The sequence below is a fragment of the Leopardus geoffroyi genome, chromosome C3 (assembly GCF_018350155.1).
Source record: "Leopardus geoffroyi isolate Oge1 chromosome C3, O.geoffroyi_Oge1_pat1.0, whole genome shotgun sequence".
Classification (NCBI taxonomy): domain Eukaryota; kingdom Metazoa; phylum Chordata; class Mammalia; order Carnivora; family Felidae; genus Leopardus; species Leopardus geoffroyi.
In genome coordinates this window covers 134012528-134300885 of record NC_059338.1, presented here as the reverse complement: position 1 = coordinate 134300885, position 288358 = coordinate 134012528, and the positions used below count along the sequence as shown (strand labels likewise).

Here is a 288358-nt window from a genome sequence, read left to right as displayed (position 1 = left end):
TCAGAACCAATATACTTTATCTGTACATATATGCACTTGTCTGTGTGTGTGTGGGGTGTGTGTGTGTGTGTGTGTGCACGCGCGCGCATGTGTGACAGCACTCCGTACGTTAGTTTTGTGGCACTTACCACACTTTTGTAATTGCTTGTTGCTCTTTTGTTGTTTCCAGCAAGTCTGGAATAGATTAGAACTTTTTAGTCTTGGCATTCCCCCAAAGTTACGACAGTGTGTTCCACAAAAGCACATACATTATGTGGATATGCCAAGAATCTAACAAGCATTTTTAGGGCAAATAGGATCACTAATTCTTGTTGTTGTTTTTTTAAACATAGTACCCTCTATTCTTAAAAATGACATGAATCTTTAATAAGTATACAATTAAGCTCTCCTTCTTATTCGATTCTGTTTTTATTAATTTGGTAAAGAAAACGTGTCTTTCACAATCATTTATCACACGGGTATATCACTTACCTGAGTCTTTGCTGTTGTGCCTTTTATAGTGCGGTATTTTGATGTGATGCTGAATTTCTTTGGTGTCCTGAAAAATTGTATCTTGTTCCAGATTAAACTTTACAGCCACAAAGCTAAGAGAACTTTGTTAAGATAGACTTCTTCAGTTTGTGTTACGTTTTACTTTTCCATAGAGTAATCCAATATATCTTATCCTAAGTGAATTAGAACTCTTCATATTTGTATTTCAGACATATTTTCCATATCCCATTCTTTTTTTGTTTAATGTCTTATTTCTATTTCCACCAGTTATTAAGTTTAACTAGCTAAATTTTAATCTCCTAATTACTACCATACATCATTTTTAGAATGAGGCTGGGCATAAATAGATATACAAACAAACAGAAGAACAGGTAAATATTCTTAAACATTTTTCTCATTAAAACATTTTCCAACCAATTTGGCAACTACCCATGCTCTCTCTCTCTCACCGATATATGATAGCATCTTTTGAAATTGTCTCTAGAAATTATACATTATACAAAAGTATAATAACAAATATAACAAGAAATCTAAATGTGAAACATTCACTCATTTGTGACCATACCAGATAGTTGATCAGAAAAAAAAAAAACTATTCTGCCCAGTGTATGTTGAGTTTAGCTTGAAGAGGTTACTGTGAACATTGACTTTCTGGGTTTTATAATTTTCCTAATTAAGCTTCTGCATACTTAAGATAATAACAATAGTCATGAGAAGAGCATGAGCATTGTTGTGTTTTTTATGTCCCAATTGCATACGTGTATTCTTTAACTTAATCCTCAAAGCAAATCAATGAGACAGACACTAACTAGTATCATCTTTATTTTATATATAAGGAAAATGAGGCTGTGAGAATTTAAGTAACTTTCCCAATGTTGCTCAACTTAAAAGTTATAGGGTCAGGATTTGACTCTGACCCCAGGTTCCATAGTGTAATGGTTAGCACTCTGGACTCTGACCCTCTGACCCCAAAGCATATAGTCATAACTCAAACAAGTAATATTTTCATATAGATTCCAGTACATATGGTTATACTTTTTAAATTATCTTTTAAAGAAGGGTTTATTGGGGCGCCTGGGTGGCTCAGTCGGTTAAGCAGCCGACTTCAGCTCAGGTTATGATCTTGCGGTCCGTGAGTTCGAGCCCCGTGTCGGGCTCTGTGCTGACAGCTCAGAGCCTGGGGCCTGTTTCCGATTCTGTGTCTCCCTCTCTCTGAGCCTCCCCAGTTCATGCTCTGTCTCTCCCTGTCTCAAAAATAAATAAACGTTAAAAAAAAAAAAAGAAGGATTTGTTAGGGGTGCCTGGGTGGCTCAGTCATTTGAGTGTCTGACTCTTAACTTTGGCTCAGGTCATGATCCCGGTGTCGTGGGACCAAGCCCCACCTAAAGCTCCACATCAGGTTCCACACTAAGTGTGGAGCCTGCTTATGATTCTCTTTCTCTCCCTCTGCCCCTCACTACCTCTCCCCTGCTCATATTTGTGTATGCTCTCTCTCTCTCTGATAGGTAGATGATAGATAGATAGATAGATAGATAGATAGATTTGTTAGGTTTAATTTTTACTATCACACAAAAAGGATTCTTATCTCCTAAAAAATAAATAAAACCACTTAATATCTATAAATTTGAGGGAAATGTTTGTTTTAATCGACAAGACCCTTTCACTAAACAGAGAAACCGAAGTCAAATGTTTTCTTTCCCAATAAAAAAGTAATGAAATTTTAAAAATTATCTTCCCATAAAAGATTAAGAAAAAATAACTCATAAAAATTCTATTAATACATTGTTAAACTGGTCGCTAACAAGATTTTTTTTTTCATTCAGCTGACAAAAATCGTATTTTTCCATCAAGCACTAATGCTAGCTAGGTTTGAATTTCTTTCCTTTGGTGAGGGTATTGAATTAATGTTAGAGCCCTGGGGTTTGGCAGTAGGTAGATTCAATATCATGTTTACACACTAAGCCCTTGAATTTCATTTTGAAAAAGGAGGGGGAGGAACACAGCACTGAGATCTAGAAAACTCCTGCAAATAGAGATAGCCCAGCAAAATCAAATCCATTCATATGAAAACAAAATCCTCTATAATCAAAAGATATTATTTTAAGTCCCCAAAGGTATTATCTTATCAAAGTGTCTCACACCTATGACTTTCTGCTGCGTCTCCAAGTGGACAATACCTGTATGTAAAAAACATGGTTTCCCTGTTTATTTCTGCGTTTGGAATATCATGGCTGCCAACCTGTGACTTATGCATTTGAAACTTGGGAAGGAAATGACAGAAGTAAAATTTGTCAGACCATAAAATTGAACAATTCTTTCATGAAATTCTGATGGAGTATCTAACATTATTTATTATGCAGTTACTCTTACTGACTGCTCATTGATGTTTCTTTTGTGGTACTACTGTTTTCAAGAGTGGTGGCAAAGTGATGGTTGGGGGCAGGGGATGGGGAGAATGCCCCTGTTTTTGATCATTTTAACCCACATTTTGCTCTTGAAACTTTCCCACACTTTCTAAGTGGGAACATCAAATCTTCACACTCTAAAAGAACTTAGAGTTCACCGTGTCCAGCCCCCTTGTACTTGGGAGGAAACTTTCTACTGACAGTCTGGAGTCAAACAGTTAGGAAAGGGCAGAGTCAGGGTTGACTCAAAATCCAATCTTCTTTCACGAGGCTGTCTCTCTCTGATTACTCTGCCTCTTTTTCCCTTACTGATTTCTCTTCATCTTCATATCACCTAACTGAAGCTGGCCAGGATATTCAGTTTCCAAGTCTTTTCTTCGAAGATGATTCGATAGGTTTGGGTGTCTGCATTCATTCACTCCAAACCTATACACTGCATCCCTTTTTGCACCCGTGTCACACTTGGACTGAGTGCTGTCTGCCAATGTATGGAACCTAGCATGCGGAAATCACAAAATATTGTTTTACCCCCCAAACAGCATTCCTTCCCACCACTTTTTACTGCTAATTGTACCAGTATTTCCCTAGTCCCTTAAATTCACATTACGGAGATCTCAGAAAGTGATGCTCTGAAGAATTATAGCATGAGTTAAGTTTGCAAAGAGTCGCAAGGGTTCAGTCTCCAAAAAGTTATGTTACAGATAATGGTGTTGCAATAAAATTGAAAATGTTTCCCACATACCTCAAAATAATTCCCTAATAAAGTCTTCCCAGATTTTTTCATAATGTCTCTCAGACTCAACCAAAGGGTTGAATTTCTTTTTCCATTCTCACAGTCTTTTGCCTTGCCTTCCCAGACTTTGATGCCTAGCTTATGACAAGTTAGCTATTCTAACTTCCTTTTAGACCAATATCTAACTGGTGAGATACTTAGTCTTAAAACCTCTTTCATTTGATCACTTCTTCATGCAAGAACGCCCCTTGGCTACATTTTGCCTGTCAGATAAAACCTAAATTTTCAACCTTCTAACCTAACAACTGCTCTTTCCTTGCTTTTCCAACCACTTTTCTCATTTATCTCTAAGATGACCTCTGTCAGATAGAAATAATTACCAAGGAAGGACTTCTAGGTGGGAGTTAGCAGAGAAGGTGAAATTAATGACAGAGTGAGGACAACATGTTCTATTAGAAAAAGCATAAGCTTTACAGCCAGATAGAGATGGGTCTGAATGTGTGTGTGTGTGTGTTTGTGCACACCCTGTAAAATCAGGATAATAATGTTAGCTGTACAAGGTTGTTCTGAGTATTAATATAAATGTCAGGTACATAGTAGTCACTCAATGTTAATAACAACTATTAGATTAATACAAACATTGAAAACATTTACTTTATACCAGCCACTGCATTAAGTACTTTAAATATATTAGCTCGATTAATCCTTAAAACAACTTTCTAAGTTAGCATAGGAAATACTGCTCATTGTTGCCTGGTACCCACTCTTCCCTCTTTCACTAAGTAATAATTTTCCCACCCCAAGTATTATCTAGGCACACGGATGCCCAGCTTCAAAAAAATATGTCCCAGCCTCCCTTGCTGCTAGGTCTGGCCAAGTGACTAAATTTCAGCCAATGGGTTATAAGAGGAAGTGATATGAACAACTTCCTGGTCACATCCTTCAAAAAGAAACTCTCTTTTTTTTATTTAAATTTTTTTAATGTTTATTTATTTTTGAGACAGAGAGAGAGTGTGAGCATGGGAGGGGCAGAGAGAGGGGGAGACACAGAAACTGGAGCAGGCTTCAGGCTCTGAGCTGTTAGCGCAGAGCCCAATGCAGGGCTCGAACTCACGAACCGTGAGATCATGACCTGAGCTGAAGTCAGATGCTTAACCAACTGAGCCACCCAGGCACCCCATAAGGAAACTCTTTTCTCTCTACTTCCTCTTCTACCACGCCCAGTGGGCTGACCCATGACATGGTTATAGTTGATTAAATGAAGACAACATGCATGTTGATGGTAAGGCAGCAAGAGAGCAGAAACCTGCTTCTCTGGGATGACCTTGTAGAGCAGAGCTTCTACCCAGCCTAGACTACTTGCTACTTCTAGCCTGCTAAATGAGAGAAGGAAACATTCTCATGCTAAAGCCACTGTCTTTTAGGGGGTCTCTCTGTTATAGCAGCTTAGCCCGTGACTCATTAATAAAGGTAGGTACTGCTGTGTACCATTATTTTACAAATCGGAAATATGAAACCACTACAAGAAATTTGGGGAAAGAAAAGGATAAAGCAGAATAAATCTGGGTCTCAAAAGAGCACTCCTGATTCTGTGAGCAGGGAGAATCCTGGGACTTGTCCAAACGGGATGGATAGAGTTCAGCCTGGCTGGTCAGATATGGAGAAGCTGCAGCATGAAGTCAGTACGTGGACAGCATGCCGAGGAAGAATTGAGAGCTACCTTTGAGTGCAAGCGTTCCTCAGTAAATTGCCCACCGAGTGGATCAACAAGCTTTTAGACATGTTCATATTTAGCTTCCAGGTTATTCTGAGTATCTGTTGCTGCAGTGGTGTGATTAGGGGAAGGATTTCACATTACTCTATATCTGGTAGCCAAATTCAGTCTTACCTATACTTTGTTTTTGCCAATTTCTCTTAGGTTCCCTTATCTTTCCTCTGCCAATCTGAGCCCATCAGTTCTCCAGATTCACCTGTCTCAACAAGCCTGATTTGCTTGTATTCAATCCACCAGTAGGAGATTTAGTTCTTTGGTTCACACATACACGAGGACTATAATGGAATTCTAGAAGATTCTCATGCAGAAGTGTCTAATACAAAATGTACTTCATTATGCCCAAGAAAGCCTGCAGGGACTCTGCAGTAACACTGCATCCTTGTATCATCTGGGGAAGATTTTTGCTCTTCTATGACTCAGTTTCCCTGTTTGTAAAATCAAGCAGGGTATAGATTCACATGGGTCTTTTGTGAAGAAGAAACGAATCAAGTAAAAATACTTAAAACAGTGTAAAGCACATGTGAAGCCCTCAATAAGTGTTAGCTACTGCCATGATTTATTTATTGAGCACCTGCTATGTGCCAAAACCTAAAGAAATATGGACATATCCTGTATGGAGTGCGTAGTCTAATCAGAAGAGACAGATCTATCCTTGAATGTGTTCAGTTATGTGTCATGGGTATGGGGATTCCATACAGAGCCTGGGGCATTATGGATGGCAGGGCCAATTTTCTTATATAAAGGTCATGAAGGACATGATGGAAGACAGGCATTCCTTCCTTCCAAGTAGACATCGCTGTGCATTTGGAGTTTCTCCCCTGACTTATTTGTGCAAGTATATTTATGAGGGCAGTGGTATAGTACATAGAACACTCAAGTCAGAGTTTATAAAACTGGTTTCTACTCCCAATTGTGAAGCATACTAATAACTGACTTGAAAAAGTCACTCTTTGAGTTTCTATTTCTACCAGCAAAATAAAGAGAGCAATAACGATCCTGCCTAGTTCACAGTTTTTGTGACATTCAAATGAGGTAAATATAAAAACACTTGCTAAGTTGTAAAGTACTATACCAGTAAAACATGTTAATTATTATTTTATTTTTAAAGTTCATTATACTTTTCATTCCAAAGAGTGCAAATTCTAGTTGTCTGCTAATGACTGCCCAGAGTGCTGGGTGCAGGTACGAAGCTACATTGGTTCCCTGCTGGGAAGGGTACCCTGATGGATGTCAATGGCCCTATTGATATAGGCTGGATATGAGGAGGAACACATGTTTTCTCAGACTTACAGCGTTGGCTTCATGCAGTGTCAAGGTCAAGGCAGATAAATGCTTCTGCATGAACGTAACCTAGAAAGGGAGCAGAGTTTCACTGCAGCATTAAGTAACTAAGATTGTATGTGTGTAAAAAATAACTGCTTTCAAGTTATTGCTTGCTAGAAGTCAGCCCAAATTCCCAGGACCTAAGTCAATTTTATTGGTTTTATTGATCGATTGATTGATTGATTTACTTTTAATTTATTGGTTTTAGGAGGCTGAAACTTTTTCAGAATCTTTCACGATGTAACAAGGTACTGACCACCCTGGAGGCCGGGGGAATGTAAGACATCCTGTCCTCTGGTAGTCTCTAGTTGTGGCATTGTCGTCCCAGTACAGGGGTATCTGCGGAGTAGGACAACCAGGCAGGAATCGGTAACACAAGAATCCAGGCAGCAATCAAGGCTGCAAAAGATAGGGCAAATTTATCTCTCCAGAAGGTCAAAAGGAGACAAAGTTATCTCTAGTGGGCAGGAAACAGGAAGTAGTCAGCAGACCCAAGCCGTGAGACTAGGGCCAAGCATGGGGCACCATGGGGACCTTGCATGCAGGAGCCGAAGCCCCAGCCAGAGTGTTGGGATCCTGGAGCTATGACGAGTGCTGTTTTACCACATGGTCTTCTCCACCGGCTGCCCAGGCATGAGCAGGTGCGGGAGAAGAGAGGAGCGTGAATTCTGGGTGAAACTGGGAAGAAGTTACCATGACGGGTTTGAGAACAGTGTCCACTGGTAAAACCAGATATCTCAGGAGGAGTAGAGAGGAACCTGAGACAAGGATAGAGAGGTTCTAATGGATAATTTGCAGTTCTGAGAGTAGAGGCAGTAACATTATACAGACATGTTGCTTGTTTATAAAATATTGCAGGTGAATTACTTTATCTTTTTTTTTTCCGGTGGACCATGACTAATAGCAAGTCTGCCACGGTAGTTAAGCATGAGTTTTTATCAGTAGAAAGCCCTTGAGGTGCAAGCAATGGTACCTAGAAGCAATGTGAACATATTTACTCACACACTTTGAGACAGGAAAGACACATAAGGATAGAATTCCCTCGGTTACAACAAGGAGCTACAGGAGCTATGTGACCTTCTTCTGCGGAGCTCTTCAGATATAGTTACAGCCGGCTCACTTGTAGGTGTGGGTTTTTCAGCTGCCTTTCTTGCTCCTAAAATGGCATGTATATAATATGTTCTCTTGGGATAATCTGCATAATATCTGCGCCTTCCATTTTTTCCCCTCCTTCAGAAGACTACCTACCAAGGAAGATAAGACACAGAATTAGAGCAGTAGTGTTTATGGTGATCAGTGAAGCCCCCCACAAGTAATCTCTTTCTCCATTTTCAAGAGACTCCAGGTGAAAATCAAAACCTACGGATAGATAACTACCTCAACTTAACACTTCCGCTTGTAGATCGTATCAGAGCAGAAGAAATCAAAAGCTGCAGAAGGAAGCATTCCACAAAATCACGTTTCTTTACAGGAAGGTAGCATCAGTCCTTGTAAAATGATCACATATTTATTGAGTGTGCATGGAAACTAAATGGTCGTTTTTATTATGAAAAGTTAAGCATGGAGTCTGGGAACGTTTCCTGATAAGAATGGACATTCTCATTGTCTTATTCCAGGCTGTATCAGTTTCCTGTTACTACAGTAACAAATTGCTACCAATTTAGTAGAGTGAAACAACATAAGTTATTATTTAACAGTTCTGTAGATGAGAGGTCAAACACAGCTCTCCCTGAGCGAAAATTCATGTCTTGGCAGAGTGGCGTTCCTTTCTGAGGTCACTAGAGGAGAACCCATTTCCTTGCCTTTTCCAGATTCTGAAGGCTCTTGTGGCCCTTTCCTCCATCTTCAAAGCCAGCAACTGCAGGTTTAGTTTGATATGGCATCACTCAGACCTTCTGTTGTCACTTCTCCTCATTCTGCTTGTGTCTTCCCTCCATTTTATGCTTTTAAAGACCCATATTGGGATCGCCCACATAATCCAGGATAATTTCCCTATTTAAAATCAGCCAAGGGGCGCCTGGGTGTCGCAGTCGGTTAAGCGGCCGACTTCAGCCAGGTCACGATCTCGCGGTCCGTGAGTTCGAGCCCCGCGTCAGGCTCTGGGCTGATGGCTCAGAGCCTGGAGCCTGTTTCCGATTCTGTGTCTCCCTCTCTGTCTGCCTCTCCCCCGTTCATGCTCTGTCTCTCTCTCTGTCCCAAAAATAAATAAAAACGTTGAAAAAAAAAATTTTTTTTTAATCAGCCAAATAGCAGCCATAATTCCATCTGAACTATAAATCCCCTATGCCATGTAACCTAAGAAATTTACAGCTTCCCGGACCAAGATCTAGACATCTTTGAAGAGGTGGAGAAGTAGACATTACTCTCCTACCACTCGTTCCAAAATCGCAACTTTGAAAGAAGAATGCCTTCTTTCCCTTTAATTGAGTGTGTCCCTACACAGAGAACCGATTCAGAGTAAAAGAAATGTTAAGATCAATGCCACCTTCTAACCACAGACCTGGTTGTGGAAAAGACTAGAATCCTTAATCCAGGGGATAACAAAGGGTCCCAGGTCCCATCAGTATAGATAGGGGGTAGGAAAAACACGTAAGAGGCAGCTTAGACTCTGAAAGATTCCTGGGTCTACTTGTTGTTTAAGGGATTGGCAAAACTATCCCCTATGAGTACAAACAGGGCTAACACAACTGGACCAGAGAACTGGTCCTATTGTCTCAGGCTTTTCACCTGAGCCACAGGCTTAATGTTTATGGCAGGTTCCTCAGGGCTACCTGAGAGTGGCCAGGGAAGAAAGATGGTCTGCCTCATTCAAAGTCACCTTTGAAGGGGCGCCTGGGTGGCGCAGTCGGTTAAGCGTCCGACTTCAGCCGGGTCACGATCTCGCGGTCCGTGAGTTCGAGCCCCGCATCGGGCTCTGGGCTGATGGCTCAGAGCCTGGAGCCTGCTTAGGATTCTGTGTCTCCCTCTCTCTCTGCCCCTCCCCTGTTCATGCTCTGTCTCTCTCTATCCCAAAAATAAATAAACGTTGAAAAAAAACAACAAAGTCACCTTTGAAATTACCCACTTGAATATTAGTCACATCCTTGCATGTCAAAAACACATTCCTGTCTGAATATATAATTAATATAACATATCCCTCTTGTGGCCTAGTGACTCTGAATATTTTAAGAAACAGACTGGTAACAGATGAAGAAAATTCTGTTGTAAAATATTTATTTGGAGGGCCTAACTCCAAAGAGGAACTGCCCTGTGAACATTTTCAAAACACCTAATGAGTGAAAAATCTTACAATCTGGTTAAACGGAAGTAGTCAGACATGTCATTTAGTTTGATAGATATTTCTTACAATCAAAATATAACAAACTATGTTCTGAGTCTTAACTTTCACTTAAGTAATTTAACCCACTTATGCTCATTTTGATGATTAATATGTTTAGGTTCAGGTATGTCATATTTTTTAATGCTTTTTAATTCTCATTTATCCTTACTTTTATTTCCTGTATCTTACTATAACTCCGCTCAGGTCATGGTTCACAGATTTGAGCCCTGTGTCAGGCTCCATGCTGACTGTGTGGAATCTGCTTGGGATTCTCTTTCTCTCTTTTTCTCTCTGCCCCTCCCCTGCTGGCTCTTTCTGTCTCTCAAAATAAACAAACTTTTTTAAAAAAATTAATTTTCTCTAATGAAATAGCATGCACAGCTATAAATGTTGTTATCAACATTTTGATCTGAGAGCCCACATATTAACTCTACTTCCCTATTTTGTATTTAGGTACCAGGCTGAAGGTACAACAGAGAACAAGACAAGGTCCTATCCTATGGAACTTGGCTTTAAGGAAGGGATATACAGGTACATTTACTAAATCGGGGGGAGAGTAGACAAAATGTTCCCGCACTAAATGCTATAGGAGCTAAGCAAAGTAATAAAATAGACTAAAAAGAGGAAGCAGTATTATAAGGCACCCTTAAGGAAGTCTCTGAGCAGATGACTTTTAAAGTGAGAACCAAAGGATGAGGAGAACCAGGAGGAAGAACATTGCATGCCAAAAAGAGAGACGTCTCAGTGTGTTCCAAAGAAAATAAGCCAGAGAGGATAAAATATAGGTGAAAAGTGATATATGATGAGGTTGGAAAGGAAGGCAAGAGCCAGACTGAAAGAGTGGCCATAATCTTTGTCGTCCAAGCAAGGACACTTTTTTTAAAATTCAAGTAGAGTTCACGCTTTTTTTTTTTTTTTATGTAAAGAAATGTTTTTGTGAGTGAAAAGGAGGAGCTATTGGTAATGACACTGGGATGAGAGCCATAAACCAGAATTACACTAAGCAACTGAGATGGATGGTCACCCTGTTCACACTAAATAGTTCAGATCATTCTATGTGTGATAGGAAGACACTGAAGCGTTTTAAGTAAAGACCCTTACTTTACAATCAAGTGATGATAGTGGCTTTGATTGAAATGGTCACAGCGGAAATGGAAAGAAAAGGAAAGATTTTCAATATGACAAATGAGAGAGGAAAGGCAGAAAGATGAAACCTAGGTTTGTGGTCTGTGCAATGGGATAAATGATGGTGTCATAATTATGGAGAGCACCGGGAGAGGAAGACATATGGGTAGGGATGAGATGCAGAGCTCTGCATTGAACATCCTTGATGTGCCCATGGACGTTCAAGAAGAATTACCCATTATTAGTCAGATATCAGGCCTGTAGTTCAGGGGAAAAGCCCACGCTATACACATAGAACTTGGGAAGCATCAACCTTTTCATTCCATTTAAAGCCATGGTACCATCTGAAATCATCTATAGGGAGGACATGGAAAGAAGGGAGAGAGGGGGAGAGTAGAGGGAAAGGAGGGAAGACAAGAGGGCTTACAACCAGGCATCGAGATGTCACAAACTGTAAAGTTTGGTAGAGGTGCACGAGCCATCAAAAGAAACTGAAAAGAATGTTGGGTCAAGAGAGGGCTTGTTTTGTTTGCTGTGGTTTCATGTCTTCGTTTCAGAATGGGGTACTAGGATGCACACACGTGCGATGAAAATGATACAACAGAGAGAGCACAAAAGATGACTTAGGAGAGAGGGAAATAAAGGAACGTACTTAGGCAAGAAAGAGGGTACAGTTTCAGAGCAAAAGAGATAAAATTCTCTCTATATCTGAGTCAAGTTTGCAAAAGTATCTGTGATTGTCCCAATGCCGGAAGAGAAATGTCAGACCCTTAAGCTGCCTCTTCCTTTAACTGCCAAATCTTTGTTAATATGAAATATGACTGTAAACCTAATATTGCATCACTTAACAGTATGTGTGTTGGCCTTTAAGGGAGTCTTTTTTTATTTTCATTCATTTTTATTATTTAAACCCAACCTTAAATTAAATGTTTCAGTTATCATCAATTTTGCATAGATATTGAAGGAAGTGCTTTACATTTATTGCATCATTGAATACTTAATATTAATAAAGCATATATATTCTGTTCTTATCAAAATAATGGAAATGCTGCACAAAAATTAACCCAGGTGTTTTTATTTCACTGTTTGGTTCATGCACATGCAACCAGTACCCTCTACCTCCAGCTTACTGATGAGTGAAAAGAACACAGAGGAAAAGAGACTATGGGCTGCCCTATCTTTCCCCTTCCTCTATGTCATTTTCAAACATAAGTCAGCAGAAGGCTAACACAGGGAAGTGAAGTGATAGGCATCTTGCTCTGCTAGGGCTGCCATAACACAGTTCCAGAGACTGGGTGACTTAAACCAACAGATAGTTCTGGACGCAGAATGCTAAGATCAAGACATCATCTGAGACGATTTCTTCTCAGCCCTTTCTCCTTGCCTTGTAGATGGCTGTCTTCTCCGTATGTCTTCATACGGTCCTCTCTCTGTGTGTCTGTGTCTATATTTTCTCTTCTTATGTAGCTATTGAATTAGGGCCCACACTAATGACTTCATGTCATTTATGTACCCTTTAAAGACCCTATCTTCAAATACAGTCACAATCTGTAGTACTTGGGGGTAGGACTTCAACATATCAATTTGGGGGCTACCAATTCAGCCCATAGTAGTAAGAAAGGGTACGATAATGTTTTCTGGGTGTCCTTGCTTCTTAGAATGGCATCGCCTTCTTTCTGCATCTAGGCAAGTTCTGGTTCTATCAGAAAGTGTGGCTACTTGGGGCTGGCATCCTCTCTACTTACCCAACATAACCCACTTACTTGTACTTTTCCTGAGTCTCCCTGAACTCTTCCACACTGTGGGCCCACTGGAGTTCTGTGCTCCTGGAGCATTCAGAAGGCTGGATGGGAATGGTGTGGCAAGAAATAGCAGACACCATGGATGCATTTCCTCTAGTCACATACATGTTCTATTGTCCCTTAAAAAATACAAGTTCAAAGGCAAAACTATTGAGAATTTCAAGACGGCAACAGCAGAACACCAAACCAAGTGCTTCTAAGCACAAGACCCCAAGTAATTGAACAGGTCGTATGCCCACAAAGCTGGCCTTGAAAGCAGATGTGGCCACCCACAGACAGTACTGGTCATGTGGTACAGTGAAGGCTTCTCTGCTTAGCCTCATCCCTGAATTGGCCCAAGACATGGCATGGTTGGAAATCTTTTCTCATCTTTCTTAGGATCGCCACGTGGTTTCCGCAAAAATACCAGACACACCTGATAAAAATGTGTAGACTGAAATACATCCATAAAATATATAGATCAAAAATACACCGTCTACAAACTATGTTAACAGCAGCCCGTATTATAGTTTCTGCATAAAATACTATATATTGCCTACTACAAATATATCTTCTATACTTATAAGTATTAGACAGAATAAAACAATATGCTGCATGGCACTGAATATAAGTCATGTTATAATAAACTGCTCTTAATCTTTTAAATGGGCATTTTTATATCTCATCTTTATTTCGTCAGTGCAGAAAGCTCATGCAAACTGTCAGCTTCCAAGCTGGACACCTGGGTGCCCTAACCTTTTCCTGCCTGGCCTCCTATTCTGTTTCCGCAATTTCAAAGTCTGTGTCAGCCGCTAACGGTTTGTCAATCCAGCCCCATCTGTGTTGTGGTTACTGAAATTCTTCCCAGTGTCTGGCAATCAATTATTTGATATTCCTGGTTTCTGGTGTTGTTGGAACTCGGCGTCAGCTTTTATGCTTCCAAGAGTATTCAATGAGAGCAGCAGGAAAGGCAAATCAGCGAGTTGCCTTCAGAGCCAATAAATCCACCTGCTATATTGTCATTTAAAAACAAAGAGTCATGGGTTTTCTGGGGTCAAATAAAGCAAGAGCTGTGTACTGCCTTACAATATTGGTTTGGAACACACACACTAGGTATTATTCATGTGGGAGACACTGGCTCAAAAATATAATCAGGATTATACTCAACCAACCCTACCCCTCCACTGCTGTGTATGGGATTCTGCTTTTAGGAGAGAGAATCTCTGTTCTTGTGGGACAAGACACAAACACGTAAAAATGTAACATGTCAGAGGGCGCCTGGGTGGCTCAGTCAGTTAAGCCTCCGATTTTGGCTCAGGTTATGATCTCGTGCTTCGTGGGTTTGAGCCCCACATCAGGCACTTTGTTGTCACCGTGGAGCCGCTTTGGATCCTCTGTCTCCCTCTCTTTGCCCCTCCCCCGCTCGCACTCTGTCTCTCTCTCTTTCTCTCAAAAAATAAATAAACATTTAAAAAAAAAGAGTGCAGGTATGGCACTTAAAAAATTAATCAAGTTTGAGGATTGGGGGGCATGGGAAGCAGGGTGCTATTTTAGGTAGACTCACTATGGCCATCATTCCTGATAGGGTGACATTTGAAAAGATACCAGAAAGAAGCAGCCACACAGATATCTGGAGGAATGAGTTCAGAAGGAGCAAGAGCAAAGACTCTGAGGCTGGATTGTCACGTGTTTGAGGAAGATCAAGGAGACCAGTGTCCCTAGAAGGCAGTAGGAGAAGATATCCGAGATTTCTTTTAATTGCGAGATGAGAATCCATTGGCTATTTGTAGCAAGGAGTGGTGCGATCTTTCTGCTCGGGAGGAACAGACGTAGGAATCCAAGGGCTGAGGCAGGGAGGCCACTAGAAGGCAACTGCAATAGTCCAGGAGAAAGATGGCGGCCACTTGCACCAAGGTGGGGGTAGTGGCAACGGTGAGGTGTGGTCAGATTTGGGATGAATCTGATACATTTTCTAATGAATTAGAGTTGCGGTATGAGTGAGAGAAAACCGTGAAGGGCGACTGCAAGTTTTTAGCCCAAAGAGCTTAAGAATAGAATCACCAGCTGTAATTTCACACTTTTTCTTCCTTTATCCAGAGAGTACATCGTAATGCAAGTAAGCATTTGATATGATGATAATGGACAACCTGTAATTTATTCTAATTTAGAAGATAAAATAACATTCCAAAATGTGGGTTTTCTTGACTATTAAATAATAAAGTATACGTAACGTATCTCAGAAATGCTAGTTGTAATCCCAGTATACATTTAGATAGTCCTGCATGTCTTTTATTTGGAGACGTAAAGAATAAGTGAGCATTCTGTGTTTCCCAAATGAAAGCTTATTTTAGGCTACTGTCTTTTTGTTTTCCTAAGTTGTTTTTTTTTTTTTTTTTTTTTTTTTTAATTTTTTTTTCAACGTTTATTTATTTTTGGGACAGAGAGAGACAGAGCATGAACGGGGGAGGGGCAGAGAGAGAGGGAGACACAGAATCGGAAACAGGCTCCAGGCTCTGAGCCATCAGCCCAGAGCCCGACGCGGGGCTCGAACTCACGGACCGCGAGATTGTGACCTGGCTGAAGTCGGACGCTTAACCAACTGCGCCACCCAGGCGCCCCTGTTTTTTTTTTTTTTTTTTAAGAGAGAGAGAGAGGAAGAAGGAGAGAGACAACACTAAGCAGGCCCCACACCCAGTGCAGAGCCCCACATGGGGTTTCATCCCACCACCGCCAGATCATGACCTGAGCTGCCAAGAGTCAGACACTCAATGGACTGAGCCACCCAGGCATCCCTGGGCTACTGTCTTAACTGGAAACTACTTTGGAGAGCATTGAGTATTTCTTTGTAAAGATGCAAAATCATATACAGTTTATGAATAGAGTGATCAAATAATTCATCATCCAAATGAAGATATGTTTAAGTATGAAAGGGGGTGTATGCTGTAAAATGGACATAAACAAGCATGGCCCCAGGCAGCCTAGCTAGAGGGTGTGATAAGAATAGAAACGGGAACTGACAGGGTGATAAATAGGTTCCTAAAGGCTGATCTGCTGCAAAGAGCTGAGATGTGTGACAAATCAGCCTTGACCTTGGCTGGTGTTGCAGTTGGAGCTGGTCTACCTTAATGGGGGGCATGGCGAGAGTTTCTAACCAGAGGCAATTATGAAGAGCGACTGTAGGAAAGCCATCTGGTTTAATGCAGTACAGTGTGGCATACAGGGAACAGAAACTGGAATATCAGGATCTGGCCAAGAAAACGAAACACGGGACAAGGCTGCCAGCCCAGCACCGGTCAGGGAACCAAAGTGGAAGTGCCGTCCCAGCCACTGAACACCCAGGGGTCACAATTCCATGAGGAGCCTTCATGAGTCTTAAGACAGTTAAGCTGTCCCAAACCTCACCTCATTATGGGGGGGGGGTGGGAAGGGGGAGGGACGGTGCTGAGATTCTTGGCTGTCTATGTGCCATATCTAAAAAAGCTTCGAGAAAGCTGGAGGCTCAAAATGGAATAAGGCCTGAAAGACACTAACTATCTACAGCATTTTGCACAAATAGAAAAAACAAGATACGGGATGCATCCTATAAAATATGTCAAAGGCTACTGTCGGAGGGCATTTAAAATTGGTATTGTGAAATATTTTTAAACAAAAGAGCACTGAGGAAAAATAACGTGCATTTACTTGCCAGTTAGCTTTGCCAAATATATATGAAGATACACTTTGCAATATTTGCTCCAAATCTTTGATTTGTTTTTAAAAAGTAAAACATTACAGAATGTAGCTAAATTCAACTGTCGACCCTCTCCTAACCCATCACATTTTTCTTTCTCCTCTCCCAGATGTCACCACTATCCAGAATTGGATGCTTCCCATTCCCATGCGCATTTTTCTATGTTTTTGCTAAATATGGATTATACATTAAAATATCCTATTGCTATGAATGGTTTAAAATGCTATGTAAATGATGTCACATTATTTGTAGTACTCTGCAACTTGTTTTTTTCTTACCACATTATATTTTTAAGTTCTGTCTGTTTTGATAATATAACTCTAATTTATCATTTCAGTATCTAAGATGTCATTATATGAATGTACGAAAACTGCATGTGTCTGCACACACGCACGAAAGATGATAGAGAAAGACAGAGAAAGAAACTATTGTTCTGCTAATAGATGTTTAGATTATTTCTTTTTTTTTTTTTTTTTTTTTTTTTTTTTTTTGCTATTACAAAGAATGAAGCAATGAAAACATCTTCACATTTCTTTCTGTGCCCACATGGGAGTTTTCCTTCAACTGTGGCTCCCAATAGGGCAGGACCACCCTCCAAGAAACAGTTCAGCACTTTGGAGGGGAGATTTTGTTTGTCTCAATGATTGGGTAGCACTTCTGGCTTTCCTGCCCCGAAGCCAAGGGAACACAAAGACTTGTCCTTTAAACAACAGGAGGACATTTGTGTAAATGCGTGTAAACCGATGCTCAAGGAACATAACTACTGTGTAAACCGATGCTCAAGGAACATAACTACTGTGTAAGTTGAGGAAAGATTCTCTTTTGTTCCCAACTCCATTAATAGTTGCTTGCCATTTTGAAAAATTACATCTTCAGTAGTAACATAGCATCTGAATGGCCAAAACAACAGTCTGTATTTTTGAAAGTCCCATTCACGTAATACACGCAGGCATGTGTTACCTCTTTATTTCTCCTGGTTGCGTTGTACCCAAGTATGTACATATTGAAAACATATTCCATTGTATTGCTTTACTTCTCCTTTATATTTATGTGATGGCCTTATGGTGATTTCTGTTTGTAATCAAAAAGAGGGTTATGTTGGGAGTGCCACAAAATATTTGCTATAAAAAGAGTGTTGGATCTGATAGGCGTAGAACCGCTACCATAGTGAACGTGCCACACAGTGACTACCACATGCGTCCTCCAAGTTACACAATTTTGCCAAGTTTCCTTCTAGGGGAGTTGTGCCAGTGTGTACCCCACCAGCAGTGGTTGAGGATTTTAATTGTTCCGCATACTTTGCCAACTCCTGAATTGTCACTTCTTAAAAATTACTGCCTATCTAATGGGTATGACATAAAATATGATGGCTCTTTAATTTCCATTTCCCTGATACTAGTAAGGCTGAGAATCAATTTCACATGTTTGTGGGCCTCTCCGAGTTCTTCTGAGAATTTCTGGTTCACATCATTCACCCACTTTTCTGCAATTGTTTTTATATATTCCAGACCTAGCCGTTTTCTCATTATATGCTTTACGAATGTCCACCACTCCCTGGAATGTCTTTTCACTTTGATTCCGATGTCTTTTATTCTATGAGGTTTTCATTTTAATGAAAACAGATTCATCAAAATATATATTTTTGCATATGCTTTCTGCATCTTTTTAAAAAATCTTTTTCTATTTCAAGTTTAAATTTCTCCAGAAAGTATTGACATTTTGCTTTTTACATGCATGCCTTTAATTCACTGGAGTTTATTTTTGTGATTTGGATGAGGTAAGAATCTAATTTTTTCCAATGAAATAACTATTTTCCCCAGCATTATGTATTGAATCATTCATCCTTTTCCCTTTTGAAATGCCTCCTCCGTCAAATATGCACAGATCTGTTCTGAAGCTTCTCTTCCGTTGACTTGTCCAAAAAGTCAGGTCATTTTCTGCTCCAAAAAATATCCCTATCTTAATTAGTTCAGCTTTGTAACAAGTGTCCGTGTTCGGTAGGACAAATTCCCCTGCTATTTCTATTATCCATCTTCAAAACTGTCTAGCTTATTCTTAATCCTTTGTTTTTCCACACAAATTTTAAGGTCAGCTGCTCACATTCCATGAAAAATCTACAGGAATTTTGATTGAAATGGCATGAAATTGATGTATAAATTTGGAGAAAAGTGACATCTTTCCAATATAAAGTCATTTCATCTTTGCATTAGTACTCTTGTGTTTCAGTCAAGACTGCGTTGATGTTATGGCAGATTCTGTCACTTGCCAACAAACTTCTTTTGCTTCCTTGATAATGAAATACAAGGACTTTTTAGAGATGGCCACCAGCCTCGGGTGTTGAACACACAGTAAGCATTCAATAAACGGCAACTTCTTCCTGTCATCACCCCATGGCCCACGTTTAGTAATCAAAGCAAAGTAAAGCTCTTTGCAGGGGTTGATGAATTATGGCCCACAGGGCAGATCTGCCTCACTTCCTATTTCTGTAAAGAAATGTTTATTGAAACACAGCTATGCTCTTTATTTACAAATTGTTTATATTTTCTTTCACCCTACAGCGGCACAGTTGACTAGTTGCAACAGAGCCTGACTATACAACATCGGAAGCCTACTTCGGAAGGCTTCTGAAGAAAAAGTTTGCCAACTCCTAGCTTAGACACTTTTCTTAGCCAGTTATTTGTTTGGATGGGTCTATCCTATTTTCCCAGATGCTTACTGTTCCATTCTTTTTTGCAATTTAAAGTGTCCATGGGGCCCAGAGTTAGCTGAACGCCTCTGGAAAGATGACTATGAAAAAAGAGCTTGCTGTCACCAACTCCTCCGCCTTTTTGCTGCCTGAAGTGGAGACTGATGCCTGGAGCTTGGAGAGCAGTCTTGCAGTCATGGGGCAACTCTAATGGGGAAAGTGGAGGAAGGCGAACAGGGCCGGCTGTGCCATTTGCAGGAACCAGTACAAAAATAAAAATACAGGACCCCTTGTTTAAAATGCAGGGGGAAAGGTACTGTGAAAGGTAATCACAACATAAAGCTTTTTTCCTTTCTTCTGTGGTTTGTCTCTTGACCTGCCAGGGTGCCCTTTATTTGCTATTGAATGGTGTTCTCAGGAAAGAAAAATTAAAATCACAAATTAGCTTGAATTTTCTCATGTTCTTTTATACTCATATATGAAGTCTATAAACTACAAATATATAAAAATTCTCAGGTTCTTTATATTTATATATTTAAATATCTTTCTATTGGGCAATGCTAGTTTTTAAATGCAGATAAAATAGCCTTTGACTCATGTGCAGAACCCCCAAACTACACAACTTGTATTTCACAGCTTATACATGCTTATGTATTTCATTCCCACCCAAAGAGCAGAAATGCTGCGCAAGACTAACACAGTTGTCTTTTTTTCATGTCTCGATTTGTACACGTTCTACCAACTCTCTCTACCTTAGACTTACTGATAAGTAAGGACTGAAAGGAAAAGATACAACGGTTGCCTTAACTTTCCCTTCCCTTGTATTTCATCATTTTCAGTATAAACGAAATGGCTAATATAGGGAAGTAACATAAGTAAGAAAGGATATGATAGGGTTAGATTCCCTGGTTATTCATGTTTCTTAGAATGTCATTACTTTCTTTCTATATTTGAAGCAAGTTCTGGTTTGAATGGAAAATGTACCTTTTTCTGGGCTGTCATGTCCCCAACTTAGTCATAGATGTAACATGCCTGCCTACCTAGTACTTCGAGTCTCACTGAACTCCCATACATTGTGGGTCAACCAGAGTCCCGTGTTCGTGGGCTCTCACAGAGGCTATATGTAAATGAGGTGGCAAGGTATGGCACACATGTATATTTCACATATCTCCTCTGTTCACACACGTGTCCCATTGTCCTGTTGGACTTCATTCACTAAACACAAATTCAAAGATGAAATTACCAAGACTTTCAGAACAGCAACGCAGAGCCCTAAACCAAGCACGGAGCCCTACTATGTGTAGGGCTTCGTGTGACTTTACAGATCACATGCCCACAAGCCTGGCCCTGACAAGACCCGGATGAGCCAGCCCCCTGAGCCTCGCTCATGGCACTCATGGTGGAGCTGCCAAATCAAACTACCTTTGAACATTTTCTCAACTAAACAATGAGTGTCCTTAAGATTGAAGTCCGTTTTTCATTTTCTAACAGCTGAAACCACTGGTCTTTTGTTTCTCCCTGGCATATTGGAATTTTCATTGCTATTGTGGGCTCCTGGGTGGCTCAGTCAGTTAAGTCTCCGACTCTTTTGTTTCCGCTCAGGTCATGATCTCAGGGTTGGTAAGGCCGAGGGTGGGGTGGGGGGAGGGGCAGTGCATGGGGCTCTGGGCTGATAATGCAAAGCCTGCTTGGGATTCTCTCTCTGTCTCTCTCTCTCTCTGTCTCTCTCTACCCCTCCTCTTCTGTCTCTCTTTCAATAAATAAATAAATAAATAAATAAATAAATAAAGCTTTTAAAAACATTAAAAAAAAAAAGAATTGTTATTGCTATTCTACATTGTTATTGCTACAACCTCTTAAACTGTATTTTCTAATTGTCATTGCAGTGGTATCTTAACACAATTGATTTTTTTTTTTATGCCGGTAGTTTATTCAGAATCTTTGCTGAATTCTCTTGCTAGTTTAAAAAAGATTCCCTTAGGTTCTCCTAGACACTCTTGGGTTTTGATCACAAAACAGAATACATAAATATTGAAAGTGTTGCTTTGTTTTTGTCAAGCTTGATACCTTTTTTTCTGGTCTGGCCACAACCAGCACAATGATGAGCCGAGTTCCTGCTCTCAGTCCTGACTTCAAATGGAATTCTCTGCTCGTGATTAAGTATGCTATTTGCTATAGAACTTTGATGACTTCTCATCAAGTAGGAAGAAATTCACTGCTATCTTTATGTTGCTGAGAGTTTTTATAATGAAAGAAAGCAGTTTCCTCAGATTTTTCTATACCTATTGAGATAGTCAAACGTTTTGTCGTTTAATATTTAATGCAGAGAACTATATTAAAAATTACTAATTTTAAGCATTCTTTATATTCCAGAACTAAACCCAAGTCAATCATGATGTATTATAATGTTATCTATATGTATTTACATATACACTCATACACGGATATGTATCTATATAAATTTAATATGAACATCTGTTTCATAAATGTTAATAGATTACACTTTACCTTGTAGTTCTTGTCTGGTTTTGTTATTAAAGTTACATTAGCCTCATAAAAGTTGATGGGAAGCTTTCCTTCTTTGCTTATTCTCTTTATTTATTAACTAATGCGTATATTTAACAAATATTTATTTAGGAGATACTATAAAATACAAGAGTTATCTGTTTCTTAAATGTTTGAGAGAACGTACCTATAAATGACCTGGATCTTGGGTGAGTTTTTTCTTTATTTAGTGTGTTGTTGCATTTTTAACTGCTGACACAATATCTTTACCAGTTTATTTCTTCTTGATTCAATAGTAGTAAGTTATATTTTTTCCAGAAAGTTTCCATTTCACTTAAGTTTTTAAATGTCCTTCATAACTTCATCATATCAATGATTATTTTCATACATTTTAAAGTTTATAAATATATACTCCCACCAGATTATAAACTCTGTCAGGCCAGGCATTAAAACTATTCTTCTGAATATGCCTGGAATCTAATAATGGTAGGTGCTCACGTACTATAATATTGAGTGAGCAAATGAATGAATGAATGAATGAATATCTACTTAAAGAAAACTGTGAGAAACCTTTTTGATCTCCATTTCATACACTGTTGTGGCACACTTGTCTATTGCTATTATTTACTATCTTTTATTACAAATAGAAATTGATGCATCTAATTTTAGTAGCAGATTTAGGAAGATTTTGCTGCATTTAAAGAATACTTCAAATTCATTTTAAGCAACCATTTTATGACTTTGTGTAGCTCTTAATATTTTTAATAACTTAATTCAATACTCTAAAACCAAATTTCGCTGCAACATGTTCAGAAAGTTTTCTTTCTTCCATGAAAATTGAACCTTTCTAACCAAGTAACAGTTGCTAAGGGATTTGGAATGGAGATTAGCATAGATTTGGGTAGCACAAATGATCCTTTGTGCATGGTAAACAGTCTACTTTTCATTTAAAAAATTAATATCCGTGTCTGTGATGCTCACTAAGACTAGTTTGAAAATAAGCTAAATATAATCCTCTTCTCTTTAATTTCCATGAGAGCAACACCGCTCCATCTGATTATGTAATGTCAGAAAATTCAAGTTTACTGTCTAAATGCATAGTGCCTCCATGTCCTAATGCTGACAGTCTTAAGCAGTAATTAAACTTCTATCTCTTTAAGGATGTTCTGAAAATACACTCAGGGCAGGCAGTCCAAACAATCTGAATGTAGAAACATTTTAATTTTGCTGCCTCAGAATTTTGGAAATTACTCAGGGTTTGTTTGTGTTTTTTTAAATCTATTGGGTTTTGTTTCTTGTTTCTTGGTTTGTTTGTTTGTTTGTTTGTTTGTTTTTTAAGAGACTCCTACCCTTGCCACCAATTTCCTTCACTTTAGATCCTTGTCACCTTTCCCCAGGGGCGTATCTCCACTATCCTCATTCTAACTGGCTACAAATCTACTGAAAGAAGTCCAAGTCCAGCTGCCGCAGGAGGGAGTTCTACCTAGCTGCTTCCATCTCAGGACTTTCAAAGAAGTCAGCTTTGGGACAAGATAACGTCTGTGCACAGCACATGGCTTCTCTCTGGGACAACTTTCTTAGGGTCCATTGTATACCTCTGACTTGCCTTGTGTTCTGGAGATTTCCAAACTCATTACAAACGTTCAAATAATTCAATTTTCCCAAGGAGATCTTTTAAAACTGTTCCTCAAAGACTGACTTACTGTAGCCACAAAGGACAATTAGGTGAAAACTTTATAGCGTCAACCAAGAGATAATACTATTCAAAGGGACAGAAGAGGAAGTGAGAACTCACAGCAAAATCACTAGTCAAGATGAATTGTTAGACAGTGGCTAACGCATCACTTGAATGCATAGATGAATGAAAGGAGTAACTTCAAAAAGTCAAATACTATATCTACGAAAACTGTGTGATTAATTACTTCAGGGTTATTTATGGAGCATCCCAGGTACAGCTGGCATTCTAGTAGTTCTTGGGAGGCATGTAAAAATCACACCTCTATGGAGTTTATGATCCATTGAGAGTGATACAAGATCTCCTATAATCATATTGAAAATTATCTGAATTACTTTGAATTCCAAAATTTATCCTTGTATCAGAACATATGCTCCTATATTTTTCACAGTTTCCAGATTTCTAGCCTTCTTCTGGTGTGGAGGTATGGCGGGGGGCAGTGGGCAGAGGTTCATTCCTCTCAAGTAAACCCTAAGCAACTGAAATACAATGAAACCCAGTAACACCTGGAGAGCAGGTGGAAGTCGGACAGACCTTTACATGACATAAGGTAAGGGTTAGACCAGTGATTCTCAAACTTGACTATCCACTGGCAGAGGTGGCTATGTAACTTGGGGTCCAGTACAAAATAAAATGTGATACCCCGTATTCAAACAGGAAATTGAAGTTTTCTTCTTTTTTCCATGTTCTCTTTCTTGACTATTAATGGTGCTTTTTATTTACTATTTAATAATGTTCCAAATAAAGAACATTTAAAATCTCAAATCATTGGCAATTATATTGGCAATTATATTGTGCAATGCCGGTTGTGAATGCAAATTTAAAAGCATTCAACTCATACACAGAATCACCAAAATTATGTAATTCTTATTTCATGGCTCAACAAACCTATGTATTTTGTTCTTACTACAACAGTGGAAATGTGGCACAAAACTAATCAATTGTCTTTATTTCACTTTTTGATTTATGCACATTCTACTAACATTCTCTATCTTTGGCTTACTGATGAATAAGGAAGGTCCAAAAGTCAAAGGTGTGCCCTATCTTTCCTTTTTCTTTCATGTAAGAGAAAGTCTGAATGGAAATGAAATGACTAATATACAGAAAGGACATAAGTAAGACAGGACAGGATAGGGGTCCTTGGTCATCTGTAGTGCTCAAAAAATCACTGTCTTCTGAGTTTGAAGCAACTTCTGGTTTGAATGGAAAGTGTAGTTTCATTGGGCTGTTCTTCCCCCATTGACTCAGTCATAGTGTAATATGGATAACTTACTCTCACTTTAAGCCCCACTGAACTCCCATGCATGGTGGGTCCAATGGAATTCTGTGCTCCACCTCAGAAGCTATACGTGAATGGCGTGCTCCATTGTCCCATCAAACTTCACATCAAAACAGTTTCAAAGACAAAGTTATTATAAATTTCAAGATGGTGACAGCAGAGCCTTAATTTTTTTTTAATGTTTATTTATTGTGAGAGAGAGCAAGCAGGGGAGGGGCAGAGAGAGAGAATCCCCAGCAGGCTCTGTCTGACCTGAGCTTGAGCACAGAGTTTGACTCTGGGCTCAAACTCACAAACCATGAAATCATGATCTGAGCTGAAATTAAGAGTTGGACACTTAACCTAATGAGTCACCCAGGTGCCCCGACAGCAGAGCTTTAAACCAAGCATAGGGTCTTTCTGAGCACAGGCCCATGAAGCCAACCGTGCACATTGGACTCATCTGAGGATCTTTAAAAAATACTGATACCTGGGAGTTGCCTTCAGAGGTTACAATTTAATTGATATTTAATTGATATTTAATCTGATATTCACCTGAATATCAGAACCATTACAAATCCTCTAAGAAATTCTATGTGTAAGCAAGGTTAAGAATCACTGGGGTTCAAAGGTTTTGGCATTACTGTTCAAGGGGAATGGAAGAAGTAACTAATATTCTAAGAAGTACATACTGGGACCATGAGTTACCACTTTTCACTGCAGTATTAGAAGGATTATTTTTATTTTTATTATGAAAACAATCCAGTATGCATCGCCATATGGAGAATGCACCTTCTCACAAGTTTTGCTGCAATGCAAACCGGTTCCTGTTTAGAGGGCATATTGATAGCACTTATCCAACTCCTAAATGGTAATTAAAGCAGTGCTATTTGTAAAAAAGAAAGAAGAAAGAAAGAAAGAAAGAAAGAAAGAAAGAAAGAAAGAGGAAAGAGGAAAGAAAATAGGGGGAGATGAAACGAAAATGAGGAGAGAGGAAGGAGGAGGAGGAGGAGGAGGGGGAGGAGAGAAGGAGAAGGAGGAGAAGAGCAAGAGGAGGAAAAAGAGAAAGGCAGCAAATAGAGAAAACATAAGGTCCAACATAAGAAAATGGTTAAATAAATTACAGTGTATCCACGTTCTTACTTGCCACACAACCATTTAAAAAAATGATTTTAATCTACATGTGTTACCTAGGGGGAAGAAAAGGTTCATAATATATTGTCAAGAAAAATATTTTCAGAACTATATAACTTATATGAGTTCATTTGTATAAAATATAAGTAGATAAGTTATTCATATTTATCTCTGTGTGTATGTATAGGTTAAGAAAAAAAATCCGGAAGAATATCAATCAAAGAAATAACAGTGGTTAGCTCTGAGTAATGGAATCTGTGTAACTCTCCACTGTTTGCTTTATACGTGTCTATGAAATTGAACTGCGTTACAGTTATGTGTTAGCAAAGAATGAGAAACAAATATTAATAGCAATACTAAAAGAAAAATCATTAAATTCAGATTCCAAAGACATTGTATGCATTCACACATTTGTTTTGCACCGAGGATGAAAAACAGCACTAAAGCTGTTTATGCTTTAGGCTCTCCATCTGAAAACTGTGGGTGCTGGTTCCTATCTCTTAGAGGTAAGTGAAAGTTTATGTATTTCCAGAGACTAAATATGAATTCAGGCTATTATTCTTACAAATATTTAGTGTACATCCTGACTTTAAAACAGTATAATAAAGTATAAAATATTATAAACATAAAGTATTACGTGCTTCCTGATTTTGCTGTCTGACAAAATCAAAGTCATATCTCTTAGGCCAAGGCGCCATCAAAGACCTTATGGTTTACATTGAAAGAAGCAGGGGAGTGATATTTTAGGATATTTAACATGGACCGGTCTCCCTCAAGTCCTTGCTATTGTTCCCAAAGATGTCCTTATTCTTTCAGAAAAAGATAAATGGTTGCAATTGTTCCTATTAGGATGGAGGAAAATCCAAAGGAAAGCACTTCCTCACTAATTCCCATCTCCATAGAAACCGCTCAGCTCCTCAAGCCTCTTGTCTACAGACATCAGTCCACAGTTTTCTGATATTAGGCAGCCTGAGCCCAGAGCCTGCGTTCTCTCACATTGTGATACCTTGAAGGGTGAGTGGAAAGAACAAAAAGACTTGTGCCAAATTTTTAAAAATCCCACCGCATCAAATTTAAATCCTTCCTGTATTTTTTTTTTCAAGTTTCTAAGAAACTATCCCAAACCCAAGTTAAACAGACCCACGCAAAATGTGCCTCTTATCAGAATGCCCTTAATCCTGCATATCCCTTTCTGTTATTTACACTTAAATAGTGTATTGATAAGAATTTCCTCTCTCCCTTAACTTTTTTTTTTTTTTTTAATATGTATATCCTCAGAAGACTGAGATTAGGCTGTGGGAATTTTTACCTGCTGTGTGAATAAGTCACTTTAATGTGGAAGTGATAGATGAGTAGTATTCAAGTCCCCATGCCCCTTTGTTCCCATTCAGATCATGGGCTGGGGGATGTTATAGTAAATAGCCTAAGGTTGATTGGAAATAATTTAACTCAGTGGCTAATTGGATTTAATAATTACACCAGTGCCTTAAGTGCATTGAAGTCCGTTGACCTGAAAAAGAATGATCAAACTAGAATTCTGGGGTTAGCTGGGATGATAGAAGTTTAGAGCTGGAACTTTAGAGATAATTTAAGTCAGGATTCTAACCTTAGTTTGGGTAAACCAAGGAATTTAAAAAACAAACCAGCATCAGAGTCCCCAGCCACACCCACTGAGTCAGAATCTACAGGACTGGGGGGGCTAAAATTCACATTTTTATTGATATGCAAAGTTATTTCTATAAGCAGCTAAATTTGGGAACTGCTTTCCTAGTATTACCTGTCATTCTCCCCGCAGCCCATTTTACAGATGATAACATCGGTACACGGAAGTCTGGCTCAGAGATTGCAAACTCAGTGCTTTCCAGATCCAGAGGATGAAGCAGAGGGTGGGCCAGAATAACACAACGGAGAGCAGTGAGGACAGTGGCCACTAAGACAGCACGAGCTCCAGGCAAGGGCACGGTACTACTCGGCTCTGGTCAAGCGTCATAGAAAATGCAGGCACAAGATCAATGGATTATCCTTTTTTTTTTTTTTTTTTTTTTCCAAGAGAAACTGAATATCCACGTTTTTAGGTGGAATTTTTCTAATCGTCTCAATGCTGTAGGAAAAACAAAGCAGATGTTTGGGCTGAACCACGGCCTGTAGCTACCAGTTTGCCACTCCCTTATAAAAATAAGTGACTTGTCAAGCATCATGCAACACTAGGAGAGAGTAACGGAGGTTTCTTGGCACTCCAATCCAAGCTCATTTCCCCTGTCCTATGCTCCTGTTTCTTCAAGTGATAGCAACTTGTGAAAGTCAGAGGGAGGATGACCTTTACATTTCCTCCCAACACGAAATTCTATGATTTTGTCCTAGGCAACAGCTAGAGGGCTTTTTTACAGTGGTTTCACATCCCTGTTTTAAGAGACTCTCTTGGCCTTTAGAAAGGCACAGTTTGCACACTGGTTAAAGTAAAAGCTAATGGCTTGATGAACACATAGGACCGGTCCTCTAATCATGTCCCCAGCTCCAGATCAACAATCAGAAGCTGACGGCTCAGTAGCTTTGTTTTCATTACATCTGTCTTGAAAAATAGGGAGTTATCAAAATTTAGATTAACCACCTTAAAAACGGGCTTCAGGGAATATTCACAACTCTAGGGGAAAAGCTTAGCGGCAAACACTGAACAGGTTAAACACGGCGACCCTCACTGATGTGCTACTACTTGACACGACCATTGGCTATCAGCTCCTGCCCCACCAGCCCCAGAAGCACCCTCTCCTCCAGCCCCCTACGCTTCCCTGAGTGACAGCAAACCCATAGGCAACAACCCAGGGTTGCAAAGTGCCTGAGTCACAAGGTACTGAGAAGGCTTGCAACGCTAAAATTGTCTTCCTGGAAAGGCAAGAAATTCCACACTTCACTTTCTCACACCCCTTGATATTCTATCCCTTAGAAATGCATTTTGGTTAAATGGCTGACCTCTTTTCAAATGAGAAACCCCCTGGGAGGGCCCTACCCTAGGGTCGATTTGTTTAGCAGTTGGCTTTAGTTGAGGGCTCCTGAAAAGCCACATGGTTGTGATGCAAAGGAAAGGCAACTCAGGGGTACAGGTCACTTCAGAGGGTCAAAGACTCGTTGAGACATCGGGACTGGGGGGAAAAGCAAACAGCAAAAATACCTCCACAATATCGCCACACTTGGTTATGAAGGGAAAGGTAAGAAAAGGACTTGGAAATAAACCCAAAGTGAACTTAATCTTACCTCAAAACTTTACTTGGGGATATCTGGTGAAGGAGTCAGGGAGTCAGGCCTGGCCGGACGCTGTTGTCCTCATGCTGGGGGAAGCTTCAAAGCCCTGAGAAATCTTGTTTTTCTCTCAGTCATACCTACCACTTTTCCTCCCCCGCCCACCATCGTTTTTTTTTTCACATCTTGAATGGGTAATTAATTTTTAGTCATTTATGTTGAAATTTTATGACAACTGACCAAGATTTGTTTTCAATTCAAACAAAGACCAGTTATGATTTTTCTATTAAGACCCAAACCAAGCAAAAATCCTTATATTGATTACACAGGGCACATGTCATTCCTTTCTTAATTAGTTAATGATTTTTCCTTAGGAACATCTCTGCATTATTGATATGTACTAGAAGAAAGAAAAGGCTCGCCATTTTGATGCTCTAATACCCACAAATGCCGCAATTACAGTTGTTAAAAGTAGCTGACTTTAGAGAGCTTCTTCTTGCCTGGAGTGCCAGCTGAGCTCAGAATGACTCTTTGGAGCAATGTGCTTCCTGTGCCTGTAAACTTTTCTTGTTTTTTAACTTAAAAACTATGGGTTTGTCAGATATAATAAAAATGAATTCAACAATAATAGTTTCCTTCCTTCCTTCCTTCCTCCCTCCCTCCCTTTCTATCTTTCTTTCATTTAAAAATAATTTGTTGGGGCACCTGGGTGGTTCAGTCAGTTGAGCATCTGACTTCAGCTCAGGTCATGATCTTATGTTTCGTGGGTTTGAGCCCATGTCAGATTCTGTGTGTGTGTGTGTGTGTGTGTGTGTGTCTCTCTCTCTCTGTCCCTTCCCTGCTCATGCTCTGTCTTTCCCTCTGTCTCTCTCTCAAAAATAAAATAAACATTAAAAAAAATTTTTTTAAATAATTTGTTGAGGGGTGCGTGGGTGGTTCAGTCGGTTGAGTGTCTGACTCTTGATTTTGGCTCCAGTCATGATCCCAGGTTGATGAGGTCAAGTCCCACATTGAGCTCCACACTAAGTGTGGAGACAGCTTAAGATTCCCTCTCTCTCTCTCTCTCTCTCCCCCCTCCCTGTCCCTCTCCACTCATGCTCTCTCTCTCTAAAAAAAATAAATAAATAAGGGACTAAAAATAATTTGCTAAATGCCAAAGACATGCCAGGCATTGCTCTAGCCTCTTGGGATTGCAAAGATGAATAAAACACTATTTCTGTGTTTGAGGAAATTCTCAATATGAACAAGGTCACTTGTTCATTCCAGAATGAAGACATCAACAAACTGCTACATCAGAGGAGAGGAGAGAGTGATGAGCTCACTCTCCACGAAGTAGTCAGGAAAGTGCAGAGAGTGCACGAGAGCCATGCTAAATGATGGGGGGGGGGGCGGGTTGCTAAGTACAAAAGGAAAAGAGCACTTTAAGCAGGAGGAACAGGCTGGTGCAAAGGCAAAGTGGGATCAAGGAAATGTGCGCTGGTTCCTCGTGATGGAAATTAGTTGGAAACAGTGGAAAGGTGGATTGAAATAGCAATCATAACCTCAGAAAGGGATTGGAGTATTAACTCAGAATGACATGCTAATAAATGTGGACTTAATTCTGGAGAAAATTGGGATTTGTTGTCAAATGTTAAGTGAGACCAAAATTGTATTTTACGTTTTTTTCTAGGTGCTGGGGGTGGAGGAGGGGAGTGTAGATAGACTAAAGGTGATGTTTTCCCACATATCGATTTTAATCCACTAAAGGACCGGAGGGAGACAAAATTTCCTTGTCTTCTCTGTACAGATATGGATTCAGGCTGAACAAGGTTAAGTTAGACGCCCAAGGCCAAATGATAGACAGAGGATTCAAACCAGATCTCCTGATTCTTGTCCCAGTGAGAATCCATGGCCCCTGCTGGCTTCTTCTCAACGTGGTAACAGTAACCACTAGTGAAAGGACACTTACAGTTGGCCAGGCACTGATCTAGGCTCATTGCCTTCATTGCCTCTTCTGAATCACAGTGAAATGTGTGAAATCTGAATGACTGTGTATGGTAAATAAGAAACTGAGGTCTGGAGAGATTAAACAAGGACGCCAGGATGCATTAGCTAGTCATGACGCTGGGACTCAAAAGTGGCTCTATCTGAATCAAGACACCTGCTCTTAGCTACTCTGCTGTAGCTCTTCCCAACATTTAAGAAGAAAAACAAAAACACGCCATCAGTCTGCCCTGGAAGAGGCATCCACAGACGTTGGATAAGCGTTGAACGAAAGTTGGAGTCATGTGGCAAATTAGCGGCAGAGCCAGACCTAGAAAGAAACCAGGTCTCTCCACCAGCGTTCGTCACACAACCACGCTGGACAGCAATCCACTTCAGACCTAATTTAGACAGACGAAGTTGTCAAACCCACATGGAGAGAGGTTAAAGAATGCCTGACGTTGGCTTGAAATCTCCGGCCTCCAAGATAAATTTTTCAAAACCTCATCTCCTTTCCGGTATGCTGCCAGCCCGGGGAGGTGGCTCAGACGGGAGCTGACCCCTCGGATGGCCTAATACTCAGATCTTGAAAAGTTCAGCAGTCATCTCGGAAAACTAGATGAGATGGAAAGAGGGATTTGTGCTGGTTACAATGAAGAGCCTTAACCAATATTTAATTTTTAATTCACATAAAATGAGCTCAGCAAAATAACAGGCAGTGAAAACACTTCACAAAGCGAGCTGTCACTGCATACCATACTTTGGACCTCACTTAAGACACGATTTCTCATTGAAACAATCTAGAAAAATGTGATTACGCCAGAAAGAAAATGAAGGTATATGCTAAGGAGACATTTGTCTTCGAGGAATTTAACTACAAAATAATTAAATTCAATGGAGTGTGTAATTATACAAAAACGAAATCCGATCTCCCTAGAAACTTCCCTCCTACTACCTCAGGGGAACGAGCCAGATCCTGTGTTTTTTCTTGTTCGCATTTTCTGTATTAATCTTGTCGTGATCTGTAGAAAAGAATCCCATTATACATTTCAGATGGGTTTCCCATCTTCTGGAGTCTCACAGAGGAGAAGAGTCTGTTCTGTCATTGCTGCATGTGCTATCAGGTCCCTCCTGGCAAGCAGAAGAGACCGAGGGCGCAGTGGCCCTTGGCTGTGGCCCATCTGTGTGCCCAAGACCGTGACCCTTCGTAGAACAAAAGCCTTTCTCATTACAGGCACCAGACTGATAAAACTGAGGTTTTTTTTAACTATACCATTCAGATAAATCTCTTCAACATGTTCACAGACTAAACTCTAACTGACACAGAATATGTCTTTTCAAAAGTATATTTTGGGATAACCTCATTTAATTAACATTTAGTGGCTTATTAAAACTGAAAGGAGATAAGACGGGAATGCATTTTTCAGATTCCAGTCGGATTTTTTACCTTTCTGTTAACTAAGTGATCCACATACATTTAAATTCTGTTCCATAGTATAACTTTTCCTTCATATTTTCATCAGTACCTTGAGAAAGAGTCTTGCTCAGTATATGGTATCTGACAATTGATAACAACTTTCCTGAATCCGTTTGCTCTGAGTTAATCACTTAGCAATTACTATTGAGGCTATTTTTTTCCCCAGCGAAGTTTGCCATCATGTGGGGAAGTAGGTAGCCACGAATAAATAGGCATTTCCCACAAGCCATTCTTCATTACATGACGGCAGCAGGTTTAAAAAGAAGAGACAAGGCATACCTGGGTGGCTCAGTCAGTAGAGCTTCCTTCTGACTTGGGCTCAGATCATGGTCTCCTGGTTCATGAGTTCGAGCCCCTTATCAGGCTCTCTGCTGTCAGGGCAGAGCCCACTTTGTATCCTCTGTCCCCCTCTCTCTCCGCACCTCCCTCGCTCATGCTCTCTCTCTCTCAACAGTAAATATTTACAAAATAATAATAATAAAATATAAAAAATAAAAAAGTAAAAAGAAGAGACAGATCCACCCGTGCTCTTTTCTCTCCCAGTCTCTCTCCTTATTCCTTTTCCATGCCCTTTAAAGGGGCTTTGAGCAAAAAGAATTCTGAGTTACAACCTTAGCAGCAGTAAGTGGAAAATCTCAGCCACCATTATTCTTGCCTGCATACACACGAATTTCTTTTATCATATTAAGAGATTGGTGATATAGTGGGAGAGGTGTCACAACAACTTGCCATATCTATCTTCGTGGTTCCCTTGATGAAAGCATCATGGAAATTTTGGGATTCTACAGGGTGCTGCTCTTTAACGTCAAGTCCTCACAATTCTTTCCCCTCTTCTCCAGAACTTTCCCCTGCTGTCTCGCACCATTTGCTTTTCAGGACCCTCACTTAGCCATGACGACCCTGAAGCAGAAGTTGTAAGTTCAGAAAAGCATGAAAACCTTCCCATTTCTCTCTTTTCCTAAGATAAAACACCCACTATGGAGCAAAGATAGAGTCCCCAGGCTAGCTGCTTCAAGGGCTTATCAGTTCCAGAAGAAACTGATTGTTTTGAAAGTCCTTTGATATATACTTTAAGGTGAGATTTGGGGGTTCTCTGGAGTGAATTTTCATGTGGATGTTATAAACCCAATAGAAACGTTATTGACCTATGCCATTTGTGAATATGCTACTACAGTCAATCCCCAAATCAAATCCCTGCCTTTCTCCAGGAACCCCGTGGAGTTTACAGATTAATTCAATTGCAGAGTTAGGATCTTTACTGTGATCCTCTGCAAGGCAGTAAAAAGAGCAAAGGACTTTAGGGATAGACTGTCGGAGTAGGAACAATAGGTATTAGTGAAGTTTTGTTTTGTTTTGTTTTGTTTTGTTTTGTTTTGTTGAATGACTCCAACTTTAGTACAGGAAGTTTTCTCAAAACATAAGCAAAGAAGATTCCTTGTTCTGTTTGTGTACAAGCATGTGTATTTAATGATTGCGAGTCAAAATATATCACAAAACCTTAGTCTTTGTGGAACGGGCTGCATTTGCATCGAAAGAGGATGGCTAAGAGACAGAGACCTGATCCAACTGCATCACAATACTCCATTTTCAGTCTTTCTTCTGAAGCCATGACACCAACCGTCCTCACAAGCTGGGAGTGTGAACTGCTTTCTGAGCTTTCAAGCATGGTTTGTTTTCTTCTTTCTTTTTTCACCTGTCTCTCTCTTTCTCTCTCTCTCTCTCTCCCTCCCCCCCCCCCCCCCCCCCCGTCTCTCCCTCTCCATATATATATAGAGAGAGAGAAATAAGTGAAGTTTCAAGGACACAGTGCCGGTTGCACAGATATTAACCGACTTTTTTCTGACTACAGGATGTCTGTGGGCTCCAAGCAATTTCAATTTCAGTTACCCACTGCGTGTACCCTGCATTACAATGTCTGCATTTACCAGACCCAAACAGAGAATTCCTTATGTGAGTTTACGGTTTTCATACCTATAAATGTATCTATTAACTCTTTTCCATGCATAGGGCTAGAAACAAATTTTTCATGTACAGTTTGACAAAGTGAAACATTAAATTTAAATGATATAAGCTAGGTGACCAAAATCAGTCATAAAATAACTTAAAAAACTTTTTAAAATATTTGTTTATTTGTGAGACAGGGAGAGAGAGAGAGAGACAGAGTAAGGTGGGTGGGGGGAGTTGCAGAAAGAAAAGGAGACACAGAATCTGAAGCAGACTCCAGGCTCTGGGTTGTCAGCACAGAGCCCGATGTGGGACTCAAACTCACGAACCTTGAGATCATGACCCGTGAGATCATGACCCACAAGTTCATGACCTGAGCTTGAAATTGGATGCTTCACCGACTGAGCCACCCAGCGCCCTAGTCATAATGTAACTAAAATATTTCATTGTCAGACACTCTTCTAAACATAATTTTGTTTCTTAATGTTTTCAGATTCTTAAACTACTACATTTTCTTTTCTTTTTTTGTAATTATATTTATAAATGGTAAAACTTAGAGTCAGAAATTGAGCATCTGATTCATTTCACCTTGAAAAAATCAGTTGTGGATTATCAGTGGGGGGGGGGGAAGTATATAGCCACCAATATCATATCACATAATATCCATAATATCACACAATATCCATAATATAGCACATGATATTGATGGGAGTTTGGGGTGATGATGGGAATTCAGAGCCAACGGCCAAGAAAGAATTCTTGAAGATGTCTTTGGTGCAAAAAGGTGATTTCATTAAAGCATGGGGACAGAAAGAGTTGCACTGGGGTTGTGACAGGTAACTGATCATATACCCTCAGGTTGGGAGGGGTCAGGGATAGAGTAAGTCTCTAAAGCACATTTTGGAAGCAAGGTTTTCAGGACCTTGAGGGGCTAGGTATTGTTAGGAAAACACCATTTGTTACTGTTTAGTAAAACCTCAGTGGTGAGACCCTTCAGGTGTATATCAGGGGGCCACAAGCTTGGAGTATGATTACCAGCATATATCTTGGGGGAGTTGAGATAAAGGAAGTTTCCAAAGGAATTCTTATATGTTAAAGTAGACTTACAGGATAGTGAGGGGTCAGGATAATGTTAAGCCAAGGTTCTCTTTTGCCCCTAGAAAAGTATCATCATCAAGGTGGCTGAGCTCCTAGAGGGAGGTCACTCTGCCTGTTTCAAGGACTTGTCACTGGGCTGTAGGCAGTAAGGAAATTTCATTTTTCATTTGCTTTTGTTTCCCACATCACCAGGGCAAACATTTAAGCCCTCTTACATCTTGATCAGGGTAATATTAGGGCTCCAAGAGTAAAAGTCTATAGGTTTCTGGAGATTAGGCTATGGATAAGATTGCCTTTTTCTTGCAGTTTACTAAGTTATCCGTAAACTGAAGGAGACTCCTGTCCTGCATGACTGTGATCAACCATTTGCTTTTTTTTTCTTTCCCCCGTTCTTGGGTAGCCGGGAGTGTCCGAGGAATATCACACATATCACACCTGGCAGGGGGAAGGGGGGAGGGGGGAGGCTGCCTTTAGCCTGTACTTGGCCCTCAGCTTGTCCCACGCTCCCTCATCAATATCATACCATATCTGTATCTTTTTTTCTTTTCACCTGTTTGATTTAAACTACTAAGAACAGAAATTTTGTAAGAATGATTTAAGCCTCATGTTTTTGGTTTAACTTTCACATTTTTGTTGATGTTGATTCAGCTGAAGGGAGTGAAAAAAGGAAGATATTGATTTTAGGAACTGAGAGTGTGCCATAATAGTAATGACTTCTGGCTGCCATCACAATGCAGTTCCTAACGTCCCCCACCAAGCCCCTGGGATGTCCGCCTACTCGTGTCCCTTTCCCTTCACACACATTCTTGCCTTCCCTCTGTAAGCTTTTGCTCATAACAAAGGTCAGAAATAAAACGTTTGCCAAGTCCTGAGCGTACTTTATGCTATGTGAGTTAGTTTGTACACACCATTCTATTTAACTTCCAAAATAATCCTCAGAGGTACAGGTCTCTATTTTACAAAAAAAGAAACTGAGGCTCAAAGAGGTGTGCTTCCTTGCCTCAGGTCACGGATCAAATAAGTGCCAGAATGGCAAGTTTTAAAAAATGGCGGGAGGTGTGGCAACTGACGTATACAGAATATATGGCAGGAATTCGATGGAGTGGCCTCTTCTACCTTGTGGGAGGAGGGGGTGAGGTGTTAGTTAAGACTTCAGCAAAGAGAGGACTGGAGCTGAGCTCTGAAGATGAGGAGAAACCCAGAGTTTTCTGATTCCAAAGTCAAAGCCATTCACACCATACGCTTTCATTATCTCCTCTTCCTGTCTGTCTATCCAGAGAGACAAAGTCTGTCCTTCAGCACCAAGATCAGATTCCACTACCTTCATAGAAACTTGCTGACAACCTTCGTCCTTTGAACTCCTTGAGCAATCATTTATTAGGCAATTGAAATGATGAATAAGAGTATGCAGTCTAATGAGATCCTTTTGTCTTTGAAATGTTTGTTTTATAAATTCTCATGCGTTTGTCCATATTTGGGGCCTATCACATCAAGTATACAGCAAATTGTCTTCATCACACTTTTTACTATTTTTCTTCTAGTGCCTTGGAAATTGCCGCAAAAATCTCAGATGCTTCATAGATCTTTCATATAATTTTAAGATTGTTCTAAGGTTTTAATTAAAACTGACAGTTACTAAGTCCTAACTGTATATCTGACACTACTATTCAAGCATGATAAAAACATTAGAAAATGAAAGGAGAAGAGGTAGTCAATCTAATTATTATGAGTGTTTTTTATTTAAAAAAAATTTTTTTAATTTATTTGTTCTTTTTTAAGTAAACTCTACCCCCAGCAAGGGGCTTGAATTCACGACCCTGAGATCAGAGTCACGTGCTCTACCAACTGAGCCAGCCAGGGCCCCCAATATTTTGTTTATTGCTTTTAATTTTTTAACTTGAGCATACTTGCCACACCATGTTACATTACTTTCAGGTGTACAACACAGTGATCCAACAAGTTTATACGTTATGCTGTGCTCCCCGCAAATGTAGCCGCCTTCCGTCACCTTACAGCGTTAGTACAATATCGTTGACTATATTCCTTGTGCCATGCCTTTTATTTCCTTGATTTATTCATCCCATAACTGGAAGCCTGTATCTCCTGCTCCCTTTCACTTCTTTTTCTTAACCCCCCACCCCCTTCCCTCTGGCAACCATCAGTTTTTTCTCTGTATTTATAGGTCTGGTTCTGCTTAAATTATAAAATATTTTAAGTAAAATTTTATACAGTAATCCAAATTAAGCAAATATGAAGACCCGCCCCCTCAGTAAAAAATCCTTGCAGAAGTCAGTGCGTGGCTTCCTTCCCATCCTTCTCTTCTTTTATAAGAATGGCACCCTACAGCCTTGATCTGTAATCCTTCATTGCTCAGGCATATTTGCCTAAAGGGCAGATTTCTTCTATTAGACACCACTGCCCCTACTGGGGGTCAGGGACTGTGACCTATTCGTTTTTATGTCTCCAGCAGCCACACAGGACCTGACAGGTACATAGTAGATGCTTAAAGTTGAGTGAATAATGAAAGAATGAGGGTGTACATTTATGTTTAATTCCAGAGAGCTGTGGGGCCCCTGGGAAGTCATCTGGAAGAGTCAGAGAAGATTCAATTTAGAATGATGCTTGAATTTAGACATAGAAGATCAGTGGGAGTTGAACAAATAGGTGTGGAGGAGAAGATGTTCTAAAAAGGAAGTCCATGTACAAAGGCATAGAAGATGAGAAAGTCAGGTACATTCAGGGAATGTCAAACAGTCAGAGTGGCCCTTAGAGCTCTTCAGGAAAGATTTGCCGCACCCCCACTGAGGCCTTGATTCTTGGACACCACCAATAATAATTTTTCCTTCCCAGATGTACGGATAAGATTTCAACAGATTGTAGCTTTTGTTCTGAAGCAAGTTATTGCAAGACCTCTGTCTCCATTTTCAGAGACAATCTGCTTATCTACTAAATAGAGGAAGCATAGACTGTCTACAGGTGCCCTGCATAAAAGTCCTTCTTGATTTACAAAGTATGCTCTTATTTATGTCTTAGTAAAAAAAAAAAAAAAAATGAAGTAGCCCAGTTTTTAAAAAGAACAAATTGAAGAGTTTAGAATACCTGATTCCAAGATTTACTGTAAAGTTACAATAATCAAGACCATATAATAATGGCAAAATAAGCAAACAAACAAAAGATATATAAATTGATGGAAGAGAATGGAATATAAATACAGATCCACATGTATATGGTCAATTGATGTTTTGACAATTTAATGGAGAAAACATAGTCATTTCAATAAATGGTGCTGGAATCATTAGATATATACATTAAAAACAAACAAATTGGGGTTCCTGGCTGGCTCAGTTGGTGGAGTGTGTGACTGTTGATCTCAGGGTTGTGAGTTAGAGCCCCATGTTGGGTGTAGAAATTACTTAAAAATAAAATCTTTTTTTTTATTTTTATTTTTATTTAAAAAAAAATTTTTTTAATGTTTATTTATTTTTGAGACAGAGAGAGACAGAGCATGAACGCGGGAGGGGCAGAGAGACAGGGAGACACAGAATCCGAAACAGGCTCCAGGCTCTGAGCTGTCAGCACAGAGCCCGACACGGGGCTCGAACTCACGGACCATGAGATCATGACCTGAGCCGAAGTCGGACGCTTAACCAACTGAGCCACCCAGGTGCCCCAAAACTAAAATCTTAAAAAAACAAACAAAACAAAAACAAAAAAACCTACCTAACCATATACAAAAATTAATTCAAAATTAATCATAGACCTAACAATTAAACCTAAAACTATAATATTTCTGGGGAAAGACACAGGAGATTGGGGTTAGATAGAACATGAAAAGCATAACTCATCACATCATGAAAGCAAAAAACTGACAAATTAGACTTCATCAAAATTTATAACTTCTGTTCATCAAAATACAGTGTTAAGAAAATGAAAAGACCCTCAATTCAGAGACTGAGATAAAATATTTGCAACACATATACATAACAAAGGACATGTGCTCAGAATACATAAAGAATTCTCAAAACCTAAAAGAAAAGAAACCCAATAAAAATAAATAAATAAGGGGAAAGAATTTGAATGGATGGTTCACTATTGAAAATATGCAAATGGTAACAACAAAATCCATGAAAAATGCTCAACATTATTAATCATTAGGAAAATGCAAATTAAAATGACAATGAGATACTACTAAACACTTACTGGCATGGCTAGAGTTGTTTTTAAAACTCTCATTGGGGCGCCTGGGTGGCTCAGTCGGTTGAGCGTCCAACTTCAGCCCAGGTCATGATCTCACGTCCATGAGTTCAAGCCCCGCGTCGGGCTCTGTGCTGACAGCTCGGAGCCTGGAGCCTGTTTCGGATTCTGTGTCTCCCTCTCTCTCTGACCCTCCCACATTCATGCTCTGTCTCTCTCTGTCTCAAAAATAAATAAACGTTAAAAAATTTTTTTAAATAAATAAATAAAAATAAAACTCTCATTATCAGGGTGCCTGGGTGACTTAGTCATTGAAGCATCCCACTACGCTCAGGTCACAATCTTGTGGTTCACTGGTTTGAGCCCCGTGTCTGGCTCTATGCTGACAGCTCAGAGCGTGGAGCCTGCTTCAGATTCTGTGTCTCCCTCTCTCTCTGTCCTTCCCCTGCTCACTCTCTCTCTCTCTCTCAAAAATAAAATTATCAAGTGCTGACAAGGAAACAGAACAATTTCTGGTGAAAACATGAATGGTTATAGTCACTTTGGAAAAGTTTGGAAGTTTCTTATAAAGTGAAATATGCACTTGCCATACAACTCAGCAATCTCATTTCTAGATATTTACCCAAGAGAAATGAAAACATATGTCCAGATAAAGATTTACATGCAAATGTTTATAGCAGCTTTATTCAGAACCACCAAAAACTGAGAACAATCTAAATACACACGAGTCAGTGAAGGAATAAGCAAATTGTTGTACATCCATACAGTGGAGTACTACTCAGCAACAAAAAGGAGCAGACTACTGGAACACCTGGGTGGCTCAGTTGGTTGAGCGCCTGACTTCGGTTCAGGTCATGATCTCACAATAGGTGGGTTTGAGCCCCGCATTGGGCTCTGTGCTGACAGCTCAGAGCCTGGATCCTGCTTTGGATTCTGTGTCACCCTCTCTCTCTGCCGCTCCCATGCTCATGCTCTGTCTCTGTCTCTCAAAAATGAATAAATGTTAAAAATTAAAAAAAAAAAAAAAGAGGAGTAGACTACTGATGCATCTAACATGGACAAATCTCAAAAGCGTTATCTAAGTGAAAGAACACAGACACAAAGGTTTTATAATGAATGATTCCATTTATATGACATTTTGGAAGAGGCAATACAGTAGGGACAGAAATCAAATTAGGAGTTGCCAAAAATGGAGGTGGAGTGAGGGAACTGACCAAAAGGACATGACGGGTGCCTGGGTGGCTCATTCAGTCAAGCATCTGACTTCAGCTCGGGTCATTTTCCCACAGTTAGTGAGTTCAAATCCCACATCGGGCTCGCTACTATCAGCACAGAGCCCCCTCTAGATCCTCTATCCCCCCTCTCTCTCTGACCCTCCCCCAAGCCCCCTCTGTCTCTCTCTCTCTCTGTATCTCTCTCTCTTTCTCAAAAAAAAAAAAAAAACATTAAAAAAATAAAGGGTCAGGAAAGAACCTTTTACGGTCATAGAGTTTTCTATATCTTGCTTGTGGTGCTGGTTATACAACTGTATATGTTTGTCAGAACTCATCAAACTGTGCATTTGAAGTGTACCGTATGTAAATTGTATCTTACTTACAATATGTGACAGAAACCTGTCTTAGCAATCCAAAATAAGAGGAAAGTAGAGATTAGATTATACTAAGAATACTCAATTGCTGTTCTGAAGAAAATACAAAAGGGACCCGAGACTCTTCCCTCGTTATAGTCCCTTGGCCATATTGGGTTGACAACCACCTTCTGTTGGTCCCCATCATCTCTGAGCCCAAAACAGCTCAAATGACAACACATAGCACTTTAAGCAGTGGGCATGGTTTTACATACCTAAAATCTAAAAGAGCATAATGACAACCAAAAAACTTTGATTCGGCCCCCAGCTATTCTGGATGCCGACTCGGAATTTTGTTCCCACTACCTGGACTTAGGATTGTGACACACACACAATTGTAATTCGGTACATTGGACTGTTACCAGACTAAATCATTACTACTCATGTGTTTCCGACGGGACTGCCTTCTCGTTCTGATGATTGTTATTTATTATCTGGGCCACTTGTCTATCCTGTTAACGAAGAAAAAGTGGCATTACCAGCAGTCCGCTTGAAGCCAGGCCAATCAGATCACAACATCACTACATTGTGGAGCATCTTTTGTCCACTAAAAAGGGGTAATCAAAACGTGGAAATCGTTAAACAGTTCTCTTAGGCCACTGCCCCTGTTTGGATGCCTCTGGGATTTAGATTCCAGAATAAGTCATTCTGTACCACGGATCACATCATGAGAGTGAACCAGATTGCCTAAAAAAAGAGTATGTTGAGAAGCCAAAGTAGCTGTCGCAGAACAAAATCCTCAGAAACATCAATAAAGAGAGCTATGAATAATATCAAAAAATGAAATGACCTGAGAGGCAATAAAAGAGCCAGGTAGGATCACAGAAGCCAGGGGAATAGAGATTCAAGGGCTTATTGGTCCACGGTGTCAAAATCCATCAGTAAGGTACGGATTGGAAAATGTCCATTAAATATGGCAATGTGGTGGTCAGGGTGATACATACTGAAACCATATTTTGTTGAGTGATAGAATCGGAAACAGGATGGCTGGGGTTTAAAAAAAAAAGTGTGTCAGGGGGAGATAGGAGATGGTTCTTGCAAGAAACATGCCTAGAAAGGGGAAGAAGAGAGACTGGACTGTAGCTCAAGTGAATGCAGAAAAGAGAGTCTATTTTTAGACTGCCTTCTGTCCTTAATCTCACACTCTCTTCTAGCACTTTACCGCAAGTCTGTCAACTTGCTCAAGTCTTGACCATCTAAAAATTGTTGGAAAGGCCAAAGAAACAAGGATCTAGGTAGACAGACATTCCTCAGAATCACACAACATAGGGAAAAGCTGTCCTGTATGAGCAAGAAGCCACTAGTAAGATTGAGAAGTTCTAGAAGCATATCATTATTGCTACAGTGTGGACACCACCAAGGAAATACCAGTCAATGCCACGCAGCATCAGCTGAAAGAAAACAGAAGAACCAGTGGAAATATAGGCATCACCCTGCCTCTAACTTAACGAGAACATGTGAGCATCAACCTCAGTGACATCCAGAATCCTAGCTGAAGAGAGTCTGGAAGCGTATGAAAATCCGAAGCGTATGAAATGAGAAACCATATGTAAAAGGTATGGTTTGCAAATTTACATCTATTACAAGATAATCCTATTTTTGTCAAGACCTAGAACAAGGTAATACGGATAACTGAAGTCTAAAGGTAATAGGGGGAAAATAATTTTATTTTATTTTTTGATGTTTATTTATTTTGAGAGAGAGACAGAGAGAGATGAGTAAGGGAGGGCCGGGAGCGGGGGGGGGGGGGGTGGGGGGAAGAGAGAATCTCAAGCAGGCTCCTGCTGTCAGCACAGAGTCCGACGCAGGGCTCAATCTCCAGAACCAAGAGATCATGACCTGAGCCAAAACCAAGAGTTGGGAGTTTAACCACCTGAGCCACCCAGGTGCCCCCGGGGAAAAATCATTTCAAATAGCACTTAAAATGTCTTCCTTTCTTTGATCCTTTTAGTGGAAATTGTAATTAATAAGTGGCATGGTCAGTATTTTGAGTTTCATTTTTGCTTCTGCACGTCTCCTCCCACAGTGCGCTAATAAGTAGTAAAAGAGCCAAAGGAAGACAGCTGGCAGGAAGAAAAACAAAATGCTTCGATCTCTCATTTATTGGATAACCAGCCAGTGAAAAACCGAGCATTGGTGGAATGTATCCATATTACAATGTTTACACCAACAATGAAATATCTAAGAATACGCAAAAAGATGTGCAAAGAATAAAAATTTGTTGAGGTTTTGGGGTAAAACAGTTTAAAATAACATTTTAACGGGCGCCTGGGTGGCTCAGTCGGTTAAGCATCAGACTTCAGCTCAGGTCACGATCTCACAGTCCGTGAGTTCGAGCCCCGCGTCGGGCTCTGGGCTAATGGCTCAGAGCCTGGAGCCTGCTTCCGATTCTGTGTCTCCCTCTCTCTCTGCCCCTCCCCCGTTCATGCTCTGTCTCTCTCTGTCTCAAAAATAAATAAAGGTGAAAAAAAAATTTTTTTAATAAAAAAAATAACATTTTAGGGACGCCTGGGTGGCTCAGTTGGTTGAGCATCTGACTTCGGCTCAGGTCATGATCTCACGGTTCGTGGGTTCGAGCCCCACGTCAGGCTCTGTGCTGACGGCTTGCTCAGAGCCTGGAGGCTGCTTCAGAATCTGTGTCTCCTTCTCTTTCTGCCCTTCCCCTGCTCGTGCTCTGTCTCACTCTGTCTCTCAAAAATAAATACATGTAAAATAACATTTTAAATAAACATTTTAAAACATAGGGAAAAAAAGTGACGGTCAAAGGACCATGAAGGGGCATACTAATATGGATCACAGCATTTGATTGAAAATGTTTGCAGTGAAACTAATTTGAGTTCTAGCACAAAAAGCATAAGCCAAGAGGGACGCAGCCCAGCCCGCCTTTGTTCTTCTGTGTGTCTTCGTTGGGCCTTGTGCTAGTTGAACCCTCAGGGTTCTTTCCTTTCGTGAGGCCTGGCTCTCTCTTCTTACACCCAGTGTCCTCCCAGATTCAGCTGCTTTTTCCATCTCTCAGTTGAACCACCAACTACTTTCTTGAGATTCTCCGCCCCCCCAAGACTGGCACAGAGTTGCACTCAAATATTTGCTGAATTAATGACTGAGTAGAACAGTCTGTCCAGCCTCACATTTCTTTGCCGTCCCCCAAATTAGACACACTAATCTTTAAGAGATTAGTGCCACTTATCTTTAACAAACAAGAGAAAATAACAAGCTTGCTCTATCATTGTCCCTATTCCCTAATTTCTGAAACTTCATTGGTTTGTCAATACCCAGCAACCCCTCTCAGGTAGAAACTCCTCTTCGTTTTTAAAAAAAGATTTTTTTTTTATCTTTAAGTAATCTCTACACCCAACCTGGAGCTCAAATTCACAACCCCGAGATCAAGACTTGCACGCTCCACTGACTGAGCCAGCCAGGCACCCCAGAAACTCTCTCCTTGATCCTGGATTTGGGGCTAAGCTGCTGAGACTCACTGCCAGCCCGGAGCATAGCAGGGCTGGCGTCAATGTTAAGACTAGCCATGATCACCTGGATAAAGAAGGTATTTTTTTCCCTCATTCCAAAGATTCTTCCCCTGTGCTTCAGACCGCCCCAAACCAAGTGTAGAGGCTCTGTCTCCCTCCTCCCTAGCAACTGGAGCTGGTACCATTATGGCAGATTATTTTCCAACAATGGCCGCAACAGCACCCCCGGTCTACCTGCTCTTCTTATGCTATGATTCTGACTCTGCTCCAGTGAGTCTATGTTCCCTCCCCCTTGAATCTGTGATGATGGTGGAGGTGAGGCCATGTGCCTTCTGGGGTTAGGTCACAAAAGGCAAGACAGCTCCTGCTGGGGTCTCTTGGATGGCTTGCTCTTAGAAGGCATGCTATGAAATAGCCCAAAGTGGCCACGTGAAGAGACCACACGGAGAGGCCAGGTAGGGTGTTCAAGGGGACAGCCCCAAGTCAGGCCACCAAGTGGACAGTCATTTCTAGATATGTAAGTGAAGACACCTCCAGATGATTCCAGGCTCTACTCTTTGAGTCATCGAGACTTTGACAAGCCGCTCCCTCTGTGGCCTGTGCAAATTCCTTATCCTCACATGCCACAAACATAATAAGATGGTTGTTTTGTGCCATTCAGCTTTAGGAACATTTATGATGTAGTCACAGCAGAACAACGATTCATCTAAAAGAACTTATTGCGTCCCTAATAGGTGTTAAATATGCATTTTCAGGGCCTACCCAGGCCTACTAGTCCTTTCCTATGGAAATCTGAAAGATTCTTTTCCCGATCTTCAGAGGACTTGGCAGCTGCCTCTCCCACTTCTCCTGTAAGACTACTTACCCTCTGTGCTCAGAAAGTCGTTCCCTTGGCCTGGTCCTCTCCATATGATGTGTTGTTTGTCTGCAACACAATAGCTATGTGGTTGCTAAGGCTAGTCCACCCTTCAGTGATTCTGGGATTCTTCACCTATTATTGTAAGTCAATTCTAAGTCAATGTCTAAGCCAAAGCTTTCTGGTTACCACTTGGTTCAGATGGGGAAACCTCCCAGGAGTTTTCATCAGCATGTTGCCTCTGCAACAGATCCCATCTCACTGCCCTTTCTGGCTACATTTGGGGCATAGTTACAACCACGTTAGAGCATTATTTTGAGGGGTCATTAGGACACCTGTGTCACCTATAACATTGCCCAGCACGCTATAGGACTCAATGCACAATAACTTTTTGTCCCCTTGCTCTCTTGTTCAAAAGGTCTTAAATTCCCCCATGATGTTCCAGAATATTCTTGTTTCTAATCTGAGAAATATTCTAAGGTCAAAGTCCATTTTCAAAGCCAAAAATGATTGTCATGCTGAGGGATTAGCATTCAATCTGAATTTTTTTTTTAACCTGAGGGGTCTCCGAGCACATTTTCAGGAGCCCACAAGTTTGTCAACATTTTAAGTGTCTCATTTTCAGCACTATGATAATTTTATAAATAAAATTATTTTGCAGTGTTCCTGCAAAATTTAGAGAAATTTTCATAAAGTTCCTTTTAATTTCTTCAGTTGATTTTAATTTAATGCTATTTCTCCTTTAGAGGTCCAGAGGTCCACAGACCTGTTCCCATGGCCCTTAAGGAAGTGTTATTGTTGTTGGGTTGTTGTAAACTGGACCATGTCTATTTAAATACAATTTTTAAACAATGGTTTCAAATCTGTGGTCATTGACTCTTGAAGGGGCCAAGTCAGGGGAGTTCCTGAATCTATATAGGTTCATCATATTTTTAGACTGAATAAACAATATATTGCACACAGCTTTTCTGTTATTCCTCAAGTGCATTTAGATACTATTATAATTATCAATTTAAAGTGCTATTGGGGGTACCTTAGCTCATTCAGTTAAGCCTCCGATTCTTGATTTCTGCTCAGGTCATGATCTCAAAGTTTGTGAGATCGAGCCCCATGTCAGGCTCTGCACTGACAGCACAGAGCCTCCTTGGGATTCTCTCTCTCCCTCTCTCTGCCCCTTCCTCCTCTCAAAATAAATAAATAAATAAAAGCATTAAAGTGCTACTGAAAAGTCTTTCATATTCGTTTTGGCAAAATTTATTTTTTCAATCAATAGCTAATGGAATTTGATAACTATGATAGAGGAATACAGAAACCATTTTCCACATGAAAAGGGTCCTTCTGCTCAAAAAAGGTCAAGCGTCATTTCCTACTCATCTACTCGTTCTGTTGAAGATGACGAATTCAGGCGACCACCCTAGGGAACCAAGGGAGATTTCAGAATTACAGCTTCTAATAAGAAGATTACTTAACCATACGTAATATTCATAATATTCAACAAGGGAAAACAAGAATTATTTCATAACATAGGCCACATTATAATACAGAGATCCAACCAAGGTGTGTGTGTGTGTGTGTGTGTGCTCATATGAAACACAGGGCTGTGTTTTCGTACAGATCTCTGATGTAACAACACGTGACAAGATGGCAAAATGGCTGGCAAATTTAGCCTGTAAATACCTCACCTCACCCAACACTGAATTGATTAAGATATTCTTCACAGGAAATATTCATTTCAAAAGTAAAAAAAAGGATTACTGTTCAAATAAGCCCTTGTTTCAGATAGCTTTTATTTTCCCACACTTACATGACAAAGAATAATTTAGCTAATCTTTTCCAATGGTATTTCTGGCTTATTTCTTAAACAGAAGGATTCCTGTTTTGAGAAAATTCATAAACGTCCACTTTTCTTTCAAAAACCTGGGTGACCTCTAATATTATTTCAATTTTACAGGGGGTGGAGGGAGGAGTGGCCAATGGGAATCACGTAAAAGTTATTGGTTTGCTGCCATTATAATGAAAACCATGTGTACAGGGAAATTTACAGCCATAAATCTCTCAGTGCACATAACTTCTAATTAAAACCTCATAACAATCTTTTTCAAATAATGAACACAACTTTGAGATCGAGTTTAATTTCATTATTTCAGAAATGGACGTGAGAACCGTGTGTCTGGGAATGTGTTGCTCCGATACTATGACGAGGATACCAGAAGAGAACATCATAGCCCCCATATCACAAAAAAATGCAGGAGGCAGGAGGTTGCTGGCTTTGAAAACCAGCATTTACTGCACAGAACTAACATCCAGTGGGTTTCAGATATACTATTTGGTTAGAAATTTAGATAACCAGTCTCTCCAGGAAGAGAGACAGAATTACTCTAGACAGAATTCATATTAAATTGCATTAAAATTATCTAAGCTTTGCTGAAACACACCTCACAGTATATGCTGTTATGTGGGTCCAGGAGAAGTGCATGTACTGATGAAACCATGATCCCATTCTTTGAATCTCGACAGCCAGCCTGCCTCTTGGCAACTCTTTCTGGTCAGTCCAAATAGTGCTAAACAAATTCCATGGAGGACAAGTGTCTTTCCAGAGGAAGACAGATTGTATAAAAGGCGTACAATAAAGTCTCGACGATTCCAGGTTACACCAAATTTCAAAAACATTCCATGAACAATGAAGAAAATGTCTCCTTTCAGCTAGAATCCTAACGAGAAAGCAGTAATTTGGCCCTTAAAATGGTATGTTTACTGCCTTTCTTATGGACGATTGTTTCTGATCTCAGTTGGACAATATTGATCATGGTAATAAACATGTTTATTCTATTGGTTTAAAGGGAGCACTTATTCTGCCCTAAGGAGCCCTCTTTTAACTCCTTTTCCTTCTCCTGAAAGTCATGGTTAATCAACAAGTGTAAATCACTGTTAAAATACAGTAAATCTAATGGGTGTATTACTTGCCTTTTAACATCAAGTTAACTCATCAACTATGAATATACTCTAATGGCAGTTGATAGAAATTATAAGTGATACTTTTACTGAAGCAAAAGAACATTTAACCACAGGTAATACAGGTGACAAACTTCTAGCACCAGCTCAGCAAAACTATATGCGACTGCCTCTATGCCAATGCAAACAGAATTTTATTGAGTGCACCTGATTTTCAGCCCCTTTCAGTATTCCCTTTTAATAGCTTAATAAGGACCAGTTATAGCCTAGCTAGCTCCTGCACATGTGCTTAAAATTCAGAAAGCTCCTTCGGACAAGCTTATCAACATACAGAAACTCCTCAAAAGCAGCGTAACATGGATTTAATGTTTGAAGAAAAAGAAAAAAACTATTTTTAAATTAACCTGGCCCTTTGTTGTAAATTATTTTCACAATCTGCTTAGAACATCTAAGGCCCGGCCTATCAAAGGGTTCCCAAGACCCTTAATTCAGGCCTGGCCTTTCTGTGAAAGAGCTCAAGCTGCTGGCTGCAACAAGGACTCCGGGATTACAACTGAAGGAGGGTACCTAAGAGTGATCATTCTTCGCAAACATCTGCAGCCATTGAGAGGCGACCTGCTCTGAGGGCCGGGGAGCAGGCCATTATGGTCTGGCCTTCTCTGTCCTCTCTCAGCTGCAGGCACACACGAGTGCCAGGTGCAGAAGCCTCGCTCAAGAGGAGACTATAGACTGGGGTAATGGTCACGGCGATTATGAACTGATAATTATTCCCTCCCTATTTCCTCGTTTCAACCAACCGGTTGCTCCGCTGACTATTTTCTCTTTATTGCCGAAAATGGTATCCTATGGCTAGGGGCTGATTATATCTTTCTTTCTGGCAAGACGTTCATTTCAAGATTATGTAGCATGTAGTTTGTTAGATTGTACCTATTAGCCACAAATCTTAACAGGGGAAAGTTGCAGGATTAATGCAAAATATTGTACCCTTTTTATTTTTCAACTATAACTCCATATGTGGTCCACCTGATTTTTTTTTCTTTTTGTCCGTATTGGTTGAGCATGCTCTCAGTTCATCTTTGTAACGCTTGCTTCATTTTCACTGAAACAGACCGAAGAAGCTGTATTTCATTTCTGCACACCTACTAAAGCACACCACTATGTTTGCCTTCACAAATGTGGCACAACTTTTATACGACACGATAAAATAAGCATTTTTATGGTCGTGTCCTCTATGGCCAAACACTAATTAAAAACAGGATGGAGCTTTTATTTCCCCCATTAGAAATATGAGAGCCAAAGTGTGTCAGTAGAACAATGGTTTTCATTGCTACACAGCGTCGTTATTAAAGGCTGTCTGAATAAAGAGTTTCAAATGAATGTTGTACAAGTAACAGGGGCTACCCAGTGATGTTACCTTAAGAGACTATCTGCCAAAATTGAGTACCGTAAAAGAAAGAAATTTGGAATTCAATGCTTAAACACTAAATAATTGAAACAATTGTAAAATGGCACAGGGCTCTCACACAAGTGAACGTATTCTTTCATCCGGAATCTCCAACTTACCAGTTTGCCATGTTTTCATTAGTAGAAGAACATTTCAATCTTACAGATAATTGCAACCAACATCAGTGACAAAGTGATTTTTAACCAACATCAGTTAAAAAGTGATTTAACATTTCTGGAAATTTTGAAGCGTATGAGGGGAGAAATTTGTTTTCCATCATTTCGTTCTTTTCCCCAAAGGGTGAAGAAAAAACACCTAGTTGGGAATATTAAAATCATGAAATAGTCAAGCATATTTTCTAGATCTAAAATAACTCTGCTACTTTATGAATATTAACTATATTATGTAGAAATCAGTTTGTTCACCAAATTATTATATTTATATTAAATTTTAAAATAAATCTTATCAGGCAGTTTAAAAGTTACTACTTGAATTTCTTTCTAAAACTATAAGTAAAAGGGGTGCCTGGGTGGCTCAGTCGGTTGAGCATCTGACTTTGGCTCAGGTCATGATCTCAGGGTCTGTGAGTTCGAGCTCCGTGTTCGGCTCTGTACTGACAGCTCAGAGCCTGGAGCCTGCTTCGGATTCTGTGTCTCCCTCTCTCTCTGCCCCTCCTCTGCTCATGCTCTGTCTCTCTCTCTCTCTCTCTCTCTCTGTCAAAAATAGACATTAAAAAAAATTTTTTTTAATAAGTAGGAGCTCATATCGTTGAGCTTCATGGAATCCAACACCTCTTTCTTAACCTTTTCTAGAATATGAGAAGCAGACAAAGACTCTAAAGAAAAAGAATATTTTTAAATGTACTCTACTGTGTCAAATGAATTCAGAAAGCACTTTAAAAAAAAAAGAAATGGATTTGAGAAGAAAAGAGAAATACAAATTTCATTGACTATTCTGCTCTATGAAATATTATCTACTATTCTCTGTTAGGATTGTATATTCCATATGACATTATTTTCTCTCTCTCTCTTGCAGTGTGGAAATGTTTCCATATGTTAGAAGTTGGTCTCACCATTTCGCTGAGGGAAATAAATAAAACAAACAGAATTTTGTGGCCAACTTGAACATAAACACCAAATAACAAGCATCAGGTACACATCCAGCCCTCACAGTCCCTCAGAGTTAGCTGTCCTGGGTCTTCAATAGCCTGGACTCTGTCTTGGCTAAGACTGGCTTGTGAATTTTCCATTCAACACCAGATTGTTAGGGATTCCACTAGGATTTCTATGTGAGTCTATTATTATTGAGTCTAAGATGTATATATTGTGAGTGTCTAATGCACATACTGTATTAACTCTGATTCAGATATGTAGGGGGTTTCACACACCTCTTAATCTAAGGTAGAGAGTGATTAAAAATAATTTTTTTTAATGTTTGTTTATTATTTGTTGAGAGACAGAGACAGAGTGTGAGCAGGGAAGGGGCAGAGAGAGAGGGAGACACAGAATCCAAAGTAGGTTCCAGGCTCTGAGCCATCAGCCCAGAGCCCGACACGGGCTCGAACTCACAGACTGAGAGATTATCACCTGAGCCTAAGTCAGATGCTTAACCGACTGAGCCACCCAGGCACCCCCGTAGAGAGTGATTTAAAAATTGACCAAAGACACTTTTTCTTTTTCAAATTAAAAACGTGTAATGCGGGGCGCCTGGGTGGCTCAGTCGGTTAAGCGGCTGACTTCGGCTCAGGTCACGATCTCGAGGTCCGTGAGTTCGAGCCCCACGTCGGGCTCTGTGCTGACAGCTCAGAGCCTGGAGCCTGTTTCAGATTCTGTGTCTCCCTCTCTCTGACCCTCCCCTGTTCGTGCTCTGTCTCTCCCTCTCTCAAAAATAAATAAAAACGTTAAAAAAAAATTAAAAAAAAAAACATAGAATGCTTTTAATGTATGAAAACACAGTAGGAAAATACTGTGTAGGTCACTAGGCCAGGAGTAGCAAGTTCCTGTTTATTTTAATAGTTGCTCTTATTCTTCTGCCCAGGTCATTTTCAGCAAACAAAGCAATATGGTTTTTAAATTCTGATTTCTACAAGAATATAGGATTGCCATATTTCTGGGTGTAGATCCAAGATCGCCACGTCTGTAAGTGCACTGAATTCTTGCAGCTTCAAAAAGAAGCAACGTGAATGTCACCTTGAGGCCAAAGTGCTTCGGCTCTGGCACCCTAGACCTCTGCTCTGGTGCCGATATTCATTGCATGTAATGTTGACTAACCTGAAACCATTGATTATTTTATGAAAGTGGCTTCCTCATGTATACCTTTGGGACGTTTTTTCCCTTCACTTTTTTGTTTTACTCCCTTACTGTCTCATTGCGAACCAATCCGGAGATGATATCGTTGAACGTATTCACTTTGTGGAGAGTTGTGTAAACAGCACGAAGCCGCCCAAGTGCGCCAAGTGCTTGGCATGCTCTTCTGTCGGTGTACAAACTGCAGCACACCAGGCCCGCCGGATCTTACACGCAGCATCATCTACTGCGAGCAAATTTGGCTCCTTTGACTGCCCATAGCCCCACTACATCATAACCGGACAATTACCCTTAACTACTTTTTGAAAGTAGTATATGCCATCTGTCACATTATGGGGCATGATTTTTTTTTTTTTAATGTTTATTTATCTTAGAGAGAGAGAGCAGGGGAGGGAAGCACAGAACTTGAAGTAGGCTCCTGGCTCCGTGCATTTAGCACAGAGTCCGGACGTGAGGCTCGAACTTACAACCGGTGAGATCATGACCTGAGGCGAAATCAGATGCTTAACCCAGGCGCCCCAAGGAGCATGATTTTTGCTTCTTGCTATCTTCAGAGGGATACCAGAAATGGGGGATGCTAAGCACTGTAAAACATGGGAAAACCTCAGAGGGAAGCTCTATTTTCACTTGTTTGTTAGGAATGTGTTCTCTGGTTAAGAATGCTTGTAATATGGAGAGAATTCTCAGAACTTTCTGGTAAAATTCCATATATATATATATAGGAGTTAAAGAGATTCAGTTATAGGCGTCCAGCATGGTTCAAAAACAAACACTGTGGCTGTGGATTTGATCTGGGTAGTCTTTAAAGAGACAGTGTTAAGTGGGTAAGTCTTTAGTTTAACCTCTCTTAACCTCTTCGCTATGTGTGAGTTGCAATTTTCTTAGCCCTAATGATGTCACAGTGTATTTTCACTCTAAACTTTCAAACCCAGATGCATAATTTTCAAATCTACATTACCTTCTCTCCGCCCTAGAAGTACCCATACCGTGCCTCATTTATGAAAAACAAATAATTATTTTGCTTACTTTTTTGTGTTAACTTGATGTCCTGGGTTTCTACATGTTCTCTGGTAATTTAGTGAGTTCTCCAGATTCCCAAGATTTTCACTTTTCTGAAAAAGGATCCATTTATAAGGTACTGATTTTATAAGAATTTCAGTTTTATCTTACAGTTTTTAGTGACCAACATTAGAATAAGCTTACAACCTGAGATTCCTGTGGTGTAGACAATGACACCACTGTCTGTCCAGCACTCAACTTCTTCTGGAACTACTTCCTCCTCAACTCCAACAAAGTGGGTCCAAGAAACAGGGTGGTGACTTTATAGGCCTCTGTCACCCACCCCTCAAACACAGGGCCACCGTTGATGGGTCCAGAAGTGGGCACCTGACTCAAAATGACCAGTCAGATCCCTTCCCTGGGCCTCCTGAACTGAACCCAATGTAGGGAGTTGGCCTTTCTCTGGTGGTGGAAACTACACGATGTGAAACTCAGTGGCTTTTAATGATCATGTTCTCTGCCCCATGAGGAGGAGGTGGAGGAGATGAAACTTCCAGTGGAGAAATTAAAAGATAAGAGATAGAATGAAAGACAGCCATTATGTCCCTAGGCTCAGTTGTTCCTAAGACCTAATCATATCTTTACCCTTATGATTTAGCTCTTCATCCCTTCCCTTCAGTTGATGCCTCTGCCTTTCTCAGCTACTGCAAAGATGGCTTTCTATCACAACTGAAACAAGTGTTATTAATACCCTTGTGCTAAATTCTAAGTAATACAGATTTTGAAAATAAGAAAGCTATGATTAAAATGGGAACTGAATCATAGGAATGCAAACCAGTGCAACCACTCTGGAAAACAGTATGGAGGTTCCTCAAAAAATTAAAAATAGAACTACCCTATGACCCAGCAATTGCACTACTAGGTATTTATCCAATGGATACAGGAATGGTGTTTCAAAGGGGCACATGCAGGGGCACCTGGGTGGCTCAGTCGGTTGAGCATCCAACTTCGGCTCAGGTCACGATCTCACTGTTTGTGGGTTCGAGCCCCGCATCAGGCTCTGTGCTGACTGCTTGCTCAGAGCCTGGAGCCTGCTTCAGATTCTGTGTCTCCTTCTCTCTCTGCCTCTCCCCTGCTCACACTTTGTCTCACTATATTTCTCAAAAATAAATAAATGTAAAAAAAAACAAAAAACAAAAAAAACAAAGGGGCACATGCACCCCCATGTTTATAGCAGCACTATCCACAATAGCCAAAGGATGGAAAGAGCCCAAATGTCCATCGATGGATGAATGCATAAAGAAGATGTGGCGTATATATGTAATGGAATATTACTCAGCAATCAAAAAGAATGAAATCTTGCCATTTGCAACAACATGGATGGAACTGAAGGGTATTATGCTAAGCAAAATAAGTCAGACAGGGAAAGACAAATATATGATTTCACTCATATACGGAATTTAACATACAAAACAGATGAACATAAAAGAAGGGAAACAAAAATTATATAAAAACAGGGAGGGAAACAAGCCATAAGAGACTCTTAAATACAGAGAACAAACTGAGGGTTGCTGGAATGGTTTTGCGTTGGGAGGACGGGCTAAATGGGTGAGGGGCATTAAGGAGGACACTTGTTGGGATGAGCCCTGGGTGTTATATGTAAGTGATGAATCACTAAATTCTATTCTTGAGATCATTAATACACTATATGTTAACTAACTTGGATGCAAATTTTTAAAAAATTTTTTTTAACGTTTATTTATTTTTGAGACATAGAGAGACAGAGCATGAACAGGGGAGGGTCAGAGAGAGGGAGACACAGAATCTGAAACAGGCTCCAGGCTCTGAGCTGTCAGCACAGAGCCCGACACGGGGCTCGAACTCATGAACTGTGAGATCGTGACCTGAGCCGAAGTTGGACGCTTAACCGACTGAGCCACCCAGGCGCCCCAAAAAATAATAATAATAAAATGGAAACTGAAACTTCTTGACATTGGTGTTTATTTTCATTTACTCTTAGACAATAATAAAGGAATAGGCTGTGAACAAATCTTAGAATTTCCAAGGTGTCCTGCCCATTTTGTCTTTGCCTCCCAAATCCTGTATCACATATAGTGAGAATCAATAAAACAGCAATTATCTGGTCTTTCCTATTTTCTCAGTACTGGCAGGGATATAAGAGAAAAATAAAATATGTTCCATTTGATTACATTTGCCTTATATTACTCACTTAGTAAGGAGTTACTGCCTTGGTAATTTGGCTAGGGTCACATGGGTAGTAAATTTAAAATTAAGCCAAGATTTAAATACAGGAATTATCTCAGTGTCTAGTTTTGTGTTTTTTTTTAATCACCAACCATGCATTATTCTTTTCTAACCAAGCATGTATCTTTCCTCTCCACCTCAATATTTTATTTTGACAAATTTCCAACCTCAAGAAAAGTTGAAAGAATAGAACAATGAAAAATCCATACAACCTTTATCTAGATTCACCAATTGTGGTACATTTGCTCATTCTCGTGGTAGGTAAGAGATAGATAGATGATAGATAGATAGATAGACAGACAGATAGATGCTAAGCTATTTGAAAGTAACTTTCAGATATCACAACATTTTACCTCTAAATACTTCAGTGTGTGTGTCTGAAAAATCTAGGCTGAACAGACTTCCTCCACCTGTTTCACCTTTCTTAGCATTAACATTTTTGAGAGGTCCAAGACAGTCATCTTATAAAGTATCTTGCAGTCTGGATTTGTCAGATCATTTCCTCATGGTTAGACTCAGATTAAACATTTTTGGCAAGAATAGAGACTCACATCAGGAGGCATATGAATCCATATGTTTGATAGTGATGCTGCTAATTTGATCACTTGGTTAATATAATTTATATTAGCTCTGCCACTTAAAGGTGCACTTATTGGGGTGCCTGGGTGGCCCAGTCCATTGAACAACTGACTTCGGCTCAGGTCATGATCTCACAGTCTGTGAGTTTGAGCCCCGCATCAGGCTCTGTGCTGACAGCTCAGAGCCTGGAGCCTGCTTTGGATTCTGTGTCTCCCTCTCTCTCTGCCCCTCCCCTGCTCACACTCGGTCTCTCTCTCAAAAATAAATAAACATAAAAAAAATTTTTTGTCAATAAAGGTGCACTTATTTCTTTGTAATTGTTATTTTAGCATCAATTGCTATTTCTTGCCTCAATCAATTATTATGCTGATCATAAATAATAATTTTCTTTTTTTTAATTTTTTAATGTTTATTTTTGAGAGAGAGACTGATAGAGCACAAACAGGGGAGGGGCAGAAAGAGAGGGAGGCACAGAATCCAAAGCAGGCTCCATCCACGCTCCAAACTGTCAGCATGGAGCCCAACATGGGGGCTTGAACTCACAAGTCTCGAGTTCATGACCTGAGCTGAAGTCTAATGCTTAACCGACTGAGCCACCCAGTGCTCCGTTAATTTTTTTTTAATATTTACTTGAAAGAGAGGGAGGGAGAGTAAGAGTTGGGGGGGGCGGGGAAAGGGGGACAGAGGATCCAACGCAGGCTCCTCGTTGACAGCACAGAGACCAATGTGGGGGTTGAACCCACGAACCATGAGATCATGACCTGAGCCGAAGTCAGACTTAACTGACTGAACCACCCAGGCATCCCATAAAATAATAATTTTCTAATCGTATTCCACATTTTATTAGTTAAAATATTTCTGCAGAGAAGAGGTTTTGGTCGCTGACTCCTCACCTGTTTTTGACTATCATCATGAGATTGTGGATTAATTTTTATTGAATGTGTTCTGATCCATTAGTACTATTACTCATTTTGATGCTTGAATTATTCCAAATGTGACCAGTGGAAGCCCCCATTAAGCTAGTTTCTGTGTTCTTTTGACATGTTGTCATTACTCTTTGAGCATTTTCTTTCTTTTTTAGCCCAAAATGTTCTAGGCTCACTTCGTACTTCCCTATTCCACACCTGAAATCAGCCATTTTCCCCTAGAGTCTTGGTCCCTGCGCTGGGGAATGGAATTAGAGACTGAGATGGGTGCTGGAGATGTTCATTGCTTCTGGAATGTTCCTGCTCCAGGCTCTTTCAACGGACTGAGCTATGAGATGAATTTTTTATAAATGACTTCATCCTTATGCCTCCAATTCAAATCTTATACCATAGATTTTTGCTCTTTTCATGGCATATTTCTATATCCACCCACACTCCTAGTTCCCAGTGATACCGACATTATTTACTCATTTGCTCTATTCTGCAATACATATAAAATCAGTTAAGAACTTCAATGCCATCAGTAAATCTGTTAAGTTCAAGTTTTCTTTGCAGTTCTTGTCTTAGAATATGTGCTAGTAACAGTACTGAATCAGAAGGCTGGGTACCCCAGGTGGTCACATGCTCGTTCTGAGATGTAATTTCTATCTATTAATCAATCTATCTATCCTATCGCAGCCCTTTCACATCACGACCTCCTCATTCTTGAATTCTGGACTTTCATCTATCTTTATTTTAGCTCAGTTATGTTTCTAAGTAACTTTTGCCGGGCGATGTGTATTTTCTGATATCTTGCCATATCTCTGAATTCTTTCTGCTATCTTTATGCATGAGTGAAAATTTGGATCTCCTTGTCCATTTATTCAGTTATTCCAAATATGTTATAAATCTGATGCTATTACTAAGTGGAGTTTTATCCTGCTGTTCTTCTGATTATAATAATAGAGATCAGTGTATTTGTTTTGAACAAGGCTACAGTATTAAATCATCTTAGAGTTCAAATAGTTTTAATTTTTTTTTTTTTTGCTTTTCTGAAAGATAAATATATTGCCTGAAAATACAGACACTCTTCTACTTAAATAGTATAGGTAAGTGAACCAAAAAGTTGTTCACTAGTCCCAGTATCTGTTAGTGCAAATTGACAGCATATGGCCACTGTTAACAACATCCAATGGAGGCAAGAAGAGTTGATGTACTTTTGCTCAGGTGTACTAAAATCTGTTAACACATATAGCACTGGGTTTAAATACACGTTATACCAGCAGAAACAAAATCAAATGCAAGGACTATAAAAAAAAGCCTTGAAAGGAATGTAAGATAAAATTAGACTAAGTGAATTATTTAGTAGCAATTGCCTTTGTCTTTAATAAATTAAACACTGATAAACTACCGGAGTTAGGGAGAAGGATGGCAAAGCAAAAGCAAGCTAAGTAATTTCCCCAACATTACCAATATATTCTTGATTTGGGTTATTAAAGAAACAGATTCCTTAACTTGCAGATCATTGCCAAATGCTAATGTGATGTGTGTTTGCTATCTTGTTTGAGAATATTCAACTCTGCTATTGAAAACAAGCAAAATAAATGAGATGAAGGAAACCCACAAGAAGGGTTAAGCATAGTCATTAAGCAAGCAGTTTATGAGCTATACATGAAACACACAGGATGCGTTAATTGCAGATAATAAGTAAGCAGGAAGCTTGAGAGAAATAGGCAGCATACACAAGATTTATTAAATGTAAAATGTTAGTAACCTCTAAGACGTGTTAAAAATATACAAAATAAATGGAACCTGCAACAGAACAAACAAGAATGATAGTTTAGATAGAAAGGGATGGAAAGACCAAAGGGATAGTTTAGACAGAAAGGGATGGCTTTAGGAATCCAAAAGGATCATGAATCAGGCAGTGTGGCCCTTCCCTCTGTACCCTAACCTAAGTATATTAACTCTCCCTTCTCTTTTCCCCTGCCTCTCACTGCGTGTTTTTAAATGATTTCAGAAACTGTGCAATTTGAGCATTTAAGTTGATCTGTGAGCTTCTCTGTTCCATGTCTGTTAGATTAATTTGTCCAGCTAATACATTTGGAGGTTTTGTTGTACAAGGGTTATTTCCCATATGACAGCAAAATTAAGGACAAACATATTAATTCCTATAATTCTTTGAAATCATTTAAAAGGCAAAATCTCTACTAAGTTTTAACCTAAAAGTCTAATCATTCTTTTATAAGGTAAATGAATTACCAAAGAAAATTAAAAGTAAATGCTTGGCCAAACATAAATCAAGCAAATATTATCCAAAGAAAGCACTTTTGTAATACGGACGTACTAGCGAATTGACTTGAAGAGCTCCTCAGTTCTCAAAGCCTGCATCGTGTCTCCCAAAACTGAGGAGGAGGAATTGGAGTTGTGTAGAATGTGTCAGGGATCATACATAATCTGCTACCTGTGCTAGCCAGGGAGTGTCCAGTAGCAAGCAACCCTTTCCAGTGGAAGGATTGCCGGCCTTCAAAATGTCATCTCTTTTGCACTGGAAAAGCACATAAGCATGATCCAGCTGAATTTTTTTTTTTTTTTGATGTGTACTTATTGAGAGAGAGAGCATGTGTGCGCGTGAGCGGGAGAAAGGGCAGAGAGGGAAGGAGACGGATAATCCCAAGCAGGCTCTGCACTGTCAGGGCAGAGCCCCATGCGGGGCTCAATTCCACAAACCGTTAGATCATGACCCGAGCTGAAATCAAGAGTCAGACACTTAAGCTACTGAGCCACCCAGGCACCTCCCCCCCCAACTGAATTTTAAAATAACCTGAGAAATGTAAGAATGATTAATATCAAAAAATTTAATAATGTTACAAATCAGCTGTCAAATTAAACAGATCAATAAACTAGATGAAAAAATTAATAGAAACAACAAAAAGTTACTTGATAAAAATAGAACACATATACCTAGTTTTTTATAATGATCTTTAAAAATGTAAGATCAAAACTTCTGCAAAGTATATTGCATAGAACTTTTCTTGTTGCTCCGGGATTAGTGACAATCATCGTCTCTGTTGAAAATAAACAGCATGAAGTACCCACATTCGAATGAGCAACACCAGAGTCGGGTCCAAACAATCCCACAACCACCACCTTTACAAACTAGTGGAGAAATCAAACATCTAAACCCTACCTTGCCCTACCCCCACCCATTGGTCTAGGAAAAGAACTGGGACACAGACTAGGGTCATTTGGGTCATCAGCCTTAGAGAGTTGCCGAGTTCATGAAATGAGATTGTCTTTCCCCGGAGGGAGGCAGGGCACTGAGGGGAACCCCTGATACAGACTGGAGAGCCTATAGAAAGGGACATTGGCATCTGCTGCCACTCGGGTGCTCTGTAAGCCATAGGACCCGACCTTTTGTCTGCTTCTCATCTTGACACTTCTGGAAACAAGAAGCTTGTTGGACAACTCACTGGGGCAGGACAAGAAAAAATTGTGTAGGGTGTCAGGGAAGAAGATAGTCTGGCCCTCTGCTTTGGTCTTTGTGCTCTCAGAAGACAGGGTCCATGGCTCCATAAGAAGAGCACTGAAGGTGGAGAAGATGTTGCATTATTACAGTCTCTACTAATAGATAGACCCTGACATAGCCGTAGAGAGGCCTGGGAATTCTCCCTACCTTCTTTTCTTGAGACCAAAGACTAGGTTCTAACCTTTCACTGTATCCCAGAGAAGCATCTTAATTAGTGCTTTGGACAGAGACACTAGAGAAGTGTTTCTGAATGAGTAAATAGATGAAAATAAATATTGGCCTGAATCAACTAATCACTGGCCCCACATTCCAAGCTCAGAACTTGGTACTGCTATTACTGCTTTTGGTTTTATCTGATAATCTTAGTATAAAAGTTCAGATAAAAGACCACCATTTCAAGTGGCAATAAAGCCCACCTAAAAATTCCCTTAGCCCCATATCTCCACTAAGATACTGCCCTATCTCTCGCCATCCTCCTACTGTGGATGATTTCTTTAAAAAGAGTTGTCTATGTTTGGATGAAGTGGTGATATTTACTATGAGAGAAAAAAAAGAAAACAGAAAAATAAGTTGAAGTAGGAGAGGAGGGGGTAGGGATCAGTTCATATACTCGTTTGAGCTATGTTGGGTTGGAGATACCTGTGAGGCACTCAGGGGGAAATGCCAGGTGCACTGTTATGTGGTCAGCTTACTCTCCACTCCCTCACTTATTCTTCTTGCTACACCCACAAATGTCCAATCCCCATTTCCACCTACATTTTTCCATAACAGACGTCAAATAAATGTTAACTGAATCAGACAAAGCCATTCAACATCTGTCTTATTACCTACCCTCTTCTAATATTCCATGATTTTCTTCCTTTTGTTATTTTCTCCTTCCTTCCTCTTCCTTCCTTCTGTTCTTTCCTTCTTTCCTTCCTTCCTTCCTTCCTTTCTCCTTTTTTTCTTTCTTTGAAATTCATCTTTATCTTATGGATATTATTGAATATTATATTAAATAAACTTTATAAGTACAATTTTATATGTTTTTACCTAAAGCTGTTTCTTTATAAATCACTTCGTAAAAATTAGAAAGTGATTATAAAAATCAGAAAGGACATCTGTGAGATTATATATTACAGTAAAAGAATTCGTTAATTTAAAAAGTTGGGGAGCCATTCTAATCTACTTTAATTATTTTCCGAAGAGTTCAAGTACACACAGTAGATACATCATTGAAGAAACAAACACACCTACTGGGCACATAACACTCTCGTCGTTTTCTTACCACAATTTGTTTAATGTTGTATCATGTTCTACAATTAAAGTTTTAATACACACATGCACATACGCTCGGACAGTCAGTGAAAGTGACATTTACAAGTCTTCCCAATCAGCTGCATATTCCCCTGAGTAAATAAAATAACCTCTTAGATTTTTTAAAGAAAGAAGCATTTGGGATTTCTTCAGAAACTTAAACAATAACCAGAGAATGAATTTATGCTCCAACTATTCAAGCCAGCGTTTAGAACTCCATGTACTTCAAAATGTGTACAATTTTAATTAAGTCCTAAATCACTTTAGATGAAAGTATGCAAAGAAAATTATTTTCTGACTACAAAATCATAGGGATTTAGCTTGGCTCCCTGAGGTCTGTACAAATCACTTAATCCCTTTTCCTCAGTTTCTGATTGGAGGTTCTATCCCCACCATATAGACACAGGATGACCAAATACTCTAACATCTGTAATGGGCTTTGAAGTTCGGGTAATACGGATGTACTGGTTGGGGACCAGCACTATTGTTTGCGTTGTGTTTCATTACTTTCCTGACCCAGGGTCTCTGTTGATGGGAGCCCACAACAAAGGATTCATGGTGTGTGTGCTTCTAACTGCCACATTAGCGGCCACTTGTGTTTACACACAAAACACCCACTTACTGGGAAATCAGTCCGAACTATTATTATTTGATATTTTTCAAATTTTCCATTCTTTTAAGTTACCTTCAGAGAGAGTCACCAGAATTACTTCATGAATATTATTTGCTCAGAAATGCTTTTAATGTACACACTCTACATTGGCTAACAATACTTATTTCACACATATGATGTGGGCCAAAAAAAAAAAATTGTGGTGTTTTACAGCCTGCCAAATGAATAAAAAAGGGATGTCATCAAAAAGGACCGATATTTAAAATATGTATACATGATGAGATCAAATATTGCCAAATCAATGTGACTTTCTGAAATCTCAGTAAAAATGAGAGCAGAAAGACTATTTTATTGACATCCATTAGAAGGACGTTAATAAAATAAGACATATTTCTCTTTTCCTTTCTTTGTCAATTCCCATATCAGAATGATGCAAAGGTTTATGCTCCAAACTGAAGCCAAGTATCACCTTTTATTACTGTTGAGGTTTTAAGGAATTTTGCCAGACTTTTCATAGAACTCGCATAGTGCCTTCCCTGGCAATAAATAAACAAACAAACAAACAAACCTGGGTGGCTCAGTTGGTTAAGCCTCCAACTTCAGTTCAGGTCCTGATCTAACCGTTCGTGAGTTCGAGTCTTTCATGGAGCTCCCTGCTGTCAGTACAGAGCCCACTTTGGATTCTCTGTTCCCCTCTCTCTTTCTGCCCTCCCCCACTCTCTCTCATGCACTCTCTCAAAAATAAACATTTTAAAAATAAAGAAATAATAAAAAAGTAAATTTCATAAAATGAGTTTGTCATACAAAGAAGGCCTCATTTAAAGTATTAATCTATTTAAAATAATACCAATTTATTATTCCTACCTAACATTTATTCTGAAAATTTTAAACTAACGATAATTAAAATTATTTTTAGTTAAGATGAGATACAGTAATACATTAATATGAATAATATTGAATGCATTCTACACAGAGAAAAAATGAATCTAGTCACATCAGTGTAGTCTTACTAGGAAACTACACATGTATTCAAATGGTATAGTTTGAAATAGTTTTGTAGCTATTATTTGTATTATTTGTATCATTATTTGCTAAAGTCCTAAAATATGAATGAATGAATGAATGAACAAGTGAATTGCCTTCAGAGAGTATGTGATTTTTTAATATAAAAATGATAATAAATACTGATTCCGCAAGAGTAGTTTCAGAAAAGACAAGACCATTAGAAGGACACTCTGGTGACTAACAAGGGTCTGGTGAACGATGGAGAAGATGTGAATTGTTGGCTGAGCACCTACTATGTGCCTGCCACATAGTAACACTGCTGGTTTCTAACTCTTTTTCTGCCTGTATCTCCCAATTTTGTTCTTTTCTCTCTTTTCCCCCTACTGTTGAAAGCAAAGTCAAGTCAATCCCTTTCCCAGATCCCAGGGAAGATCCTCATGAATCTAAGGTAGTTCTTACACATAGAATTACCCTAGTAACTATAAGTGGATGAAGGGTAGGCATATCCTTTTAGCCCAGTTAGACTAACAAAAAGGATCTATACACTCTGATCAGGAAAGTTTTTTTTTTCCTTCCTCTCTCTGAATGTGAATAAAAGGAGACCTGCTTTTGCCCATGCTCCCAGTGGCTCTGAAGTCATGAGGGAAGCCAGCTTGGGCTCAAAGGAGTAAACATGGCTAAAAAGTGTGACCAAGAGAATATTAAGAAAAGCAGAGGTGGAGCCGTGACATGCCATGACTGGTGTCCACTGAATCTCTGGAGTACTTGATGTGAAGGATTATATATTCCCAATTTTTAAGCTAGTTTGAATAGGGGTTTTCTCTTACACCAAGCAAAAAGCACCCCAACTAAATGAATAATAATGCCAATAACAGCAGTAATAATTTCTGAAGTGTTTAACATTTGTGAAATAAATCAGCAATATTAATGATTACACTTGAGATCTTCAAGTTCATTGCCATTTATGTGTCCATTATCATTCACAATTGATGGTAAATAAATATAATTTGCCATCAATTTAATAGACAATACATGCAGTGTGCTTTCTAATCACTAAGTTAACATTTATAAAATGAGAAAACTGTCTTGGGGGAAAATACAAAGCATGGAGACTTTCTAAAACTGGCAAGTGGCTAGAAAAAACATAAAGTTCTCCCTACAAATATTAGACTGTCTGTGTCTCAAATACTATTTGGCAGTCCGGGTAGATCTAAGAATTCAGACATCTGGCAAAGCCAACAGAACCAATGGCTTAAATGGTTAAAGATTGTGAGGACGATTGTTCTTCAATTTCCCTCAGTTGTGGAGATCTGAAACACACCATTGGTTAGGCCAGTGGGCAATACCTCCCAAGGAAACTATTGAAAAACGAAACAAAACACACACAAAAAAAACAGCAACACAAATTTTATACCTGAGCCAAAGGCACACTTTCATTGTGAGCTAGGGTTCATATTCCAATTCAATGAAAATGAAAGTACAACTTTGTAAATACTCATTGTCTATTAACAAGCATGGACTTGAAATTGATTTTAAAATGAAAAAAAAAAACCAGACATAGTAGAATATAGAAAATGTCTAGTTACACAGTTGTCCATAGACTGCACCAATAAAAGGTATATGAACTATTCACATTTTGCTTCCCTGAACTGAATTGCTTAATTTATCTTTTTCAGCTTTATGAGTGAACAACTTGTTCTTTTTTTTTTTTCTTTAACATTTATTCATTTTTGAGAGACAGAGAGAACAGAGCGTGATCAGGGGAGGGACAGAGAGAGAGAGGAAGACTAGGAATCTAAAATAGGTTCCAGGCTCTGAGCTATCAGCACAGAGCCCTATGCGGGTCTCAAACTCACCGACCATGAGATCATGACCTGAGCCAAAGTTGGACACTCAACCAACTGAGCCACCCAGGTGTCCCAAACAACTTGTTCTGTGAGAAAAATTTTAAAAGATTAAAGCTGAACATAGAAAGAAAGAAAGAAAGACAGCCTTGCTTACAAACCTCCAGTCATTTCCATTCTACTCCTGTCATTCTATCCCACCTTGATGCCCTGGAAATCATAATTACCAAGTAAGTCAGCTCACATTCACCCCACATAAAGAAGAAAGAAAGATGAGAAAGAGAAGCACACACACACTCACACACACATATATAAGACCAAGGAAGAAAATGTGACACTCTACCTTCACTCTTCAAGTAGTCATGAGGACATAGTGGCTATTTTATACTTTTATAAATCTCTTTCTTCACTACTTATTCCATGTTCTTTTTCTGTAAAATATATTCCTTGTCCATAATCAATGTTAAGTGCTTCCTCATTGTGTCTCATTCATTTGTTGTCTTATTCACCAAGAGTGTATGAGATAAGCAGTGATGTTAAAGTCAGAAATCCAGCAAGCAAGGAAAACAAGTGCATATCTAACGTAAGTATTTGCTCCAATGAATACAATGCCTCCCAACAGAAATATTTAATATAATCTATCTTCTGCCAGAATGGGATGCTCTACTGGAGGCTCAGCTTTGATATTTATGACTGACAGGCTGTGTGTTAGTTAATGTCAGAACTTTAAGTAGCCTTCATGAGAAGGAACCCAGATTCTTAAGGGTCTATCCCTGCTACCACTCCACCTTGCCGTTCAGGAGCCGTCGACAGCCCCGACGTAGCCGGAAAAGAAATTAACACCCACAGAGCAGGTCATTTTGTGCATCAGATTGTGGAGAACCTCCTCTACCAGGAGTCAGTTGGGACGCAGATATGTAACTGTTCAAACTTTCTTTTCACCAGTCTTCCAACTGTGTTCTCCCCAAGTCCCTGACCATCTAATCAAACCACTCATCACTACTCAAGAATCAGCGTTTCAAACCAAAAGCAAAATCTCCTTCCAGATGAGTGGAGAAACGGAGAAACTCTCAGTGTTTTTTATTTGGAGAATTTTCTTCCCCAATAACCCTCAGAGCCAGAATGGGGACTGGAATATAAAATATCTGGTATAAGATATGCGATATGTGGTATGTAATATTGTATGAATATAATGTTGCCAGTCTAGTTCTCGCTCGTGCCAGTGTGGACACGCCACACGCTACTAGCCAGGTGGCCTTAGGAAACGCCCCATGAGGAATAAGTATAGACTGAAAGATGGCAAAGGAAAGATGGCACTGAGAGCCACCCGTTCTAGTCACCTGATGATGGGATGCTCCCATGCAGACCCAGACTTGTAACAACAAGTTCACACTGTATTTTCTACCAAATCAAAAAACTTCAGGCACTTTTCTGTAACTTTTAATCTTAAAAAGTTACTCAAACAATTACCTAAAAATTCCTGGACTTTGTATAACTCACATAGCTTTGTCTATTATGTGGTCAGAACTTACTGTTCTATTAGAAAGAATTTTTCATTTAATAGGGTGATCTCAAGTTTAGTCTACTAGTCTTAATTGCCTTTATTTAACGAGAACATTCACCATCAGATACAGTATCCTTCTAATTTTCTTATTGTTTATGTAAACAGATTATTATATATGTCCTATGCTACACCTTCATTTAAATTTATAAATAAATTTATTTATGTATCATTCATTCATTCCAGCCATTGTATTCTCCTCTTTATCATTTTTTGTATTCTGATCAGATATTAATTAGCATCTGTCAAGAGTTGTTTTGTGGCAATTTGGTTACTTCCCTCGCACTGTCAGATTGTGTGAAATGGCATGTTCTCTTTTACAAAGTACTTCACATGCATGATCTCAGTTTAGGTTCCCACTAAATGTAGGAGATGAGGTAAGCAAAGAAGGTATTCATTCTTTCATTCACTAATTATCTTTTTTTTTTAACTCCTGTTATTAACAGACTATTTTCAGAACAATTTTAGGCTTATAGAAAAATTAAGCAAATAGCACAAAGAGTTCCCATACTCTTGCTCTTGTACATCCAGTGTCCCCTATGACTAACATCTATCATTAATGTGGTACATTTGTTATAATTGAGGAATCAATATTAATACTATTACATTTGTACTAGCTAAAGCCCATTGTTTACATTAAGATTCACTCTCTATGTTATTCAGTTCTGTGGATTTTGACAAATGCATAATGTTGTGTGTCCCAGTCTGCTAGGACTGCCATAACAAAATACCATAGACTTTGTGGCTTAAACAGAAATTAATTTTCTCACAGTCTGAAGTCTTAAAAGCCTGAGATCAGGATTCCAGCATGGTTGGTTCCTAGTGAGGTTCTCTTCCAGGTTGCAGAGAGATGCCTTATCACTGTGTCCTCACATGGTGGAGAGAAAGAAAGAAAGTCCTCAGAGTTCTCTTGTGTCTCTTCTTATAAGGGCACTAATCCTATCAGATCAGAGCCCCGTCTTTATGACCTCATTTAACCTTAATTATTTCCTTCTAAGCCTTATCTCTAAATACAGTCATATTGGGCATTAGGATTTTAACATATGAATTTGGGGGTGGACACAAACATTCAGTCCATAACATCATGGAGTCGTCCTTACAAGATCATACAGAATAGTTTCATCAACCTAAAAGTCCTCTGTGTTCCACCTATGCAGACTACTACTGACATTACTGTCTACATGGTTTTTCTTTTTCCAGAACGTCATATAATTGGAATCATACAATATGTAGCTTTCTCAGACTTGATTCTTTCACTTAGAAATATGCATTCAGTTTTCCCCCCATGTCTTTTGGTGGGTTGGTAGCTCATTCCTTTTTAGCATAGAATAATATATTGCACTGTCTGGATGTTATCTGGTGGTTAACCAGGAGTCCTAGAAAGATGAACTTGTTATAGACGAGGAGGGATATGGTCTGGTTTGTGATCATGTTAGTAATAGGATTGTCAAAACTGAAGTAACAAAAGGGCCATTTAAGCATTAGGGGTGGTGAGGGGAGTATATTTTTAAAATGATTATGAGATAAAATTGACAATATTTAATAAATAGTTGAATGTAAAGGTAAAGAAGAATGAACATTTGAATTTGTATTCAAGGTTTTAAGTTGAAATGATTGATGGATGGTGTTACAACTAACAAAGAAAAGAAATATTCTTGAGTTGAATTGTGATAATAATCTCAATTTTCTTAACATTGAACATGGGATGCCTTTGGAAATTTGTTGAGAGCTGTTTCAATCAAGGTCACAACCCAAAATATGGAGTGTACTTTAAAAGAAAAATGCTTGAATAGACTTAACAGAACTATTCACAAAGTTATGAGTAGTGTTAGAGGAAATCAGTAAGAAATGATGCGACATTCTAAGTCTAGAAATCAGAAGTAAGGCTCCAACCACTGCCAGGCTTGAAAGGATAAGGGAAGGGAGTAGTTTCCAACTTAATGAAACCATTAGCTGTAGCCATGGACAAGAGCAGTGGCCATCAGTACAGGAACACAGTCACAAACCACCTGCTGACTGAGAGGAAGGGCACAAAGGGATGAATATATTCACCTCTCTTCTGCTCCCCCACAATCCTCTGCCACTGGCTTTCATTGTCCAAACACAAATGGACATCAGAGAACAAGGGAGTCTGTCCATGTGTCCACAAAGGTATGCCTCCTGGGGCCCATAGCAGGGTAGGGAGAGGGGAGGGTGGAGATCCAGAGTTCTGGAGACTATCCTCCAAAGAGAATAGTCTAGAATATTCTAGATCAGAAGGATATCTAATCTAGAGATTACATTTAGGGATTTATCACTGTGTAGGTTATAATTGAAACAATAAAACAGAGGTGATGCCCATTTCACAGATTAGAAAAATTAATTCATAAAGTTATAAATTGTAATTATAGTGTATAATATAATAATTATAATGTATAATATAATTCGTAAAGTCATTTGCCTCAAGTCTATCAACTAAAAAGCACTCTGATCTTCTGGATCCTAGTCCACTTTCTTTTTTTTTTTTTTTCTTTTCTTTTTTTTTTTTTTTTGTTTATTTTTTTTTTCAATATATGAAATTTATTGTCAAATTGGTTTCCATACAACACCCAGTGCTCATCCCAAAAGGTGCCCTCCTCAATACCCATCGCCCACCCTCCCCTCCCTCCCACCCCCCATCAACCCTCAGTTTGTTCTCAGTTTTTAAGAGTCTCTTATGCTTTGGCTCTCTTCCACTCTAACCTCTTTTTTTTTTCTTCCCCTCCCCCATGGGTTTCTGTTAAGTTTCTCAGGATCCACATAAGAGTGAAATCATATGGTATCTGTCTTTCTCTGTATGGCTTATTTCACTTAGCATAACACTCTCCAGTTCCATCCATGTTGCTACAAAGGGCCATATTTCATTCTTTCTCATTGCCACGTAATACTCCATTGTGTATATAAACCACAATTTCTTTACCCATTCATCAGTTGATGGACATTTAGGCTCTTTCCATAATTTGGCTATTGTTGAGAGTGCTGCTATAAACATTGGGGTACAAGTGCCCCTATGCATCAGTACTCCTGTATCCCTTGGGTCAATTCCTAGCAGTGCTATTGCTGGGTCATAGGGTAGGTCTATTTTTAATTTTTTGAGGGACCTCCACACTGTTTTCCAGAGTGGCTGCACCAATTTGCATCCCCACCAACAGTGCAAGAGGGTTCCCATTTCTCCATCTTTTCTTTTTTTTTTTAAGTTTATTCATTTATTTTGAGAGAGAGCGTGAGCAGGTGAGGGGCAGAGCAGTTGGGAGAGAGGGAATCCCAAGCAGACTCCTCATGGGCAGTGCGGAGCCCGATAAGGGGCTCAAACTCACAAACCATGAGATGGTGACCTGAGCCAAAACCAAGAATGGAGCACTTCACGGACAGAGCCACCTAGGTGCCCAGATCCTAGTCCACTTTCTCTCTCTTTTTTTTACACTAGTAATCTGACCCTAGAGATGATAATAGGCATTGACCATCCAACTCAGTGATGTAATCTTTTGTATTATACATTAGAATTTTTTTTCTCCTCTATCCCAGTCTTCATGGTTCAGATGGAGCTGAGCCTCTGTCCTACCTTCAGAGTGGAGGATGTGTCCCAGACTTGGCTAATTAGAATATTCCATTTCTCTGGACATGGTGACTGATTCAGGGACTGCCATATGTCCCAAATTATCCCAGTCAGAATAAATGGCTGGCAATGTTGGCAAAGAGGCTTTCTCCTGAGATTGCTAAGGTTTTAAGACATGAGCCAAGAGTTGCTAATGGCCTCTTCTGCCACCACTGGGGGAAAAATCTAAGATTAGAACCAACACACTTATCAAAAAAGAAGAAAAAAGTGGACGAAAGTTTCTACAGCCTGCCATCCATAAAGCCAGTGGCCTTCACAGTGATCAAAAGAAAAAAAATGTATATGTCAGTTATCATTTGATGCTAATGTCGGTTTGAGTTTGTTTCTGTCACTTGCAACTGAAAGAATGCAGGTTAATGTACTCATGTTGACTTTCATAAGTGTATAGAATTGATTTCAAATTTTTATTTGAACTGGATCGTTGAAGATCTTCTGTCAATCTAAAAATATACAAGTTGTTAGTTTTTAAGAGCTTGCCATTAATGAGTGAGAACTATGATGATGACCCACAAGGAGAAATCCACATACAAGTCTGAACCTAAATGAGCTATTCCTAAACTTCTGGGCCCTTTATTCAGGCAAATTTCATAATAGAAAAGAAAACAAAGGGGGGGGGGGAGTATCCTTATAGGAAATATACACTTTAAAATGTGGATAAATCTCTTCATTTTATTTTCATGCTTTTATTTTGGCAAATCATCACTAGGAATCTCAAAGCCTAAACAATGTGAAGCAAAGCAAAAAATGGGATAATAAAAATTTTATATCATTAAATATTACTTACAGAATATTTAAAAATTCAGACAAACTAATGGCTCTCAGGTTTCCATTTGCTTTTCTGTTTATCAAAATGCAAATGGGGCCGAATTGCTGACACATCGTATTGTATAATTTATTAGTTTATATGTAGAAATAATTCATGATATTCCAAATTGAAATATAATGCCTGATATAGCAGTTCTCACGACGGCAAAATCACTCTAGGTTACAGAAATGTCGTTTCAATTTGCAGTGCAAGGTTATTTTAACATTATAAAAATAGAATTTAATTAAATTCAGGTAGAATTATTTCCAACATATGTATGAGATGATTTCAAGATTTGGGGGAGGGGGATAAAACAAATATTTCTTCAAAGATGTTTTCCTTCCAGCCCTAATGGTGACAACATTAAGTCTGCCCTCTGCAAATGGTGTCATGTGGTCCTCACCAGAAGAGGCCCCTTACTTTGTGGCTGCCATTGGTCCAAGGCAGGGCTGGCTTCCTCCCTTTCACACCAATTTTCTGGTTTGAGTGCACGTGCTCTGAGGCGTATAAACCGCTTTACTTCCCTTATTAAGACATTGACATCAGCGTCCCTGGAGCACTGAAGAAAGACTTCAGCATTGAAATGAACCACCCTTGGGGTTTAATGTTCTTGTCATGTAGGGTTTCTTCTTTTCTTTCTTGTGTCCTTTTTTTCCTTTCTTTTTATTTGGATAAAGACTATAACAGCAGGGAATATACAGACCCTGAAATCGCTAGAAAATGAAATGTTTCCGCAGCACTGAGATGCATTTAGTGCTAAGACAGAAATTTAGGTCCTTCTATTGTTCTTTTGTAAGGAGTAGTTTAAAAAAAAAAAAAAACACAGATGAAATAGAAATAATTTCAGAGGGAAGGGAGAGCCCCATGCTTCAGGACACACTGCTCTCTTATCATTTTCAGGGTGTTTGGTGATAAAAGAAAGTGAAGAAAAAGAGAAATTTTCCTAATCAGAGTTCCATCAGCCGAGTGTATAAACTAGAGATAATGAAAATGGTCAGTCTTGGGCTCATTAAAGTGACTTCAAAAGGAGAGATTTCAGAATCAGCGGCACAGAGCACCTATTGCCAGATTCATTGTTGATTGTTTCTTGCAACTTCTTATTTTATGTAGTTATCTCTATTTTCTTCCTCTGTGGCATAGCTTCATAATATCTACATACATAAAAACAGTTGTATATTCATGCACGTAGTTGTGTCTTCCTTCTTGCTTCAGTCTCTGAGGTTAGATTGTTGATAGGTCATTGTTCTGGAAACATCACATTCAAAAGAGATGCAGAGGTTTTCAATTTTTTAAAAAAGCAATGAACAGTTCAATGAACATATAACTTTTAATCCAAAAAATAAGAAATAATAAGCTATGCCTTTTATACATGTATTCTTTTCATTGTTAAAAAGTTCTTTATTTTATATTTTTCAGATGATAATGGTATTATGTGACTGTCATAAACAATTGAAATAATATAATATACATATGTAGAAATGTGAAAATAAGCTCCCAGAAACTCCTACCTCCCATTTCATCCACATACCACCATCTTATTCCACTGAGTTAACCAATGCAATGTTTTTGGATAGATTCTTTCATGCTACTAAGTTCATTGATCCTATATGGGCATATATATGGGGACTTAGAGAATGATTTTAATGAAATATAGTCATCACTTTTTTGCAAATTGCTCTTTCCATTTTGAAGATGCCATAGAAATTAATGTAAGATTTATATTATATATTTTTAAACCTTTCATTACATAAAATTTTAAACATATACAAAAGCAGACAGATTAGTACAATTAACATTTATCATTCACCTTGAACAGTAATCAACTGAAGAAGAATATATTTTTTAATTTTTAAAAAAATTTTATTTGAGAAAGAGAGAAAGAGCATGAGTAGGGGAGAGGGGCTGAGGGAGGGAGAGAGAGAGAGAGAGAGACATAGAGAGAGAGCAGGCTCCACACTCAGCATGGATCCCGACCCGGGGCTTGATTCCACAACTGTGGGAGGTTGACCTGAACTGAAATCAAGAGTGGGACACGCAACAGACTGAGCCACCCAAATAATTTTTTTTAATTGAGAGAAAGAGTGGGTGCAAGTGAGGGTGCATAGGGGTGGATAGAGAGAGGGAGACAGAGAGAGAGAAGCAAGGCTCATCGGAGACAGGGCTGGTGCTCACCAGATACGGGGCTCTAACTCAAACCGTGAGATCATGACCTGAGGCGAATCAGATGCTTAACCATCTGAGCCACCCAGGCGCCCAAGAATAACATTTTTTAATCTCATTCTCTTTTATCAATTATATTGAAGCAAATTTAGACATAATATGACTCCATCCATACATGTTTAAAATATATCTCTAAAGGATGATTTCTTTAACATAAACATAATTTTTCTAAACAATCTAAAAAAATAATATATAGGTTTCAAATTTCCATAGTTTTCTCAAAATGCATTCTTTTTCTTGTTCATTGGTTGCTTTGTTTGAAATAGGATCCAAATAAGACCTAAATGTTCCAATACATCAATATGTTCCTTATGTCTTTTTTGATCTATAAGCTTCCTTCTCTCTCCTTCCCTCTCTATCTCTGTGATTTATTTGGGGGTAAAAAAAGGCAGGTTGTTAGTCTTGCAAACGAGTTTCTCACAACCTGGATTTTTGTGGCACAGGTACCTCAGAGGTAAGATTGTGTATTTCCCCAGGAGGCACACATCTGGTGGTCTCTTTTTGTGATATTAGCAACCATCAATGACTATTACCTACTTCCATTGATTCGTTAATGGTTACTAAATTGTTATCGTCTGATGATATCATTTCTTCTTGATTTATGACCTGAAATGCTTCCATTTAAAAAGAAAAAGCCTCTCACCAACAACTTGATGGTTCTGAGGAGTAAATCACACAGGAAAGAGAGGACAAATTCTTAACACTAACCTTTTATTTAAGCTTCTTATATACTCCAGAGATGATCAATGATTTCAAAATATCAATATGAATTTATGGATTCAAGCATATTTGGTATGTCTTAGTCCATATTTGGTATGTACTTACTATCATTCGTGATGTTTAAATTGTTACATCTTTTGCCACTTCACAGCCTTTGGGGCACAACTCTGGTAGTCGCTGATAATTATTTTACCCTCAAAGGACAAAAACACACCAGGTATGGATTATGTGTTACCTACCACAGATCCGGAGTTATCCATTTCACCAAAAGTCCCTGCTTCACCCTCATGGGAAATGCTGGTTAAAATGACACATTTTTAAGGAATAGGTTGCCATCTATGTGTTACTGGATCAAATGACCTGTACGTCTTTATTTTTAGTAGATAATCAGAACACCAAAAGTATAGTAATAGTTACTCATTGCTACTATGTCTGTTATTGCCCCTAACCTTTCTTCTAGCCTAGTATATAAGTCTAGGGAATTTAATATTGCCCATGAATAACCTTACATATAGAAATTATATATACGATTCTGATATCAATTCTATTGTGTGGTTTTTTTCACACCACGAAGCAATTAGCTCAATTCTCAAACTATCTGGATGAAGATTGCATCAGATCACAAGATGCACCTGCTTCAGCCACCAATCAAAAAGTCCAGGTTGTCACTCCATGCTTCTGACTGCCTGGCTTTAGATGACAGCTTCCAAAGACTTCCTTCTCAGACTCAATTAACGTGGTGGAGCAGTTCACAGAACTCAGAGAAAGGTTTTACTTACTAGATTGCCAGGTTATTATAAAAAGATATAACTAACAAGTTGTCAGACGTAAGAGACGCATAGAGCAAGGTATGTGGGAAGGGGCACAGAGCTTCCCAGCTTTCTAAGCACACCACACTCCCCAAATCTCCACGTATTCACCAATTCAGAAACTCTCCGAAACTTGTCATTTGGGGCTTTTATGGAGGCTCCCATACCGGGGCATGGCTGATGAAACCATCAGTCTTTGACAGATGATTCAACCTCCAGCCTCTCTCCTCTCCCAAAAGGAGGGGAGAATTGAAACTTCCAATCTGCAATCACGTGGTTGGTTCCCCTGGCAACCAGCCCCAAGCTAAGATACTTTCAAAAGGTCACCTCATTAACATAAACTCAGGTATGGTCCAAATGGGTTTGTTATGAATATCGAGACACATTTACCTCTCTCATCAGTTAGGATATTCCAAAGGTTTTAGGAGTTCTGTGACAGGAATGAGGATGAAGGCCAAATACATATTTCTTGTTATAAATCACAGTATCACAACTGTCAGAACTAACAAATGAATTCAGGAAAGTTGTAAGATACAAAATCAATATACAAAAAACAGTTGTGTTTTTATACATTAACGAGAAACTATCAGAAAGGGAAATTAAGAAAACAATCTCAGTTTAACACCATCTAAGAAATAATATACCTAGGACTAAATTTAACCAAGGAGATGGAAAATGTGTACACTGAAAACTATAAAACATTAATTAAAGAAATTGAAGAAGACAGAAATAAATGAAAAGATATTCCATGTTCACGGATTGAAAGAATTCATACTGTAAAAATGTTAATACTATCCAAAGCAACCTGTAGATTCAATGCAGTGCCTAGCAGAATTCCAGTGGCATTTTTCACAGAAATAGAAAAAAAATCCTAAAATGTTTATGGAACCACAAAAGACTCTAAATAATACCCAAAGCAGTCTTGAGAAAGAAGAATAAAGCTGGAAGCATCACACTTCCTGATAACAAATCTATAGTGATCAGAACAGTATGGTTTGGGCATAAAAACATACACACAGTTCAATGGAACAGGACGGGCATCCCAGAAATAAATCCATGCACGTAAGGTCAAATAATTTTTGACAAAAGAGCCACGAATATACAATAAGGAATAAAGGATCATCTCTTCCGTAAATAATGTTGAGAAAACTGGATATCCACGTGAAAAGAATGAAACCAGACCCCGTTTTTACACAATACACAAAAGTCAGCTCAAAATGGATTAAAGACTTGAACATAAGATCTGAAACTACAAAACTGCTAGAAGAAAATATAGGAATATGCTTCTTGACATTAGTCTTGGCAGTGATGTTTTTGGACTTGATACCAAAAGCAAGGGCAACAAAAGCAAAAACAAGTAAACGGGACAATTTCAAACTAAAATCTTCTGTGCAGCAAAGGAAACCATCAAGAAAATGAAGAGGCAACCTACAGAATATGGGAGAATCCTACTGGAGAAAGTATTTGCAAACCACGTATATAATAGGGTATTAATACCCAAAATATAAGGAACTCATAACAATAGCAAAAAAAAAAAAATCCAATGAAAAATGAAGAACATGAATAGACATTTCTCCAAAAGAAAGATATAAATGGCTAACAAGTACATGAAAAGGTGATCCATATCACTCATCATCAAGGAAGTGCAAATCAAAAGCACCTCACGCACGTTAGGGTGTCTATTATCAAAAAGACAAGAGATAACAAGTGTTGGCAAAGCATGCGGTAAAAAAGGAATTGCTGTGCACTGCTGGTGGGAATGTCACCTGGCATGGCCACTAGCGGAAACGGTATGAAGATTCATCAACAAACTAAAAATAGAACAACCGTATGATCCAGCAATGCCATTTCTGAGTATATATCCAAAGGAAACAAAATCGCTCTCTCAAAGATATCTGTACTCTCATGTTCATTACAGCATTGTTCACACTAGCCAACTTATAGAAACAACCTCAGTGCCATCAGCAGATGAGTGAATGAAGAAAACATGAATATGTGAACGAACAAAATATATATACGTACAATGGAATATTATTCAGCTTTTAAAAAGAAGGACATCCTGTTTTTCGCAACAACACGGATGAAACTGAAGGGCATTAGTCTACGTGAAATAAGCCAAAGACAAATATCGCATTGTATCACCTACATGTAGAAGCTTTAAAAACAAACAAAAAAGTGATCTCATAAAAATAGAGTAATGGTGGTCGCCAGAGGCTAAGGCATGGGAAAACAGGGAGAGGCTGGTAAAAGGGTATACACTTACTTTCAGCTGTAAGGTGAATAAGGTCTGAGGATCTAATGTATAACTCAGAGACTAAAACTGCTAATAGTGCATTCTTTTTTTTGCCAATTTTATTAAGATATAATTGACCTGTAACTTACTTTAAAGTGTACGACGTAATAATTTGGTTGTGTACAAATCGAGAAATCATTACTACAATAAGTTTAGTTAACATCCAGCACCTCACATAGCTACCATGTCTTTCCTTGTGATGAGAACTTTGAAGATCTGTTCTCTTAGCAAATCTCAAATATACAATGCAGTATTACAATCGCCATGTTGTACACTACAGCCTCAGAACATACTTCTCTTCTAAGTGGAAATTTGTTATTTTGCTCACCCTCCCCACCCTGCCCCTCTGGCCACAACCAATCTGGTCTCTGTATCTGTAAGTTCATGTTTTTTTAGATCCCATCTATAAGTGAGATCATGTAGCATTTGTCTTTCTCAGATAATACTGTATTGTATAATAGAAATTTGCTAAAATATGAAAACTTAAATGTTCTCTGGGTGCCTGGGTGGCTCAGTCGGTTAAGCGTCCGACTTCGGCTCAGGTCATCATTTCACGGTCTGTGAGTTCGAGCCCGGCGTCGGGCTCTGTGCTGACAGCTCAGAGCCTGGAGCCTGCTTCAGATTCTGTGTCTCCCTCTCTCTCTGCCCCTCCCCCGTTCATGCTCTGTCTCTCTCTGTCTCAAAAATAAATAAATGTTCAAAAAAAATTTTTTTTTAAAACTTAAATGTTCTCACACACACAGAAAAGGTATAGATGTGAGGTGGTAAATGTGTAATTAACTCAATGATGGGCGTTCTTTTCACAATCTATGCATGTATCAAATTGTCACATTGTATACTGTATTATCATTTTCACTTCTCAATCATATATCAACAAAGGTGAAAAATAAAATAGAATGCAGCCCTTTGAGGAGAAAATAAAAAAAATTATAAGCGAACAATTCCTTCAAACTTTTAAAGAAAAGTGTTTCCTAACTAGAACACCATCTTGGGCCGAAATATAGATCAAGTCAGAGAGCTAATAAAGACATTTTCAGACCAACTGTAGCAGGATTCTCACACTGAGAGTCGTGACACCCAGGCTTTTCTTTCTAGGAAGCAACTTTATTCGTTCCGGCACTGCTCAGTTGGGTTTGTACCCAAAGAACTGAGCCCTGAATGCCACGTGGTGTAGTTTTTTTATATATTTTCTACTTCTTTGTCTCCCATATATGGCAACACACACACAAACATGCAGTCTGATCAAGTGGTCTCATGTTACAAGGTCATGAGGGATGTTGTCAGGTACGTTCATAGCCAGGTTACCTTGAGGTTTTTTGCTTTTTGTTTTGTTTCATTGTTTCGTTCCTTAGGTAGGGTACCCTACCACAAAACAAGTTCTCAAAAACTTTACCATGTCTGTACCCTTTCTCTGAAAACTACTGGAGGATACACTCCAGAAAAATGAGGGTGTAAAACAAGAAAAAAGAAGAAATGAAATTTAAGAGAAAGGAGACCACGCACTGAAAAGAGGGGCAGGAATCACAAGACATGGAGAGGGATACTCAGGATGGAAGCTCTGACCTGGCACATAGTCAAGCAGACCACACATACTCAGCTCAGAAGGCTCTGGCGGGGATTTCCACAAGAAGATAAAAACGAGAGAACTGCTGAGCGGCACGAAGGTTCAGGACTAGGTTCACACCCTCGTGCCTTTCCTGTATCACTGAGTCCTCTAGATATCCAGATTATTAATTCCATACCATGAAATTAATGACTGGCATTGGGGTTACATAATTGATAAAGACAAAAAAAATGAGGCAAATGGAAACAAGACTGTTGGTTATCTTGAGAGAAAACAAAACATGCTGACAGGAAAAGTAAGAATTACTAGTACATGGCTCTGCTGTGAATAGCATTTACATCGATGTCACCACGATAATTTAAACACTGAATGTTGATGTAAGCAAAGTTGCGATCCAACAAGGTTGGGAGGCTGAAGCGGTGTAAAGAATATGTGTATGGGGGCAGCGTGGGTAGATGTAGGTAGATAAAGGAGGTATAGCTTCATCGTCTATAGGGAGAGCCAACGAATACCTAAGCTGGAAGTCAGAACCAGCAAGAATATCATGGAATTCAGAGATGGGGGGTTGATTTTAAAAGCAGCTAAAAGGGGTGCCTGAGTGGCTCAGTCTGTTGAGTGTTCGAATTCAAGTCAGGTCATGATCCTGAGGTTTGTGAGTTCAAGCGCCACATGGGGCTGACTGATGTCAGCCCAAAGCCTGCTTCAGATCCTCTGTCCCCCTCTCTCTCGGCCCCTCCCCCGTTGGTGCTGTATATCTTAAAAATAAATAAACATTTTTTTAAGTAAAATAAAATCAGCTAAAAGAAAGAGAAGAGAAATCTGGGAAGAAAAGTCTGGGGGAGTTCAAAGAGAATTGCTATTTTTTATACGATAACTCATACAACCATCTAACTCTTTAATATATATATATATATATATATATATATGTCATTGTGATAAAAGAAAAAGAAATTTTACTCTTTTATGAAAATAGCCTCACTAAACTGCATTTTAAAATTGTGATTTCCCAAGTGAGGTAACACTTCTTCAGAGCTTACCTCCATCATTTATTTCCTCATGGAATCTTTTTATCACTGACGGGGGTTTCCCTATCTTCATTAAAGACAAATTAGAATTAGCATAAGTATCCATTTACTTATTCAGTCCATAAATATCTATTGAGGCATCTTTGTCTTAAAGGTCCTCACGACACCTCAGGGGAACACTAAGCCAAAATTCCTTGGCCGCTATAGAAAAAGAACACAGAAAGTGCTATCGGAGAGCAGGACAGGGATTGACCTGCCTGGGCGTGTCTCACAAGGCTTCATTCAATGTAATGAGTGTTATGGAGTACATCTTTGTTCAGATCACTCTCCTCGGGGTTATAGGAAATGTAAACATTTCCCAAAAGGATAGGAATAAGGATAAGGTCTTTATACTCATGATGCACAAGATATGAGGAGGAGTAAGGTAAGCACTCGTATACAAATTCAGAGAATGGGGCTCCCGGATGGCTCAGTCGATTAAGCTTCCAACTTTGGCTCCGTCCATGATCCCATGGTTCATGAGTTCGAGCTCCACGTGGATCAGGCTGTCTGCTGTGAGCAAAGCCCACTTCAGATCCTCTGTCTCCCTCTCTCTCTGCCCCTCCCCCCTCTCAAAAATCAATAAACATTTAGAAACAATTTAGAGAGTGATTATAGGTGACGAATCTGGAGTTGGGGCAAAGAGACGATCTGTCCCATTGAATGACAGAAGAACATTTGCTTTACCCATTCACTGACTGTTTCAGTCATTCATCTGTGATTACTGAGTGCCGACCATACCCCGGACACTGGCTAGGTAATGTGTACACAAAGGTATACCTAAGCGTAGGTAAGGGAACAGATCAGAGAAATGAGAAGAGCCCAGGAAGGGAGGCATATAGGAGGGAGTGGGGTAGGGAAAGGGCAGGGAGGAGAGGAGAGGAAAACAGGAAGGCGAGTCATAAGAATGAAGGAAGGAAGGATAGGCTGTTTGATTGTTCTGCCCTTCCTGACTTATTTTTCCCAATGCCCTGTAATCTCTAAATTATTCACTCCTTGCTTTTAGGCATTTTTAAAGCATTTAAAAAGAACATTTCAATTTTTTTTTTTAATGTTTCTATTATTTATTTTCAAGAGAGACACAGAGTGTGAGCAGAGTGATGGGGATGGGAGGGGTTGCAGAGAGAGAGAGAGAGAGAGAGAGAGAGAATCCAAAGCAGGCTCTAAGCTCTGAACTGTTAGCACAGAGCCCAACAGGGGGCTCGAACCCATGAACCACGAGATCATGACCTGAGCCAAAGTCAGACAACCAACTCAGCCACCCAGACGCCCCTCAAGGTACACTTTAGAGTCTTCTGCTACCCCCACATCCCTCAACGACCCCCCACTAGGCAGTGACACACTATCAAAATGCAGCTACCAAGTTCCCCAGAAATAATCCGGGAGTCTTCTCTTTGGGTCAAATCCCTTATTTCCTTTGTTTTGACTTTACTGACCCAAATGTAAGGACGACAGATAATACCAGGTTGTGGAGCTCTTCAAATCCCACACAGAGTTGTGCTTGAGTTCCCTATCATATGATTCTATGAAACTCTACTGTTTGGTCCGTTCAAGCATGAGCCTGGTGGGAAGCGGGGGCATAGTTATCTTTACACTCATCTTTTATTGCTGCTTTTCCCTTATCTTAATCGTCTGGGAATCAGCAAAGGCTTAGACAAAATGTAGAGGCTCATGCTGGCTCTCATATTCTCTCTGTTTAGTTCAACCAACCTGATGATTTTCCAAAAGCTTTCTAGGCAAGCTTGCTGTGGTTTCGGGCATGCGCACTCCTCAGGGGGCATCTGCAGAGACCTACCTGCTTGAAGCAGGAAGTACTGAAAACCTGAATCTAGCGGGTGGCAGTAGGGATGGAGGGGTGCAGGTCGATATAAAGACCATTTGAAGGAATTACCAAAATGCTTACTAACTGAAGCGCCTGGATAAAAGAAAATGCTAAGTACTAAGATGGCAGCAACCTTTCCGAGGTGTATTGGCCTGCTACGCACCTTTAATACTCACTCCTGGCTCCTGGGTTTGGGATTCCACATGCTCAGATGAGCAGAGGACAGGGCCCTGGAGAAAAGCCACGGACGGGGGATGTTTTCCGGGAGGAACTTTGAATATGTTGAATACGGATGGTGGGAAAGCTGGAAATACCCATCTCCAAGGTCAGGAGACACTTGAGGACCACAAATACAAGCTAGATGGTTGCCGGCTTCCGAGAAAGGAAGGACAGAAACAGTAGGTGTTGTCCAGCGGCGAAGTTTGGGAAAAGCACTTCCTTTTAACATGGGAGAATCCAGGAAAATTTTAAGATCTGATGATCAGTAGGATCAAATAAGAAAAATTGTTTTAAAAAATGAAGACAGTTGGGTTTCACAGGAAATAAGTAAAGTTTTTAGAATCTTCTTTTATCTCGGTCTCTCTGTCTTAATCTCTTTGTCTCTGTTTGTCTCCCAGCCTGGGTTTTTTGTTTGTTTGTTCGTTTGTTTGTTTGTTTTCCCATTTCTGCTTCTTCCCCTCTTCTTTATTTTTTTTTTATTTTGGTATGACATACATAACAAAATTCACCATTTTAACTATTTTAAATTATACAACTTAATGGCATTAACTACATTCATAATGGGCAACTATTATCACCATGTAGTTCCAGAACATTTTTATCAGTCCACAAAGTAACCCCACGTCCATGAAGCAAAAACCAGAAGCAGTCACTCTCCATGACCCCATCTCCCCTGGCAATTACTAATCTTCTTTCTGTCTCTATGGATTTGTCTCTTCTGAATATTTTATGTCTATGGAAGCATGGAATTTGTGGTCTTTTATATCTGACTTATTTTACTTAGCACAATGGTTTTAAGATTCATGCATGTTTTAGTATATATCAATACGTCATTCTTTTTTATGGTCAATTAATACTGTGTTGTGTGGATATACCATGTTTCATTTGCCCATTCAATAAATTGGTGAACATTTGGGTCATTTCCACCTTTTGGGTATTATGTATAATGCTGCTCTGAATATTTGTGTACAAGTTTTTGTATATATGTCTTCATTTCTCTTGGGTATATACCTGGGAATGGAATTGCCAGGTTGTATGCTATTCCTAAATTTAACTTATTAAAAAACCACCAAACTGGGGGGCCTGGGTGGCTCAGTCGGTTAAGCGTCCGACTTCAGCTCAGGTCACGATCTCGCGGTCCGTGAGTTCGAGCCCCGCGTCGGGCTCTGGGCTTATGGCTCAGAGCCTGGAGCCTGCTTCTGATTCTGTGTCTCCCTCTCTCTCTGTCCCTCCCCCGTTCATGCTCTGTCTCTCTCTGTCTCAAAAATAAATAAACTTAAAAAAAAAAAAACCACCAAACTGTCTTCCACTCATTAGTGGGTGCACCACTTTACATTTTTGCCAACAATGTATGAGGGTTCCAGTTTTTTTATATCCTCAGCAGTTCTTATTTTTGTTTTGTTTTTTTAGTTTCGTTACCGTAGGGGATGTGAAGTGCTGTGTCACTGTGGTTTTGATTTGCATTTGCATGATAACTAATGACATTGAGCATCTTTTCATATGTTTGTTGGACAACTGCATATCTCCTTTGGAGAAATGTCTATTCATGTCCTTTGCCCATTTGTAAATTGGGTTGTTTGATTTTTTGGTTCTTGAATTATAGGAGTTCTTTATATATTCAGGAGACTAAACCCCCTCCCCACCCTTAAACTAGGCTCTGAAAGAAAAGTGAAATTTAACTTGTTAAAGAGTCAGAGAAGATCTTTCAGGGCAAAGAGTACAGTGCATAGATCTGCTGTTTTAGTCTGCTCAGACTGCCATAACAAAATACTGTACTGAAACAACAGAAATTTATTTTCTCAAGGTTATCTTTAAATTCATGTTTTGTTGCTGCTTTTCCCATATCTTAATCATCTGGGAATCCGCAAAGGCTTAGACAGGATGTAGAGGTTCATGCTGGCTCTCACATTCTCTCTGTTTAGTTCAACCAATTTGATGATCTTCCAAAGCCTTTCTAGGCAAGCTTGCTGTGGTTTCGAGCTGGAAGTTTGAATGCATGGTGCCAACATGGTCAGGTTCTGATGAGAGCTCTCTTCCTGGCTTCCAGATGGCCACCTTCTCTGTGTCCTCCCATGGCAGAGAGAGAGAGATAGAGCAAGAGAGAGAGAGAGAGTGCACATGCACGTAAGCAAGAGACCTCTGGCATCTCTTCTTATAAGGGCACTAATCCCACCATGGGGGTTATAATCTGGAGACTTTATCTAAACCTAATTAACCCCCAAAGACCCCATCTTCAAATACCATCACTTTGGAGGTTAGAGCTTCAACATATGAATTTTGGGGTAGGCAAACATAACATTCGTAGCACCTGTAAAGGCTCTGTTGGGGAAAGAGGCATGGGGAATGAGGCACGGAGGGTATATCTCTGCTGCTGGATCCCAGGAAGCCCTGAAAAGGCTAGTCCTGTGAGGCTGGTGTAGCAGCTGGAGAACCAGATTATGAAGACCAAAGCTTCTCAATCTTAATGTGTCCAGGAAGCACCCAGGGTCTCGTAAAAAGGAGGACTCTGATTCAGTAGGTCTAGGAGGAGATAAAGATTCTGCATTTCTAAGTTCCCAAGTGATACTGATGTATCAGCAAGGATATAAAGCCCCAAGGAGCCTGCTAAATTATTGTATTATTTTTTAAAAAAGAGAGAAGTGAGATAAACTGTGTTTTTTTTTAATGTTTATTTTTGAGAGAGAGAGAGAGAGACAGAGCATGAGCAGGGAAGGAGCAGAGAGAGGGAGACAGAATCTGAAGCAGGTTCCAGGCTCTGAGCTGTCATCTCAGAGCTCATTGTGGGACTTGAACCCAAAAACCTCGAGATCATGACCTGAAATGAAGTCAGACCCTTAACTGACTGAGCCACCCAGGAGCCCCTGAATTGTGAGTTATTTCAAAGATGACTCTTTACTAAAGAACAACTCTTCACTACTTCAGTGGAAAATATATTGGAATGGGGCAAAGGAATGGGGAAAGAGTTAATAATTGAGTTGATCATGGTGAAATAAATAAGATCTATATATTCATATGACAAAATGCTCTATCAATGTTAACAGCAACGGGTATGAAGATATTTTCATGACACAGAAGAGTGTTTGTGATACAAAACTAAATAAAAAAGCAGAAACCAAAATTATGTATGCAAATTGGTTTCATCTTTGTACGACAATGTGTGTAAGAGAAAGCAAATGTACCCAGTTGTTAACAGTGCCTCCCTGGAGGTTGGATGATGGGTGATTTTTATTCTTTATTTACATTTTTCTCTGTATCATTTTTCTACCATTTTCATTATGTTTTATTTGTTTCAATTGCTTTCTAAACAACAACCGAATATTATTAAAGTAATCAAAGACGAACATTTCTCTCCATGAATCTTGAATAAACCTCTACAGAATTCAGCTCTAATACAGTAAATAGGAATGCTGGGAGAATTCATTTCCTGGCCCTTCTTAAGGTGCCATGCTGTTGCTGGTTGTCAATTTCACACATGCTATTTCTATCCATTCAGAGCTGACAGCTTGGATTTTCCCCTCCATTGTAATAGCTGTTCTCTCTTCTGGCTTCCCCAGGCTTGCATTTGGTAACCTTTGCCCTTTTATTTGGTACAAGCCAAAATGCCATCTTTGGAGAACTAATGTACCAGAGAAAATGGTAGCACGAAGCCACATAACCTACTGTTCTTTTCCTTTCTGTTTGTAAAGGTTATTATTAGAGCTTATTTTAGAGAATTTCAAATCCATTCAAAGTATCATGGGTTTAAATTTTTCTAATGGAAGCAAAGCTTTTGATGTTTGGGTTTAGAAAGCTGCCTAGCCTCTTTAGAGTTCAAATTTTCATACATTGGCACAATTGATCAAAGACTTTATTTTAAGACAGAGAGAAAAGGCAATTTACCTATAGTTGTTTTGTATTCTTAACATTATTATTATATTCCTTTTTTTTTTCCAGAACCATCTCCCTGTTTGAAGATCTACTTTTTTACTAACATATATTGGCTTCACCTTCTTTTTGATCAGCCTGAGAAGCCATCTGGAAACAATTGAGAGTGACGTCACAAATCCAGCATTATGATTTCAATATAGGATCAAAGAATAGGAAGAAAAAAATCGAGGAATGGAGAAGCTTGATTTAACCTTTAAGCACAAATATCTAAACAGTAGAAAGAGGCAAGAAAACATGACAAGATGAAAGAATTATTGATGGGCATTAAAGTAAGGGCACTTTGTTTACCTGAGGTTCAATTTAGTTAATATGCTGGCATCCATTTTTATATTTATTGTGGGAAAAGAGGAAAAACAGTCATCCAGGGTGAGTCTGACAAGCGATATACCACAGTTAAAAAGACTTTGTAGCCCTGGGCTTGGCAGAGTGTCCTGAAGCTAAATGTAGACAACTACAGAAAAATCTTAAACGGGGGTTAAAGGTCATAAGCACGAACAATAGACATGAAATTTGGAGGAATTCATACTCTACTGAAGAATTCCTAGACCACTCATGAAAATAACAGATTGTCCAGTCACCAGAAAAAAACTTAAATTAAAACTAAAACTAAGCCACACCTGAAGAGTAAGCAAATGATTAGAAAGGAGGGATTTCAGGAATTTGAAAGGGTGAGAATCTAGAATCTAATGTAAATGACCCTGAAATTACCACTAACATAGGAAGTCTCTAGAAACTGAACTCTCAGAACCTGAGTGACAGTTTGCTCTTAAGAATATTAGCTCATTCTGGACAGAAATGTATGTTTCTGGCTGACCAGAGCAGTTGATCTCCTATGTACAGATTTCAGTCAGAAGCTAAAGGAGATGAATGAATGTCAACAAGGCAGTGAGTCTTGCAGGATGTGAGGACTTTTCTTTAGAAAAATCAGAGAGCAGTAGCTCTAAAATTCTTCTGCTATTCAAATTAACAGTCCTGCATTTTCTAGGATACATTTCCAAATACATTATATTTGTAGATCTTTGTAATATCACCTTGAACACAATGTTGTTTATTTAAAACATCCTTGAATGCTATCTAATTTTAATATCTATTTAATATCTTTGCAAAATATCTTTAACAATACATTTGGTCATTCCTTCAAACAATCATTACAGAATTGTGTGTCCCAATTTAGGCTTAGAAAATATGGCCACTGTACTAGTTCCTAAACTTGCTTGGGCCACCAGCTATGCCCAAAGAGGTTTTCCTTTAAATTGGTTATTGTTATTCTTATCACCATAGAAGTCATTCAAATATTATATTGAAGGCATTTTTATGTAATATATTTATTTCCAACCCTTGATTTTCTTGTTATTCTTCCTTATTTAATACAGTATGTGCCAAATGAAGCACCAATAGAATCTTCTTTTTTAAAGTAAAAATACAAATGGGCATACCTATGGAAAAACTAATGTTTAAAAAGAACATACATAAAACTGAATTCTACTGTCCTTAATTTGGTGGGAAAATTTTTTAAACACTCAGGAAAGACAGATATATGTCTTCTGTGCCCCATTCCCATACCAACAAAAATTCATAAGCAGATCACTGCAATCTTCTTTTGAACCTGATCAAGCTTTCGAATCCTTCTTAATACAATATTGCAGGAGCCACTAGCAACTAATTGGAGCTTGCACTTGAGTGCAAAAAGCATTGGCCTGTCTTTAGATGAAGAACATTTCACTTCTGTTGATTATTTCGGGGAAGGGTATATGTGATTTTACATATAAATGGAATGATTTTATATTTTTGTTTAAAATATTAAAACAAAACATACAGAGAAGACATTCTTAATTTATAAATGTTCCATTTGTAGGTTGTTTAAAACTCATAACCCATGAAAACAATAGTTGGGAGTGGGAAAACAGGAAAGAAGGAAAGTAGTAAGAGTATGTTTTACCACCCAATCACCCAGAGTATCTACCCAGGTAATTCAGAGTTAAATCCAATCTATATTAAGTTGAGGTTTCTATGTGAATCCAAGAACGATGGCAAAACACATCTCTGTACAAAAACTTGTATACAAATGTTCAGAGCAGCATTATGCATAAGAACCAAAGGTGGAAACTATCCAACTATCCATCAACAAATGAATGATCAAATAAACTGTGGTATATCCATACAATGCCATATTAAGTATTGGATTTAAGGAATGGAGTACTGACATATTCTGCAATATGGTTGAACCTTGAAAACATTATGCTGAGTGAAATAAGCCAGTCACAAAAGACCACATATTCTGTGGTTCCATTTATTAAAAAAATCTCCAAAAGACACAAATCCATAGAGATAGAAAGTAGTGATTGCCAGATGCTGGGAGAGGGAGAGCGGGGAGGGACTGTTAATGGGTATGGAGTTTCTTTTGTGGGTGATGAAAGTGTTCTAACATTATTGTTATGATGGCTGCACGACTCTCCGAATATATTAAATATCTTTAAGGTATACATTTCAAGAGGGTGAAGTATACGGTATGTGGATTATATTTTAACAAAGTTGTTATTTTAAAAAATTCTGTTGGGGGCACCTGTGTGGCTCAACCAATTGAGCATCCAACCTCTAGTCAGTTCATAATTTCACAGTTGGTGAGTTTAAGCCCCACATCGGGCTTGCTGCTGTCAGTGCAAAGCCCACTTTAGATCTTTTGTCCCCTTCTCTCTTCCCCTCCTCTGCTTGCACAAGTGCTCTCTCTCTTTCTCAAAAATAATTTTTTTTTTAATTCTGTTGGAAAAAGATGCAGAGAACCAAATTGTGACTCATTCAACTTCTAGGTAAGTTTCTAAGGAGCTTCCTATAATAAAAACAAGACTGTCTAAAAATGTCTGTAAGTCAACATTAGTTAGAAAGGTATCTTTGGTGTCTTCTGTTAAGGAATGGAGACAAAAAAAAAAGAGTATCAGCAAATGAATTTTGTAGTAGGGTAGGTGGCAAATTAACTTTCACTCTAAAAATTAAGGGAAATAGCCAAGCAAATCTGCACCCAGTGTTCTCAGGTTTTCTCTAGAGATAAATGAAAATAAATCCAGTTTGAGGATTCTGATCACTTACATTTGTGTTTCACTATTTTTTTTTAATTTTAGAGAGAGAAAGAGAGAGAGAACTGGGAGAGAGGCAGAGAGAGAACCCCAAACAGGCTCCACGCTTAGTGTGGAGCCCCACATGGGACTCAATCCCACCACCCTGGGATCATGACCTGAGCTGAAATCAAGAGTTGGACGCTCAACCGATGGAGCCACTCAGGCGCCCCTGTGCCTCACTAAGTTTAGATTTTCAAAGTACTTTATTATAATTCCTAATGGCAAAATTATCTACCAGCAGGACCAACCCAAGTAATCTATGAGCTTATAAAGCAATGGACCTTCCCTCTCCCTTGCAGACACACATACATAATAATATCTAATGTTGAGACCTCCCACTTCTGTATTAGAATATATTTTTTGTCTTGCAAATCGACCCTAGAGATTCATTTTAACCTGACTTTATATGTGTGTAGCAGATTACTGTAAATCATCTATCTATTCATTAATGCAAAGTTCCTAAAGATTCTTTCATAATTTTTTTTTTTTTTTAGAGAAAGATAGAGAGGGTGAGGGAGAGAAGAAGAGAGAGAGAATCTGAAGCAGGCTCCATGTTAAGCATGGAACCCAATGCGGAACTCTACCCCCTGACCCTGGGATCATGACCTGAGCTGAAATGAGGGGTCAATTGCTGAACCGAATGAGCCACCCAGGCACCCCTCTTTCATAATCTTATCACTACTTTTGTTCTAATTATTAGGCAGAGTGAAAAATATCACCCGTAGTAGTTCAAAACAAAAACGCAAAAACCTCCTCAGAAACAAAAGAAGTCTCATCCCAATCGGCAGATAAATGCAAACATTGAGAAACAAAGAGCTAACTAGTTTTACGGTGACTTTTCTCAAGAAAACTTGGGAGGTGGTGGTGGGGGGCGGGTGCTGGTAAGGAACTCTGTGCCTGGTTCCCAGGTCTGATGTACTATTAACTCCTAATAACTGAGGAGGACAGATCTCTGTCTTCTATGTCTACTGGCAACATGTGTAAAATTACTCATCCTTAAGAATCTTGCGGCTGGGCTTTCTGCCTAGCTGCTCGCCTGGATGAAGATCTGTGCCTGTAGCAGCTCACAGAACCATGTAGATAATTTCCTATTCCCAAAGCAAGGGGAAAGGAGGCATGGGGGGCTTCAAGTGCAGGATGTGTGTGTGCCTGATGTCAAAGGTAGGGAAAGCTGGAATGAGACTACGGTTACTTGTACTTGAGGAACAGTTTTATTAGAAACTGTGGAAGATTTCAGCAAAGTGAAGAGAGATGAAGGAGAACCGATGTGGAGATGGCATTGGGTGGGTTTTCCAAGGTGATTTTCTGTGAACTGTCCAGGCCGGGTAAGCTCTGCTGTAAAGGTGTCTGCTTTGTGCATTTTCTGCCTCCAGTTTCAAACACAGTCCCAGTGCTGCCCAGAGACAAAGCTTTGCTTTAGTAAGAGAAAGTTGTCCAGGCAAGGGACAGGTGGTAGGAGCGAGAAGGGAAATGGCTCTTCTGACAGAGATGAAAAAGTGAGCCACTCCTTCGTATTTTCTTTATTGTAAAATGCACATAATGTAATATTTATTTATTTATTTTATTTTAAGTTTATTTATTTTGAAAGAGAGAGAGAGAAAGAATGAGCAAGGGAGGAGCAGAGACAGAGAGAGAGGGACAGACAGAATCCCAAGCAGGCTCCACACTGTCAGTGCACAGCTCAATGCAGGGCTCAAACTCACAAACCCATGAGATCATCGCCTGAGCTGAAATCAAGAGTCAGATGCTTAACCGACTGAGCCACCCAGGGGCCCCATAATGTAACATTTAACAAATGCACAATTCAGCGGCATCAAGTATATATAAAATGCTATGCAATCCCATTGTTAATCTGAGAAAAACTTCATCAGCCCAAAAGGAAATCCTGAGTGCGTTCAGCAGTCATTCCCCACTCTTCCTCCCCCAGCCCCTGGCATCACCAATCTGATTTCTAGCTTAGGGAAGCTTGTACATGAACATTCATAGCACTATTCGCAATAACTAAAAGCTAAAAGCAACCCAAATGTCCATCAGCAGATGAATGGATAGACAAAATATGGCACATCCATACGACAGAATATTATTTGGCCATAAGAAAGAACAGAGTGCTGATACATGCTACCACACAGATGAACCTTGAAACATTGAACTTTCCATTTCTGCCCTTAGACGAAATGAAGGTATCAGCAGGAGAGTGGCAGAATATCATCACACAAGGGTTCACAGACCTGGGTTCTGGGAAGGGTTTCTTCTCTGCTCTAAGGCGTCAATGAGCTAATCCATTTAATACCTTGCAACATTTCAAATGTTCCCGTCATAAAACTGGGTGAAGCAACCCTGCTTCCACACTGGTTCATTTTAACAATTTGAATTGTTCGGGGGCACCTGGATGACTCAATAGGTTCAGCGTCCAACTTTGGCTCAGGTCATGATCTCCCAGTTCATGGGTTTGAGTCCCACATTGGGCTCTGCGCTGACGGCTCAGAGCTTGGAGCCTGCTTTGGATTCTGTGTTCCCTCTCTCTCTGCCCTATGCCCACCCCGCTCGCATTCTGTCTCTCTCTCAAAAATAAATAATAAAAGCATTAAAATTTTTTTAAAAATAATTTGAATTTTTCTTTTTAAATGCTTTAAAAATGCCTAAGAGCAAGCAGTGAATAATTTAGAGATTAGAGGGCATTGGGAAAAATAAGTCAAGAAGGATAGAATTGTCAAACAGCCTATCCTTCCTTCCTTCATTTTTATGACTCACCTTCCTGTTCTACCTCTCCTCTCCTCCCTGCCCTTTCCCCATCCCACTCCCTCCTATAAGCCTCCCTTCCTGGGCTGCTTTGGACTCTGTATCTCCCTCTCTCTGCCCCTCCCCCACTCAGTCTTTCTCTCTTTCTCTCTCTCCCTCTCTCTCTCTGTCTCTCAAAAGTAAATAAACAAAACATTTTTTTTTAATAAAGAAAGTATACCTTGAAGCACTGAAACATTCCCATTTCATGGATGGCAAAACCAAATCCCAGGCATGTGCAGTAACTCATCAGCTTAGCTCAAACAACAGGTAGCAGAGCTGAACTAGAACGTAGATTATTTGCTTCCCATATTAGTGTTTGTTTCCTTTTCATTATGCCCGACATCAATCGCTCCTAAATGGGGTAGTGCTCCTAATAGGGCAACATTTGAAAGATATCAAAGCAGCAGCATTATTCGCAATATTCTTCCTTCTGAGAAGCCCACTCCTGCCAATCCCAGGAGTGAGACAGCTGTCAAGGAACTGCCACTTGTTAATGGAAAGAACTTCAGAGAGGCCCCAGGGGGTAGGTGTCACGGGTATTCATTGCCATGCGGACTGAAGAGTGGGGAAACATTAGATACATCCCTGAGGTTACTGTCTCAATAAAGGAGACAACGATGCCTGTAGATCCTTATGTTATTGCCTCATTAAGTATGATAACAGAAGTATGAATGAAGTAAGTACTGAAAAGAAAGCCAGGATTCTCTCTGTCTATGAGGTTAGAAAATATCCTCAGAAGTGACACCTGAGCAGGACTTTTCAGGGTAGACAGAAGTTCTACAGATCAGCAGAAGAGTGTATATGTTCTGGATATGTGCCTGCAGTATAACTTTTAGACCTCACTCCCAGCTCTTAGAGTCATGCTTACTGGAGAACAGCGTTTGCTGCTCTCATTACAAGCTCCTGTCCAGGAGCATTATTCCAGTCTGTGCAAAAATTCCTGATCCTCTTAGTCCTTATCTGCTATTTCAAGGCAAGTGTTTGATATCAGCGCAGAATGAAGAAAGCCTCCAGGCCGGCAGCCACCTTATGCTGATTAGGTAAACACGCACACTTCTTCCAGATTCTGCAATGGTTTTCTGCTCTCCTGGCCTGGAAAGTCTTTTTCTCTCCAATCGTCAAGAACCCCCAAATCCAATCCAAGCGTCCGTACTACAACCGCATTCCCTCCTGCCAACTTAGACCTCTACCTCACCATGACACTTGACCTCTTGCCAATCCACTTGAATTCTGAGCCTTCTCCCATTAGTGAGACCTCAAACTATGATCTCTCTCTCTCTGACTCTGTTTCCCCGTTTCCCTGCCAGCTCCTGCCTCATGAACCTACTTCATAAGCCTTCCTCCCCTCTTGACTCTTCCCATGAGTCCTTTTTTCCTCGACTGCATAGGACCTTGCTCTGCACTGGGTATCCACAAAGAAACCAAAATTCATATTTCTGATAGTATCTCCAAATTGATTGCATTTACAGTCCCAGAAGTACTCTAAAAGGATTTTTTTTTTTTTTTTGTCATTCAATTTAAATGTGTGTCCTCTTTTCGGCCTTTGCTCTCTATTGTGTACTAGGAATTACTAATTTTTTTTTAATATTTATGTTTTTAACTTTATTTTTTAAAAATTTTTTAATGTTTATTATTTATTTTTGAGAGGGAGAGAGAGAGACAGAGCATGAGTGGGCAACAGGAAGAGAGAGAGGGAGACATAGAATCTGAAACAAGTTCCAGGCTCTGAGCTGTCAGCACAGAGCCCAATGTGGGGCTCAAACTCACAAACTGCGAGATCATGACCTGAGCTGAAGTTGGTCTCTTAACCGACTGAGCCACCCAGGCGTCCCCCAAAATATTTATTTTTGACAGAGAGAGAGCACCCACAAGCTGGGGAAGGGAAGAGAGAGAGGGAGACAGAGGATCTTAAGCGGCTCCGCATTGAGAGTGGAGAGCCAAACATGGGGCTCGAACTCACGAACTGTGAGATCATGATGGCCTGAACCACAGTCGGATGCTTAACCGACTGACTCACCCAGGCACTCCTAGGAATTGCTATTTTTGATACATCTTATAATCATAGAATGAGTTTTTTATATTTTATATATTGTGGGTTGCAAGCATAAAGTTTCAAATGGAAGCATATACCACGCTGAGTGTATACCACAAGGATGTATTAGGTGATGGCCGTCTCATTTTTTCTCATATGATGGACACTTTCCTTCAACTTTATATTTTTCTTCATAGTATTATCACTAGCAGGGGTCTGCTGAATTTGGTCCCCAAGAGCCACTGAAGAGGCGAGTTCGAAAGAAGAAAAGAAAGACGAGAGAAGACATTTTTTCCCAATGATACAGTGTGGTTATCTTGGAGACAAGTGTCAGGGCCCAACTGATGTGTACTGTAACCACATTATGCAGTACTGAGGAATGTCGCTCCCTAGCTCGGTAAAAGGTCCGTTCTAGGCACAGCTTTGGAAGACGTGATTTGATGTCTTTCTTTCCTGCCAGCCCTCCCACACCACGCTCCCTGAAGCGCCCTCCGCATGCAAGCTCTAATATCCTCTCGTGAGTTGGCAAATTTCTTCTCTGAAGAGTAAAGGGCAGGAGGTTTTTGTTTTTAAAACCACACCTATTAAACCAGATGAATCTCCATCAGAGGAATTTAAGATATGAGAGAGGTCAACACGGCTAAGAGTTTCTGTTAGGCTCAGTTCCCCTGAATTTCCACTTCATAACCCTCAGATTATACATACAGTTCCAAGGTTTTTGCAAGGATTCTCAGAGCTATCCGAGGTGAGATTTACAGTGCCTGGTATTGAGTGAGTTTTAGACACCAAATGTTGTTAGGTTAAAAATTGTCTAAACAATCTTCCTCCCCTCTTCCAGAAGACCGGGCTTCTATTTTTAGCTCGATATTATACTGAGTTCATTTTCAGGAGACTCAAACAGCATAGATAGAGCCTTGATGAGTTTTTAAATTTTTTTCCAGATCGACTGCCTGCCTTGCAGCCATGGCAAACTTTGGGTTTAGTGTCTGATATTTATGATTACATAATACCGTAAATATCAGATAACAGTAGCATTTAAAGCAATAATAAAACACTTTAAGTGGCCCCTTTTAAAAACTACTGCTTTCCAGAGTAACAAAATGCAAATGCTTGGCTGACATTTCTGTTCTAAAAGCTGATGGAAGACAGAGATTTGGAACACTGCCCTCTGCTAGCTTCTCTAGAGTGACATTGTGGCACTTTCTACTGTAGCTCTCCTGTAGGGGGCATTACTCTAAAAACAGATTTCCCCTGAATTAACGTCTTTCAGATTTATTTAATTTTGAATTACCATCTCAAAAAAGTACTCTAAATTTAGTCGAGTGATTTTTTGTGGAAAGTATCTTTTTAATGACTTTAGAGCCGAGTGCTAAAATATCCATTGCCAAGTGCATGAAGCACTTTGAAAATCAAGGTTCTGATATATCTTCTCTAGGAAAAACTTAAAAAAAAAAAAAAAGTCAATAAAGGAGTCTGTGATAAATGAAGTATTTCACTGAAGAGATATTTAAAACAAATGAGCACGTTTAATCAATTTCCTAGGACTCAAACAGCCAGGTAATAAAAATGGAAGATCCCATACCTTATCAAGTTTTCTTTTTTTAACATTTTAACAAACCATTTAAAAAACATTCCTGGGGTGGGGGAGGGGGGGAATGAAAACCTTAGATAGTCTTTTAAAAAAATGCTGGCACTCTTTACATTTACCCTTTGGCTATTTTTAAATTTAATTTCTAATCCCATAATTGAGTTCACAGTGGTTGCAACTATTATCAAACATCTTTCGGGGATTAGAACTCACTTTGGGTTCAAATGAAGCATCAGAAAATCATGTATGTTGTTGTCCTGAGAAAGTAATGCATGCCAATTAAAATTCCCCTGGGATTAATGAAAAGAGTTGAAAATGATTTATTAAAAATGGTATTTTATGACTGCCATGGGGATTACTTGCCATATTTTTGTTTTTTTAAATCAAATGTATATCACTATTAGGCCCTGCAAAAGATACAGAGGCTTAGAAGAATGAAAGCTGACCAGGATCTGGTACAGGGAAGGCAATTGTACACAGTGCCACAACTCTATTTCATGTAACCTGAACACTTTCTGGGTCCTAAGTGCCCCCATGTGCTTGGGTCGGAGAAGTGGGGGGCCTCAGATCCCTCCCCCTGGATGTAAGAGACAGATTTCATTGTAAGAAAGTTCTTCTTTGTGGGTCATTTGTGTCTCTCATTTCAGAGCAAAAATGGCGAGTTGTTTCTATCATTTACAGAAAACCTCTCCTTGTAGAAGGTATCCTTATACTTTTTAGACACACACATAAACATGGTGTCTGGATGGGGGGGAGGGGGTGTCTGGGTGGCTCAGTCTATTAAGCACCAGACTTTTGATCTCAGCTCAGGTCATAATCTCGCAGTTCCTGAGTTCAAGCCCCGCATCCGTTCTCTGCTGTCAGCACAGAGCTCGCTTCAGGTCCTCTGTCCCCTCCTCTGTCTGTTCTGCCCCCCTTTCTTGCTCAAAAATAAATAAACATTAAAAAAAAAAAGTGAGGTCAGGGCACCTGTAGCAAAGTGAGAGAGACTTTTGATGAATGACTTTACCACCTCAAAATTCTCATAAATAGGAACTAGGGAGTTGAAACAAGAACAAATTCATTACTGATATAAATTCTAAAGGTGGGAGTCCAAATCCAGAATCTACTTCTTACTGAATGTTTGACCTTGAGCAGAGCACTTTATATTTCTAAACTTCCCCTTGTCTGTAATATATAGATAATAGTAGCTTCCTTACTGGAGTATTGTGATGGTGAATTAAGTTAACCAGGGTGAATATATTAAAAGCCTACCTAATAGTGAATGTTCTAAGACTATTAGCCATTATTATTTTTATTATGGTAAGAATTTAGAAGAAGGAACAGTCCTTTTTACAAGATAGTTTGGGGGTGGGGGAAGGGAAGGCAAGACTAAAGAGCATTATCTTTAAATTAAGAGATATGTCTGTTCTTTCAAGGTTTACCAAGAGAATTTAAATAATTTTTTTAAATAAAATACAAAAAAATTTAATTAATTCTATTTGTTTTCAAAATAAATAAGAATTATGGTAATAAACCTTTAAAGTGTTAGAAGCAGTTAAGCAATTAATTAGAACAAGAAATAAACAATTTCAACTTTAGTTTGTAGGATTTATACATTCAAAATCAAATCCTTTGTTACACTAAACCAGAAAGAGCTATTTAGCCTATGAAAGAGTTAACACTGATTTAGAGGTGTCCTATTTTTTTTTAAAAGAGATTTGTCGGAAGATGCTTGACAAATCTGCCTCTAAAATCAACTGCAAAAATATTGTGACTGCTCTTTCCACAGTTTTCCTAGGCAACTTAGCTGATGCAAAAGAAATTGTGGTTGTCAAAATAATAAGCAAACCACATTTTACAATCATCAAGGGGAAAAAGGAAGTGGAGTTTTCTATTTTGTACAGTTGTGCATGTCCTAGTGTCTGATGAATCAGAAAGACTAGCATAAGGAGAGGTTAAGAACGTCAATTTGTTGATTATCTTTCTTAAACAATCTAACAAAATCCAAGCTTTTATTTAGCTTGTAGAAATTACATCGGTCCATTGAGTAAGCAACTGAAGATTGCTGCTCATTAAAAGAACTATATGTTCATGGAAATGAACATTTTTTTTATTAACATCTGTAAGCTCTGGTTTCTTGGTAAAGACTATAATGGTAATGAATGTGCAGCTGTTTTCCATCTGTTACTTAGAAATTTTTACCCGAGTACTTACTTCCCAGTAGTGTTAAGTGAGTAGCAGAACACGATTACCTTCCTTACAATGAGGGAGGACAATGTGTCAAGGGACTATACTCTGCTTTTGAACAGTTATGGACTCCACAGGTCAGTTATGCGGCCAGAAGTAAGGGCCTTCGTGCTAACAGCTTAATCTCCTCAAACAAGCTGAGCTGCGTTGTTCAAGGAGCTGCACCTGTAAATTCTAGCAAGACAAGCAGTCCAGTAGCATTGGAAATAGATTGGAAGATCTATTATGTAAATGCACTGTGCTAAGTTCTAGACAGAAAGGATGCAAAAATGAATATGACAAGTTTCTGTTCCCAAAGGGTTTACGGTTTTAAAATGGATTGGCTTGGGGTCCTGAAAGAAGGAAACCGGTCCCCTTTTTTTCACTAACGTTTTTTAATGCTATTACTTGTGCGCTACGTATCCATGTTTCTATCGTCTTCTGTTGTTTTGGTTCAGTGATTATTGTTTTGCCACTATTTTTTTTCTTTTGTAAACTTATCTATGACTTACCTTTACATTTTAAGTTTTTAAGTAAATATCAGGAGAAGAATGAACTCAGGATCCTGAGAGCCAATACAGTAAAACTTTGGATTGCAAGAATCTTGCTCTGTGAGTGTTCTGCAAGACGAGCAAACATTTCTAATAAATTTTAACTTGAGAAACCAGAGATGTCTTGCAATGTGAGTAGTGTGTGACACAGAACGCCACATCATCACAACTGAGCCAATGGTTCTCCTCTCTCTCTGTCTCTCTCCCTTGCTGTGGGATTGTGGGTGATCCTCTCCCATGCTCAGACGCTCTGTCTCAGGCAGCGGTGTTTGGCAGAAATCAGTGATCTTTCAAAACGTTGGAAGGTGCCCAGTGATCTTCCAAAACTGGCATTAGTGTATGTTTTGTCACTTCAAAGCACCTATGGACAGCCCTTTGCTTTTCCATACAAGAGAAAGCTTAGGAATGTTTCCTTCATACTACGTCAGGCTGCCTGCAGATATAGGCCCTTTCCTCTGCTGCCTTATTGCCAGTTACATTAAATACAGTAGATGACAAGAGTTTATTAATACTGTACTGTAGTCAACATCCATGTGAGTATATATGATGGCCCCCATGCAGAAAAAGATTCCATTGAGCCAATAGATAGCAGTGATTCTGTTAGTGACAGTGAAAGTCGTCCTACACGATACCCCTCCTTTCTCTTGTCTTCCTCACAATAGCCAGAAAAGTTTTCAAAAGTAAGTGCAGGTTAATTTGTTTATTTTTCTCTTTATTTTGTATTTTCTTTATTACTTTGTGTTATATTATACAGTACTGTAATCATTTTTATATGAATATTCTAGGGTTGTGGAACGAATCATCTGAGCTTCTGTTATTTCTCATGGGGAAATTCTCTTTGATATACAAGTGCTTTGGATCACAAGCATGTTTCGGGAACAAATTATGCTCGCAGACCAAGGTTTTACGGTCCCTCTTCATTAATTTCCTAGACATTAGGCAAATAACAGGGACATAGGGACTGCCATATGGCCCTAGTTAGGAAAATTCTCAGTTCGGGGTCTGATGTCCATTTCTTTCAAAATTAATATAACGTGAATCTCACTCAGATATTCCCAAGTTTTTAATCTTATATATTGAAAAAAAAAATACATGGAAGTAAGAAAGTTAGATGACATGTGCCCTGGATCTAGCCCACTTTTTACAATAAAGCAGGGCCACAAGAAAAATTATATTATCCAATAATTGTTAAGAAGAGCTGTGCTGCGTTTACAATTACATTTGCCTGACATTTCTCAGCTAAGCCACTATAGTGGCTTAAAGAAGAAATGCTGCATGGACAAAGATATTTTATGCTTCTGAACTCACAGCAACTTGTCAAATTCTGTAATGCAACACCAATGAAACATAATCACTCCAGTTTAAGAGAATCTTTGCAGTTCTTAATTTTGTTCCTAATAAAAGTGCATGTTGCTATTGAAAGAAAAATACACAATCTGATAGACTGAATCTTGGGGTTCATTCCCTGTCCACCAATGACTTGGACATGAGCCTGATCCTCCCTGAGCTTCACTTTTCTCATGTCTATCCCTGCTTCCAGTTTTCTACCTTTTTTCCCTGCTACATACCTTAACTCAGGAATGTTCATATTACGAATGAAAGATCATTATTTGACTCATTGGGTTTAGGATAAACTCCATCTGAAACACCCTCCACCCTTTCTTCCAGATTTTTATTGCTGAAAGTCACATTTTCTTCTCACTCGATACCCATACTTCCTAATATTATGTCTCCTAAACTTATTTATCTGTTCAAATGAGGACTAATACCCAATACTCAAGTACCAATTTCTACAAGATGGGTTTAAAAAAGATTTGTAAAAATGTTTTGCATCCTTTCTGCATTTATCATTGAACCCACTCCATTTCACCAAATTATCCCATTTGAGGGTTACTGTTTTGTCCTAAATGGTTTAGCGCCTCATTTCAGCCTCCCCAAATGATTTGCAGGGTAGCTACATATCCCTTTTCGGCGTAGGCAGGCTTGCGCTTCCGGGAGAGAACTTTCCCTCAGTGATGAAACCATTTGTCTGGCATGAAAGCTACCACTGGCTCCAGTGCCACCTCCGATATAGCCGTGCAGTCATTGAAAACGTGAGCAACTTGGATGCTTGTTGCGTAGCACGTGACTTCATTTAACAAGCAATCGTGTCTTCTCTCTTTCTGAGAGTGATTTGCTTCAATGTGACTAAAGGCAGTGAAGTATAGTTGAAGAAGAATAAGTCACCGTCTGAAGCTGGGTAGCCCTGAGTGCAGGATGTTCCAAATCATAAGATTTATTCTGCATCTACAGACACTTCATATGATATGAATAGTAATGGGCTAGTTGTCACACACATATTGCTAGCACGGTGGGCCTTTAGACGACATTTGTCATTTGCTTCAAAGGAAAAAACCCAAGGCAGTGTTACCGTCAAAGAAAGGGGGCTTCACAGATTCACACATCCCATCAGATTAAGCATTGGTAATCAGAACTTTTTCTTTTCTGATACTTACAGATGACCTCAAAGCCAACTTCAGAAACCATTTTAAGAATAAAAGATTTCACCAGCATCGGGGAATCTTATTCTTTCAGTCATTATTTGTATGCCAAAATAGGTGCTGGGAAGATGATGGTTAGCAGAGGTAATAGGAAAAAAAAGAGATCCAATGCTAGCTACCCTTTTGACTTTCTCTTACAGAGATTATACCTGGCCGTCACAGAAGATTGGCTCCTCAGCTGGAGGCTTCCCAATTCTTATGGTTTACCTCAGCATAATACAGAATTCAAGTTATGTCCAAAGAAGTAAAATCAGCACAAAATACATGAGCTTATGACTTTCCGCGTTCTCGCAATTCCAAGTGTTTGCTGATAGCTCTCCCCCCACCCCCCATCAGATTCCTCTGTGGTCACACTAACCTCTGGGGACTCCAACAGCATCGCTTGCTCCCAGCCCCATGGCACAGGGCAGCCTGTGACAGCCAGGATGCCTCAGGACCCAGTTACCTTTCTTCCCGCCAAGTGACTGGAGCCGCCGGCCCTCTCAGCCCCACTGATGATTTGTTTACTATGCTTCTGTTGGGATTCTTGGCCAACTGGCAGCACCAGGGGGAAAAGCACCATGGTGTCTTAAGTGCACTAAATCTTCGTATTAGCCCCCTGGCTTGGTAAACCTTTCTGTTGGCTTTGTTTTCTTTTCTTCAAGCATGACAAACAAGTGGTTTTTCTTTTTCACTTTAATGATTCTTTAAACAAAAAGGGGTAGTTTAGGCCTTTCTCTGAGGCTGATAGGTGTTTCTGTTTAATGAGGTTTTTATTATACTGTATTGGCTTCCCTGAAAAGAAATTACAAGCAGCAAACAGCTGATAATAGAACAAGGCTGGAAGAAACAATAACCAAGAGGGGGAAAAATTAGTGTGGCGGTGGATGCACACGTTGTAGCTCGGGGACCAAATGCCATTTCCATCCTCCCATGGCCACCACTGTACTGGTCATAAAGTGATGTGGGCACTCGTGTGCCGGTGATGTGTGCATGAGAGATATGAATATAGATATAGACCCAGCTAAACTGCCATCTGTGGAGGAAGAAGGGTGGCGAGCTCAGTCTAGACAAAGATGAGTGGAGCTCCGAGTGCGGGTTTACAAGGGCTGGTCGGTTACCATGGAAACTAATTGGAGCTAATAAGTAAAGGGACATTTTAACTGTGGGAACAGAATAGGAGGGGCTATTTTTCAATATCACCGTTACCTACAATTAATCTCTCATTTTAGGAGTGTCCTGACTTAATTCTTACGAGGAAGCCTATCGCCCTGCACACAACCTCACCCTGATCAACATCACATTCAAATGCTGACTGTCATCTTCCAGAATGTGCCGTATTTTAGGTTTAGATCTTTCAAAACAGAATCAATTTCACTTTTTTTTTTTTCCTTAAAAAATAAACTGTTTGCAGATGGCAAGGAGAAAGGAAGAGAGGTAATGGAAAATTCTTAACTTCTAAACTGACGCTCTGCTGAGCACTGAACCGGGCTAGAGGGAGAGGGAAGCTGGGACCTTATCCTACAGCACTGGCTTCAGGTTTTTGTTTGAGTTGATTTTCTTTAACAAAAGCATTTCAGAGCATCAACCAAAGAAAAATGTGTCCTTGTAGACTCATGTTATGATACTTTTGAAAGGTGATGTTTACGGACACTGCACAGAGCAAGAATTAGGTTCACAGCAAATGAGCAGGAGTGATGGCTCAACTTGTATTTTCTTATTTGGCAGCAAGTTTTAAGTGGTATAAATAGCTGAAGTTATCAATAAAAGGGAAATAGTAGCTGGGAATTAATGAAAAGATTTACAATCAAGAACAGAATAAAAATGTTTGTGTTAAAAGGCACTTTCAACAATAATGTGGGTCAGAGCCAGGATCACTTGGGAATGTCTTACAGAAGGTGTGTTACAAGCACAGGGTTGATAAAACATGATTCAACACCTTTACAGTTTCTTAGGTTTTACTTTTGTAACTCAATTACAGTTTAAGAGAATGCAAACTACCTTAATAATGTCTCCAGGGCCTTCAAAATCTATGCAGTGGAGGTAATCCAGATTTTCAGACATGAGTCTGGGTGGATTAACCAAAAGAAAAAAAAATTTTTTTAATGAAAAAAATTGCCTCGCAATAATTGCCACTGTTAAAATTTTTATGGTGCCCAAGGGAAGTCTTAGCCCTGTGGTGCCACTTGCCATTGTTGAAGGCTTCTGTGTTGATTATGTATCTGGATTTAGCTGATTAGGAGTAGTGGTTTAGTACATATAGTATATATTGTGAAACACACACCTCATAATCACTTCTGGGAAGAAATTAAGCAAATGAATCAGAACTCTGACCTCTAATTCTTTTTTTTCCCCTCATCTTTTCTACAGCCCAGTTACAGAAAAAAAAAAAAATCACAATCTGAAAATTATAGTTCTTAATTCTGTACTTCAAAACATTCCACCAAGAGTAATTTTTAAGTATCTTAATATAATATCACATTAAAAACTCCTGGAAAAAAACAAGCCAGTCAAGTCAATTTTGCTAGTTATTGAAATAATTCTCTTTGCGATGCTGGCGTTCCAAACGCGAGATAGCCAGTTGTAGTCTAGATTTTAATGCTTTGGGTAAGTCTAAAGTTTGTTGTTTTGTTTTGTTTTGTTTTGTTGTCTGGTTTTTATGCCAGCACACCCATCCCTGTTCAAAGAAATTCAAAAGGTGCAATATTTAAAATGTTGGCTCCCCACAGACACTGTCAGGGAGTTGCTAATATTTTAAACACCTATTTTCCTTTTCAGATTATCAAAATTCCTTAGAAGTCTGATGGCATATTTTAAATGGTGAGATTTGTAGCAATTAATTTATTGCCAGATATGTCCTTAAAGCACTGTAACAAGTATAGCCATTTTCTGGTTCAGACTGCTATCAAAGTAATTAGGTCTGTAAAAACAGTTCAGAGAACTCAAAAAAAAAAAAAAAAGGAAAGAAAAAAGAGAAAAAAGAAAAGAAAGTAAGAAAGAAATGCACATAAGAAAGAGACATTGAAATGACCAAAAATTGAAAACATTTCAAAGCAAAATTGTTAATGAGCTGCTTGAGCTATATGTGCAATTAACTAGAAGCCAATAAAAATAATCAATGACAGAGTGCAGCCCTCTAGTACCAAGTGCTTTTACAAAGAGATGTCTGTGAAAGCAGCAAGTGATTAAAAAAGCCACCTTCATCTATGGGGGTGCGTGCTATTTTACATGAGTAGAAACTAAAATGATTTTCGTGGACTATTTCTGAAGTTCAGCCCGTGGCAAACGGTGAAGAGCCGTACGTGGGAATAGACAAGTTTTTGCTCTTAGCCCTGTGCCCCCACCCCTTTTCTCCCTGGAATGTTGGAGGCAGCCATGATCTAATCAAAGGAAGGTAGGAGTTTAGATCTCAAAATGCAGATGTCACATTTCAGTGCAAACTGCTCCTACATTAACACTTTATCAGTATGGCAGGATGAATCTTTTCTCTCCTGGGGGTGGTGGTGGTGCGTGCGGGGAGGGTGCCTCACTGAGAAGATTGCCCTCGCTAGGTTGGCCAGGAAAAGATTTTTAGTGTTTCAGTGCATCCCCGGGAGGGTCCCAGTCGTCCCCGGGGGAGCACAAGGAGTTGTGAAAAGTAACGCACAACTGGCCACCAGAATAATTCATTCCCTCCACCTTCTCTTTAGCACCTCCCACTCCTCCCCTCTTTATAGCCGTCCTTTCTCTCTGAAATCTCAGGTTACTTGACTGGGAGTTCTCAGACCTCCAGTTTCAGTCCTGCCCTCAGCCTCCAGTCGGTGAGAGACACCCAGCCCCAGCAATTGGATTGGGCAGCCCGTCTTGACACACCACCGTGCTGAGTGCTTGAGGACGTGTTTCACCAGATGGTTGGGGTTAGTGTGTGTCATCACATTCGAGTGGGGATTAGGAGCAGGGAGGCTGTCTTGCTGGAGCTGTGTGGTCTTCTCCAAGTGAGAGTTGCGGGCAAGAGAGCTACTTTGCCTTTGGAAGCAGAGGAGGAATTCATTTGCTGCAGCCACAAGAAAGGCAGTTTTTTCAGGTAAAGTAAAAGACATTGAATGCTTCTCTCCCTCCCTCCCTCCCTCCCTCTCTCTCTCTCTCCCTCTCTCTCTGAACATAGTTTTGAATGGAATGCTAGCACAGCACACTTGTCAAAGCCAGTTGTTGCTCTCCTATCAATGCTGCTATTGTACGGTGGACAGATAACAGTGAGGAGCTGGGTGCTTGGCTGTCTTTATAGAGCGAACACTCCCCATGCCTTGCTCTTGAAGGTGTAGCTGAGAAAACGCCTTCTGGAGCGGCATTCGTACTCTCTAATGCCCTCCTTACCTACCCGAAGCGGGAGCTACGGATTGTTCATAAAGGACGCGTCAGGCCGAGAGAGCATTTATTTTAGCTTTCAGAATTAAAATTCACTTTCGAACTGTTGCATTTTACGCCTCACTTTATAAAGCTCCCCGTAAGAGTCTATTACTGAGTTGCCGGCAGAGGTGGAAATGCTTCCTTGCCCGATTTTTAAAACGTGCATTAGGTCTGATTTATGATGGACCCAAGTGTTTTTAACACAATTTGGCGACTGAAAACTCCTTGAGAGAAGAGGCTGCCCTCTGAGCAGCTGATAGATCGGCTTTAAAACAGAAATGCTCAGAGCTGGAAGAAAAGCAGAAAAGGAGGAAGTAGGAAAATGCTCTTTAAACGGAGTTTATCCCTCTTGCAGCTGCAGGGAAGCAGATGGAGGGAATTCATTTGCAGATCTGTTTGTGAAAGTTTTACAAGTCATTGAAAACTAAAGTAGCATCTCTGTGATGGATCATTAAAGTCACGACATGTATAGGTTTCAAACAGGCTATCTGAAGTGTTAATTAAATGGAAATAGATTTTCTGGCTGGGTTATAAACAAACATTGAAAAAAAAAAAGGCTTTAATTATAAATTAGTCACTGGAAATGAATGGTCATCCCGTGCCGGAGCAACAGAAAATGAGTTGCCATCATCTATGTGAGTAGCTATTAATGGGACCAATCTGCCAAAAGCACCCACCAAAATTAAATTGAGCCGAATGTAACAATGGGGTTTATACACTACGTTTAGTGTGTGGCATAAAAAAGGCCTTTCAAACTGATGCCTTATTTTTACAGGGATCAAAAAATAAAATTTTCATTTTTAAAATTTTTGGCTGAGCTAGGGGAGTCAATGAGTTACTTCTTCTGCACTCTAACAGACTTGCCCTCCTACGTTCATGTCCGTATACCTGTGGTGCTCAAGAGTTCTTGTGTCTACCGGACCCTCACATTTGGTAGAGAAACCCAACACTGTCCTTACCCTCCGCAGGTGAGAAATCTGATGAATGATACTGTATATAAGCTATTCTGAAATGGGAGCTGTTTAATAGGCTGAACAGCAGGATTTATGGCTAGTGCTTTGTGATTTTTGTACTCATTCAACTGCCTAAAGATGCTTGTAAAATTATGTTTCAGGTTGCATTATACATTTTTTTTTTTTGCAGCCAGTTGATATTATTTCATCTTCTTTTTTAAAAGTTCTGATTAAAACAACACTTCAGCATGGTGTGTAGTTGTTATTCACAGTGTTCTCTGGTCTCAAAGCCCTTCAGTGTGAAATTATCCTCATAAATAAGCAGGCAGCTATGACGACTGAGTATTATCCGGTTCCCAATATTACATAACCCAAATAGGACTAAGTTCATAAGCTGAAGTCTTCTGGAATTCCAGTCATTCCACTTTGGCTTTACAATGGAACCGGGGCTTAAAAAAATAAAGACAGAAAGGCAAACTGATATCTGGGGTTGTGTTAGGATTAGGACTACGCGCACGGCATGTAGCAGGTATCGTGCTGACCACCAATGCCATTTTTCACTCTCACGGAAGTATTTCAGAAGAAAGTAAAGTTTCTGCTCACAGGATGGAGATGAGTGTGATGGCATCTAACAAAGGCAAGTTTCATTTAGCCATGGAGCCCCACAAGCATATGTCGCTAATGTCGCAGACTGACCACCAGGCTGCCTGCCCAGGACTTTGACAATATGGAAGAACCCCCCCCCCAAAAGCCCATGGCAGGCAGGATTAGGCGGGATGGAAGCAAAAAAGGGAATGTTGAGAAATAATAAATTCACACCTTGAGAAGGCAAAGTGGTGTGTCCATCCCCCCAACAAGGCTAAAGTACGATGAAGTTACTTAGCACAGCTAAGAGGCTCTGCTTAGAAGACAGTGCCTGCGGGGCAATCCCAGTTGCTTGTCAAAATGTAAATCTACGGTTCCAGATGGTAAACATTCAGAGACATATTTATGGTGACTTCTACATACCTCCGTTTGACATTTGGTTTCTTCCTGACAGCACTTGTGCTGGTAACACACATGAAGTTCCCATCAGTATTGCAACAGCTGTAAAAGTGTTTGAGCACCAAAGCTGTCCCTCCCGGTGAAGGGGAACAGAATCGGGGGGGGGGGGGGCCGGGGGGGTGCAGATCTCCACTGGCACTATTGATGCATCCTGCTATCTAGGCACGCAGTCAGGTGATGAATCTCAGAGGTGAAAAGCCATCTGAAAGCTTGATTCAGTAAGTTGCAAAATCCATTTTTATGGTCGAGTGGAAAACTAACATACATCAATCCAAATATTCACTGAGCTCATGCTAAGTTGTGAGTGGGAACCTTCATCAAAGAACTAAAAGGGCTCCTCTCTGTTCACTTCTAAGGAAATTTATGTGACTGCGGGCAGATTGTTGTGGTCATTTCCATTGTAATAGTTAATAGTAGAGACAAGTGTCAAGAGTGACACTTTGCATTTCCTTTCCTAATTATATATCCATATGGGAATGCATAGGGGCTTGCTTCCTTTGTATTTTAGACTTAAAATGGTTTACACATTACGAATCTATAAAGCAAGTTTTGTGACACTGAGTATTAAGCTTTTCCACCCATTGCCATGTGGTTGAGGCCAACCAGTGGGTCAGGTCAGGACATCTGGTTCTTTTTTCCCTGTACAATATTTTTGTGTAGAGAGTGTGGAGTATGTTTAAGGGGATTAAAATGTTTAAGGCGCTGACTCTAAATAGATTATTATTTTTATCACCATTATTGACTTTGAGGGAAAAGAAGCCCATGTATGAAATTAATTCTATGGTCATATGGTAAATTTACCTTTACTTTAGGTTAGATCCCTGGCAGGGGGAGGCGTTTGAAAGAAGATATTTTTGGAAAAAGTTTGTCCTGAAATGTGTTTCCTATTTAAAATATTTTCAATTCTATCTCAATATGCTAGGAAGGAGGGGAATTAGCCTGTTGGGTTTTTTTTTTTTTCTCTCTAATAGCCCCCTCACCCCCGTAGCTAATCTGTCGTCAAATACTGTGAGTCCTTCCTTTAAAACATCTCCCACATCTGGCCCACAGCCACCGCTCCAGTACAATGATTGCATCACACACGTGGATCATTACAACAGCCTCTTATCTGGTCCGCCTGCCTCCATTTCCCTCTTCCATCCACCAGTCCAGACTGAGCTTCCTAAAACTCTGCTTCCATCAAAGCATTTCTGAGCTGAGAACTACTACATGGACCCTCATTACTCACAGAATGAAGTTCACATGACATGCTGGCCATCTGTTCCTTGGTCCCAACTTTCTGACAGCGTCTTCCACCAAATCCTTACAGAAGTACAAGCCAAACCTCCTTTTCCCTGCAGCCCAAGTGGCCAGTTCAACTCACCCCCCAGCCCCCAACACCAACCCCATCCCCACCCCCCATCCCTGCTTCCTGGTCTCTTCTCTTACCGCAACCACTCTACTTTTCTAGCCTGTCTGCAAAATGAGGGTCTGCCCTCACGGGCACTGTTCCTTCGGGTTCTATGTTTGTGAGACTGTGTAGAACACACATCATCTCTCTAACTTCATCCTTCAAAAATGTCAGCTTAAGTCCCATCTCTTCCAAGAAGCCTCCACTGATTACCACATCTCCCAGGGATGTTTTCCTTCACTTGAAGCTGACCATTCGTTATGTATGGGTTGCACTTAGCACAACCGCCTCGATTTTATCTTGTTTTCTATTTTGCCATTTTTCCCTTGACTCCTCAGGAAGGGGGAGGTCTCCTAAGACAGGGACTGGCTTGATCTACTTGTATTTCCCACGGAAGACACTAATAGTTGTGTGTTGACTAGTTCACAGGGACATTCAAACATCCAAGTCACTTTTCTCTCTGGTTACCCCACTTTAGAGCTGTTTGCCAGCTCTAAGAGTCTTCTCTCCCCGTGAGAGAGAAGAAAAACAAAATGATGACACTTGAGTGGTTGTATTTTGGGGTAGCTTAGAACAAATTCCACCAAACAGAATGTGAAATTATTGCCCCAAATGAAGTTTGAGTATTACAATGACAAATCTCCATCTATTTCAGCTTTCTGTAACTATAGTAGAAATTACATCTATTAGCTGCCCCTCATGGTATAAAATTTCAACTATGATTTTGAAAGTGGGAGAGTACAGTCTTCAGTTCAGGTGGACTTGTGTTCTAATCCAGGGACCACCGCTCAGTAGCTGAGTGACCTTGGACGGTGACTTGCCTTTCAGCCCCCTCCTCTGTAAAACAGAGTCAGAAGAACTTACCTTGAGGATGTTGTGGAGAAAACACACAAAGCGCTGGCTTGGCGCATGTGCAATAAATGGGAGAGAGAGGAGGTTGATAGGTGCGTACACAGATATAGATCCAGGATGCGTGAATGTGTTCATGTCAGTTATGTTAGTCATTGATTTTATGTATTTATGGTGTGTCTGTAGGTAGCCTTTTCTGTCACCAAAAGCTGGGGGCGAAGGGGAAGAAAGATCAAGAGAGGAAGACTCTCACCAATAGCAGGGGCGGGGAGAGGTAGGGAGAGATGGAGAGGGCAAGGAGAGGGAGACAGAGGGAGGGCAGAGGAAGTAGGAGAGGGAGACGGAGGGGTGGCTGCTTTTGGCATGGAGCAACTGAGTTAATGGATCTGTGGGGACAATGGTGACAGTTGAATACACTTTGCAGGGAGGAGCAGAGTCCTGGGTCCTGCATTAAAGGATAATAAAGAGCAGGCACTGGGCTGCAGCGCTGGGGGAACAAAGGGTCCGAGCGGTGGACCCCAGCAGGGAGTGGAATTCACCAAAGGGTCATGTGCTCCTCTTCCTTCCTTCTGGCCCACTATTTAGAAAGAAATAATAACTTGGCAAAACATTGTAGGAGTCAGGTCAAGCTTCCAGAAGTAATTGGTAAAGCGAGATACCATTTAGACAAAACCAGGGGCTTGGACCTTTGCTGTCCTTCACCTCCAAAGCAAATTTAACAAAACGCTGGAAGCAATCAGCCTGAGCTCGATTCTCTTCCCAAACTGCACCCACCATCAAACATCGAGCCTACTCTCTGTGTCCTTTCCCCAGAAGGGCAGCTCACTGAGAAATTATCTAACAAAGCACTGAATGCCACCTCCCAAACATATCTGTGGACACTGGTCATTCAATTTCAGTTTTCAGGATCTTGGGATACATCAAAGGATATTCTTTCCAAGCCTGATCATCTGGTGTGCACCTGCCCCAGGCCAGGGAAAGGAAAGAAACTCCTCTAGCATAAAGGGCAAGGAGGCCTTTCTGGAGATCCCTCCCTGTCCCCAGCAAACATGTGCATAGAACTTTCATTAACAGTTATGTTGCCTGACTTCGTCTTGGCTGCTTCAGTTAAACTAGCTCCCTCTGCCCCCAAAGTATATGATCTTTGTACTACTGCACAACAATGTGTTAAACCTTGTTAATTAAAAAAAAAAAAAATGGAGGGCTCTACTTCACCTTCAAAGGTAGGACTTTTTCTTATACTCTGATTTTCTTTATAACCACAGAGCTACAAATCTGTGAGACATATTTCTTCATGTTTTAAAATGTGAATCCCAGGGACTGGGACATGTCACCACTTAACTGTAGTGGGTGAGACTGATGTTAAATTGCTAGGCTGAAGAAATGAACAGACACACTGTGCTTCTGGGTAAAAAAAAAAAAAAAAAAAAAAAAAAAAAAAGAAAAGAAAAAAGAAAATTCATTGTAGGACGTAAAGTGTCCCAAAATTAATCTCCACATTTTGTGTGATACTAATCAAATTTTCACACAAGGTTAGATGGCTGGTGGTGGGAACAGAGTTCAGGAACTGGCAAGAGCCCGGATGACTCTGCTTAAAAGTAAAATAAGGATTCTAACGTTCATCTGGGTAGTAAACACATGAGCAAGCCTCGACATTTTTGTAAGAGAAGAGTACCATTAGTCAGATGGGGACTTGTTTTCTCACATATCCAAGTACGTTATAAAACTACCGTCATTGATGGGGCGCCTGGGTGGCACAGTCGGTTAAGCGTCCGACTTCAGCCAGGTCACTATCTCGCGGTCCAGGAGTTCGAGCCCCGCGTCAGGCTCTGGGCTGATGGCTCAGAGCCTGGAGCCTGTTTCCGATTCTGTGTCTCCCTCTCTCTGTGCCCCTCCCCCGTTCATGCTCTGTCTCTCTCTGTCCCAAAAATAAATAAACGTTGAAAAAAAATTTAAAAAAAAAAAAAAAAAAAACTACCGTCATTGACTTTTCTATTCGTGAGCTACTGGCTCTGACATAGATTTTTACCTGCCTTCACATATTTTTGCTTCTGTTGTGTTCTCCTCAGTTTTAATCTATTTGTTGTCATTGGCATTGCCCAGATCTTTAGTTCGGCTACAGATTGCTGTTTCTAGATACTAGTTCTGTTGCTACAATGAACTGAAACCCCGACTAGTTTTTTATGACTTGTGTTACAGTTCTCCCCATCTGCGAATAAAGCTAATACTCTATGAACTTTTTCACTTCATAAAAAACCCAAGTTTGTCTTAAGAACTCAAGAAAATCCCTCTGAATCCATTCCCTTGATGAAAGAAGCCCGAAACATACCAGCCTAAGAGCTGTCCCAGTTTTCTGAGCAATATACTAGAACACTCCTAATAAACAAAATAGAAATCTGAATTACAGAGAGTTTTGTCTATTGTCCAATTTTGCGGTTTGTTGTTGTAGCTCACATATGTTGTTATAACACCTGCTATAGTAATTTAAAATAAAACTGAAAGTTAGACTCTTCTAAGATATCAGCTATACCAGAGTCATGGTGAGAAAAGATTAACTGCATGCCAAGTGTGCATTTATTAAATTAATTTAGAAGTGTGCACCTGTGGATATTATCTTCAAACTCATATCACTAATATGGCTTAGCACCAAAATCACCTCTCTATAATATAACATGTCCTCTGAATAGACTTCCTGCCAGTTTAAAGCTTCCCCCTTAACCTTCACCTGCCAATAATCAATCTTCCCCTGAATAGAAGTTCTGAGTAAACAGATGTACTTGGCATTGCATCCAGATATTCTTGAAACTTCAGCTTTTTAACTTTCATGTATAAGAAGTGCATCCCAGCAAAGAGGCCTCTGCAAATCATGTGATCCTTTCTTCCTCTTGAAAGCTTCATGCTGCTAAGAGAAAGAAGTGTTCTGAATATAGCAGATGAATAAAAAAAGCGTAGGTGATGTAATATTTGTTATTTGAGACACCTAAAGTCTCCACATGTGTTATCACCATCTTTTTCGTATATAATATCTATACTTAGTAAAAGAGATTTGGGGGATATACTCAATGTCAAACAGCTTAAACTACTTTTTAGCCGTTGAGTTGATGCCCTAAGGAACGGCCACAATGTGCCTTCTAAATAGAATCTAAATAGAGCCAAAAGGAACAGGCTTAAGAAAGCTCCATCGATTTGTTAATTTGTCTATTCTGTATGTATTTGAGAGCTTCCTGTGCATTTCTGTCCCAATGTGGAGAGGAATGCAAAATAATAAAGGACACCATCCTTGCCCTGAAGGAATATCTAATTTAGCTGTGAGGGGAGACATGCACACAAGCAATTGTTTAATAGTAATGCAAAGAATGTGGTGATTAAATACCCCTTGTTAAAGTCTAATAAAATAAAAAGGACATCAACAGAGCCCCCTATTGGAGGAATGGGAACCTTAGCTGGGCAAGACTTTGCTCCAGATCATAAGCAGATGAATCAGAGCAGTGAATCTTCTCTATTCTTTACAAACTGTGTGGGGCCTATTGACCCTCTCTTTCATTCAGTTTCCTTTTCTATACAATGGAGATATGGTTACCACAAAGGGTTGTTATAAAGGTTAAGTGAGATAATGAAAGTAAGATGCTTAACACAGGGCTTAGACCACAGTAAGCGTTCCCAGGGCTGTATCTTTCCAAGATGGTGGAAAGCTCCTCTTCAGCAAGGACTTGGACTTAAGCCAGGTATGTCATTTTCAAATCAAGACACAGCATTTTGAATCAGAGCATTTGTATAGATGCGCTTTGGGAATACAATGAAGGAGGGCACTAGACAAAGAGGAGAAGGAAGAAGGGAAGGGAGAGAGGGAGAAAAGCGGAGTGATAGAGGGAAAGAAGAGACAAGAAGAGTAGAGTGTGGTCCTCTGATGCCTCTACTCTCTGTCTTCTGTATTAAGCATGTCACGTCAGAGCTACATTAAGCTAGATTCTAGATGTGTCACGACATCTCAAGTATACAAGTTGAACTTTATAGTTAAAATGTACCTTAGGAAGTTTAAGCAATAGGCTTTTCAAGAATGGAGGAAGTGAGAAAGAGAAAGAGAGAAGAGAGACAACAAGACAATTGGAACAAGACAAAGACCAAAGGTCAAAACAAAAAAAAAAAAAAAAAATGTTGCCCAGTCCCAGTGACGATGTTGAGAATGAAGAAAGGATGGGTAGTAGGAAACATTATGAAGAGATAAAATAACAACATCAACAACTTGGTGATTGGTCAAATAGAGGACAAGTGACAAAGGTGACACTGATGTATCAAAGCCAGGGAACGGGGGAATGGTGACACCACATAAGAAAATGGGGGTGCTGGAAGTAGAATTTCCATTTTGCAGCACTCTAAATTTCCAAAGTAACAATGGTCGTTGTGGAATAAATGTTTCTCTGTTATCTGTAAACTGATAACTATGCCTGGGATAACTTTATAATACTTTATAATTTAAACATGAAATCGAATTTCCTGATCATCAATGATACATAAGATGGAATGCACAACTGTGATTTTTCTTAATAACATATTCCTCCTTGGATCAAAAGGATCTTCTCTCAGGTTAAGAAAATGGTTGGCCAAATAACAAGTCTAGTGTTCTTAAACTCTGGGGACGTAATAAATTTTCAAGTCAGAATAACAAACTACCTCTACAGAATACCTATAATTCTCTTCTTCCAACTAAGAAAATGCTGATGGAGAGGGACATATAATTAAAAAGGGAATCTAGAGGCAAGAAGAAATGAAATATTTGGGTTGCTTCTGTCCATAAACCTTTAAATTCTACCTTAGAAGAGTTGGACAACCTTTTCGCAGAATGTATGAATGACTTATTTTACAAATGGTATAGACACTCCCTTCTTCATTCACCGTAAAGACAAATCATTCTTAATTTTCAGGTTTGGGATAGGTTTCCCCATCCCCTGCTTTTCTTTCTATCCCCTCTTCCTTTGCCCTTTTATTTTATTTGTTTCAGCCACATACGTCGTAATAAGATCCTCTTCAAAATAATAAGAGTTTTAGTCACTTCTTTGTACTAAATCAGGGCATAGTTTCCAGGATTAGGTGTAATTCTATTAGAAATAGAAAACTGTATTTTCCATTTCAAACTCTGGCACTAGATGTTGGGGGGCAGCATGATTGAAAGAATACACTACTTGAGTCAGCAAGATTTAGAATTAAAATGTAGTCTTATTACTAGAAATAAGTGGGAATAGCATTGACCTGTGGAGACGTGACAGCATTTCGGTTCCTCAAAAGAGACTTGGGTGCTATTCAAGTTTTTAATGAAGACTTTGGCCTGTTTCATTTTACTCAACTGAGTTTTCTGAACCATGTTCCCTGGTTCCTATGGGAGAAATGCCAGCCTAAGTAACAGCACCTGTAATCCATTTCTCATTCACGGTTGCCATGCATGATGGTCTAATTGGTATGAGCCAGTTTATATTTGAAAGCTATTAATGGCTAATGATTTAATTGGTACTTCATGAGACATCCCGTTTAATGAACCAAGGGGAAAAGATATAATACACAAGCGCCACAGTTAGATCAATAAACGTCATCTGCCGCAAGCACAAAAGTTGGACTTAGCTGCCAAGCTTAATACCAGGTCAGATCTCTTCATCTGGTACCCCCTTAGGTCAATGGGCTAGTGTGCTTGCTTGGAGATTGGGGTATGGAACATGAGCTGCTATTCCTAAACTTAATTTCAGACCATCTAAGTCCTGACTTCAATTCAGGATTCTACTCCTACATGTTCAACTTCCAGACCTGCCTCAGAGAGACAAAGACATATTGAATAGAGAGGTGTGGTCCTTGTGTAAAAAAAAAAAAAGATTAAGTGGAGAGGAAGCCAGGAAAATGTCAATGTAGTCAAAATATATTCTGTCAGAGTCACTTTTTTAACGCAAAAATTAAGACAAAAAACAGAGAGAAATACCCTGTATTGTGCTTCACGTATAGCAATTGTTATTTTCAATAGCCATTTCGTTTCTCACTGTTGATCTACCATTCTGATCAACCACGACGGTAGTCTCAGAAGTGGAAGTGGAGGTGTTCCTACAATTGTTTTTTCCGTTGTTATAACCCCTGTGGAAGCTTAGAATACACCACTCGGCTGCCTCATTGGTTCAGGTAAATCATATTTCATGCTGAGCAAGTAATGAATTCAAATGTTGCTAGCAATGAAATAAAATTTGCTGAATACTGGCAGTAGTATTATAGTTAGGAAAAAGAGGCAGGGTGGTTCATTGGAAAAAACATTGGACGTCTGGGTTCTAGAGCTTGGCTACCACTAGCCACGTGATGTTGAGCACATCAGTTAGCCTTTAGGGAGCACGCTGCCCACCACCTCTTTGCCTTTATTTTGCCCCCCCCCCCACCCCACCTAGATTACATTATTCTCGGCTACTGGCAAACTCTGCTCTTCCTTAAAACAGGCCTGAATAAATAAAACAGACTTCTTGAAATTAGAAGTTGTGGTGGGGGAAAAGGGGAAGGACTTTAATTCAATTCTGCATCACCTTATGCTTCTAAATCGAGCTCTGTTCTTTGTCTCTTTCTTATTCCTACTCAACTTACATACCACTGTTAAACCGACCTCCCTTTCGCGCGGTTCACCATGTCAGCTCTTACCCTAAAACAGCCATCTCTCAACTTTCTACAGCGCCCAGTCTAAATAAAATATCAGCATCCGAGGACCTGCATAATCTTTCCCACTAGAACCACCCCACTTTCCACATACGCTTTCTGCTCTTCACGAAGCCGGTGCAGCAGCTAACTTACATCACTTACTTCCACTCCTAAGCATTTGCTCCTACTGTTTTCCAGGCTGACAGTGTCCTCTCATCATGCTTCTGAACTTCCAGATTTCACCCATCCTTGAAGAAAAATCAACCCCCTTCCCTCCATGGAACTTTCTTTCCCTAACTATTCCAGTGATAGACCTATTACTTCTCATAGGTGCTCTGTCACCACTTAAAATCTTGTCATGTAATATTAGCTCTTAATTAGGTACAATTTTGCATTTATTGTTACTCTTCATAGATTTTTTAAGGACAATTGGGATAGAAAATTGCATTTTGGTTACTGAGAAATTTTAGCAAACTAATCAGCAACAAATCCACAGCTCCGCCAGGCAATTCTCTATCTTAGGTGCTGGTTCTCTGGCTTAAATGTTTTTCCATCTTCTGCCCACATCACTTTCCAGGGCTGCGTTTGAGCCAGCTGGATTCCATCCAGAAACAGATTCAAATAGACAATAGGCCAACCCGAATTCCCATCTTCCTTGATTAGTTGTGAAATTGTATAGCTGGGTGACACTCACATGCCAGCCACTCAGGATTCTATGTTATCAATTAAATTCTGTTGAGAGCTGAACTGAGGAGTTTGTGACAATTCTGTTTTTAAGGACCTGTAAAATTATGGCTAGACAAGCATTTCAGAGATAGTGACAGATATGTAGACTTGTGCCACCTGAATGAATATATCCACTATCTGCTGCATAGCATAAATTAAAATGCCCTATAAACTCCATAGTAAATCATACTGCTTCTCTCTCTCACTCTCTAATTTTACAGTAAGATTTGATTGTAAAAATTCTTTGGCTAAGGAGTTTTCTCAGTTGTTGGACAATTAGCCAGTCAGATGACAGGCTTTAACTTACGCAAAAGAAAAAGGATATTAACACACATTCTGTCAAACCTACCGGATCTTTGTTCTTGTAGTTTTAAAAAATAATTTAGAATCAGGGATAGATTTTCCAGGAAAGATATATAAAACACTATAGAAACCCAGAAGGTTAGAGGTATACCTTAGAGATCATCTAAGTAAAATCCCTCATTTTACATCTGAGGAAACTGAGGCCTGGTGGGTATTCAGAGACCCGCCTAAAGTCACAAATGTCATTCTTACCAGAGAAACTTCTACAAGCTAGGCTTCATCAAGAAGTGCATGTCAGTGAAATTCTACCAGGACCAAAGGGAGTTCATAGGTCTATTGTACATTAGGATCTATCAAAAATGTGAAGGTATGAGCCCAGTTTTGTTCGTGACCATGGACCCTCTTGCTGAATGCTATGATGAATAATCAGGTACTGTCGAGAATTCTTGGGACTGGAACAAATACCAGAAAAAGCATTTATTGGATATATTCCTTGCAGAAAATCCATTCTAACAAAAATACCCAAGCACTGTTGCTACGGATGATCTGAACATTATGTGGTGTTAGTATAGAGAACTTTCTTTGTAGAGGCATGTTCTAACCTAGACTAAAAGGATCCTACCCAAATGATGATGACAGTAGTAATCATTATCCCTTCAAAACATCGTTTCTTAAGCTAAATCATCGGAATTTGAAATATTTGGGTATGCAAATATTTCTGCACCCCATAAAGCTGAATCTGAGAGAAGACAAGCCCGAGTGTAAAGAGTTAGTAAGTGGAGTAATCAGTGTTAGAACTCATGTCTTCTAACTCCTTTTTCACTGCTCTGTGCTTCAAGCGATTCAAGAAACATCACATTTTCTCAATATTGGGGAAAACTGTAGCATTAGAACAGTTGAGCTTTTCCTCAGAAACGTCACCTCATTGAGAAATAAACATTTGAAATTCTTACTCAGGTACTGCAATTTTCCCAAGAGAAGCCTAAAAGCAATATTCTTCATAGCTTAATAAATTACACAAGTGTATATACCATTATATATCTGTATAATTTATGTTGAAAACTGACTTATTTATAAAGGAAGTAAAATCAATCATTATTGGATTATAAATGTATTTCTTAGTCATTAACTTACATTTTTTTGTGTTGTATTATAAAGAATAACAATTTAATAATTCAAAATAAAAGATGAATTTAGAATGCTTAAGTGTGGCTTTGACTTTTTGAAAAATAGTTTTGTTCCTAAAACGTGTTCTAGATTTCCTTTTTTTGTTGCTGTTTTAAGTATCTAAAGGAAGCCATTATGATTTTTAGGGCAATGAAAGAAATATGTGACCGGAAAAGCAGTATTTTTATAAATATTTTCAAGTTATTGGTCGTATTTCACTCCACTGGAGAATGTGATTGCAAATCTGGTTGGAATTATAAAGAAATTGAACTTACCAGTGTTACAACTTCTGATGAAAGGAAGAATTCTGCAGAGAATGCAAAGATAATGTGGCAGAATAATTACCTGTTTGTCACATAGCTAAACCGTATTATTACAGCAAATGCCGAAAAGGGATTCTATGAAAGATTATTTCTTTGGTTCATGCGAACACTTAGTTTCATACTATTTTCGACTAAGCCTATACATTGAACTCTTCTGTAAAACATGCTTTCCTTTTTCCTATTTGTATTTCAGCTGTTGTCTATAATGAAAATAAAGCAGGTCATGTTCACTACTTAAAGGGAGGACCACAAGAAATAAAGCTGAGCTCTTATTAAACTCTTAGAGCTCTATGGTCCTGCCATTGAGCAGCAAATGCCCTTGAGTTTCTGTGACCTTTTCTCAAACATGCTCATAATCTCTACCAAAAATACCACACAAAATGGCAAACTGTTAAAGTAAAAAACAGCGTAAAGATTCAAGTCTTTGCAGGAGGAATAGAATTCCAAAGTTATGTTGCAAAGTGTGAGAGCATCTTTGTTGTTTCTCTCACGCATCACAGAGACTCTTGAGTTAGCTCTAGTCTTCATCTTGTTCCAGACATACGCAATGGACTTTCTTAGTTTGTACTCTACTGCACTTACAACTTGTGAGTCCTCTGAAGTTTTATGTAATTGGATTGTTCCCAGTATAGGAAAGGCTCATCCTTTGATTTTATATAACAATGTATACCTTTCCAAAGTGCTTTGTGTTTTTTTTTAGTTTATTTATTTATCTTGAGAGAGAGAGAGAGAGAACAGAAGTGGGAGAGGGGCAGACAGAGAGGGAGAGAGAATCCCAAGCAGTTTCCACGTTCACAGTGCAGCCCAACGCAGGGCTCTACCTCACAAACCATGACATCATGACCTGAGCCGAAGTCAGATGTTTAACTGACTGAGCCACCCAAGTGCCCTGAAAGTGCTTTCAATTGTTTATTTGATTTCGGCAACCCTGTGGAGCACGTCACACAGCTAAGCATCTGTGCCCCTTTTAAAGAATAAGAAACAGAGCCACATTCTTAGGCAATATATACTGAAAAATATTTAGGGGTATAAGACCATGATGTTTTCAAATTACTCTCATCAAGTTCAAGGGAAAAAATATATATATAATATATATGCATATATATTTCAGTGGGGGGCAGAGATAGCAAGTGAACAATTGATAAAGGAATTGGGGCCAGTTGTTAACAATAGATGAATCTGAGTAAATTATCTTGCTACTTTTCTACAAGGTAGCTCAATTCTCCAAGCCTCAGTGGGTTTGTTTGTTTGTTTGTTTTTTGGTAATTATTTTCAATTTTTTTTTTACAAATTTTTATTTACAAAAATTTTTAAAATACAGGAACACAGAGGAGTTAAATAATTCACATACACAAATAGAGCTGATCAGAGGCACAGTGGAGAATGGGATCCAGGTCTTCTACTTCTCCACACCTCCCACAAACCTATAATTTATTTCTATATAAATTGAAAAGTAATTTCCAGTTAAAGTATTTAGAAACCACAACCACACCTTTCTCCAATCAATCACCAGTAATCAGTACCACAGCCCAGGACAACTTATTATTATATTACCCATTACAAATCATTTTGACAATTCTACTTTATTTGGTCCTCATAACTCCTTGGATGAAGTTGATAACACAGGCTATATTGAACCCATTTCACAGATTAAGAAACAGGCTATTAAGGTAACATATCATTCTTATTCATAGCTACTAAATGGCAGAGTCATATTCTACAGTCAGATACTCAAGTCCTCAAATTCCAGAACCACTACTCTTTCCATTATATCCTCTTGACATTACAATGCTTTTTCATACCCTAATGACCATATATCTAAAACTTCTTGGGCTCATGTTGTATTTAGCAATAGAAAAAACAAACAAACAAACAAACAAAAAACCCTTCTCTTAAAGAACAAAACAAAATGACTGAAAAAGATGCCTATGTTTTATTTACTAATATAATGTATAATAACAGGTAAGACTTCTTAAGTACCTACCTTCCATGTACAAGTAAGTGCTTTATATACATTACCGAATTTAGTCTTTTTTCAACAACTCTATGACCTGGAGTCTGCATCATGCAAACAACGAAACAGGATTTGAGAGCTTGACTAAGTTAACTGATATGGTTGACCTATAGGGATCAAATCAGCATCTGGAGTACTCCAGATCCCCTATCATTAATTAATTTTTTTTTCAACGTTTATTTATTTTTGGGACAGAGAGAGACAGAGCATGAACGGGGGAGGGCCAGAGAGAGAGGGAGACACAGAATCGGAAACAGGCTCCAGGCTCTGAGCCATCAGCCCAGAGCCTGACGCAGGGCTCGAACTCACGGACCGCGAGATCGTGACCTGGCTGAAGTCGGACGCTTAGCCGACTGCACCACCCAGGCGCCCCTCCCCTTAATTAAATTGTCCTTATTCCACATTCCCATTTTTTTCTTTAAGCTCAGTTGATATTTTAAACCAATTTCTTTATCATATGTCAGTAATTTCTTTAATTCTGTGAGTGACAGAATTCTTTCCAAGAACATAGTTTGTATGGAAAAGCAAATGTATGAAAAAGCAGGTACCACATCTCATTCACATCAGCAGCAGCCCCCAACACACATTACTCATTGAATAAATGTTTGTTAAATGAATGAATGATGTTTGGAGTTCTCTAAAAAGCTTTTAAGATGTCATGATCTATATAGTTAAACACAAGACCTAAAAATTAAATTGGTTCAATTCACCAAACCTGGCTTCATAGCAAAGCACACCTTTCACAGCCAGAAAAAAAGAAATAATAACAGAAAACAAATTTTGCTTTTTTAAAAAGCCTTCCCCTAGAAAGTTGAAGTGCTTTGTCAATAATCTGACAGATATGGCTTTTGACCGTCTGGATAACCTCTTGGATTATCATCTCTTGTCTATATGACAAAAAGAGATGCCCAGTCTCACTACTAATTGGACTTTATGAGTTTTTCTCTTTGCTATAACCAGTTGGGGAAAAAAGAGGTGAACCCAGCTGGCTTTCTAAGGTGCCCTGACAGGTGCCCACTGAGCAGTGACACAAGAAGAAACCAGGAGGAGAAAAGAGGAGTTCAAGACAGGTGGTGGGATATATGACACACATTTTTCCCTCTCTTCTTCCAACCCACGCTTTGAGCCATCCCTTTTGTGATTTCTTCCCACTCCAAAGGTTTTGGTAATACTCATCTGTATACATTATTCCTCAAATAAGAACGGTTAGCTGAGCTGAGAAGACCACATTCACCTTCCTCCTTCCTCTATTAGTAATACGACCCCTGTCCTGGTCCTGCACCCTAGCACAGTACACGGACACCTTAAGTGCACAACTTAACCTTACTGCAGTGTAAGGAAATTTCAGGGTAAAAACTGCATTTGTGGAAGTCAGTCACATATCAGGTCTCAGGTTATTTAACTTGGCATGAGTTTAAAGCATAAAGCAATTCCTTTCGGGAACTGCCCATTATCACTCCCTTTGCTGTCCATCATCCTTGCCTCAGGCTCTGGCTCTTAGCCTCTCGTTCTTCTTACTAATGCACCTGCCAGCCCCAGACATGGGTACTTGCAGATTCTGCAGAACGAGACTTTTTCCTCTCTCGGTCTCCGGACATCGTCTAACCAGCATCTCCCAAAGAGTGCAAACTCTGCAGTAGCTGTGTCCAGAGCTCTGTCTCACATACCTCTTGCTTTTTCTTCCATTTTCTCAGCCCAATCTGCACCCCTGCGCTTTGCCCCAGCTCCTCTCTCTGGCATATATGTTTTTTGCATACGCAATTTATTCCTCCGCCTGTTCACAAAAAGACTGGAGGGGATAATCTGAATTTGGCACATGCTGAATTTCTTGGATGATGTTCCCTCTGTTCATATTTTCTATGTCTCTCTAACCCACTGTTTTCTAGCAAAAGCTTTCTTAGGATTTCTAACATAAACCCGAACTCCCTGAGTTTACCTAATCCACTGAATAACTGTTTGTCCCCCAGGCTGAAGTCACAACAATAACATTCGTGTTATTATTAATGATTATCAAGCACTGCCTTTTTTGAGAGAACCTTATTGTTTTCCTTTACATAATTAAATATTCATATTTAAACACGGAAACTTAGGCAACTGTTTATAGGGTCACCCTTTCACTAATGCTTACTGAAAGAAGGAATATATTTTTTACTCGCCCAGGGCAAATAATACTGAACTCATGCTTAGGACACGAACTCCCTAAAAGACTGTTAGAAAAGGGAGGAGGAGAGCCTGGGTGGCTCAGTTGCTTACGCATCCGACTCTTGGCTTCAGCTCCAGTCATGATCTCTTGGTTCATGAGTTTGAGCCCTGCATTGGGCTCTGTGCCAGCAGTGTGGAGCCTGCTTGGGATTCTCTCTTTCTCCCTCTCTCTCTCTCTCTCTCTCTGCCCCTCCACTTCTCATGCTCACTCTCGTTCTTTCCCAAAATAAACTTTTAAAAAAAGAAAAAAAAGAAAAAGGAGGAGAAACTGAACGATAACTGAGTACTTAGCACATGATAGATGCTGCTATTCACATTCAGACTTTGTTATTCCTATATTAGTCATTCTAGTTGTAAGCAAAGAGCTAGATGAAAATATTACACACCTGTAGAGCTAGGAATTGGACCCAAGTCTCCAAAAATCAATTCTGTCTCTCAAAAGAGTTCCATATAAATGCTAAACAGTAAAACCGGGTCATTAATTACATGAAAGCAGTTTACATTTTTCTGCAATTTACGCCTTTTTTCTTCCCCCAGACTAATTAAATCTCAAATGCTGGTAAAGTGCTTCTTCCCGCAACTTACTAGTTTTTTTTTTTTTTTTTTTGGTAAAAAGCTAGATGAAGTTTCACTGTGAAGCTGGCGAGGAAGAGAAGACCGAGCTTCCAATAAAAACTTGCTAACTGGTGCGGCACACTGTGCGTATCAAAGTGGAACAAGTCCTACAGAATACAGACTGGTCTGCACACTGTTTGCTATGGGCTGGCCGAAGTGCTCATCTCTTAGCCTCGTCCCCTGGGCTCACCCCCAAGCCAGCCTTGACAGGGTGGAAACAACCCCCCAGGAAAGCACGACTGCTGATTTGGAATCTAGGGCACCACAACACACACACGCCGCTCGGTGTTTTCTGTAAGGCATTATTGCCGTTCCTAATAAGCAAGACACATACATGCTTACTTAATGTGTTTTCCTTTGATTTACATGTCCTGGCTTCTTAAATCATTTCCAGAAGTCCTGAGGAAATGTGACATAAATGTGTTATCTTTTCCTCCAACAGAATGTCAGATCACTTCTTGAAAGATCCTTTCCAAATGCTTTAGTTCAAACCGGTTTTAACAAACTTGAATATATACACCATAATTAGGAAGCCAATTTATTCAGTTAATTTGCATCAGTCTAAATAATTTTTCCTGACAGATGACTTCCGTTCTAAGTACCAAGTACTTTTTAATCCTAGTCAGGTTATTGCTAAGGATAAATGATTTCACATTTCTCATAAAGATGCCAGTCATTAAGAATATTAACGCAAATTCCTTCCCCTTGAATAGAAATGAGCTGTTATGTTAGCAATGTTGCTGCGTCAGCTTTTCTATTGTCAAATACAACAAATGATGAGAAAATCAATTTACTCTTTAGAATTAGTCAAGTGAGGAATCCTTTGAAGTGGCGGTGCCGGGTTTTGCCTGGGTTCTATAATCACATAAAAGCGGGTACTGTATATATGTTGGTAAAATGTTGTGAAATTTAATGAGGACTATTTGCCGCCGTAGACCTTCCAGACAGAATCTATCTCTGAAAAAGAACTCCCCGCTCCTAAAATAGAGGTTTGATGAGCAGCAGATGTGGGTTAAATGAACCCTTGTTCAACTGAACTGAGAATATATTCTGATCTGTACGAGGCACAAGCCAGAAAAGGGGGTGTGATGATATAGCACAGCCTCAGCGTTGAGGTTGGCTGTGGAGTTCGAATATATTTATTTACTCCATAAAGTGTCTCTTGTAAGGCAGAATGCAAATGAGCTCTTCGTTAATACATCCTAATAGTCAGAGGATGCCATACATGACGCTCAGGGAACAATTTACAGTTTTACTTTGTAGTCAAAGAATGTGTGGAGGAAAGAAAGTCAATGGGTAGCCATAACCTTTCGAGTGATCTATGCCCTGGCAATGATTTGCAAGTTCCACAATTTTTGTTTCTCCACCCATAAAGGGAAGATTAGATCGTTGCTCAAGAATGACAAGCATTTAATATTTGGAAATGACTGTGAAATAATGAAGTGCCTGGATTCTATAGAAATGCCGAGGAGAAAAGAAGATTAATTTCAAACCAAAATCTAGTACAAACACGACCTTCCTATTGTAAATCTCATGAATAGGAAAAGAAATTACATCTAAAGCTTTGTTTCTAGGGCTCAGAATTTGGAAATATATTAATATTGGAATGTTTCAAATGGAGGGAAAAAAGAGCTGTTTATTATAATCTCTTCGGCTGTGGAGATGGGAAAAATTCTTTCTGCTACATTTTACAGAAAGAATGCAGTTAGTAGAGATTTAAATGACAGGAATGGAAGGGTCATCTTTTTATTCTTTTGCCTTCAGGCAGGGCTAAAGTTAAGTCCTCTCAGGAAAGAGAACAATGCTGTTACTCCCAAAAATCTCCAGGTGAGAACGATAAAAATTAAAAAGAGCAGACAGGAAAGCTCTGGGGCCTGGAAATTAATAAAGGTCAGTTCCGGCTGACATAATTTCAGTTAAAACTCATTTCTATTTGCAAATAGCCCGACACTTAGCAAAACTCCAAAGGATGTGATATTTGGCATTAGTTCTCTGCAAAATTCCATTTAGTATCAGTATGCATGTCTGGTCATTGTTTTGTTCACCTCCTCTTCACCCCCTGGGTAAGAGGTTCTAGAATGACCAGATGCAGGACGTCCAACACTGCACATGTGGGAACAACAGCAGTTTGTCAATCACATAGGCCACCAGCCCAGGGGAGGCAGATGCTACACGCCTGTAGAGCCACACAGAGGTTGCATTCGGGAACACAGTGAAACAGAAAAGGCTAGGGCGGGGGTGTGGGGTGGGGGGTGTGGTAGGCTTTGTAGTAACAAGAGGATGAAGTGTACCTTGATTCCAGGGCGGGATACAGTTGGCTTGTTTCAAGGATCGTGTGGTCTGGCAGGGAAGTGAGACTTACTAGGCTGGGGACCAGGTGGAGTGCAGCTGGGGCAGCTGTAGAGGAGCTGGCCAGGTGGGGAGCCTTTCCGCCTGCCGAGGGAAGGGAGGAGCTCACTTTCCCTTGCTATATTTGGCCCCTCCAAGAAAAATGTCTTTGGCACACACACCGTGTCTCTTGTAAAAAGAGTTGCTTTCTTTTATTTTTATTTTTTTATGTTTATTTATTTATTTATTTATTTATTTAGAGAGAGCTCACGCGTACATGCGCATAAGCCAGGGACTGGCAGAGAGAGAGGGAGAGAGAGAATCCCAAGCAGGCTCAGCGCCCTCAGCACAGAACCCCACGTGGGGCTCGAACCCACAAACCGTGAGATCGTGACCGGAGCCAAAACCAAGAGTCAGACACTTAACCAACTGAGTGACCCAGGTGCCTCGAAAGAGTTGCTTTTGACTAGATTAATAAACAGGGGGATGTAAACAGTTTTCTAGTGAGTGCTCTCAAGCCAAGCCTATATAATCAGCAAGATGATTCATGCAGAAGCGTCCTTTGCCACTCACTTTGATTTGAATGAGAAGGGGAAGAGGGTCCTAAACCATCCAGACAAATTATATATTTAATTCCTCACTTGATTTTAATTTGTCACGAGGTGAATATTGACTGACTTGAGACTTACAGCCAATGGCCGAAAACGGTCTAGCTTGCTGAAGCCAAGGTGTTTTTCTGCCTTCCATTTTTCATGAAGAATTCTGTCAGGAAAGACAGTCAGGTCAGATGATCTCTCACTTTCCCTGCTGTTTAACAAGTAAAGAGATAAAGGGTACAGGGAGGCCAGTGGTTTCAGAAAGGGCTTGGACATCTGAAGTTAATGCTGGGCCTATTATAAAATTTGGGGCAAGACATTTAATCTCTCTGGACTTTTTCATGAGGAAATTAAACTATATCAAGAAGGTTGGTTTTGTTTTTTGGTTTTTTTTTAGTTTATTTATTTATTTTCGAGACACAGCCCAAGTGGGGGAGGGTCAGAGAGAGGGACAGAGGATCCCAAACAGGCTCCATGCTGCCTGCACAGAACCCAAAAGTGGGGCTTGAACCCAGAAAACTCCGAGATCATGACCTGAGCTGAAAGCAAGAGTCAGATGTTTTCTTCTTTTTTTCATTTTTTTAATGTTTATTTATTTTTAAAAAAGAGAGACAGAGCACGAGTGGGGGAGGTGGTGCAGAGAGAGAGAGGAGACACAGAATTCATAGTAGCCTCCAGGCTCTGAGCTGGAGCACAGAGCCCAACGCAGGGCTCGAACTTGTGAACTCCAAGATCATGACCTGAGCTGAAGTCAGAAGCTTAACTGACTGAGCCACCCAGGTGCCCCCAGGAGTCGGATGTTTAACCGACTGAGCCACCTAGGAGCCCCTAGATCAAGAGTTTTAAAATAACTTTTTAGTAGCAAAACCTTATTTCAAACAAAACTTAAAGTCACTCTATAAAACAGATAGAAATGAAGCTTCTTTGTTTGAATCCAATGACTGGGGCCAAGCCCAACTTACCTGGCCTCCCAACACATGTCCTCTTTCCCAGTTCTTCCCCAAAGATTCCTAAAGCACTTCCTGGAGAGCCTCGAGTTCCTTAGAATCCGGTTTGAAAACCAGCAGATGAGACATTGCCTAAGGTTCCTCCCAGCTTTCAGCAGAATGGAAAAATTGTAGGCTGGGTAGACAGATAGATGTGGGTTCAAATCCTCGTTCTGCCACTTCCTGACCTGAGTTACCAGTTTCTCCATCTGCAAAGTGAAGATAAAAATAGTTCTGTTTTAGGACAATTGCTGCATTAAGAACGCATGTGAAGCACCTAGCCAGTGTCTGGAACCCAGTAGGGTCTCGCAAATGGGAGCTAGAATAAACATTATGGCTCTAATTGAGGAAATATCCTATACTTGAACTGCTAAATTGCCACGAGACTTCTGTCATTCCTAAAGCCAAAACCTCAAGAACTTGAGGCAAACATTTCCCTTTAGAACCTGAATTGGTTTTCATTGTTCCCAATTAGTGGAGGCGGGAAAATTCTTCTAACTGACTGAACATTTTGTGTGCATTGGAGAGCATATACTGTGTAGATACACCCCAAGTCTCTTAAATGATGCCGTGGTCGATCCAACCACCACAGATGGAATTTAAAGCACGTTGCCTTCACCAGAGAATATCAGGGGGGATGTCATTAAGAACACTTTAATGCTAAGCCACAAGAAATTCAGTACCTGACAGCTCACGGTCTATATTTCACCCTGTATCATAAAACGATTCACCAGGGAGCTGTTGTTCGTTTGTGCAATTGCTGTTGTGATAGCCTGCGGTTCTTTCAATAGCGGAGGAGTTTCCCCCCCCCCCCCCTTAAATGCATCCCAGAAGTCTGATTTCTGAAAATCTCACCTTTGGGGAATTTTCCTGGCATTCTATTAAGTAAGCTCCACTTTATAGGTTTTCTAAATGTAGTAGCAGAGGCTCAGTGGATGCCGGCCATTCTGTTACCCTCGCGAACTTACACCTGAGGGGAGGCTGGCTCTGGTAAAGTCTGGATGCCCCTTTCCGTGTTTTGTAAAGCTTTCCTTTAAAAAACAAACAAACAAAAAAGGTTATCCACACACCCCTCTAAGCCTAATGCCCAGGCCCACCATCAATATTTCACCACCACGTGGTTGCGTTCACCTGAGCCCACGGACGTTACGCAGGGCCCCTTCGGCTCCCAGACTGATGGCCCAGGTGAGATCAGGTCGGCTGTCGGTTAAATTCAGGAAACATTCATTAAGCGCCTGCTTGACACAGGCCCCGGTCCCCTAGGCCATCCTGGGGAAACACATAAGTCTCGGAGCCTAGAGGGAGGCAGATGGCCGCTGAATTACAGCAGAGAAGCAGAGCCGGCAGACAAAAGAGGAGAAATTTGGGAAGGATTCTGTGGGGAAGTTGGGATTTAACTAAGCTTTGAAGGAAAGGGGAGTGCAGACATTCCAGGCTGAGGAGGAGGATGTGAGTAAGGCTAGGAAGCGAAGGAACTGAAAGGCCATCTTTAGAGCATGATTCATATTCTAATGTGCTGGGGTAGGTGAGGCCAAGCGAGGGCTGGGAGGTTGGTCGGGAGCTCGGAGACAAATAAACGGGAGTTCTGAATACCAGGATGAGAAAGTTCCTTAGGAGTTGGGGAGATGGGGAGCAGGGCCGGGAACAGGGCAGGACAAAAAGAATCTTAAAAAAAAAAAAAAAATAGGAGGTAGCAAGTTGGGGAGGGAGAGTCAGCAAGGAAGATTGATGCTCAGAGTGAATCAGAACTTTCTCAGACCCAAGCTCCAGGGAGGCGGGAAAGAACCCTCTGGCTCGGTCTATTGCTCCCACAGAGGGAAAAAAAAAAAGAGAGAGAGAGAGAGAAAGAGAGAGAGAAACCACGAGACCCACAGAGATTGCAACTGGGGGACTAAAGTTCAGCCCCGGAGCAGGGAGCTCCCTGTAAGCCTTCGCCGGGAAAACAAGAGAGGGCGTAGAGAAGCAGCAGCAAACACCTGGTCTGAGTCTCAGAAACATGAGTGTTTGCTCAGCACTTGGTCTCTGGAACGCCCGCCTTTGCAAACACCACATCTTCCCCGTCCACTGCGTCCCGCCACAGGCGGCTACCGTGCGGGCGCCCGGGGCGGGGAGCCGGAACCGCCCGCCCTCCGAGGAGCCTGCCCCCGTCGCCGGCCGGCCAGCTGCAGCTCACTGTTTGTTTGCCGACGTTTGCATACAACACTGAGTTGCCTTTTTTTCCTTCCCAGTCGGTTCGGCGGTGTCCCGAGATTCACCCCCAGAGTAACTTCTGCCTCTGCTCCTCCTCTTCTTGGAACTGCCTTTTGTTTGTCTGGCAGCCTTGGTTCTATGGGGGTGTGTGATGATAATAATACGCGGGCTTATATAACCCTCTTCATCTTGCAAGCACTTCGCAGACAGTCCCTAATGAATCTTCGGGCGGCTGTAGCGGCAAAGAGGAAACCCCAAGCCCGGGCGCGGAGGCCAGAGGGGAGGGCGGCGCGGGTCAGAGGCCGGGCCTCCCTGGCTCCCCGCGCCTCGGAGGTCAGGGGAGATAAGGAACAATGACTCTCGCCCTCGGGAGGAGGAAGGAAGTCCCGCTGCCACCTTATCTCTCCTCCTCTGCACGCTCTCAGTTCCCAGAGCTTGTTCTCTAGAGAAGATTTTGAAGGCGGCTTTTGTAAGTATGATGCTCTGCTTTTTCTTTAGAAAGGAAGGAAACTTTCCTCGCTGCCCTGGTCCACCTCATATTATCTATCCCTCGGGAGTCAGTTTCCCTCGCTCAGCTCGGGTTCTTGGGTGATGGAAAGTGTGCTTCTGGCCAAGGTCCTCCACCCAGTAGTGTCCCTCCCAAAGACCATGGGAGGGGAAAGAAGTTTGGGTTGATAATGCACTGAACGAAAGAGCACCCCGGCCAGGTGCTGAAATTGGCCACTTTCACCATCCTGGTCATGTCCGGCCGTCCCACACACATCTCGTCACCCTAGAGAGGAATCCTGGTTCTTCGCCTGCCTTGATAGGCAACCAGAAAGGATGGAGGGACTTTAATCTTCAGGGTCTCTGCTTGCAGTGCTCACAATTTCAGACAAATGGAATTGTCGGAAGTTTCTTTTCACACTCTGAAATAAATCCCGTCTCTCGGTGTAGGCTTGAAAACTTGCACGGGCTTGCATAAACTACAAAAGCACTGTAACCGTAGTGGACATGTGAATTGTTACTAAGTTTTTCGCCGCATAGCTGAAAGGTCTTAATATTTTTTAAAATTTTTTTTTTCAACGTTTATTTTATTTTTGGGACAGAGAGAGACAGAGCATGAACGGGGGAGGGGCAGAGAGAGAGGGAGACACAGAATCGGAAACAGGCTCCAGGCTCTGAGCCATCAGCCCAGAGCCCGACGCGGGGCTCGAACTCACGGACCGCGAGATCGTGACCTGGCTGAAGTCGGACGCTTAACCGACTGCGCCACCCAGGCGCCCCTGAAAGGTCTTAATATTAAAGGAACGTGGACACTAACTTCTCAGGCCCTGGCCAACCCCAAAGCTCTGTTATTAAACGGTTCTCGTAAAAAATGCTGAATTCACAGAGTATTTTTCTCAGGGATGATGCTCACTGCCTTGAGAAACTGTCTTTCCACAAAACGTGAACTTAAAACCCTGGAACAACACGAAGAATGATACAATTTCTGAACACAAACTAGAACTTAAAGAAAGTCCTATTTTGGGGACTTGTGCAATTTGCATTTACAGAACCATGATTACAACTTGGCTTAAGTATGGCATATAGAAAATTACTGTCTTTACTCAGGTAAGAAAACCGAGACTTAGAAATTGGCAATAATGTAGAAAAACAAGGCCTCTCACTTTTAGTGCCAGAAGTGCTATCTATGATGCGTCCGCTGAGCTTGATTTTCTTTATCTTTAGATACACAGATGCAAAAACCACATATAACGAGTATGTATAAATGCGCGTGTTTGTGTGTATGTTTATACGCATACATATGTGAGAGTTCAGGACAATTAAATATATATTTAAACATATATACTCTTACATTTGTTGTATCTAGTGCTCAGAATTTTACATGATAGCATAACATCCAAAACGGGCCAGGCGGAAAGATTTCATATCAGATTTCAGAATGCCATAGAGCTATTTATTCAGCAAACATAGGATACATTATAAAATTATGTCTATTTTTAAAGAATCTTTTTAAATGACATTTCCACTTAGAATTCTCTGTGGCTTCCAAGAAATTCTAAGGCATAATTAAAGTTGAAAATGAGACTGGATTCTAGTTGCTTTTACCCCTAAATTTAAAAGTGATCTGTGAACACTAAATTCTATCTGCTAGCTAATGTAATTACAAGGATCGGCCACATAATCTCAACGTTAGCTTCAAAGGCATACTCAGTCATAGTAGAAAGAGTACAAACCACGATGGGGTCCAGATTTGAGGCTTGCTTTTGCCATTACCTGAATATGACCAGCGGCAAGATCTTTAAGATTTTTAGCCTCAGGTTTCACATCTATAAAATAAGTTCAATACTACTTTCCCCAAAGGCAGGATTGTTGAAAGGACTAAAAGGAAATAATATATGTGAAACACCCAGCACAGTGTCTGAAAATAGCAGTGTTTCAGTCAATTTTAGGGCTTTTTAAAACAATTTTTTTAATGTTTATTTTTGAGAGAGAGAGACTGAGACAGAGACAGAATGTGAGAGGGGGAGGGGCGGAGACAGAGGGAGACAGAACCTGAAGCAGGCTCCAGAGTCTGAGCCGTCAGCACAGAGCCCGACACAGGGCTCAGACTCACGGACTGTGGGATCATGACCTGAGTCGAGGTGGGACACTTAACCAACTGAGCCACCCAGGCACTCCTTAGGGTTTTTCCATGTACTTTATTATGTTTGATTCAGTTCATTCATTTATTGAGCATCTACTATGCATTGCGTGCTATGCTAAGCACTAGTGATACAAAGGTGAATAAGATTAATATCCTGCCCTGGGAGAATTGATAGCCTGAGGAGACAGTTTGAAACGACTGATAATTTTCTTAACAGTGCGATACCGTAAAAATAGAAGTGTGTTTTCAGGTGAAGTGACAAGTGAAGCTAGAGTGATTATTTCTGCCTGGTGTCAGTCAAAGGAAGTTTCGCAGTGACACGGTGAGTGTGTGAGTTTTAAAGGATCAGCAAGAGGTGTGGCAGGACTTCGTAGAAGAGAAGAGAATTGGGAGAGAAGAAGCTGTGAGAAAGCGTGGGGTGAGGGGCTGATTTCAGTTAATGCCAGAGTGTTGCCTCTAGGAGGGGCTGGGGATTTAGTCAGGGGCCCAATCATGAGTATCCTGGTGCCTCATGCCGAAGTGCTTGGACCTAGTACTGTAGTAAAACTCAAACTCATGCATGGACCAGCTCACGATCTGCAAAAAATCTGTTTTATAGGTTCAGATCGATATACAAAAAACTTGGGCTGAAATGCAAACCAACTGCACCAGTAAGATACCATTTGGTTTAATAGACTATTGCATTTGTTTGTACCGAACCCATCCCAGTGACGGAAGCATTATAGCACAAGCTTCTTCACTCACCAACCCTAGCACTTTCAGGATCACTTTTTAACTAGTGGGAGTTAAGGGAGGACTTTGCATGGGGCTGAGGAGGCAGCAAGTAGATAGGATTTTTTTGTTTCAGGAAGGTTTTACATACAGGAGTTAGTATCCAGTATGGAGTGGGGGTTGAGCAAAGGCCCAGGGGGCTGGCAATACTATAAACTAGAAGACCAGTTGATAGACTGTTGTAGGGGAGCACCTGGGTGGCTCTGTCGGTTAAGCGTCCGACTCTTGGTTTTGGCTCAGGTCACCATCTCACGGTTCATGGGATCAAGCCTTCCGTTGGGTTCTGCACTGACCACACGGAGCCTGCTTGGGATTCTCGCTTTCTCCCTCCTCCTCTGGCCCTCCCCCGCTCATATGCTCTCCCTCTCTCTGGAAATAAATAAATAAACGTTAAAAAAAAAAAAAAAAAGGACATCTATTGAAAAAAAACAAAAAGGCTATTGTAGTTTTCCGTGAGAAATGCTGAGGTCCTGAGCTGTGTAGGTGGACAATAGGGTGCAGATTCCAGAACTATTTAGAAGGTACGACATTCTCAGCTTGGGGGCTGAATGAGGGAGTGAAAGAAAAAGGAAAGGTCTGTGTTAGTTTTGGGCTCACCCGGGTAGCTACGATGGAATACCATAAAACAAGAGGAGGCACAAGTTTGTAACAAAATTGAGTTAGTTTGGAGGGGTGGTGGGGGAGGGGAGATGTTGAGTTGAGGTGTCAGCGAGAGGGTAGACTCCAACATTGAGTAAAAATCAAAAGTAGTTTTAAAAAAAGTGTAAAAGTTGCCAGATTTGGGGTGGTGGCTTTTGAGGAGAGACAAAGTTTAAGCCCCCCCTATTCTGCTTGGTGCCCCCAAGAAATGTCAATATCTAGACTCACTGGGCTCTGCCCTTTCCTCTTGCAACCGTGCTGTTGAGTGGATTGTTTTTCCATTAACGTTTCAACAGGAAGGCCATGTCTAGGGCAGTCTTGCCAATAGCCATGCATACCCTTAAAAAGACTAATCTGTACTTCCTCTGAGCCATCAGGAATGAGCAGAGACTCAGAAAAAAAGATCTGGGCTAGTAGAATCCTTGCTGAGAAAGAACACATATTCCTAAAGAATATTTGATCACGAAGAAGAAGCCCTTCCACAGCAGACTTTTCCACTGTCCTTGAATTAGGGGATACTCTCAGAAACTAGAGAAAAGGAGGTAATTTCTAAGACTAAGGCAAAGTTGGTGATTATCTACTTTGCCGTTACTCAGCCTACAACCATTTCCTTCTTCGGCGTGACAAGGGAAGTTCTTCCTATATGCTTGAATGATACGTAACTGGAGAGAACGGGTGGATAACATTTGCGAATTTTTCAAAGACGACAACTGGAAGAATTTTAACATTTAGAATGAATAGAAAACAATCTGATTAACAGGAAGCTGTGACATTTTAAATCTTTGAGGTCTGATTACTTGATTACCTTCGTTTTCTTATACCTTTCACCCTTTCTACACTCAGCACTTAATCTTCTATGGCAAAGCCTCGCTCGGATTTCCCGCATTTCAGAGTGCCTTCCCCACCCGAATGCTTCAGAGCAAACACCACTTATTATGAAACGGGCTTAGCCCCAGACTTCATGACTAGTCTCACAAAGTCATATAATATTTCCGTCTGGTAGGTAAACTGTATCAACATATTTAAAAACAGATTTTAAGAAGCTATTTCCACTTCTGAATGTAAAGAGGTTTATCACTCATCAGAAAGATATATTTGGTTATAAGCTGAATCCCATCTGGCCTCTGATGGTTCACTTCAAAATCCCCCAAACTTCAGAAATTATTTTGGGCTCTTGAAATGATGAAAAAGGTTTCTATTTTTACCGAACAGCTTCCGACATTAAAAAAAAAAAAAAGAAAGAAAAGAAAAAGAAAAATTCCAAAAAGGAACTGTTACTATCTCCATTATACAAAATAATCACCCTCTATATATTTTAGCATAAGATGAACTTGCATCCTGCAAAAGTTTATTATTTAAAGAAGGAGCAAGATACATTTGGGGGAATCCCCATTAGCACAAGAGGAAGCTTGAAGAATGTAGTGAGCTTCCATATATGGTGCCGACCATCCCACACGTAGGCTACTCAAGCCATTTAAAGTCTTGGCTTCATAAGCAAGTGCTCCACTCTCCACAGTCGTTTTGGGTCTGCTGACATGATGATTTACTCCAGGCGGGGTGCCACCAGAGCCACTGCGCTGTCCTGAGCAGTGTTTGAAGAGTGGATAGGCCGCAGCTGTGCAGTCCCCCAGACACCTGAGTGCGGAATATCGCCGGATTCTGCTTCAGTTCGGAAAGCTGGAAGTTCCCCAACTCTCTCTTGGGTTTGGCTTCCTGTTCACATGTTTTCGGTCCCATGTCATTGTGCATGAAGTAATAGTCCCACGTGCGAGCACCAGCCACAATGGCAGGATTTGTGTGGTTCAGTGCAAGGTTTCTAATGAGGACAGTTTGGACCTTCCAACAGCTCCTTAGGGAAAGCAGTTTGGAACTGTTATTACTTTCCAAGGCACAGCAAGCAGAGACGGAATGCACTTCTGCAACAAGACTGAAAGCAGCTTCCAGAAGAAATGGAAGGACAACTAACTACCTGAGAAATCTAAGCGTTTACCGTCCACGTCTGTCTAAATGTATATGTGTGTGCGGCGTAGATAAATGCCTCCAATTCACAGTTTAAAAACATCAGTTACTGTTTCAGCATTTCGCTATGAACGCTGCTAGTGTTTTCCACCGAGGACTGTTACTTTAATGACATTGCTCTGCACCAAAATCTGATGAGTTTACGAAGTTTGAGAGCCAGGAAATGCAGCTCAGTTTCTGAACAACTGAAAAAAGCCAAGAGTTAAGTTCAATCATCTACTTGCTTTATAGCATGGATTCCTAAGTGCTAAGTACAACGCTAATGCGGAGAGAAAAGCCAAACCAAACTTTTAAAGTACAGTCCTTAAACTATCCAGCTCAACTTCCCAGTATATTATCAGCAGGTGAAATTCTGGCACACACCCACATTGAGTTGTGGATGTTAATGTCAAATTAATGGGCACGGGTGCCAGCATTTCCCAGAATTTTAGAGCAGAAAGGGATTTTGGATGTCTCCCAATCTTATCTGTATATTTTATGAACAGAGAAACTGAAATTCACACGAGCACACGCTCTCTCTCTCTCTCTCTTTCTCTCCCCCCACACGTCTTTGCGTAAGACACATCTGAGTCTTGTGCTGAGCCGTTGCTTACAGAAAATATCATAAGTCTGGCTTGAGAAAGAGAAAGGGCAAAATGGTCTAGAGGTAGGCCAAAGATCCCCTGCTTCATTCAAGTTTGTGTGGCCTAGCTTCAGTGCCATGTGGACCGGAAATGTATCCTTGCTTCAGGAACCTTCCAAGGTCTTAGATTAGATATTTTTGACCAAAACTTAAATAAAATCCAAAACAAACCCGGGATCAATATGTGACGATAAAGTGATGCTCTGGAGTGCCTGGGTGGCTCAGTTGGTTAAGCGTCCGACTTCTGTCAGGTCATGGTCTCGTGGTCCATCACTTCGAGCCCCACTTCGGGCTCTGTGCTGTCAGCTTAGAGCCTGGAGCTGGCTTCGGAGGATTCTGTGTTTTCCTCTCTCTGTGCCCCTTCCCTGCTCAAGCTCTGTCTCTGTCTCTCTGTGTCTCTGTCTCTCTGTCTCTCTCTCTCAAAAATAAATAAACATTGAAAAAAAAGTGATAAATAAGTGAATAAAGTGATGCTCAATCAGTGCCCGGTACTTACCAGGGGGCCACATTATGATTAGAGTATGAGATGTATATAAAATCCCAGGTATAACTCTCATGCTTAGCAATCTTAAAACCTGGTTGGAGAGATGAGACCTTCACCCGTGTAGGCAGCAGCAACAACAGTGGGGGCTGTATAACTAAATGTTACATTTGTGGCACAAATTTCTAAGTGTTGGAGGGCTGACGACAGAAATGAAAATGGACCTTGTCAGGAAATGTCAGGACTTCAACTGATCCCAGATGGGTGCTTAGAATTTGAATATGTGGAGGGAATAACTGTGGCTTTTTCTAGGTAAGGAATGGCAGAAATGAAAACATAAAGAGAGTCTCACGGGGGACCCTGAGGAAGCCAGGCTGGTGGGAACTCTCCTATAGCGTTTCCCTACCTGACTGATGGATCACAGAGCCCCCTGTATTGTCTTACATTACTATCTACTAAAATGTGACTGAAATATAAACCCTAAAAAAAACCTGGGCGTAACTCACTTGAATGATATTTATATAACTTTGCGTCCACAATAATATCATTATATTTGTATCATTGAAAATCCAAAAGAAATTACAGATTAAATATAAACGAAACCATAAATAACATTCTCTTTAATAATGTTAATTTTATTTGCCAGATGATGCTGTTTTGCTGAAATTAAAGAATAAATTTGTTTCAGCAAAGTGTTCATTAATGAAATTCTAAAAAGAAAAAACATTTTAATAAGAAATTTCTTTATTTTTATTAGTAAGAAATTTCTATTGCACATTGAGTACTATGCCTATTTATAATGAATTGGTATGAGTGCTGCGTGTAAATGAAGACAGGATCCAGGCAATACATCTGCTGGGATCAAGGTTATGGAACAGAAAACTGCGATGGCTCAACTGTCTTATCACCTTGCTCTATTCTGGCCAATACAACTTTACACGGCACTGCAGGAGGTATTTGACTCCCATGGGCACATACTTACCAGGCAGATATTTAGGCTGCCTCTGTTCTTCCTGTAATAGCCGGTAGCAATTAAAGTGTTACATTATTCACCCACAAATTGTCATTTTAATGATGACAAATCAGAGCCTCCATGTATAAAATTTACGAAAAGTCTGATCTCGGTCCATGAAAATATCTTTTGATTGCAAATTACCACTGCAAGAGCTAAAACAACAACAACAAAAATTAACCCCAATTATAATGCTTGCCAGTGTTTACTGTGTGCTTATGATGGGTCATGAACTCTTCGAAATTTTTTACATGGATGCTTGCATATAATTCTCACACCAACCCTGTGGGTTAGATACAATGTTAGATCTCCATTTTTCAGAGGATACTGAGGCATAGGGAAATTAACTCACTCAAGATCACCTAGTGAATGCTGTAGGCTGGAATTCAGGCATCTAATTCCAGGGTCTGCTATGCCAAATAGTATATTCAGAACGATTGCAAAAAGGATGTTCTTTGGCCTTAGGCTATGCCAGCGCGACCATCCCAGATACTTGTAGCTTCACATTCATGTGTTAACTTTTACTTCCAGAGATCACAGGGTGTCATGCATAATTATAAAAAAAAATTTCTATGTCCTCCAGGGACGTATTTAAAAAGTAGACATCCGTGTGATACTTATAATAGTTTGTAATATTATCAGAGATGTGAGAACAGAGAGAGTAGAAGTCCTACAGCTCACCAACCCCCAGAACGGGAAGCACAGGGGAGTAGTTCAAGGGCCAGCTGGGTTGGGTGTGCCAGATTACAGAGGGTGGCGTAAGTGGGTGGAGGAGTTGAGCTTCTGTCAGGAATGGAAAGAGACATGATAAGGGTGGCGTGGGAGGAAGGGTCCTGCAGCAACAGGCCAGCTCCAGGGAGTCCCTGCTGCAGGAACCTCACTATAAGAATGAAGCTTCCAGAACAGAGCAAAGGACTAAGTACTGCCCCGCATTCAACCTGGATCACTAGGGCCAGTTAAGATCAAGAAGAGATCCCAGGTCTATTATCCTGAGGGAGATCATCTCTACCCATTACCTCTGAAATTCCCCTCTGCATATACCAATAGACAGTTGTTTTTACCAGTGAAGAGGTAAGAAAGCTCCAAATGAAATGTTTTAATATTTATTTACATGGGCAAGAGAAATAACTTTTCAAGGTAAAGGAGTTTTGGGGTTATTAGATTATGTGTGATGTTTTCCTATTCTTTTGTATTTCTTGTATCTTATATTTTCTGATAAGATACACATTATATATCTAATATTTTTCTATATTGTAAATCATAGATGTGTACATGTTAAAAATGTGCTATTCATGGCAGCAAGATTGCATCATCAAATACTTAATGCATTAAACTGCGTGTTTCCTCTTATTCAAGGTATCTAAGTTGATTTTAGTTACTTACATTTTTCAACTGTAATAAATGCAGAATAGAAACAAATTTAACCACTTGTTAAATAAGTAGCAAGGTAGCTTACTTTGCTACTCATCAAATAATAGCTTACAGCAACTTTAGGAGATTTTATGACTCAGCACATTTCCCTTTAAAACAGGTCTCATAACTTCAAATTAGATGTCACTCAACTTTTAAACTTGGAACACCTTTTAAACTTTTGAAAAGAAACTCTTCTTTATTAGTCTTAGGAAATCCAGTCAAAGAGTAATATGAAATGAATCTGAGGGAAAGTCTTTCCCTTGATGAAGAGAGAGTCAAATGGAAACTTCTACAAAAGGACTGAATTACTCACCATACTTCAAAGCCTCTTGCAAGTGATTGTGAGAAAATCAGCGTGGATAAAATTTGGAGAATATTATTCCTAATGATGTTCTCTTTTGAAATTGTGAAAGGGCGCTATCAGAAAGATAAGAGAAGCCACTGATAAAATGCAACTGAGGACACTTTGACTCTTCTCCATCGTAGGTGCTGACTGCCACCCACCACTGTCTGAAGAAGGCGAACTTGGCAGATGACGTGAAGGTTCTCCAGGACAGAGTAACTGCAGAACATCTTCAAAGGTACTCGTATGAAACATTTATCTCTTAGTTAATTAAACCAAGGTGCTAATTAAACCTGAGCACACCATGTCACTTGAGGAGAGGAAAGTTCCATGGATGGGGAATTGTAAGAAAGAGAGCCTTCCTGTAACATTTTCATCCTTCTTGGCTGAGAGAGCTAAAAGGGGCCTTAAATGTGGTAGAGCCATTTCATGAAATTAGCCTTCAGGAATGGCAAAAGAACCATCTGAATAATGAGTATTTGAAGAATCAGGGTGCCTGGATGGCTCAGTCAGTAGAGCCTGTGACTCGTGATCTAAGGGTTATTGGGTTTGAGTTCCACACTGGGTGGAAAGATGAAAGAAAGAAAGAAAGAAAGAAAGAAAGAAAGAAAGAAAGAAAGAAAGAAAGAAAGAAAGAAAGAAAAGAAAAGAGAGAGACAGAAGAAGAAGGGAGGAAGGAAGGAAGGAAGGGAGGAAGGGAGGAAGGAAGGATCATAGAACTTTATTAACATGTCATGAGCTGCTCAGGAAGCTCAGGGGAATCAGTCACAGGGAATGGCAGGCCAGCTACACCCAGCCATCCACAGTCTCAGGAGTGAAAACCACAGATGTCACCTGTCTTGTTCATAGCTTGCCTTCACAGTTTCTAGTCTTGGCCACATACGCACTAGTGCCCTGAGTGTTGTGGGGCTGGGAAGAGTTACAGAGACCCATCCCAGCCATGCAACCTTAGCTGCAGAAACATTCTCAGGGGTGTTGATTCATGTGAGTTTACAGCCCCATGTGTCTTTGCTTAAATGTCAACATTGAAATTTGTTTCCTTCTACCCCCAACCAAATTAATGCAATGGAAACTGCTGAGTTCCTGTTGGTTTCAAATTGCAGCTCTTCAAAGTCATTACCCTCTGCTTGCTTTTCATTCTAAGCCTTGTGTTGGCCCAGGTTGGCTTGGGTAAAGTCCTCCAATCACCAAAAAGTTTGTGAACCTCACACAAACAAAACAAAATGAAATCTTCAACAGGTCTGGCCTGAATTTCAGGTTTGTCTTTTGAGGATTGATTTATCCAGCTCCTCTTTCTAATACTTATGACAGTAAGCATTTTGTGTCCTCTACAAATGTCACATTTAGAAGGGAAATATCTAGAAGTGTATGGGAGTGTGGGGTTACTTCCTTGACAGAAAATTATGAACACTGGCAATTTTTTTCCTGTAATTCTCAGTGCTCTGTGTGCAAATGGTCTGGGGTATCACCAGAAATGTAGTGGAAGCTGGTTACCCACAAGCTAAATAAAAAATAAGAGAAAACAAGTTGAAGTTGAATGAAGTCTCCTTCCTTCAAAACTCTGGACAGGAGAGGAAATACTCCCAAACAGAAACTAAAAAAGATTTCTGTTTAGAAATAAATTCAATAAACAGTAGAACTATGACTACTTCAGAGTTCTTCATCTTCTTGAGTCAGTTCTCCATTTAATGGGCAACTTTATCACTTTAAGCATTATATCCTTTTCATTAGTATATTCTTATTATGAGAAAACACAAATGTGTTTAATATTGCATCAAGTTAGAATTACATGCTCAAATTTAACACACAAGACACTACTTCTTAAAAACCTATAGGCCCCCTGTGAGAGAAGTCTCTGGTCCGTTTTTTCTCTCTTTGGACTGGAATATTCAAATTCAGAGTCGGACCAGTGGCCAGCTTCAACATCTCCGCCCTTCCTCATCCATCATTTGAGCTGTATTAGATAGGTAACTGAGTCACTCTTCACCACTACATCTGTATTCACAGATCCACAGTCTTCCCATCTGGTAAATTTTGTAGAAAAAAAATGAGTCCTTTCTATGTGTGCTCAGACAGTCAGGTTTATAAAATAAGGACCACTTTAATGAGGCTTAGAGCTTCAAAATGCTGCCCTGTGCATTTTTGATTACCTCTCTGCTCATGTCATCTGGATATAAAGTTCTTTCATTTAATATTTTTCCAGCTTTAAGAACTGCTTACCTGCAGTTCAGTGAACTTGGCATCACCTCCAAGATACATAACACAAGAAACAGAACCAGGAGATGTCATAAGCAAAACTCAGAAGCTGCCTAAGCATCCCCTGACTATCCGATTGCCAGAAGATTCTCTCTTGTTCCAAGGAGAGATAGGTTGTATTCACATGCAATAAAACAACAAAAGGACAATTAAATTTCACAGCTTGGGGGAGATTTTGAGGGTTCTTGTCAAAAATGTTCACACCTGTGGAACAGACTGTTATTTTTTTGTGGAGCCTGGTTTTCAGCTTGAAGTCCACCTGCCAAAATCTGAATGGCTTCTATTGTACCTTCTGGTCTCAAAAACTGCACTGTCAGACAAGGCTTGGGGCACACAGATGGGATAACTTAGAACAGCAAATAATGTTGTTTATAAGGAAATTAAGACCTTTCCTAGCACTGTTGATGCCCATTTAGGATGGAAACTTTTATCAAAGCATGTCTTAGTTGTGCCTCCCTGGCACTTTATTATTTTCTAATTACTCTAATAATTTAAGTTATACTCAATGCCTTAATTTAAATTTAAGAGATTTTTTAAATTGTCCATAAATTTTAATAGTAAACTCTATCTTTTCAAGGAATCAACTTCAGATTTAGACCCTAAAAACTGCTAAAACTTTCTTTGGGTATCTACTGAGCATTTAAAGCTTGCTGTGGAATATAAAGAGCTGAATCTGGGGCTGCTAAGAAGCCAACTGTTTTCATTTGTGACCATTGTCACCCTGAACATTTCTCAGTGCACATCCTAATGGCAATTAAAATAATGTATTTGTTGTAAAACAATACGATAGCGGGACACTAGACTGGCTCAGTTGGTGGGGCATGTGACTTGATCTCAGGGTTTTAAGTTTGAGCTCCACGTTGGGTGTAGAAATTACTTAAAAATAAAACCTGGGGCACTTGGGTGGCTCAGTCAGTTGAGTATCCGACTCTTGATTTCAGCTCGGCTCATGATCCCAGGGTCATGGGATCAAAGCCCATGTTGGGCTCTGTGCCGAGTGTAGAGCCTGCTCGAGATTCTTGATTGCCCCCGGATCATGCATTCTCCCTCTCTTACTAAAAAGAAAATAAAATGATATCAAGTAATTCATAAAATAAAACACAACATAATAGGGACCCAATATGAAATTTTTTGAGGTAAAACACACACCCACTTAACCCAAGCCCAGGATTTTTTTTTCTAATATGAATATATGCAATGCAGAATCATAGAAAATTGCTGCTATGGACTATATCTGACCCACAAAAGCAGCAATTTCATATGGTCCTAGCTAATATTTTATGTAAATGGAAACATAGAGAATATACAATTTTATTCTGATTCTTCTCACTCTTATATCAAAACAGTCTACAGTTTCTGCATTGTCTTCATAGTTCATAGTTTGAAATTGTGCTCTATTACATAGATGTGGACACCTGAGTGGATTTTGCTTTTTCCCGATAAGAGATAACAGTCAAAAAAAAAATCTAACCCACACCTTCCTCACATAGCCGTTTTATTTAGTTGCCTTCTAATGCCAGTTTTTAAACTAATGTCTTCTCCTGCATCGTCCTTTCAGTCCCTCTGACACTAAGTACTTTCACATGTGAGTCCTAATACAAATGTAAGCGATAAAGCAAGTGCCAGTATGCGCAGGCATACCAATGTGCACACATGCATACACATCGTTAAATGGACCTGTGTAGACAGTACATCCTCAAAGCCAAGGAGTCTGTGGTGACAGAAAACACCAAACGTCAATAGGATGGGAAACGTTGTGCCCATCAGGCTGTGTCACCTCTTGCTGGCTTTTCTCCATTTTCATCTGACTGAGACCTATCCCAGCAGACGGTCCTCCCAGTGCACTTTGGCTGCCAAGAGAATAGGGCTTTGTCTACTATGGCGAGGAAACAAACGCCGGGGATATTAACCGACCAGAGGAAAGCCCTTTGCTCTTGCCGTAATGATACATTCAGGCAGGAAGTTAAGAGGAAAATAGCTACTTCTCTGGGGATGAGGAGTGTGGAGCGGGAGGGAGGAGAGCAGTTTAATTATGATGAGGGTGGGGGCGGGGAGATGAGGACAGTCACAAGTGGAGATCAAGAAAAAAAGAATGGGATGATGTCATTCTTTACTGGGACAGTCACTGAAATGAAATCAGGTCACACACAATGGTCTTGTTCTATGCCTGGAACCATGAGTGTTACAAGAGATCACTTTGTGGTAATGCTTGTTAGGAAGGGTCTAAGGGCCCTGCTTACATTAAGATGTCCCCCAAGACATCTTTAAGACGGATCAGAAGGGCAGAATCAGTCCATCCAATGCTGAAATGACCCACGCTAGAGGCACAACATTTGCTTAAGATCAACGAGCCACAGTTTAGGATAGAAAAAGTCTGCATTCTCACAACAGTGAATTTTAAGAAGTAAAATGCAACTCCACAACTTGGTTTCAGGCCAGATGTTTTAAATTGATGTCCTTTTTCATAGGATGGTTTTGAATGGCATTTTGGAGTTAAGATGGAATATATTTGCCAGTATAATGTTGCATTTCCTGAAAAGAAATACTGCTTTGTACTATGTTAGTGCATTTTCAGGACTGATTAACTCTGCTTACATAGGAAGCATTTGATTTGTGTCACTGTTGAATCCCCAGTGCCACTGGTGGCAGATATATTCAAATTTAGTTTCCTTCTCTCAGTGATGTCCTAATTTAACCTCATTCATCTGCTTAGATTTCCTAAGGAGAGCATCACAATTACAAATGAAAGTTAAGTTTTCTAAGAAGTCATCCCTTGAATAATTAGGTGATAAGGTCAAATCCTGTTATTAAGGTTCTGTTGTTACCGCATTATCTAGGGCTCCAAACAAATAGGTCATTGATGGAGACTTTTTTGGGACATTTTTGCCGTGTGAGTATTTATAAGGGTAGAACTGGAACACTGGAGGCTTTTTACATTCGCATCTGCAGGTTAGAGAATCTACAAAATTCGATGTTCGCTTTTGGCAAACCGCTGATCTTCGGGGATGGTAAGATCCTTCTCTCTCTGGTAGACTATAAAAAATGTAAAAATAAAATTAGATTCCAGTGAGAATTCATACTGGTTTTATGATGTTGCCCTCAAATTACTAGAGAATCTTGTAGTGATATATTTGGGACAAATGTGTTTGAAAATTGCTGCGGATTATGGCTGTCACAATGCAAGGTGGAACATTTTGAAGGGATCCTTTGGGGGGGTAGAGTCTAACATGAACTTCAGTGGTTTCTGCTTCCCTTTTTTTTTCACATTTTTATTTAAATTTTAGTTAGTTCCGCTTCCCTTATTTTTAAATGGAAGATGGTCAGGCTACAGGGCCTTTGAGAGACTATAATTATTTAAAAATTGGGGTGTCTGGGTGGCTCAGACGGCTAAGCATCTGACTTTGGCTCAGGTCATGATCTCATGGTTCGTCATGGTTCGTGGGTTCGAGCTCCACGTCAGGCTCTTTGCTGACAGCTCAGAGCCTGGAGCCTGCTTCGGGTTCTGTGTCTCTCTCTCTCTGCCCCTCCCCCACTCGTTCTCTCTCTCTCTCTCTCTCTCTCTCTTTCAAAAATAAATAAAAACATTAAAAAACTTTTTTTTAATTAAAAGGTATCCATAATATTTCCAAACAAGTGATAGATATCATCAGAAACTCTCAAAATTTCCAGTGTTTGATTTTCTTTTCTGTTTATCTCCTAGTAGCCTTTAAAGAAATCTAAATTCATTAACCATAGCCAGTTGACAATAGCATCTAAAATGCAGGTGTTACTTTAAGCACATCCATTATTTACAAAGCAGGTAAAGCAGACATGGCTTCTTACAATGGGATTCACCATAATTTTTTTTTTAATTTTTTAAAGTTTATTTATTTGAGAGAGAGAAAGGGTCGGGGCAGAGAGAGAGGGAGAGAGAGAGAATCCCAAGCAGGCTTTGCATCATCAGCATGGAGCCTGATGTGGGGCTCAAAGCCACGAACTGTGAGATCATGACCTGAGCTCAAACCAAGAGTCGGGTGTTTAATCGACTGAGCCACCCAGGCGCCCTCCCCCGCTAAAATTAATTTTAAAATTACTTGCTTTTATAGTTTTACCAAAAAATATAAAGAAGATTTGATGCATTCTCTGATTAAAATGTATTTATTACTTAAAGTAAGAATGCCCCAGCAGATTAAACCTCTTCTACAATATTCATAGGAATCTGGGCTAGCCAGACGGTGATGCTCAGGAATGCACAGTGGCCACAGGAGAGGGACTAGCAGCCTTTCAGAGCCATCAGTTGCCCATGCTATAAGGGATATAGATATTTTGAATATCTCTCCTGATGATGTTTGCCATCATCCTGCTAGTCACAAAATTCTGCCGTTCGAAGAACGCTGCACTAAGAGTCGGTTCCCATTTTAGGCGTTTTGTTGACTGTGTAGCTTTCTACAAAATTAGAATATACTTGTCCCACTTCCCTTACTAGGCTGTTGTAAATGCGGATGAAGAATGGAAAAGTACATTTGTGGGGAAGCAGATGTAGGGAGTCGTTCCAGCACAACGTAACGCTATTGCTGTGGTATTACAAGGCTGAGGTATGGCACAGCCATCGTTAGTTCCCATCACACTCTTCTATTCCCAGCACCTTTTTGCTCCCTCATTATTCTTTGACTTTTATGTCTCTGCCAGTAAACTAATCCCAATGTGTATTTTTGATGGTTGGCAAACATTCAAAAATGCTTTGCAGAGAAGGAAGGCTATAGAATCACTTGGATTATAACTATGCACTCAGTGGATTTTTCCGAAAAGCTTCAGAATGAACTATCTTTACTGGCTGAGGCGTTAAATGTAGGCGTGAAAAAAATAACTTGTATTATATACACTTGTGGTTGTTGGAATTCAGCTCAGGACTGACTCCCAATAATCTTTATGATTGGGACCGGAGGAAAATTAACTCACCAAGGATGGGTGCCATTGCTTTTCATAATCTTGTCCATTGCCTCCAGTCATGTCCCAAAATGGATCGAGAAATTGCCGTCACCTGCATCCCCTCAGACAGAGGCCATCCCTCTGCTCTCAGGCACAAGACTGTCTTTCTCTTAGGGAAATTCTTAATTTTCTAGTTGCTTTTTCTACCCCCCCCCCCCAGTCATTGATTGATAGAGGAATTTCTTTTAAATGTCCAATACAGTATCAGCTTAGTAGTTTGCACGTGCTGAAATATCCCTTCTGGGTGAGGGGAAAGGAATACAATTTACATTTCACATTTGGAAGTCCATCTTAGTTTGAAGAACTTTCTCTCTGGTTATAGAACTATTAAGACAGAGTGTGTATGGGATGAATTGCCTATATATGTATGAGTAACTGTTCCAGTGACAACCAACTCCTAAACATGACAGACGATGATTCTGACTACCAAAACATTGATTTGTTTTTTCCCCCTGACTCGTGTAGACAGTAAGATCATGCATCTACGTGGTAATAAGAAGGCTGAACTGTTGGCCTTCATGGATGTCTAAAGACATATGCCGTGGGGTGTTGAAGGGATGTAAACAAGAGCCTTTTCTACCTTAGGGAGCCTTTGGGAATTCAAGAGCTATCATCAGCAAAGGTGATGTGGTCTTCTTAAATTGGAAGTCTCTCGGTTTCTAATTCATAGTGGTACATGGAAGAAGTGTAGATACTGGATAGGAACACGCATTTGGGAGACAGACTGCCTTGGTGTGAATGGCTTGCCGTGTCGTTGGTTCGCTGTGTAACTTAATTTCTTTGTGTCTCTATCCTCATCTGAAAACTGAGGGCCACGCTAACACTGTGTCTGGTTGTTTGGAGGGTTAGAGGTTTCCATGTGCATAAAGGGCTCAGCACAATGCTTAACACTTAATACAGTGTGTTATGCATGTTAACAATTGTTATTATTTGTGGAAACTTTTAAAATCCAGAAATGCATGAAGTGTAAAATATGTTCCCCTACCATTACCCTGCCCATAATTCCACACACTCAAATACACACACACACTCACGCTGACAATTACCAGGCACTATAGGGAAAGCAACCACGGGTCACAGCACTCACCCTGTGGGAACTGGACGGCAGTAGGACGTGTGCCTCGCAAACAGTAGCAATAATAGTATCGTGTGTTTGCACACTTACAATGGCCTCCAGTAACAGTTGTCGAAAGTCCAATAACATGATCAATGGAAAAGTACTTTGGGATTATATTATCAGCATACTGAAAAAAAACAGCTTTTAATTTTCGAATTTCTGATTTCCCTTTAGATTTGCTTAGACCTGGGTTCACCTTTTCCCCTCACCCAGCCACCAAAAACAATAATAAATAATAATAATAATAATAATAGTCACTAATGCGATACAAAGATTCTCCTTTAAAGATCTGCATGGTTCCACAGGTCCAGATTCTGACCCCACATAGCTGGGTATTTATCCTGTAGTCTGCATTCTGAGATCCACAGAAGTGTAAACTGGGTTTGCCTCGTGAAAGCTTTTTTTAATCCTTTGTTTACAAATGAAATACATTTGATGGGTTTTGGTATTTTTACAGCTATTATGCTTTAGATGCTGTAATTTCAAGGCTCCAGGTTGACAACTATACAGCACCTGGTCTCCCCATCGTGCCATCAGTAGGATTCCCTGGTTGGAAGGAGAGGAAAAAAATATATATCCTCAAAGAGTGATAAAAGAAGTCTCTCTCTCTCTGTCTTTTTTAAAGTTTATTTATTTATTTTGAGAGAGAGAGCACGAGCAGGGGAGGGGCAGAGAGAGGAGAGAGAGTCCCAAGCAGGCTCTGCACTGTCAGCGCACAGCCCCCAGGAGCTGTGAGATCATGAACCAAAATCAAGAGTCGGATGCTCAACCTACTGAGCCACCCAGGCGTCCCTAAAAGAAGTCTCCTGAAGAGAGCGTTCCTAAGTATTTTGGAGATTTTTCACACAGTGGAGAGCACTAATTCTGCCTGAGTTTGATACTTCTGAAAACGGCATTTTATATGTATAATTCAAAATTTTGATTGCATATCAAATGTTGCCACAAAATCTAAAAATCTTGGGGTTCGAGGGGCACCTGGGTGGCTCGGTCAGTTAAGCGTCTGACTTCGGCTCAGGTCGTCATCTTGCAGTCGGTGGGTTCAAGCCCCACATTGGGCTCTGTGCTGACAGCTCGGAGCCTGGAGCCTGCTTCGGATTCTGTGTCTCCCTCTCTCTCTGTCTCTGTCACTCTGTCTCTCTCTCAGAACTAAATAAACACTAGGAAAAAAATTGGGGTCTGATTTTTCTACTTCTCTTTCTTTATGGTTAAGTATGTAGGTGTGCCCGGAGTTGGCACGCTCCTGCTGAACCAGAGAAATGACAGAAAAGGTGCTTCGTTCGTGCGTATTATTCACTCCATCATCCCCCTTAGCATCTCCCAAGTGAAAATTAAAGGTTATCATCACATGGCATTAAATGAACAACAGTGCAGTGGCTATCCATTGTGCGAAGAATCACGTGCAAACCCTTGAAACCTTCCTGGGACCACGAGTGTGAGAGAGACAGGATACTGTGAAAAGACAGTAGAGACACTCCGTCATTTACTGCTTGTGGAATCGGGTCAGCTGTGTAGCCTTTGGGAGCCTCAGGTTGCCTTTTGGTACAATGTGGATAACGGCATTTACCTCATAATATTGTTGTGAGGGGCTCAGAGAGAAGGTGTGTGCAAAGCGCCGGGAGCAAAGACACGCAGATAGCGTGTATCCAAGAACATTCATCTGTCTCATCTCGTCTTAGCGCAGAACCTCCCCCCTCCTCCTCCTTCCCTCTCCTGCTGTGGCCCTACCTAACTTCCCAGCCTGTCCCTGCTCGGATCCCCATGCCCACTACTCCCATCCAGACTGCTCACACTCCCTTACACACCGTTCATGGACAGAGCTCTGGAATTACATGGGACCAGAATGTTCTTTTACGACATTTTAGAGAAAGCTAAATGCCACAACCCATGTAAAATAGCCCTTGATTTCCTCACAGCCAGAAGTTGATTATTTCTTCTGTTGCACTCCCGTGGACTTTATACTCTAATTATGGTTCTTATTTCTTTAAGACCCGTTTGTACCATACTGTCATTCGCATTCCTGAGCCTCACACTCGGTTGCGTGCTTTTTGAGACCGGAGTATTGTCCTTCCATTCTTACTACATTTAGCACAGTACTTTGCAAGTAGTTAAGTGCACACCGAATGCTCATTTTTAATTTAAAAAACAAAGTTGCAACTTCTGGCTTAAAAATGTTGAGCTTTGGGGTGCCTGGGTGGCTCAGTCAGTTAAGCGTCTGACTTCGGCTCAGGTCACGATCTCTCGGTCCGTGAGTTTGAGCCCCGCGTTGGGCTCTGTGCTGACAGCTCAGAGCCTGGAGCCTGTTTCAGATTCTGTGTCTCCCTCTCTCTCTGACCCTCCCCCATTCATGCTCTGTCTCTTTCGGTCTCAAAAATAAATAAAGGTTAAAATAAATAAATAAATAAATAAATAAGTTGAGCTTTGTGAATTGCCAAAAAGAGGCATCTGTGCTTTGGCTCGGGCCAGTTCCCTAGTGGCAAATCTTAAAACTCAGACAGTCTTTCTTCTACTTGCCTAAGTATTTGAATATGTAAGGGCTCTGTTGGTGTGGGCAGGGCTTCCCGGCTGACTTTCAGCATTTCAGCCATATTTCTAAAAATAGAGGCAGAGGATTCTAGCAAAAGCTAACATCTGAAAGACAAATAGTAACATACACCCTTAGGAAGTTTTCTAGGAAGGGGTTCCAACATGTATTTTTGGTATTGTCTGTAAAGATAGTAAGAGGGTGCGGTATAAGGGAAGGTTTCAGGGAGGCTGAGTTTTGCCCCGGCTGTATATTTAAGTGGCTGTGTGACCTTGGGCAAGTTACTTAACACTTCTGGGCCTTCATTTTCTCATCTGTAATACGATATAGGTGTTCACTTCCATCTGTAAGATGACACCACCAGATTCCGCCAGTTATGCCTTTACTATCGTCTACCAAGGACTGACCGCCTCTCAGATGAGAATTACACTTTTCACCTGAGTGTTGTTAGGAAAATGATAGATACAATGAGAATAAAGAATGAAAACATACGTGATTCCTATTTTATTTTCTTTTATTCAAACTGACCCTAGATTCTCTCAACAACTGAGACGAAATGTCTGTTGATATGAATATTTGTAAATATGGGCAGATCCCTACTTACAAATGGACAGTGTTAAAGATGATCATGTATAAACTGGTCTACCAGTGGTTCAATCTAGATTATCTAGTAATATTATTTATTGATGCTGTATTTTTTACAGGCCCTTTAAGGCACAAATACTTTCGCAAGCCCGCCTAGAAATCCAAGCTTGAAGTGTAAAGTTTTGCGAAAAAAGACACTTCATTGTGACAGTCTGTAAACCCGAAAACTTATCTTCACATCTCTGCTTCTTGTCCCCTAACCTACTTCCCCACCCCTTGTAAGGAAAGTAAGGGTTTCTCCTTACCTCTTAAGCAATGCTGTTGATCTATTCAGGCTGAAATTCTAATGAAACACAAATTAAGGAACCAGGAAGTAGGAGTTTTTGGAGAGATGGAAAGAATTCCCACGGAAAGGAGGTGGGGTTTTACCAGTAGGCACTTTAAAGGCAAGTGGAGGGATGGGGCAAAATGAGCAGAATATTCATTGGACCCCAGGGGCTTTAAACAGTAAGTATAGGGTAAGTTAATTGTAAGACATGAACGGAAAGTAAGAAAAAAAAATGTCTAGTGAACAAGAAGCCAGTAGATGACAGGGAAAGAATAGAAAAGAGTTTCTCTATATTTTTTCATTCTGTATTTTCATCATCTGCTTCTGCCGCCCCCTCTCCTTACCACAGATCCTGACCATCTTGACACTTGGTTAGACAGGAAGCGGGGGTGGGGGCTGGCGGTCGATGATCGCTCCAAGTGGATGTGCAGAAGGAAGGAGGAATTAATGCACAAGTTGGTCAAGGAAAATGATGTATTTTAAATTTAGGATAGGCTTACATTTGTGTGTTTCTGGTATAGCATTCATCAGATTGCATTCATCATGTTTTCAGTTAGCTGAGCTTTTTGGATCTGGTGGGGCTTACATTTTTAAAACACATTTAGAATTTTTTTCGGTCATTATTTCTTCAAATATTTCCCCATTACCCCCACCCCTCCTAGGACTCCAATTACATGCATGTTAGACTACTTGATACTAACATTGTTCCACAGGCCATGGGGGCTGCACTCACTTTTTTGAAAAGCCTTTCCTTTCAGATGTTGTACTTTTCAGCTATAGAAATTCCATTTGCTTCTTTTTAATAGTTTCCGTGTATCTGTTCATTATGTTCACGTGTTCCTTCAAATCCTTGAGCATATTTATAATAGCTGTTTTAAATTCCTCATCCGCTCATTCAATCATCGCCGTCATTTCGGAGTCTCTCTTTTTTTATTGCGGTATAATTAACATAACACCATATTAGTTTTGGGTGTATAATGCAATGATTGGGTATTTGTATATATTGCAAAATGATTACCATAGTAAGTCCAATTAACATCCATCACCATACACAGTAATGGATTTATCTTTTTCTTGTGATTTTTTTTTTTTTTCTTTTTCTAGGACCAGCGTTTCTCCTGGTTAGGAGTCACCTTTTCCAGCTTTTTCACATATCTAGTAACACCTGATTGGCTGCTGGATATTGTGAATATTACATTGTTGAATGTCTGGATTTGGGTGTCTTCTTCTAAAGAATATTGGATTTTGTTCTGGCAAGATAATTAATTTACTTGAAGATCAACTGGGATTTTTTAAAGTTTGTTAAGTTGTGTTTGGTCAGATCTAGAGTGATCTACACTCTAGGGCTAGTGAGCCCTATTCTCAAGGCTTGACCTTTCCAGTCAGAACATAAGTATCCCCAGCCATATGTAGTGTAAACTGTTGATCTTACAGCTCCCCACTAATTCTTTGCCTGGTAGTCATCCTTCGCCCAACTCTGTGGCGTCTCACCCCACACATCTGTGGTTTAGTATGCAGCCGAGGACTCAAGGGGACCCCATACAGATTTCTGGAGCTCTTTCTCTTTGCCTCTGCCCCGCAGATTCCACTTCCCTCCTCAAATCACCCTGTCTCTTCAGCTCTGCGTGGGTACCCCTCTCTGTGCCATATCCAGAAAGTGTCTAGGGGGACATACCTCACTCGCGTTCCTTTTCTCAGGGATCATAGCTTATCATCCAGTGTCTGATTTTTGCCATATGCTTTGTCCAGTTTTCGAACCATTCATAGTGGGAGGACTAGTTTGGTAGCAGTTACTCCATCTTGATTAGAAATAGAAGATCTGAAAGAAAGAAAGAAAGAAAGAAAGAAAGAAAGAAAGAAAGAGATATAGAAGATCTACCACATTTGTATTCAAACCTTGTTTCTTTCTCTTTTCTCCCCACTAATCACTAAGACCTTTCAAGGCAGTGACAAGATCTCATTCATCTCTGTATTCCCAATGCCTAACATAGAGTTTAGCACATAACAGGCATAATAAATACTGTTGAATGAAAGAACGAATGACTATTGTTAAAGAGATCCACAATATTTAGAATATCTCTATTTAGTTGAGGCATTGATGTAAATATCTAAGCACTTCTGTAATACATGCTTTTTTAAGCCACAGAGAAAAATCTGTTCAGCAGCCAAATTCACATAAGCTCGGGATCAATGCTATGGTAGACAAGTTGTATGTTAAGCTTACTTAAGATTCCTTATAGCTGTAACATGCCCGTGTCCAGAAACAGAGATCACATGTTTTTAAGTACCTATAGGACAGTAATGACAAATTATTCTAAAATCAAAAGTAGCAGTGGCTGTTTTTAACATTCAGTCCACGAAGTTGGCAAATGCAGTATTTACCTTCAGGGATTTCTGCCTCTAAGCATATGCCAGGATTATAAATGTCCAGACCTTAGTTGCATTTACCTCCATCTTTTGAAGGGACTAGGATGGCTTTTTATTTAATAGCAAGATGCATTGAGTTGGTCTTTCAGAAGTCTATCTAGCTCTCTTCCTATGATCGAAAAGTAGACTTATAAACTAGGAATTACAGTCAAACTTCTATAAACTGCACAAATTGAGTGGAAAGGAGTCCTACATTTTTGTGTTAAAGATTTCTCTCTGAAATCTTAATACAATATCTGTACAAGTTTTATATAAGAAATATCTGTAGCTGGATGAATGTAGGATTTGTGGAACTCTCTTTACTTATTTTTTAAGCTTATTTATTTATTTTGAGAGACAGAGAGAGAGAGAGAGGACTCAGAGAGCACGAGTGGGGGAGAGGCAGACAGGAGGAGAGAGAGAATCCCAGGCGGACTCCTCACTGTCAGTGCAGAGCCTGATGAAGGGCTCGAACTCACGAACCGTGAGATCATGACCTGAGCCAAAATCATGAGTTGGACACCTAACCAACTAAGCCACCTAGGCACCCTGTGGAAATATCTTAAAATTTTCTGATGCTTATAAGTCTCTGGTTATGAGTGCATCTCCTATAATTAGAATAGTTTTACCTATTGAAAGGGTTCCTAAAATTCCAGTCCTGTAAACATACACAAACACACACACACACACACGCAAACCCCATTACTGATAAATTATTCCTATTCCATATGTCAACTCAGAGTTTGAACAATACTGTTACCGTCAAAGGCAAAAACACAGTTTTTTAATACCTAATCTCACCTGATCCACAGGAGTCTTAAGGTTTCCCTTTGTCTCTTTGTGACTGTATTTCTGGCTTCCTTCAATGAAAGGCAGCAGGCTTTTAGGGTAAGGAACTGAGCTGTGAACGAGATGTCCGCTCTGTTGGCTCATTCTTGTAGGTGCCTTCGTCAGGTCACCTCCTCATCTTTGTTCTTTGATGACAAAGCCTGCCAGATGGAAATAATAACTTGATCTCCACATGAGTGTGAAGGACCCCTGAAATTTCTAATACAGGATAACAAAAAACCGGCTCATTAGTGGGGGAAATTTTTCAAAACAATGATTGCACTTATTTAAAGCGTGTGAGTGAGGTGATGTTTAAGAGCAGCGATTTAAGCTTGCGGTTTCAGGACCGTTCAGAACTAAAGGTTTTATTTCACTTTGTTTTTCTCCAACATTTACCCCCTTGGTTTATATTTCCCAGTTAAGAATTTCACGTGAATCTTTGCCAAAGCCTCTGGTTCCACCTGGTTTGGGGTGGAAACCACATGAAGCCACTGAATTCTGCATAGTTTCCATTTGAAAAGATATATCAGCTGAGAAGTTCCCTTTCAGGGTGAGCCAGGTTTACATGAAATTTGGCCAAGCTTTAGATGAACCTGCTCTGAGTTTTTCATTTTATATCAGACCCTAAAATGAGGCCACTTACCTAGTTCCGTCTTTTTAAAAGTTCAAATATAATGTCCCCAGGGAGTGTGTAATAGTTACCAGTGGCTGAGGTGTGGCAGCACCTTGTTTTCGTGAGATGTGGGGGAGGATTTCTCAGCTACTTGGAGTTCATTCTAATTGGAAAGCGAAAAGACTCAATAACAGGGGCTCTAGAGTCGGGCATAACATTTTGGGAACAATCTCCTTTGAAGTCTCAACAAAAAGCAAATTTCCAAGCAGATAGCTCAGAGTAACCAGGCTAACTCACCTTTTTTGTCCCTTCCTTTACTTTACGCCTTCGTTAATTCGACAAATCCTCACTGAGCGCCTACCACATGACATGCCAAGCCCTGTCCTAGGTTTTCGGGATACATTTGTGAGCAGATTATTCAGAGGTCCTGACTCTTGTGGTTCTTACCTTCAAGTAGCAGAAGACAGAAAATAAAAGTAAAGATACCACATAAGTCAAACATAGATAGCCTATTAGAAAGTGGTACATGCTATGAAATAGAAGTACAGGAAACTTAGAAATCAGGCTGGGTTGCAGTGTTGAAGAGGTTTCACAGGGAAACCACTGAGATGGTAAGATTTGGATAAACACTTGAAAAAAGTGAGGAAATGGCAACCAGATATCTTGAGGAAGAGCATTCCAGACAGAGAGAACAGCTAAAGCAAGAGCCCCGGGATACCTACATGTTAGAAGACTCACCGTGACACCATTAAGACAAAAAGGAAGTGAGCAAACAGAAGAGTGGTGGAAAATTAGGTCAAGCAAGTAACAATAGGCCAGCGCATGACCTGTGGGCCACGAGAAGGACTTTGTCTATTTCTCTGGCTGTAAAGGGAGCCATCGCAGGGTTTCGTACAAAGGAGGAGTACATTCTGATTTATATTGTCAAAAACTCTCTCTATCTGCCACGTGGAGAGCCTACTATAGATGGGCAAAGGTAAGAAAAGGTGAATTATTACTGAAAGAGGTAAGAGGGCTTCAGATTTGGTGAAAGCAGTGGAAGTAGTGAAAAGTCGTCAGATGCTAGCTAGTTTTGAAGATAGAACCGACCGTATTGCCTGACTGATTGCAAGTGGTATGGGGGTGGGAGGAGAGAAGAATCAAAGATGCTGCAAATGTTTTGGTCCAAGCGGCTGAAAGGATAGAGTTGCCTCCAGTTGAGATTGGAAAGGCTGCCGTTGGAAGCATTTTGGGGAGGAAGATCAGGAGTTCAGTTTTGGGAATCAAGTTCGAGGTGTCTTTTAGATTTCCGAGGGGAGGAGATCTCATTACACAGGCAGTTTAATTTATTTGCAGACTGCGTAGACAATGTGTGTTTGAGAATAGAGGTTGGTGGGGCGCCTGGGTGGCTCAGTCGGTTAAGTGGCCGACTTCGGCTCGGGTCGTGATCTCGTGGTCCGTGAGTTCGAGCCCCGTGTCGGGCTCTGTGCTGACAGCTCAGAGCCTGGAACCTGTTTCAGATTCTGTGTCTCCCTCTCTCTGACCCTCCCTTGTTCGTGCTCTGTCTCTCCTTGTCTCAAAAATAAATAAAATGTTAAAAAAAAAAAGAAGAAAATAAAGGTTTGCATTTGGAAGTCGTAAGCATAATATCAACAAGGAGGTGCGTATACACAGAGAAAAGAAGTGACGACCAGGTGCCGTGGAGATCAAAGAGAAGAGGAGACGTCAGAAGACACTGACTGAGGGGCCCAGGGAAGTAGGGGGAGCACCAAGGGGTGAGGGAGTTCCTGGTTTCCTGGGAGCTGAATGAAGACAGTGTTTGGGGAAGGAAAGAATGATCAACTAGGTCTGACAGGTCCAGTATGCTGAGGACTGAGAACTGACCATTGTGTTTCTCTCCTTGGCGGTCATTGGTTATGCGCATGAGAGCAACTTTGGTGAAATAAAGGGCAAGAAAGCCTGGTTGTACTAGGCACAAGAGAGAATGGAAGGAGAGAGACTAAGACAGAAATATGGCAACTCTTCCAAGGAGTTTGTTGCAAGGGGAGCAAAGACAAGGGGCGGTAGCTGATGATACGAGGCAAGTAAGGTCATGAACGTTTTTAACAAGATGGAAGAAATGACCACATGTTTACACACTGCTGGGAATGATGTCAGTGGGGGAGGGAAGATGATTTGAGTATGAGAAGGGAGCATTGCTGGAGCTATGGTTTTTTTGAATAGATGAGAAGAAATAGAACCTAGTACAGAGGTGGAAGAACTGGCTCCAGACTGAGAGAACGCGGAGGACTCATCGACTCCAGTGAATGAGAAGGCAGAGCCTAGGGGAACAGATGCTGGTAGGTGAGCCAGTGGGGGTAGAGGAGCCTGCGGAAGTTCTCTTCCAACTGCTTCTGTCTCTTCGGTGAAGTATGAGCCCAGGTCACCTGCTCAGAGTGCCGGTGAAGAAGGAGCGCTGAGGGCATGAGCAGGGACGAGGGGATGGGAAACAGATATCTGAGGGAACAGAAGAGTAACTGGACTGGGGTAAGACAGGGTGGTTGCCCGGAAGCATCCGGGGCCTCCTTGAGGTTTGTGGCACGGGTACAGCATGAGCCCCTTCAGGGCAGCGTGCCTTTCTCCGGGTGTGGGCAGTTGCACAGGTTGCAGATGAGAATAGGCAGGGAGTTGGACTTAACTGGGGCTGTGGTGTCCCAGGCAGAGGTGGCAAAGTGACGGGGGAGGTGGGGAGGCCGAGCATTTTCACAAAGGACTGATTACAATGACTGACTGTGTGAAATGACTTTAACATGCTAAGGAGAGGGGTGAAGACGTCAAGGGAGTAAGGGCCACTAAGAATGGTAGGATCAAAGGACGGAAGAGAGCTCTGCCATGTCAAAGAACTGTTGGGGTTGGCAGACTGAAAGACTGAGAGAGCAATGTCAGGGCAGGACACGGGCCACTGAGATGCCAGGACAAGAGCCAGTTTCCAGTATTGTTCAGGGCTAGGGATTGACTAGCTGGACTAGGGAGTAGTTAGGGGAGAGGAGAGGTGACCCAGAAAGGAAGAGGCAGTGGTGCTGAGAAATCTTTGAAATCTCCAAGAACTCAGGCAGGCATAATACTGCAGAGACTGAGAATGGAGAAGAAGCTAAAGTCACTTAGAAATGGGAAGAAATGTCCTGGAGTCAGTTGATAATGATGGAAGTACTAAGCTATGTAATCCAATATCATGAGCTAATCTTTTTTTGTTGTTGTTAAGATGAGAAATAAGAAAGCATGTGGATTTGGGGCGCCTGGGTGGCGCATTCGGTTAAGCGTCCGACTTCAGCCAGGTCACGATCTCACGGTCCGTGAGTTCGAGCCCCGCGTCGGGCTCCGGGCTGATGGCTCAGAGCCTGGAGCCTGTTTCCGATTCTGTGTCTCCCTCTCTCTCTGCCCCTCCCCCGTTCATGCTCTGTCTCTCTCTGTCCCAAAAAATAAATAAACGTAAAAAAAAAAAAAAAAAGAAAAGAAAGCATGTGGATTTAAAGAGGAGAGTAGAAGGAGAGAGAGAGGGAGGAAGGGAAGATGGGAGGAAGGCAGGAAGGAAGGAAGGCTTTAAGAAAGAGTTTAGCATAACACTGATTGAGTGGATATACCCAAATTTACATTCAATTTTCTAGAACTATATTATTCAAAGATAACATATTTATACAGAAACCTGGGTAAATCATTGCACTTCATATAAAGTGACATTTTGCCAAAATGAGATTTTTTCCCCCTTTCCCCACCAGAAACCATCCAGATGCACAATAACTTGCTGCTTCTTATTTTACAGTGAAATAAACAAGAACGTCCTTAGGAAGGTGCCAACAACAACACAGAAGAAGGAATCCAATTTAAGCATAGAGGGTCTAGGCTTGCTTTATGGCAATACTAAACCAAGGATCTTCTCTGGGAAAAAGAGCCCAAATCTCTGAAGGATGGTGGATAATGCTTTATATGTATAGTGGTGGCTTTATTACCCCCTTTTTATGGCTTTGCATCTTCTCTTTACTGTGACAAAAGATCATTTAGATGTGAATTTATTTTAACGATACCTAGACAGACTTAATGCCTGCAAAAGTAATTCATAGTGTTTGTCCTGGTGACAGCTCAGAGGATATGATTAAATTTTAATACTTTCAGAGTTAAGCCATATTCCATCCTTGATGCCATAAGAGCACTTGAAAAAAAAAAAAATCCTGGAAGTCAGGAACAGCACCTGGTCAGATTCTGTACAAATGTGAGCCCACAGATGCTCAGAGGGCGTTCAATGGGACTAACTTACTTGACCGTTAATCTTGTTGTAAATTCAACTTTGCAGTGGTGGAAACAAATCCTATTTTCTTTGGAGTGAAATTGAGAAAGATGGCCAGGTAGAATTTCCCCAGTGTAATTTTCCTTTTCACATTAATGAGTCATGTCTTTGCCATGGAGAGCAATGGCAAGGATGCCACCAGGTGATTTGTTTGAAAACTCAGTAAACCAGAAGTAACCTTTTCCTTGTACTTTTCTAGGAAATTGGGTAGGAAGAAAGAAATACTCAGATGGGAAAAAACCATTAAGTCAAAGGATTTTTGATAAGTTAAGATCTTGTTCAGTTTTTACCGTATATGACGATAACGTCATAAATTGCAATGAGATGCCCAGGCAGGCGATACTTTGCGAAGTGGATTTTGTGGACTTTCTCAGAAATGGCAAATCGCAGGCATTCTTTCCTTTAACAAATATCAATGCACGTATTACGTGTGTGGGATATTAACGTAGGCGCTGAATATATGATGTCGGACGTGACCCACAGCCTCTGCTGTCAGAGAGCTTGCGTTCTAAGACGACCACGAGGCTGCCCCAGTGTGAGCTAAGTAATACGCACTGAAGCTTTCTGTCGGTGTGATTGCTAGAAACTGTGTGTCTTTAAAGAGGCAACAACAGTCTTTAGCACTGACTCCAGTCTGAGGTAGCGGTGGGAAAAGACAAAGGGCTTGGCAGCGAGGACAGAAGACATCATTCTAGATGCTCCAAGACAGAGAATGTATTTCTTAAAGCTCTTCAGTGGAAAATTCCCACGCTATTGTTTGTTAGAATATATTTCAGAAAAAATGATCAGACGTTAATAATGAAAATTTACTAGATCCACCCCAGAACTGTAAAGTTTATAGGTACAAATTGCTGTGTAATCAACCCTTGCCAGCTGAGGGATGCTTAGGACGGTGGCAGAAAGTATTTCGCAGGAACTTCACTAACCAGAGGCTTTAAGTGCAACAAAACCCCTTCACTCACAAGGCCGTGTTAGAAGAGCAGTTACTACCCAGGCAGAGAGCTCTCCTGAACACGCTCAGCATAAAGGACTTCTTTGCAAGGCTATTGGCAGCATTTTAGTGCAAAGGAGAATTTAAGTTTCTAGACTTCTGTTCCCAAAGGTCAACCTATCATTTCTGAAGTTTTACTACTCATCCTGTTAAAATGATTGGCTTTTTTTTATTAGTCGATTTAAAAAAAAAAAAATGCTTCTATTTCCAAATAGTCATTTCCTAAAGCTTGCAGTGAGAGGCTACTTGAGTTCCACTCAAGTTAGAGAGTTTGCTTCATAAGAGAGATAGCAATAATAACGATGATGATGATAATAATAACAGTTTCTTATAAGTGTGTGAACGATAGAACTAATCCAAAAGTACTTTAAACACTTCAGAAATAAAAATAATAAAATGTCAGTGTGTACAGTACTCGGCTGGGTCCAGCTGGTAACTTAATGGCGTTCTCAAGAACCCCCTCCAGTTTGCGGACACTCATGTGCTTCCCTGAGGAAGACATCCCAGGCAGGAAGAGTGCGTGTGCACTCTCCAGGACAGACCCTGCAGATGCCAAAGTAGCTTGTATTCAGAGCTTCGTTTTTAACAGTTTGTGACCATATTCTCAATCTGTACATCGTCTCTGCACAGAAAAGATGCAAAGGGAAAATAACAGGGGAGAAACCCTCTGGCTAGCAGATCCTTCCATAGAAGGCCTTGTCGTAGAAACCAAAATAATACAAAAACCTTACAATAGCCATGTCATCGGGGGCAAGTGAAAAGACAAGGTGAATGAGCAGTAGAGCAAGAGGAAAGAGCCGGAGGTCAGAAAAGACAAAGGGCTCAGCAGAGAGGACGCAAGACTTCATTCCAGATGCTCCAAGACAGGATGGCTGGTGTCAGCAGGGGATTCCTGGGCAGCTTAGGGTCTAAGCAGGCACAGGGTTTTGGTTTACTTAAAATACCATTTACGCAAAAAACAGGATTGCAGGTGTCTCAAAAGGATGTATTTCTCCACACGTTCCTAAGTAAGTGGAGAGTAGACAGAAGATAGATAGATTAAATGAAAAACAAACACCCATTGTCCATACAGATTTGAAGGCTTAAAAATGAATGAGATTCTCATTGTGTGGTTCCTATCCGCATAGCATGGGCACATGTCTCTGTTTCCTTTCCTTTAGAATTGCGGGGAAAACCCATGATGAAAAATGTTTGGGTAACAAAATCTGTGTGCGTTTCACCGGGGTGGGCAGAGACAGCCAAGGACGAGGGAGATCAGAAAGAGGGAACTGGTAAATAGTTTGATTAAACGCTCTCTCGTCGCTTTAATGCAGGAAACTAAAGGAAGGCCGGTTTTGCTTATTTCAGCAAAATAATGTAAATGAGTAAAGCTAAGTAATAAAAATGTGGTATATCCAGCCAGCTTCCTGCTTTCCAGGAACTCTTTTATGTCCAACTGCATGGTCTCTATCTTCCTCTAATCCTTTTTACTCTTCTTGCCCTTTGCCCCCACACGACCTTTGGCACATTGCCTCCTAACCTTAAAAATGTGGAGTTGAGAGTTTCGGGGAGATTTTGATGAAACCACCTGCTGTTCTACTCAACTCTTTCCCCACCTCCCACCCCACTCCCCCACCCCCTATCCCACCCCCACCCCCACACTGAATTCAAATAGAATGGCTGAGTGCATAAATATGCTAATATCCTGAACCACACTAAATCCCCAGCCCCACAGCCCCTGTGACACAGGACAGTCGTGATTGGCTGGATTCATCTTTCTCCCACACTACCCAAATAAGAATGGGAACGACAGATCTTACAGAGAGAAGTGGACTCTGATTTCTTCTGTCACACGGAAAAAGACTGTGAAAAAGTCAGACCAAATTCCCAGAAAGGTTAGTCAATTTAGTATTGAGCTTTAAAATTGAGGTGAATCTTGATTTTTTTTGTCTAACAATACTTGGCTTTCTTTAATTATATACTGGTAAAGTGACTATAACCCTGGAATATTTGGTTCTCTAAAGTTTTCTTTTAAAAATCTAACTTTCAGGGGCGCCTGGGTGGCTCAGTTGGTTGGGTGACCGACTTCGGTTCAGGTCATGATCTCACGGTTTGTGAGTTCGAGCCCCGCATCGGGCTCTGTGCTGACAGCTCAGAGCCTGGAGCCTATTTCAGATTCTGTGTCTCTGCCTCTCTCTACCCCTCCCCTGCTCATGCTCTGTGTCTCTCTGTCTCTCAATAATAAACATTAAAAAAAAAAAAAATTAAAAATCTAACTTTCAGATATTCAACTTTTATTTTTTTTTATATATATTAAATATAATTTATTGTCAAACTGGTTTCCATACAACACCCAGTGCTCATCCCAGCAGGTGCCCTCCTCAATGCCCATCACCCACTTTCCCCTCCCTCCTACCCCCCATCAACTCTCCGTTTATTCTCAGTTTTTAAGAGTCTCTTAAGGTTTGGCTCCCTCCCTCTCTTTTTTTTTTTCTTCCCTTCCCCTCCCCCACAGTCTTCTGTTAAGTTTCTCAGGATCCACCTATGAGTGAAAACATATGGTATCTGTCTTTCTCTGCCTGACTTATTTCACTTAGCATAATGCCCTGCGTTTCCATCCACATTGCTGCAAATGGCCCGATTTCATTCTTTCTCATTGCCAAGTAGTATTCCATTGTATGCATAAACCACATCTTCTTTATCCATGTGTCAGTTCATGGACATTTGGGCTCTTTACATAATTTGGCTATTGTTGAAAGTGCTGCTATAAACATTGGGGTACAAGTGCCCCTATGCATCAGCACTCCTCAGATATACAACTTTTAGAAGACAGAGTCTTTCGCATCCATGCGCCCTGAGATTGGGTGTCATTTAGGCCCGGGAGTGGGAAGGGAATGAGACTACAAGACGTGGCCTTTGTGCTGTCGGTGCTGAGGCGTGCCAGCTGGAGAGGGTAGGGAGGAGGCCAGGCAGGACAGGCGACGAGCCACAGTGGCTCTCCCAGATAGTACTTCCTCTTTGTCTCAGGTTCCAGATTCAGTTTGGAAAATATCTTAGTTGGCTAAAGGAACAGCAGATGAATTCTTGGATCGTGGTGAAAAGAAGAAGAAACTATGACACGCTTCAAATATTTAGGTTGTGAAAATAAATTGGTAATAAAAATGATAATACGGGGCGCTTTCTATGTGGGAGCTGTTCTCCAAAGAACTTCATATATATTAGGTTATTTAACCCCGACAATATCCTTGAGGTAGGTACAGCAGCATGTTTATTAATGGGGAAACTGAGGTCCAGAAAGTTTAACTCATGCAGGGTCTCAGAGTTAGAATGCAACAGAGCCCACACTGGAGCACAGCTTGTGAGATCCCCAAAGCCATGCTTATTATCAACTTCTATGTTAGATGCTAAGAGTGCTCGCATGTATGAAAAGGGGAAAGAAGTAAGGCTCTTCTGAAAAAGCCATTAGAAAGTGCTTTTGAACTGTCACTGATACAGCTACTAAACTTTAGGACACCTCTACTCTCTATTCTCATAAATTATTAACAGTCAACAGTATAACAACGAAACTGAAAAGTGACTTCAGTCACTCATGAAATCAATCTTTTTTTTTTATTTTATTTATTTTTTGTTAACGTTTATTTATTTTTGAGACAGAGAGAGACAGAGCATGAATGGGGGAGGGTCAGAGAGAGGGAGACACAGACTCCGAAACAGGCTCCAGGCTCTGAGCTGTCAGCACAGAGCCCGACGCGGGGTTCGAACTCACGGACCACGAGATCATGACCTGAGCCGAAGTCGGCCGCTTAACCGACTGAGCCACCCAGGCACCCCGAAATCAATCTTTTTTAGAAGCCTCTTGTATTAGTTCTGTATTTTTGCATTAAAAAAATTACTCTAAGTGTAAGTGGTTCAGAACAATAATAAACATCGAGTGGTTTATATAGTTTCTGCGGGTCAGGAATCTGGGGTCAGGTTAGCCAGAAAGTTCTGGTTCAGGGTTGTTCGTGATGTTGCCGTGCAAGACACTGACCAGGCCCTCAGTCATCTGAGGGATTGATTGGGGTTGGAGGATCCCCTTCCAGGATGGCTCACTTCCATGGCTGGGAGTGATTCTGTCTCTTACTGGGAAGCTTCAGTTCCTTGCCATGGGGTCCTCACCATGGAGCTGCTTGAGTGTCCTCACAACACGGAAGCTGGCTTTCTCCAGAGTAGGTGATCTGGGACATTAAGACAGAACAGCGATGATTTTTATGGCTTAGTCTCAGAAGTCACCCTCCATCATTTCTGCCTTATGCTATTGGTTACCCAGATCAGCCCTATTAAGTATGGGAGGGAATTATACCAAGGTATAAACACCAGGAGGTGAGAATCCTGCAACTGTGTTGGGGGCTGATGGTCACACATTATCAGCTCAGTAACAGCATTGTTTGGTGATTCGGGTTCATTTTTCTACTTCAGGGAAAGGCCAACAGAGAAATGAAATGAGAGCAATAAATACATTCAAACACTTGTGACTGAAGCAGGCAATCTGCTTTTCCATCCATCCCAGGAGAGCTAGAGTTTGAGGAGTCTTGCTGGACTCTCAACTCCAGTAATTCTGCCTGACTGGTGATGCCAAGTGTAGGACTTGTGTCTGAGTATAAGGCTCATCAAGACACTCGACCATCAAGCACTTTGAGCAAGCAGAAAAAGCAGGCGTGTCTAATACTTGCCCTCCCTACACATCATTTGACAAATATTTATTGGATACCTGATGGTGGTCAGAACCACAGTCTGTGTAAAATCATAGATATAATGGACCATCGGGAAGGCTCAGCCTGCTACTCTTAGAGATTCATTGCTAAAGCGAGTCTTAGAGACCATTAAATATAACCACCACCCCTTTTGACAAATGAGAAAATTGAAGTCTCCAGAAAACTAAAAGTTGGTTATTATTACACAGCTATGCCTGTTCTGCCTTAACTTCCCATTGATGAAATCACAATAATAATAATAATAATAATAATATAAACTGCCTAAAACTGTTTTTAGAGGTTTTCCATGGATTTCATTGTTTTTTTCCCTGCTTAGGTAACCAGATGTACCATTTGAATGAATTGTACCTCTTTCTTGAATTCAGCTGAGAGTCGTAGGTTGCTTATAGATACGTAATCTGGTTCCTTTATCTTAAAAAGAGGAAGATCTAACTAAACCTCAATAGAGGCATTACCTAAATGAACACTGTCTATCCCCTTGGACCAATGTATCAAATTAGACAACTGTATTTTCCAAAGAGGTTGAAGCTGTTGCTATCTTGCATAAGCAGGTGTTTCACCCTAAGGGGTGAAACAGAGTGAGAAAGGGAGAAAGTACTTGTTGAGGGCCTCCTGGATGCCAGGCAGAATGTGAGCACCGGCACCAACTCTGTAATCCCCACAAGAATGCTATGAGGTGATAGGCATGACTGTTATCCCATTTTGCAGAAGAGAAAGCTGAGAAGGCAAGAAACTTGCCTAAGAAGGCTCAGGAAGCAAGAAGTAGATTAAAATCTTAAATCCAGGTCTTACTCAGCCTGTGTTCTTGCCCACCAAGCTTTCCAAATACCCCTAGAAACTGACTTCTCAGTGAAGGGGCCTAGCTCTCGCCTGTGCTGTCTCCTCAGATCGTCCTTTAGGGCTTTGTTAAGTGTTGATCTTTAAAAAGCTATTTAATCTTTATGTTTGCATGTGTGTGTAAATGAAGAGCTTCCCAATGTATTGTTACCTCCTTAATAACAGTATTCCTCTTTAACTTCCCCTTTCCCAACAGCAGGGCTCTCTGCCCACAGTGAGCTCTGAAGATAGTTTTTGTTCTCATGACAAATGTGCTCCCAAGCACCCCCCTCACCTCTCCTCCATTTCCATCCCAGCCCATTCAGTGTTCACTTCCACTGGTGAATGCTCATTTTTAAAGATCAAGTGATTTCCCTTAAAACTTGTTCATATTAGGAGAGCCTGGGTGGCTCAGTCGGTTAAGTGTCCGACTTTGGCTCAGGTCATGGTTCCTGAGTTTGAGCCCCAGCCCCACGTCGGGCTCTGTGCTGACAGCTCAGAGCCTGGAGGCTCCTTCGGATTCTGTGTCCACCTCTCTCTCTGTTCCTCCCCTGCTCGTGCTCTTTCTGTCTCTCTCTCTCAAAAATAAATAAACATCGAAAAAAATTAAAAAAAAAAACAAACAAACTTGTTCATATTATACTCTGCCCAAAAAGTTCTTCTTGGTCAATGCACTTGTTTGCCCCAGAGTTGTGATTACAGTAATTAATATGGAAGCTGAAAACCCATTGTGTTGTGACTAAGAGAGATTCCTATGGGGACCCTACCTCTTAATGTCATCTTAGAAGTATTTTTTATTCTGGAATCAATTTTTAAGTGCAGGCACATTATAATCAATGCCTTTTCTTTCTCGTTCTCTTTCTCTGTAATTACCAAGAAGGTCTTTTCTTTTGTTTCTGTTATGTGGTGGTTCCACAGCTCAGTGTCAGCACAGGGAAAAAGAGGCAGTTGTAAGCTGGTTAAATACACCAGCCCTCCGCTATGAAGGGAGCACTGTGCTTCATAGGAATCCACATCCTTCATAGCAGTGGTGCTCTTGAGCCGGTGACTTGAGACTCCCTTGCCAGCGAATAACCTATGACAAGATAATTTGTTTTTTTATTTTTATTTTTTTAATGTTTATTTATTTTTGAGAGAGAAAGATAGAATACAAGCAGAGGAGGGGCAGAGACTGAGAGAGAGACACAGAACCTGAAGCAGGTTCCAGGCTCTGAGCTGTCAGCACAGAGCCCGACACGGACTCGAACTCACGAACCGGGAAATCATGACCCGAGCCAAAGTTGGATGCATAACCGACTGAGCCATCCAGATGCCCTAACAAGATAACTTCTAGCTTGCTGGCACTCCAAAAGGAGCAACTTACAGGTTAGGAAGCAAGAGTGTTCAAGAAGTCACTGGGTCTCCACTCAAGAACATTGAGAAACAGACCTTTGAACTAACATATCCGTTTAGGTTATAGAATTGCTCTTCAGTCATCAACCTCAAACTTTATCTCTTTTTATTAAAAAGTCTTTTTTTTTTTTTTTGCCTGAGGGTCTTTTAAGGAAACAAGTCATTCTGTCTTAAAATAATTGTTTCAAAATAGACACATGAGAAAGCTTTAAGCTTCACTGAACCTTAAAAGAATTTTCAATATTTAGGTGGAGTGGGGAGGGTGAGACAACCTTCAAACTTAAAAAAAAAAGAAAAACGGACAGCGATATGAATAGAATAGATTCATTAGCATTGTGAAAAACAGGTCACTAACTCCTTTTTTTCCCAAAACAACAACAAATACTTTGCCACTATTAATAACTGTTAGAAAAGTCTGCTCATGAACAGAAAGAAGCTTGTGCTGTCACTACCCTCTGGGAGAAGAGAGTGCATTGTGTGATCTTTAAATGCATTCTACAGTAATAAAATGAAGGGAAAAATGCAAGAAGAAAGAGATCATAGATTTACTACTAATTAGAATATTAGTATTTGGTTGTGAGGACAACCAAAATGTAGATATGCAAAGGGATTAATCCGGATGTACTAATATTAAGAAAAATCACAGATCAGAATCCTGATTGGTCAAGTGATTAAGAACATTCACTTGGTTTAACTGTTTCTACTATAGCCTTCTACAGGCCTGGTTTTATGCAGAAGCTGTTGGAAAACATGGTCACTGATACCTGGAACCCCAGAGAGTTCAGGGTATTTTTTGGGGGGCTGTGGAGAGTGGTAAAACCTGACTCTGAGGGCCTTTGGGCCGTTTGTTTCAAAACCAAACAAGTTGAAAAGAATGTGGTAATTTTAAGCCCAATCTGGTGCTATTACGATATTGAAATCAAAGGCTGGCTGTAAATAGCTTACAACTCCATAAACAAAGTTACAAGGCAAACAACAGATGGGGAGAAAGTATTTGCAAGGTTCCGTTGTGAAGCTGACTATTTTTCCTGGCTTAAGGGAGTTTTATTCTCAGCAGTTGTGATAATGTCAAGAACTGTGACATGGAACGGGAATGATAAGGAAGCTATTGATGGTTTAGGAAAACCTTCTATTAATGAATTTAGCGAAAGCTACATGATCAAAGTTCATGTTAAGGCTGAATATACTTGATAATGTGCGTTTCACATTATTGATCTGTTAGGTTTGCTTACTTGCAGTTGTTCTGGGAAGTACCTACTAATTAAATAGGCAATCTCCAAGGACCCCATGAAAATTGAAAAATTCAGGAAGCATTTACAAATGATTTGTTTAAATGTCTGTAATACAATATTACATCTTGAGAGCCAAATGGCTCTTTGAGAAACTCCTTAATTAAGAGATACACAATTGCTGTTTTCACTAAATCATGCCTGGTCCATTTCTGGGTGACTCACTATTAACTCAGTTTTTAAGGGAATTACTTTTATGCCATAAGAAACAAGAACCTAGTGCACTTAAAGATGCCCACTCTGAAGAACAGGGATGTATTTCTAGCAGTTTTATAATACATGAAAACAATTGCCAGAAAAACAGGAATATTACATTCCTTTTACTCATATCTATTTTATTACCAATTCAAACTTCAACTTTGGTGAACTCAGCTCGGTCTTCCATATGTCATGAATTGCGTTTCCTCGGCAAATGAATGAATTACAAGACTGTATTTCGCCACTCTTCTGAGACTTAAGAGAAATGAGATGGCATAAGGGTATCCAAAGGCAATTTGACGAGGTTGGCAAGACTACAGATTTCCCGGGCCTATGAAATGAATGTGCTACATTGATACAATTGATGTCATACATATTTAACAAGAACTGTATTTTTAAGTTGTCCTAAACACAAAGTCACCATTCATAATTAATTAATACGTAAGTGAAAAAATTTTAAATAATTCAGATAGAATTGTGCTGATTAGAAGGGAAACAACAGTAGACTTCAGAGGGATTATTTTGATCACAAACGCAAGCTGTTTTCTAAATTAAAGTTTTATATGTACATATAATATATATAATGTATGATAACATACATATATGTGACATCATATATCATATATATCAATTTGAAAGCTTTGGGTTGAAAGAGAAAAAAAATCAGCCCAAATTCCTTTAGGCGACAAGGGAATGATGGGGCTGGTAAATGATACTGCCCCCATATACTGCTCTCGGCAGCTGGGGCTATACTGGCGCTCCATTAAAATCACGGGCTGTGTTTCTTCCATCTCATGGCTCCGCCTGCTGTGGAGAGCTCTATGTTTAGGCACGTTTAAGTTCTCGTATTTACAATGTGGCTGCTGCAGCACCAGCTTCTCATCCTCATAGTCTTAAGTCAATGAATGACCGAGCACTGCCTTCCTCTAAAGCTCTAACAACAAAGCCTCTGAAGCAAGTTTCACGGCTCTGAATGACCTGGCTTCAGTCAATAGTCAGCTTTTGAAACAATTACTCTTGTTGAGAAGGGAAAAAGAATGCACTCCAGACAGTATGCCCTATGGGGGAGGTGAGGGATGTATGAATATCCCCGGAAGTTCATGGGATACCAAAGGGGGAGAAATGATTCCTCCAAAGCCTAAAATCAGAGCTATTTCCAAAAATAGGAAAGAGTTCCCAGATAGGAAAAAGGCAAACAGCCCCTCTAATACCATGACCTATGAAGTAAGGCTCGAGTCTTAGATACCTATTAATGTAAAATCCATGAAGCTGGCTTAGATAAGATGAAGATTCCAATTAAATAGAGCCATGTAAAGAACACATCCAACCTATCAGGGAATGACACAACCATCTTCGTCCAAGAAGAAACCATGAGAGAGCCCTGTGAGTTATCTCTGGCACCTCGCTCTTCTTGATGGTGAAAACCCCTTAGATAAGAGACACCTCCATCCATCTGACTCGATCATGGTTTTTTTTACAGTATGAATGCCCAGGTGTTTTCTGGCTGGCACTGCCACTCATTTTCTATTTGGTGGAAAGACCAAAGCAACTTTCCATGTGGGTGCCAGTGAAGCCTTCTGCATAAATTCATCTTGCGGCTCATAAGAAAGCATCATCTAGTACTTATCCAAACAGTGTTTGGAGAATCAGAAAGCAAACGTTGTTACCTTTGATCAGACATGCTACAGAAACTCATTTTGTTTATACTTTATATAAACTCCATGATCCTAAGTATCATTTGCAATTTAAACTAATACTGCAGAGCAGAGGACATTCAAACTCTCTTTGCGGCCTGCTGCTCCTGCATATTAATATCTATGATAAGCAGGACACCGGCTACTAAGTACATTTGGTCAAGGGGAGTGGCAGAATGTAATCCATTAGCCACATTCTCCAGGCTAAAAGTGGGTTGCATTTTAAGATAATCGTTTAACAAACATGAAATCACTGAGGATGAAGCCCCAGAACACAGATACTGGAGGGTGTTTCCTTTTTCTAGGGATGCTTGGTATGTTGATTTCACTACCATTCACTAATTTTTATTCATTTAGAGCAGTGTGTGTTTTCCAATGTTTCTGCCAGCGTTTCAGAAGGATCAACTACAGAAGCAAGACACAGAGAGGTAACTGCCAGGAAGTCTGGTGAGATGGTAGAAAATCTACCCAATGTGGCCCTCCCAGGGAGGCCTTGTGATGTCCTGGTTCGTAATTACCTGAGTTGACCCTGCAGTGACTGGTCATGTAACCTTGGAAAAGCTATTTAACCTCTACTCCTCAGTTCCTTCAGGTGAACATGGGGAAAATAGTCTTACCTCCTCTGTTCTGTGGGAAGTTACTGCACTGTTCCTGGCACAAACTATGAGCTCAATCTTTAAGAGTACCTGTGTCCTTGGGAGAGAGCAAAGCCTGAGTTGGGCCCTTCCGAGAGTCCTCTCTGTTTCTCTCTGCAAGTGGAAGGAGATCAGCTAGCAAACCAGGTGCAGAGAGTCGGATTTCTGGGCATTCCTGATAGCACACGGTACACAGTGGGGCTCCTTAAAAGGTTTGTTGAGTGAATGCTGGTACCCTAGCTGAAAACCGCTTCTCGTTCCCCAAGGCAGCTATCGCTTGAAGTTTCATACATTTCTGCTTCATAACCTCAACCTAATGTCCTCTGAATGGATTTCTATTGCTAGAAACTGTCATTAAATATGCATAATTCTGTTAAAAGATTTTCTTGATCCAACTTCTGGTCTCCGGGAGTATATTATATCAAATGGATATAAAAAGTCTCAGCTCTGCTCTCAGTATGGTGTGGGCATCATAGGGATACCATGAATGTGAATCATTCAAGAAGATTCTCCCTCATGACTAAGGCATTCCCTGATTTTAAAGTTACATGCTTCCCATTTGTACCACAGAGGACAGAGGGGCCTACAGAAATGCTTAATACCTTGCCAGAATGTCAGAGACATCGAGGCAAATTCTGCACGTTTGAAATGAGAGTCCGTTACCTGTAGCGCTTTGTGCAATATAAGATGGCAACTTTGACTTTCATCTTCTTGCTTCCTTTGTTCATTTTCAAATTCCTCTGAAGCTCTGTCATTTCAGAACTCTAAACCATGCATCTGGAATTAAAATATTATACAACCTGAGAAAACAATTGTTTTTTAAGGAGAGAGGTAATCAGCGTGCTTGTTTTGTTTCATCTGTTTGCCCCTGTGTTTTTTTGGTTTGTTTCGCCTTTTTGTGAGCCATTGAGTTATTTTTTTTTCAGTCCTTCATCTACCCCCTGACCTGCCACACAATGCCATAGAAGCTAAACAATTCACAGCCACATCCGTTCGTCTGCAGGCAGTGATTATAAATCTGGTTTGAGATTTCTAGGTTAAGCATGCCAATGCACTAGGACCAGAACCCCTTTCTAGAATACGTCAGCATTCAGGAGTCCTCCCCAAGTAGTCCAAAGTTTAGTGAATTTTGAAAGCCCTTGTCTAGAAGGTGAGGGAGGGATACTTAGTCTCGGTTTCTGCAGTGGGGCTTGGAAAGAACGTACAGGGCAAACTTGAGACCTTGAGAGAACACAGAAAATCCTGTCATATTTGAACCTTCCCACACTACGGTCTTCTTTCTTTTTGCAAGCTTTACTCTATTTCCAAAACAAAGTGAGATAAGCCAGGATTGAGCCCTGCAGCTGCATACCTGCTAGTGGCCAGGTCTGGCTTTGAAGAGAACAGGAGCACATCAGTCCGTGAGTCCCTCCCCACCGTGCACACACTCAGCACAAGGCCATCCGGCTGCAAGGCTAAGGGGCTGCTTCAGAATCCAAATACCTGAGCCTCTGTTCTCAGAAAGGCCAACTTGAGAGCAAAAAAATGGCTTTCAAATGGATTAGGAATAAAGTCAGACTGACACAACTTTCATTCCTTTTTCTCTTTTTTCTTTTCTTTTTTTTCTCTTTCTTTTCTTTTCTTTTTTCTTTTTTTTTTTTTCTTTTTTTTGAATCTGCTGAATGAAAATGACCTCTTGGAGGCTCATTAAAAGAGGAAAAGCTTTTAAAGCTGAAAGATCACATATTATTTGACAAAGGCATTTAAATGTCCTAATTTTTCTCATATTATACTATGACATGCAAATATGAAAACATCTTGCCCTAGGCAATTGCTAACTAGATGTTTAGATACGGTTGAAAATACCAAAATGTGAGGTAGCCTGTTTATTTTTAAACATTTTATATTTGGGTTCAAGAAATATTCATAAGGCAGTGGGTGCAATACCATCTAGACATCCGTTCTTTTATTCGACATTTTCCCAACCACTATGCTCTGCCAGATTCCAGTGGGTTCTAGAGGGGGAAATGACAGTTCAAAGGTGGAGATATGCACAGGATATTACCAGAGCCTAGAGGAGGAACACAGAATTTCTGGGGAGGGAAAGTAAGTGTGAGTGGCAGGGGAAGATTAAGGAAGGCTTCACTGATGTCTGTACTTCTCAGCAAATAAAAAAGGAGCCGACCCTTTTTGTGGGAGTGGAGTTGGTTGGACAATCAGCAAGTGCTTGAACCTAGCAAGTGTTTTTAAAACAGGGGAGGTGATTGGGAAGGTGTTGAATTTTGAAGAGGGAAGAGACATGGTTAGGCTAGCATCTAAGAAGATCGCTGCGGTGCCTGGGTGAGTTGAAAATGAATTTAAGAGGAAGCAGACAGAAGACTGAAAGACCATTAGAAGCTTTTAGAATGATCTGGAAAGGAGATAAAGGCATGACCTATGGTAGTGGAGAAAGAAATAGAGAAAAGGAAACAGAATTGGTAAACATTTAGCTGACAGAAATAGCAGGCTAAGTGATTGATTAGATCCAATGGATGGGGAAGATGCCACAACTGATGGAGAAAAGGAATACATATAGCCTCCAGGTTTTTCTGTCATTTATGGAATGATGAGTTGTGCCACCAGCTGAGATAGAAATAGTGATAAGACCCTAAGTCACTTTCCCTCCCGACACAAAGACACGGATTATTTTGTGTAAATAGAGACCGAGATATCAGAGAACCCAATTTTTTTTTAACTTTATGTTTTTATTTTGAGAGAGAGTGCCAGTGGAGGAGAGGCAGAGAGAGGGAGAGGGAGAATCCAAAGCAGGCTCTGTGCTGTCAGCACAGAGCCCGATGCAGGGGTTGAACTCACAAACTGTGAGAACATGACTTGAGCTGAAATCAAGAGTCGGACGCTTAACTGACTGAGCCACCCAGGCGCCCCAAAGTGCCAAATTTTTGTAAGACATTTTCATGTTCATCAAGCACGTCACTGATTTTAAATCATGTGATGTTAATTAACCATCTGGAAGACAGGCAGGGCTGTTACATCATAGAGATGATGTCAGCTTCGAAATCACAGGACGAGTTAGTGGGAGAGCAGATACTCAGGTTCAGAACTTCTTTCCAAACCCACCTCTCCCTCCTCCTCCAGCATCAGGCCTCGTTCTTGAAGGAGCTGTCTCAGCGCCAGGACTGAGGCAAAAGCTGGTTCTGTCACAGTGATGGCATTTCCTGATTTTTTTTGCCCAGGTTTCTGTGCCTCGTCCTATGTGCTGCCAACCTCGATTAGGAGTATACGTTCTTTTTTTTTTTTTTAACTGATATATAACAGACATATAACATTGTATTAGGTGTGGGTGTACAGCATAATAATTTGATATTTATGTGTACTGCAAAATGGTCACCACGATAAGTCTAGTGAACATCTGGCACTACCCGTAGTTCCAAATTTCTTTCTTTTTTTCTTGGGATGAGGACTGTCAAATATACAATACAATATTATTAACTAGAGTCACCATAGTATACATTAGATCCCCATGAGTTATTTATTCTGTAATTGGAAGTTTGTACCTTTTGACCTTCTTCACCCGTTTCTTCCACCCCTAACACCTCTACCCTGGCAACCACCAATTCGTTATCTGTATCTGTGATTTTATTTGGGGGAGGTGGGGGATGTTTGTTTGTTTTGTTTTCTAGATTCCACATATAAGTGAGCATCTAATGGTATTTGCCTTTCTCTGACTTATTTCACTTAGCATAATGCCCTCAAGGTCCATCCCTGTTGTCTCAAATGGCAGAATTTCATTCTTTTTTGTGGCTGAATAGTATTCCACCCATATATACCCATATTCATTCCATTCCAGTACATATACATCACATTTTCTTTATCCATTCATGCACCATGGGCACTTGGGTTGTGTTCGTGTCTTGACTGTTGTGAATAATGCCGCAATAAACATGGGAGTGCATATGTCTTTTCAATTAGCGTATTCTGGTTTTTTGGATACATATCCAGAAGTGAAGTTGCTGGATCGTATGGCAGTTTTATTTTAAATTTGGGGGGGAACTTCCATACTGTTTTCCATAGTGGCTGCACCAATTTACATTCCCGCCGACAGTACAGCAGGGTTCTCTTTTCTCCACATCCTCCCCAACACTTGTTATTTCTTGTCTTTTTGATACTAGCAGTTTTTACTCGTGAGAGGTGATATCTCATTGTGGTTTTGACTTGCATTCCCCTGATGGTTAGTGATGCTGAACACCTTTTCCTGTGTCTGTTGACCATCTGTGTGTTTTCTTTAAAATATTTAAAATATTGTCTATTTAGATCCTCTGCCCATTTTTAAATTGAATTATTTGTTCTTTTCCTATTGACTTGTATGAGTTCTTTATATTGTTTGGATATTAGCCCCTTGTCAGATATATGATTTCCAAACATATTCTCCCATTCGTTAGGTTGCCTACTCATTTTGATGTTGATTTCCATGGGAGTATACATTCTTGCTATAGGATGCCATTCGAGAGCTACACTCTAGGTAGATATTTGTTATGCCTTCTTTCTCCTTTTGCCAGTTAGAACCCACAAATGAAATACCAATGATGAGTTCCTGGGGGAAATATGCTGTCTGTAACTTTCACAGGACCTGTCACATAGGTGATGGCAAGCTCTGTCAGGATCACTCTAACCTAACCCAAATGAATGTTGGACTAAAAAAAAAAAAAAAAATCCATGATTCAATATGAATCTATAACCAAAAAAACTCATACCCTTTCCTATATGGCACAGCTAAAGCATTACCAGAAAGGAATATTCAGGAAAAGAGAAGGGAAGAAACAGAAGAGGAGTGTGTATTTGGGGGCAGAGAGACGGAGAATGGTGGGGCAGGAATGGGGAGGACAGGGCAGGATTTATAGGCAAGAAAAGATGATGTCTCTAGGTCCATACGTAATACCCCACTGAACTCAATCCAGTGTCGATAGAAGTGGCATCCACATTTTACAGAAATATGCCGGAGGGCACCTCGGTAGGTCAGTCAGTTAAGACTCCAACTCTTGATTTTGGCTCAGGTCATGATCTCATAGTTTGTGGGATTGACCTCTGCATCAGGTTGTGTGCTGACAATGTGGAGCCTGCTTGGGATTTTCCCTTTTTCTCCTCTCTCTGTGCCCCTTCCCTGCTTGAGCTCTCTCTCAAAATAAATAAATACACATTAAAAATAAATAAATATGCCAGTAAAGCATATTAACTTGAGCTGACTGCCATTCATGAGATGAGAACAGGTCAGGACAACCTGGCATTTCCTCTGAGAAGCACAATGCCAGTTAGGGTTGCCCAGTGTCACCGGGGCTTGGTGTCTTTACTCAGAAAACCTGAGGCGGTGGAACTAAGGAAAACATATTCTCACTTCTCATACCACTTGTTTACCTTAACATGTTATTTGAGGACTCACTCTATAAGGAAGGAGAGAAGGAGACGAGGCTCTAAAAAGAGAATATAGGACATTTTTCAGATGGAAATGAATGAATCAGATGAATGAATAGAAGGAAGAGATAGTAATAAAAAGAAAAGATATGCACTTAACCGTTAACATTTTTTAAGTAAGCATAGCGATCCCTGAACACGTATTTGAAAGCGCAGATGTCTTGTTTAAGTAGAGTGTCATGGGATCCCAGCGTTCTCAAAGGGAGGAGAATGTAATGAAGAGAATCTTTCCTTTTAAATATTTTTGGGGGGAGGAGAGCAAGCCATTTGATAAAACATGTGGATATTGGGGCGCCTGGGTGGCGCAGTCGGTTGAGCGTCCGACTTCAGCCAGGTCACGATCTCGCGGTCCGTGAGTTCGAGCCCCGCGTCGGGCTCTGGGCTGATGGCTCAGGGTCTGGAGCCTGTTTCCGATTCTGTGTCTCCCTCTCTCTCTGCCCCTCCCCCGTTCATGCTCTGTCTCTCTCTGTCCCAAAAATAAATAAACGTTGAAAAAAAAAAAAAATTAAAAAACATGTGGATACTGCGAGTAGATGTGTGTATATGACTAAATAGTGATGTTTGATTTCAAGAGCAGAGGATACAAGACTTACTTAAAGAAAAAAAAAAAAGAACAGGGATGAAAATGTTTTAAGATCAGACCTATGGATCCATTGGCGTGCTTGGGTGGCTCAGTCAGTTAAGTGTCCGTCTCTTGATCTCAGCTCAGGTCCATGAGTTCGAGCCCTGCACCGGGCTCCGCACAGACGGTGCAGAGCCTGCTTGGGATTCTCTCTCTGTCCCTCTGCCTCTCCCCCACTTGTGTTCCCCACCCCCTCTCAAAATAAATAAATAAACTTTAAAGAAAAAAAAGAACTATGGGGGCGCCTGGGTGGCTCGGTTGGTTAAGTATCTGACTCTCAATTTAGGCCCAGGTCATGATCTCATGGCTTCATGAGTTCAAGCCCCACTTTGGGCCCTATGCTGGCAGCATGGAGCCTGCTGGGGAGTCTCTGTCTCCCTTTCTCTCTGCCTCTCCCCTGCTCACACTGTCTGTCTCTCTCAAAAATAAATACACTTAAAAAAAAAAAAAAGCAAAAGAGAACTATGGATCCTCCAATATGTAGATCACTGGAAACATTCGATTTTTCATTCTTCATTCTCAACGCTCTGGATCCGAGCCATTGGTGGGTTGGAGTTGGGGAGGCAGGGAAAGAAGGGTATGAAGAAGGCGTGTCCTTCCTTAAACATGGGGCTTACTGACTTAGAATGGTGGACACAGCCATTCACTTGAAAGACCAGAGGGTACACAAGTTCCCTTAGCGCCTTCTTCCAGAGAACGGAAGACATGGTGCTTTCTTTCTCTCCCTCTCGAACCTTCTCCAGTGGCAGAACTTTGCCTGGGAGTCAGTGCTTTCAAACCTTGGCAGTTCCACCTACTCCGAAGAATGTTGGAAGGGGTTTCACAAATTTTAGATAGATGGGTGTGGTGAGGCAGAACGCATTTCTTCATAGCACAAACACAGTTTATCATTTGCAAGTCCCTTGAGAACAGAATTGACTTCGGTGAAAGTGTTTGTGTAACTAGAAGGAAACCGCCTTAAGTTTTGCGTCAGATGCAAAGCATAGCTCAAACGTGGTCACGACAGAGCATTCGGTGATACAGCAGGAAGGTACAGGGTGCGGGTTTCCCTCCCCACTTTGAGAGACAGCAGTTTGGGGTGAACCGTTTAGCCACTCTGGTTCTGGCTCCAATTAATTCTTCTTACATGTCAAATCAAGCTACTTCTGTTTTTTTGTTTTTTTTTCCAACGTTTATTTATTTTTGGGACAGAGAGAGACAGAGCATGAACGGGGGAGGGGCAGAGAGAGAGGGAGACACAGAATCGGAAACAGGCTCCAGGCTCCGAGCCATCAGCCCAGAGCCTGACGCGGGGCTTGAACTCACGGACCGTGAGATCGTGACCTGGCTGAAGTCGGACGCTTAACCGACTGCGCCACCCAGGCGCCCCTAAGAGTTTGAATTTTTTAGGAAAGCCTTGCTACTCAAGTAAAGACAGAATTCCTGTTTCAACTAAAAACAAAAGTCCTATCTGCTGGCATGAGAAGGGAAAAGAGGAAGGTCTGCAGGTGAAGAGAGATAATTAAGTTTTTCTTATAAATGAATATGACCCAACATTCCTACAGAGGAGTTGGGGTTTTTTTTTTGTTTGTTTGGATTTGTTTTGTAAAGTTTATTTATTTATTTTGAGAGAGAGAGAGAGAGAGTGCATGCGAAAGCGTCGGGGGAGGAGCAGAGAGCGAGGGAGAGGGGGGGAATCCCAAGCAGGCGCCGTATCTTCAGTACAGATGCAGGGCTCGAACCCAAGAACTGTTGAGATCATGACCTGAACCGAAATGATGAAGAGTGGGATGCTCAACCCACTGAGCCACAGGGGCCCCACAGGGGTTGGTTTTGTTACCTCTGTATCCAGCATTAAAGTTTTGCACAGTCTGATCCGGAAGTACAGCCTTAATATGCGTCACCAGTGACTCCTTCAGTAAGCAAAGGACAGAGGCTGCATTAAGCTGGACTAGTGGGTCAGCCACCGTGTCTACCTAGCTGCAGAAACAATGCCAGCTCTTTGTACATAAAAATGAAGTTTCTTTAAGGCTTCAATTACATGTGTTTTAGTGTGGATGGAATCATCAACTGATTATAGAAATCTCCTTTTTAAAATTTACTGTTATCTTGTCAATGGATTCATTTTCAAAATATGTGGCTTATTTTCCTTCAGTCATATAAAAGCATTCACACTGGAAAAAAAAAAGAAAGAAAGAAAGAAAATAAGACTCAGGTACGGTACTGGTATATTGTCTATGTAAATGATTTCAGGCTTTTTTGTTTGTTTTGATTTGTTTTAAGAAGCTAAAGAACTATTCATGCCATAATAAAATCTACTTGGATCCTGAGAAATTATCAAAAAATAGAAGAATCCATTTCTGTTTTTCATTTTCATAGCTAATAAGAGATTTCTAACATTCTTTAATTGACCCAGAGACCTTACACTGCCTTAAATATTAGTTTGGAGCTTAACGCCTGCTGAGAGAAATTCATGTTCCCACTTGCCCCTGTGGATTTCATAGCACTTGCCATAAGTTGTAACTACACATTTATTTGTGTAGTTCTTCGTGTCTTTAAGTCGTTCACTAACCACAGGTTTTGGTGAGGTTTTTTTCCCTATTTTGAATATGAACCAAATGCGTTTAGTTTGATTTAAAAGGCCATGTTTTCCTAACATTTCAAACCTAGGATGGTGGTAAAATGATGAAAACAGTAGTGTTAGTTAGATATAGTTAGGAATTTGACTACACGTAGCAGAAATCAAATTAGTGCCTTAGCTACAAAGGTCTTATTCTCTCAAGTAAAAGAAATCCAAAGTCAGGCTGGCAGAGCTGGGACAGGAGTCACTAGGGACCCAGGCTGCTTTTCTCTTTCTGTTCCACCATGGGACATTCCATCAGTGAGAGTATCTCATGGTCCAGGGATGACTGCTGAAGCTCCAGCCATGTTGTATGACAGATGGCCCCTCACCCTCTTGCGTGGAACCTCCCAGAAGTCTGACACAACCCTTTCATTATAACTCATTGGAAAAGACTCAGTCATGTGGGCACATAGAGCTGCAAGGGAAGCTGAGTGATGTCACCTGAAGCTGGGCACACTGCCACTCAAATATAATCGGGATCTTGTTACAGATGAAAAAGCTAATGAATGATGAGGTAGACATTGAAAAGTCCTTGCCAGATAAGTTAGGGCTATTTGCATCGTTCGGAAATGAAAACGTATTTTTTCCTTTCAACACATGGTAACAGAAATTACATGAGCTCAGAATCTGTCTGGAGGAAAAAAGGTTGTCACCAACAGAGACAAAATGAGGAAAAATTGTACCCTGTCATTGTATGGAATGCTATTGTGGCCTCTCTCTTCATCCCAGTGGTCAGGCAAAGCAGTGACTTTGGGTGAGGTGAATTTGCAGGAATCACTGTACTACCTACTGCCCTTTCCCCCATGACTCCTACCCAGAAGACAACAGTTTTATAGCCAGTGTCCCCTGAGAAGGTGCTAACTTCTCACCACACAGTCCTTTCTGCTTGGGTCAAGTTTCAGATCACCTACAAATGCATGTTCAGCTGTGTGACCAATCCAGGTCTCTAGTGTGTGTTTATAAAAAGACTATTAAAATGTTAAAAATCAAAATTTGAGATTTTCCTCAAGTTAGCAATCATTAAGATATTCAATCCAAATTATCTTTTGGATATATTTTTACCAAAAGTTGTTTTTCCCATATTTTTTAAGCCTAAGATTCTACTATGAATACTCTGATCAACCGAAGAGTATTGCTAAAATTTGTAGAAAGCAACATTAACACTTTTACTCACTCGATTCCTACTAGTAGGGACATTATTGCTTCTTTGTATTTTCACCGGTCAGTGGGTTTATGCAGAAAGAATAAGCAAACTTAATACCGACATTCTGTTTGCTTGAGTTGTAGAGAAAAGTAGCAATGAAAAATTTAAAACTCACACAAAGGCGTTTTTCTTTGCCTGTTTGCACATTACCTTAGTCTATTTTTAGCATGTGTGTCCACAGATAACCAAGTTGGAGCGTCGTCACAAAATACGAGGGAAATGGAAAAGAACTGATTTACTGGGGGGGAAACCACCGCTTGCAGAATCAGAGACCTGAGTGTGCAGTGAGTTTTAGCTTCAGCCTAGTGACCCTCCCATGGGGGGTAGCGGTGCATTAGTGAAGGAGTAACGATGCTGGCTCTTCTTTCCTATTGAGTTGTGGCAAAGAGCAAATTTGATCATTTATGACAGTCGTTCCTGAACTGTGATGCATTGTGAACACGGGAGTTATTTTGTTCATGGAAGAACAAATATGTCTTCAAATGGGATTTGAGATGAAAGAAAACTCCTGCACGTAGGGACAACTTCATTCACAGTGCAGTTATTACCAGTGTAAGGTCAGGCTTTCAGAAGAGAGCCAAATACCTATTAGCTAAGAAATAGTTGTCCACTGACCAGATTGGTAACATTTGACTTTCACCTATCTTGACTGGCAAATATGGCTCTGGAGGGTTTGTTTTCATCTGAAAAAGATGAACATCAGACTCCACTGTGGTGCTCAAGGTAATATAAGTCCAAAGCAAAGAACGTGCACATTCTAGGGCGTCCTCGGGCCTTTCAAAGTGTGCTGTCTGTCTTACCTATAGAAAGAGTGCTGTTGCCTGCACATTCTGGAACTGAATTCTACCTAGCATTGTATGTAACTATCCATTTGAAAGCTGGACTCTTTTCTCATTCATCCATTATTTCCAATAGTGCCTAACCTGAGTGCCTTAGCGGAGGCTCTACAAAAGAATGCTGAATACAATGTGTATGGCAATTAAAATAAACGGAATCGATCAAGAAACGGCAGATAGTCGTAATGCTTAGTCAACCATGTGGAAAAGCATTCCTGTTAAATATGGAAAGTGGCAAAGCAGCGGTTCTCCTGTGGAACTTCATCCAAAGCCAGTTCTCCTCTGACTTTAAGTATCCAACCCCCTCAACCAGCGAGACACAAGCAAAAGCAAAGAGGAATCTGACAACTGTATGAGGCGCCCTGAAGCCAGCACACTACACTGGAGAGAGACTCTTGCTTTAAATGCAGAGCTAACAAGGTCCAACCAGCCATCTCTCTGGTACTTCCCCAGCATATTAGAAGAAAGACAGTGGAGTTCGGAGAGGTAAATACGTTTATAGTACCTGGTGATATTTTCAAAGGAGGTAAAAGCAATACTATGAAAAGCATTCATAAGCAATTCCCAGCAGGATCAGCCCGGTGTCATTTACGCATTGGTCAAACAACTTTCCACATCCTCATATCCCTTGGGGGCAGCCTGAATTGTAGACAAAGGCAATGTCTATGTTAACGATGATGACCCAGAGCCATAAAACGAAGCAAAACAGTGATCTCATTCCCAGTATTCTTTGAAGGCTAGAAAATATGTAATTAATTTTTGGAAGTGTATGTGGTAGGTTAAATCATAATCCCCAATTATTGCCACCCTTCCCCCACCAGAGAAGGGACCAGAGTTCAGTGTTCCTGCCCACTGCATGGGACTTGCAGAGCAGCCCAGGGAGCAGAACGTATCCCCGCCCGCGCTGGGCCCCACCACACGGCTGGCTTTGGCCAAGGGCACGTAAGCAGGTGTGCCGGATGCCAAGTGCAAGCAGATACTGTGAGCGGCTTTCCACATTTCTACCAGCTTTCCTGTTCCCGGTGTGGGTCATGAGGATGCCGTGTCTCACAGAAGGGCTGCTGCCTCCGCCTGAGTCCTAAAAAGAAGACTCAAAGAGCCACCAACCTCTGCAGCCACTATGGAATAACACAGGGAGGAATAACCCCTTTCTGCTATAAGCCACTGAGCTTTGGGAGTTTGTTGGGCAAATACAGTGGTTCCTTTTTGTTTAAGTTTCTGCCTTTAAATAGTTAAAGGAAGGTATTGTGAAAATTCACATACTTGGAGACCCTCCTTCCCCCTACTGTGATAGATAATTGAGGTACTACTATGAACAGTCTCAGTTAAAATTGCACGTGAGGGCGGAAACACGGTCCCAAGCAGCCCCGTGCAAGATATGAACCAGATTGTGCTTCTTCCACCCAGCAAGCCAGGAAGCCAAGCCTCGGGGCGGGCCCCCATGGCCTCCTTGGGGCTGGCCCGCTGGGGGTGTGGTATCTCGGTGGGTGGAATTTCCAGGGACTGGTGATATTGAGGATGATGTCACGAGGGTGCGGATTAAGGACAGCTGGCGGCCACCTGCCCTCCTTTTAGAAAATTTCAGGGATTGGGGGGTGGATCTCTTGGATCACAGGCACAAAAGCAGAAAGTCAAGTCCAATCTTCTTTCTGTCTCTGGAAAACGAAGCACTCCAGCACCAACTCACAGCCTGAGAATGACCAACTACGTGACTATGCACAAATTATTTCACCTTCTGCCTCGGCACCAAGGATTAATTAATCATCGCAAGTTGCCTCGCCACTACACAATGCTAAACACAAATAGAGGAGACCCTCGAATCCGTGGAGTTGTGACTCGTGGTCTTGAATATTCATGTTGAGCCACGCCAGGCCACTGCCTCACCCAGCAACGACTCTTTGTTTTACTGAGCTCAGAGGGGTCCCCTTCTGTTGGTAAAAGGTGAAAGGGGGCCTGTACGTGGTATGTGGCCACAATACTGATGCCCTGTTTTGTTCCCCTGGCGTAGATACTGTAAAGCACAGTGGCAGGTACCTCGAAACACCAGCAACAACACCTGACACCCATTTTCACCCAAAAAACTTCTCCCTGTTAACTTTGCCAGCTGAAAATTCTCCGGGCGCACGAGATCTTTTAAAGTGAAAAGATACTTCTGAAGAAGATCCGAACACAGAACGGTTAACAAAGATTTTGCTGTGCAACCTTGGATGGATTCTTTAACTACCCTGAATCTCAGTTTCCTCACTAAAAAAAAAAAAAAAAAAGAGTGGGCCTTGTACCTACTTCATAGGTATGAGGCGGGATAGAGTAAACTAATGACCATGCAAGTTTTAATACACTGTAACTGCTCCACAGATGAGTAGTGAAAATGGTTACCTCTGGAGAAAAGGTAAAGTCTGATCCAGAAGCTGGAAATTAACAACAAGAGTAAACTAATGACCATGCAAGTTTTAATACACTGTAACTGCTCCACAGATGAGTGGTGAAAATGGTTATGTCTGGAGAAAAGGTAAAGTCTGATCCAGAAGCTGGAAATTAACAACAAGAGTAAACTAATGACCATGCAAGTTTTAATACACTGTAACTGCTCCACAGATGAGTGGTGAAAATGGTTATGTCTGGAGAAAAGGTAAAGTCTGATCCAGAAGCTGGAAATTAACAACATTGGAGACTCAGGAGGGCAAAAGGGAAGAAGCGGTGAAGTCCTTCGGGTAGTTGGAGTGGGAGGTGGGGAGGGGGAGGGGGATGGGTAGTGGTATATGAGGAGTGAAGAGGCAGACAGTCCCGGGATGGGTGACAGGGAAAGGAAGAAGGAGAAAAGGCTCCCAGTTCAAGTTGGGCCACTTCCCTATAGCTCTCAGGCCCCCCGCAGTCCACAGAGTGGGGGAATGAACTCCCTGAAGTCAGACAACTGGAAAACTCAGACTCCAAACTTCATGCCCCTTCTCGGCCAGGACTGCCTAGTCTCCTTCTGAGAAGTGGCTGCTACAAGAAAGAAGACACACAGAGTAGTTTGGAAGGTTGCTGCCTTGACCTTCGCTCTGTTTTCCCAGTTACTTGTGTCCAGTCTGCTCAGCTCAGTTCTGTCAGGCTTCCTCCCATTCCCCACTCCCCCACCGTGTGGGAAGAATTCAGCTTGGAGTCCCCAGAGCACCTAATATGCGTTGTGCATCACAAGGGGTTGGTATATTTTTTGGATCATATTGTTTAGCCAAGAGTTCATTTTGGCTGCATCTGTGTCTGTCTGCCAGTGTCTCAAAGAAGAGGTGATAGGGGCACCTGGGTGGCTCAGTCGGTTAAGCGTCCGACTTCCGCTCAGGTCATGATCTCACAGTTCATGAGTTCGAGACCCACATCAGGCTCTCTCTCAGCACAGAGCTCACTACAGATCCTCCGCCTCCCTCTCTCCGTGCCCCTCCCCCACCTCAAAAATAAACAAAAACATAAAAAAAAAAAAAAAAGAAGAGGTGATAGATGGGGTAAAAGGCCCAGAGTGGGTGATTGGCAGAGACAGCTAGACAGAATTGGACCCCTTGGGGTGGGGGCTGGGCTTCACTAAAATAAAAACAGGTAACTCGCTCTACCTCTTTAGTTGCCAGTAACAACTATGCAAAGATCCCAAATAAAATGTAGTGGTCATAAACCTAGCTTTGTGCATAACAATGGTTTAATAAATGTAACAAACTTCAACATTGTCCAGGGCCACTGTCAGACTCCAGTAGTTCCCGTATGTCAAGGATTTATGGAACTTCTTCAGACATTGAAGGAGAACATACAGAAAGGGATATCAGAGGGTCATTTGAAAACCGCTTGGTGATTGTTTGCTGAGGGAAGTTTCATGCTCTCCAATGGAAAACTTCCCACTGTCCGTGCCTACTGAATGAGGTCTGAGTGTGTGGAATGTTTGCCTTCTCGGCAACTCTGTAGAAGATGATCTTACACAAGAATCCTATCAGCTCTGAAATAATTGGCGATATCAATAGTCACGGCCTGTGAATGCTCAGCGGCCCCAGCCCATGCCCAACCTGAAGGTCAGCCTTCGTGAAAAGGCTTGAAAGACCTTCCCCAGGCTTGGCTCCGTGTCCCTTGCCTTTTGCTAGGGCTGGTAGGCTGACTGCTCTACCCTGGACCAGTACTATCAGCATCAGCATCACTGGGAACTTATTAAAAATGCAATTTCTGAGGCCCCATTCCTGAATTGGAGCTCTGGAGTAATTAACGATCCCTCCAGATGATTATGATGAACCCCCACTCTACCTTCTGATTTAAGTACTTGAACTTGGGGCCTTTGTTTCATGGCAGAATAGGTGTTCTTCTCTTGTGTGGCTCTTTTAAACTACCCAGTTATTCTGAAGTTGGGAATCAAACGTGGTAAAGAAGATGTTTCTTAGAAGGAATGCTTTGTCAAAATCTGGAGAGAAATCAATGACTAAATTGTCAAGGGATGGAAAAAAAAAAAAAAAAAACAGTACTTGGATTGTAACTCTTAGCCTGGATCTTCGTCTTTCTTGTCTGGCTTTATTCTCCAATGAAACTGATTAACAAGTTAATTACGCAAATTTTGGAAGATTTCCGAGTCGACTTTAGTCCAAAAACGAAAGTAGTAGTACATAAAGGAAATGTTCCTTAGTGAGTTTGGAAAGCATTGATTAGGAGTCTAGCAGTCAAAATTCCTTTGAGCCAGAAAGGCATTAAATATACACTGGCTTCCTATTTGTACAACTACAGCTTTATAGAATCTCTTGATCCAGTACTTAACCAAGGAATGGCCAAATTCAACAATAACCCCTTCTACTGTTCTCCCATATCTCTCCACCACATAAGTATGTTTTTTAAGAGAAAATGATTCAGGAGTCTGATGGAAACCATCTTCAAAGATTAAAACCCTTGTTTAGAGAAGAATATAGAATTATTTTGTGTGGCTCAGTAGACTAGAGAACTATTAGACATTTAGAAGAGAGGAGGGCAGAATTGTCGTTCAACAAAAGGGAGAATTCCTAAGGTTCAATGCTGCCCCGAACAACGCAGGTGGACTGGTAAAGTCTGTGATACCTAGATGGGCATGTTTCCATTGATGCTCTAGAGAAGTTTTATTCATTAGTTAAAAGGTAACCAGGTGAACTTTAAGATCCCAATGTCTTAGTCTGTTTGAACTGCTCTAACAAAAATACCATGCCCTGGGTGATAAATAACAAACATTTATTTCTCACCATTCTGGAAGCTAGAAGTTCAAGATTAGGGTGTGGGAGATTTGGTGTCTGGTGAGAGCCCACATCTTGGCTCACAGACGGTCATCTTCTTGGTGTCCTCACATGGAAGGGGATGGGAGAGATTTCCTGGCTCCCTTTCATGAGGGTACTAATCCCATTCGAGGGTTCCACCCTCATGACCTAATTACCTCCCAAAGGTCCTACCTCCTAATATCACCACATTACGGGTTAGGATTTTAACGTACGAATTGGGGGGGGGGGGGGGGCGGGGACTACACAAACATTCAGTCCATAACACCTTCAAACTAAGAGATTTCTATGGTGTATTTTCTAGGTTTTGTCCAGCACATTAACTCCCGTAAGTACAGTTACAAATCTTTTTCATATATGATCGGGTATGTGAAGCAGTGTTCCATTGAGGAATAGCACGTTTTCTGTGTGTCAGGGTGTTGCTTTTTGCTAATTTCATAAACCAGTTCATGATCATTTGCATGTTTTCTTTTATGTGCTTTTCAAGGATATAGAGTTGTATGCAGAAGATCCTAAAATGGGACTAGAAACATATGAAATCTAATCTTTTATATTTTCATCCACGATTGAAACTAAATGCAGAGACCCTTGAACAACACAGGAGTTAGAGGTGCCGACCTCCTGCACAGTCGAAAATCTGAGTATAACTTTTAACTCCCCAGAAGCTTAAGTAATAGCCTATGGTTGACCAGAATTACCGATAATATAAATAGTCAATTAGCACATATGTTTTATGTTATATGTATTATGCAGTACTGTATTTTTACAATACAGTAAGCTAGAGAAAAGAAAATGTTATTGAGAAAATCACAAGAGAAAATACATTCACAGTACTCTACTGTATTTATTTTTTAAAAATCCATGTGTAAGTGGACCCTTGCAGTTTATACCCATATTGTTGAAGAGTCAACCGTACAATTAGAAAATAGATAAAGGATCAGGACAGACAAACAAGATCTCCAGAGACCCTCCATGTCTGGAGGTCTTGGTATAACATAGGCAGCCAGACTTATGAAGTAATTGGTTTTTGGTTTTTTAATTTGTTTAAATGCCTTTTTAGTTTATTTTTGAGAGAAAGAGAGACAGAGTGCGAGCAGGGGAGGGGCAGAGAGAGGGGTAGACACAGCATCTGAAGCAGGCTCCAGGCTCTGAGCTGTCAGCACAGAGCCCGATATGGGGCTCGAACCTGTGATCCGTGAGATCATGACTGAGCTGAAGTCAGATGCTAAACTGACTGAGCCACCCAGGCGCCCCTTTGCTCAGTAATTGTAAGAATCCAGTTCCTCAAATGACAATAGCTTAGATTTTTAAGTTGTCAAATGCTGTTCTAGGACACATTTTGATGTACTTTCGCCACAGTGAGCCAAAAGAATGATATACTAGAGAGTCACAACTTTATAAAGAATTTTCTAAATAATCCAAGCTCCTCACTATGTGGATGGAGTGAGGAATACAAATGAAAAATTACAAATATTTGCTGTGCTTTGCTAATTTGTCCACCAGTGAAAACTGTTTTAGTTTCTCCTCCACTTTGTATGCCAATTTTATATATAAAATATAAACCCCATCCAGATACCAGGGTAGCATTCTTTATTTCTTTTCTTAATTAATAAGTAAACACCGTCTACCTTTGTATGCAGAACGTTTTTAGTCAGCTTACGAATATAATTGAAAATTGCTTTCTTTTTGAAGACTCAGATATTAAAATCAGCCCAACCCTGTTGCATTATATAATCTCTAATATCACATCAGGTTTTAATAAGCCTCCTTTTTGTAGCACACATGTGCTTAAGACTTCATGGAAACCAAATCAGTAGAGAGAAGGGATTACTTTAGATTACTTTGAAATATGCATTGTTTGAAATGGCCTCTGGTGACCAGCTTTCATGAATGGCTGATTTTACTTGTGGGGCACATCATCTGGTTTAATTACATCAGCTCCTTTGTGTGACAAGTGCTGAGAAATGGAGATTTCAAACAAAGTAGAGTAGTTAGAAAATAAATTCTGGAAGTGGAACACCACTGAGTATTTGTGGTCTAGGTGAAATCTAAGGACTTGTCCAATTGTAAACATCTGTTTATAAAGAAACTAACATTTTATTTCTTGTAAAAATAACATAAATTTGCCCCAAACACCCATAGACAGAGATCCTCATCTGAGCCTTTTCAGGAAGATTATTTTACCAATATGACAAATCATAGTTTAAGGTGATAATATGACTCTTAGAATTTTCATTCTATGAATTCTTCCGCTTAAAATGTCATAAAGTTTATTCTTCGTAACAACAGAGTAAAACGTTCCTTTTCATTAACTAAATTTTTTCTCAGCTTCCGTCCAAACAACAAACTAAGACAGAAGTCATATTTTAAATTTCAAGTTAGTACAGGCCTTTGATGCAGTAGCATCACTGGAATCAGTAAATGTTAGTCAATGTATGGTCTTAAAAATCTCCTACTCTCTCTCTTCACGTGCTAATTAATCCGAAGACATTGATAAGTATCTTCATGTCCAGATAAAGATTTGAGGTTTGGTAGATGAAATTGGACAAGAATGCCATCTATCTGATAGATGTCAATGAAAACAGATCACTGACACCTGTCATATACTTTATGCACGCATTATGGCAAAGATTAATGAATTTTCCTGGAGAGGCCTGTCCGTTACTCGATTTGTTCTACTATAATAGTATCTGCCATGATTGCGGGCTTGAATGTCACCTGAAATTTAAGTAGAATTACTCTTTTTACTTCATAAATGCACGGCTGTGCGTGTTAGTTGTTTGGAGGAAAGCCTACAACCAAAGGACAGACAACAATCTGAAGATGGTGTAAGGATGTAGGTGCATGTAAAGTGCGTGTTGAAGATGATTTTGTCATTAAAAGACTTGGAATTACATATTTAACCAACAATACAAAGAAATCTCAAAATAGTATTTCCCAGTAATACTTGCGAAGGAGTATTTTTGAAATATCAATAGATGACTTAATCTGAATTTTAAAGTTTCCTTGAAAATGGCTCTGAGCAAAGAGTTGATTTAAATACGACTCTCTTTTCTTTTTTTAAGTTTCTCCTGTAAGTATGACATTTGGGGGGGAGAAAAAGACTTACTGTCTGCATTTGTCCCTAAGTCTTGAGCTAGGAACTTGCATTGTTTTCAAATGCGTATTCATCTTGCACACTCTGTTTCCCAGACTCCCTTTCTTGGTCATCACTCTGTGTGAGGCCAGCAGGATCCCTCAGAAGGAACTTGTAACTCTACTCTGCTGTATTGAAACCCTTAGAAAATGTTAACGAGCATTATATTGGTGGTAGGCTTGCCGGCATAAAAAGTAGGCCAGTGGAACTTTTTTGACTGTGGCTTAATTGATGTTGTAAAGTCAGGTGTGCCTTCTTTCCCCACGTAGATTTTAACTGCAAGAAAATATTCGGAGAAACGCTTTTGAAACATAAATATAGCTTCTAATTGGTTCTTTAAAAATATTTTCTTCAACTTAAATGCTTTGCAAGGATTGTGGAACTTTAGAATAAATTTGTATTGTGGCAGATTATGTACATCAGGGACACAAACTAAAACGAAACATCTCCCCCCCAAAAAATGTATGTATCTGTGAAAAGATGCATTTTTCAGCAGCTAGGAATAGTTGAACTTTAAGCTGCAAAGACTATGTTTCTTCATTACTTGACATATGTGTCTGCGTGAGTCTGAATATGCACATCTCTTTAGTATGTGCATGTGTGTGCATGCACACACCTGTGTGTGTGTCTAGAGAGAGAAAAAGATAAATGCAAGAGGTGCTGATGAAACTTGATGCTTGTGGCATGGACAGTCGTGCTCTGAAAACACTTCATCTGCTCCACCATGTTTTCAGCCCTCTGACAGCTGGAGGGAACCATGTGACTAGTTACGGCCAGTGAAATGTTAGACATGATCCGAGTCACTTCCAAGTTGGAGCCCCGAGAGCTCTCCTGCAAGATTCTCCAGTTTATTTCTCCTTCTCTTGGTCCAGTGTGGCTACAAGGCAACAGGGCCCCCGTCAGCCTGTGTCCATGCGCGACTGGGCAGAACAAAGCTCCCTGCCACCACCCTGTGTGTAACTTGCAGTATGAGCGACAAATACACTTTTATTGTGTTAAACCATTGATATTTGGGATTTATCTGTTATTGCGACAAACTATGTTAAGATACTTCAATATAAATCAGCTATAAATACGTAAAACTGAAGGCACATTTAATACGGTTTCGTGTGTTAAACCATATACTCTAAGACCTAGCTAAGATGTCTAAGACCACATTTGTAATTCTTTCTGTCGATATCGCTATCTTTCACCAGGCCCATTTGAACTGAAATTCCTGATGCTCCTTTTTTTTTAGAATTCCAATAATTTCGTTGCTCTCACTGCCACCATGGAAACTGGTGACCGTCATCAGACCCTTCAGACACTTCACAGCATCTGCGTCAGGAATATCAGATCCCTTTGGTTCTTTTCAATAATTTTTAGATCACTTTGTTTTCCTTTGTTTTGCTGATTCCTATTTGAGAGAAGCTGGACAAATCTTAGTCTTGGACTTTTGGGATTCTCTAAAATGCCCTCGGAAAGTTCATTTTTATGGTTTAACTTCCTATCTTTGTGAGGCTGCATCTCAAACGTACATTTCTTGCTATAACTTCTCATTTCGTGTTATCATTGCTCCTTCTATCTATTCTCTTCCTCCCTAAGAAGACAGAGGGTAAATGTGGAAAACTTAAATCTACTTATCTCCATTTTTTTTTCTTGTTTTTTTATCTCCATTTTTATAATGCAACAGATCATTGAAAAAATCCAATACAGACATGAATGAAATAAAAACAAAATCTTTCTCACCATACCCCAGGGACAACGAATACAACAATTCTGTGAATAGATGGCTTTTCAAGGTTCCTTTCAATTTCAGGGGATTCATATGTTGATGGGAGAAAGAGTGAAAAGGGAGAAAGGGAAGAAAGCAAATACTGTTGAGGGAGGACTTCATCATTTAGCCAAGTATTTCCCCCAAAGGTGTTCCAGGTCAGAGATGCACACTTCTCAGCTGTCATTAGTTGTTGGAAGAGATTTATTATTCCAGGGGTATAAAAATGTTATTGCACCAGAAGGAGACTGTTGTCTGTCTTCTTTGCTTGGAGTTGTAATAAATTAGTTCGGGAAATATGCTTCCTGGGAATTAACAGTAGATGAAGTTTGCCATCTATGGGGTTTTTAAAAGAAAAAATTAGCTCCTTCATGGTTTCACGTAGATTATAAAGAAGATAACATGTCCTGAAGGCTTCTCCTAAAGAAAAGAAGTAATGTAGGGGAAACTTGAGAGCCAAAATTAAGGGAAAAGGCCATTTAAGCCCATCCTTAGAAATGTATGTAGAGTGATTGTGGGCGGAGGGGGTGGGATGCAGATACCAGCTTCTTGCTGGTATAACCTTATTTTGCTTCACTCTTAGGATTAAACTAAGTATGTTCTGGCTAAATTCAGCTTTGAATAATTGCATAATGCTGGCTTAGTCTCTCCTGCTGTTTTGATTGGTTACGGTATCCCTTTTTTTCTCTTTCCTAACTGGGGTGGCATTGCTTTGTACTAGAAATAATTTCTTTACCCCATCCCTGAGAGGTTTATCTCTGTGCTGAGTGGGTTGTTCCGATCTGGTCTTTCACATACTTTAGATGTGTGGGCATTCATTTGTAAGACTCTGTGTTACCTGAGATTAAAAACAAACAAAACACAGGGTGTCATCACTCAGCAACAACCTGTATGTATACTAGGCATTTAGAACTTAGGATAGTTTCAGGGCTTTAAGGGACAAAAAAGTGAATAAGTTTGTGAATAGGGCCAGAGCTACAGCATTAGAGGTGAAAGTCTGGGCTTCACGGTGGAGCCAGGTATACGATAGGCCAGCAATTCTCAAACCTTTTGGGCTCAGGATCCCTTTATATTATTAAAATTGACTGAAGACCCTCAAGAGCTTTTGTGCTTGTTTTAATTTTTTTTTTTTTGCATTTTTATTCATTTTTGCTAGACAGAAGGAGACAGAATATGAGTGGGGGAGGGGCAGAGAGAGAGGGAGACACAGAATGTGAAGCAGGCTCCAGGCTCTGAGCTGTCAGCACAGAGCCTGATGCGGGGCTCAAACCCACAAACCGTGAAATCATGACCTGAGCCGAGCTGGACACTTAACGTACTGGACCACCCAGGTGCCCCTTTTTTGTTCATGTTTTAATTACCAATTGATAATTAGAAATTAAAACTGAGAAACTTTTTAAATATTTTAAAACTCTTTTGAGAATAACAGTAAGAAATCTATTGTGTGTTAAAAAGATATATCTTGTGAAAAACAACTATATTTTCCAAACCAAAAACATATTGGTGACTAAAGTGACACTGTTTTACATTTTTACACACATTTATCTGAATAGCAGAAAGCTGGATTCTTATATCTACTTCTGCATTTAATCTGTTGAAATATATTGTTTTGGTTCAAATATAGTAATAAAATTCAGCTTCACATGGATAAGTAGTTGGAAAAGGAGAAGTATTTTAATAGCTTTTTCAGACACTTGTAGATCTCCTTTGATACTATGCCAAAACTCGACAGGTGGTGATTTCTTAAAGATTAGCTGTCGTAAGTAATCTGAAACCCTATCAATGCACCTTCACACTCTGTTACATTAAAATCCAACGGTCATCTTCCACTTTGAAATTTTTTTGCTCATGTATGATTTTGTAGCATTATATTTGGTCATTTGGGAAATACCGGTTTGCTGAATTATGCCAATGTGCTAAATGTTGGCACATTTCATTTTTCAGTATCAAAAAAAATAATGTTTCTTAATATCAACATCAATGTCATCAAAAGGTCTTACACATTGGGAAACTGCCCAGTTCATGGTGGCAGATACAAGTTTTCCAAAATTCTGATTTTTGCTTGGAAGCTACATTTCAATCATTGGCAACAAGTAGGACAAATATTCTCAGCTGCTTTCCTTGAAATGACAGGCTCATTTCATTCATTCTGTAAGAAATGCCTGCCAAATATCCAAGTCCAAATAATTCTTTCAAGTAAAAATAGAGTTCCGTGAGCAAACGGCAGTGTCTAGTTTGCAACTCAGCCACACAAGTGCTGTTCCTCCACTACCGTCAGCCTCCATAGACAACAAAGGGCTTTGCATGTAGCTCCTGTCTCATAAAACAAAATTAATGGGAAAAAGGTGTGCATTTGAAGGTCAGGATTGAGTACAGTTCATCATTTTACTGTTTCATCTTGAATGAGACTGGCTTTTTTGTTTTAACTGCATGTGATGTTCCCTTTATTCGGACATAAGCAGTCTTACCCATCGGTGCTCTTACACCCAATCAGTGCAAATGTCAACAAAGTGAAAAAAGGAAATGTGTCAGTATTCTTATCAAAATAGTGTTGACCTTGGCGTGCGTGGGTGGCTCAGACAGTTGAGTGTCCAACTCTTGCTTTTGGCTCAGGTCACGATCCCAGGGTCATTGGCTCAAGTCCTGTGTCAGGCTGTACGCTGAGCATAGAGCCTACTTGGGATTCTCTCTCTTTCTCCCCCACTCACACGCATGCACAAGCTCTTTCTCTCTGGCAAAAAAAAAAAAAAAAAAAAAAAAATAGTGCTGACCTCATGGAATCTCCCCAAAAAGGATCTCATCAAGATAAAAAGCTTCTGCACTGCAAAGGAAACAATCAACAAAACTAAAAGGCAATAGACGGAATAGGAAAAGATGTTTGCAAATGACATAGCAGATAAAGGGCTAGTATCTAAAATCTATAAAGAACTCACCAAACTCCACACTCAAAAAACAAATAATCCACTGAAGAAATTGGCAGAAGACATGAATAGACACTTTTTGAAAGAAGACATCCGGATGGCCAACAGACACATGAAAAGATGCTCAATGTCACTCCTCATCAGGGAAATGCAAATCAAAACCACACTGACATGCCATCTCATGCCGGTCAGATTGGCTAAAATGAACAAATCAGGAGACTATAGATGCTGGACAGGATGTGGAGAAATGGGGACCCTCTTGCACTGTTGGTGGGAATGCAAATTGGTGCAGCTGCTCTGGAAGACAGTGTGGAGGTCCTCAAAAAAATTTAAAATAGATCTACCCTATGACCCAGCAATAGCACTGCTAGGAATTTACCCAAGGGATACAGGAGTGCTGATGCATAGGGGTACTTGTACCCCAATGTTTATAGCAGCACTTTCAACACTAGCAAAATGATGGAAAGAGCCTAAATGTCCATCAACTGATGAATGGATAAAGAAGATGTGGTTTATATACACAATGGAATACTACTTGGCAATGAGAAAGAATGAAATCTGGCCATTTGTAGCAACGTGGGTGGAACTGGAGAGTGTTATGCTAAGTGAAATAAGTCATACAGAGAAAGATAGATACCATAGTTTTCACTCATGTGTGGATCCTGACAAACTCAACAGAAGACCATGGGGGAGGGTAAGGGGGAAAAAATAAAAGAGTTACAGAGAGGGAAGGAGGCAAACCATGGGAGACTCTTAAACACTGAGAATAAACTGAGGGTTGATGGGAGGTGGGAGAGAGGGGAAAGCGGGTGATGGGCATTGAGGAGGGTACCTGTTGGGATGAGCACTGGGTGTTGTATGGAAACCAGTTTGACAATAAATTTCATTAAAAAAAAATATCGTGCTGACCTCATGGAATCTACCCAGAAAGGATCTCAGGGACGCCCAAAAGTCCTGGTTACACCTTGAGAACCACTGCAACAGACAAAGCAGAGCCTTTCAGTGTGTTGCCATCCCTCAGCACCAACCACCCAGACAGGGGAGCTTGGTGAGGACAGGTCTACCTGCTGAGGCAACGAGGGTCTTGGTTTAGGGTGGGTGTTGCTCAGTGAACAAGTGAGCTAGACTTCTATCCAGCTGGTTTGAAGTCTCCCTGGTCAGCTTCCTTTTCCCCCTTTATATGTGACTTGAAACTTTTATTTTTAACGTTTATTTTTGAGAGACAGAGTGTGAGCAGGGGAGGGGCAGAGAGAGAGGGAGACACAGAATCTGAAGCAGGTTCTAGGCTCCTAGCTGTCAGCACAGAGCCTGACGCGGGGCTTGAACCCATGGACCGTGAGATCATGACCTAAGCTGAAGTCAGACACTTAACCGACTGAGCCACCCAGGCTCCCCTGTGACTTGAAACTTTTATTGTCACATTTATAGTTTGGCTTGAAGTCCTAAAAACTTTCCACATCCACTGTCCATAGCTACCATTGGTGTTTTCAGTTTAGGACTTGAAGAAAAGGCAACTTGTATTCTAGTCCTGATTCATGAATACAACACCATTCCTTGAGCTCACTTTCCATTTCTCCCACTTTCTGCTATTTCTCAGGACAAACTGTTAGTCTCTAAGGACACTTGTCATCTGCTACAAAGTATCCAATTCAAACATTGCATCCTTGTCTCTTTTGTCAAGCTCTGCATTTGTCTCTCAGGGTTTTCTTCTTCTTTTCCTTCTTCTCCTCCTCCTCCTCCTCCTTCTTCTTCTCCTTCTACCTCCTTCCTCCTTCCTTCTCCTCCTCCTCCTTCTCCTCCTCCTTCTTCCCCCCTCGTTTGTCCTACTCCCCTTCCTCCCCCTCCCCGTCCCCCTCCTCCTTCTTCTTCTCCTCCTCCTCCCCCCTCACCCTCCTCCCCTTCCTCCCCCTCCCCGTCGCCTTCCTTCTTCTTCTTCTTCTTCTTCTCCTTCACTTCTTTTCCTTATGGAGATGGAAACCAGGCAGTGAGAAGATGACAGGTTTTAAAAGGTCATTTTTGAATAAGGAATTGTCTGTTTGCAGGCTTTTCAGAGTGCTGTGCTTTGTGTTTTTGTGAAGGGAGATGGTGTAAAGATGATGTGCTGCGGGTCAGACCTGCCTGAAAGTCCAGTGTTCTGTACCACTCAGTTTCTCTGCGTTTACATATGCACCTCCTGAATCAATAATAAACGGCAGCAGAAAAAAAAATGTAGGCTCCTTCTGCACCTTTAACTCTCTAAAGAAGGTCACTTTGTAGGCGAAAAAACATGCATCTACTTGGCTGTCCCTTTATTAGGAAATGCTTTTCGGTGTAGTTGAATGCAGTTTATTCAAGGGACCATTAAGGCTAATTTTCTTTTTCCTAAAGGAAGAGGCAAAGTAAATAAGATAAAGAAAAGAATAACCAGTAATGTTGATTGGGTTCCAGGGAATGTTATCAGCATCTTAATTGTGCAGAATTTTCAGTTTCATGTGTGGCCGATTCTTTAAACTCCAAGCGCCACTGTTTGCCTGGAGCTATGAGTCTGAGTGTAATTTCCGGGTCACTACTGTCAGCAGAGGCTGGTTCACACTAGAACGGATGCAAAAAACCCTTGCTCACTCTCTCTTTACACACCCTTGCAGGCTTGGAGAGGTGAGCAAACTCTTGCTACTTAAAAGACCAACCCTGGAAGAAATTTCTGTATGTAACTGTTTAGCCTCTGCTACTCTGCTGGAGACAGCCATTGTTTGACTTCTTTCTTTCCTTCGCCTGCCTTTCATGCTTGTATCACTTTTCTCATGATTTGAAACAAATGCACAGAAACTAAACAGTCAGTGCAGAAAAATTGCAGGCTCTCAGTGTTCAGCAATCACTGAAATAACCCTGAGTTATTAAGAAAGAAAGAAAGAAAGAAAGAAAGAAAGAAAGAAAGAAGAAAGAAAGAGAAAGAAACACCACCAAACCTTATAAAATCTGTTTCTTATAGTGTCTCTCTTTCTCTCTCTCTCTCTCTCTCTCTCTCTCTCTCTCTCTCCCTCAGAGTAATTACAGGCTGCAGAGTGAAAAGCATTAGAACTGTTTACAAAACAGCTCATAAAGTTTAAAATAATAGGGGTGTGTGTGTTTTTGTAAAACAAAATAATGTGTGTGGTGGGGGGTAAACAGTCCACAGTCTTTCTTCTTTCTTCTCCCACTGCCCCATGTCACCCTCCAGAATTTAAGGCATGGAAATGAGTGATGGGGTCCCTTTCCTTCTGCTATGCAACTCTCACACTTAATTTGTTATGCTTATTTATCTGATGCCAGTTCATTGTTGCGATTCAAAATACAGACCCTCAGGTGTGTGGGGACAGAGTGGCTGATGAAGCGGGCTGCTATCTAATTAATTTTAGGGCAGCCTCAATTCCCATACAGACATTTCCTCGTGACATCCGAAAGAAAGAGTTGTGGGTTTTTTTTTATTATTATTTTAATGAGCCCTTTGCTATCAGAAGTCCAAGAGAAACGCTTTCAGCAGGTTGGTGCTCTAAAGTGAAAGGGGCTTTCTTCCAACTCTTTCTGAAGTCTCCTCTTGGGCAGATTTGCAAAGCTTGTGCAGCACCCCCTCCAGATTTTAAGTATTTGTTTATTTTTAATGTGGAAGGGTAACCTCTAACCTCCAGCTCCAGGGCCAATCAATCATTTGGCTTTGCAGGTTTAGGTCTGCCGCAGCAAAGCCTCCGTGCTCGCGACACTGTTACAGGTCTTGATAATAGTGAGGCTGGTGCTGACAGTCAAGGAGGGCTCTGTCCCCTTAGGCGCTGGCGTGCCAAGGACACGGGCTGGATGGAGGGACAAGCCTTGCCCGGAAGAAGCACCCCTTCCCCTGGTGATTGATGGAGGACAGTTAGGAGCTTCTCGGGGGCTGGGAAAGGTTGCCCTCCCAGTCACTTACTATGAAGTCTTTGTCAGCAGAAAGAACTCTCCTGGGTACTGAGTGACATAATGCAGATGACAAATGACAGCTTTGCATTTTATTCTGCTTGATAAGTACTCAGTATCTACGCAGGTGAGTCGACGCTCCCCCACCACACCCCTTCATGCCAACCGCTCCCCAGAAGCAAGCGCTCTCCAGACACGCTGGGGTTTCACAGGCACTGGTGGCTCTTTCTGTCCCACCGTGAGTTTCCCGGGGACGTTGAAAGTACTATCAGAGTGTGAGCAGGGACGACACCTATGTCATGGTTTCGTGGGGCCGATTATGAAATGAAGATACTTTTTGAGTCATTTGTTAGCAGTTCTGAATATTGTTTTCTTCTGTTTCTCCCTTTTGGAGTACACATTATTGACATTTATATTTATAAACATAGATAATATGCTACTTTAAGAAACCACTTCAGACCAAAATCTCTATCAGAATCCTTGACTGACGTTTCCTTTGTATTTTTTCTCGCCCTCTAGGACCCCATCTGGTCTGGATACCTCTGAGCATAGGAATTGATTCTTCAACCAGGATACCTACTTCAAGGTATTAGCTCTCGTCAAAAGGCTTTTACATTTGAGCTCTGTGTGGGAAATTATATTTTGGCAGTGACTTTTGAAATAGGAAAAAGTTGGAATGAGAATAAAGGACAAAAGTGAATTTGCAAAATAATCAAGTGCTTAAAAAACTATCCAAAGCCTGTGAGGGTTTGCCGCTTCTGACTCATGTGCCAGTTCATGTGCCAGTTCCCACTTAGTTGTAGCCCTTTTTCTGCAACTGTGTTTGGGGTTTGGATTTCATTTTCATCTCTCCCTCTCCCTCTTTCCCTGACTGCCCAGACCTGCAGAAACCAGGAGGCTGAGACGTTTTGTCAGTGTTGTGACGTTGGACCAAACACAATGAAGTATTCTTGCTGTGCCCTGATTTTGGCGGTCCTGGGCACAGAACTGCTGGGGACCCTCTGTTCGACTGTCAGATCCCAGAGGTTCAGAGGACGGATACAGCAGGAACGAAAAAACATCCGACCCAACATTATTCTTGTGCTCACCGATGACCAAGATGTGGAGCTGGGTGAGACGCTGGATTTTTCACTTGTTAGTCTCCTTTGCTCAGCTCATTTGCTGACCTTTCACACGCTCAGTAAACACGGAGTGAACACTGGGGGGGTTGGCGCTTTAACTGGAGTGTCTGAACCAGCAACCTAAGTCTATAGAACGAACTTGTGTTGACTGTAAGGCGTTTGGGTTTTGTTTCAACATCACTTTTCTGGTCCTTAGTTTTTGGTACAGTCTGGGGAGGGTCCTCAAGTAATGGGATGGAGGAAAAAAAGCAAGCACAGCTACTCTAGAAGTCAAGGATTCGATTGTGCACCTTCAGAAGCTCTTGGTCAAGAGGTTCGTTAAGTATTTGGGCAGAATTGTTTCCAAGAGTATGAGTTGATGGCTGTAATTCTTTTTCTTTTTTAAGTTTTTTGATGTTTGTTGATTTTTGAGAGAGACAGAGAGAGAGACAGAGCACGAGCTGGGGAGGGGCAGAGAGAGAGGGAGACACGGAATCTGAAGCAGGCTCCAGGCTCGGAGCTATCACCACAGAGCCTGATGTGGGGCTCAAACCCACAGACTCCAAGATCGTGACCTGAGCTGAAGTCGGACACTTAAACGACTGAGCCACTCAGGCACCCCAGTTATGACTGTAATTCTATGCAATGTATATGAGCATAGATATTACTACTCTCTTTCAACAGTATTATTATTAAAGGGAATGATTTATCACAGCTTGTGATAATTGTTAGATAGTTGGAAGTAATGGTGTTGTATATATCTTCTGGTGATAATTCATTACTGCCACCTTAGAGATGATGCTTTTCTGAAGAATTAGCTAACCTGGGTTAATTCTAGAACACTTGGAAAGTCTGCCAAATTCTGGTGGTTCCAGCTTACCTTCACCATCTGATTCAGTGTCTTACCCTCTCACTTTCTGTAATGGCCCAGCCCTATGGTCTTGTCTGTAAGTCTAGGGCCAAGGTCAGGCCTCCAAGGTCTGACCTTCCAGGGTACCCTAGAAGAGATCAAAAACTTATCCTCAGAAGTTGTCACCGGCACTCATTTTCATTCCTGGAACCAAATTCCTCGCTCTCAGGAATCGCTCAGCTGGGCTTACCCATCACACCCAACCTGACCATCACTGGTATCTTTTAGGCTTCGGGCTTGCAGAGCATGCGGGGCTTCCTTACAGGGCTCCTCTGGCTAGGGTTCCTGAGGACAAAACCCTCCATGCTGGAACTTGGTCTCCATGGAATGGGACTTTTATTTCCAGTTTGAACCGAATCGTGGAATCCCAACAGAGTTAATCCCTTGGCTTTAGCTAGAAGCACATACGCTAAAACCAGCAGCGGGTCATGATTTTTGATTTGCAGCGTCTGCTGTCTCTCCCTTCACTTTTTAAACAAGAGTATCGGTTTTCAGGCAACATGCCCAAATGAAGTCTTGGAGGTATGACTTTAGCATGTTTGTAGCTGGTGGTTTAAGTTTTCACCAATCTATAGAGCAAGTAAATTGAGGTGAACACATTTGAATTCACCTTCCTTATCATCTTTTGTATCTCTCCCTTTCACTACAGCCACGATCTCCAGACCGTTCTCTTGTCTCCTAGTTCTTCCCTAACTGGTCACCTGACCCACTTATCCCCCAGAGTCTTGATGCTTCTTGTCTATCCTTTACTCCATGGCTCGAGTTATCATACAAGTATCCAATCAAGTCTTTTCTGCTTCAAATTCTCCATCGTGTCCCTTTGGCATGAGCATTAAGCAACTCTCCTCTGAAGGCCAAGGAGCTCTGGGCCATCTAGTCATCTTCTGTTTCTGTTGGGCTATTCCCTTTTGCTCTGTGCTTCATGGAAATAACTCGCACTTCCCCCTAAGGCATCTGGTGGTTTCATCTCCCTCACTTATATTTCATGCCTTTGCACATCTTGCCTCCTCTGTCTTTCCCCCTCTCTCCCCCCAAGAATTGGATGCTTAACTGACTGAGCCACCCAGGTGCCCTTCCTTGTCTTGAAAATAAATTAAGGAAGGGGTGCCTGGGTGGCTTAGTAGGTTGAGCTTCTGACTTCAGCTCAGGTCATGATCTCACGGTTCATGGGTTTGAGCCTCACGTTGGACTCTATGCTGACAGCTCAGAGCCTGGAACCTGCTTCGGATTCTGTGTCTCCCTCTCTCTCTCTGCTCCTCCCCTGCTCACACTCTGTCTCTCTCTCTCAAAAACAAATAAAGATTGAAAACATGAAATAAAATAAATTAAGGAATTATTTGACACGTTTATTTTTAACAGAGTTCAAAATTTCACCCTTTAGTTTCACCCTATAGTTTCTTAATTCATTAAGCAAATATTTATTGACAATTACCAAGTACTGGCTTCTATTGGAAGCATGTGGGTATAATGGATACAACTCATAGACCAGGCTTAATCAACTCAGTTGTTTCCTGTATATTTTTCTCTACCTCCTTCCTTGATTTTCTAGCCAGGTGTGATGCCAAGCATTCATTCATTCAAATTTCACAATAACTCTATGAAGTAGTTACTCTCTTCAATTAATGCGTAAGTAAAATGAGGCTGACAGTAGTCATGTGGGCTGTGACGAACTGGTAAATGGTGAAACTGGGACCTGTGTTAGGTCCAGATCTCCACAGCTATGCATCTAACCGTGATGCCTCCCATCAGTCCTTCAACAAATGTTTCAAGCCCTTTCTAAAAGCAACCTATAAATGCATAGTACTGTTCTAGGTTCTGAAAGAGACGTAACAGAAGCATAAGATGGGTCCTATTACTTCACTGGCAGAACATGATAATGAACCACAGTGACCCGTGGGGTAAAGACTAAAAAAGACCTCCTTTTGGGTGGCTCAGTTGGCTGAGCATCTGACTTCGGGTCAGGTCACGATCTCGTGGTTTGTGAGTCTGAGCCCCGCATTGGGCTCTGTGCTGACAGCTCAATTCCTACAGCCTGCTTCAGATTCTGTGTCTCCCTCTCTCTTTGACCCTCCCCTGCTCTCTCTCTCTCTCAAAAATGAATAAACACTTAAAAAAAAAGAGGGGTACCTGGGTGACAGTTGAATGTCTGACTTCTGCTTGGGTCATGAACTCGCGGTCTGTGAGTTCCAGATCCACGTTGGGCTCTCTGCTGTCAGCTCAGGGCCTTCTTCAGTTCCTCTGTTTCCGTCTCTCTCTGCCAGTCCCCTGCTCATGCTCTCTCTCTTTCAAAAATAAATAAAACATTGAAAGAAAGAGAGAGAGAGAGAAGAAGGAAGGAAGGAAGGAAGGAAGGAAGGAAGAAAAGACCTCCTTTCTCTGCCAAACAGTTGTGCCCTTGGTGGTGGACACTACCTAATGGAGACTTTTGCCCAAGCTTTTATAATGTTCTCATAATCCTTTCTGGAGCCTAACTGCTCTAGACTTTCGTTGTTGTTTTTATTTGTTTATTTTTACTATCTTAACCATTTTTAAGTGTGCAGGTCAGTCGTGTTAAGTACATTCACATGGTTATGCAACCATTCTCCAGAAGTCTTCATCTGACAAAATTAAAACTTTGTACCCATTAAACAATAACTCTCCTTACCTCCAGTCCCTGGCAACCGCCATTCTACTGTCTCTACAAACTGGGCTATTCTAGGTACTTTATATAAGTGGAATTATACCACTTATGATAAAGGAAAAATATTTGTCTTTTTGGGACCGATTTGTTTCACCTAGTCTAATATCCTTCCTCGAGGCACATCCATATATCAGAATTTCCTTCCCTTTGAAGGTCAAATAATATTCCATTGTATGTATATGCCACATTTGTGTACCTATTCATCTGTTGATAGAAATTTGGGTCGCTTCCACTTTTTGACTATTGCAAATAATGCTTCTATGAACATAGGTGTATACATACCTCTTTAAGACCCTGCTTTCAATTCTTTGGGATAAATACCGGGAAATGGAGTTGCTGGATCTTTTGATAATTCTATTTTGAATTTTTAAAAAAAAACTTCCATAGTGTTTTCCATAACAATGGCACCATTTTACATTCCTACCAACAGCATACAAGGGCTCCGATTTCTCCACGTTCTTGACAACATTTGTGGTCTTGGTTTTTGGTTTTTGTTTTCTGATTTTTGTTTTTTAGTAATACTCATCCTAATGGGTATGAGGTGGTATCTCATTGTGGTTTTGATACAGTTGGGTTTGATTTTGTTTTTTCACTTACATGTAACTATGCTTGCCAAATGCTTAAATAGAATAGCAAAATTATTTGCACCTGTAATACTGCAGGCACTTTTGGCTACTCTACCTCCAGAAAGATACAACAGACTTATTAGAAAAACAATTATAAAAATTATAATAGAATGCTTTTCTTTAGGGGAGAGAATAAAGCTATTCTACCTCTTTGTTTGGAAAGACAAAGTCTGAGGAGGGTTGTAATCAGAGTTTATGAAATCAAGCTCAGAAGGAAAGCTTTTATTCGGTGGGAACGGGGGCCACTCCCTCAACTTTGTCTAAGGACAAATAAAATAAACTAGTACTCTGTGAAGGGAGGAAGACACATAAGGAATTTATTAATAAAAGTGCTAGAACCTTGCATGGTATCTTTTTCCAAAGAACACTCAGTCTCATTATTGTGTTTGTGTTCATCCCACCCAAATTGGGTGGGTAGAACAAAGATCATTATCCCGGGAGAAAATTAATCTGTGGAAAGATGAAATGACTTAACCAATGGTCCCCTTGCTTCTGGTTTTACTTTTTGCCCAACTTAAGAAGTAGCTTAGGTTGTATCTATACCTATAAACAGTTCGGATTTTTGGACTATGTTAACGGGTGGAAGATTTAGGCCTTTTTTTAAGCGAGAAAAACACACATGGACATGATCAACATGAAGTTTGAGGGAGAAGGAGTAGTAATATCAATAATACCAATTATATCCACATTTTCTTTTAAAATTTGAAAAATACATCTGAAGCAGCTATCATCAAATATGAAACTTCTTTAAAAGCTTAAATTCAAAAGCTTAACATCTAAAAATACTAAAGCTAAAAGTTCCAGTATTTTCCTGCAGTTAAGATATTATACAAATCAAAAAGAACAAAATCAAAAATGCTTGTGGAACTCCCCTAAATTTCTGAGACTGGAGTCGAAGAAATTAAGCTCTACATCTTTCCAAAAGGGTCCCTGGGTGCCTCTCTGAGGAATAAAATGTTGAGCTGATCTGACTCAATGTGGCATTTGTTAAATTCTTAGGAAATTGGGCAGAGGCTAACATCTCGGTAACGCTGTCCCAGTGCTTCTTTTCCATCATGCGTGGAATTAGGAAACCATAATACATGGAAATACTCTGTTTCTTTTTTCTTTTTTAAGTTTATTTCTTTATTTTGAGAGAGAGAGGGAAAGAATGCCTGTGCACATGCAAATGGGAAAGGGTCAGAAAGAGAGAGGGAGAGAGAGAGAATCCCAAGCAGGCTCCACACCACCAGTGCAGAGCCCAATGCAGGGCTTGAACTAACGAACCACAAGATCATGACCTGAGCCAAAGTCGGACGCTTAACAGACTGAGGCATCCAGGCGCCCGATATTTCATTTCTTTAAATCAGAGGTCACAAATGGGATCTATAGTCCAGAGCTAGCCCACAGATGTGTTTTGCCTAACTAGTGTACTTTTTTAAAATTAAGGCAACATTTTAGGCTACTGGATCCGATTACAGTCACTTTGTAGCATCCTTGTCAGGCTTCCACCTCCAAGGACAATTTTATTTATTTTATTTAATTTTTTTTTTAACGTTTATTTATTTTTGAGACAGAGACATGCTCTGTCTCTACAGAGCATGAACGGGGGAGGGTCAGAGAGAGGGAGACACAGAATCCAAAACAGGCTCCAGGCTCTGAACTGTCAGCACAGAGCCCGAAGTGGGGCTCGATCTCACGGACCACGAGATCATGACCTGAGTCGAAGTCAGCCGCTTAACCGACTGAGCCACCCAGGTGCCCCTATTTTTATTTTTTAATATTTATTTTACTTGTTATTTTTGAGAGAGAAAGAGAGCACATGGGGGAGGGGCAGAGAGAAGGAGAGAGAGAATCCCAACCAGGCTCCGTGCTGTCAGTGCAGAGCCCAACTCAGGGCTTGATCCCACGAGCTGCGAGATCATGACCTGAGCCACAATCAAGAGTCGATTTTAAGAGGTTTAACCGATTGAGCCACCCAGGCTCCCCCACGGACAATTTTTTTTTTAATTTTTTTTAATGTTTATTTATTTTTGAGACAGAGAGAAACAGAGCATGAATGGGGGAGGATCAGAGAGGGAGACACAGAATCTGAAACAGGCTCCAGGCTCTGAGCTGTCAGCACAGAGCTCGACGCGGGGCTTGAACTCAGGAACCACGAGATCATGACCTGAGCCGAAGTAGGACGCTTAACCGACTGAGCCACCCAGGTGCCCCCCCCCCCCCCCCGGACAATTTTAAATGAAAATGAAGTCAGGCTTCTTGCTTAAGGGGAGGTAGGGGAGCAGTATATGTGGAGTAGGAGAGAATTCAGATTTTTTTTTTTTAATTTTTTTTTTCAACGTTTATTTATTTTTGGGACAGAGAGAGACAGAGCATGAACGGGGGAGGGGCAGAGAGAGAGGGAGACACAGAATCGGAAACAGGCTCCAGGCTCTGAGCCATCAGCCCAGAGCCCGATGCGGGGCTCGAACTCACGGACCGCGAGATCGTGACCTGGCTGAAGTCGGACGCTTAACCGACTGCGCCACCCAGGTGCCCCGAGAATTCAGATTTTTAACTATAAGCCATCATTAACATTTTAAGTCTTAAAACATAGAAATGATAGTTGACTTCTGTCTTACTCCTGAACAGTCTATAGCAAAACACCATAGACTAGATGACTTGGTGGCTTATAAACACCAGACATTTATATCTCACGGTTCTGGAGGCTGGGAAGTCCAAGGTCAAGGCACCAGCAGATTCAATGTCTGGTGCAAGCCTGCTTCCTAGCTCACAGATGGCTGTCTCATTATGTGTCCTCACACGGCAGAAGGGGCAAGGGAGCCCCGTGGGGCCTCTTATATAAGGGCATTAATCCCACTCATGAGGGCCCCACCTTCATGATCTAATCCCCTCCCAAAGACCCCTCCTCCTAACGCCATTGCCTTGGACATTGGGTTCAACACACACATTTTGTGGGGGATACAAATATTCAGTCTACGGCAACCTGTCTACTTTTATGCCCCTTTTGGAATTCAGATGTGAATTACAGAGAAGAGAAGGGCATGAAAACGACAGGAGAAAATTAATGTGGGGGGTTGAGGTGAGCACACAGTGAAATCCCAGCCCGTCTGACAACACTCCATGCGAGAGGCACTGTAACAGCCTCATGCCATTTGCTCCTCAACAACCCTGTGATCCAGCTGGGGAACTATCCTTAGCCCCATTTTACAGATGAGACATTCACCCCAGAAGAGAGTAAAAGACTTGCTCAAGCCGATCTATGGCAAAATCCAGATGTTTTCCCATAAGTTCAAGTCCAGGGCTCTTTCTCTTCTCATTCTTAGCCTCCTAAGCGCTGCCTTGTGAATCTTGTTATGAGTCTTCAGCCGTAAGCTTCGTGTCATGCCTATGAAATAATTGTTCTAATAACTGAGAATCAGCACAATTTGCATTTTTGACCCCAAAGGCCTGACACTCAGAGAGGTGAGGAGCTGCAGCTTAAAAACAAAACTGAGCCCTTCCAGGGCGCCTGGGTGGCTCATTTGGTTAAGTGGCTGCCTTCAGCTCAGGTCATGATCTCGCGGCATACGGGTTCGAGCCGCACGTGGGGCTCTGTGCTGTCCGCACAGACCCCTCTTCAAATCCTCTGTCCCTCTGTCTCTGCTCCTCTCCTGCTCTCTCTCTCTCTCTTTCTCTCTCTCAAAATAAATAAGTAAAAATTTATAACATACAAAAGTGAGTCCTTCCAACAACAGGACAGGACATTGTCCCACTCATCAATCTCAACAGGTGTAAGTGCATAGTTATGAGTTTTATTACAGAATAGCTTCAGGGAGAGAGAGCGTCCCAATGGGAAACCAGTAGTGTCATCACGACGGTGATGCATGCGGTGCAAGTCAGTGTGACCGACCGACCGACCTTAATCGACACGCAGCCGTGCCAAGAAGGTCCTTCGTGCTTTCCTTACTGGTACATACTAAGTCAGAGTGAAGGGGTGGGATCCCCGTGCCTGTCATCTGCACAGAACCCACCGAGATCAGAGGCTGCATTTAGCACCGGCGTGGCTGTCAGCTACGAAGACAGACGCATCCACAGCCCACTCCCCCCTCACCTTGGCCTGGGCCACTGAGGTCACTTCAGCCCTCGGGGAGGGGGCTGGCGGGAGGCAGGCAGCAGTGCCTGTCAGCATCGCCTCTAAGAGGCCAGGTGAAGCAAAATACACGACTGCGGAAAGTGAGACCCATCTTGACTGCGAGCAGACAGCTTTTCTGTTTCTCAGTCTTGAAAACGTCAGTGTCACGGCCAGTACTCGGCCGAGATCTAGGGGCTCTTGAGCACGGTCTCTGGAGCAGATTGCCTGCATTCACGTCTAGGCTCTGCTAACCTAGGGTTTGTGTGGCCCTCAGAATGCTATTTAACCCTTCGGCCCCTCAGTCTTATCATCTGTGATTTTTATATACGAGTAATAAGTAATAACACCTGCTGTGAAGGCTTATCGTCAGGATTAAATGAACTGATTGATGCGTGTGAAGTGCTCCGAAGGGAATCCGGCTGAGAGTTAAGCATGACATCGATGTTTCCCATTCCTGTCTGCAGTATCTTGCACCTCGGGACGGGGCTGAGCCACCGAGAGGCACCCACGAAAGTCTCTCGCAGCTCCAGGCTTCCCGGGTTCTGTGTCCAGCCAGACACTCGAGTGCGAGTGTGGTCCAAGTGCAAGTGAAGTGAAGCAGCTTCACTAGGGAACTTGTTACAAGTACAAATTCTCTGGTGTTTCCCCAAGTCTTCTTCAATCAGCACCTCAGGGCGGGCCCAGGATTCCGATTTGACGTGCTCTCCGGGTGATTTTTAAAGTTGGAGAAACACTGTCTCAGAATCTTCTCTTCACTGAGAAACCTCAGGCCAGATACCCGCTTTCAGGAATCCTAATGGTGGGGCTACAGTGGTCATGGTGACCGAGGGGACCAAAGGTCCTCATCAGTCCCTTTGATGTGGGACCTGGTTGGAATCTGGACGAATTATTTAGGACCTCGACATAATCAGCTTAGTTAATTAAAAGAGTGACGTTTAGAATGGCAGAGGAGTCCTGGTGGGGGCAAATCCAAGTTATGAACTGGACTACGTTTTAGCTCCCCTTTTCCTGTTATTTGACCTTAGATCAGATTTCCCACTGCCGTCCCATATCAGCAGTCTGAATGAGTCTGTAAACAGGAGATTGCAGGCGATTCAGGACCGTGGAGGAGGGTTTCCAGTACTTTTTTTTGTAAATGCGCTAAGACTCGTAAAGGAAACGGATACCCCATTCTGTGAAATACAGAGAGGATTTGGCAATGAAAATCCATCCATAGTGTTTGCTGAGTTTTCCCCAAATTCAAGATACTACATGAAGTAAGCACTGCAGAGTTGTAAAGAGGAGAGAGGAACAAATGAGTGGACTTGGGCGTCTACCCTTCACTCTCCCCACTCCCCACGTCTGTATCCGTCTAGTTCTTTCCCTGTCCAGGGTGCTTCCCCCATATGATCAAAAAATATAAAACACATTTCTAAAATGGACTTCCTTGATCTCCTACAGGGCATATATCTTTTTAGTTACTTCTTTTTTGTTAAATTTATTTTGAGAGAGGGACGGAGAGAGAGAGAGAGAGCACGACCACACTGGGGAGGGGCAGAGAAAGAGGGAGAGAGAGAATCCCGAGCAGGCTCTGCGCTGTCAGCACAGAGCCCAAGGCGGGGCTTGAACTCACGAACCATGAGGTCATGACCTGAGCCGAAATCAAGAGTCAGACCCTTAACTGACTGAGCCTCCCAGGCATCCCATCTTTTTAGTTACTTCTTGAGCAACAGCGAACCATTACTTCTCCAGTTTTCTTCCTGTGCCGAAGATGTTGACGTATAGTCAACTCATTGCCTTCTGATGCATTACGGTGTCTCTGGGATCTGCTTCTTAGATGCTCCATTTTAGAGGCACCATCCAGTTCAGGTGCTTATCATCTCATGGCCGGACAGCCTCAGCGATCCCTTGGCCGTGACATCGATGGAGCGGCCCGTTCCCTCTTCAGTGCACATGCCTCCATCACCACGTTGCCACGACAACACCCTCAAAGACTTTTTCCTTATCGTGTCATTCATGCCTTTGACAAAGAAACTGTTCTGCCTTCATTTTGGCTATTCTTTCAAATCTAAATATCTCTGCCCAACCTCAAAGCCATTCACTAGCTCTGCCTCCCACATTTCATGAAGAGAAGTGTCCATTCTTTTTCGTTCTAGGAAATCAGTGTGCTGCAATCTTCCGTCTACTCCCCCCACCTCCCGAGCCCACACATACCGTCCTGCCCACTAACGCACTGTGCCCGTCTTGCATTTTTCTTCCTGCTCTCCTTCCATTTGTCCTCATTTCTTGTTTCAGAACTCTTATTAGACATCCCCCCCAGTCCCTTGTAGCCTTATTTTACTGCTGCTGCTGTAGCCACACTCTTACGTTGCTTTGCAAATATCCCCAATGCGATTTCTATACGTAGGTTCTCGTCCAGATAGTTTACTGCCGAAGACCAAGGGAGCAGAGGATTTTCCATTTCTTTTGTTAACGCTACACTTACGGGACCAGCCCAGAGTACTGAGGTTGATAGAATGTTCAGCATGAAGTGGGCACTCACTACATGTTATTCACCGATTACAAAGAGGTTGCTTGATCCCCTGAAGACAACCAGGGGAGAAAAAGCAGTCAGGAATCCTCCTAACTGAAGCCTATTTTAGGGAGCTCTAATGAGACCCAATTAGAAACCTTCCTCCTGTTTTCGTATGTTTCATGTGAACAGAAAGAGCTAATATGTGAAAAAAATCAGGCTAACTGTGGCTTTTTGGACCATTGCACACTTCTCTTCTGCTCTGAATGCTTGCCTGGTTTGCATTACGATTTCCTTCCTCGCTGGAAAACGACATAGACTTTCTCCCTTTCTTTGGAAGAAGTGGGACCTGTTGGAAATGTGAGGCTCCAGGATTCAAATGCAATGGGCTTGGCTGTAGTGCTCTGTAGTGCATTTCTTGACAAGTCCTGAAAAGACTATTGAATTCTAGCCTGTGCTTTTTTTTCTGCAGTATTTGGATGTGTTTCAGCGGCAGTGTTTGGCTGGGTAGAGTAATCGAAGTAGTTTTTTTCTTCCTCAGCAATCTTATGTTACAATTTCATCCTTCACAGTCAGAATGGAATATTTTACTCTATGTAAATCCTTTTGAGTGTAGTAGAATCATAGCTCTTTCATAAGCAGTCTGTGTTTTAATATTACATGTAAACAGGTTAAGATGTAAATTGGTAGTACTATCCTGATAGAAAAACTGGCAGGTATTTGGTGACTTTGCTAGGGAACACCAAGTTACAAAGAAGAATTTTTTTAAATTAAATACAGACATTTTGGAGGGACTTTTACTTAATAGGGGGAAAAAAAATGGCTTTCCTCTTTAATTTCATATGATTGAAACACTATATCTAGTAACCTCTGCAATGTCACAAGCATTGTGCATATGTGGTGGGCTGGGGTTTTGATGTTCTGTGTAACAGGCTATTGTTCTCTGGTAATCTTCAAAAGGCTGCTGGCCTTTGAATTTGCTCCATATCTAAAATTCTAGCTTTAATTATCAGATTAGCCTGCATTTTTTTCTTTGTGAGTAAGGAGAGGAGAAGCTGAATTGTGTTTATTATTCTGCAAAATGCTTGAGATGATAGGATCCCAAATGCTTAATTTTGTTCCGGAAATGGGAACTGTCAAATTATAGAGCCCTTCAAGCCAATGGAGGGTAATTAATAAATCAGGGGAACAGGGTCACTGAGTGACATGGCATAAATGGGTGTTCGTGTGGCGCAGGCTGCTAAACAACGTTGAAATTGTCCCTTCCAGGGTCCCTGCAAGTCATGAACAAAACAAGAAAGATTATGGAGCATGGGGGGGCCACCTTCACCAACGCTTTTGTGACTACCCCCATGTGCTGCCCCTCCCGGTCCTCCATGCTCACCGGAAAGTATGTGCACAACCACAATGTCTACACCAACAATGAGAACTGCTCTTCGCCGTCCTGGCAGGCGATGCATGAACCTCGGACTTTTGCTGTGTATCTTAACAACACTGGCTACAGAACAGGTAAAGGTGGACTTTCTAGCCAATGAACTTCTGGTGGTAAATGCATGGTGTAATGAAATAGATGAAGTTCCAAAAAGCAGAAGTAGGGTAGACTCTTCTCTTCTGCATCAGTGTCCTCCCCATCCCCTTCTTTTTTACTCTGAAAAGTGTACCAATGAGCGATCCCTTAGAAAAAAGAGTGATTCTCAGTGGGTACGTTAGGAAAGTGTTATATTCATCAGAGCACCCAACGATCAGAATTTTCTAAGAGGATCTGCAACAGAGGAGTATTCACCCCATTTGCCTGCTTGGGATCATGTTACAGCCTGAGGCTTGTCTTAGGTGTTGGTAAATTCCTGCAGATTGTTTCAGTGAGAAATCATCAAATGTTTGAAACTGCTTAGCATCCACTCCAAGATCTGGGACCCACTAGATAATCAAAAATTATTTTTTGAATTAGTAAATAACTGAATGAATAAGCCAACGAGGTGTACCTTGTTCATTCATCTGTTTTTTCATTCATAACTAATAGAAGTTGGAGTTTCTTTAGCTTAGGCTGTGGTTATTTGTAGGTCTCAGATGTTCACCCCCGTCTTCCAGGAAAGGAAGGCCTCCCAATCGCTACACCTGCTGTCATTGTTTAACCTACATAGGGCAAGAAGAGGTTTCTGGTTAATTGCTCTTTTGAAAATTGGGGACCTCTTTCAAGAGAAGTCACAGGGGCGCCTGGGTGGCTCAGTCAGTTAAGCATCTGACTTCGGCTCAGGTCATGATCTCACGATCTGAGTTTGAGCCCCGTGTCGGGCTCTGTGCTGACAGCTCAGAGCCTGGAGCCTGCTTCAGATTCTGTGTCTCCCTCTCTCTCTGCCCCTGTCCTACTCGCACTCTGTCTCTCTCTGAAATAAATAAAGACTAAAAAAAAATTTTTTAAAAAGAGAAGTCATAAATGTCATTCAATCTTTGTAAGAAAGACTGTGGTAACGTTAGCCCCCAAAGCCTTTATTATCCCAGCATTCCGATGTTCTCTTAGGGGTTTTCTGAACATTTCTTCATGAAAGGCAACAAAGGTGTTTATAGAAGAGCTGCAGTGCACAAATAGTTTTTTTCAGAACCACCAAGACTTAGAAGGATTAAAGATGTCATCATTAAAGTTTGTTGGAAATGGTTTGTGGGCCTACAGCTTCTCTATTCTGAAGATTTAGAAGTAAAGGGTTTCAGATATATGTATTCTCTGAAATATCTTTAAAACATGAAATTAATCTTTCCCTGTGGACTTGGAAAGTATGAGGCCATTTGCTTCTTCTCAGGGCGTTCTGTGCGCTCTTAATACTTGTTATTTATGGATAAAAATATTGATTTTGACTCTGATAGCATTGTCATTCACAAGCATCTCAAGATCTCCATTCAGAAGGAAGGCTCCTCCCATGACTCTCAAGGGTGTTTGCTTATACTTAGGAAAGAAACTAGGTTACTGAGAGTGCCTTATCCTAAGTGTGTTTTCTCACATAAGTGATTTAAATTTATGGCACCTTTCATCTGAGAGCCCTAAGGCAATTTGCAAACCCATCAAACATCCCTGTAGGGTTTACAGACAGCAAATGTACTTGGCTCTGTGTTATAACTGGGGTGGGGATTTCAAATACTGTGTGACCAGCTCGGAAGCGAAACCAGAAATTCTCCCCTGATGCCTGGTTCCTGATTTTAACCACCGACTCGTGTTTTGTTCATGAGAAGCATCATATGAAATCAATGCCTTTTGACTCCCAGGCTCCCTAGAATTTAATCCCTAGTAGCAGGTATAACGCTTGAAGGGTCGGGACTCTCACCATATCCAGAGTGAGACGGGCGATGCCTATCATAAGAAATAAAGCTGCAGGATGACACAGAGAACCCTACCAAGACCAAGAGTGGTCAGCCAAGGTTTGATAGTCTGTTTCGGGGCAAATCAAGCAAGGGCAAGAAGAAGATGAATGAGTTCTGAAGAAACAGCATACGGCTATGTAACCATAGCCCACAATATTGTATTGTGCACTTGAAATTCGCTGAGAGGGTAGATCTTTGGTGTTGTCACCACAAAAGGAAAATAGTAGAGGTGTGAGGTGATGGATATGATGATTGGCTTGGTGGTGGTGAATGTTTCACAGTCTTTATGTATTTCATGCCATCAGGTTGTACACCTTAAATATATTACAGCTTTTGATTGTCACTTACACATCAATAAAACTAGGGAGAAAAAAGAAAGGGGAAAAAGAAGGAAATTAATATATGTCGTTTACTCATGTGCACAGACGCTTTATCTAAATTGTCTCACTTAATTCTTCCGGCAACCTGGAAAGAAAGGATTTGCCTGTGTTGCCAGTGAAGAAACAGAGACTCAGGAGAGTTGTCTAAGGTCACAGGCTTACCCGTGGTAGGATGAATCTAGCACACCTGACTCCAAAGTCTTTCCTTTTTCCATCATCCTCTTTCTTTACATGTTTCTGTCATGCCTCATTCCATAGCACCTTCAGAGACACGTAAAATGTAACAGGATACCGAACAGTAAGAACCCTGGAAAATGGAAATGAAGGGCTGTACCAGTTAAAGTCAAGGCAAAGCTTGGTACACAAAGTGCATGCCATGGAGATGTGGAGAAAAGGTGCATATTTGGAACTAAGCTTCCAGATGGCAAAAGGAAAAATTGAAATGCCATCCATTACGAAGTTTACTGGGTCACCAAGATAGAAACAAATTATCTAAGAAGCGCAGTATATTCTGGGGATTGTTTTAGTTATACTACGTTATATCTACCCTACAATGGATTACAAGAGCTTGAATAAAATAGAGATAATTTAGTTCGATCCCCTTATATTCAGGTGAGCAAATTTACACCAACAAGATCGAAGTGGCACATCTGATATTCTAATGGGAAGAACGGGTGTCAGGACCTTAGTCTTCAGAGTTCTTTCCAGTGTCCTACCCTAAATGTACAGGTTAGGTCTAGAATGACACTGCACCCCATAAGCCTGCCCCGATGACAACTGTCAGGCCTTTTGTGCAGCCCGGCAGCCTGCTTCAGTCACTTGTCTTCTCCAAGAACAGGAGATTTGCTCCTGGAACCTAAGTCTGATTCTGAGGCCAACCTTCCACCCAGGGGCCTGGATACTTAGGTAATAATTGAATTTATAGTGAGTCATCTTAACAGGGGAAAAGGAATTCTTTAAAGGAAACGAGGACTTTTCCAAATAGTTGATAAACTAAAAAAGGATGATACACACATAATAAATTTTGATGGGTCCATTAGTGAATCAGGCAAAAATACAAATTGGAAGACTAAAATGTCAATGATAGAGATCTATACAATTTAAATTTATCCTTGATGGGAAAATATTGAAGTGTCTCAGACAATTAGGAAGCAGAGATGTCTTTGTGACAAGAGTTTATTGATCTAGCAAGGGACAGGGTCCCATTTGAAAATACACAAATAAGCACATCAGGAGGACAGGAATCTTAGGAAATTAAGAAAATTGTTGAATAGGTATTAAACCAACATAATTATTTATAAGCCACTAAACTAGAAGGGGAGAAAGCCAATATATAAAGATTTTATTGTTTTTCTAATAATGAATATATTATTTGGAACATTTAGCTGAGAAGCTAAGAAAAATAATGCAAGAAACCAAAATATATATCATACATAAATATTCATCTAAAGAAAAGCACAGTGCAGTAATCAGTTTTATGAAGAACAAGTCAGAGAAGACAAATTACTAAGAGGCTTATTTTGGGATGCCTCCAGAATATGTGGATTTAAATGAATCGAATTGATCCGATATTATATTTACCATCGTCTGACATGATTTTTTCTTTTTCAGAACTGAGGCATATTTTTGGACTGGCTATAGCCTAAATTTTTCTAACTTTACTCATGGAAAATATGACTGTCCAACAGCTTTAATGTTCAAAAGGGGAAAATACAACAACACGTCTATTGCATTTTATGTTCTGACAAGTGAAGTGGGACTGATATTGGATTATCTATCATAGAAATGAATATCCTGCCCATCTGCTCAAAAAAAATAAAATGTAGTGTAAATTTCCTGGAAGAGTATAGACATGAATGTAAAACCTGTCATCGGTTTTAAGGTAAAAGTAACAAGCCACGTTGGAGAGATAGCATCACATATCAGAAAAAAAAAAAAAACCCTAAATCAAGACTGAGGGGAGTCGGACCCTTGTCCCATCTCTGCCTTTAATATGTTCGGAGAATTTGCATGAGCTAGTTCCCAATTTGTATATGCAATGCAGAGATCAAACAGAATGATTCCTAGGTTTTCTTTCCTGCCTGAAATTAAACTGTAATTTTATTATAATCCCTGTACGTTTTTATATTGACTCATTTAAAGATTGTAGTGTTCACATTACAATTGTAACACATGATACATAAAATCACATGTGAATTAAACTTTAGTCATACTCATTTAACTTCATATCACTTGGGTGAAAGGGGCAATGTTTAATGGACAGCTGCAGTAAATCTCTTTGTAAAGAAGTCTTTTATAACAAAATAATTTAGACCGATGAATCAATTCTTCTGATTTCATGTCGTTTTATTTTACAAAACTTATGTTACTCATAGCAAAATTATTTATTTATTTATTTATTTATTTGTCCTCCACACACTAATATTCTTATTTTAATGAATTATGGTATTATAGATCTTGATAGTAACATATGGTATAGCATACATGTATTGAACTACATATGCTTAGACTTACACTAAGTGCTGGGATATGAAAAGATATAAAGTAAGATCCCTGGCTTGACAAGAAATAAGTAAGGTCCTTGTCTTCATTAGACTTACAGTCTCCTTGGGGAATTAAATTATAATTTTAACTTGGTTCAAACTTACGTATATTGGTGTGTTAACTACCAGTAAAATCCTGTGACCCCAAGTTTATCAATTACACGCAGTAAAAACTCAGTGTACCATTTGTTATGTTAAATAAGATTTAACTTCTCCACAGCATCAGAACTCTTTTCTATAGTTCCTCCTGCTGACCTAAAAGCCTTTGCTTCAAAGAGTTGAAGGAAAAATTTTTAAGTATTATGTAACAGATAGTCCTCTGCAGATGTAGCAGGGCCTAAAGTCACCCGTAATTATAATCAGGTCTTTCTGATCTTTCTGCCTGTCACCCGACCCCCCCACCCCCTTTTTAAACAGCCATGAAGGGAAGTGCTTAATGATGTCTCAGAGAAGAGAATGATCTAGAAGGACAGGTAGATGGTGTGTTAGTGATATATTCTGATGGTAGTAAGTTGACGTGAATTGCCAATGCCAAGGGATAAGAAAAACTTCAAACTACACATAATATAATGGCAATATGGGCGAGAAAATGAAATTCACCTTAGGGAGGGAGAACGAGATTTAATACATCTGGAAGAAAATAATTAGAAGCCCAGATAATCAATTGCAGAGTGCTGCCAGGAAGCATAATGTTGAAAGAGGCCAGGGGTGATTACAAATGAGTCTCAATGTTACGAGGCAACAAGAAAGGCCAGAGTAACTTGAAGCCAACAGCACCGGGGTGCCGCATCGTGATGCATGAGGTCCTGGTCTCTCTCGGAACAAGTGTGCTGGATGAGGGCACATCTGGAATCCTGAGTACATGTTTTTACACTCTGTTAGCGCAGAGACACCGAAAACCTGGAGGGAGTTCTGAAGCAAGCAACAAGGACTATTAAGAGACTAGAAGGAATAGTTTACAAGGGGAGGATTAAGGGAGGGGCACTAGCCATGGCGATGGATAGAAAACAGCACTAAATAACCGAACAAGTAAAACAACGAGGCAAAGGGCAGGAGTGAGTGACCCATCGTGGCTGCCCCGAGAGGAAAAAACAAGAGAGCAAAACTGAACGTAACAGGAAAAAAATCTAAAAACTAATTAAGCAAGAAAACGGAAGCCAAATGGGAATTCGTTGCCGCAAAATGTGGCCGATTGGGGAAGAAAAGTATGTAACCTCTCAAGAAAGTTTTCCAAATGCACAAGCGCGGAACTCCAAGATCTCCTTGGACAGCCGAGTGGTACATTATTTGAAACCAGGATACAGCGTTGGGAGCATAATGATAACGGTGCTGCTAATAATAATACCAGCAGCAGCAGCAGCATTAAAAAAGCCCTTGTTATGTGCCAGGCACTGTTCTGAGCGCTTTACGTATGTTTTATTTCACTTGATTCTAACAACAACCCCGCCACGGTGCTTATTAGTATCCTTGCGTTTTCACAGATGGAGAACTGGACGTGAAGAGAGGCTAAGTAACTTGCCTGAGGATAGCTAGCAAATGACACCGCCAGGATTTGAACCCAGGCAGGCTGGCTCCAGCGTTTATATTCCAAGCCACTGTACCCTTTTACCTCTTTTAAGACAGATGGAGAGGAATGTGGGACAAAACCCCTGGGGATGAGGAGAAGGCCAGGGGAAAGAGCTGGGCCCAAGGTTATTAAGTGGAAGGTTCCTGGAAATCGTCCCCTTCTGAAGTAATGGTGGGTGTGGCCCTGGTCCACGGCCTCTGACTGGAGGTCACATTGCCTTTTGTTAGAAAGGAAAATTATCTTGTACTTTATGTGAAAAGGTGATTAGTCTCTAAAGACAAGAACCCCTCGTTAGAATTCCTACTGCACACAGTCAGCTCAGAGGGAAATCCTGAGTCCTACCTGATGTGAGACCCTCTGACATTTTGTCCTACCCCCATTTCTCAGACTTGAGTCAACTCTTCCAAGAAAATGAATCCGACCAGAAATATCAACTTCAGCCACTTATAATTCAAGTGAAAACATAAGTCTAGAATTTATAGAATCCCCAGAATACATGGAGGTCCATGAACCCCAGTGCAAGAAACAAAACTTTTGGAGCCCCTATACTATATGCAAGGATGGGAAGCAGGGGGAGTACAGAGATGAGGTAAAGGCAGTGTTGGCCCTCAGAACCCTTACGGTCTAAGGGAGATTAGCTTACGTACAAACACGACCGTAGCGTGAGGAAGAAAGGGAAAATGGCACCAGAGCCGCAGAACCAAATGGCAGTAGAACCGGGCAAAGACTGAGATTGAAATGGCACCTCATCTGGTCTTGGTAAACAGTGGGGAGAAGAGGGAACTAGCACAGGCAAAGCAGAGGTGAAAACCAGAGCAAATGGAGAAAATGCATTCTCTGGACACGGGGTCAAAGAGAAAGGCAGGATGGAGCTGGAAAGAGGGATTTTGTCCAGATTTTGTCCAGTCAGGGTGGCCTTGAATGGCAAGCTACCAAATGAAACTTGGTTGTGCAGGTGAGGGGGACGGTCCGTCCACAATTGTTGGAAGAGGGTGATGGGACCAGAGCCAGTCTTCGGGAAGGTGGCACCAGGAGTGGAAAGAGCCTGGAGCCTGGCTAGGAGAGCTGGCAGAAGCCTGTAAGCGTTCGTGAGGGGCGTCCTGTAATCAAGGGTGGGGCAGGTTCGAGAGCCATTTTCCACCTAGAACCTGCAGGTGGGGGCGACTACTTAGCGAGGGGACCAAAGGAGCGGGTGAAATCAGGGCAGACTCTGGGGTGCCAAGCCTGGTTGACCAGGAAGGTGATTACGACACTCAGAAAATAAAAGGAACCTGAAGAAAGAAGTAATTTCCTAAAGGAAAAGGATTTAATTCCGTTCTGGACAATTGTATTAGGTGCGAGTAAAACATTCAGGTGGAGGTATCCTACAGGTGGCTGTGGACCAAAGATGAAAGCAAACTAGCTATCCCATAAACACACAGAAATGATGTACTGTGGACAAGTTTCCAGATTCAGAAATGCGTGCTTTAAGAGCACTATCAATAAAGTGCCTGATCCTGGGATCCGTTTTCATCTTCTCAAGCCAGTCATCCAGAAGCTATCTTCCTTCGTGGATGTAAGTGGAGGTGTCTGGGAGACCCTGCTTAATGAACCTAGAAAGTGGCTTTGACATGGAAGGCATCTGGCTAGCCGTCGTTTCACCCTAAAATGAAAGATTGCAGCCTCGTAAAAATCAGAAAAAGTAAAACTTGCATGCATGTGTGTATTACATATGTATGTGCATACAGGTGTAAGTGTGCATGTGTGCAACACACGTGTGCACATATACACACCTATATATACACATATAAAAATCTCTCTACTTCTTCCTACTTAAGGGGAAGGCTATCTACGTCTGCAAGCTAATAGGGTGACCAAACATCTAGGTTACCCAAAATAGTGCTTGTCTATACCCGTGTCCCTGGCGAAATTACAACTATTGGAAATAGTACCGTCCTCCTCTTGCAGACTGATTGAGTACTTCAGTTTTTAGGATTGGTTGGCTCGTAAAGAACCCTTTCAGAACAGTGCATGGAATATCACATTATAAGCTTCCTTACAAATGAAAATGTGTGTGTGTGTGTGTGTGTGTGTGTGTGTGTTTAAACCAAACCTAAAAAGCTGAGAGCAGCTGCTGAGAAATAGTATTTACTTCAGAATCATACATGTAAACATGAGGATAACTTAACTACGGAACGTAGGTTAGCTTTTTGTGTAGCTGCGGAATTACAGTTATGTTGCTGTTGTATTAGAATAATTTTTAAACATCATCTTGAAATAGAAATGTGTATTTTAAGTACTAATGCGAAGTTAATGAAAAACACTTTTTAAATGTCTGCAGTTTGTTTATTTTCTCTGTAAGAATCATAAATGTTAACAAATTATGGGGCACCTGGGTGGCTCAGTTGGTTAAGTGTCTGACTTCAGCTCAGGTCATGATCTCGCGGTTCGGGAGGTCGAGCCCCACATTGGGCTCTGTGCTGACAGCTCAGAGCCTGGAGCCTGATTCAGATTCTGTGTGTGTGTCTCTATCTCTGACCCTCCCCCAAGCTCTCTCTCTCTCAAAAATAAATAAACATTAAAAAAAATTACCTACAATTGAAGTGATTATTTATCAGCAAGACGATTTGGTCAGACATTATACACAAACTTTGGTATATTCCAGATCGCTTTATTGCACTTGTGAAGCTCTCTTGTCTAACCTGAATTTACATTCCATGGTGATAATATGGTAAATGTAGTGTGATTAAAGTCAGTGAACATTTGAAAGAAAGAAAGAAAGAAAGAAAGAAAGAAAGAAAGAAAGAAAGAAAGAAAAAGATAGTACCCTCTTTCTCAAAAATATGCTAACAATGCATTTTTGGGACCCTTCTAATACTTACAAGGTATTTGACTTCAAAATCTAACCCATTTTGTTCCCAAAACTCCAACCTGCCTTTCTCTCCCCTTTGCCCCTCTCCTATCATCATCTGTGGCAGAGGACCAAATTCAAAGTTTTTCTCTGAAAGGATCAATAAGTCTTGTTGCACAGTGGTCTTTCTTGAATGTGTGACATGCCAGAGTTACAAATATGAAGCCCCTCCAGTGCCCTCTTCAATGAGCAGTGGTGTGCATGTTTGTGGCCCATGTACTTCTGTTGCACTATAATTCTATGAAAATTAGCCATCTGTGTAGTAACTCTATGTCATCAGGATTTTTAATTATCAGTAATAGACCTATGCATTCGTGAAATACACATAATGTAAACACTGATGCTGTAAAATGCGTGTGACATAAAAACCCTTACCATGTGCCATAGAAATGGAGTTTACCATGGTTCCTCGATCTGGAAAATTTGGATATGTGAAAACAAAGACAAGCTTTTCTATAGTGTTTTTACAACTCTCAAAGAGTGAATAGTTTTTACAACTCTCAAATAGTGAAATTAGGAAACTTATTTTATCACAAAGACTGAACTTTCAGTCTTCCAGTATTTGCCCAGAGGTAGCATTCCAGATTTCTATTGGCTACTTCTCTGACTGTTACATCAACTTAACAAAAGGGTAATTCTGCTTTTATCCCAGTACAACCACAAGAAATAGATGTACCCGGAGTATCGTGATCATTATGGTAATTTTATTGAACGATAATCCATGTACTTGGGTGCGATGTTTATTTATTTGAAAGGAAAATGCTTGTGTGTGTCACTTAGCCAAAGAATCAAGAGTATTACACTATTGTTGTTTTGACATCCACTGTTACTTAGGTTAACTTTTGTTTTACTGCCTCTTTTTTAACTCATAATTTCATACTTATGCATTTATGCATTTATTTGTGATTAATCATTTCATATGAGAAAATAATCTTGTTTTTTCCCATTGCAGCCTTTTTTGGAAAATACCTCAATGAATATAATGGCAGCTACATCCCTCCTGGGTGGCGAGAATGGCTTGGATTAATCAAGAATTCTCGTTTCTATAATTACACTGTTTGTCGCAATGGCATCAAAGAAAAGCATGGATTTGATTATGCAAAGGTAATTTTCAGGCACTTTCACACTGCATCAATTTACTTTATGTGTAATGGGGAAAAGCCATTTTCAGTGAGTTAAGTTATACATGAGATTGGCTTTCTATGTTCTCACAATGTTAGAATGAGAAATTTTAAGGTAATTTTAAACTCCAGGCAAGAAAAAGATTTTCAAGGAACACTGACTTTGACTAGTGATATTTTTCCCTCATTAGGATGAAAGGCAATCAGCCTCTGATGAAAGTTATCATCAAGAAAATCATAGATGTCTCCACTCTGTCTTGTGATAATTTTTGATTTCTCTGCTCTCCAGAGGATTGGTCCACATAATCAAATGTTCATCTTGTACCATTTTGCTTTTCATTGGGGTAAAAGTATATTTCGTCCATGGCTTCACGTTTAGATGTAAGAGTAAGAGCCGGCAAGTGCAATAATCGAAGGTCGAGAAACCAAGGTCCTTTCTCTTACTCCTGTGGGAGCAAGCTTTGATACATGACAAGGACACACCTGCCCCATGGCGGCTCGAGTCCACGAAAGTCTCTGAGGCTATCAGTCCTAGGATTTCCAAATCAGTTCATAGACACTGAAATCGACATGTCCCTTGGCTCTCTGATAAATAGATCCTAGATTAGACTTTTTTAAATTCACATACGTTTTGTGATTGCCAACTTAAAACAAAACGATTTTCAGAGGACAAGAGTGAAGGGGGAAATATCTTTGAATTTAGCCTGCTAGTTAGCCTAAAATATGCTCTTCTCTTATAGCCGTGCCCATCTCTTCCTCGCTTATCTAAAAGAAGCTGACAGTCTGCTCTATCCAGCATAGATCGCTATGAAAGAGCCATTGGTAGAAGTCAGAAAGAGGGAACTTGATTTAATTTTGGCACAGTGCTGCCTTTATGCTTGGCCCGATTTGAGCCCAAGGAACTTGGTTGGAGATGAGGTATAAGCCTCCCTCTTTGGTATCCCTCAGAAAACAATGAATGCAAATGAAATTCACAAACATTGCTAATAGGATTCCAGACTCATCAAAGTCGAGAGCTGGCAGGGACCTTGGAGGCAGATTTGAGCAATGTCCTACAAAGTGCACTAATTGTCACTGCTATCATTTTTTATCTGTGGGGATGCTTTCATGCTCCTTGTTCAAGCTATTAACCTTTCTTTCCCTGTTGTCCTAAGGAGAGCAAAGTAATCAAGATTCCCTCCAAAGACTAAATTAGCGTAACTTGCCCATTATCACAGCTGATTAAGTGTCAAAGACAACTGTGTCCAAAAAGAATATATGGCGTTTTTTTTAGTGAGAAAAGGAATGAATCAGACACTCCCATGGAGGAAGGTGATAGCCTGTGGACTTGTCCTAACAATGACATGTGACACAGATTTCCTCCCTTGGGCACTGCTTTGGCAGCTGTTCTGGTCCTTGAATCTACATGTGATTAGTCATGCCTGGAAGCCTCTACCATGGTGAACGTTGTCTGGGCACTTTCTGAATAAAGTTTGTACTGGAACTCCAGGCTAATGATACCCACTTGGAGGAAGCAGGTGGTTTAATTTAAAATTTTCGTCATTCCTCTTCATTCCATTTCTTCCTTCTCCCTTACAGAGTTGCATCAGTCCCTCAGACTGTGGCTTAAGTCATTTTATTAAGAAGTCAGGCCCAAATGCCAGCAGCTGTATCATTTTAGTTGTGCAATTAACAGTATAATCTGCAGGAAATCAAATGCTCCCCATATTTAGTGTTTCAAGTAAATTAATTGATAAAATATTGCAGCTTTTCCCTGTGTACCCAGATTTTGGCTATGGCTTTCATTAGCAATTACTGTGTAATTCCCACAGGTGAAATTTTAATTTAAAGAAAAGACCTTTGCTTTTGTTTGTGCATGTGGCTTTGTGTGTGTGTGTGTGTGTGTGTGTGTGTGTGTTTGTTCTGCAACTGTGAATTTGTAGTGGGCGTGGGTGTTTCCTGCCCTTGAAGTAATTAAATTTTTTGTCAACGAATTACATCAATGAAACCTGAGAATGAAATATGTATCCGGTGTTTCATGTTCTCTAGCATTTGGATTGCCAGATCTGATCATTATCTTGGACAAACAGAACTTGACTTTTTTTCTTTCTTAATTGCTAAGTTGTGCTTTACTTAAAATAAAATTTTTGCATGTTACCAACCTAGCAGCCCTAGCAAGTAACTGGCAACCGATTTTCTCAGGGAAGATGTTTTGCTGCTTTGGGAGTCATTTTCCTTCCTGCTTTAGACCTTATCTCTTCATTCAGTGAGATGCTTCTGAAGAAAGCAGTATTCAAATGTGATCTGATGAATGTCACCTTTTGTAATTTTTGTTTTGTGTCAAATGTATGTTTCAGGACTACTTCACAGACTTAATCACTAACGAGAGCATTAATTACTTCAAAATGTCTAAGAGAATGTATCCCCATAGGCCCATTATGATGGTGATCAGCCACGCTGCGCCCCACGGCCCCGAGGACTCGGCCCCACAGTTTTCAAAACTGTACCCCAACGCTTCCCAACACATGTGAGTAATAACATCCGTTCTGGGACCTGCTGAACACAGGCCTTTCCTTTGCTCTCCACCTCCCACCTCTCCCTCACCCCATTTCCTTCCACACCATGTCTCCAGAGGCCGGAATACCAGCTTCTGACATGAGACCATGGTGCAGGCTGGCCACGGGGCCTTCTCTAGTGGTGTCATTAGGAATCATATTTCCAACATGTATAAGTAGCCAAATAGAAAGGAAGAGAAGCACGTAGGCTTACTGGGGGAAATTTTTATCAAGTGTTCCCTTCAGTTGTCTTAAGTAATATTCCTGAGCGTGACCTAATAATAAAAACGACGATCCAGTGGTATGCTTTTCATAGCAACAGACTGGCGACCCCTGGTCTGGTTGTAGAAACGCGGGGTTATTTTCTAGGTGAATACTGTCGTAGCTTTGCTACAGATGTGCAATTAGGATTGCTGCAGAAAGCAGCTTGAATGGGCTTGCCCGAGAGGCCTTCTCAGGTCACGGCTTTAAAATACCTGATGTTTCTTTTTGAGAGGCAGGATCCTTGGTAAGGGGGGGCGGGGAGGCTCGGGGCGGGGCTGATGGTGTGGGGGGCTGAGGCAGAGAGCAGAGAGCTGCGTTATGCTGATGATTCTCACTAGCCCAGAGTGGAAAAGTCTAGATGCTTTGGCAGCAAAGAACATGATTTTGTTTTGTACTCTGTCGACATGCTTCCTTCCCACCCATTGCAATAACATGCGGGCTTCCCTGCAGAGCAGTTGGCTCTGTGTCTGCTGAAGGATCGGCCATCAGACAGGTAGGGAACAGGGAACTGATATCTGTTTCTTTCATCACTAAACCTCCAAAATTGGCTCTTAATCTGTTTATGCTTAAATATCATCCGTTTTCATCCACACTGACTTCCCAGCCACAATCCCAGACAGAAAGAAAATAGACTAAATGTATTTATGAAAAGAGAAGCACTGAAGGCACCATCGTTGCTGGTCATTCCATATCCCTGAAGAACATTTCCTGATTTCTTATTTCTTATAACGAATAAACTGATCACTTTTGGTCAGTGGTACTTAATGCGTCTTGATCACATCAAGTGATTTAGAAAGAAGGAAGGGGATCAGAGCTGACAGAAGATAGGAACTAGCGGTAGATATAAAGCCAGGACGGATATCCTACTGAACATGCCCAGTGGGATAGGAGGAGGGAGGTGTTTCAGTGCAGACAATATTGTCAACAAATAAAGAAGTTTGCCCCAGCACCTGGGGAATGTGGTCTGGATGACTCGCTGTGTTTGGGAAAGACCCCTGTGGTTGGATATATAAGTCTCTGAAGGTCTACCTACATATAACCTTGCGACTAAATTCATGAGTGAAGCCTACAAGTGGCAAGTAGCTGTCCATTACAGATCACTTACAAATTCAGCAACCTGCTGGTTCAGAAGTCTCTACCAGGTTCTTCTGTGCCTCTTTCCTTTTCTTTTTTTAAATGTTTATTTATTTATTTTGAGATACAGAGAGAGAGCCCGTGCGCACCCACACGAGGGAGGGAGGGGCAGAGAGAGAGAGAGAGAGAGAGAGAGAGAGAAAGAGAGGGTCAGAGAGAATCCCAAGCAGGCTTCATGCCGTCAGCACAGAGCCTAACACAGAACTCAATCTCACGAACCGTGAGATCGTGACCTGAGCCGAAATCAAGAGTAGGAAACGTAACCAACTGAGCCACCCAGGCGTCCCTCTCTTTTCTTTTGAATCAGAAATCAGTCTGTGTAGGTTCTGTTGTTGCCCTGGCAGATTCCCAGCCTATGGTGGCTTTCTCCAACTGTAAACATTACCGGTGTTTTCCCGAGTTTGAGGAGAAGGGATTGACAAAATGTGGTGTTTTATGGCTCCTTAGAAGTCATCCTGCCTTTGAAGCTTCCAGGCAAGGTCCTGGGCCTCCAGAAGAATCAGCCACAGGTCAAAAGGTTCTGACGGCTCAGTGGCATGCACAGACAATTGTGGGAAGAGAGGAATCTGCAGATTTCTTAGGGCCTTAGTGATAACTAAAAACCAGCATCTCTGATTCCAGCAATTAAAAATTCTATTTGACTCCACAGATATTTATGAGTAGTGCTATATAGTACGGCAAGGATGTAGGCATGAGGAAGACACGAGTGCCAACATTGGGGAACCAATAATCAAAGACAGGGATTGGCACGCTGGGGTCAAATCCAGCTTGCCACCAGCTTTTGCTAATAACATTTTATTGGAATACAGCCATGCCCATTGATTGATGTGTTATCTGTGGCTGCTTTCGCAACTCAACAGCAGAGTAGTTGTGGCAGATATGCTACGGCCTGCAATGCCCAAAATATTTACTCTCTGATCCTTTACAGAATAAGTTTGTCCCCAACCCCTGCTCTAGGCAGGGGATGGGCAAGTGTCCAAACAGCCATATCACCGGTAGGAACAGAAGTGGTAAGGACTAGGGAAGGCATCCAAGGAGCTATGGAAGTTTGGGGGAAGACCCATTCACATCTTTTAGGGGAACAAGGAAAAGTCGTGGAGAAGCAGACATTCAGAATGGGCCTCAAAGAATGGGCAAAATTTCTGCAGCTGAACCTGTAGTTTGGGTAGATGACCTCAGGAAGACAATGTGGCACGGACAGGTGGTCGCCATGTGAAGTAAGGCGATCTAAGATGTGACCTAAGAGAATGGAGTGCAAGGAAAGCAATAAGGGTTACAGCTAGAAAGGGAAACTAGCAGAATTTTGAGGGCTTGAAGGGATTTGTATGGAAGCATAGGCAGAGAGTCACTGGAGGTCACTTGGTAGGGTAGTAACTTGGTCGTTTTCACATGCAAATTGTTTCAGTTATTTCTTTTTAGTTCAAATGGACCACGAGTGTGCCTTACTTGTGATTCTATAAAGCAAAATCTACACACGACAGAGCAAAAAATATTTAGGCCTTTGAGACAAACAAGCCTGGGTTCCTTTTTCATCGGTCTTCCCTAAGCAATTTTTTTAACCTCTAGGCACCTCCATTGTCTCATCTGTAAAATGAGGATGATACTAGTATGTTGACATGATGTCACAAACAAAAATTAAGAGAGGAAGCGTAGCTAAAGTCCCCACAGAGGGCCCGGGACACAGAAGCCACTTCCGAGATGCTAATTCTTAGTGATCCTTTCTATCAAGATGAACCACATAAAGCCACTCTTTCTTGATTCCATCTTTCTTGACCTACAAAAATCTCAATTTCATTAGGCTCAACCCGTGTTTAGGGGAAGCAACTGAAGAATTGACAAGTTGATACATGTCCGTTGTGATGTGACCAATCTCCTGACAGGCTAAGCCTCACACGGTGATGAGCCTCTCACACCTGGCCATTCCAAAAACACAGACAGGCTAAGCACCAATCTGGGCCGTGTTATCTTTTCCAGGTGCAAAGTGTGCTCAAGGAGCAAGGGCCAGTTAGGAGAACACCCTTCACCATAGAAAATGAAAATCCATGTGGTTGATTGAGTGATTCAGCTTCTCTTTGCTGCTAAGCCTTGGGCTTCGGTGCACCTAGGATGGGGAGATCCGTTGTGTCTCCTGTGGGTCTTAGGAGCCTCAAGACCCTGGCATCTTAGTGGTAAAGGTTTCCCCTGACTGACGCTCCCTCGAGGAAGGGGCTGGGGTGAGTCGGTGTGTGGCTCTTGTCCCTGAGCGACTGCCCGCGTTCACGGTTCAGTCTAGACACGAAGAGTGAGACAAATGAAGACAGGCTGCTAACTGTGGTGCGTGGGGCTCCTGAATGGCCGGTTTCCTTAGCGAAAACACGAGCCACACTTTCAAGCAAAGGGATGTAAGCAGTTAAGTACTTTGCAGAAATGTTTGGCAAGGCCCTGAAAACACTGAGAAGCTGTAGACACTCCCTTTTTGAGAGAAGCAGGTAACACGAACACGCTCCTTTAGGTCACCTTCCTTGGTGGTCACGCATCATCCAGATGCCTTTCACGTGGCCCAGCGTTGTAGTTATCTGACCCTCTCAGACCGGAGTGAATGCATTGTGTTTCCACGGTGTTTTCCATTCCCAACAAAGGAAGGAAGCCAGGCCAATACTGGCTTATTGGCTTTGCACACTGAGGCTAGAGACTATGCCCACTGACTAAGAATGTGGACAGATATCGACCACGCGTGGCATGGGGCAGTGTTTAATCAGAAGCAGCTCGGCTGTTCACGGCCTCGGTGATATCTGAGGGAGCCTCCATCAAAACATCACACATGCTAATCCTTATCCTAAAGCTCTTCACTATGGGGAAGACCCTTCTGTGCTTTTCAGTAAATCATCTCCCCAGTAGCCTCATACTAGTTCTGTACCCTCACTCTCGCTTTGACGTAGGTTTTCTCTCCTGGCCTCCGTGATGTGATAACGTGAATCAGTGACAGGAAAGGAGATTCCATTTACCTACCTGATGAGTCTGTGGGAAGCCAAGAGACTCCTTCGTCACCTTCCTACCAACCCTGCCCCTATCGACTTCAATTTTTTTTTTGTTCTAGGTCAACAGTTCTTTCTCCCCCTCCCCGGAAACGTGTGTAATTGTGCGCGTGTGTGTGAACACACACACACACACACACACACGAATTCAAGAGAAATCTAAAATCTTGGTAGAACAATTCGGGTGCACTAACTTGCAAGGATCATTCTGAAACTGTGGTTTGGGGATGACATAGTATGTTGAAGGGACAACTAACTACCTCTGTGTAAGCCTCAGAACACAGTTTCTGAGGGGCGCCTGGGTGGCGCAGTCGGTTAGGCGTCCGACTTCAGCCAGGTCATGATCTCGCGTTCCGTGAGTTCGAGCCCCGCGTCGGGCTCTGGGCTGATGGCTCAGAGCCTGGAGCCTGTTTCCGATTCTGTGTCTCCCTCTCTCTCTGCCCCTCCCCCGTTCATGCTCTGTCTCTCTCTGTCCCAAAAATGAATAAACGTTGAAAAAAAAATTTAAAAAAAAAAAAAAAAAAAAAAAAAAGAACACAGTTTCTGAAACACCTTTATTATCTGAAGTTGGAAAAAAGGGTTTTTACTTAAAAGAGTTTGCACAGGGGCGCCTGGGTGGCGCAGTCGGTTAAGCGCCCGACTTCAGCCAGGTCACGATCTCGCGGTCCGTGAGATCGAGCCCCGCGTCGGGCTCTGGGCTGATGGCTCAGAGCCTGGAGCCTGTTTCCGATTCTGTGTCTCCCTCTCTCTCTGCCCCTCCCCCGTTCATGCTCTGTCTCTCTCTGTCCCAAAAATAAATAAACGTTGAAAAAAAAAATTAAAAAAAAAAAAAAAGAGTTTGCACATTCTTACTTCACTTCTTCCACAAATCCATAAAAGAGAAAGAAAGTGCTTTTGGAAAGGAGAGAATTTTGTTTATTTTTATTTTTTTAACGTTTACTTATCTTGAGAGAGAGAGAAAGAGAGAGTGCGAGCAAGGGAGGGGCAAAGAGAAGGGGACAGAGGACCCGAAGCAGGCTCCAGGTTCTCAGCGCAGAGTCCCATGCAGGGCTCAATCCCACGAAGCACGAGATCATGACCTGAGCTGAAATCAAGAGTCACATGCCTAAGCGACTGAGCGACCCAGGTGCCCCGGAGATGAGGGAATTTTAAATTCTCCATAAAATCTTTAATTTGGGCAGAACCAATTTCTCCTTTCCTGTGTCCCCACTTTGTTCTTCTCTCCATCATTGAGTACATATCCCATTGCACTGGCTATTCACCAGACCCTTGAAGGCAAATTGCACACCCCCAGGGGGCAGCATTCACACAAGACAATGGTGCCCTGGGGTGATGCAAGACAGCTCTTTCCTGAAGGCGGTCACACGGTCACACACGTTGCACCTCTCCCTCCTGTGCCTGGGGCACGTGGCTCCTGCCGCCTTCCCTGCGTGATACATTTTTCTTTAGTAAATGAATAAGCGTGTTGACCCCACCACCTACGTGACATTAGAACACTTATAATAGTATAAAAATATTGAGGCAATCAGTTTTATGAATTAAAGGACACCTAGAGATCATCTAATGCCATGAATTTTTAGATTAGAAACCGGAGGCCCAAATTCTATTTAAAAAAATAAAAGACCCAGGTCAAATGGCTTTACCCAGGTCACATAAGAGGTAGGGAAGGACAAAGCTGGAGCCAAAACTCCGTTCTCTTGGCCCCAGGTGATCTTTCTGCTGCGCCAGGCTTGCTCAGTATGATTCACAGTCACGGTTAATGTCAGAAATGGTTCCTGTGTGTGTGTTTGCACAATTCTATCGGAGTTTGCAGTACCTTAGAAGACTTTATAAAATTAGTCTCCCGATATACCTATAATCAAGATCATTTGATATTATTCTGCATGCATTCAAATGTTACCCACCTAAAGACATTTGAACTCAGGTGGGGAATATCTCCACAAAGTCAATTAAATAAGTTCAATTTGAGTGAAAGCTGAGACGGTGCAACTTGGGAGATTAAGTATAGAATTTCCAATTTAATGCTTTGAGCGTGTGTCTTAAATCTGTATAACTGGCTTATTCTGGGAATTGAAACCTATTTCATTTCTTAGAGAATGATGGTCCTGCTACCAAGACCCTTTACGAGTTAAATCATTAGAGTTTTTGTTGTTGTCCAAGACTAAATAACAAATGAAGAAAACACATGTTCAAATATAAAACACTAGAAAGGTATTTCTTTTCACTGGGTGACAGCAAAGGCCATCAGCAGTAAAAATGAACTGCTAAATTCTGTGTAATCCCCTGAATATGGATTTAATATACAACACGTGCGTTTCTTGAACCTATTTCTTTTCTGGGAAGAATTCTTCTCCCCAAATACCCACCCATCAAACAGAAAGGTGACATTATTGATTTTCAGAATTCTTATTCTTGTTATGCCAATAAGCAACACAAGAAAGAAAATCAAAGCCCAAAGAGAATTAGCATTGATGGAAAAGGTCGAACTTACAAATGTGTGGTCTAAAGGATCTGTGATCTAGTGCGAAGCAATAAATCCAAACAAATAATGACTGCAGAAAACCAGTGTGCAGAGAAGCCTTACTGGGGAACGTTAACATTAACATTTTAAATATAGGAATAGTCTGTTGAGGGCTACAGTCATGTTTTGTGCCTGGAACGCACAGTTACGGGTAAAATCCTTCTCTGAATAGACAGCAAGAAGTCTTACCAGATCAAGCATATGGATTTTTTTTAAGAAAGCAACAGAAACTTGGGGCGCCTGGGTGGCTCAGTCGGTTAAGCGTCCAACTTCAGCTCAGGTCACAATCTCACAGTTTGTGAGTTCAAGCCCTGCATCGGGCTCTGTGCTGACAGCTCAGAGCCTGGAGCCTGCTTGGGATTCTGTGTCTCCCTCTCTCTCTCTGCCCCTCCCCCACTCAAGCTCTGTCTCTCTCTCTCTCTCTCTCTCTCAAAAATAAATAACATTTTAAAATATATTTAAAATATTAAATAAAAATATTAAATTAAAAAAAAAAGAAAGCAACAGAAACTCAGAAACGGCAATCTGTTCATTTGTCCTCTCACTTTTAAAGCAGACGGCTAGTGTTACCTACGCTTTTTGCTGCTACACCCAGTTTGCTTCAGAGGGTCAGACTTTGTCTTGTATTGTCAGCAGGTGTGGACACAGAGCAGCTGGTAGGACGCACTTGAACGGAAACCAGAAACGGCTAATGTTTTAAATCAAGACGAATGTTAAGGATCTTAGGACTTAATTTTGAGAGAAAGAAATATATGTACCAGATCTTTTAATGACTGGGATTTTGAGGAACTTCTTGGGGACTGTGATGCAGGACTCTGGTCATCAGGATATCATGGAAGAAGTTCCAGCCCCGGCCCGTTCTTCCTGAGTCATCTCTGTACACTTCACTTTCTCATTTGTAAAATGGGAATGAGATGTCCTCCTACCCTCCAGGGTTGCCACAACAACCAAAAGAGCTATTAAATGATCTTTCCTAGATACCTGTATAAGACCTTTCCCAGCTACCGGTGAATAGGGGTATGATGTGGTCCCAGGATTTCTTCTCTGGAGTCACTGAAGTCTCTTCGAATCCTCACCAAACACTGTAGCTGGTATTCCCACTACATAGATGAAGAAACAGAGGCTTAGAGAAAAAAAAAAAAAAAAAAAAAGTTGCCCATGATCACACACCAGTAAGTAACAGGGCTGGGATGAGATTTTGGGTCTGATCCCAAAACATTCTGGAGCAATTGATTATGTGATTTTACGCTTTTCCCTAAAACAGTTACCTGCTTTTTCAGTGGTTTCTGTTCCAGCTGACAGCTCCAGGTCCTGTTTGAATAATTGTGAGTCAGTTCTTTGGGAAGCAAGCCTTAATTATCACTGGGGGACAGAAGGCTGCATCTTCCAGGAATCTGGCAGACCCCGGCAGGAGGCAACCACAGGTCTTTGGCAAAAGATCACTTTTCAACAACATTGTCAATTGCAGCGACCCCCGAACTTACACCTGCAGGTCCCCGAACAGCTGCCGTTCTGTGGGAAGCAGTGGCAGTCTGTCTTCCTTTAAAAGGCAAATGTGTACCCCCTCCTTGCCCCCTGCTGAGATCTCACCTGGGATTTCATCCCCAGAGCTGGGGGTCAGCTCCCCACTGCGAGAAATTAAGGGGGAGGGGGGAATAAAGGCAACGGTTGGGGGTGGGGAAGGACAGCTCTGACAACAGACCTGAACTCTCCTTTTAATATAAGCCAGATTTAACATATGTCATTCTGTAAATCTGGGAGTCCAATTTGAGGCTTGTAATTTGCTGTGACCTTTCCCGTTCCTCCAAGTAGATGGAATTGTGCCAAGCACATCAAGGTAACCGGTAGAAGATATAATTTGCCCGCTGTGAGCCTTCGTTCTGGTTCCCTATTGTAGTTTTTATTTGTGTTGAGGTTTTGTGGTTTTAAAAAAGTCAGCTCGATTTATTTTAAAATTAAGGCAAACCAACATCAAAGGCAGTAAGAGGAAGATGTTTAGGTATTACAAAGAAGCCTGTGTAATCTTTTATAGCCGTATTCTTTTTCAGGGCACGTATCAGTAAATGGTTAGGGGACCTTTCATGACCCACTTGCTATATTTCTCTGACCTCGAGCTACCCCCACGGGTGAAAATCCTTTTCCTATGGGGTTTAGAAGCCTCCCCTCTCCTCCTCCTCAGCCTCTCAATCTAATCCTGTTTGTACCACAACATGCCGCGTGAAGAATAAGAAACAGGGCTTACATTCCTTCCTACTGCACAAGCTCCTGAGATGCGACAGGCTGATTCTGCCTGTGTTCACGTTTAGATATGAGGAACCCTTTCAGGCCCCCCAAAAAAAAAAAAAAAATGGGACCAAGTGGTTCATGAGTCATTTATTGGGGAAGCAGCAGAAGAAAGCTTATATGGAAAGTTTCTCTTAAAAAGAATGGCGGGCGGGGGCGCCTGGGTGGCGCAGTCGGTTAAGCATCCGACTTCAGCCAGGTCACGATCTCGCGGTTCGTGAGTTCGAGCCCCACGTCAGGCTCTGGGCTGATGGCTCAGAGCCTGGAGTCTGTTTCCGATTCTGTGTCTCCCTGTCTCTCTGCCCCTCCCCCGTTCATGCTCTGTCTCTCTCTGTCCCAAAAATAAATAAAAAACGTTGGAAAAAAAAAAAAAAAAAAAAAGAATGGCGGGCGATACCTGAAGAGCTTGTCTGGTTTTTAATGCGACAGGATTTTCTCAACCCAGACACTTATATAGAATGTATTTATTTATTGGTTTATGTAGGAAACTCATGTGCCTCTGTACTAGGCACTTTTAAGTGATACAGAGATAGATAGATAGATAAATAGATTTATTTCTCAAAAGAGCTTTTTAGGAAAGGTACTATTATCTCCATTTACAGATGAGCAAATTGAACCACACCTGCTTTTTCTACTCTGCAAATCTGTCCCTTTCAAAAAGGAGTTGACTTACACTAACTACTGAGCACAATTTATACAATTTTAGGTACAGTGCCTTCTGTGTTCAGTGTTATATTGGTATTTGTGTTGTCGTAGTTCTGCTAGTTAACCAGCATCCGTACTGATCATCAGGGGTAATTTTTTGTGCCAAGAAGGTCTGTGGTACCAAAACGATGTTTTCAACTATCGAAAGAGAAGTTCTGCAAATCCACTGGCAGAAGAAAATGTATAATAACAGGCAGCATTTATATAGCTCAGTATACAAGTATGTATCCCAGAAACTCCAGGTTTACCCCAAGAGAAATTGATATCACAACAAACCAGAGGGGTACATGTCAATATCCCTGAATTCACCTGGCTTGCAGCGACTGTTTCTCTGGCTTTATAATGTAAATGATGGCAGAGGGTCATCTTCATTTGTCATCATCCACAATTTTTCACTGAGAGGATCCTCCCCTCAGTGGACAGTGGCTACCAGCTTTCTCAACCAACACAGATGGTTACTTGTTCTATGAGACCAGTTACTTGTAAAGTTGGGGTTCATAGAAAAGCAGTCTCAGATATAGGAAGCACCCCCCACTTCATTTTTTCTTTCATTTTGTTAGAGTAAATGGGCTCTGGAATGGAGTCCGGGATCTACCACCTGATGACTTTGTTAATCTGAGGAAATTGTTTAACTTTACTAGGCCTCAGTTTTCTCAACTGTAAAATAGGAATGATAAACCTATTTCTTTCTTTTTTTTTTTTTTTTAATTTTTTTTCGTGTTTATTTTTGAGACAGAGGGAGACAGAGCACGAGTGGGGGAGGGGCTGAGAGCGAGGGAGACACAGAAACCAAAGCAGGTTCCAGGCTCTGAGCTTTCAGCACAGAGCCCGATGTGGGGCTTAAACCCACCAACCGTGAGATCGTGCCCTGAGGCCGAAGTCGGACGCTTAACTGACTGAGCCACCCAGGCGCCCCAGATAAACCTATTTCTAAGAACAACAGAGATAATTAAATCAGTTAAGGTGTACAAAACAACTCAAAACCCAACACATGGTAAATACTAAGTTTTTAATATTAAACAACTTCTGCATGCTTAATAACATCTAAGGAGAAAGTTCAAGTACATTGTAGTCTGGCAGAGGTAAAATATACACGAGTAATTCTCAGTGGGAGAATTACTCTAGTATAGATATATACTTTGGGAATATGAGGTGGCAGCATCTAACGGTCAAGAGATTTGGGTTAGATGATATCAAAAAGAAGGGGACATTTTGTGGGTCCCCAATGGAATGTGTGGGACACCACTTGGGTGTCTGCAATAAATTAAATAGAAGCTTGAACTAAGATGTTTGAAAGTAATAGGACCCACCACCCTGTAGTTAAGAAAAATTGGGCTCTGCACCGATATTGATTTATCTATTAAAAGAATAGCTTTATTGATCAGCATGTATATTGCAGACGTAGAATTGGTTATAATTCCAGCAAATCCAATTAAATTAATGGTATCTATATATAACCTATATATCCTATATATAGGAAGGGGAAAAACTCATAGAGACTAGATATATAAGTAATCAATAAAACAGCCCAGTAAACTCAAGAGAAAAAATATATTGAAATTATGATTATTATTACACATATTTGTGACTATATCTAATAGCCCAATTAGCAATGAAAGTTTACGACTTAATAGCACCATGAAAACTTTCCCTTCTGTATTACTGAGTTTTATCTGTAGATATTACAATACCATGATCATCTTGATGTGTTTTTACACATTTTATTCGATGAATCCAAATGAACTTACACTAGTTACTTTTTTAGCTACCGCTCTTGGTTTCATAAGGTTGAATGCACATGCCTTTAGAGGATGTGTGCTGTTTGGGGTGGTGAAGATTTTAGCTTTTCCTATAAACATAGAAGGTACATGGGAGAAAAAAAATACTTTAGCAATGTCTAAATCATCTTTCCGAAATGATTGTTTTACAACCTTTAACTTGAAATATTTCTCCAAATAACTAAAAATATGTATAGTAAAAATTCTCTCTGGATATTTTCAGAACCCCTAGTTACAACTATGCACCAAATATGGATAAGCACTGGATTATGCAGTACACGGGGCCCATGCTGCCCATCCACATGGAATTTACAAACGTTCTACATCGCAAAAGGCTTCAGACTTTGATGTCCGTAGATGATTCTGTGGAAAGGGTAAGCATACCAATTTGCCTCGGTGATAGATTTTGGTCCAGCTGCCTTTGTGCGGACCCATTCTTGCCAATTCTGTTTTTGTTTCATTGTTGTTTTTGAGAGAGAGAGAGTATGCATAAGTGTTCAGTGATTTTATCTACCCTCCCTTATCTTGACCCCTTCTGTTAAGTCTCCAGGCCACACTGCCTTTGGAGCCAGTGGCAAAGACGAGACAAAAATCAAAACACCATAAATCAAGGGCTACACTCACAAATACCCTCAAGAATTAAGCAAATAATGTAAATACCTAAAGCTGGTCTCGTATGAAACAATAGGGAATGGTGGGGGTTATGGTGAACTTTAAGTGTCCCCATCTATAACAAGAAGCAACCACCCAGCTCCAGCTAATTTTCGCCATGTAGAAAGGTAGATCCCGTATCATGGGGTCTTCTGACTTTTTTTAAGGAAACCAGAAATGCAAACATTTTATGTGAAATTTCCTGAATTTTAAAAAATTAACAGAAGCCGAATAAAACTTGTGTACAGGCTGGATCTAGTTGGATCAGGCCCAGAAGCAGGCTGTTTTTAACCCTGGATAGCCATATAAGAGTGACGAAAAAAATCAACAATGGATTTTTCAATGTAAAACTGATGTGAGGTGGTAGAGGCTATTTTGTGGAGGGTTTCTTTTGAAAAACAGGTGCACAAAATCTTTAGGAAGAATGTGCCAGATTCAAAAAGTTACATTTCCACTTTATTATTGGACTTCTTCCCTCCAGAATCGTAAGCAACTTGAAAATGTAGTTAGTGATCGTGTTTCTTGGTCTTGTGAAAAGAACTCTTGCCTTTAAAAATTAATGGGGAAGAAATTGGGGAGAAATCATGGCAACACTATCGTCATCTTGCACATCTCGTCTCTGTTGTATTTCAGTTGTATAATATGCTTGTGGAAACGGGGGAGCTGGAGAACACTTACATCATTTACACGGCTGACCACGGTTACCATATTGGGCAGTTTGGACTGGTCAAGGGCAAGTCCATGCCATATGACTTTGATATCCGCGTGCCTTTCTTTATCCGCGGTCCGAGCATAGAGCCAGGATCAATGTACGTATTTCTCTGCTTGCAACGTTCAGCTGAGCTGTCGTGGCTCGTGTATATCTGAGCGACTTCGGTCACCAATCTCAGTGTCTGGTTTCTTTCCATCCAAAACAGAAAAGGGTGTGTGTAGGTTGGTAATTTAGAAAATGAAAACCGGGGCGCCTGGGTGGCGCAGTCGGTTAAGCGTCCGACTTCAGCCAGGTCACGATCTCGCGGTCCGTGAGTTCGAGCCCCGCGTCGGGCTCTGGGCTGACGGCTCAGAGCCTGGAGCCTGTTTCCGATTCTGTGTCTCCCTCTCTCTCTGCCCCTCCCCCGTTCATGCTCTGTCTCTCTCTGTCCCAAAAATAAATAAACGTTGAAAAAAAAAAAAAAAAGAAAATGAAAACCTTTTTCCCCCTACAACAAACTAAGAGAAAATGAACTAAGAGAAAGGAAAATTGACTACCAATGTTTATTTCTGTCACGTGGACCAGAATCCATGTCATATGGGCTGTGTACACAGACACAAAATGTGGTCTTTAGGGACACCACCTATACCTTCTTTGAATCAGAGATACACTGTCTTTAAAAAATAATAACAATAACCATTGCCTGCCTTTTTTTTTTAAGTTTATTTATTTATTTTGAGAGAAACAGAGAGAATGTGAGTGGGGGAGGGGCAGAGAGAGAGGGAGAGAGAGAATCCCAAGCAGGCTCCACGCTCTCAGCACGGAGCCTGAGTCAGGGCCTGATCTTACAAAACTGTGCGATTGGGGTGCCTGGGTGGCTAGTCAGTTAAGCGTCTGGCTCTTGGTTTCAGCTCAGGTCATGATTTCACAGTTTTGTGGGCTCGAGCCCTGAGCCAGGCTCTGTGCTGACAGCATAGAGCCTGCTTCGGATTCTCTCTGTCCCTCCCTCTCTCTGTCCCACCCCATTCACGCTGTCTTGTCTCTCTCAAAATAAATAAGTAAACTCAAATAAGGGTTGGGGGGGGGGGTCCTCTGGGTGTCTCAGTCGGTTAAGCATCCAACTTTGGCTCAGGTCATGATCTTATTGTTCATGAGTTCAAGCCCTGTGTCTGGCTCTGTGCCGACAGCTCGGAGCCTGGAGCCTGCTTCAAATTCTGTCTCCCTCTCTCTCTGCCCCTCCCCTGCTCATACTCTGTCTCTGTCTCTCAAAAATAAATAAATTTTGAAAAAAAAAATTTTTAAACCAACTGTGAGATCATGACCTGAGTCGAAATCAAAAGTCAGTCACTTAACCAACTAAGCCACCCAGGTACCCCCAGCCCCTGACTTTTAGCATTTTTTTTCAATTATTAATAAAGAAAAAATTTTAAAGAATATAACATTTTAAGAAACATGGTTTTCATTTAGAAGAAAAACATCTTCAAGGAGTGAAGTTCTATTTCTGCACCCCTCTACATCTCTATTTTCCCATCTTAAAATGGGTTTTACACGTCCTGCTGGTCACATCAGAATGTTCTGTGTAAAATAAGATAATGTACCTGAAACACTTATGGAAAGAATAAAAGAAAAGAATGCAAGTAGAATTCAAAATCTGGAATGGCCTTAAGGAGCATCTAGCCCTGACTCCTGATCTAACAAGGAGGAAACTTGGCAGGTAGAATTAAGTGCCTCTCGCAGAGTTCCCGATTCTGCAGCAGCATTGGGGCCCAGAAACCAGATATCCTGAATCTCACCTGCGTGCCTCTTCTGCCGCCACATTGCACTACATCCTGGGAGAAGGGAGAAGGTGATGACAGCAGAAGGCTTCCTTTGAAGAATGTTATTATGTCTCTTCAGCTCATTCGAAACTTTGGGAATTGTCCGATCCAAGTTAAAAGGTTTTATGCGTGAAAGACCACGCTAGAGGGAGAGAAGACCAAAAACCAGTGCATCTCGGTGTGGAGAAAGTGGCCCTAAGTGCCACTGCCACGGGTGTTAAGTACGGGGCGTAACCATCTGTCCCTTTGCAGAGTCCCACAGATCGTTCTCAACATCGACCTGGCCCCTACGATCCTGGACATCGCTGGGCTCGACACACCTCCCGATGTGGATGGCAAGTCCGTCCTCAAACTTCTGGACCCGGAAAAGCCAGGTAACAGGTGCGTCAATTTGCTTTCCATCAGCCAGCCCCAAGCTCATGGGCGCCTAGAGCCAGCCAGCAGCTGTAAGAAGTGGAGGCAAAATAAGGCTTTGCCCAGGAGAACCGCCCTAAGCTGAGAATTTCCCTGCTGTTTGTGAATAGCATATTGATAGAGATGCAGTCGTGGTCTGTGGGAAGTGAGAGGTGTTTCTTTAAATAAACTGTTAGTGCAGAATCGTTTGGAAAAACGTCCAGATGCCAACAGTAAATATTATTATTTTGCTTTCAGGTTTCGAACAAACAAGAAAGCCAGAATTTGGCGTGATACATTCCTCGTGGAAAGAGGGTAATTATTGGTTCCTGGGGTGCTTCTGGGAACCAGTCCTAGTGGGCAGCTCTCCCTGCTGGGTACTTTTTCGCCCTTATTCCGGTTTACTAAGCATGCAGATTTCGTAAGCCCAGTCACAAGATTGAATGGTTTGCTACTCATTCTCCACTGGCCAGCACCATCATGATTGTTGCATCAGACTGTAAAACATAAATTCTCACAAGATGGGACCAAAGCACTTATGGTTGCATTTCTCAGCCTTGGCTCCTAATCAGACCAGTCGATTGACTTTCTCAGCCCTCCTTCCCAAGTCCGCCTGGCCCTCACCTTTCTCTTTCCTTTCCTTAGGTGCCTTTCCTGGCTTTAAATATATGAGACTTTAATTTCCAGAGTCTCTTCTGGGATTCCCCTTTTGATTCATGATCCCATTGTCTTGTTTTTTTCCATACCTACATTGAGAGAAAAGCATTTATATAACTGTGCAGCTAAACATTTATGCCCAGAGTTTTGAAATTAACGCTTTGGGGAGAGAATGTTCTTCATTAGTGCCCGGCCTATAATCTTCCCAAAGGACTCGGCAAATGCCGAACTCCTATGAGCCAGATTCTAACATCTATGTCATGCCATTTGAAGAATGTGTAGTCATGTCACAGGGGAGAAAAGTAAAAAAGGCACGTGATGCTAGAAAGATAATGCAGATCGTTTCTCACATTAGAAACTTTTTCTTTTCTGTCAAAGGAAATTTCTACGTAAGAAAGAAGAATCCAGCAAGAATATCCAACAGTCAAATCACTTGCCCAAATATGAGAGGGTCAAGGAATTGTGCCAGCAGGCCAGGTACCAGACAGCCTGTGAACAGCCTGGGCAGGTGAGTGACACAGCTTGTCTTCACCACAAGTCACATCCGTCTTCATTTCTAATTTAAAATTTGCAACGTATAAAACAATGTACATTTATGGATAAATAAGCTTTTCATTACTCTCATGCCGTGCTCACTGTGACAGCTCTCCTGTGACTGGGATTATCTAACTGGTCTAAGCTGGGCCTCCTCATCACAGCTTGGCTCCCTCCAGTGAAAAAACATGGTGCCCTCGGAGAGTACGAGATATCCACCCGACTAGCCAATGCCAGTTCAACATATCAGACATGTGAAATGGTTAGCCAGGCTAGAAAGTTCAGAAACTCGGTTCCATTTGAGGAGAAGCCAACACCACTTGGGTTCCTGTTACCTGGTTATCAAGAAGTCTACTTAGTCAAGATCATGGGCAGATGCTGAGCCTCTGGACAGTGAACCAGCCAAGAGACGCGATGGGGTCTTCCCATCCTGTACTGAAGTCAGATGTGGTCCAAAGTACAAAGGAGGACAGAATCTAGGACCAAGATTGGGGAATGAAAAGGGAAGACATATTGTGTTTTTTATCGTTTCTACCTCTGCTCACAAAGTGCCTGACATCAACTATTCCATTAGAATGAATCCTCTTTATTAATCGAAGTATCACTGTAGAATTCAGGGCTACCCAGAACATCCACTATTATCAATAAGAACTAAAGAAATACCATGTAATGAATTAAACAGACCTGTTTCTAAGGAAAGTGAGAACATATGAACACAAGCTATTTTTTAAATGTTTATTTTGCAAGTGAGAGAGAGAGGTTGAGCTCTGGAGAAGCGCAGAGAGAGACGGAGAGAGACAATCCCAAGCAGGCTCCACGCTGTCAGTGCAAAGCCCGATGCAAGGCTCGATCTCACAAACTGTGAGATCATGACCTGAGCCGAAATCAACAGTAGGAGGCTTAACCTCCTGAGCCCACCCGGGCGCCCTTCACACAAACTATTTTAAACACTCTTGATCAACACCAATGCTACCTAAAAGAGATATTGTGTCATCATGAGAGAGGAACTGAGTTTCTGCCTAAGTCATTGCAACTTAGAACAAAATGGAAGGAAAGTGAAAACTAATATTTATTACTCATGTGTCTTATGTAAAGCACTGTATATGGAATTTTCTATGTATTAGCTCAGTTTAATCCTCATATTCATCCGGTGAGGGAGGCATCGTTGTCCCCATTTACAAACGGGCAGCCGGTGAGTGCAGAGCCGGGATCCAAATGAGGTGTAGGATTCAAAAGCAGCGGCCGCTTGCTGCCTTCCAAGGTAAGTTACATGAACTAGGCAGAGAGAAGTTCAAATCTTTGGTGAGTCTTTTTTTTCTTTTCAACTTATCTGACCTCTAGATATCCATACAGCTAGCCAATACCAGTTCAAGATATCAGGCGTATGAAACTGATAGTCCCGTTATTGAAATGGCCTCATAAATGTAAGGCATCATACATTTGTACGTGTGATATGGCATCTAGCTTATTGAACAGACATTCACAATAAACAACTTGGTCCTCATACATTCTGCATTTCCTCATGCCTTTTTGTGCTCAGGGATTCCCCTGAAATAGAAAAAGATGGGGCGGTGGGGGGAGGTTGTTGAAGGAAGGGATGAAACCAGGCCTTCAGGGTACTCCAGTAAATCTTTATTTTCAAGTGTTTAGCGGAGAAGCTTAGACTTATTCATTATAGTTTCATTTGATGTCTTCAAATCCTTCTTAAGGAAGCTCTAAGTATTATTATGACTAAAACCTCAGAATTGTTTTGTAGCTCTGAAATGATTTTTATGAGCCAGCCTCAGTAGACTAATTTACCTGTATTCGGGAGTTGGAAATGTTCAGTGTTAAATATATCTCATGCAAATTGGTGATTTTTGTTACTATTTTAGCCCTCTAAGCCGCAAGCATGATAGCCGACTGAGAATAAGGTACACTGCCTACCTTTCAGTACACAATTTTGCAAACCTCACCATATGGCTTGCCCTGAAATTTTAATACATGTCCTAAAGGGCAAATGTAGTGTATTAACTGGATTACGGCACTTTGGCATAAGCTCTCCACTCTTGTGCTGAATGCTAACTATGTTAAAAACTTCACTTTGCTTTTTCACATTTTTCTAAACTTGTTTTGCCCCCACTAAATGCTTAAATATCTAGTTCCCTGGGATTTTCCTCTGCTGCTTGATTTCTATGTGCATCAGTCTGAATTTAGATTATATCACATGAATATATGAAAATGTTAGCAACAATTTCTTTCAGAAGTGCCTGAATTATGAGAACGGAGAATTACACTATACCCCAGATGATGATTTCTTTCTATAGGTGACGCTCACACAATGGCTTAAGAATCTGAGAACTTCTGGAAAATCTCAAGCCTCTTCCAGACAGTTCTCGAATCTGTGGGTCAAGCCCAGTTGCTCTACTGTGTTCTACAGAATCTTTATATTTTGGCCTTTTGCTTTTTCTATCTGGCTACTTTGAAGATTTTCTTTTTAGTTACAATATCAGTGACGATAAAAAGGGAAGAAAAAGTCCAGAATAATGAGATTGTATTGATCTGGATCAAGGCATCAGTTGAGGCCAGAACTAACTGGCTAGGAATCTCTTCTCTTGACATCGATTTCACTCCTGGCCTGTGCCCTGCGTCTTTTTCTCTGACCAAGGTTAACTGCTTGCATTCAAAAGACAACACAGTCTTCTCTTTGGTTTGATTCTGTATGGGATATAAAGGAAAAACCCATGCTCTCGGCCCCATTCTCTTCACTTTTCCCCCACAAAGAGAGCACGAATTTCCCCTGTCCCACTACACCCCCATGCCTGGTCACCTGAGGATTGTTTGTCAGAGTCAATGTGAATGCATGAAGCAGGTAAATGAAAGAAAGAGAAATATGACATCAAAAAGTTTGGGTTAGAATATTGGCATCCACTACTTTTTAGATGTGTGTTTGGGGACAAGATTCTTAAGAGTCTCAGGTTGTCTATTCCTAAAGTGAGGAAAATTAATCTCAGGCTTGTAAGAATCCAGTGATATCATATATGTAAAGTCTTAGATGAACTATAAGGCAATGTGTGGATATTGGGTGCTATTCCTGTTCCAGGCCATCTTACCTGCTGTTTTCATTCCTATGAAGCCAACAGAGAATTAAAATGGGCTGGAATCCCAGACATTTGGCAATACTTCTTCACTTTGTGAACAGAGCAACCAGCAGGGACTAATTAAGGCAGTGTGGACATATGTGTTTGCATTTCTTCTGTGTTCCTGAATTAATATGAGACTGAGTATGAATCCCCACCACCCTCTCAGCTAGCATTACACCCCCAAGCACATTATGTACAGATTTACGTATGATACACTGCACACACACACACACACACACACGTGCAAATCTCAACTTCTATCTGAAAAGACTTTGGCTCAACAAAGACCACACATCAGTGATGCTCAATTCTACCTGCACCCTAGAATCACCTGGGCAGCTTTTGAAAATATCGACTTATAGCCTCCCCCTAGACCAATCAGTTTAACATGTCTAGAGGTGATGCCAAGGCATCTGTATTTGTTAACAAAGTTAAGAACCAGAGGTCTAGAGTCCGAGAATATGAAAGTTGGAAAGAGTCTTAGAATCTTCCAGTTGAGGGGCGCCTGGGTGGCGCAGTCGGTTAAGCGTCCGACTTCAGCCAGGTCACGATCTCGCAGTCTGTGAGTTCGAGCCCCGCGTCAGGCTCTGGGCTGATGGCTCAGAGCCTGGAGCCTGTTTCCGATTCTGTGTCTCCCTCTCTCTCTGCCCCTCCCCCGTTCATGCTCTGTCTCTCTCTGTCCCAAAAATAAATAAAAACGTTGAAAAAAAAATTCTTTAAAAAAAAGAAATCTTCCAGTTGAATGAGATCCTTTTCCTAATAAGGACATTTAGGTCCGGAAAACTTCAGCTACAAACCCGAAGTCAGACCTGCGACTCTGTACTTCACGTTCAGTCCTTTCTTCCCCAGAGCATGCTGCCTCTACAAAAATGTAACAGAGTAGATATTCTCTTGAAATTGTATGTGGCACTTGCCTGGCTGAAGCCGCGGGTTTGGGACCCACTCACAGCATCTAGGGAAGTGGTTCCCAAGCAGGACTGCATACTAGAATCACTTAGGCAGCTTTACAAAAGCTGATGTTCAAGCTTCACTCCAGACGAAGTAAAACAGACCTTCTGGGGATGAGACCCAGACATCAGTGATTTTTTTTCAAGCGCCTGGGCGATTCCTATGAATAGCCAGGGTTGAGAATCACTCACGTCAGTTAAGTGTTACTGGTTTTTGCTTCTTCTAAGGTACAGTGATTGACTCCTTAAATAGGAGTTACATAAAAGAGAAAATCCCTGGGCATTCAATTTCGAACTGCACATCATAGATTCTGTCATTTGGAAAAAAACAGCTTTCTTTTCTTTTTTTTTTTTTTTTTTTTTTTTTGATAAAGCACATTTCATATCCTTTGTGAGTTGTTAAACTCCAGCGACTTTGCAATTTTGTTTGCCTCTCTACTATTGTATCAGTATGAAATCAAAGATTTGTTTAAAATTATGAAAGAACCCCAGATCAAGCAAGCTGATACTGTTTGAGAAATCAGACTGTAGCTGGTTGAATGTACTGGTTTAACTCCAGGATCTGTGTTCTCATCCCCAAAATTATCCCTCTGGCCATAGAGCCCTCGACCCTCTGTGACCAGCTGCAGAGCAGGAATAAAAGGCATTTACCAGTAAGATCTGGTTCGTTTGCCAGAAACTGACAGCCTGTTTCCAGAAACTCACTGAGCCCTGGTTAAAATCTCAGCTCATAGACACCTCCCCCTGGCGCTCCCGATTCCAGAGGGCCAGGCCAGAAGGACCAAGCCCCAGTGCCACCCTCTGGCTGAACATTTGTGTGCTCAGGGCTCATTATGGACGGCCCAGCCTCTAAACCTGGCCACCTCCCCTCTTCAACCTGCACTGAAGGACGTGTCTGAATTGTGTACTAGATGGTTTGGCTTTGGTGCAGTTTTCAAAATACAAACCACAGGCTTAAATGTCAAACCATATTTAATGATGCTCCAAACAAGTCAGAAAAAGACAAACATAAGGACATTTTACTTATAACCTACCTAATGTGTCCACGCCCAATTTAATGTATGCTCTTGTTTCCCACTGCTCCCTAACGCGGCCTCGCTCTGGTCAGGAGCCCCTCCTCCCCGTCTCTTAAACATAACATTCTCGTCTGCCTTCCCCAGTGCCATTTCCTCAGTTGAGCCTCACCGGAAGCCTCACGTTCTGCCCAAACCATTCTTTTGTCGCTAGGGTCCTACTCAACTGGGATTGCATGCTGACTCCACGCTTGCTTTGTCACTTAACTGTGCCTTAGTTTCTTCATCTCGAAAACGGACATAATACTAGTAAAGATTATATGGGGAGGTTACTATCAAGATTATATGAGTTAAGTGTAGTAAGCATTTGAACCGGTACCTGGCACATAATAAGCACTCAATAAATACTGGCTATCACTTGTTGGCCAAGGTCAGTTTACCAACTTTACTTTCCCCAAACTGCAAGAACAATATTTCCTCCAACATATCATTACGGACTTCAGCAAACGATCATCCAGATTAGAATCTAAAGGAGGAAACTTCTTCTGCCTCTCTTTCCTTTCCACTTTCCCTCCTTCATCCCCTCTCAGCCCATCTCAAAGAAAACAGGAGGAAACTCCTCAGCACGAGTAACTCTAGTTCATATTTGTGAGAAAATCGGACAGTGGCTTCAGCTAAGTGATAACTTCAACAAGGATGTTTATATGGTGTTTTTATATTCCCGGTGTTGAGACAAAAATTCTAAACACACGTCCACATGCAGGTAACTGTTTTTCATGATGTTGGTACTGGCCTAAAGGATAATCAGGTTATCTGAAAATTACTGTATGGTTGTTACATTTCAGAGAACACGATTTGACCTGCATTATGACCAAATCCACATAATAAGACATATAATAATGGGGAACTAATCCGTGTGTGTGTGTGTGTGTTTGTGTGTGTGTGTATGTGTGTGAAGTTTTCATTGCAGTGTACCTTCGAAAAAGTTGTAGCCAAAATTTTTATTTCTTACTCATGAAAATGGGCATAAATGGGCATAAATAAGAATATAGAACATTCTTGACCAGTCTGAGAAATATATGCCGTTGGAAATGTAGAAAGTATCATGATTATCTAGTAGTTACATCAGGAAAAGGAAGTAAGCAGAGTTCTGTCTTCATCTCATATTATGCTAGGCATTTACACAAAACATTTTATACCTGAAAATTATACTATAGTAGAGATCTCAGGCTCATTTTAAATATAAGGAGACGAAAGCTCAGATGGGAAAGTAACTTGACCAAAGTCACCCAGCTGGAAGTGTGACAAGTCTGAGTTCAAACCAAGATCTGTGTGATTCAAAGCCACAGTCTCCCCACTAAATAATAATTACTGTATTATATATAATTTACAAGCAGGAAACATGAACTTGCCCAAGGATTGGCTAACCATTGTTAAAGGTCAATTATAATAGTATTGCTCTGGATTTATATGGCGCATCGTTTTTTGAGAACTCCAAAAACAATTTATTCTCATGACATATCCTTGAGGCCAGGAGGAGCAAGTATTATTTTGCCAGATGTGGAATCTGGAAGAACAAAGAGATTCTGTAATTTGCTCACGGCCATAGAGTTAGCAGCGAAAGAAAATTAAAATCGAGGTCTCCCCATCCCTAACCCAATACTTATCTCCATTGAAAATGTCTACCTTCCATTCAGTTTGCCTAAGACCAAATTCTTTAAGTAAGAAACTTACGTGGCGGGGGCGGGTTGGGAACTAATAATAATAATAACAACAACACCAACTGCCTTTGTTGAGTGCCTACCATGTACTGAGTTCTCGCGGCGCGTGAGTGAGTTCTAATGCTCATGGAGCTTACAGTGTGTAGCTGACTTGCTCAAGGACACATAAGCAATGTGATAACACTGATATTCAAATCCAGACTTTTCTGGCCTGAAAGTCCAGACTTTTGCCACTGCGTCACATCAATATGGATACAAAATGCCATTCCCAAGTCCCAGGTGGAATATAGGTGATCTTCACTACTACAGAATCCTAGTCCAGTGAACGCTTTAGGTTGTCCTACTGATTAAGTGGATAATTTATATATAAAGTGTTCTAGACAAGTACCCGGCAGCAAGTAAGAGTTCCCTAATGATGACAACGATGGTGACAAAGACAGTGTTGAAGGGAATTGTTTGAATGGCATTTTAGCATATTTCTCATTAGATTTGATTCCACCAAACTAGCTGCCCCACACCTGAATCCTTACACCAAATAGCCAGTCTTCTCTTCATTATGTGTTATTTATATATAAATATATATAATCAATCAAAATATACTAAGACGTAATTACTAAACAAAGTGATTTGATGCTGAGCTAACTTCAAGGAATAACTCAGGAGTATGAGACATGGTCCCTGCCTTTAATTCCAAATTCCAGTGTGGCTGGAAAGGGTAAAATGAAATCAGAATAACCTACAAAATTATTTACATGGTTTTATCTAGCCCCTCATCAGCAGAACGTCTGCAGAAATAGTTGTGCGATGAATATATGTTAAATGATTGGCACAGACGGAGCCAGAGAGGCAAGAGAAATGTTGAAACAAGGTCCGACAAAGTGGGAAAGGAATTTACAGAAGGGGTGAGTGGTCAGGGAAGGTGGAGACCATCGGCTTTGGCAGTTAACTGATTTACTGATAAACTTCAAGAGAGTAGACAAAAGGGAGACAGTTTGATGTCTGTATGTCTGCACGGGCGGGTCTTTCACAAAGCTCGTTTCTGAGGCTGACTCCGTGTCCCGTTAGCAGATGCCTCCCTGAGTTCGTGCTTCCTTCTGATTCCGGAAGCTCTTCTGCACTGGAAACCGTCTCCTCATTGTTTTGAGCATTTAAGTGACTGGTGGTGTGAGTTTCAGAGCAATTCTCTAAAAGTTCTCTTCCCTCGCCTCCCTCTATAAACTCTCAATGATGACTACGGTGGTGGCGGTTATTCAAGGATTTATTGCTCAGCTGTAAAAATTATCATGATATCGAACACTAAAATGACTGTGGCAAATATGTGGTAATTACATTTCATTAAAATTGCTAGTAGGCTTGCCACTAAGAAGAGTTTGAAAGCCTCTAGCTAATTACTCCATCTGATAGGGTCTATGGCTTGTTCAAAGGGTTCATGGTATAGAAAAGCATTGGCATTTTTCACTGTGGCCCTTGTTTTATACAAGAATGTGTGTAGGTGGATGTATACCTTTAGTATATGTGGGTACGTGTGTGCATGTGTGTACAGAAGCATACATACATGCATATATGCATATATGCATACATATATGTGTGCATATTTGATTTGTGTGATATGTCACCAGTGCCCAGGATGGTACCAGACCTCAGGTTTGGTTAAATTCATCTCTCAGGAAAGAAACACCCCTTCCCTTCACCTCTGATCCATGGGACATTAGCAAGGAATTTGGCTAATGGGCAAATGCCGGTTAGATTCCAAATAGACCAAATCACTAAAAATTCTGCCTACACTTTCTGTTCTGTACACTCAGCTCTTCAAGACCAAGAAAAAGGCAGAATTTTTTTTTTTAGTGCGTTATGGTTACAAAACTAAGGAAGGTTTTCACTGCAGTTACGTGTTTTAAAAATTAGTATGTGTACCAAAATTGGTATAAATTTGAACCACAAAAGACACAAGACCAGACAAGAATTGAGACAACCATGTTTTCCTGTCTGGGAGAAAACAGAGTATTTCTTAAGCTTCTACTAGGCTGTAGAACACTGGCCTCTTCTTTTGCTACCCTTGGAATTAAGTAGTAAACTCTTAGTTTTTGAATGCTTGAGTTAGAGGTTACCCAGATAGATGGATAAGTCTGAAACCATTTGCATTTAGGACAAATACAGATCTAGACTGACACTCTAGTATCACTGATCACCAAACTTTCTGGAGCTATAAAAGGTTATCATTGATTTTGCTGACACTTCTCACCAGCAAAAACTCCACAGGGCATATCGTTATTCCTTAAGGGAATTGTATATCTGTTTCTGAGAACTTTTCTCAAGAACTTCACGACACCTCCTCAAGCTCACTGGATGTGTCTGGAAGTGCCACACACCCAGGCTTGAAAATCACTGGTCGCCACCTTGAATGGCAGAACAGGCACACACAGCTTTCCGCTAAGCATTTGCAAAGACGAAATTCTATCACTTGTCAACTACCTATGGAGAGAAAGTAAGGAAAACTGGTTACTCTTACAGAGAACGCATAGTCCTGCCAGTGTAGACAAGCTGGAAGTGTACCTCTGTTCAACTAGAGTCGTTTTCTGACCTGATTGCATCAGTGCATTTCTAGACACAGCTTCCTTTGCACATCCACGCCCAAAAATGCATATATCCTTCCCAAAGACTCCTCCATCCAAGCTACTTAGACCTCTTTTGCCCCTGCCAGGGATTCCAGCTGCAAAGAGGTCCAAGAACCAGTCGCAAATTGAAAGCGGTTGTTCTTAACCCCAACTGCACATTAGAATCACCAGGGGAGCTTTTGAAACTCCCAAAGCCCAGCCATGTGTGAGAACCACTGACCTGACATAAGTCCTGTGTGCCTGATCAAGTTGACTTCACTTTTTTTCTTCAGTTAAATTATCTCTAACTTAGTTAGTCCTTGACTGTGCTTGTTTGTGTCACCTTTCCATGGCTTTGCAAATAGAGTTGCCCTCTCCCTTGAGCCTGCTTCTCTGGATGGAGATGATGGACTTTCAGGACATGCTGGTCAAGCCACAAAAGAAGACTGTAACCTGACATGGCTTGAAATCACCGAATTCTGTAGCACCAGGAGTGTGTGGGGGCTAAAGCAAAATCACAGAACAAGCCCTATGGCCCCGGGATTTGGGGACTATCGGGTAGAAGTGCAAAGGCAGCACCGATAATTCAACGCTAACTGAGGGCACACAGCTCCATTAAGAAAAAACAAAGCATGACTTTGTGCCTTGGTCCATTGTGAATGGTCACACTCCATTTGGTTTTTGGGGCAGGGTTTTTGTTTGTTTGTTTTGTTTTCTGTTTGCAATATAATTTCTTGTTAAATTGGCTAACATACAGGGTGTAAAGTGTGCTCTTGGTTTTTGGAGTAGATTCCCGTGGTTCATCACTTACATCCAACACCCAGTGCTCATCCCAACAAGTGCCCTCCTCAATGTCCATCACCCGCTTTCCCCTCTCCCCCACCCCCCCCGACCCCCTCAGTTTCTTCTCTGTATTTAAGAGTCTCCTATGGTTTGCCTCCCTCCCTCTCTCTTTGTAACTATTTTTTTCCCTTCCCCTCCCCCCATGGTCTTCTGTTAAGTTTCTCAAGATCCACATATGACTGAAAACATACTATATCTGTCCTTCTCTGACTGACTTATTTCACTTAGCATAACACCCTCCAGTTCCAGCCATGTTGCTGCAAATGACAGGATCTCATTCTTTCTCATTGCCAAGTAGTACTCCATTGTATATATAAACCACATCTTCTTTATCCATTCAGCAGTTGATGGACACTTAGGCTCTTTCCATCATTTGGCTCTTGTTGAAAGTGCTGCTATAAACATTGGGGTACGTGTGCCCCTATGCATCAGCACTCCTGTATCTCTTGGGTAAATTCCTAGCAGTGCTATTGCTGGGTCATAGGGTAGATCCATTCTTAATTTTCTGAGGAACCTCCACACTGTTTTCCAGAGCAGCTGCCCCGGTTTGCATTCCCACCAACAATGCAAGAGGGTTCCCGTTTCTCCACATCCTCGCCAACACCTGTTGTTTCCTAATTTGTTCATTTTAGGCACTCTGACCGGTGTGAGGTGGTATCTCAGTGGGTCGCACTCCATTTTGTACATGAGCGTCCTTTGTCTGCTGGCCAAGCCATCTGGGACCCTTGACTAAATTTTACCTTGCATCAGATCACCTTGAAATTAAAATGCAATCCAAAGTATGGTTACAGGTACACAAGGAGGGTATGGTGAGATCATTTTATGTGGCTCAGGAAAGAGCATCTTTTATTTAATAATTTTTTATTTATTTTAATATGTATTTGAAATATGTAACTGGCACACCAAATACATAATTTTACAGGGGCTGTTGCTTTGGCCACTGCTTAGAAATGTGTCCATTTAGAGAAAAGTGTCAATAATTGTACACAGGGGATACTCATAGATGGAAGGGGAAAAAAAAAGACAAAATTTGATAACACTGCATGACAGCATATTGTCACAACTGTGGTCAACTTCAGACCAAGGTCAGCATACTTCCCAAATTACCATTTTAGAGAGGAGGCCAGGGGAAAAGAGAAAGTAAAAGGAAGGTTATTAGGCCTTTAGGTAACATACGGAGGATCCCATGAAATGCCCCGAGGAGAAGTGCTATTACTTCAGGCAGACTGAAGTTCAAGAAGCCTGGGCAGCAGGTGGGAGGGACAGGGAGACCCAGTGCCGCGTCCCATTGATCTAGAAGTAAGCCTGCGGTGTCTGCTCAGGCTTGATAGAAGGCTCAAAGGAGAAAACCCAGTGCCAACCACCCCCCCACCCCCCCCCACCCCCCCGCCGCCCCGTGCCTGTCTCTTGGGAAGGTGAGCGTTCTCTCTTCAGGGTTGCGGGGTCCGGAGGAGGATAAGAAGAGGCCCAGAGAACCCCTGACACGTTTGCTAACGTCCCGGCCCTGTGAGAGCTGGCCCGCGCTGCGGCAGACTCCGATTAAACTCCTCTCCGGCTCCCTCACGTGCCACTCTTCCCTGGCCCGAGTCAGAAATTCAGGGGCTTGAGAACAAAGCAGCCAGGTTTGTTTTTCCAGAGGAAGAGGGGTCTGGTGAAAACAGCCGTGACAGCTGTGCTCTGTGGCTGGGTGAATTCAGGGCTTTTTACGTGTCTCACTCAAGACTGTTTAGTCTGGATCCTGAGCATTTATGTATCAATTTTGGGCTCTAGTGTCGCTGAGGTAGTTCTGATTTCCAATGATTCCGGTGTCATCTGTCTTGGCCTCCCGTGAGAGAAATAACTGAGAGAACCGGGGGTAGGCTCGTTGCAGGGTCAGTGAAAAGCTTGCCTTCCTTCGTTGGCTCTGCTTATCGGGGTTGCCCGGGCTTCTGGAACCCGATGCAGCGGTCCTTGATACGAAGCACCTGGAGCAGGAGGGGTAAACCGCTCTCACGTTGGCTTTTGCAGAAGTGGCAGTGCATTGAGGACACATCTGGCAAGCTCCGAATTCACAAGTGTAAAGGATCCAGTGACCTGCTCACCGTGCGGCAGAGCACGCGGAACCTCTACTCTCGCGGCTTCCACGACAAGGAATGCAGCTGCGGAGAGCCTGGCTATCGCACCGGCAGAAGCCAGAGGAAGAGCCAAAGGCAGTTCCTGAGAAACCAGGGGACTCCGAGTAAGCAACACGCAGTGACGTCTCAGTGGCAGGCCAAGGCTTTGCAAGTGGACATTAGAGAGAAAAGGCCGCTCCTTCCACATTTTAGATATTATCAATGCATGGCCTTGGGGCGAAAGCAAATAATGGTCCTGTTCCAAATACGAGAGCTAATTTGGTATGTGGACACTTTAACTTAAGCATAGAACGAAAATATATTCAGTAAACACACCAGACAAAACGTAACACGCACAGGAAAGAGCTATACAGGGTAAAAGGTGGGGCTAGGGGCGGAGGGTAGAGTTTAAGTCAGGTGTACTTTACATTAATGCTAATATCCTGATTAGTCTGCTTTGAGCTACTTTTAACAAAAAAAGGAGAAAATAAAAAGTCAAGGTTTCATTGCTTATGCATTTAACTAGTAAGAAAAGCATACATGCGTTTTTTAGGCACATCTGTTTTAGGACAGTTTTTGTTTAATTCCTCTTGTTGGCTGGGATGGTCAAACAGTCAAATTCAGTATGAAAAGCACTGCTTGCCATCTTCTTTATAAAAACCCTATCAGGCAGCTATAAGATTCCTAGGATTGTACAGATGTGAAAACCCAATTGGGCACCTTCTGTAAAAGAATGAGAGTCTAGTGCCATCTAGTGGCTGAATGTGAGAAGTGACTCATCTGTGGCAATTTTTTCTATACGGGTTTGGAAATCAGTAAGATACATCAAGTTCAATTCCGTGTTGTAAATTAGGTAGTTTTTTTTTTTTTAAGTAGGCTGTACGCCCAATGTGGAGCTTGAACCCACAACCCCAAGATCAAGAGTTGCATGCTCTACTGACTGAGCCAGGCCCGTGTCCCCCATATTGTAAATTAGGAAATCAAATAAATCACTAGAACAATAGATGCTCTTAGCACTGGCTTTTTTTTTTTTTTTTAACATTTATTTATTATTGAGAGACAGAGAGACAGACCATGAGCCGGGGAAGGGCAGAGTGAGGAGGAGACACAGAATCTGAGGCAGGCTCCAGGCTCTGAGCTGTCAGCACAGAGCCCGACGCCGGGCTCGAACTCCCAAACCTCGAGATCATACCTGAACTGAAGTCAGACGCTTAACCGACTGAGCCACCCAGGCACCCCAGCATTGGCTTTTTTATCCTGGAGTCCACAGATGGACTTCTGTGTAAAACTTTCAATAACTTTCTGAGTATAACTTTCAATAAATTCTTAAAGGAATCCATAACCCAAAGGCTGAGAATGATTGATTTGGGAGATTTTTTTTCCTCCCTGAGAGAAAATGCCAGGTTTAATAGTTCACCCAAAGATATCAAATGGAAAGCCGACAAATGACAAAGATTCCCCACAGCCTCCCTTAACGGAAGCTGATTGCCAGTGTTGGGCTAGGAGGTAGGGACAGCCTCCTCTCTCCCAGGAGGCTCAATGTTACTCCACAGCAGTGACCGTAAACCCTGCGTTGTTCTCATTGAGCACAAACTCGAGATGTCTGGGGCCACCCTTTCAAACCACGTGGAAGCTCACATATTCGAGGACAGGAGGTGTTCCTGACCACCCTCAGTGGCCTGCTGATTGTTACAGAGGCGTTTCCTCCTCTGGAAACTGCCATCACAGTGAGATCCTGTGGCGAGCACTATTCTGATTCTGCAGCCTGTGTGCCCCTCCCCCTTCTTCCTATTTCAGCATCAGGCTGGAGAGAGAAAGGCCACGTGAGTAGGCCCCCTCAGATCCCAAGTGCATCTCGTAAGGAGGGGCAAAGGTTTGCTGGTGAAAGCTCTTGTCTAACACGCCCTGAGCAGTGGATTACCGTGACCAGAAAACACGCTGGCCTCTCCTGGCCTTGCCCTCCATCTGCCAGGTATCACTAGTCAGCTGGCTGATAAAAACATTTGCAACACTTAATTTTTCTTAGAGCATTCCTCTGTCATTTGCACATTTGGCAAGAGCATTTACCCTTTGGCAAAAGCAGCCCAATGTGGTGGGAGGACTGTAGCCTTTAGAACCTGGGAGACTAGAGTCCTGGTTCCCACAGCTGTGGGCTACGTAACCTCGCACTTGCGAGGTAGCATTCAGAGCTTCAGTGTTCCCTCCTGGAGAAGCGTAGCACCAGATCTACGAGCCTGTTCGGACAATCTAATATGTTTTCTTAATGTAAGGATGTATTACAATAATACAGGCCTTCCAAGATTGTGGGTTAGAGATAAGTATGAGGTGGGTGATACATAGCGAAAGCTCGATAAATGACAGTATCATTATTAATACCGTAATTGGGAGTATAGTTTTATCCAAACAAACTGCCTTAGCAGTTCGCGTTGAAAACGCAGTGTGCAAGTTCACAGCCTGCCGTAAGTGGAAAGGAACTTAGAAGGCGCCCAGACCTCCCCCCTGCCTGGAGGGATGAAGGGCCGAGGCCCAGAGGCACGTGCCCTCCACCGCACTGCCGGGCAGTGCCAGAGCCGGACGAGAGCCCACGGCTCCGGACGTGGATTCCAGGGGGCTGCCCACAGCACCCCGCTGCCCCTCAACGGTGCAGTCCCTACTGCCTGCCCCTTCCCAGCATGCCCCCTGAGCCAGGTGGTGGTTCTCCCCCCTCCTCAACTACACCTGGATGTCCGTATTAACACATCTTCCCTTATTTCCAGAGTACAAGCCCAGATTTGTCCACACTCGGCAAACACGTTCCTTGTCCGTCGAATTTGAAGGCGAAATATATGACATAAACCTGGAAGAAGAAGAACTGCACGTGCTGAGACCAAGAAACATCGCCAAGCGCCATGATGAAGGCCCCCGGGGGCCTGGAGGCCACCAGGCTGCGGGCGACGGGGACACGATGCTGGCAGACAGAGGCAATGCCCTGGGCTTGCCCACCACCGTCCGAGTGACCCACAAGTAGGAAGGCTCAGTTCTCGAGGGCTGAGTTCACAGTTGTCACCTTGTCTTATCACTGTCTTCCTTCTTTACGGAAAGTGATACCACCTGGCAGTCCAGGGTCTGGAGGCTGGCCTGTATAACAACCAGGGTTTAAAGAAGCCACGGGGAGTCCAAACAGTCGTGCATTTGGACACATGCTTTGGGCTCGGTTTCGCATTAAGGCTGATCAGCCAGAGTGGTTCTGTCACATCTTAACTTAGCAGGCATGGAGTTCTGCCCTTGAACGGTTACCTTTGTGGGAGTCTGGGTAAGAGATGGAAGCCATTACCGGCGCTGGTAGAGGCTCTGGGTGCTGCACCGTTACTGTGGCTCAGAACGGTGGTGCGCTCACAGCCTCAGGAACGAAACCCAGCCCACGGGAGGGCTGTGGGGCCTGGAGAACTGTCGTAAGACGCGGGAACACCTCACGAACCCGTGCAGGACCCAGAGAGCACGGAGGGCCTCGGGAGCCGTGGAAGCAGGGAAGGGAGCTGATAATCTCACAGCTCTAATGGACCACCTTGGTTCTCCATTTCCTTCCAAGATCCAGGTCTTGCCTTGATAGAGAAAAATTTTCCTTCTGAATGTATTAGCAGGGTCTTTTTTTCTCTCTCTCATTGTATCACTTTGGGGAGGCATGCTGTCATGAGCTCTGTCAGGATCTTTATCTTTGGGTCTGGTCTTCCGGTGCCCGTACAGTTGACCTTGAACACGGTGGGGGTTGGGGACACAGACCCTCCCCTCCCCCGTACACACAGTTGAAGTTCCACGTATAACTTTTGACTCCCCAGAAACTTAACTACGAATGGCCTACTGCTGACCAGAAGTGTTAGTGATAATATAAACAGCTGATAGACACATATTTTATGTGTATCATATACGGTATTCTTACAATAAAGTAAGTTAGAGAAGAGAATGTTATTAAGAAAATCACAAGGAAGAGATGATGTTTACAGTACTGTACTGTGTTTATCCAAAAAAAAAAAAAAAATCTGCACATCAGTGAACCTGTGTCGTTCTAACGCGTGTTCTTCCAGGGTCAACTATAGTTGTTATAGTTACACACTAAGAGATTTAGACCAGGGTTCCACTTTTAGTATTTACTGACCCCTTATCCCAATTCCTCTCTATCCCTAAGGCTGTTTCTTTGCTTCAAACTTTTTAAAAATGTTTATTTATTTATTTTTGAGAGGTGGAGGGGGGAGGCAGAGAGAGAGGGAGACAGAAAATCCCAAACAGGCTCCACACTGTCAGAGCAAAGCCCGAAGACGCGGGGCTCAAACCCACAAACTGTGAGACCGTGACCAGGAGTCGGATGCTTAGCTGATGAGCCACCCAGGTACCCCTCTTCACTTCAAACTTAATGGGGTGCTTCAGGCAGCCTGTCTGTAACAAAATGAATGGGATAAATAACCCCCTTCTAACTCTGCATTTCTTTAATCAGACAACTTACTTCCTCTTCCATCATAACTGTGCAAACTTCCATTTTTCCTGTGGCATTTGATGAGGCTTTCGAAATTGGAGTTTTCCGGTGGTTATCTGTTCTTGGAGACATGAAGATTGAATATTGCTGTGAAAGGCGATCTTAGTAACGGTCTGTCTCTGTCACCATCATTTACCCACACCGGTAAACGTGGGTCAGGAGACATTGCCACGCATCCTGGTCTATGGCTCAGCTCCAAACAACTGCTTGCATCCAAATTAAGAGTTTAGAAGATAATTATATTCCCTTTGCTATTTCTAATGTTTATTTTAACATTAGCATACAAACCTATTTCTATTGTTTTGGGTTTGTTTCTGCAGGTGCTTTATTCTTCCGAATGATACAATCCATTGTGAGAGAGAACTGTATCAATCAGCCAGAGCCTGGAAGGACCACAAGGCATACATTGATAAAGAGGTTAGCCACGGCTATGTGATTGGAAGGTGTATTCCAAATGTGAGCTGGGCTCGCCAGCCCGGCTGTGACCGGTGGGGCTCACTGAGTGTCCACTTCATCTTTTTTTTTTTTTTTTTACAATTACAATTATGTGAAAAATAGAATAGCAGGGTATTTATCTTTTCCCAGTGATAGAGGGATGGTCCTGCCTGAAAACAAAATAGAGTGTAAAAATCATAGCGGGGACTGGCCCAACGCAGACTGAAATCTGCAAGGAAATGATTCAGTTGTTAAGTTGAGACATCTGTTAATGTTTACCTACAGCACATCAGTAGGAATATCGAGGTAGGCGTATTCCGTGCCCAGTGGGTTTCCAAGTTAATTATCATCTCAGATGAATAGCTAGGATGATGGAACACAGAAAGTAAAAGAGAGGTAGGCAGCATAGAAAATCCTTGCCTTAAAAGGTAACTGTTCAAGTATGTGTCTTCCAGATTGAAGCTTTGCAAGATAAAATTAAGAATTTGAGAGAAGTGAGGGGGCACCTAAAGAGGAGAAAACCCGAGGAATGTGCCTGTAGTAAACAGAGGTGAGCGTGTAACCATCCCACGGTCTTTTTTCTCAACATTTATTTATTTTTATTTTTGGGACAGAGAGAGACAGAGCATGAACGGGGGAGGGGCAGAGAGAGAGGGAGACACAGAATCAGAAACAGGCTCCAGGCTCTGAGCCATCAGCCCAGAGCCTGACGCGGGGCTCGAACTCACGGACCGCGAGATCGTGACCTGGCTGAAGTCGGACGCTTAACCGACTGCGCCACCCAGGCGCCCCACCACGGTCTTTTTTCTAAACTCGTGTTTCCGCAAGCTACAGTGATAAGCAGCAGGCTTGTCTCTCTCTTATGCCAACAGAAGGCGTAACAAACTGAATTTGTTACCATGTACTGTAATGACCTAACCTGTCCGGGTCAAATGAGATCCGTCATAAACCTCAGCCCAAGGTTAAAAGGTCCCTTTGAGCTAAATAGTTACGACAAAGTAACAGCTTTCCTTGTATTCTGCCTTCTGTTTCTAAAATGAACTGTCCGATCGAATGTGGAACTGAGACTCACTTTTCAATCTTCTTGCCCGTAGCTATTATAATAAAGAGAAAGGTGTGAAAAAGCAAGAGAAGGTGAAGAGTCATCTCCACCCATTTAAGTAAGTGGCTCTCTGTTTTCCACATTTGCTGGGAGCGGAGGACTGTCCACTGGGCACTTCTGAAACACAGCAGGGACCCCCTTGTTCCAAGTGGTGCTGCTTCATGAAAGCAGATTCAGCCAAGAGGGCACCCAGTCCCAGAAGCTGGAAACAAAGCCCACGCCTTGCTGAGAGAGCATGGCAATGTTTTTGGAATCCTTTGAGGAGGAGCTATGAGGAGTTTGTTCTAATTCTCTATGTGTTGTCTGCCAATGTTGGGAAGGTAACTGGATTTTATTCCATGCTCTGTTTTCTGTGGACAGTGATTGGGAAATGGGGACCGTCTTGCTTAGGTTGGTGTATTCCGTAGGGTAGTCTGCAGTTGTGCTAAGTTCTGAAAGTTGGAAGAAATACACGTATTTTTAAAATAATAATATAATTGGCATATGAAGGGGATTTAGGATATTAGAAGTTGAGCCTTTTATGGAAAATAACAAAATACTAACCAAAGGAAATTCTTTCCAAGGCATCTAATCCAACTATCCATTGACATTATGGCTGATAAATACTGAGTCCCCAGGAAGTGAAGCCATTTGTCCACAGGGTGTGGCAGGATCCACGCACTCACATTGACACGTACTTCCACCAGTGTTTACATGTACATAAGGAAGAAAACGTTGATCCTTTAAGGCTCAATCAAATTCTTTTTACTTTTTTTTTACAATTTTTTTTAATGTTTATTTGTGAGAGGTGGGGGAGGGGCAGAGAGAAGGGAGACAAAGGATCCGAGCGAAGCCAGCTCCGTGCTGACGGCCGAGAGCCCGATGCTGGGCTCAAACTCACGAGGTCAGGACCTGAGCTGAAGACAGATGCCCAACTGACTGAGCCACCCAGGCGCCCCAAGGCTCCGTAACATTCTAAGCGAGCTGTCACTTAATGAGTATGCCTCCATTCTTGCCGATGAGAGTTTGAGGCCCTCTGTGAAAAATAAAAGTCATCTTATTATTGTGTGTCTGCCTATTTGTGTGAGATACAGAGCGAAGATAGTAGTTTCCGTTGGGAAAGTGCTCTCCGATCATTAACAGATCCCTTCTGTTGGGATAGGGAAGCTGCTCAGGAGGTAGACAGCAAACTGCAGCTTTTCAAGGAGAACCGTAGGAGGAAGAAGGAGAGGAAGGAGAAGAAACGGCAGAGGAAGGGGGAGGAATGCAGCCTCCCGGGCCTCACCTGCTTCACGCACGACAACAACCACTGGCAGACGGCCCCGTTCTGGAACCGTAAGTTTTGAGTGGTTTGGTTTTTGAGGGTTTTTTAGAAATCTTTCTCCCAGTTTTATGGAGTAGCACTGTATAAGTTTTAAGGTATATAGCAGACAGACCTGACGTCTATGCACAGTGGAACCTTGGATTGCGAGTAACTTGCTCTGCGCGTGTTCTGCACGGCGGGCAAACGTTTCTAATAAATTTTAACTGGACAAACGAGCGATGTCTTGCAGTACGAGCGGTCCATGACGCCGAACGTCACACGATCACAGCTGAGCCAACGGCTCTTGAAATTCGCTTTGATACACAAGTGCTTTGGATTACAAGCATGTTTCCAGAACGAATTATGCTCGAAAACCAAGGTTTTGCCGACTGGGAAATGATGATTGCATTAACACCCGTCACCTCGTATCAATTGCTCCTTCTAAATGCCACTGACTGCTGCCACGCAGAGACAGTGACTCACACTACAGTCCTGAAGACCAGGGCTTCAGCAGCATAAAACCAGGGATCTAGAATAACTCAAGCGGGGAGCATCCTCTTATTTTCTAGAATGATTTTTGCCAAGCATTATTTTTTTCTTTAGAGATTTGTTTTCACATTTTACTTGAAAATGCCAAGCTTGCCCTGGGTCTTTCTCCTGTTGGTGTTATTTCACATAGTGCCCACCTCTTGGCAGAGTGCCCACCCAGCAAGACTGCTCTATGACTGAATAACTAAATAAATGGGCAAACGATTTTGCCTCTTATGTATTTTGTTGCTGCTGTATTTCATGTAATGCTCCAAGTATAATAAAAGGAAGTAAAACCCCCTTAAAGGCAGGAGCCATATCCTACTAATTCTCAGCCCCCTTAACTACCTAGTGTCACGTTTGCAGGGAAGAATAGAGACTCCACAAAATATTTAGTTTTATACGGAATTGCTGATGACATGGAATAATAGCAATTGTGTGCTTTTAAAATTATCCTTAACATTTGTTTTGGTGGTCTATGCACAGTGTTCGCTGAGGCCATCTAGAAATAGTGCCCTAAATTCTTGTGGCACATCATCTGATTGAAGGCTTACCGACCCAGGGAGTAGCTAAAACCCCAGATCTCCTCATTGAAAACATCACAGTAGGACCAGCTGGGTCAGTGTCTCTCCAAGTGGGATTTGGAGACTCCAGGAACCCAAGACCCATTCTTTGGGAGTTTCAGGCCTACCTATGAGGATTTTTTGTTTTGTCTTTCCATTTTGATGCTTTTTGATTTCAGCGTTCAAGTTTGCATTTTCATTTCCAGCCACGCTAAAGCCAAGTGAACTCTTAAACTCATAGCATTCTAACTTTTGATGGCGTTCCCTAAACCGGGACATGAGGATCTCTGAGGGTCATTCAGGTTGTGGGGGTCTGTTCTCCGCCAAGCTCTGGGCTGGGCCCCTGGAAACACAGCAGCCTGAAAAATCATCTCCTGTGGGCAGAAAGGAATAGATGGAGAAATGCGGATCTTTAAGTCAGTGATGTGACGTACCAGCGTATGACCCTATACTGGTAGACACATGTCACCATATGTTGGTCAAAGCCCATAGGACATACGACACCAAGAGCAAACCCTAATGTAGGCTGTGGACTTTGGGTGATGACGTCGTGTTCATGTAGGTTCATTAGTTGTCTCCGTGTTGAGAGATGTTGATAGTGGGGAAGGTTCTGCATCTGTGGAGATGGGGGTATTCTCTAGAAATTCCCTGTGTCTTCCACTCAGTTTTGCTGTGAACCATTTTATGATCTAAAAATAGTCTATCAAAATAAAATTAGAAAAAAAAATCATTTCTCATCCGTTGTCTAAAACATTTAGCTTAAGGGGACAGATTTAGTGTGTTTAATACTGGACAGGTGGGTAAGTGACATGTAGTGGTTAAGAGTATACCCTCCATGGGGCGCCTGGGTGGCTCGGTCAGTTAAGTGTCCGACTTCGGCTCAGGTCATGATCTCACAGCCCGTGAGTTCGAGCCCCGCGTCAGGCTCTGTTGACCGCTCAGAGCCTGCAGCCTGTTTCAGATTCTGCGTCTCCCTCTCTCTCTGCCCCTCCCCTGTTCACGCTCTGTCTCTCTCTGTCTCAAAAATAAATAAACGTTGAAAAAAAAAATTTAAAAAAAAAAAATAGAGTATACCCTCCAGCCAGACCCTTAATGCTGCTACTTGTCAGCTGTGTGACCTCAAATAAATTACTTAACCTCTCTGAGCTTCATTTTTCCCATCTATAAAATGGAAATAACAATAATCTTTGTCTCATAAGACTTTTTTAAGGATGAAATGAGTTAATACATGCAAAGTACACAGTAGACAATGAATGCGCATTAAGTGTGCCTATTCCAACTGCTTTAAAAGTATTTGCTAGACAGCATATTTCTAAAGTTCAATCATTGTTGCAGGAAAGGTCATAAATTTAGAAACTTTCTTTCTATAGAAGAAGACTGGATGGTTTGTTTTGTTTCCAAAGTGTCTGAGACACTTTCCACCAGAAAACCAGGGAACCTCTGCATGATGCCAAAGCTGTTCAAGGTGATAGCCTGTCTCATGTGAAAGTGTCGTCTACAATGATCACAAATTACATCATCCCTCAATCCACTGAGCTGGGCTCAAGTCATCTGCAAACCCCTTCCCGCTGCAGAACCCCCTCTTTCCATGCACCGTTTGTGACGTGTGGCCAGATGAGGACACTCAAGGGCACCAGTCCATCTCTTTATTTTAGAACCATTTATCCTTTAAAAATATATATATAAAAGATAAAAATAACCAGAAATGTAAATTCTGATAATTCCCTTCCCGTTCTCCACCCACCCTATTCCAGAGACCACTGCCCAACGGGGGTGGGGGGCAAACCAACGTGCCTAAAACTTCACCCTGGCCTTCAGCCTGTATTCACGATCATAGATTGCCATCGTTTTCCCCGTTTTCCACCTTTCCCCACTTTCCACCTCTTAGAGAGGGGGAAAATACAATTTTTTTACCATCTAAACACATAGTACTTACAAGAAAGAAAATGTGCCCCTAAGTTATAAAGATAAGGAAATGCTAGAATGGCTAGCCTGCCTACGTTTTCGTTTGTTCATTCTTTGCCTTTCGTTTTTCCTTTTTACCAACAGTGGGATCTTTCTGCGCCTGCACGAGCTCTAACAACAATACCTACTGGTGTTTACGTACAGTTAATGAGACGCATAATTTTCTCTTCTGTGAGTTCGCCACTGGCTTTTTGGAGTATTTTGATATGAATACAGATCCTTATCAGGTAAGTCAGTATGTTTTCATTTTATGAAGGTCGTTGGAAACAAAACAGCCAGAACATGAGCTTAACCATGTCGCCCTGGCCTCTTCACCCACAGCTCACAAACACAGTGCACACAGTGGAACGGGGCATTTTGAACCAGCTACACGTACAACTCATGGAGCTCAGAAGCTGCCAAGGGTATAAGCAGTGCAATCCAAGACCTAAGGGCCTTGAAGTCGGTAAGGGGGGAAAAAGGTGGTGGTCGTTGTTTTTTTTTTTTCCCTCTATTTCCTGGGAAAGTCTTTGTGTTGTCAAGTTTTCTGCCTCTGAAACGACGCTATGCATAGAAACCCAGAGATTGGGACACTTCCAGGCAGTTCCAAACATAGTCTGTTCTCTAAGTTTATCTCTGGGAGCATTAATGAAAAATTTAACACACCAAAAGATTTGGTGAGTGTTTTATTCCAATTTGTCCCACACGTCTGTTCTACTAGTAAACCTTCCTGATAGAAGCATCCACTGGCAAGCGGGATGAAGGCATTGGGGATTTGTTTGTTATTGCTGTCAACAGGCGTGATCTATACTCTTAGGCAAACCAGGATATCCTCATTTTTTAACTGAATTTGGATGGGAACGCACAATGTCCTGTTTCTGCTTAGCACAGTTGGGAGCTGCCCTAATTGGATCCCTGCCCGTGACACAGTGAATTCGACTTCTTGTACCAGTATTTCCTCTCTGAAACTAGAGATCCTTGGGTTACTCACTGTCTTGGGATCCAGCAGTGTTAGAGGGTCCGTATGGAATCAACTAGACGCTCCCTCCCAGATCTGCAGCATTAAACTCATTTCGCCTGTGGTTCGTGAGGCTGCCATTTTTTTCAGTGTCTGTCCCAGTTCTTTCCTAATTGATGAGAATACTCAGTTTGTCATAATTCCTGTAGAAACATAAATTCCAGCAGTCCAATGAAGGGAGGAGAAGGAGCTGGCACTGGCGAGGTCATTGGCATCAGCACAGCAGCCAACCCCAAAAGAGCGAAGAGCTGAACTCTGTGGTGGTGGGGAGCAGTTTACGGGAGACCTTTGTATGCAGCTGAGTTTGCTTTGTGTCCCTGACAGCCGGTGTCTCTGGGCAATGGCAGAGCCAATATCACCAGCCCTAAAAGTAGGCCTCTCCCCTGGGTCATGTGACTTGAAGGGGGGGGAGGGGGTCCTACCTCCAAAGAATCAATGTCTGCCTCCTGTCATTTCCACCCCTGCAGGGTCCTGAGGCTTTCAAGCTGCAAAGACCCCAAAAGAAATTATAAACACTGTGAGAGAGGTCACCTCACAGCCATCGGCCAACACTTCTCAGTTAACACCTTAATCAAATCATTTGGCCGCCTGAAAAGTCCAGTCCTGACTGAGCTGCCGAATAGGTCTTTGGTCGCTGACCCCACCCAGCTCCAATCTTTTCAGATATCCTGCTTATCTGTTTGAGCTTTTCCTCAAATCTAACCCCTCCACACACCAAAAACAAAATAAACAAACAAACGAAAAATCTCAGTAAGGCCTAGAAATTGAACCAATTATTGCTTTTTGAAATTTTATACCCAGACAGCTCTCCCCCAAAGGACCTGGCTCTCTTAGTGGTGGTGACCTAACTCTGTTCAGGGAAGTCTGATAGTCTCTTGATGGAATGACACACGAGGGAGAGCCAGTGAAGCCAGTAGTCCCCTCCACCTTCTAGACAATTCCTACAGGAGATGATTGTTGCCCCCCCCCCTTTTTTTCCCAACTGTTTTGTCTAAAAATAACCAAAATTTTACTGAGACTGACTGGAAGTACTTTTCATACTGCTTTTAAATGGGCTCTCTCCTCCTTTGCCACCAAAGAAACTCCTATACATTTTATCTCAAACCTTTTAATTTATAGCTTTCACTGCTCATTTTGAACCCGTCTACTAGAAAAGCTCTGTGGGACTTCAGCACTGTCTGTATTTAACACAATATGTTTCTTTCTAGGATTTAGATGTTGTGCATGGAAAACGACATAGTGAATGGTTTTATGAGTTCTAAAGCTAACATAAATTACTCTTGTATTTTCCTATGTCAGGAAATAAAGATGGAGGAAGCTATGACCTACACAGGTACTCACATTTTTTTTATTCGCCCCCACAGCTTCTTTCCCAATAATTGCATGATCCAGCCATTTCAACTAATTTCTGTTCCTCACCATGCTGCACAGAGCAAAGTGTGGGTGCGTGCATGTGCTAACAGCATTCTCCACCATATTGTGTCGTTGGTTACAGATCTGTCATTTTGCTTTTAATCAGCTGACTGTCACAGCGGAATGTCTCTCAGAGCATTTACTCCCATGCGTGTTTGCTCATTAGATGATGCTTTTAAGCATGGATTGCTGTGAAAGGGGGGGGAAAAAATAGAATGACCCTTGGGAGCCCTGGGGAGAGTTTGGGAGAATTCTTTCCCTTGTGGTGCTCACACATTGATTTGGTGGAGAGGCTTCATGGAAACTGGTTTAGAGATTTTTTACAAAGTATAATTGAATGCCAAAGACCCAAGACCCAAAAAGGAGTAATGGGAAATTTAAGAGCATTCAAAAGCCGAAGTTGGAGGAAATAGAAGGAGCTTCCTTGTTAAGACTCCTTAATTAGCGTGGGTGGTGAAAGGCAGCAGTGATACGATTCCAAAGGCTCTGCAGGGTGGTGGTGAGTGAGGAGAAGGTGCTGGGTTGGGGACAGGGTACCTGGAGTCAAGCCCTACAGAGAGGTCTCAGCACAGCACAGAGACAATACTGCCTGACACACCCAAACTTCACAAACAGGCCTCAGCCCAGCCACCTTGTTCTCTCCAACCCCCACCCATCCCTCTTACCTCATGTTCAGTGAGGGGGGTCCAACATGCCTGGTGGCTATGTCACAGGATCACCTGGCATCATCAGCCCTTGATATTTTTCCACTCTAAGCGTAGACCTTAGGTGGATTTGTCAGAAACGTGCGGTGTGGGCAGGAGGGGACTGTCCTGACCACCTCCACTGTGGGGAAACAGAGTCACGATGAGTCAGCACCATAGTTGAAGAATCCATCAGAGGAACATGGGCTTCCTTGGTGCCATGCCAGGGAACCCTGTTTGCCCCACTGCCTCTCTCCAGCCTCCTGAGCTGTACTCTCAGATTCTTCCTTTTCCGGGGCACCTCACTGATCTGACCAGAAGCTAAACAACAGGAAAGGTGGCGGGGAAGATGTAAACAAATAACAAAACAAAGAAAGCTGGACTTCTGAGGATGTTTAATAACCATGTATGTATCTCTTCTTTTTCTCTTCTCTCCTGTCTTCTTCCCTTTCCTCGCTCTGCCCTCCCCCCCCCCACCCTGACCCCACATCACCCCCAGCACACGTAGGACAGAGCAGAAGAACCCACCCTTAAGCTGGTCTCACCAGGGCTATGGGCTGACGAGGTAATATCCCGCACACCAGCATTGTTTCGCCTGCTTCCCAGGGGCCACGTTAAGACATTTCCAAAGTGTGACATTTTTAATGGACCTAACACTAGATATTGACTTTACGGTTATTTTATGATGCACTCAATTTTACAGCTAAGGGATTGTCAGTTGAGCTTTCTTTTACTTCTTGTCATGAACGAGGTAAAAGGGTATTAATAGGCTATTTAAGTCACCGGCCTGGTCAGAGCTGAGTCAGAGAGCTATTCTCCATCAAGTCATACCCGGCCAACTTTGAGATGAAGAATGTTTAACTGCACTCTGGTCCTGATTAAATGGCAAGCATCTGGGACTCTTCCCTCTCCCTTCTCTGCCACCCACCACTAAATCCGCCATTTGTGAGGCCATTGGTCAGAGCCTTGGTAACTCGTTGTTGACGGGGTCGCCTGAGAATGTGGCCGTTGGAAGCACATGTGCAAGGTGACAGAGTTACCCGTTGCCTCTTCCTCCCTAAATTCCTTCCCAAAGGACAGATAGGCGGACACTGTGTAACACGCAACGACTGGCACTTCCAGATCCTACCATTTCATGATGCGGGGGGCAAGCTGTCTTTCGCCGACACCCACGTTGCAGGCAAGAAATCCTGAAACAGGGCTACTGAGGGAGCATTTGCCTGTCCCACCTGGGGACTCACTGGACACCCAAATGCAGTGTTTGACGTGGCCTCCCCTGCTCACTGCGCCCCGTTGGACTGAAGGGAACAGGTGTCGAAAAAGCCACCGTAGGTGTGGACCCACCGAAATGACTGTCTCAGGTGGTGCTTACCGGGACACAGCCCTCCAGCGATGGCCCTCTTACCAGGTTTCAGAAGCCTCGATTCTCCAAGAAGATTCGGATTTTTTTTTTTTTTTTTTTTTTTTTTAGAAAACGAATTAAATGCATTTTCATATGAAATTTCATTATAAAAGACTTCGAGAAAAGTGATAGTAACCAAACCTGAGGGATGTGAAATTTGAAAATTCAGCAGTCTTTCAGAAACGTTTCTCTCACACGTTAGATTGACTAAGAGCTTTTTGACTGCCTTCAACTCTGAGGATGTGGAAAAATTAATCTTTACATTTATTTGTTAAAGGGCCTCCCAAAGGCAAGTCTGTTCCCCGTTCAACTTCGTATTTATTCTGTTTACTTAGTGCCGTGGCACGCGCATGAGGCGGGGACAGGCTGCAACGCTTTGCTTACTCATACTGGTCATTTTCCAGTTAAGACAAGCACAGAGCAGGGGCACCGCTCAGAAACCAGCCGCCATGCCTCAGGAAGGAATTTTTGGCTTGAGTTGAAAGCCATCATTTCTGTGTTGCAAAATAGAGTAGGATCAACAGGTTGAGGGGTGTTTATTTTTCTCACTGCTTGTGAAAGCTGATGCTGCTGCCCTTTGATGGCCCAGAACTGCTCCTGGCAGCCGTGCTATGTGTCCATGGCAGGCAGCGTGGGGCCGGCCGTCGGTGCTGGGCAGCCTCGTGCTGGCAGGGCTGCTTCCTGACCCGTGTTCCACGCCCAGTAGACCGGCAGGCCACGCTGTGCCCCGTCCTCGGCACCCATGCTCTGCCCACGTTGCATTTACGCTTTTTGACCCATCTGCCCTGTGGCCACAGCTCGAGGCTGGCAGATGGGTGTGGGCGACCTGGCTGCGTGTTAGGGGCTGATGAGTGCTGACGGGGCCGGTGTGCCTTGGGTTCAAATCCTGCCTCACTAGCAAGAAGCGGAGAACAGAGCCTGGCAAGCCTCAAGCCCCGGCAATGATGGGTGCTATCAGTGAGGCGGGCGTGGATGCAAAACATTAACAGGAAGGAGACAGTGTTTGAAAGGGGATGGTGATATTATGATTCCAAAGGATGTTACTCGACTTCATGAGACACAAAAAGAGATGCTCATCAGCACCACCCCCCGCTTCCTCATCACTCGCTGCCAACCCAGAGCTCAGTCTTTTTTCTGAACTGCCTGAACGTACTGAAGGACAAAACCCAAACTTCACTTCCCGGCTCCGTGTTACTTTAAGGAAGCTTCAGCAGGTTCCGTTCTCTCTGTCACATCTCAGGACTCCATTTTATTTACTCATTTTCTCTCCATAGTTTTTCCAGTTCTGCTGAGAAATAATTGACATAGATCACTGTACACCCTATTTTATTTTTACGCTGCGCTTGCTTAGCTCTGTTGGACTTCTCTGTTTAAGGTGCTTGACCAAGAGTTGGGTTCAGGTCAGGGTTTGGGGTTAAAGGGATGGGAAGTGAGGCTGGCCTCCTAAGGTGATGGGGGCCTTAGGGTCAGAGTTGTTAGGACACGGATCAGAGGCGGGGTCGCCATACGCAGTGGACAGCTTGCACCCTGCCCAGAAGTGTGCCCTGGGGAGGACGGGCAGCCACTGACATCCAGCCAGACCTCTGCTAGACAAGCCCTGCCAACTGGCGGGATAAGTTTTTCATCACACAACAGTGGCCACTTGGTCAGGATCAGGGGCAGGGGCAAGTCAGAATTAATCTAAGCTCCCAGAGGATGTCCAAAATTTTGTCTTTTCCAAGGGTGATTCTACACCTGGTGCCTTTCTTCTCCATAAAAAAAGGAACAAACGTGTTGCAGGACTCTAGGCCCCTACCCTCCAAACTGAGGAATATAATTTACCTTTAATTGGTTTCAAAATAGAGAGGAAAGATAAGAGGGGGAAAAGCTAATCCTCTTTCGTCCATTCAGTAAATAAATAAAGAAGGAAAGAATCCACATGACCACCTGTATGCAAGCCACTGCCTTGGAGGAGAACACGGTCAAGTATTATCATTACTGTTCAGAAGACAAAGTGTCCCGACAGGGGAAGAGATGATTCTGTAAGAGCCGTGTGGGGCCCCTAACCCAACCCCGAGGAACCCAGGGAAGCTTCCCAAGGAGGTGGCATTTCACGCTGCATGCTGAAGGCAATGCTGGCACCGTCTAGAACGGGATATTGAGGAAAGAAAACCGGTCCAACTAGAAGGGACAGTTTGTGCGAAGGCAAGACCCATTCGGGGGACTGTGATCAATTCAATGGTAGTACAAGGGAATGGGAGGCGAGCAGAAGAGGTAAACAGAGCCAATTTCACAAAGAGTGCTATATGTCGGGTGACCACAGAATTTATCTTCCAAACAAGGATGTTTCCACCAGAGAGGGCGTACTAAAAATAATTAAAATGGTCTATATTTGACATATGTATTTGCTGACCAATGCTATGGTCAGTGGATTTATAAAATAATTGCGTTTAAAAACTATTTTCTAAACTAAAATTTCAAAAGTTCTGGACAAATGCTAGGCTGAACAGGATGCCAGTACAACAGATATAAACTGGGACCCTCGGGCAATCTAAACAATCTGATCACCCTGGTTACCTACTATCTCAGAGGATTGGGTTTTCGTTTTTGTTTTTGTTTTTTTTGTTTTTTAAGAGAAAGAGAGAGAGTGTGTGTGTGCATATGCGAGCGAGAGGGGCAGAGGGAGAGAGAGAATCCCAAGCAGGCTCCACACTCAGCACAGAGTCCACCACGGAGGTCATGACCTGAGTCACTTAACTGAGCCACCCAGGAGCCCCTTGCCCCTCCCCCCCGCTTTTTTTTTTTTTTTTTTTTTTTTTATAGGATTGGGTCCTTTATCCTGAATGCAGTAAGGAGATATTCAAGAGTGTTAAACTGTGAGAAATAATCTGGGAGGATCCGGGTCGATCAGATTAGGTAACATACGTAGTTGTGAAGAGTCTTGTGGGTCTGCTTGCTCACAAGCTCTGGCTCAGTGGCCTCCCGTTTGGGGGACAGTGTCTACCAGTATCACGTGACTTACCGTGCCCCTGCTCTCTTCTAAGTACTTTGCCTATGTTAAATCACTTACCCCTCACAATAGCTCTGTGAGGTCAGCACTGTTATCCTCATTTTTATAGATTAAAAAGTTGGATCACAGAGAAACTCAGTAACTTTCCCAGGATTGTACAGCTGATAAATGATGGAGTAGGTAATCAACCCAAGGAGTCCGATTCTAGCCTGTGCTTTTAATCTCCATACTGTGCTAACTCTTTCAACAATTTAAACTTTTTTTTTTTTAACGTTTATTTATTTTTGAGACAGAGACAGAGCATGAACGGGGGAGGGTCAGAGAGAGGGAGACACAGAATCTGAAACAGGCTCCAGGCTCTGAGCTGTCAGCACAGAGCCCGACGCGGGGCTCGAACTCACGGACCGTGAGATCATGACCTGAGCCGAAGTCGGCTGCTTAACTGACTGAGCCACCCAGGCGCCCCAACAATTTAAACTTTAACTGCACTCTCTCATCTGTAAAAATTTGCTAAAAATATGCATATACAGAACAATATGTAAGGATTACATAGGCTGATATCTGAAAAGTGCTTAGCACAAGTAAGCCCTGAATATATATTATTCTATGAACAGTGTTTGATAACAGAGTTGGATAGTGAGAGATATATCAAAGAACCCTAGAGTTTTGAAGGACATTCACCTTCACATTAATGAGTAATAAAATTAGCAGGTTTTTTACTAATCGAGGGCTAAGAAAGAGGGAAAATTATGTGCTTTTGCCCCAATAAGCAGGTATGTGCTTTTAATCAGTCATTGACTATACAAAGTCATTTGTCTATAGATAAATGACATAACTGACATTTACTGATAGTTCTATACTGTCTTCTTAGTTGAAGGTTTGTAGTCTTTTATTTGTAAAATAAATAGGTGTTCTTGCAAGTCATCAGTAAAACTAGCGCACTAGAAATCTAAATCTTCCATGCATAGCAAATAAAAAGGTATTTATGATTGGCTTTTAGTTCCTTGCAGGACCCTGAATTCATCAGAGGCTCTGAAATTTCAAAACCCAAAGCAAATTTTCAGGCAGCATGAAAGTCCTCCACAATACACACTGATTTGGCCCCAAATATTGGAAACTGTGCCTTCAGAAAAACATTCAAAGACAACACAGAAAAACAGGGAAGGGCTTCAGAGAAAGAAATGGCTACATTAGTGCAGATACCCTGTTCAGGCTCTCTCAATTTTGTAAATCAAATCAATGCCCTCAGAACTGAAAGCTGGGAAGAGAATAGCCATATCAATGAACACATCCTTCCAGTCAGCAATGATGGGTAAAACTACAAAGCTCGTGAATTTCCAGCGGACTTCTTACAGTTTGCTGTTGGGCACGGGTACCGACATTCATCTACAGGTGTGATGTAGGCCTTCCCAACGTGCTTAGGATGAGAAGAGGAGGGTCACGAAAGGCTTTGCGGAGAGAATGATGTTCAAATTTAATTTTGAAGGCCGAGAGCTGACTCAGACGATGAGGCAGGGAAGCACATTCTAGGAAGAAATGCCAGTGCTGAGGAGGGAGAGAGCCTGGTGCTTTCAGGAAACTGTGCACTGTTTTGGCGAGGCTGTGGCAGAGATGATGTGGGGAGAGCAGGCCGAAGGAGTGGGAGGCATCAGGCCCTCTCCGTAGAAACTATCCTTTCTGCTTCTCAGGACACTCCAGCAGCCTTTGTTGATTGTAACACCACTGCTCCAGGAAGAGTTCCTATGCTACGCAAGCGTGTTCTCTCCCACCCGCTCCTAGAGTGTGACATAATTACGTGGTCATGTTCTTAAAAGCAAATAAGTTGCCGTCTGGAAAGAAATGTGGCTCAGCTTGCAACCTGCATGTGGTTTTGAATTGCTGTTAGTGGTTTTGCCATCTTTGTATTTCCCAGATTGGATGAGAATCGCCTGGAACTTGAAATCATCTGCATTTATTTTGAAAATGCACTTGTCAGAACAAACCTATTCATCCCGTTTCCTCCCTGAGTAAAGAACTTCAGAATGGCCCCCCGAAAGGAGCTCCTTTTGTGATAGGAGGACTGGTAGAAACCAGGACAGAAATGTGGAAAACTTAGTTCTAAGGTCTAACAAGGTGTTCACTTTATATTTTGATACAATGTTACATTTACAGAAAACTTGAAAGAATAGTTCCAAGAAATTTTATCTCATTTGCCTTATTGTTTTCTCTTGCTCTCCCGCTCTTTCTCTGCACATACACACATGCTTCTTTTTTTCCTGAATCGTGCGTGATTTGCAGATATCATATACCTTTATCTGTAAGAGTTTTTGTACGTATTTCCCAAGAACAAAAACATTCCTACATAACTATTGTAAATTTATCAAAATCAGGCAATTTAACACTGATACAATACTATTATGTAATCCACAGTCCATATTCAAATATTGCCGGTTGTCCCAGTATTGTCGTGTTTATGGGTTGGGGAGGATTTTGTTTTACTGGTCTGGGATCCAATCCAGAAACACACATTGTAGTAAACTGTCATGTCTCTTAAGTCTCTTTCCATCTGGGATAGTTCCTCAACCCTTCGTTGCATTCGTGACATTCTGAAGTGTACAGGCGAGTCGTTTTGTAAAATGTCCCTCAGCTGGGGTTTTTCTGATGTTTCCGCATGATTGGACTAAAATTGTGCATTCCTGACAGGAATACCACAGAAGGGGAAGTGTGCACTCAGGATATCTTACCGGAAGCTACGTGACATCTGTTTGCTGGTCTCACTTTTGATTACTCGGTGGAGGTGTTGTTTGCTAGGTTAATCCACTATGAGCCTACTATGTTTCCTTTTTTAATTAATAATTCATCCACTGCCTTTTGAGGAATCCGTAATTCTTGCCTGAATCATTATAATGGCTGCAAAAGGATGATTTTTTCCAATTCTATTTTTCTTGCTACATTTAAGTGGTACTCTACCATAGACAAGAGAGTTCCCTTTTTCTTGTACGCACGTACATATGTACGTACGTATGTGTGTATGTATTTATAGCAATAAGGATTCATAGATCCTCACTTTATCCCATGAATATCTTTTTGCTACCATTGTTTATTTTGATGACCAGAATGTCCCAGTTTGGGCCAATGATGTCCCGTCAGGTGTCCTTTTGGTGTGTCCCCATCATCTTTTGAGCACTTCACTGCTTCCTGGCCTAACACTATGTTCCAGGTTCACCTTGTATTTCACTCCTCGACCTCTGGAATCTGCCGTTTCTCCGAAGGACCCCAGTTCCTTTTAAGTGGGCAGCAGTGGCATCTGAACTAGGCTCGAGGTGCATAAAATTAATATGGAGGCGTCTTTGTATGTAGACCCTCTGGGCGGACAGAGCTAAAATACACGTGCAGGTATATTGACAGCCACTCCTGTTTCTACAGATATGGAGATACGTGGGGACATAGCTATCTAGATATATTTAAAATTGTATGTTTGTACTGATACCTCTAATTCTAGTTTAACAGCATGAGGTTCATTCTAGTCTTCCTAGTTTCTAAATAACTTCCTTTTTTTTAACATGCTTACAATTATTTATTTGTTTATTTATTTATTTAATTATACTTTGTTAATAGTAGACTCTTTATTTTATTTTATTTTTCAGGAGTAGAACCCAGTGATTCGTCACTTACATACAACACCCAGTGCTCATCCCAAAAAGTGTCCTCCTAAATGCCCATCACCCATTTAGCCCATCCCCCCCACCACCACCCCCCCAGCAGCCCTCAGTTTGTTCTCTGTATTTAAGAGTCTCACATGGTTTGCCTCCGTCTCTGTTTTTATCTTATTTTTCCTTCCCTTCCCCCATGTTCATCTGTTTTGTTTCTTAAATTCCACATATGGGTGAAATCATATATTTGTCTTTCTCTGACTGACTTCTTTTGTTTAACATAATACATCCTAGTTCCATCCACATTGTTGCCAATGGCAAGGTATCGTTCTTTTTGATTGCCAAGTAATATTCCATATAAATGATAACATCCTTTTCCAGCAGTGAGAAGCCTAGTTTCCATTATCCTCAATGGATTAACTCACCTGTTAAATGCTACAGCACACGGAAAGCAGTTTCAGAATTGCTAAATCATACTGCTGTAAACACAAACCTGCTAACTAGAGTTCAATATATTTTTCAGTTCCTTCTGTCTTTAGAATGAGAGAAAATAAGTAGCTCACTCGGTTAAGCGTCCAACTTTGGCTCAGGTCATGATCTCACAGTTCGTGGGTTCAAGCCCCACATCAGGCTCTGTGCTGACAGCTCGGAGCCTGGAGCCTGCTTCAGATTCTGTGGCTCCCTCTCTCTCTGCCCCTCCCCCGTTCATGCTCTGTCTCTCTCTCTCCCAAAAATAAACATTGAAAAAAATTTTTAAAAAGAGAGAGAAAATAGCACTGTGTTTGAAGTTACTCAGAATAGTTCTGTTTTCCCTTCTTCTTTATTTTAGTTATGTTACCCATTTGAAATACGGCAAGGTTTGTTTATTTCCATTTGCATTCCATTTTCGGTTCTATTTTTTCTCATCATCGGTAGTTTAATTTTGTTTTTCAGTACGTAATACTTCAGCGTAGTTCCAAAAGTCAAAACTGCCAAAAGCATGTGCAGAGAAATGTTAGTCCTTCCCACAGTCTCTCCCCACCCGTGCACTGAATGTAGATAACCAATCTCATCAGTTTGTTTTACCTTCCTCCGTTTCTGGTTGCAGTAGTAAGCAGACGGTGATATTTTATTTCTCTTACTTTTTTACACCAAAGGTAGTGTACTATATATACCATATTGCACTTAGTTTCTTTTTCACCTAAAATAGTATTTTCACTTTAAAATGTATCCTCTCCATTGGTTCATAGGAATTTTCCTATTCTCTTTTCACTTCTTCATAGTAATTTGCTGTGTGTATGTACCATAATTTATTCAGCCACTCTTTTAAGTATGAGCATCTCAGTTGTTCTCATATTTTGCAATTACAAATAGTGAGGCAGTAAAGAGCCTTGTGCAAATATATTTCATATCGTTGAGGATGTCTTCAGAGTAAATTCCTAGTTGCGGGATTACTGGGTCAAAGGTAAATGCCTATATGGATATATTAAATACCGCCAAATTTCCCTCCATATGGTTTGTACCATTTTGCATTCTCATCATCAGTGTACGAGGGTCTGCTTTCCACAGTTGTCAAGCTTTAAAATTTTTTTTCCAACTGAAGGAGAAAGAAAGGGTATCTCAGTATGGTTTGAATTTGTATTGCTCTTATTATGAGTAAAGTCGAACATGTTTTTGAAAGTTTAAAGGCCATTTTACTTGCTTTTGTAGATTATCCGCTTGTGTCCTATGCCATTTTTCTATCTGGTTTTTGAAAGAATTATCAGAAAGAATTTGCATCTTTCTGATGATGAGTCTTCTATCTAGGTACAAAAGCTGTCTTTCTACCTGGTTAAGTAAACTTCTAGGTCTTGCAGGGGCTTTTTATATTATCTCCTTATAGGTTTTGCACATTTCTTGTCAAGTGTATTCAGAAGTATTTTATCTTCTTTGTTACTGTTATGACTTGGGTTTTCCTCTCTCATCAAAACCTCTTTGTGATTATCATGTGTGTATATGAGGGCTATTGGTTTCTGTGTATTAATTTTGTATCCTGCTACTTTAAAAAATATTTTTGAGTTAATCTTGTCATTGATTTTCTTGGGTTTTCCAGGAATACCTGTCATATATTTGCAAATAGAGATCGCTTTGCTTCCTTTCCTATTGGTTGTCTCTAATTGATTCCTCTTGTTGAATTGAATGAATTAATACTTCTAGTACAATGTTACCTTGTTCCTGATCTTAGTGAAAATGCTTTTAAGACTTCCTTTTGGGATGCCTCGGTGGCTCAGTCAGTTAGCATCCGACTCTTGATTTTGGCTCAGGTCATGATCTCACATTTCGTGAGATTGAACCCCATGTCGTCGGGCTCTGCACTCACAGCACAGAGCCTGCTTGAGATCCTTTCTCTCCATCTGTCTCTGCCCCTCCTTCTCTCTCTCTCACTCTCTCTCTCTCAAAAACAAGTAAACTTTAAAAAAATATTTTTAAAAAAATTCCCTATTGGGAGGACAGATTTTAGGACTAAGTTAATACATTTTTGTCATGTTAAGGAAATAGCCATTGACTTTTTTCTTTTTTTTTTTTAGTGTTTTATTGCTAATGAATGTTGAATTTGTCAAAAGCCTTTTCAGCATCAATGGAGATGCTCAAATAATTTTCTCTGTAGATCTTCCAGTAGGATATACTACATTAATGGATGGGCTATGAATGAACCAACCTTTCATTCCTAGAGTAAATTCTACTAGGTTATCATGTGTTATATTCTTAATATAATATTGATTTCTATGCTTTGAAACAATTCATACAACATTCAGATTCTCTTTTCCTTTGATAAAATTCTCCTGTGAAACCACATGGACCTGGTGCATCTTTGAGGATAGTTTCTTAATCTTTCTTTCCCTTCTTTGGAAATTGCTTTATCTAAGCTTTCTATTTCTATTGGGTCAATTTCAATAAACTGCATTTTCCTGGGCAATTACCTGTTTCATCTGGGTTTTCTAATTTATTTGCTTTAAGGTCTGCAAAGTAGTCTCTCTCATGCTTTGAGTTTTGTATATTTCAATGATTATTTCTCCCTTGTGATTTTTTTATTTTGTGTATTTGAATTTTCTCCCCTTTGTCTCAACTAGTTAAACTAGTGATCGTCTGCTTTGACGCTTCTTTAAAGAACCAGGATTTTGATTTATTAATGAGATATGTCATTCTTCTGTTCTCTACCTCATTAGTTTTTGCTTTCACCTTTATTATTTCCTTCCTGGTGCTTTCTTTTGATTTATATTGTTCTTTCTCCAGCTTTCTGAGTTTTGAGTTTGATTTATTTTTTCGTGATAAAAGTGTTTAAGGCAATGAATGCTTAAAATGACACATAAGTATCACGCTTGATGCATCATAAGTTCAAATACATAGTGTTTTCATGATCGTTTTTTTAAGTTTATTTATTTTGAAAGAGAGAGGAAGTGAGCACAAGCAGGGGAGGGGCAGAGAGATTGGGAGAGAGAGACAGACACAGAGAGAGAGAAAATCCCAGGCAGAGCCAGACACAGGGCTCAAACTCACAAACCATGAGATCCTGATCTGAACTGAAATCCGGAGTCAGACACTTAACCGACTGAGCCACCTGGCACCCCGTTATCATTTTATTTTATTTTATTTCATTTTATTTTACTTTATATGTTACTTTATTTTATTTTTAATATGATTTATTGTCAAGTTAGCTAACATACAGTGTATACAGTGTGCTGTTGGTTTTGGGGGTAGATTCCCGTGGTTCATCGCTTACGTTCAACACCCAGTGCACATCCCAGCTAGTGCCCTCCTCAATGCCCATCACCCGTTTTCCCCTCTCCCCCGCCCCCCCCATTATCATTTTTTAAATTCTGCACTTTTAGCTTTGTATTTTCCTTTTCACCCAGATGATGTTTGTCAGCTTCCAGATGAAAGAGCTCTCTTGTTGTTTTAATTTTATTAATTTCTAGTTTCATTGTATTATATCAAAGTGTTGTTTGTAATATTTCTATTTTACGCAACTTCCTGATGCATTTTTCTGTGACCTAACACATAATCAAATAATGTGAATTTCTGTGTGTGTTCGACAAGGTATAACCCTCTATCCTCGGAGTATACTGTTGGATACATTTGCATGAGAATTACCTGATTGATTATATATTAAGGTCTTCCAGATTCTTATTTATTTTTTGTCCATTTGGCCTCTCTTAGATTGAGTATCACTTATTATTATGTCTTTGTGTATTTCACTTTGCATCTTCTACGGGTAGTTTCTTCTAAATTTATAAAGGTGTTGCCCTTTATCCCCCCTCTTTGAAACTTTGTAGGGTTTGTATTTTTGTCCTCTTGGTTGTCTTTGATCTTAAATGTTGGTAACGCCCTTAGTTCCTGCTTCTTACTTAATCTTTTATTATCAGTGGTCAGTTTTTAGTGTTGTTCTTTGACTTCCAACTATTATTAGCTCTACCCTCAATGAGCTTCTTCTCTTTCAGTTTTTCTATCTTTCCTCCCGTGTTGAGTCACATTATTTTTACTTTGTCATAGAAAACGTATATATTATCTTTTGACCCTTCTACCTTTATTGTATCCTAAATCTGATAAATATATTAAATGCTCACCATCAACCCTTTTGCTGAAATTTCTCCGGTGATTTCTTGGTTGGATGTGAAGACTACTTACTCAAGATGAGCTGATATGTACAGTATTACCTGTGTTCTTACAATTTATTTCTGGAACTTTTTCTGTAGCCTTGATACTTGAAGAAGAGCTTGAATGGTTGTGAGATCCTTGATTCGTACTTGAATTTCTGACTTGAGATGGCTTTTCACATCCTGGGGTACTTGATGGAAAACACGCCGTTTACTTGGCAGCATTGTGTTGTGTTTTTTTCCACTTTATGGTCACTTTGGGCAGGGCGTTGGGCATTTTCATAAGATAATAGGTTTTGTTATTTTTATTTCCTATTTTATGATAATTTTGTATAGATTTAGGCCGTTTTTATCAATCTCCTGGATTTCAAGTATTTATAAGATTTCTAGTTTAAGAGGCTCCTTTCTAGCATGTGTAACCAAATATACGTTCTTTTTACTTTTTTACTTTATTATTATTTGGGAGTGGGAGTTGGGGAGGTTGTGTGTCTTCCAGTTTTTTCCTTCTCTTTTTTCTTACAGGATCTGAAATCCACCCCCACCCCCCCCCACCCCCCGCCTCTTTCGCTGCCTTTTTTCTTTTATCACCCAGTTTCCAAAGGATGTTCCTTCTTGCTCTGTGTCCTTGTCTCCCTGCCGCCAGGGCTTTCAGACTGCAGCCTCGATTCGCGCCCACTTCTGAGTCTCTTCCTCGTTGTCTCCACCGCAGCTTACCGGGACTTTGTTACAGTCTTTCCTACTTCAGGTTGACCCTCTTTCCGGCAATGGTTTCCACTCAGCTCTTGGCTGCAACCTCATTTCCTTCTTCTCTCATCGCGACTGTTTTCCCAGGGCTCGTGCCCAAAGTGTGGCGTATAGGTCTGTTGACATTCGGTATTAACTTTTTTTTTACTTACAGGTGGTTCGAAGAGTACGTCATTTTTGATCTTTTAGTGATACGAAGAGTGTGGGGTTTGTGCAGTTTTTCTTATTGTCCCTGGTGATCCGTATTGCTTTGTGGCCAGTTCATCGCATTAATCCAGGCTGCCTCTTTCTAAATGGTACTCGGACACAACAAGAGAAAAGATGCTATTTTCCACAGGACTGTAGTCACCTTGGTGATGTAAAAAGATCTGAGAGAGGAAAAATTGGGGGCATTCTTTGTATACTATGAAAACCACCCAAAGATCATTTTATCTAGATATAGATATTTTAGGGCAAAAAAAAAAAAAAAAAAAAAACGAATCAAAAACAGATTCAGACATTGGATTCCAAGAGTTTAATTGCTTCCATGTTTGTTTTTATACTGAGTGCCAGGGAGCATACAAATATCGTCCTAAGCATCACCTATTCCATGAAAACACTTTCAAACTCATCATTCACCCAGCAACCCTGTAGGTAGTAAAGGTTCTATCACACAACTATTCAGAGAGCCTCGCTCACATGATGTCCCGGTTGCAGAGTTGACTTGAGTAGAGCCGGGAGTGAAATGTAAGCCTCCTGACTGATGGTGCCGTGCATTTCCGGCACTAACCACGCCTCGTCATGGAAGTTTGCATGTGTTTGAGCCTCTTTCTAATTTTTTGGTATTGTTCAATCGCTTCTGTAACCTAAGGCCACTCCTTGATAACGAATTACCAGGGGAAGATACTCTTTAGCACTGTATTTCAAATTGATTTGCCTTGGTAAAAAACAATGTAAGTTGCTTGTCCAGTGAGTAGGAAATCCCTTCTCCACTAACGATCCACCTTTGTCTCTCTTTTCACAGGGGACAGTTATGGGATGGATGGGAAGGCTAACCAGCCCAGCCTCGCTGCAGACGTCAACTGGCAAGGCCTGGAAGATTTATACAGTGTGAATGAAAGCATCTATGAGTACAGACAAAACTATAGACTTAGTCTGGTTGACTGGACTAATTACTTGAAGGATGTAGATAGAGTATTTGCACTGCTGAACAGCCACCATGAGCAAAATAAAACAAATAAGACTAAAACTGCTCAAAGCGATGGGTTCCCAGGTGGATCTGCTGAGCTCTCCGTGCCAGTAGAGATGGCCTCCGCGGAGTCAGATGATGACCCGAGTTGGACGGTTGGGGAAGCACCTCACGTGACCTTGCCAGCTGACCTTCGAACCCTGCATTTGAACCAACCAACATTCAGTCCAGAGACGAAACTTGAATGGAATAACGACATTCCAGAAGTTAGTCGTTTGAATTCTGAACACTGGAGAAATCCTAAGACTGAAAAATGGATGGAGCACGAAGAGATAAATCATCCCGAAACTGATTTCAGTGGCAACGGCATCCCAGAGCTGGTGCTCAAGCCCAGGCCTAGGCGGCAGCCCATTAGCAGGCAGCAGAAAGGAATTCCCCGGGTTGGTGGCCCAGGAGGTGTTTTTGAAGATCAGCTGTATCTTCCTGTGCATTCTGATGTTGATTCTGTTCATCAGACGATCAATGCGTCTGCCCTGGAGCAGCCTATTAACTCCAGCAGCGTGAAAAGGGTATTGAACAAGGTGAAGAATCACGAGACAGGCAGCTTACAGAGTCTAGAAGGCAGTGCCTCCTTTCCACTCTCCTCGGATTAGATGAAATTGTTACACAGTATTTTTTTAACTTTTTATTAGTAAACTAATAAAGGCAATCATGACAGCCAACATTCCGAGCTATCCTAGATACACATGTGCGAAGTTAGCATAGAAGTTAGCACACAGGCGAGCGGTAGGCACACAGGGATGCGGTGTTGTAACTCCCTATTTGTCAAGAGTAGAAATAAAGGTTGATTTGTGTTTATTTGGGGGAGATTAAAGCAGTATTATCTTTTGAAAGCCATAGGGACATGCCTATACGAATGTTATCCAATCAAGATGGCTAGAATTGTATCTCTGAGTTTCTAAAACTTGACATCCTCCGTGAATCTTTCGACCTGCTTCCCACTGCCTGCATCGTGTGGTTTTGATTCCTTTTTAACCACTGGAATTTTTCAGTGCCATCACGTTCAATGATTTTGCACTTTGAGATCAGATTGCCATGTCTATTTGGTTAGTCTTTTTTTTCTTCCCAGAGGCTTTTCCTAGTCTCACTGCTTGCTCTCAGTGTGACCGTGGAGAGCAGACCCCAAGAATGACACACAGTATGGATCACATATTGTCTAGCGTAAGCTCTTGCCAGAAAATATTGCATGCTTTTTCCTTGACTTGCTAAAATTGATTAGCAGAAAGGCATGGCTAACGATGTTGGCAGTGAAAATAAATAAATCAACAAAACAAAGATCGCTTGCTCTCTCTGTGCCTAGCCTCAAACTGTTCATCATATGCTTAAGATTGCTAAATTTTTGTTATTTTATTAGCAGGATAAAAGGACTGAAGACTTTTTTTGTCATCTTGGTTTTCTTGACCTGGCTAATAAGCTAAAGTGTTGAGAAAATATACTTAGTTTTGAATTTATATAAGGAATCTTTTTCAATAAAACACACTCATGAATGTTTCATATTTTAAACACACCATAGGTGTTGTATGATTATTTTTAAGGCCTTCACCAAGTTCGGATTTTTTTTAAAGGCGTAATTCAAGACTGCTTTTGAAATTCTGTATTCTTGAAAATATTCTTGTTATGTATTAGATTTTTAAATATCAGCAAAAGGATTACCTCATCGAGAGTTATCAGTACCCTAGCCAACTTCCCAAACAGGTTTATTTTTTAGCTTAACAGTGATTTTCTTTTTATTTTTAGACCATTCGAATGCATAGGTAAATTATGTTTTCTTCAAGTGTTTAAGGTAAACTCTTTTAAAGAAAGTTTAATATGTTATAGTTGAATCTTTGATAACTTTAAGTCTTTATCATAGACTCTGTACATATGTTAAAATTAACTAGCTCTTTATCAGATGTGTGTGTCACCAGCTGAATGACGGAAGAAACATATTTATGGTCATGAATGATGTGCTTTGTAAAAAGATTTCAAGTTATTAGGAAGCATACTGTGTTTTTTAATCTTGTGTAATATTCTGTGATACTTTTATAGAACAATTCTGGCTTCGGGAAAGTCTAGAAGCAATATTTCTTCAAATAAAAGGTGTTTAAACTTTACCTGTTTCAGAGAAATGAGCTTTCCAACTTTTTGTGGTATACCCACCCTTTGAAGGTAAAATTGAGTCCTGATCTCAATTGACATGATTGAATATTAGCCATATCTGCAAAACTGCCCCAAAGTCAGTAGGTTCTAGAACATGCTCAGATCGATGATTCCAAAGCGGATTTGGCTCTGTGCTCCAGGGAGGATGTGACAGAGGCCGCACAAGCGAGGCTTCCCCGCTGTGCAACCTGGCCAGTGGCACAGAGTCAGAGCTTGGTTTAACTCTCTACTGTTGCCATCTTGAAATCTTTAATGATTTTTGAACAAGGAACCCCACCTTTCCATGTGTCACTGGACCCACAAATGATATAGCTGGCTCTGGGCAACACAATGGAGTTTCTCAAAAGTGGGAGGACAGATCCACCAAAGGAAGTTTCAATTCATGGAGGACAGGACAGTGGACTCTGCTTTTTTTTTTTTTTTTTTTAAGTGTATTTACTTTGAGAGAGACAGTGTGCAAGCAGGGAAAGAGCAGAGGGTGGGGGGCGGGGGGAGAGAGAGAATCGCAAGCAGGCTCCACACTGTCAGCACAGAGCCCGATGCAGGACTTGAACGCACAAACTGGTATCATGACCTGAGCTGAAACCAAGAGTCGGATGCTTAACCGACTGAGCCACCCAGGCGCCCTAAGGACCATGGACTTTGATCAAGACCTAACCAGTCTCCCATACCTCAAGTTCTTCCTGCCTAACCTGTACTTCTTTCTGATCCAGGTATCCTGAAGCGCTTTCTCTTCTCGTGATATAGGGGCCGACAGTCTGTGAAATGTCCAAAGACCAGGAGGTTAATAGTAAAGGAGAAAAAAACAAAAGCAAAGGGCTTTTTGAGACCTGCTCCCCCCTTAGATAATTGAGGAAACCATCTGTATTAGTTTGCCAGCATTGCCATAACAAAATACCACAGACTGGGTGGCTTAAACAACAGAAACTTATTTTCTCACAGCTCTGGAGGCTGGAAGTCGAAGACCAAGGTGTGGGAGGCCGTGGTTTCTTCTGGAGCCCCTCTCCTTGGCTTTCAGATGGCCACCTTCTCCGTGTGTCCTCACGTGGCCTTTTCTCCGGGCATGTGTGTCCCTGGCATCTTTTTATGAATACACCAGTCGTATCAGATTAAGGCCCACCCTTATGACATCATGTAACCTTAATCACCTCTTTAAAGGCCTTCTCTCCAAATACAGTCACCCTGGGGATTAGGGCTTCAATGCATGAATTTTGAGGGGACACCATGGAGTCCCTAACACTATAGTTTCAAGAGGACAGCTCAAGATAATCGTGTTGTCCGAAGGCACATCATTTTGCCTCCCTCCTTGTTCCTTTCCTACAACATGTGATGAGGCCAAGCGTTGCTATCCTGGGGAAACATCCATTTTAGTTCAACAACTAGTTATGGAGCACCTACTATGTGCAAAGGGCATGCAAGAGCCTTTCAGACTTTGAAGAGTGCCTAGAAATTGGCCAGCCCGCTGACCCTGTCTGATCGGTGAGGAGCTGATGCCCACAGGGTCAGCTGGTTCTCCAACTGCCCATCTCCCACAGATTTAGAAGACGAAGACATTTACCAGAGGCAGGGCCAGCCCCTCTCCACTCTCTCCACTTAAATATGCTCACACACACACACCAGATCAGGGAGCAGAGAGGCCACAGCGTGACCCCATGTGGCAAAAAGTAGTGGAAAGAACATGAACGGACACAGATTCTAAAGTTTACTATCTGTATGAGCTGGGAAAAGTCGCATCACCTCTCCTTGACCGTAAAATAATTCCCATTGGCGGCGAATACATCACATATGTGCTTTCTCTTCCTAAAATGTGCCCAGAGGAGACATTGTGAATTCATCAGAACGCTCTTCCGTCCAGGCAGAGCACTTGAGCCCTTAAAATCCTCTCAATGCAGCCAGCTCCTGTCAACACCGTTGAGTTGGTACTGGAATGTGAGACAGAAACCGATTTGCCATATCCAAACTATCCACAGTATCTGAAGCTCCTCTCACCTGTCTTTAAAAAATTCAAATAAAAATCCCTATGGTCACTATCTGCGGGGTTCTGGGTTAGGAGAGAAGAAATGAATGCTTAACACCCCATGCCACATGTACCAACACATGTTGGCCTTCCAAAAAGATTTTTAAATGCCTATTGTTCAGAACTAGCTTAGAGCTGATATGATCTCACATATAAGAAAGTCCTCAATTCCCCAAATTAATCCAATGCTGCTTGATATTAGTTGCCCGATATTTCCAAAACTTATTTTGAAAATATTTTTGAAGCTTTCAAATTGTTATTTAGAAAATATTTGTGATATTTTCAAATTTTATTTTAACAGAAAACAAAAGATCTTAGAGCAATTCATTCCTCTATATGGTCCACCACCCTGGTTCATTTAAGCCCTCATGACCTCTTATAGAAGCTGCTGGAAAAGCTGTAATAGCACCCTGAGCCCCTTCCCCTCCACCTCCAACTCTACCACATCCCACAGTCACTGTCTGTCATCACATGGCTCAGATCTCAGCCTCCTGCTCAGATATCTTCAGTGGTTTTTAACACACACACACACACACACACACAAAAGCATGGAGGTGCATGCGCGTGCCCCCAGAAGCTCCAGCCTTCCACCCACCCACCTGATCTCCTTCCACCTCACCAGTCACTACCAGCTTCCCCTGGATTAGCCACCCTCCCAGGTCTGAATTTTTCTCCAATTCCCCATCTACCCTCTTGGGGTATATCTTCATTTCCTATCTCAACTGGCAAAATTTTCATCCATTCTTCAATTCCCATATTTTGTTTTCCCTTTTACCTTATCAAATTTTACCTTTTCTTTCCACGCAAACTCTCCTTGACTCTTCCACCCCCTGGACATAGTATCTCTACCATTTTGACTTTACTTTACGCCAAATAAGAAAACCCTGATGTTGTACCAAGTCTGGGGCCAATGGAGGGAGAGTGGCCACATTCATAACTTTGCTGTTTGCCCCATTTCTAACCAAGAAACCTATCTAATGCAACCATCGTTCCTATTGGTCTAACTCACCTTCCTCTGAGTTGTGTCGTTGATACTGAGGACTTTACCAGCACAGTACCGAGGGCCTTATAGGGAGCCCACTAAAAGAAGTAGAGAAAATGACTTTCGAATAGCAGACATTTCCTGTTGAGACCTAGGGAAGCCCCTGCTCCCTAATGTCCCAGAAAGCACCGCAGCGGGGGTGGGTGACAAAGGGAGCTGCAAACGTTGAGGTCTTTTGTGCTGAGCATTGCCTCACTTTTCTGCTAGCAAATGCAAGTGGTGGACAAAGGGATCTACCTTCTGTTTTGAACTTCTAGCCCCTACACCTGTGTGCCTCTCAGGACTCAGGAATTCAGAATCTGCGTCTTTCTATCCACCAGTCCTCTTCCCCACTACCCCACCTCCAGCCCATAGCACAGGTGACCCAGAGCCAGAGTAGAACCAACCCAATTACTAATAGGTTTCAGCACAAGAGGAGATGTCATTGCCACCCTAATATGAATCTGGCCACAAAAAGCCCCGTACAACTCAAGCCCAGACACCGGAAGGGAAATTAGTATGTGATTTCCACAATGACCACTAGGTGTCACTCAAGTGCAACTAATGACCTCTTTACTTCCAGCCAGGATCCGCCCCTGGCAAAGTGGCCACTTCATTGATTTCTAAAGTAGCGGCACTACCATTTTGACAAGAACACATCTAGAACAACTTGATCCGTGGCAGGCTCCCTCTTTCTACGGTACCTAGGATCTTACCCATTCCAGAAGACTAAAGAATGGTTTTAGCTTTCTACTGATTTATATTGTTATTATAAGTTGGAACTGCATCAGACTTTGACATTTAAATACAAAAGTGAGCAGCAAATATTGATCTCCTTGCTTTCCAATGACTGTGCAATTAAATATGTCTTTCGGCCCCCTTTCGCCAAAGCTACAGAGGCCACCTCTGCTCAGCTGGCAAGTTTAAAAAGAATTGGATGCTTTTTCACAGCTTTTAAAATGCTGAAGTTGTACCAAGTCTGGGGCTAATGCAAGAAAGATGAGTGGCCACGTTCATAACC

At 41.3% G+C, this 288358-nt stretch overlaps 1 protein-coding gene, 2 long non-coding RNA genes and 1 other non-coding gene across 11 annotated transcripts; 2 read left to right on the top strand and 2 right to left on the bottom strand.

Moving 5' to 3' along the window:
* Positions 1–44042: 44042 nt before the first annotated feature.
* Positions 44043–44127, top strand: TRNAR-UCG. The gene has a single exon. It is a non-coding gene; the product is annotated as a tRNA-Arg (tRNA).
* A 55196-nt stretch (positions 44128–99323) lies between these two features.
* On the bottom strand, positions 99324–119843 carry LOC123586096. Its single transcript, XR_006706595.1, has 3 exons — positions 119832–119843; positions 116248–116257; positions 99324–99420 (listed from the first exon to the last, which is right to left on the bottom strand). It is a non-coding gene; the product is annotated as an uncharacterized LOC123586096 (long non-coding RNA).
* SULF1 (sulfatase 1) lies at positions 104754–284253 on the top strand. 8 transcript variants are annotated; one of them, XM_045454985.1, is made up of 24 exons: positions 104754–105089; positions 106271–106380; positions 139825–139919; positions 199533–199599; positions 199893–200124; positions 212186–212425; positions 222600–222751; positions 225105–225274; positions 237225–237375; positions 238286–238461; positions 240413–240541; positions 240812–240868; positions 241589–241718; positions 253992–254202; positions 256834–257080; positions 258905–259001; positions 259475–259569; positions 260114–260179; positions 261263–261435; positions 264544–264686; positions 264781–264904; positions 266756–266789; positions 268052–268117; positions 281936–284253. In XM_045454985.1, the coding sequence occupies exons 5-24, from the start codon at positions 199953–199955 to the stop codon at positions 281964–281966; spliced, it is 2664 nt and encodes an 887-aa protein (XP_045310941.1). In that variant the 5' UTR covers positions 104754–105089; positions 106271–106380; positions 139825–139919; positions 199533–199599; positions 199893–199952; the 3' UTR covers positions 281967–284253. The 8 variants fall into 8 exon arrangements, with proteins under 8 accessions (XP_045310941.1, XP_045310944.1, XP_045310939.1 ...); XM_045454988.1 differs by lacking the exon at positions 268052–268117; XM_045454983.1 differs by lacking the exon at positions 106271–106380 and having other exon boundaries at positions 104771–105089.
* Positions 127358–129841, bottom strand: LOC123586097. The gene is made up of 3 exons (XR_006706596.1): positions 129736–129841; positions 128418–128593; positions 127358–127771 (listed from the first exon to the last, which is right to left on the bottom strand). It is a non-coding gene; the product is annotated as an uncharacterized LOC123586097 (long non-coding RNA).
* Positions 284254–288358: the final 4105 nt, after the last annotated feature.

Excerpts from the sequence above, each read along its gene's own strand:
- SULF1 (XM_045454981.1), top strand. The coding sequence starts at position 199,779 with ATGTGCCAGTTCATGTGCCAGTTCCCACTTAGTTGTAGCCCTTTTTCT. Across the intron at positions 259,570-260,113 it reads TGTGCCTGTAGTAAACAGAG|CTATTATAATAAAGAGAAAG; the intron begins GTGAGCGTGTAA and ends TCTTGCCCGTAG. Across the intron at positions 264,687-264,780 it reads TGAATACAGATCCTTATCAG|CTCACAAACACAGTGCACAC; the intron begins GTAAGTCAGTAT and ends CTTCACCCACAG.